This window comes from Stigmatopora nigra, chromosome 2 (genome assembly GCF_051989575.1).
Source record: "Stigmatopora nigra isolate UIUO_SnigA chromosome 2, RoL_Snig_1.1, whole genome shotgun sequence".
NCBI classification, from domain to species: Eukaryota; Metazoa; Chordata; class Actinopteri; order Syngnathiformes; family Syngnathidae; genus Stigmatopora; species Stigmatopora nigra.
In genome coordinates, this window is record NC_135509.1 from 7,029,691 (window position 1) to 7,318,048 (window position 288,358).

At 37.5% G+C, this 288,358-nt stretch overlaps 12 protein-coding genes, 2 long non-coding RNA genes and 11 other non-coding genes across 31 annotated transcripts; 19 read left to right on the plus strand and 6 right to left on the minus strand.

The window, feature by feature from the left end:
* Window positions 1–5,888: 5,888 nt before the first annotated feature.
* On the plus strand, window positions 5,889–57,166 carry LOC144215249 (semaphorin-4B-like). 2 transcript variants are annotated; one of them, XM_077744101.1, is made up of 19 exons: window positions 5,889–6,062; window positions 6,944–7,054; window positions 8,193–8,337; window positions 9,270–9,359; window positions 12,945–13,054; window positions 38,698–39,054; window positions 46,396–46,556; window positions 47,382–47,444; window positions 48,162–48,260; window positions 49,422–49,533; window positions 49,645–49,761; window positions 50,339–50,496; window positions 50,688–50,869; window positions 51,661–51,811; window positions 52,914–53,124; window positions 54,231–54,346; window positions 55,352–55,509; window positions 55,604–55,695; window positions 56,298–57,166. In XM_077744101.1, exons 6-19 carry the CDS (start codon window positions 38,946–38,948, stop codon window positions 57,065–57,067), a joined length of 2,499 nt encoding a protein of 832 aa, XP_077600227.1. In that variant the 5' UTR covers window positions 5,889–6,062; window positions 6,944–7,054; window positions 8,193–8,337; window positions 9,270–9,359; window positions 12,945–13,054; window positions 38,698–38,945; the 3' UTR covers window positions 57,068–57,166. The 2 variants fall into 2 exon arrangements, with proteins under 2 accessions (XP_077600227.1, XP_077600220.1); XM_077744094.1 differs by lacking the exons at window positions 5,889–6,062; window positions 6,944–7,054; window positions 8,193–8,337; window positions 9,270–9,359; window positions 12,945–13,054 and adding an exon at window positions 18,625–18,739.
* trnal-cag (transfer RNA leucine (anticodon CAG)) lies at window positions 9,965–10,047 on the plus strand. The gene has a single exon. It is a non-coding gene; the product is annotated as a tRNA-Leu (tRNA).
* On the plus strand, window positions 11,886–11,968 carry trnal-cag (transfer RNA leucine (anticodon CAG)). Its single transcript has one exon. It is a non-coding gene; the product is annotated as a tRNA-Leu (tRNA).
* trnal-cag (transfer RNA leucine (anticodon CAG)) lies at window positions 15,121–15,203 on the plus strand. Its single transcript has one exon. It is a non-coding gene; the product is annotated as a tRNA-Leu (tRNA).
* On the plus strand, window positions 15,300–15,382 carry trnal-cag (transfer RNA leucine (anticodon CAG)). Its single transcript has one exon. It is a non-coding gene; the product is annotated as a tRNA-Leu (tRNA).
* Window positions 15,479–15,561, plus strand: trnal-uag (transfer RNA leucine (anticodon UAG)). The gene has a single exon. It is a non-coding gene; the product is annotated as a tRNA-Leu (tRNA).
* On the plus strand, window positions 15,658–15,740 carry trnal-cag (transfer RNA leucine (anticodon CAG)). Its single transcript has one exon. It is a non-coding gene; the product is annotated as a tRNA-Leu (tRNA).
* Window positions 15,837–15,919, plus strand: trnal-uag (transfer RNA leucine (anticodon UAG)). The gene has a single exon. It is a non-coding gene; the product is annotated as a tRNA-Leu (tRNA).
* trnal-cag (transfer RNA leucine (anticodon CAG)) lies at window positions 16,015–16,097 on the plus strand. The gene has a single exon. It is a non-coding gene; the product is annotated as a tRNA-Leu (tRNA).
* Window positions 16,194–16,276, plus strand: trnal-cag (transfer RNA leucine (anticodon CAG)). The gene has a single exon. It is a non-coding gene; the product is annotated as a tRNA-Leu (tRNA).
* trnal-cag (transfer RNA leucine (anticodon CAG)) lies at window positions 16,373–16,455 on the plus strand. The gene has a single exon. It is a non-coding gene; the product is annotated as a tRNA-Leu (tRNA).
* trnal-cag (transfer RNA leucine (anticodon CAG)) lies at window positions 16,552–16,634 on the plus strand. Its single transcript has one exon. It is a non-coding gene; the product is annotated as a tRNA-Leu (tRNA).
* Window positions 57,167–61,639: 4,473 nt separating the features above from the next.
* rasef2 (RAS and EF-hand domain containing 2) lies at window positions 61,640–70,997 on the plus strand. Its single transcript, XM_077712175.1, has 17 exons — window positions 61,640–61,990; window positions 62,612–62,764; window positions 63,775–63,865; window positions 64,396–64,491; window positions 65,828–65,905; window positions 65,979–66,094; window positions 66,518–66,586; window positions 67,227–67,299; window positions 67,372–67,436; window positions 67,935–68,103; window positions 68,184–68,282; window positions 68,804–68,954; window positions 69,021–69,102; window positions 69,509–69,623; window positions 69,704–69,817; window positions 69,894–69,970; window positions 70,433–70,997. The coding sequence occupies exons 1-17, from the start codon at window positions 61,701–61,703 to the stop codon at window positions 70,533–70,535; spliced, it is 1,941 nt and encodes a 646-aa protein (XP_077568301.1). The 5' UTR covers window positions 61,640–61,700; the 3' UTR covers window positions 70,536–70,997.
* Window positions 70,998–71,644: 647 nt separating this feature from the next.
* Window positions 71,645–108,169, minus strand: fkbp16 (FKBP prolyl isomerase 16). Of its 3 annotated transcripts, XM_077710308.1 has the most exons (11): window positions 108,117–108,169; window positions 101,340–101,467; window positions 91,681–91,802; window positions 89,475–89,877; window positions 89,173–89,342; window positions 88,252–88,340; window positions 77,283–77,515; window positions 75,070–75,242; window positions 74,882–74,959; window positions 72,164–72,316; window positions 71,646–72,094 (listed from the first exon to the last, which is right to left on the minus strand). In XM_077710308.1, the coding sequence occupies exons 4-11, from the start codon at window positions 89,839–89,841 to the stop codon at window positions 72,008–72,010; spliced, it is 1,350 nt and encodes a 449-aa protein (XP_077566434.1). In that variant the 5' UTR covers window positions 89,842–89,877; window positions 91,681–91,802; window positions 101,340–101,467; window positions 108,117–108,169; the 3' UTR covers window positions 71,646–72,007. The 3 variants fall into 3 exon arrangements, with proteins under 3 accessions (XP_077566437.1, XP_077566434.1, XP_077566435.1); XM_077710309.1 differs by lacking the exons at window positions 101,340–101,467; window positions 108,117–108,169 and adding an exon at window positions 91,891–92,004; XM_077710311.1 differs by lacking the exons at window positions 91,681–91,802; window positions 101,340–101,467; window positions 108,117–108,169 and having other exon boundaries at window positions 71,645–72,094; window positions 72,168–72,316; window positions 89,475–90,031.
* LOC144183136 (RNA polymerase II elongation factor ELL2) lies at window positions 91,748–125,179 on the plus strand. Its single transcript, XM_077710307.1, has 12 exons — window positions 91,748–91,902; window positions 96,280–96,327; window positions 111,486–111,607; window positions 111,847–112,001; window positions 115,417–115,658; window positions 116,074–116,198; window positions 118,796–118,913; window positions 119,506–119,920; window positions 120,600–120,651; window positions 121,548–121,719; window positions 121,815–121,859; window positions 122,801–125,179. The coding sequence occupies exons 1-12, from the start codon at window positions 91,765–91,767 to the stop codon at window positions 122,909–122,911; spliced, it is 1,743 nt and encodes a 580-aa protein (XP_077566433.1). The 5' UTR covers window positions 91,748–91,764; the 3' UTR covers window positions 122,912–125,179.
* Window positions 125,180–126,081: 902 nt separating this feature from the next.
* pex11a (peroxisomal biogenesis factor 11 alpha) lies at window positions 126,082–131,949 on the minus strand. The gene is made up of 3 exons (XM_077711817.1): window positions 131,643–131,949; window positions 130,775–130,890; window positions 126,082–128,368 (listed from the first exon to the last, which is right to left on the minus strand). The coding sequence occupies exons 1-3, from the start codon at window positions 131,696–131,698 to the stop codon at window positions 127,800–127,802; spliced, it is 741 nt and encodes a 246-aa protein (XP_077567943.1). The 5' UTR covers window positions 131,699–131,949; the 3' UTR covers window positions 126,082–127,799.
* Window positions 131,950–140,521: 8,572 nt separating this feature from the next.
* LOC144193356 (uncharacterized) lies at window positions 140,522–143,244 on the plus strand. The gene is made up of 3 exons (XR_013325735.1): window positions 140,522–140,722; window positions 141,217–141,253; window positions 143,173–143,244. It is a non-coding gene; the product is annotated as an uncharacterized LOC144193356 (long non-coding RNA).
* A 1,802-nt stretch (window positions 143,245–145,046) lies between these two features.
* LOC144191025 (uncharacterized) lies at window positions 145,047–151,792 on the plus strand. Of its 2 annotated transcripts, none has more exons than XR_013324993.1 (4): window positions 145,047–145,169; window positions 150,369–150,610; window positions 150,929–151,025; window positions 151,686–151,792. It is a non-coding gene; the product is annotated as an uncharacterized LOC144191025 (long non-coding RNA). The 2 variants fall into 2 exon arrangements; XR_013324994.1 differs by lacking the exon at window positions 145,047–145,169 and adding an exon at window positions 146,636–146,755.
* Window positions 147,091–161,947, minus strand: gnrhr4 (gonadotropin releasing hormone receptor 4). The gene is made up of 4 exons (XM_077710873.1): window positions 161,831–161,947; window positions 159,973–160,547; window positions 150,386–150,590; window positions 147,091–147,970 (listed from the first exon to the last, which is right to left on the minus strand). The coding sequence occupies exons 2-4, from the start codon at window positions 160,495–160,497 to the stop codon at window positions 147,522–147,524; spliced, it is 1,179 nt and encodes a 392-aa protein (XP_077566999.1). The 5' UTR covers window positions 160,498–160,547; window positions 161,831–161,947; the 3' UTR covers window positions 147,091–147,521.
* Window positions 161,948–177,654: 15,707 nt separating this feature from the next.
* LOC144190127 (ras-related and estrogen-regulated growth inhibitor-like protein) lies at window positions 177,655–179,683 on the minus strand. The gene is made up of 4 exons (XM_077710812.1): window positions 179,612–179,683; window positions 179,443–179,496; window positions 179,069–179,145; window positions 177,655–178,441 (listed from the first exon to the last, which is right to left on the minus strand). The coding sequence occupies exons 1-4, from the start codon at window positions 179,658–179,660 to the stop codon at window positions 178,028–178,030; spliced, it is 594 nt and encodes a 197-aa protein (XP_077566938.1). The 5' UTR covers window positions 179,661–179,683; the 3' UTR covers window positions 177,655–178,027.
* Window positions 179,684–185,074: 5,391 nt separating this feature from the next.
* Window positions 185,075–213,386, plus strand: slco3a1a (solute carrier organic anion transporter family member 3A1a). The gene is made up of 9 exons (XM_077710813.1): window positions 185,075–185,888; window positions 191,583–192,057; window positions 209,957–210,055; window positions 210,125–210,412; window positions 211,074–211,238; window positions 211,307–211,508; window positions 211,615–211,759; window positions 212,147–212,384; window positions 213,022–213,386. Exons 1-9 carry the CDS (start codon window positions 185,709–185,711, stop codon window positions 213,369–213,371), a joined length of 2,142 nt encoding a protein of 713 aa, XP_077566939.1. The 5' UTR covers window positions 185,075–185,708; the 3' UTR covers window positions 213,372–213,386.
* Window positions 213,387–216,454: 3,068 nt separating this feature from the next.
* Window positions 216,455–234,150, plus strand: st8sia2 (ST8 alpha-N-acetyl-neuraminide alpha-2,8-sialyltransferase 2). The gene is made up of 10 exons (XM_077743864.1): window positions 216,455–216,909; window positions 218,866–218,913; window positions 219,428–219,565; window positions 219,629–219,886; window positions 220,969–221,262; window positions 222,682–223,248; window positions 229,416–229,718; window positions 231,003–231,072; window positions 231,179–231,243; window positions 233,639–234,150. Exons 1-6 carry the CDS (start codon window positions 216,737–216,739, stop codon window positions 222,974–222,976), a joined length of 1,206 nt encoding a protein of 401 aa, XP_077599990.1. The 5' UTR covers window positions 216,455–216,736; the 3' UTR covers window positions 222,977–223,248; window positions 229,416–229,718; window positions 231,003–231,072; window positions 231,179–231,243; window positions 233,639–234,150.
* On the minus strand, window positions 224,687–227,385 carry fam174b (family with sequence similarity 174 member B). The gene is made up of 3 exons (XM_077743850.1): window positions 226,791–227,385; window positions 226,102–226,233; window positions 224,687–225,526 (listed from the first exon to the last, which is right to left on the minus strand). The coding sequence occupies exons 1-3, from the start codon at window positions 227,072–227,074 to the stop codon at window positions 225,523–225,525; spliced, it is 420 nt and encodes a 139-aa protein (XP_077599976.1). The 5' UTR covers window positions 227,075–227,385; the 3' UTR covers window positions 224,687–225,522.
* Window positions 234,151–234,363: 213 nt separating the features above from the next.
* chd2 (chromodomain helicase DNA binding protein 2) lies at window positions 234,364–253,088 on the plus strand. 2 transcript variants are annotated; one of them, XM_077712325.1, is made up of 38 exons: window positions 234,388–235,421; window positions 237,425–237,656; window positions 237,769–237,855; window positions 238,308–238,369; window positions 238,601–238,708; window positions 239,123–239,302; window positions 239,373–239,512; window positions 239,589–239,814; window positions 240,160–240,260; window positions 240,725–240,766; window positions 240,830–241,005; window positions 241,084–241,208; window positions 241,277–241,493; window positions 241,559–241,648; window positions 241,704–241,894; window positions 242,414–242,602; window positions 242,688–242,850; window positions 242,919–243,071; window positions 243,927–243,998; window positions 244,515–244,664; window positions 244,739–244,887; window positions 244,953–245,049; window positions 245,117–245,209; window positions 245,730–245,900; window positions 246,482–246,651; window positions 246,721–246,762; window positions 247,530–247,669; window positions 247,729–247,867; window positions 247,933–248,083; window positions 248,565–248,687; window positions 248,759–248,878; window positions 249,455–249,595; window positions 249,691–249,807; window positions 249,893–250,071; window positions 250,217–250,316; window positions 250,392–250,572; window positions 250,865–251,111; window positions 251,574–253,088. In XM_077712325.1, the coding sequence occupies exons 1-38, from the start codon at window positions 235,363–235,365 to the stop codon at window positions 251,851–251,853; spliced, it is 5,403 nt and encodes a 1,800-aa protein (XP_077568451.1). In that variant the 5' UTR covers window positions 234,388–235,362; the 3' UTR covers window positions 251,854–253,088. The 2 variants fall into 2 exon arrangements, 1 of the variants encoding a protein (XP_077568451.1); XR_013325757.1 differs by lacking the exons at window positions 238,601–238,708; window positions 246,482–246,651; window positions 246,721–246,762; ... (10 more) ...; window positions 250,865–251,111; window positions 251,574–253,088 and having other exon boundaries at window positions 234,364–235,421; window positions 244,953–245,209; window positions 245,730–245,876.
* Window positions 253,089–254,136: 1,048 nt separating this feature from the next.
* rgma (repulsive guidance molecule BMP co-receptor a) lies at window positions 254,137–269,857 on the minus strand. 2 transcript variants are annotated; one of them, XM_077712328.1, is made up of 5 exons: window positions 269,712–269,857; window positions 265,755–266,214; window positions 262,642–262,757; window positions 260,253–260,752; window positions 254,137–257,278 (listed from the first exon to the last, which is right to left on the minus strand). In XM_077712328.1, the coding sequence occupies exons 2-5, from the start codon at window positions 265,766–265,768 to the stop codon at window positions 256,634–256,636; spliced, it is 1,275 nt and encodes a 424-aa protein (XP_077568454.1). In that variant the 5' UTR covers window positions 265,769–266,214; window positions 269,712–269,857; the 3' UTR covers window positions 254,137–256,633. The 2 variants fall into 2 exon arrangements, with proteins under 2 accessions (XP_077568454.1, XP_077568452.1); XM_077712326.1 differs by having other exon boundaries at window positions 262,642–262,760.
* Window positions 269,858–288,358: the final 18,501 nt, after the last annotated feature.

The window sequence follows — 288,358 nt, forward strand, 5'->3', positions numbered from 1 at the left end:
ATAAATGGATTAAAAGAACTGGATTAAAAGCCCTGAATATTCTAGTTTTTATAGATCTAAAACAATGTTTATTTTAGCTTTTTTTAAATATATTTTTAGATTTTACAAAAATGATTTTTGAGTTAAAAACACAAAAAATGGATTAAAAAAATGACAATTATTGATTTAAAAGGGGGAAAATCAGGAAATTTAATATATATTCATACTCTTCATTTTAATTTGATCCTAAAACAGAAAGTCGGCACTCATCATTTATTTTCCCGGGCCACACAAAATGATGCGGTGGGCCAGATTTGGCCCCCGGGCCACCACTTTGACACAGGTGTATTAACATATGCGTGTATGGTTCAGAGATGGGAGTGTGCTAATTGATATTGAGTTCCAGGTTTGAAGAGAAAAGGTGCTTTGGCTAATTTAGCACTCTTTTTGAAGGTATAAACACAGTCACCTCTCTTGTTAAAGTATTGGATTTTTTTTGGTGCAAAACCTTGGAGTCTTGGTACCAAAACATTTGAGGAATCCAGTTGAGTCCAGTTAATGAGTGGCTAATGCTACAACACTCTACTGCTGATTTTTTATTTATTTATTGTATTAAGAAGAAAGATGACTAAACATAGTGTTACATCCTGCTTAGTTGTGGGTCAAAGTTTTTAAGTTTTTTTTTTTTTTTTACAAAGAAAGAGGAAGTGAACAAGACATTTTTTTTTGGGTGCAATTCGTCCAAGTTGAAACAAATTGTATTTCTTGCAGAATTCATTTAATGCTGTCACTGAATTATTACACAATATTTTGAGTATTCCTAACTTTTATTTTAAAAACTTCAAATTTTCACTTCAAACTAGTACTTAACTGAAGTCTCATTAACTTTTTTAATTTTTTTTTTTTTAACCAACTACAATTGACTGACTTTACATTACACATAAAGTTGTGTTTTTTTAAATAAGAGTGGACAGAGCGTGACAGCGCCACCTTGGGGAAAAAAATAATAAAAATCATTATTTGAACAACATCGGCGGGCCGGATTAAAAAGCCTAGTGGGCCATATGTGGCCCGCGGGCCTTAGTTTGCCCATATCTGGCCTATACCCTCCCAATTGAAAAAATATATCTGTTGACAATTGTATAGCAAACATGGTGGTGATGTTATTGGTGACTCTACTTGTTTTTCTCACTTGTATTTGTTAGAGTTCTTCCAGCTCAGCGACATTTGTGTGTACGACGACGTGGCGTTGATAATTCAACATCTTTTCACTGTCGGCGCCGTGGATTTGTGTTTAGCGTTGTTATGGCGACGGAGCTCAGGTGAGTGGCTGAGTTTGAACTTGAAATTATTGAGTTGACGACGGCTTGGATTGCGTTCGAAATGACGATTTTGCAGTTTTCATACTTTGCATTGGCGTTTTTTTTTTGCTCAATGGCCTCTTCTTTGGAATCAACATCTTTCTTTAGATGTAAATTATGGACGCTATTCCATCTCCTCTCATGTCACTTTGCCATACAGTCACATCTCATAGGTTGTCAAAGTGGTGGCCCGGGGGCCAAATCTGGCCCGCCGGATCATTTTGTGCGGCCCGGGTCAGTAAATCATGAGTGCCGACTTTCTGTTTTAGGATCAAATTCAAATGAAGAGTAAAAATGTATATTAAATTTTCTGATTTTCCCCCTTTTAAATCAATAATTGTAATTTTTAATCCATTTTTTGCTGATTTTAGTTAAAAAATCATCGTGTAAAATATAAAAATATATTTTTAAAAAAGCTAAAATAAACATTGTTTAAGATCTAATAAAAAATGGAATATTCAGGGCTTTTAATCCAGTTATTTTAATACATTTATAAAAAATAAAATGAAAAATATTATATCTAAAATCGGCCCGCGAATCAAGTTTTTCTTTTGAGTGGTTAGCGCTTCAGCCTCACATTTTTTAGGTCGAGGGTTCAATCCCAGGTCCAAACCTCCCTGTGTGGAGTTAGCGTGTTCTTCCCAGGCTTGCGTGGGTTTTCTCCGGGTACTCCGATTACCCTCCCATATTCTAGAAAACATGCATGCTAGGCTAGTAGAGGAGTTGTTAACCATAAGAACATCTCGGTATGAAAAAATGATCTATGAACTATTGTGAAAGTCAATCAAAATAGCCACACCCTTGTTTTTTCCAGTCAAAACGGATTGGACGTCTTCATAAAAAATAGAAAATCTGTCATTTTTAGTTTTGCATTAAACATCAAGTGATCAGCAACAATGATAGATAGCCATTACCAATATTAAAATTGTGGTTTATCATACCAGATTCCATAAAATATGGTCAGCCAAATGTATGGACGCAAAAAAAATGATGTTTTTAAGAAAAAATATGTCGTTTTCGTGCACTTTTAAATCCACAATCTGTTGAGGAATGTCTCATTTGCACTTTGAAGCTATTTTTTCCCCTCTTTTCAAAGAAACCACCTTTGCTTTTCTTGCCGACATAACCAAAAGAAATACTAGGACCAAAAAATAATAATAACAAAAAAAAATACATTTTGCCTTTATTTACAGCCAGGCGCAAAGTAGGAAGACGGAATATTAGCGACAAAATTGCTTTGCTCGTAGACGACAATGATGGAGAAAAGGAATTGCGGGGAGAGAAAATAAGAAAGAAAAGAATCACTGAATATAAAGGAGGGAAAAACAGAGTTGAGGGAGGAGAGGAGAAGAACATTCAGCAAGGAGGATATAAAAGGAGAGGCTGGGGAGGGAAAGAGGGAGGGAGGGAAGCTGAGAAAGAAAGGGAGAGAAATAGATGGAGTGGGGGGACAGGAGAGAGAGATCAAGAGCATAAAACAAGGAGGGGGAGTGAGGGAGAGGACGAAAGAGAGAGAGAGAGAGAGAAAAATAGAAGAGGACGAGGAGGATTGGGGGCTGAAAGAGGGATAACTCACTAGAGACTTAAAAACCACAGGATGAAAAACCCCTCTGTCTGTCTTCAACTCTATATGGAGATGCACAAATAGGAAGGAAGGTTGGGAGGATATATTTGGTTGGGGAGGGGGGCTTTGGGGGGTGCCTTGTCCCTTTGCTTACCTGGAATGAAGAGAGAGAGGGAGGGAGTGTGTGTCAACCTGTGTAACTTTCTTCAATGAGTGGATTGGGGTTACCTGTTTGTTTGTGGGAATGTTGATTTTTTTTTAGTGACTTTTTAATTTTGGCAGTGATTTGGGGTGATAAGGAGGAGATAAAAGAATAGTTTGATGTATAAGTTGTAGTTGTAGGGGATTGTGCTGTAGGTTCACTAGAGTACAGGTGTTAAAGTGGAGGCCCGCGGGCTAAATTTGGCCCAATGTGTCATTTTGTGTGGACCGGGAAAGTTAATCAGGAGTGTCGACTTTCTCAAATTAAGAGTATGGATGTATATTAAATTTTCAGATTTTTTTTCCCCATTTAAATCAATAATTGTATTAATAATTTTTTTCTGTTTTTAGTTCAAAAAACATTTTGTAAAATCTAAAAATCTTAAATAAAATAAACATTGTTTTAGATCTATAAAAAAAATGGAATATTCAGGGTTTTAATCCAGTTATTTTAATCCATTTATAACATGAAAAAGAATCTAAAATGGTTCGGCCCACGTGAAATCAAATTGACGTTAAATCGGCCCGCAAACCAACCCGAGTCTGACACCCTTGCACTTGATGAAGACGTAGTATTAGTAGTAGTAATGAGGCTTGTACATCCACTAAAATCCACTAGGTGGACCTCTAGTAGAAGTTGTGTATACATCAAGTAAATGAATCTGAGCTAAAAACAATTTGGTCAAGCCATATTGATCCAGTCTCTGACCCCGGGGATCGAATCCACCACCCCAGACTTGTGACCCCACCATTCAACCATACCATCCTTCTTCGCCAATGTCAGCACACCACCAACTCGACTTTTCCCTTCCAAGTTTCCTTCTTTTTCTTTTTTTTCCTTCCAAATCAAAAAAGGGCTTTTGTCTATCTCTCCTTTTTCTACCTTCCTCTTGTTTCCATGGTTACTACCCCTTCTCTGGGCCGCGTATACACTATCTATCTCTCCCTCCCTCCCTCCCTCCCTCCCTCTCTTCTTATCTTTCTCATTTTGCTTTCATCTGCGCCTCCCTTCCTCCCGCTTTCTCCCGCAGCCTCCTCTCCTCCTCCTCCTCCTCTTCTTCCTCCTCCTCTTCCTCACTCCGCCTTTTATCTTTCTCCACTTTCATCTGTCTTTCACCTTTCTCTCCCCTCCGAGCCCGCCAATCCATCATTCCGCCTTTTCTTCTCCTATACTTATATCGGAAAAGAAGGGGGGTAAACTTTTATCGCCTTCCCTGTCAATTCTACATTTTTAATCATTCTCAATTCATCCCTTTCCCACTTTCAATGCCGCTTGAAATTGTCTAGGCGCCCCAATATGTGACGTAGAGATAGAAGGGGCGCTGTAGTAGTTCTTTTTTCCATCATAAAGGAAAGCGAATGATTTCCGTCATGATATCGGGAGATTAACCGGCCGCTGTGGTTTTGTCTTCCCCGGTGATGGATTTTTTTTTCTTCTTACACTCCTTTCCTCCATTTCAATATACCGTATTTTTTTTTTCGGATTTGAGCCGTATTTGTAACAAAAAAATGATGATTGAATCAAGGGAATGGCTTATATGTGCACAAAAGTTGGGATATTATTTTTTTTTACTAGATGTTGGAAAAGTAGGATTTACTATTTGTTGGTTATTTTCTGTTTTGCAGTAAGGACACAACTATTAGTGTCAGACTTGGCTCGTGAGCCGCGTTAACGTCAACTCAGTTTCATTTGGGACATTCGGACTATTTTAGATATAATATTTAGATTTTTTTTTATAAATGGATTAAAAAAATGGATTAAAACCCCTAAATATTCAGTTTTTTATAGATCTAAAACAACATTTATTTGAGCCTTTTTAAATATATTTTTAGATTTTACAAAATGATTTTTGAACTAAAAACAGAAAAAACTGATTAAAAAATGACAATTATTGATTTAAAAGGGGGAAATTATGAAATTTAATATACATCTATACTCTTCATTTTAATTTAATCCTAAAACAAAAAGTCGGCACTCATGATTTACTTTCCCGGGCCGCACAAAATGATTCGGCAGGGCCGGATTTGGCCCTCGGGCCGCTACTTTGACACCTGAGTTGTAGACGATTTTGTTAGGAATGAACTTGTCATCGGTGACTTTTTTTGCGGTAGTACTTTGTGTCTAGAATGAATTCAAATGCAGTCTGATGCTAAGCCAATCGTGAATGCATTTTCTTAATGAGCACTCAGCCAATTAGCGAAGAGGCTAACAGCCTGAAATCAGCGCTGCGCTCATCATAAGTAATCGGTGCTCAAACACTTGTGAATCATCATCATGGCACACCTCTGAAACATCGCATCGAATGTTAATTGCTACATCTGTCAAAAGAAATGTGAAAATGCTGCTGAATAATGTCTCATCTCATTTTCTCAACCGCTTTATCCTCATTTGGGCGCTAGAGAGCCTATCCCAAGTACACACAATCCATGTCATGAACAACAGCAAAGTAATTATTATCATAACATAATAGTATTGCATACAGCAGTGAAACTCCATTATCTATGCTTTTTTGAAAGTGTGCTTTTAACATTTGGCCAGCAGAGGGAGCCTATGCCTTTTTGAATTCTAGTATGTACTACGTATTTCCTTATCCGTAATATTTGATTATATTTTTGCAATACTAAATAAAAAATAAATCTGATTAAATACCTGTAAATTATAAACTAGCATGATTAGCATTTGAATTAAAATATAAAAAGTCTAATTTAAATGTACATATATTTTACGGCTAAAGCATGTTAATCAGTGCTGTGACTGCCAAACAGGTGGCGTTGTTGGATTACGTCACAAGTTTATTGTTTGCCTTCACTCTTGCAGGTGCAGAAAACTTATCTGGATGGTCCTTTTTTGGTGATTTATCTTCATTTATTAGCCAAAGATAATCATTTATTACCAAAAAGGAGCCACAAAAATGAATCACGATAGGACACCAATGAACTCAATCAACGGTTATCAGGTAAAATTCGTTTGTGGTTATTATGGGTATGAGGGACGTATTTGTCAAATAATCCAATGTTTGTCTAAATTATAGCCTTAAGATAAAATGTAATGTTTGTCGTTGAACAAACCGTTTAAATGTACTGCCACACAGAACAAATTCAATCATGTTGTCTAACAAAAAGATGCTAAATGCCTGTTAGCTTAATACTGTGTTCCCAAAATGTGTTAGCATTAATAATGCTAACATGTATAATGGGGAACGCTATCGATGTATATCGTTAAAAACAACTCATAAACTGTCGTTAATGGCGAAATACGTTAAATCCGTTTTAGGCCATATTTTGTCATATAAATTGAACTGAAACGTGATCACTTTAAACAGTTAGCATTACTTGGATTTAGTTGCTAATGAAAAACTCAAAAGTGTATGGTGTTCCTTGCCATTCAAACAGCTAATTAGATTAATTTTATGCATTTTTCCAGATAGAAATTGTTATTTCATCTACTGAGGGACTAATATTGGGCTAGCTCTGCGTGCTAGCAGATTATTATTGATCTGCAGTGCACAAAAGAAAACAAACAGGGGACAAAACTCCAACTAGCGTGTTTACTGTTAGCATACAACAACTTCCAATATTGATTTCCAATGGACACCATGTTGTTGACATATTTTCTCAGTGACTCACATGTAAACAAATGTGCAGTTCTGATGACTCATTTGGATGAAATTGTGTTTAATGTAGTATTACTTTGGCCTAGTGGTTTTTGGTCAAACACAAAGAGGTCTTTATGGTTTCAGGCGCTTTGAGCGGACTTCTGTGTTGAACGGCCAAGTAACAGACACTAAGTTTTTGTTTCCACGTGTCTCATTGAATGGAGCACCTGTTGCTTTTGCAGAGCTTCAAGAAGGGCTCTTTGATATCAAAACGTGCACGTGCGGAAGATGCTAGTGAGGATGGACGCTTGCTATCCTGCTCTTTGAGGAAGGACACCAGTCTTTGAATTCAGGTTTGTTTTTGATTTTTGTCAAAACCAGCAGAATACTTTTTTTTGTTCAGTGTTTGATCACAATTTGAATGATAGGCCTTCTCAGTCAAAATGGGGTGGACGTTTATTGTCGTCAATGGCGGCTAGGGTTAAAGACAATGGAGGAATATTTTTCTAAAAATAAAATAATAATAAAGTGGTTCAGAAAATGAAACGAGATGAGAAAATCTATATAAACTACTACACACAAGGTGTCAGATACATTGGAGGAGAATATTAGGCGCACTTAGAAGTCTTAAATTTTCTCCAAAATAGACAGTGCGCCTTATAATCCAGTTCGCCTTATATATGGAAAATACAGAAAACGAAAAACAAAAAAACACCAATGTCGGATATTAAAAAAATACCACAAACTCCTGAACTGAAACAATACTGTTAAATATGCAGATGCCATCTTAGTTTACAAAATCTTCCATCATATAGCTCCTCCCCCACTGCAAGATTTTATACAAAAAAATCCAAAACACCAACAATGGCTGGCTCTAGAGGTGACTGTAAAGTAGCGAGTGCTTCATACCTGGAAGTCAATAGCAATTACCGTATTTTCACCACTATAAGGCGCACTTAAGAGTCTTAAATTTTCTCAAAAATAGACAGTGTGCCTTATAATACACTGCGCCTTATATATGGAAAAAATGCCAGCCTTATAGTCGTGAAAATACGGTAATAATAAAGTGGTTCAGAAAATGAAATGAGATGAGAAAACTATATAAACTACTACACACAAGCCATCAGATACATGATGTTTTAAACTTGTCCTCACCTTTGTACTCTGATTTGATGTAAAAGTTGGTCAGAAGCTCCAGGCTGCCGCACGTCAATGGCGCTTCAGTTACCTCTCCGAAGATCAATGTCATACCCCGTCATCGGTAAAATCCCCCTTTTTGTTTGTTTCTTTTTGTTGGTTTTAAAGTTCTTGTTATTCACCGTGACTCAACCGCAGTGTTCTTTCATGGTAGAAGGTGAAATTGTAGTTATTTCAGGTGGGTAATGTAAGCTCGGTAGCCCCGAGACATGAGAAGAAAGGAATATTTGTGTGTTATGTCGTTTTACAGACTACTTAGTACTTTGAAATTTGATACAATATTTTTGATCATAGGTTCCAACTGAATGGCAGAGTTAGAAAATTCTGCAGGGCAGATCCTATTGGCTTTGAGAGACGTCCAATCAAATGGAGCGGTCGCTGACAGTCCATTTTGTTCAAATTGATTGGACGTTGGGGGATGTCAATGGCAGACAATGAGGTAACTTTAGCCTTCACACATTCCTGTGAAAATATGTATTTTAAAAAGTATTTGACTAAATTGATTAATTAATTGACATGGTCAACGTAAAAATGTGTTTTTATGTTTTTAAATGGTGGGTTTATTTTTTTTAGGTTTTAAAATTATTATTTAGTCATTTTTATATTGTAAAACTCAGAAAATATTCAAAATAATAGTTTTTTAATTAGAAAACTGCAATTCAGGAAAAGTGCAAAGGAAAAAATATGTATATTTTCAGAAAAAAATGTCAGAAGACAGTTAAAAATATTTACATAAAAAAATGAAATAAATATTCTGGATAACTGACAAAATTGTGAGAAAACAGCAAAAAAAATAAACAGAAAACTGGATGGAAAAATGGATTGGACGCTAGAAAATGAGTTAAATGAGTGCCAGGTAAGGGTGAAAAACAAACAAAATTTTTGACATCACAGGCATCATAAATCAAATCAATCCATAAAAGGGTTCAAAATAATTGCCTCATAAAATCAATCAAATTGAAACTGTGGCATTTTTGTGTCATTCACCAAGAAAAGCTTCTTCTAAAAAGTACAGCTCGCAGGTTGAGTCTTGTCAAATTATGGTCTTGTGTCATCATTACCTTTTCTTTGTAGACACACAAAAATAAAACAAAAACTCGTCAGACTAGTTCTAAGCACTCCGAGTTGAAAACATCTCATTTGGAGCCTTTTCTTTATTTGTCTCACAAACATCAATGTTTTAACCCTCATACTTTTGCAAAAACATCCGCAAAAAAACATGCTAAACTTGAATAAAGGGCTTAACTGTCACTTCTCATTACTCTCACTTCTATTTTGTTCTTTTTCCCCTTTTATTATTGTCCACATATGTTGAAAATATTGCTCATTCACTTCTAGTGAAGTAGATTCTAAATAGTCTTCTTTTCTCAGCTGTCTTGACTCCGCCCACTTGAGAAATCTCCAAAAAAAAGTTGACGTCCCCATCAGAATGAGCTGTGGAATTTTGTGCTATGCTAACAGGTAATCCATACTATATCTATCCTTTGTTGCTAGAAAGCTAAGCATAATCCTCATTTCTGGGTGTGATGTCACAACCAGAATTGCTAAAAGGCCTAAATTGTGGGTTCCCAAATGGTTCCATTTTGAATGGAATTGGAAAACTGTGTTTTCTAGGTGTACAATTTGATTAGCGCAGTCATTTTTCCTCGAAATTCTGCTCCAAAATATCTTTTTTTAGCAGCTAGCAAAGTCAACGCTAATCGCTAAACTCAATATTAAGCAGAGAACTTGTTAGTGACTTAACCCCCACTGCAAAAATTCATGTCAACTCTGCTACACAGTGATCGATTCATGTCATTTGACGTCAGCCCGAAGCCGGATCAATCCCAGCCGTGTTTAGTGTTCACATGAAAAGTGACATTGACTCACTTTAGTTTCTTTCATTGGCCTTCAGTTCGCTTAAATTGAATGCTTTTGTATTTGTGGTTATATTGTTTTCAGACTTGAGTGAAAAAAATGTTCATTTAAAAAAAAAAAAAAGGTTCATCTTTTACCAAAGAATGCCGGCTCCAACAATTTGGAATTCCACTCATAACTCTTGAATTTAGCTTATTGTGTACATGTGAGTCAGGATGGCCGAGCGGTCTAAGGCGCTGCGTTCAGGTCGCAGTCTCCTCTGGAGGCGCGGGTTCGAATCCCACTTCTGACAGATGATTTTGAGTATTTCACTATTGTATTTATCATGAGCTATACTTTAGCCACACTGTAGAATATTCAAACAATGTGAGTTCTATGTTATCTATCAATACACCCATCTATTAAAATATTATCAAATAGGCCAAATAAATATGTTTAAATCTATTTGGCTACTGTGACTCGTCGTTCATAACAGCCAGCTGGATTCCCACATATTTTTAAATAAATTTGGCGCACTACCTTATGGTATTTACCTTATTTATTTATTTATTACAGTTGGTTCGCGGGCCGCTTTAACGTCAACTTGATTTCACGTGGGCCGGACCATTTTAGATATAATATTTAGATTTTTTTTATTTTTTATAAATGGATTAAAAGAACTCGGTTAAAAGCCCTGAATATTCATTTTTTAATAGATCTAAAACAATGTTTATTTTATCTTTTATTAAAATATATTTTTAGATTTTACAAAAGGATTTTTGAACTAAGAACACAAGAAAAAGTGATTAAAAAATAACAATTATTGATTTTAAAAAGGGGAAAATCATTACATTTAATATACTTTTATACTCTTCATTTGAATTTGATCCTAAAACAGAAAGTCTGCACTCATCATTTACTTTCCCGGGCAACACAAAATGAAGCGGCGGGCCATATTTGGCCCGCGGGCCACCACTTTGACACCTGTGATGTAGTAAATCAGCAATAGTCGATCCGCCAAGTGGCCAGGTTGAGTTACTACATGAACCACACAATGCCACATTCCTGGGGACAAAGATTTGCTCTAGCGTGGCACGCTATGCTAGTCCTACCCACGGGGATTTCAACGGTTGTCGCGGCTAGATGTTAACGCTCTACCACGCGGAATGTCAACAGTTGTCGCATAACGTATATTTGACCCAACAGCAGTGGGCACATGGCTTTTTGATCTAGGAGGCGCTAATTTAGGCGCTCAACTGCTTGGCTATTAACACTTCAGTAGCTGCATTTTTTAATTCACTTCTTGCTGGGAAATGTCTTCGTAGACATCATTTTATTTGATTTTTTGTTGTTTTTTGGGAGAGTTTTTGTTCAAAAGTGTGTTAGCCACTATGCTAACAGGGCCAGGAGCTATTAGGATGTAGAAAAATTTGGAAAAGTCAAATATTTTGAACTATAATTCATCTCGAAAATGTTTTAGGAACAGGCTTATAACTACAAAATAACAAAGTACAACCAAATGAGCTATCATACAAATAACCTCTGTAATTTGAAGTTCCAAATCGATACATTTTGTTCTCGGCTGTTGACAAGAAAAGCTTGCATTTCTGCGAAGAGCCCAGAAACATAATCGGGCGGTTGCCGCGGAAACGTGTAACATGATAGGTCGGGGGGTAATCAGTAAACATGCCGCCTGATACCTGTTGTCTCTCACTTTGGCAGGGGATTACCCTCTAAATGGGGTATTTTCCAAGATGGCATTAAGATGCAACTGCTAAGTGAATCTTTCTGTATGGGTTTTGTTTTTATTATGGTCAGTGCAGGTTTAGACTTGTAGCTAGGTGCGCTAATGCTAGGTGTGTCACATTGCTCTTTTTTTATTTGGGTGTGTTTATTATGTGTGGGTGGGGGTGTGTTTTTTAGGGCAATTTGGCATCCAGGTTATTTGAAAATTTGGATTTTTAGCCAGAAAAGTGTATGTTTGAATGAAAATTCACGCTTGTTTTAGATAATAAAAAGGTGAGTTCACTTAAGATGATGTTTTATTTTTACTTTGTAGCTGAAAATGTTTGTTTGGCTTTGAAAAAACTTCATTTAACATGGTTGTGTTCCACATATAACTCTGGCATTTAGCTTCAGATAGACATGTGAGTCAGGATGGCCGAGCGGTCTAAGGCGCTGCGTTCAGGTCGCAGTCTCCCCTGGAGGCGTGGGTTCGAATCCCACTTCTGACAGATGATTTTGAGTATTTCACTATTGTATGTATCATGAGCTATACTTTAGCCAAAACTCTAAAATATTCAAACCTTGGCTAGTTATTTGCTATCTATCAATACAACTATCTTATAAAAATATTATCCAATAGGCCAAATAAATATGTTTAAATGTATTTGGCTACTGCGACTCATCGTTTAAAACAGCCAGCCGGATTCCCACATATTTTTAAATAAATTTGGCGCACTACCTTATGGTATTTACCTTATTTATTCATTTATTTATTACAGTTTATGAGCAATATTCATCTCCTTGACGGCTACTATTGACTTTTCCGACATCTTTCAGGCCAATATGTGTCAATGCATTTGTCCTCATTAGTACTCCATTCACAAAGAATGTTTTCAACATACTTTGAGTTGTCGAGACATCCTAAAACAAATGCTAAAATGGCGAAATGGTGAAACATTGATCAAATTCCCCCTTCCCAAAATGATCATTTTGACACATCAGCACACGTTACATAAGCAAAATTCCTTCCCAGGGAGATGAAACACCAGCTACAATTTGCATTTCCAGACTTAAATGAACTAAAAACCGAAACCAACTAATCATTTTTCATCGCCTTGGACGACCAATCCATTCAAAACAGATCGGTCATCCTCATAACTCTTTCCCAAAGCCAAATAACGCCAAAATCTCCCCAATGACCTTCCTCAGAGGTTAGATCATATGTCCACTTTGCGATCACCACGATTAAAAACCACACAGAATTTAACAGAATGATGGAATTCAAACGCTGCTTGGCTCATGAGCGCCACGGGCATTTTGCAGTTATCAGATGGCACATATTGAATTTGGAGCACCTCCTTCTCTGCCCATCCTTTTGGCTGAGCGGAGTGCAGCCCATGATGTAATGCTCAAGCTGATGTTCCAGCAACCCCCACTCTTGCTTCTTTCTATTTTTTTATATATTTCTCCCCCCCTCCCCTTTAGCAATCTGCTGCATGTGGGAGACGCCGTGCCGGTTTGGCGGCGGCGGCGGCATCGTCGGGGATTCTGGGGATCTCCTCCAATGAGCTACTCCGGACCCGTCCCGGCGAAAGGTAAGCGAGGGGAAGACCCCGAAATATGCGTATATACCGGCATTTTTTGCTAGAAAACGCGGTCAAACTAGGTAGCTCGTGGTCGTCACGGCGTTGGCTGCCATGGCAATCGCTTCCCCCGGTGTGTGTGCGGTTTCTGGTTTCCATGGCAAAAAAAAAAATGGAGACTTTTACGGCAAGTGGTGCAAATACCGTAGTAGAAATCGGCAAAAAAAAAAGATGACATCACTCGTCGTATGAGACGCAAAAAGGGTTTTTTAAAAGTGAGTTTACAGCTGGTTAAAAACTGGGCGTGTACAAAGAGAAGTCCGGCATTTGAGGGATGGATGCTGTGGTGTTGGTGGGTTTATCTGCATGCAGATTTTTTTTTTTTGATAGAGGCGCAAATGAGGGATGCACGCCGTTCGTTGCATTACGTCAACTCTTGCTCACTTTCTCTTCTCTACTTTCAGTGCCGGATTGCGCCGCGTTCCACTATTCCGGATTAGCTCTCGTCTGAAAGTCATAAAACCAGTTAATATTTCATGTGTCGTCTGCCCCTGCATGTAGATGGCAGGTATAATTAATTCATCTTCAGGGTTTCCTCTCTGTGACACCATGTTTTTATATCTAGGCGTTGGTGTGTTTGATTGTTTTTTTGGAGTTTTTGGTGTACTTGGTCAAGCTTTTTGTAGTGAAGGTGCTTCTTGGGAATGATTTTGGAAATATTTGTATTTTTGCAATGTGGTGTTTCCCGTGGGGGTGACGTGTTATCATGTGTTTGCAGACTAATTATGAAACTGGGATGAATACATTGGGAAGGTCATTCCAACTAATCATTTGGTTAACTGTGGGTTTAGTTTGTCTCAAACTCGCTTTAAAACGGTATTGCAGTAACTTTAAAAAGTACAGTAATACCTCATTTATGGAGGTTAATAGGTATTTAGACTTTTTGCAATAAGCGCAATGTTGGGAAAGTGTTTTCAAGATAGCTATTTTATATTATTTGAGCTTTTTAAACCCTCTCTGTACTAATATTTAACTCCTGAAGTTAGACACCGATGAGCTATTTTCACCCTTTTCATGTTTGTATTATTGTTCCTGTACTATAAACTTCTGATGTATATTTTCCTGATTTAAGCAGATTAGAGATTGGTAAATTAATCCTAGAGAAGGTGCTTAGTGAATTTTATTGGCAGTCGAAGGATTTGGATATCTAGCGCCATCAATAGCAGCCAATCAGGTTACATTGGCACAATTTTATTAGATTGTTTTGGTCTCACGGGAAACACTGCCATAATTTTCCCAAAAAAATACATATTGATATTTATAATAATCCAATTAGCTATACAACATACTATTAAATAATTACTGTCCTTATTTTCCAAAAATGAACAAATAACTTTAACTTAAAGCAGAATTTATTGTTTGATATACATAATACGTCCAATAACCTAACAGTTCATAGGTCCGACTTAGCCAGTTTAGCCATATAAATTGAATGAATACATTAATTGATGCTTTCTTGAAGAGATTAATGAATTAATTGCATTGACATGAGCATCTTAGCAAATGGAAGAAAAAGACAGCAACTCATTTGTATAATCTTTCAGTTAAAAAAGATCACATAGCTGTCGTGTAATAAAAATCCAATTTTCTGCTTTGGATCTTTGACTTGGAGAACCAAACAAGGAACGGTAGGAACTAGAAATCAATTTTTCACTGGGAAAACGCCTGATTAAATTCTCCTCTCTCTTTTCCCGTATGTGTGTTTGGGGGATGGGGAAAACAAACCGACCGACCGACATAGAGCTTGCAGGCAAATTGAGCCGCTGCCATGGACATGTTGGACCACCTGAAGAGTAACCATGTTCCTCGTGTTTCGTTTGATGGACATTGAGTGGACGAACAGTGATGCCCCAGTGGGGCTTTTCTTCAACAAATTAATCCAATTAATAACTTGGCTTTGGAATTTTGGGATTTTTCTTCTGTCTGGCAAACAGCTGAAACAACAACTATATTAGATACATTGTGTACTGTTCAGAATTCTGTGTTTAGCTGAAGTTAGCTTAGTTATACTAGTATGAGTCAGGATGGCCGAGTGGTCTAAGGCGCTGCGTTCAGGTCGCGGTCTCCATTGGAGGCGTGGGTTCAAATCCCACTTCTGACAGATTTCTTTAGATCACAAGATTGTGATCTACTGTCAAATTTTGGCTACAATTAAAACCCATCATTACTCAAAGTTAGCTTACATGTGCTAACATGAGTCAGGATGGCCGAGTGGTCTAAGGCGCTGCGTTCAGGTCGCAGTCTCCATTGGAGGCGTGGGTCCGAATCCCACTTCTGACAGATTCCTTTAGATCACAAGATTGTGATCTACTGTCAAATTTTGGCTACAATTAAAACCCATCTTTACCCAAAGTTAGCTTACATATGCTAACATGAGTCAGGATGGCCGAGTGGTCTAAGGCGCTGCGTTTAGGTCGCAGTCTCCATTGGAGGCGTGGGTTCGAATCCCACTTCTGACAGATTCCTTTAGATCACAAGATTGTGATCTACTGTCAAATTTTGGCTACAATTAAAACCCATCATTACTCAAAGTTAGCTTACATGTGCTAACATGAGTCAGGATGGCCGAGTGGTCTAAGGCGCTGCGTTCAGGTCGCAGTCTCCATTGGAGGCGTGGGTCCGAATCCCACTTCTGACAGATTCCTTTAGATCACAAGATTGTGATCTACTGTCAAATTTTGGCTACAATTAAAACCCATCTTTACCCAAAGTTAGCTTACATATGCTAACATGAGTCAGGATGGCCGAGTGGTCTAAGGCGCTGCGCTTAGGTCGCAGTCTCCATTGGAGGCGTGGGTTCGAATCCCACTTCTGACAGATTCCTTTAGATCACAAGATTGTGATCTACTGTCAAATTTTGGCTACAATTAAAACCCATCATTACTCAAAGTTAGCTTACATGTGCAACATGAGTCAGGATGGCCGAGTGGTCTAAGGCGCTGCGTTCAGGTCGCAGTCTCCATTGGAGGCGTGGGTCCGAATCCCACTTCTGACAGATTCCTTTAGATCGCAAGATTGTGATCTACTGTCAAATTTTGGCTACAATTAAAACCCATCTTTAGCCAAAGTTAGCTTGCATATGCTAACATGAGTCAGGATGGCCGAGTGGTCTAAGGCGCTGCGTTCAGGTCGCAGTCTTCATTGGAGGCGTGGGTTTGAATCCCACTTCTGATAGACTCCTTTAGATCACAATAAGGTGATCTACTGTAAAATTTTGGCTACAATTAAAACCCATCTTTACCCAAAGTTAGCTTACATATGCTAACATGAGTCAGGATGGCCGAGTGGTCTAAGGCGCTGCGTTCAGGTCGCAGTCTCCATTGGAGGCGTGGGTCCGAATCCCACTTCTGACAGATTCCTTTAGATCACGAGATTGTGATCTACTGTCAAATTTTGGCTACAATTAAAACCCATCTTTACCCAAAGTTAGCATACATATGCTAACATGAGTCAGGATGGCTGAGTGGTCTAAGGCGCTGCGTTCAGGTCGCAGTCTCCATTGGAGGCGTGGGTCCGAATCCCACTTCTGACAGATTCCTTTAGATCACAAGATTGTGATCTACTGTCAAATTTTGGCTACAATTAAAACCCATCTTCACTCAAAGTTAGCTTAACTATGTAAATCAGTGGGTCCGAATCCCACTTCTGACAAACTCTTTTAGATCACAATAAGTTGATGTACTCTGAAGTCTTGGCTACTTTACCCCTGTTCTGTTTCCCTAGAAACTTTATGTGCTGAAGTTAGCTTAACTTTGCTAATATGAGTCAGAATGGCAAAGTGGACACTCTCTCCAGGCAGACTGACTTTGGGAAACCTGCTGTTGTCAACACTATACCTGTGAGTTAACCAAACAAGGTGACGCAAGACTGGCAGTCCCGCAAACTTCAGTCTGCTGAGTAATAGTCACAGTAAAAATAAGCATGTGTGCGCTAGTCTAATGAAAGACCCCAAAGTGAGTCACGTAGCAGATGGATGTGTTTCTTCCCTACTATGGGAGTGCGGGGGGGATGAGCGGCAATCGGCGTATGCTGCCACCCAGGTGTTGATAGGGTCTTGCTGAGCCATACATTTTTGTTTGCCACATATATTTCAAAATAAAGCTAGACTATATGCAACATCATCTTAACCTAAGTTGATGGCCGCACAAAAATAGACCTGAGCCATTTTTGATGCGGAGAAATGTAACAAATCTCATAGCTTTGCAGGCTAACTATAACTTTTGATAAAATATATTATATCTTATCTGCAAAGATCAACTCAAGGCTGAGGATTTCTACAAGTTTTTTTTTTACAATCCAGATGTCTTTATTATTCCTGAAGTTTGTTTTTGCATACCTAGCCGAAAAAAAATCAAATTTTTTTAACATTTTTCCCTTTTCTTCCCTTGTCAGATGATTTTTTTTAATAATATTTGTTTATATTTTATTTTATTCATTTATTACTTGAAATTTTAGCTCTCCTGTTTAAAAAAAAAGAAGTGTTTTTAGGGTTTTTTTGTTCAGTTTTTAGTACACATTTTTTGTATTTAAAAAAAAGGTGAATTATGTAGTAGTTTTTTTCCATTATAGATTCTTTAAATATGAAAAAAAAAAAAAATTAACAATTATATGAACATCAGGATCATACAATATTTTAAAAAATGGTGGTCGGAAAGCTTTCAAGCCGCCGCCTTGTTGTGTCTGCGCCGTGTGTTTAGACGTTTCTAGCAGGTGGTCCCACTCAAGCGAAGGGGTGCTGGATCGCAGAATAAGATGTCCGACGTGGCCCCCCCGACTCGTGACAGCGTGCCGGCTTTTGTTGCTTAGGGCTAATTTGAAATCTTGACCCCTGGAAGTCGCCCTTGTGTCTTCTTTCTCAGCACACATGCCAAATGTAAAATTAGCTTCTGCTATTATAGAAACAGCTGGCAGCGTGTCAACACACTGCCAGGATTTTTGCGGGAATACTTGACTTGAAAAAGCAGTTTGGAGACACCCTTTTAAGATCAATAATAGAATTTTTTAATCATTTTTTAATTTTTGTTTTAGTTCAAAAAGTTCAAAAATAAGTATATAAAAATATGTTTTGTTTTCCACCTTAGTATTGAATATCATTAAAAGCTACGGGGTCCTGGATTCAGATGGGATAGGCTCCAGCACCACCCGCGACCCATGTGAGGATAAAGTGTTTCAAAAAATGAGATAATGAATTTTTTTCCCTTTTGTAATGAAAACAAATGATTAAAACACGTTTTTCCTCATTAAGAAAAAAAAGCTAAAAAAACATTGTTTTAGATCTATGAAAGTAGAATATTTAGGGATTTTAATCCAGTTTTTTTTAATCCGATTTTTAAAAAAAGGAAAATATTATATCTAGAATCGTCCAGCCCACATGAAATCGAGTTGACGTTAATCCGGACTCCGAACCAACCCGAGTTGGACCTCCTTGATCTAACTATAAAGTGTCACTCAACCCCTTGTGGGCGGGGCCTTCTCCCTTGTAGGCGTGGCTTCTGATTGTCCGACCCATTCGAGCCGGAGTAGTAAAACTCCTCATAGTCGCTGTCAGGCGGACAAGAGGGAGCAAAACCTAGCGTTCTGTGGATTTGCCTAAAGAAGTAGCGAAAACTGCCTTTTTTTGTCGGGAATTGACAGCGTGTAAGTAGATATTGTTGTTTTTTTGCGGAGAATTAGTGCTCTTGTCGTGTGCGTGCTGAGCTTTCATGAATCATTGATTGTGTGCGTGCTCTGGTTACCTGTTACGGCCACTTGCTTACCTGGTCGTAATGTTTTTTTTAAGGTTGAGGGACAATGTGCTGCTTTGTTGTTCGGGTTAAAAAGGTGAGAGTTGATAGGAAGCAGACTTTATCACAAACAAGAGTTAGACAAGGTCTGCTACTTGCACTGTGTGTCAATGTGTTTGCCAGTGGAGCGAGGAACGAGTATCTTATCTGTCTTTTTATTTTAGCCCTGCTTTGTTTATCGGCTTTAACGGCTACAAGTGTTCATGTTTACGTATATATGTTCATCAACATGAATTTGAATGTGGTTATTAATGTCTGCGGTTACTTATTAAGTTAATGAAATCAAATGAAATTTGTTTTTGGTGACTGGTTGCCATTGACGTTGATAGACGTCCAATTTATTTTGGTTGGGAGGGTTGCTAGTGACAAACTGAGAGTTAGTGGTGGTGAATTAGATTGTTTCTGGTAGGTTGATAATTATTTTGTTGCTGATTTGGATTAAGATTTGTGTTTAAACTGTATTTTTTTTAGTTACTTTCAATATATCAAGCCATCAAAACTGAGTATGTTCACTTGGTCAGTTGTTTTGAAAGACTTTTTGGTCAAAAACTTTTAAGCAAAGCTGTGTGGTTTTGGTTGAAAAATCTAAACATTTCTAGGAGTGTTGTTGTTTGTGGTTTTAATGGTGAATTTTAATAAGGAATCATGAAAAATAGTTGCCAGAAATGTGTATATGTATTTTGAACATTGATTTTTTGGGGGAATTTGACTTTCTTATGCCAGTGATTTGAGACCATCTGGTGGACAGACTGAATAACAGTAGCTGTAGTGATACAAAAAAAACCTAAAATTTATATATGCTACCTAATACAAGTAGCTATGTAGTCATTTGAGCAGAGGAGAAGGGAAGATAAGACCCATAAAAGTGTACCCCGCTACCGTTAGCGGCTAACATCAAGCAGAAATCTATTACTATTACAGATGCTGACTAAGCCAGAGTCAATTTACCGTTGCAAGTCTGCTTCTGTCTCAAGGATACTACTTCCCTAGTGGTTTCTTTGTGCGTGGCAGCTAGTATTGACATTTGAATTTCATGTCTTTTTTTAAAGCTTTTGGAATTTGCAAATTTGCCTAAATTCTTCCCAAAACTGCTGTATAAATGAGCTCTTTTACTACTTTCCTGTGATCTATTGTTCCCCCTGGATGAACCTTTTACCTCTTTTGAACACTTCTAAAGCTAAATCATCAATTTCAACCAGTGAAGCGTCATTGAAATTTGCTACGTTCCAGCTGCTTTTGTTTGCGCCTAGTTCAGAAAAAGGAGACGCCGTATTAGCGTCATTGTCGATAGAGGATAGCTTGACATCCCTCTCAAAGCCCCACATGCTTGAACTTCGCCGATAACGCTCTGGGTTGAGCCCAATGTGGGTTTTTGGCGAATAATTCGGGAACGGACATCCACTCTCGCCATAGAGACTTTTTGTTTTAGTTCCTCGCGGATTGCGAGTCGTTGTTTAGTGATGGAGAAAAGCCCGTCTGTGCTGACCTTGGCCTGCTGTTTTCCTTTGCTGGGAGCCACAAAGAAAACAGCTGGCACTTGCATTCTGCAACCACAATGTGCGACGTTGTCAGAAAAAATCTTCTCGCTAAAACGCCAACCTTGTTATACAGTGTTCCCTCGCTTATCGCGGCTAATGGGGACCGGGACCACCCGCAATAAGTGAATTTCCGCGAAGTAGGGGTGCCCCTTCAAAAATGCTCAAAGAAACGTATAACACGTGCACAAAAGCACCACCAAGCAAAAACATCATAGTAGTCCGGATGGAGGATCTTCTGCAGTTTTTTTGCGCATAAGAAACATCGTTATTGGGAGTTGTGAACATTGTTTTTTTTTGAAGATGCGCCTGTAAACAGCCATGACGTCATCAATGCCATTCCTCAACTCTCACCATGTTATTGACCATTTCTTTGCCCTTTTTTTGATGCAATTACTAATTCTTATTGAATATTTTGTTTCCACCTCTTGTAAAATGATGTCATTTATAATTTTAACTTAATATCTTTAAATTTTTTATTTATTTTCCTGAAAAAAATCTGCGAAGCTCTGAGTCCGCGATAGCTGAAGCACGAAGTAGCGAGGGAACACTGTATATCGATGACGGAAAAAAGCCTTGGTGGAAAAGGGATCGGGGACCTGTTGCGCATGGATAAGTCTGTGCACAAGACGGGAAAAGACAAAGAGGAATAAATCAGAGTGTATGGTCACAGCTTAATCCCATATGCTGGCGCCATATGTACTCCAGAGGAGTTTTAAAGCTATTTTTAGAGTTAGGCTAGGACGATATTATGCTTGTATGACAATTGGTTGACGTCATTTTGCTTTATTTAAAACTTCAAGGTGCATAGTTTAGTGGGTATGATTTAGAGATGTTCTTAAAGCAGGTCCTAAGGCAAAGTTGGAAGTATTTTTTTGTGTTAATGTTCTTTAATGAAGCCGGATTGGTTTTATTTGAGTGTTTTTTGGGATACTTTTAGGGGAGTATGTTGTAATATTTGGGGAATTTTGCAAAGAAATGTAACAATTTGAATGTATCAATGTATCATGATACTTTGTATCCCATAAAAATGTATTTTTTAAATTAACATTGCAGTCATATTTAACTGTTTTTAAAAAAAGTAAACAAGCATGTACTGTATGTTAAATACATTGATTTTAAAAATCCGTATTTTCAAAGAAAACGTAAATCTTTAGAGTTCCGAAACTTGACGTGGTAGAGAAAGAACTGACATCAGTTTTTGATAATGCCCCAGAAAATTTGGAAAAATTAGCAGCTAGCGCTAGCATTAGCTTTGTCATCATCTACAATTTAATATTTGCTGACAGTTTTGGGAAAATAATTCCGTTGAAAAGTTTTGGAGTATTTATAGTCTGTGCATCATTTTTATCTCAAGCTAAAGTGTTAAACTCCGTAATTTAACAGTGATTATCGTTATTTTCATGAGCCGATTAGTCGACTATTAAATCTACGATTAGTCAAAACAATTGTTTGTTGGAGCCCATGTCACAATAGTCCGACGTTAAGCCATTTCTACAAGTTTTGATCCACTTAACACCCTGTTGCGCGACCTATCACACATGATTGACAAGATGATGACAGAATGACCCTGGAAAATTACATCACTAATAACGACATGTTTTGTTTTTAACCTCAAAACAGGAAATCAGAACATGTCTGTCAAGCTGAAACCAGTTATCAAGGATCTTAATTGCCGTCACTTACAAGTTGTTATCACTAGGGCAACAGGAGGTAGCGTTTGCTCTTTCATTTTGAAGGCCAAAACAACTTCTGGTTTCCCCAAAATAATATTAAACCATTTTTTTATGGTTTAGAAAACAGTGGCTGACAACTCCAGTGCTTTATAACTTATTGCAATTCACCTTATTAAGAGATAATAATAAAAAACAACATAAAAATGCAATTTGGGACATATAGGGCGCACTTAAAAGTCTATAAATACACAAAATTCAAGATTTAGGATGTCACTCACAGCTAGACTGTCTTAGTACATTGCTTGCTGACTCGCTATATTTATATAGTGAAAAGAATGACAAAATTAGCAGTCGACGATGACGTTTTGGTTCGCTACCAGTGACCGAGATAATCCAAATTAGAACCATAATGGGTAAAACCAGATCATTTTGACAAAAAAAAACATACTTTTTTCCCCGTACAAAAGTTTTTATATGGCGTACACAATTTAAAATGATCAAAAAACGTATAAAATACGTGAAAAAACGTATAAGTTGACAGGTATGTGAGTGTCCTCGTATTCACTGCCATATTTCTTCATGTATTTTTTTTTTAACCTCTGTTTTGATGGTTCAAGTATGTGCTAATGGAAAGTCAATGTTGAGGAATGGGTTAACATTTGGGAGGCCTTGACGCCTGCACTTGTAACTTAAAGGTTAAAAGCGGGTCTACGGGGAGTCCTAAAAATGTGTACTGTGTGATGGGAACTCTGCAAACATGCATTCTGGGAGCACAGCGGTCTCCTGTGTTTCTTCATTTCTTCCCACTCCGCCCGCCACTGGCTTTCCATGTGGGAAACGGCCACCAATATGGAAGCCAGCCAAGTTGCTGAAATATCTCCGAGATTGTTCTTTTCCAATGCGACCGCCTCCGTGGGAAGTCGGAAAATACGCATTTTCAAGAAATTTGCCACTCGCCGTAGATATGCCATCCTAGCTAGATTGGTAGTGTTGTTTATTTGATTGTCATTTGTGGCCATAACCAGAGCGCTATTCTGTTTATTTTCCATTTTTTTGGGATTAGTTTTGTTTATATTATCCGTTCATTCAACTCTGATTAGATTTGTTCACAAGCAAATGATGTAAACAGGGTGCTTGAGCTTATCCTATTGGACACTCTAGACTGCTAGAATATTTAATGATATGTAGACATATTTTCATTTATTCATTTTTTTTGTATCGCTTATCCTCACAAGGGTTGCGGGGGGTGCTGGAGCCAAATATTGGCAGTAGGTGGCGGAGAACCTGAGTTCATTGGCAGCCATATTTATAAATACAGTAATCCCTCGAATATTGCGGTTAATGTGGATAATCAAAAAAATGCGTATAACTACACAATTTTTCACTCAGTAATGAGTCCTTGTAGCAGGCGGAAAATGGGGGAGTGGCTTCTGCTTTCAGCATCAATTTTCATTTTTTTATGAACTTTAAAAATAATAATAATAATAATAATAGCAGAAAAATTAATAGCAGAAAAAAATAATTGCAGAAAAAATAATAGCAGAAACATTAATAGCAGAAACATTAATAGCAGAAAAATTAATAGCAGAAAAATTAATAGCAGAAAAATTAATAGCAGAAAAAATAATGGCAGAAAAATAATAGCAGCAAAATTATTAGCAGAAAAATTATTAGCAGAAAAATTATTAGCAGAAAAATTAATAGCAGAAAAATTAATAGCAGAAAAAAATAATGTTAGAAAAATAATAGCAGCAAAATTATTAGCAGAAAAATTAATAGCAGAAAAATTAATAGCAGAAAAATTAATAGCAGAAAAATTAATAGCAGAAAAATTAATAGCAGAAAAATTAATAGCAGCAAAATTAATAGCAGAAAAATTAATAGCACAAAAATTAATAGCACAAAAATTAATAGTAGAAAAATTAATAGCAGAAAAATTAATAGCAGAAAAAAATAGCGATAAGTAAAGTCGCAATAATCGAGGGAATACTGTCAATATATAAATGGAACTAGTGTGTAAACCACCCTTGTATATACAATTTTAATATAATCATAATTTTATTTTATACAGTCATAACAGTCCCCCTCCGGAACTTTATGTATTTCCACTACATTGCTTCTTTCATCCATACATTTTCATGACTTTTCTAACATATTTGTACCATTTTGAGGCCAGTCCATTTAAGTGTGTATTGGCGCCATGACAAAAGGTCAACTCAGACATTCAAGGACTTGTTTACATAACTCCTTTTTTCTCACACCTGTCCCACTTCTCGCCCTTTTAATCATAAATTCCTATTTGCCAGCGCCTCGGCTGACACTTGACCTCCCGAGTGCTCGTTGTAGAAGGCGCCACGCACAATGGCCGCCGTCGTAAGCGCTTGAACTCTTCGCTGTGGGAGGGCAGGTCCCATGAATGGACGGATGGACGGACCCTCCGGGCGAGACCTCGTTTAGTAGATGGACCCTCCCCCCACTGTCGTGATTTGATATGGCGGGGCATTCCACTATGCGCCCTTTTGCTTTGCTAATGGTGCCGCTGACCCTTTCCAAACATTCCAAGTACAAGTGCGGTCAGTCGCAGTCATTCGATACTTTGCGGAAAAACAAGACGGGTTTTGGAAAATGGAGAATATTTGATACGGTGAAATCGTGTTCTGTGGGATGACCTTGACCTAAAAATAGCTTTAGATTTAAATTTGTTTCAAAGTTGTTTTCCAAAATCCCACATTTCATGCCAATGTAGATTTCAGCTGTTATGTCCAATCAGATTTCAGGGTTTGTGTTGCCATGTGAATCTAATCTGCCCAAGGCCTTTTTTAAAGTCAGTCATGTGAACTTTTGTAACTTTTAAATCTATTAGTAATGGGACCAATTGGATTTCAAATCCCCTGTCTTGGCCTTTTAGTAACACTGGTGTCGAACACGACGACTGGGGGTCAGTTTCGGGCCGCTACATTATTTTTCACGGTCAGCGGAAAAGCAAATGTATTTTATTTTCTAAAATACAATATTTCCAACAGTACCAAACATATTTTCTTTCAGTGGAGACTAAAAACAAGAAATTTTACTAAGCTCCCTATTTCCTAATCATCATTATCATCCAAAAATGATGCTCACGATCTCATAACATCGCATGCAAATTCCATAAAGCACGCGAAGAGAAGGATTGCACCTGTTAGCATCCCCATTCCAAGCAGCTCTAGCACACGCCTTGCATTGCTATCCAAAAATGTGAGCTGCAAGGTCTCCCTCCATGGGGCATTTCATACCCGAAATAGACGTGTGCTGCACGCTAAAATGCATTTAGATTTTTTTTTACAATCCTCAAAAAACGGACACGCTGCTTTCCATTTACCGTACGATAAGGCGCATCGAATAATAAGGCGCACCCTCAATGAATGACATTTTTTCCATATATAAGGCGCACTGTATTATAAGGCGCACTGTCTATTTTGGAGCAAATTTAAGACTTTTAAGTGCGCCTTATAGTGGTGAAAATACGGTAATTGCTATTGACTTCCAGGTATGAAGCACTCACTACTTTACAGTCACCTCTAGAGCCAGCCATTGTTGATGTTTTGGAATTTTAGTTTGTATAAAATCTTGCAGTGGGGGAGGAGCTATATGATGGAAGATTTTGTAAACTAAGATGGCTGATCTGCATATTTAAAAGTATTGTTTCAGTTCAAGTGTTTGTGTTTTTTTTTAATATCTGACAGTGGTGGTTTTTCGTTTTTCTGTTTTTTCCATATATAAGGCGCACTGGATTATAAGGCGCACTGTATGTCTATTTTGGAGAAAATCTAAGACTTTTAAGTGCGCCTTATAGTCGTGAAAATACGGTAGATGACTTTTAAAACTTTCAATATAATCTAGCAAAGTTTTTCCTGAGCAGAATTGTTATTTTCTCAGCTCTGCACTTGATAAGGATTAAGTATTGCATTGAAAATTCATCTTTGACTCCAAGTAAGCGCCCCATTAGGTGCTGTAATGGTGTTAGCAAGCACATGGAACTAAATCCCTATTACGTGTCCAATTAGAGATCTTGTGACTGACTGCTGAGTCCATAGCATATGATTCACATCCTTCAAACACTCCATGAACGGGGATTCAGTAGTAGTGCACTTCTTCCTGTTTAGTTTGGACTATAAATAACTGCTAAACTTCAACCTTTGCAAACATTAAAGACTTTATTTTTTTAAGTATTAAGAGATGCCAAAGTCAAGAGAGGTTCCTCTAAAGAACAGGCCTGAGGTTGTTTTGCTGTGTAAATAAACATTCAAGTTCTCCCCAAGTGATTTCAGGCTTATTTTCGAGTAAGTCGAAAACATGTATTATAGGATTTTTTTAGTCAGTGTAAAAGGAAAATTATTTGATATGCTCTGGAGAAGAGTTGTTTTGGTACTGGTGTATGATGGGTTAAAGTAGTGGTGTCAAAGTGGCGGCCCAGGGGCCAAATCTGGCCCGCCGCATCATTTTTTTGCGGTCTGGGAAAGTAAATCATGAGTCGACTTTCTGTTTTAGGATCAAATTATAATGAAGATTATAGATGTATATTATATTTCCGGATTTTCCCCTGATTAAAACGATAATAAAAAATTTTAATCCATTTTTTCTTTGTTTTTAGTTCAAAAATCATTTTGTAAAATCTAAAAATATATTAAAATATTTAGTTTTCCACTTTAATATGGAACATAATAACTAAAAATATTTTCTCTAACTAAGAAAAAAACTTCAAATAAACTTTCTGAATTAAATTTTTGTTGATTGGCATCCCTAAAAACTGCTAGTAGAATCGGAATAAGTTAAAAAAATGGCCGCACGAGGAAGTTACGCTAACCTAGCTTTTCGTCTGCTAGCATAATGCTAATATCGCATTGTAGCGGTGTGACAATATATCAATCATGACATTATTGCATTGTTTTGTATCCTAAATAGGTTATCCATATACTCTGGCCAAGAATTGACATAACATAACATTTTAACAATAATATACTGAAATATTATCTACGCTAACTCATCTAAGCTAACTTTGCCCTTCCTAGTCAAATAAATTGGACACCAAGTTCCCTCAACGCCACTCGACTAGCATGTTAGCGCGTCATAATAATATCCAGCATATTCCCGTTCTCAACATGGCAACACGATCTCTCTTCTCACTGTCATAAGACTCCATTGCGAACGCCGCAAATAGACACGAAGGGGCAACGCTGCACAGCGGAGGCCTTAAAAGCCTCAAGTGGCAGAAAACGGACGAGAGAAGGGCCGGCAGGGCTGACATTTTTTTTTTTTTCCGAAGGCGAGGCACAGTTAGATAGCGACGTCTGAATAATTCATCTTGTCGGCTCCAAGATGTGATATTTTAAGACGCCTGGCGTTTTGTGTGGGGGGGCTGCGGGGCTTTCTCGCGCTCTACCTCGTCTTCACCAAAAAAACACACTTTTTGACGGGCGCTTAAAGACTCACGAGGGAGAAAAAGACAGATTTTTTTGATGATTTACGTCATTTTGCTGAGTGTGAAGTGGCTGGTAAAGTTTCATATGGGAATGAACCACTTAGCTTTTGTATATTTCATTTTTTATGAGGAGGTTTTGTATTGTGACGTTTGATTTTTGTAGTTTTTTTAATTTATTTTTACAACCACTTCAACTTTTATAGCCATATTATAAATAAAATTATGTTTTTTTTGGTCTATGTAAGAGTAAAGTGGAACCTTATTGGTTGACACCCAAATGTAATCATTCGGAAAATGTACTTTTTTGTGAACATCTGTCAGTTTCTGACAAAACATGAGAGAAAATTGCTTAATCACTAGCGCTCTTTTCACTGGTTGTCATGCAAATAAAAGCATTAGTACTTCAAATCCATCTGTTAAAGTTTTATTTTAATAGGGCGACCTTAAGATAGCTAAAGCATTTTTATCCATATTTTTTCATTGAGTTGCCTGGAATCTCTTATTCAATAAATTGCGTTCTAAATCTCTAAAAAAAAACATGGCGAATCTTATCTTACATTCACATACAGTTGATGTAAAAAGACATGTTTAAATGCTATTATGTAGTCAAGAAGTTATTGATATAGTGCTTTTTAACACGATACGTCTGAACAACTCATTTGGTAACTCACTCAAACTAAAAATGCATAAAAATTGAAATATTTTTAAATATTTTAAAAATTGTCTGACTTGAAAAAAGTTGAATTACCTGTTTATCTTACAACATTCAGTTTCTGCATGTTTTAATCACCAAAATTTAGATTAAAAAAGTGCTAGTGGGCTATATAGGCTAACAGCTGTAAAAACAATTAAGCAATGTAATTCAAAATAAAATATACAAATTTTTCCTCCAAGGATCAACTTGTATACACCCCTAGAAAACACCTACCAAATTTCATGACTATCCGACCACGATTAAGATCAAAATAAGATCAAAATGATACTGTACACAACACCAATAACAAGATGATAGGCGATTTAACCCTGTAAAACAACAAAAAACAACAGTTTCAACACGTAGCACTTTCCATTTATGGGGAGAATCTTTCCGAGCGTACCTTGCTTAAATGCCAGGCATCCTATGACATCTCATCTTCCCTGAATCGCGTCATTTCAGCGCCATCTCTCCGTGACATCAGCCTCAGCCTACGCGCCGCCATTTGTGGGGGTTGTAGCGTGGTGTGTGCAACTCGCACGTGAGGCTATTACATCCCAAACCCGCACGAGTGGGTGGGCTTCTCACCACAAAAACAAAAGAGAGATAGCAACTCTCAGAGATGTTTTTGAAGTTCACACGCTAATCTTAGCTTTAGCGGCTTGGAAAATGTCCGCCAACTTTTAACATTGCCTTTTTTGTAGCTTTATTTTTTGGAATGAGCCTCATTTGTTATGCATTTGGACAACTATCATGTGATGGCGTGAAGCTGGTTTTTCAGCTTTTTACCTGTAGCTCAAATGCCGTCATCTGATAGGCCGCTAATCTACTTATTATGCTTGTCTGGTTAAATAGAACAGCTAGCCAGTCAGCCATTAAATCATCTTGCCTGAGGATCAATGCAGGCCTTATAATTTTGCTCTGTTCTGCTCCGACCGTGGCCAATGTGACTTAAAGGGGAAACGGGCTGTAAGAACGTTGCGAATTAGAATGGCGGGTAGTCAGTAGAGCGAGGACACGTTGCCCAAACTGGAAATTTTTTCATCAATAGGACATTTTTAGATGTTGCCTGTAATTGTGAGACCAGGTAATGAAATTATTATTTCTAATGTTGACTCGATCAGGACTTCTCATTAACGGCAATGGAAGTTTAATCTTTTTGGGATGAGATTGACGAAACAATAGGGGTCCGAGGATTGACCCCTGAGGAACGTCATTGGGTTTCAGCTTTTTGTCCTGCATTTGCTATGGCAAGGGTGTCAGATTCGGGTTGGTTCGAGGGCCGCTTTAACGTCAACTTGATTTCATGTGGGACGGACCATTTTAGATAGAATATTTAGATTTATTTTATTTTTTATAAATGGATTAAATGAACTGGATTAAAAGCCCTGAATATTCAGTTTTTTTAAAAATCTAAAAAATATATATTTTAGCTTTTTTTAAATATATTTTTAGATTTTACAAAAGGATTTTTGAACGAAAAACACAGAAAAAATGGATTAAAAAATTACAATTATTGATTTAAAAGTGGAAAATCAGGAAATTTAATATACATTTATACTCTCCATTTTAATTTGATCCTAAAACAGGAATTCGGCACTCATGATTTACTTTCTCAGGCCGCAAAAAAATGATGCGGCGGGCCAGATTTGGCCCCCGGGCCGCCACTTTGACTCAAAAGGTTAAGTGTTTGGTTGCCATTGACGTTGATAGATGTCCATTCTACTTTGACAGGGATATCTGGCAGGGTCGTTCGATCCTGGGAAAATTGGATTGGAATTCTAGTGCTGTCACTAATCAGAAGTGGATTTAGTGGGGCGACCAATCGATCTCTGTCACACCCTCCAGTCAAAATCATTTTCAAACAAAGGCTACTGCTTGCATAGAGGTTAGGGAATCTCACAAAGTAACAGAAATGTGAGGTTGACAGGACTGTATTAATAAAAAAAATAAAGAATTAATATGGAAAATTATCACTAATATATCTCTTGATAAGATATTTTAATGATATTTAAATGTGGACTCTTAAAAAAAAACAGTTTTAACAACCAAAAATATTTTTCAATATAATGGTAGGGATTCTGGTATCAGGAGCGTTAAAATGTGAATACTTTTTATAATACTTCATCATCTATCGCAGTTTTAGGCTGGCAGCCCACCAGGTTTATTATGCACTGTGATAAAACCTTGCCATGTCACTTCTCCAAAACACAGAATTTAAAAAGTATTTCTAAAATCCCCCAAAAAACAAAGTACTTCAATTATTTCAGCCTTCAAAATGAGCAATGATTATTTTTGTTGCCCTTGACTGACAACATTAGCCTGACTGCAATGTTCTTACCAATTGAGGGTTTGTCTTGAGTGACAGAAAGTCATCTGCCCCGCATGGTTTTCCCCGATACGGTGGCCTCACGGGTCACGTCTGGTCGTCTTGGATTCGGGATATCAATGATTGGAATCCGCCAGCTCAAAAAATTCACACGAGAGCCGCGAAAACCGGGGATGCCGAACGCCACTGCCGAAGACGGTGGAATGCGGGTTGCCGCTATTGATCCTTACTAAGTGAGGTCAGTCAATGTGGGAGGTGGGGGGCTTGCTTTGAGGACCCCATATTAAAAGGTGGCTCTTCTCGCATTGTTGTGGCATTGTGGAAGGACTTCACTTTTGATTTTGGTATTGTGAGGATGTTGGAATCGGAGAAAGTGGGGAAAGCGTAGTAGCTAATGGAGTCGTAGTCATTGCAACTTGGTTTGATGTTTGTTGTTTTTGAAGGATTTTTGTCTTAGTCTTCATTTGTAATTTTGATTTGTCATTTTGTGGGGCCCTGAAAATAATAATTCACGATACTTACTGCTTTTTTTTTTTACACTTTAAGTGGCCCAAGTCGTAGCGGTTGGCTTCATTTGATGGCGAAATTGGGTGACCGGACGTTTGGTCGCCGGTCTTTTGGTCACTTTTGGTTGCCAGTCTTTTGGTCGTGGGTCAAATGTATTTAGATATTAAATAGTACTTATATATTAAACAGTACTTAGATATTAAACTGTACTTAGATATGAAACAGTACTTAGATATGAAACAGTACTTAGATATTAAATAGTACTTAGATATTAAACAGTACTTAGATATTAAACAGTACTTGGATATTAAACAGTACTTGGATATTAAACAGTACTTAGATATTAAACAGTACTTAGATTTTAAACAGTACTTAGATATGAAACAGTACTTAGATAAGAAACAGTACTTAGATATTAAACAGTACTTAGATATTAAATAGTACTTAGATATTAAACAGTACTTAGATATTAAACAGTACTTAGATATTAAACAATACTTAGATTTTAAACAGTACTTAGATATTAAACAGTACTTAGATATTAAACTCTCTCTCGTAGATATTAAACTCTCTCTCATGAATATAATTTTGAGAGCTGGCTTCAACAGTAAACTCTCTGTCACCATTTGACCGGCGACCAAAAGGGACCAAAAGACTGGCGACCAAACGTCCAAGTATTGCAAAATTGACAACCTCAGCCTGGCGCAGTGATAAATGCATCAGCCTATAGGCGCCTCACCCAGCGGCCTATAGGATGAGCTCGTGTCTGGGCCCGTAAGCCGTTGGAATGCGTGCGTGCAGCTTCTGGTTGGGGACATCAAGAAGTGAGTGAGTGACGCTGCTTGCTTTGTTTAGCGCCTTCACGGACACCCGTCTAATCCATTTCAAGTAGAAACCAACATTCAAAGACTTGTTACTGATTGACTGGACCACAACTTTAGCGTGACTGCAAATAATACTAAAAGGACTTTTCAATTCCTCACAAAAGTCATCTTATTTTTTATCTTAAATTAATGAGTCCATCCCAGTTTAAATGGATTCGACGTTTGTTGATGTTTTTTGTAGCAATTTCGTTGTTTTACTAACTACTACAACTCAAACTTTGTGGCTGGGAATGAAGGATCATTTTGTGTTTTCATGAAAAGTTTCCAATTTTGATGGTTGATTTGGAGGATCTTTGGCCAGAAAGAAAAAGATACTTTTTAGTTTTTATTCCGCAGTATGGTGTTTTGAAATATCAGGGGTCTTTGTTTTTGCGAGGGGTCACGTGTCTGCCAGGTATGACTAGAAGTAGGTCAGGCTTGTTTAAACACTCCCGCTTCAAACGTCTCTCCACTTGTTTACCTTTTTCAACTGGAGAGCAAAATGGAGAGCTAAGTAGGTGATTCTTTGCAAATGAGGATCGCAAAATACATTCATTGCTTTAAATTGGACTTCAGATCAAAATGTCATACTCATTTTGTGTTTGAGGGTCATGTCGTCGTCACCATTACAATTTCCGTATTTTCTGCACTATAAGGCGCACTTGAAATCAATCCCTATCGTCAAATTTGTTATATAATGTGTACCACTTTATAAATTGGTGGATTTTAGTAGGGGATTGTGTTATAGCTACATAAATATTAGATGGATCTGTACTAGTAGTAATGCTGGGGGCAGTTGTGCCTGATTTTGAGAGAATTGAAGTCTTTTAATTGCGGATTATAGTGCGGAAAATACGGTCATCGGTTCATGAATTGACAGCTTTTATGATAAATTTGAGATCATTTTTAGATTGACTTTTAATTGGAAATACTCGTTGTCATTGTTTATTTTTTAAAGTTTATTTAGATATCTTTTATAAAATAAGGCAAAATAGAAAATATTATTTTTAATACAAAAATGCACAGAATTTATTAATGTTGAAATATACAAGTTTTTATTCTTTTTTTTTTTGAATTTTAGACTTTAAAAATAGTTTTTAAAAAACCTTGAAGTATAATCATAATTAATAAAGATTGCAATATTGTATTTAACTTAGCCATCCAATCCATTTGTGTTGGGGTTTAAATGTCAAAATGGAAAGGATTATTATTCAAAAAGTGCCATTACTTGCAATCTTAGAAATATTTTCCAGAGGCAACCATAAAGCGAAAAGACTTCTAGATTGCCAGCGTGTTTTTTCTCCATTTGGCTTTTGGAAATGGCAAATGGAAAAAAAGACTCTTAGGAGAAGCTCATCTGTGCATCTCATCACCGCCCTCTCTACGTTCGTCTCTGTGGGACACTCACACGTGTCGCTTCCTAACAACAACACAAAAAAATCTCAAATTATATTAATTCATCAATGACGATGCATTGAACGGGCTGCAAGTCATGATGAACAAAATAAAGGTCAACCGATATATACTCATCATTTTTTTTCCACGATAGACCATCGACTGATATATAGTCAATATGTTAGAATCATTTGTGAGCTCTTTGGGTGATAAGCTTTCTTATGAAGATGGACATATATTAGGCTGAAATATTGACTTTATATCAGCCGATTCATAAACTACCGTATTTTCACGACTATAAGGCGCACTTAAAAGTCTTAAATTCTCTCCAAAATAGACAGGGCGCCTTATATATGGAAAAAAAGTGCCATTCATTGAGGGTGCGCCTTATAATGCGATGCGCCTTATAATGTGGTGCGCCTTATATATGGAAAATACAGTATTTAGCTTCTACAGTCAAGTTTGAAATAGAATAAGGCTGGAAAACAACAAAATCTGTACTGACACTGATAAATGCAAAAAAATATATTGAATAAACAATAGTACTTCAACCAATAGTGGCCTCAACGCAAAATAAAAACAAAAAATCCTAAAAAAGAAAAAAACGTACTGCATTTTCACGACTATAAGGCGCACTTAAAAGTCTTAGATTTTTCTCCAAAATAGACAGGGCGCCTTATAATCCAGTGCGCCTTATATATGGAAAAAATAAAATGTGCCATTCATTGAGGGTGCGCCTTATAGTGCAGTGCGCCTTATATATGGGAAAAATGTCCTTCATTGAGGGTGCGCCTTATAGTCGTGAAAATATGGTAACTTTTATGTTGCTGTGTGCTTTTCGGACACCGAGTTGATAAAATGGTCACGTTTGACCCGACAATTCCGATGGAAATTCAGGGTGTTGCACCTTCTGCGGTCTTGGCCGACCGACTGTGAGGCCGTTGGCGTGTCACGTTTCCCCGCGGAGAAGCCAGCTTGATGAAGTTAACTCCCCTGAACCTTCGGTTCAAAATGTCCGCCGTCTCTGTTGTGGAGTTAAATAAGATTTTAATGAGCCAATTAAAAGTCTTTGGAATAGCATATGGTTATAATTAGCGACGCACGCTTCGTTCGGGGGGAAAACAAGCCGTTAATTAATCTTAGCCGGCCCGGTCTGGGGATTGGACTTAAAACAGGTCGTGGAAAATGGAAGGAAGGAAGATGCCTTCCTTTATTGACAATGCGGATTTTTAAAAGAATTGGAATCTGTTTCAATGTAAACAAAAAAAAACAACGTTTTACTGGAATTTTGTCCGTTTTTAACCTGGAAAAGTTTACGTTTTTCAAGAAAAAATATTCCAAATAAATATATAGATGATCTGTGAGAGCTAATATTGGTATTTTTAGACAGGTATTGGTTTCTGTGATGTTAGAGAATGATGCAAAATATAGAATGTTGAAGTATTATGGGTAAAATGCAAATACAGTAATCCCTCGGTTATCGCGGTTAATGTAGACCAGACATGGTCACAATAAACAAAAAAAATGCAGTTTGGTCCCCCCATTTATACATATAAAAAATAATAATAACATGTATATATATATATTTTTTTTTTACTTCAGTGCTGAGTTCTAGTAGCAAGCAGAGGACGGGGGAGTGGCTTTTGCTCGAGTTTCATCATAGATTTTCGGTGCTCGGACATTTGGTCTCCAGTCTTTTGGTCCATTTTAGTCACCGGTCAAATGAGTTTACTGTTGAAACCAGCTCTCAAAATTATATTCATGAGAGAGAGACTTTAATATCTAAGAGAGAGAGAGTTTAATATCTAAGTACTGTTTAATATCTAAGTACATTTGACCGGAGACCAAAAGACCGGTGACCAAACGTCCGGTCATGAGACTTTCACATTTTCATGTACTTACAATTTTTTTTAATTAACCCAAAAAAAAATATATAAAAAAAAAACATGTAGTGAAACCGTGAAAGTTGAATCCGCGATATTCGAGGGATTACTGTATAGGTTCAAACTTTCTCCAATTGATCAACTGATACTACATAAATACTCGTAGCGGTCCCTGAAACCGATCCCGGGTACCAGAACGGTGAAAATCTACACTAAATGACCTGGAAATGCACCAAAATCAACAATTGCTGACCTAGAAACCAAACCGCTCTCACCTGAATTGGCATTTTCTCATTTTTACATCAAATTATCATTCCTCTCTCAACATCAATGGCAGGAGGCGTGTTAAATTTCTTCCCCGACTGCCAGATGATGCCCTCCACTATTTCACATCTGCTCATTTTCCACATGGGACATTTGGTGGGCGGGGCCAATGAAGGCCACATCTGCGGGCCAACGACTGGCGAGACTGTCCAAAAATTTGCAAATCATCCACCAGGCTTTTTCCAGCTGGCCTAGACGACCCTAATAATAACGCCGCCTGTTTTTAACACCGCTTTTTTTAACACTCGACATAAGTCGGACTGTCATTGATCCGTCCTCGCCACGCTGATCGTTTTTCGACGGCAGCTGTTAGCATTGGGAGTTAGCATTTTTGGCTAATCTAATGTTTATTTCGCTATTGTTAGCATGTAGGAAAGATAATGTGAAAATATTTGATGGTGACATTATTTTCCATGAAAAATGTTGGAGTGGGAGGTTCAAATACGGTCGTTGTTTTGAGTGTTTTCGGTTGACAGCTGCCAAATGTTTTCGTTATCATGGCCAAATGTGCTAATGAATCAAATGTGTGCTACTTGGGGAAGCGCTACTATGACTTTTATTTATAGAATTCATATTTCTATGCATGGATTGTCCAATGGAATTGATTGTGATTGACTGAGGTTGTCGTTAATGGTTTTAAGAGGAACTAAGTTGGAGTGGTTATGTTTTCCCTTTTGATTTTCTCATATTATGAAGGTTTAATTGAATTAGAAAGGATCAACCACTTATTTTGTAACATTTCTATTTTCATATTGATGCTATTGAAACAAACCTTGCATTAAAATAGTAAATAGCTCAATTTATGGCATTGCTTAGTCACTGTAAATGTTTAAGTACAATACTTTGTGTACATTGTTCACAACCTAATTTTGCTACTGCAAAAGGCATTCATGATTTTTTAGTTTTTCGTTTTTTTTAAAATCATTATATGATTCAAATTTTACGATAACCTTATTCAAATTGGGTGGGAAAAAAAGACACTTGGCTATAGCATTTTTTTCCAGGTGACATCCCCATTGGTAGGTATAAGAAAATTCAATGTATTTTAGCCCATACATTTTAAGACTACCCTAAATGATCAAAACCCGACGTGGAAGCGGTTCAGTGTCGCTGTCGGCGGGGCGGTAAAGTGGGATCTAAGACGACCGAGTGCCATCCACGACCGAGCACACTGTTGGGTTTGTGTTGCCAGTGAAAGAGACGATTGAGTTTTTGGGTGATTCGGGAGAGTGCAGCGAAGTGCAGAGTTGCATATAGATTGTTATGACTGTCAGAGGCACCCTTGTTTGCTCTTTTTGCTCGACTCTTGCTCTCATCCCCCTGTAGAAGTGCTTCCTCCTTTTCTTTTCAGGGTTTGGCTAAGTATAACTAATACTCCAGTGCGACTTAGATATATATATATTTTTTTGGTTATTTTGGTAGGCTGTAGTTATCTTAAAAATTGTGATGATAACAGATAACTCAATTTTGCTGTTGTTATTTGAACTTAGGTGACCAGGTGATTAAGTGGTTTGCACATTGGCCTCGCAGTTCTAAGGTCGAGGGTTTGATTACAGGTTGGTCCTCCCTGTGAAGAGTTTGTATGTTCTCTTTGGGCTTGTGTGGGTTTTCTCTGGGTACATACATGCCAGGCTAGCTGATTGAGTAGCTAAAATTGCTCCTAGCTATGATTGGTTGTCCGTCTCTTAGTAGCCTGTGATTGGCTGTTCACTGATTCAGTGCCCATAGTTGGCCGGGATAGTCTCCAGCACCCCCTCTGAGGATAAGCAGTTCAGAAGATGAATGAATGAACTTTACCGTATGTTTGTTCTTGGTTTGTGATCAAATAAAATGTTGCCCGACCAAAAATGCCACTTAAAATCCAGTCCCCGTTTTTTAATTGTTTATTTTTTCGCGTTTGCGTTCATTTTTTGGCTGCTTCCTCCCAAAAATATGGCAGTTAAAATTCATGCTCTTTGAAAGTACTCTCAATGCTCCTCAGCTTGATGTTTTTAATTGTTAAAGATATGAATGATATTCTTTCCAATTGTAAAAGCCTCTTCCTCCTCCTCCTCTGGCCAGCCTTTGACGATCGATAGCCACGTCTCTCTCATAAAGCAAATCTCCTGTCGGTTGCATTTAATTAGCCTCCCCGAGGCAGCGCTAATGGAGGGTGCGCACTTGTAACTGGGATGTCGCTATTGAATTTCCTTCCACACGCGACCACCGTGGGTTAATCAACATGTGCCAATTGCTTTGTAACTCCATCACCGCTTTAGCAGTTGGACAAACTGGAGCTATGATGATAATATGCCGTGCTATGTTGATGTACGAGCTAGCTCTTTGACCATACTAGCAGCTAAAATCATTTATCCCCATTTAACTGTTTTTTTTAACCATTACCTGGCATTGAAGTGAAAAGTTGATGTGAAAACTAGCTAAAACTAAAAGCAAAAAGAGAAGAAATAAACAGTCTATGGATTGTTTTGTACTTAAAATTAAGATAATTTGTGTTGCTCTAGTTAGCATTTTGGCTAACAGTACAATAAAATACTGTTACTAATAATAATACTGTTTTGGATTTTTTGCTAGCAAAAAGTTATCCGACTTTAGTAAGTTACAGTAATCCCTCAAATATCGCGTTTTTTTTACTACATTGTGTTTTTTTTACTACATTGCATTTCTTTTTACTACATTGCATTTTTTTTACTACATTGCGTTTTTTTTACTGCATTGCATTTTTTTTCTGGGGATTTTTTTTTATAATTATTATTTTTTGGGTAAATTCATTAAAATTTAAAAATGCCGAAACTCGCAAGCAGAAGCCACACCCCTTTCCTCCACTTTCTACTAGAATTCCGCACCGAAGTAATAAATTAATTATTAAAATAAAATTCAAATAGGGGTGACCCTACTTATCATTTTTTTGTTTATTGCGGCCCTGTCTGGTCTACATTAACCGCGATAATTGAGGGATTACTGTAGTAAATTATGAGCAAGATACGTTTTTTTGGGGGCGTGTCTTTGATGTTTTGCATTTTGTGTTTCTCTTTGCATCTAAGAGACGTAAGAGGGTGGCATCGTTGATTCGCTGGTGGATGAAAGAGAAAAAAAAGAGAAAAGAGAAAATAAAAGACAAATTAAAATCTTTGCTTTGTTTTCCTCACAGAAATCAAAGAGAGCCTTCCCGGTTGTGTCCGTATGGAGACGTATGCTCGGCCAAAGTTGCGGTGGGAAGCAGCATCACCTGCCAAGCCCAGGGTGTGCCCCCAACAACATAAAGCTTCTTTTCACGGCGCCTAAATCCTACAGGAAGAAAGAAAATATCCAAGGTTTGGAGGAAGAAAGAAAAAAAAGAAACATTTGTTGCATTCCGCCAATGCGTGAAAGGAAAAATCCTGCAAAGACACGTGGAAAATGAGCATGGCTCCACGCTGCGTGCCAGTCTGCACTCTTCTACTTGTGGCTACGTTGGGTTCGGCCGGAGGGGAGCATGACGTCACTCCTCGACTCACCTTCTCTTACGGTAAGTCAGTTATCTTTGTTTTGCTGTTTTTAGGCGCTGTGGTTTTTTAAAAGGGATTAGAGCAAGGGTGTCAAACTCGGGTTGGTTCGCGGGTTGCGTTAATGTCAACTTCATTTCATGTGGGCTGGACCATTTTAGATATAATATCTAGGTTTTTTTTAAAAATTTGATTAAAAGAAGTGGATTAAAAGTCATAAATAGTCAGTTTTTATAGATCTAAAACAATGTTTATTTGAGATTTTTTTTCTTAGTGTTGGAAAATGTCTTTTAATCATGTTTTTTCTTATTTCAAATGGAAACAAAATATATTTTTTTAGTGGAAAACGGAAAATTTTTGTATATTTATTTTTAGATTTTACAAAATGATTTTTGAACTAAAAACACCGAAAAATGGATTAAAAAAAAGACAATTATTGATTTAAAAGGGGAAAAATCAGGAAATTTAATATACATCTATACTCTTCATTTTAATTTGATCCTAAAACAGAAAGTCGGCACTCATGATTCACTTTCCCGGGCCACACAAAATGATGCGGCAGGCCAGATTTGGCCCCCGGGCCACCACTTTGACACATGTTGGTGTATTTAGATTTTTTAAATTTTTATAAATGGATTAAAAGAACTGGATTAAAAGCCCTGAATATTCCGTTTTTTATAGATTTAAAACAATGTTTATTTCAGTTTTTTTAATATATTTTTAGATTTTCCAAAATGATTTTTGAACTAAAAACACCGAAAAAATGGATTAAAAAAGGACAATTATTGATTTAAAATGGGAAAAATCAGGAAATTTAATATACATCTATACTCTTCATTTGAATTTGATCCTAAAACAGAAAGTTGTTACTTTCCTGGGCCACACAAAATGATGAGGCGGGCCAGATTCGGCCCCCGGGCCGCCACTTTGACACCTGTGGATTAGAGAGACACCAAAAGGGGATTTTTAAAGGCCTATGGCGATATTGATTTAAAAAAGAAATTCAGCTGATAATAGTACAGAGAAGGTTTATAGTCGTGAAAATACGGAATATTCTTCATCCTCTGTGAAAAATGTACCTACTACTGCCACACAGTGAGTCAGTATGTAATCCTTATCTGTTTCAATTTTTGCATAAAACCCGACTTACCCTCTTTTATTACACGCTATCGTAACATGGCGAGGGATTTATCGCCCCCTGATGTGTTTAGAATAAAAAAACGCTTGTCAATTGTATTTAAATAATAAGAAACATAAACCACACAAAGTTTGCAGACATTTCCCATCCTGCCTTTAAAAAATGAGCACTTTTTTTCCCCCCCATTTGTGTTTACAGTATCAAAGAGACTTTAACTTTAAACAGCTTCTGGTTGCCTTTAGTCGGTTAGTTTGACAGCCTGGATAATGTAGCGGGTTACTTGTCATCTGGTAACATTTTTTATAGCCCTTAAACTCCCCTTTTTCTGTCTTCAGTGTTAATAAGGAGGATAATCTGACGTTAATAATGAATGGAGATTTGTGTGTTATGCTTTCAACGCTTGTCTGCTTCTCATTAAGCAGATGGCGGGCGGATGTTCAAGTCAATGAAAGACTCGCATCTGCGTTTCTACCACCTCAGTTGTGGGCTTGAATACAAGCTACACTGGAACGCGCCCCTTAAATGTTAAGAGCGTTTAAATGTATAATATGTAGATCAGGGGTGTCAAACTCCCTTTGGTCTGCGGGCTAAATCCAGCTTAATTTGAGATCATGCGGTAAATTCATTGCAAAGTTACATAGAACTAACAATAAGCCCACTTTTTTCCTTTGTATTAGTCACTAATACTAATAATTAGTGCAAAGAATGAGTACATTATCAAAATATTCATTAAAATAATTTTCCTTTTACATTATGAACAATATATTATGAACAAGAGAATAATATAAGAACAGAAATAAATGTCAATTCATGTTGTCTGTACGTACTAAAACCCTGCGCCCCTAGCGGATAATACAAGAACTACACATTTTTAAAAAAAAATCCTTTTTTTATACAATGCAGCTTTCTTCCCCGGGCCGTACCAAACCACCAGACGGGCCGGATCCGGCCCGCAGGCCGTATGTTTGACACCACTGGTGTAGAGGGTTGCAATTCTCAAATCTTATTGGTTTGCCACTTTAATATCAATTTCCATATTGTTCTTACAACCTCTGAGAAATTCAGTTCAGGTGAGACAGCTTTGTAAAACTTGTGGAAATATACAAATAGTACACAGTTTTTTGGACAGATAGTAACAGTACATCAAAATATTACTATAAAAGTTGTCAAGCCAAAAAAATGACTTATTTAAAAAAATGTATTTTAAATTGTAAGATTGATGGCAAATTTAGTCATATGAATGTTTTATTTTGGGTTGAAGCTAAATTTTACTTTAATGGATTTTAAAATATCCTTTTCTTAAACAATTACTGTGTAAAAGTCTCATTTTGAAACATTTCAATGGCAACTTAAGGGGTTAAAATGTCTTTTCAAAAGGTCTCTAATGTCTATTCATGACAATAGAAAACAATTACAGTAATTTCTTGTATTTTTTTTAAATGTCCAATAGTTGGACATTGTTAAAAATAGTCAGTTTTTACGCATCAAAACTACATTCGCAGTTTTTTCATGAAAAATCGAGCCACGTGATACTAATCTAATGATATCTATGTTAAGATAACATTTTTTTTTGTCAAAATTTTATGATATCTTTGCACACCATTAATCCCACATTACGCACATTCAGAAGATGGCGTTTCACATATGCAATCAACAATTTGCCTTTTTTACTAACGCACGTCCATACCATCGTGGCACTACCGTTAGACGCAGGTCATCACCCGATGTACATTCTCGCCGTGCTCACAGGCGGGCAAAGAAGGGTCACGGCGAGTTCCGCCAGAGCGAGCAGCTGCTTTCCATTATTGCGCTCCATCCGAGGTCGGCCCTTGTTTGCTTCCTCAGCAGCACATTTCAGCCTTTTTCATGGGAAAAAAAATCATGCCGGGAACCGAGGTGTTGATTCTTTGACGAGCTAAAACACATTAACACATTTAAATGTCACTACATGGTGTAGCTAACCCCTTAGAAACGGATCATTACAAGTACTATACACATATTAGCCAAGAATAATAATAATTGTTTGTGTAAAATTATGACCCGAGGGCAGACATACGTGAATTAATCATTAATATATCGGGTTAGAGCAATGGTGTCAGACTCGTGTGGACCATTTTAGATATAATATTTAGATTTTTTTTATACAAATGGATTAAAAGAACTGGATTAAAAGCCCTGAATATGTCATTTTTTATAGATTTAAAACAATGTTTATTTTAGCTTTTTTAAAATATATTTTTAGATTTTACTAAATGATTCTTGAATTAAAAACACAAAAAAATGATTAAAAAATGACAATTATTGATTTAAAAGGGGGAAAATCAGGAAATTTAATATACATCTATACTCTTCATTTTAATTTGATACTAAAACAGAAAGTCGGCACTCATCATTTACTTTCCCGGGCCGCACAAAATCCTTCGGCGGCCCAGATTTGGCCCCCGGGCCGCCACTTTGACACCTGTGACCTAGGCGCCATTTAGAGTGTCCAATCAGCCTACCATGCATGCCTTTGGAATGTAGGAGGAAACTGGAATACCTGGAGAAAACCCACGCAGCCCTGGGGAGAATATGCAAACTCCACATAGGAGGACCGACCTGGATTTGAACCCATTGTTTTGCAAAGATAGTTATAGTTAGGTAGCATAGCATGTGCTAATATTAGGTAGAATATCATATGTATGCCTACTATCATATTCTTAGGTTTACTTATGAATCAACACATTGCGGGAAAGATGAGTTGGCGTGAAAAAAACGTGGGAACGAGTGATGTCATATGTGCTGAAAATGAGGTCAATAGGTCACAGGTGGAGGTTTTTTTTTTAAAATCTGGTGATGGTAAGACACAAAACAGAAGAAAGGAAAGCTGAGCTGTTAGAGCGTCTGGGATGCATCAAAACTACAAAGTGAGAAGGTCACGCCACTGGGAAATTTATGGTGCCTGTTAAAGGGGGGGCGGGGTCTGTTAGTGGGGGTAATTTTGTTAGTAGGAAAACATATTGGCGGAAGGGGGGGGGGGGGACTTCAGGAAAGTGACTTTGTATAAGATGCTAATTTGAGATGGTTGTCAATGGAAATTCATACTAGGAAATATTTTTATAATCATCAGATGTTGGAAAAGTAAGATTTACTATTTGTTGGTTATTTTCTGTTTTGCAGTAAGAACACAACTATTAGGGCAAGGGTGTCAGACTTGGTTCGTGGGCCGCGTTAAGGTCAACTCAGTTTTATGTGGGCCGGACCATTTTAGATATAATATTTAGATTTTTTTTTTATAAATGGATTAAAAGAACTGGATTAAAAGCCCTGAATATTCAATTTTTTATAGATCTAAAACAATGTTTATTTTAGCTTTTTTTCAGATATATTTTTAGATTTTACAAAATGATTTTTGAACTAAAAACAGAAAAAATGGATTAAAAATGACCAGGAAATATAATATACATCTATACTTTACATTTTAATTTGATCCTAAAACAGAAAGTCGGCACTCATGATTTATGAACAATGTTTATTTTAGCTTTTTTTTTAGATATATTTTTAGATTTTACAAAATGATGATAATAATTGGAACTAGATCAAAAACCCTAAATCTTCATTTTTTTTCATAGATCTAGAACAATGCCTATTTGTTTTTTTATTCCTTAATTTGGGAACAAATCTTTTAAAACTTATGTTCAATATTAAAATGGAAAACAGAAAATATTTTATATATTTATTTTTTAGATGAAATGCTTTTTTATTTTTAATTTTTAATCCTAAAACAGAAAATCGGCAGTCATTATTTACTTTCTCGGGCCGCACAAAATGATGTGGCGGGCCAAATTTGGCCCCGGGGCCGCCACTTTGACACCTGTCCCTTAAGAGAATCGGAATGCAATCATTCCAACCGCCTTTTGGGACAAAAATATTACGATATATCACCATTTTGATATATTCTCACAACCCTACTATGTACTATTTGCTTGACTTATGGGGTTATTCTATTTTTACTGTTCTGGAAGCTGTAAAAAAAAAAAAAAAAGACCCTCTCAAGTGCCATTGCCTGTCCATTCTTTGCTTGCGACATCATTTATGGGATGTATATTTTCAAGGAAGTCCATCCCAGAGGACTTGAGAAGAAAGGTTAGGGCCAGTTCAAGTGCCAAACTGTCAACAACTTGTTAGCTTATGTTTAACTTGCTATATTTGATAAGGACTGTTTGGCTATCTCCTCTCGGCCAATCAGCTCGTTTCTTTTTGAGCATGTGACCTTTAGTCTTCTGTAAATACAAGACAAAAAGCTCTACCGTATTTTCACGACTATAAGGCGCACTGCATTATAAGGCGCACCCTCAATGAATGACTTTTTTTTCCATATATAAGACGCACTGTATTATAAGGCGCACTGTCTATTTAGGAGAAAATGTAAGACTTTTAAGTGCGCCTTATAGTCATGAAAATACGGTCATTGCTATTGACTTCCAGGTATGAAGCACTCATTCACTACACAGTCACCTCTAGAGCCAGCCATTGTTGATGTTTTGGATTTTTTTTGTATGAAATCTTGCATTGGGGGAGGAGCTATATGATGGAAGAAGTTGTAAACTAAGATGGCATCTGCATATTTAACAGTATTGTTTCAGTTCAGGCGTTTTTGTTTTTTTAATATCCGACAGTGGTGGTTTTTCGCTTTCTATTTTTTTCCGTATATAAGGTGCACTGGATTATAAGGCGCACTGTCTATTTTGGAGAAAATTTAAGACTTTTAAGTGCGCCTTATAGTCATGAAAATACGGTACTTTTGTCTCAACTGATTTTATGGAGCTGTCACTTGTTTAAATGTTGAGTACTGTGTTAGAATCCCATTAAGTACTTAATGAGCCCTCAAAAGACAAATATATTGACCAGTGTGTCCACACAGGCTCATCATTTGTTTCCAGACACAATAAATGGGAGACTACAAGACCTTTTCTTTCACCATCCTCAATTAGCGGCCCCTCCATTGTTGTCAGCGCTATCGCTTAGCGTTAGCGGAACTGCATTTACGTGCCTATGAGTGGAGCCTCTTCAGCTTTTAGGGAACTGCGATAAGGTTTCCGTGGCGATGGACTATAATTTACGTGTTATCTCTTTCCCCGGGAGTTGCTCACCCTTTTGTACCTACATTGTGAAAAAACACCTGCTTTGAACTACCGTATTTTCTGCACTATAAGGCGCAACAACAACAAATACTTTTTCTCAAGATCTTGTATTTGTTTTTTTTCACATTTGTTTTTGTTTTTTTTTACACGTGTTTTTGTTTTTTTACACATTTGTTTTTGTTTTTTTTACACATTTGTTTTGGTTTTTTTCACACATTTGTTTTAGTTTTTTTTCCCCATATTTTTATTATTTTTATTTTTTTGTCCACCCCTAAACACACCATTTTGCATCTAATGTGGCTTATATGTGAATCAATATGGGTTTATTATTGTGCGCCTTATATAGGAAACTAACTTAAAGGTTGGTCATTTGTTGATGGTGCGCATTATAGTGTGGAAAATACGGTCATTTAATTCCCTTCTTTTGAGTATAAATTGACTAGAAATACATAAAAATTGTGAAAAATTATATCGACTTTCCTGGTTTTTTATTGGTGTTTCTTTGAGTTTGACACTTATTGTGTACAGTATTACACTTTAGTAAAAGACAACCAATTTTTTTATTTTTTTTATTTATCTTGGCATGTAATCAACTCATTAAGTACCAAACATGATGTTACCAGACTCTTTAAAGTTTAGAATGTAGTTTTCTATGACTAAATCAACGTCAAACTTTCAAAAACATGATATTTACCATCTTTTACCAGGAAAAAAAAGCTTCTTCTATATTTATAAGCAGTTGTACATCATAAAATATATTTTTGGTAATGAATGGGGTAAGGAAAATGTCCTTCAAGATGGAAAAAATGAAGAAAAAAAGTATAAAATAGTTCTCAAACACATGAAAATGTCTTTAAGGTCACTTTATTTCTAAAATAACTTCTTCTCCATGACGTCATATGAAGTTCAAGGAAGTTCAAATACAGTAAACATTTTCCTTACTGGAAATTTGCACATGCTTAACATCATCATAAGAGAGGCTGACTAATAATTGACTTTTTTTGTGGCTTGGATTAATAGAGTCGACGTGGCTTTATCGGTATGTATTGATATATATATTTTTTGGGTCTAATCACCTATAACGTACTTTTGATGGTCTACAGATGCAGGCGAACGAACGTGCAGACGTTTCTCGTCGCAAGGCGCCCTCAATTTCACGTCACTCCTGCTCAACAGAGAAGACGACACATTGTACGTCGGCGCTCGCGAGATTCTCTTTGCTCTCAACATTTCGGATATCGGCGCCGCCAAGATGCAACGAAACGTAAGTTTAGTTTTTTGAACCATGTACTCATTACCATATCCCATATTGTGCAAATACTACACATACAGTAATCCCCCGATTATCATGAATTCACTACAATGCGATTTTTTTCTGCTATTGCTATTAAGTATTTAAAAAAAAAATTTAAAGTTCATAAAAATGTGAAAATAGCACTCTTGCTACTAGGACTCAGCACTGAAGATCTTAAAAAAATATTTATTTATTTATTTTTAATAGAGGTAACCCTACTTGATATATGATTTGTTAATTATTGCGGTCTCAAATGATTTGTTAATTGTTGCGGTCTCAATGGTCTACACCGGGGGTGTCAAACATGCGGCCCGCGGGCCGGATCCGGCCCGTTTGGTGGTTTGGTACGGCCCGGGGAGGAAGAAAGCTGCATTTTATAAAAAAAATATGATTTTTCTTTAAAATTTGTAGTTCTTGTATTATCCGCTAGGGGCGCAGTGTTTCAGTACGTGCAAACAACATGAATTGACATTTCTTTATGTTCTTATGTTATTCTCTTGTTCATAATATATTGTTCATAATGTAAAAGGAAAATTCTTTTAATAAACATTTTGATAATGTACTCATTCTTTGCACTAATTATTAGTATTAGTGACTAATACAAAGGAAAAGTGAGCTTATTGTTAGTTCTATGTAATTTTGCAATGAGTTTACTGGTCCGGCCCGCTCGATCTCAAATTAATGGATTACGTACTGTATATGCCCACTGTGAGTGTCTTGGCACTTCTGTCGAACTGTCCCAGACCTCTATATCTGTCAATGGCAGCCAGTGAGTCATGTTTTTTTTCTTTCCAGCTCACGTGGACGACTCCAGACAAAAAGCGAGGCGAGTGCAGTTTCAAAGGAAAAGACTTGCAAGTGAGTTACTCAACACTAACTTCATCAGATTAGATTAGATAACTTTATTCTGCCTGTATTTGGGAAATTATACTGTCACAATAGCAAGAGGGTGAGAATACAGACACAGAAAAATACATTTTACACATAAATAATTAGGTAATAAATAAATAAACAAGTGTGTTGCATGAAATATATGGGTGTCTCAAAAAATGTACTCACTTTTAGAATAAAATGTACTCACTAAAGGCTTTCTGGTCATTCTAAATGTGAGTACTTTTTTTTTAGACACCCTGTATATATATATACATTGGCAAGAATGTTTTTTTTGGGTAGAATTGCAGGATTTGCCACTAAAATAATCTATTTTCATCCTATACTTATTTACACAAGTTATTCTTTGAGTAGTAATAACAATTTCCTAAATACTAGCATCTGCTCTTAAGAAAATGCTAACATTAGCACGGATTAGCATCCCCGTTTTATAATTAGGCCCAGCATTTGATTTTTTTTTTTTATAAAACACAAACTATTAGCTTTGATCTATTGTTGTTGTTTTTTTTTTTTAATCCACCATCTGCACAATATTAACTAGCCTCCTTGAACTTTGTTAAATAACGCCAATGAATCATTCATGTGCTGGAAAATGTGTTATGGGATGTTATGGGGGTTCTGTGTGGCCTTTTGTGGGATAATTGAGGACTGTATTCATTCAAAATTTGGCTGCTTTTTTTCCAGACGGATTGCTTCAACTATATCAAGATCTTACTTCCAGTGAACGCCAGTCATCTATATGCATGTGGAACATACGCCTTTAGCCCCACTTGTGCTTACATTGTGAGTTTTAAGCAGGTTTTCCTGCAAAATGATCCTCAATACAAAAAATATATATATACAGTGTTCCCTCGCTACTTCGCGCTTCAGCTATTGCGGACTCAGAGCTTCGCGGATTATTTTTTAGGAAAAAAAAATAAAAAATTTAAAGATATTAAGTTAAAATTATAAATTACATCATTTTACAAGAGGTGGAAACAAAATATTCAATAAGAAGTAGTAATTGCATCAAAAAAAGGGCAAAGAAATGGTCAATAACATGGTGAGAGTTCAGAGACAACGGGACAACTCACTGAGGAGTTTTCCATCCGTGGCATCACAATTATATCGTTAACTAAAATGAGAAGATACCAGAAAGGAACATGCGTCAAAAACATAAAAAATAAGAAATAAACAGTCGTGCGTTGTAAATAAGGCAAGTCGCAGTTGTAAGAGTATTTCACTGGCCACTAGGGGGCAGGCTCTACCTTCTGGAGTTAAATAATAGTACAAATAGATTTTGAAAAGACCAAATAATATTAAAGAGACACACTATTATTACATGAAGTAAGGCCTTGGAATGTATCAAGCGCCCTTAACGATTCACACAATTGTATTCTATTAAAAATGACATAGTAATAACCATTGCGCTTTACAGTGTTCCCTCGCTACTTCGCGCTTCAGCTATCGCGGACTCAGAGCTTTGCAGATTTTTTTCAAGAAAAAAAATAATAACAAATTTAAAGATATTAAGTTAAAAATTATGAATTACATCATTTTACAAGAGGTGGAAACAAACTATTCAATAAGAATTAGTAATTGCATAAAAAAAACGGCAAAGAAATGGTCAATAACTTGGTGAGAGTTGAGGAATCGGATTGATGACGTCATGGCTGTTTACAGGCGCATCTTCAAAAAAAACAATGTTCACAACTCCCAATAACGATGTTTCTTACATGCAAAAAAACTGCAGAAGATCCTCCATCCGGACTACTATGATGTTTTTGCTTGGTGCTGCTTTTGTGCACGTGTTATACGTTTCTTTAAGCATTTTTAAAAGGGGCACGCCTACTTTGCGGAAATGCACTTATTGCGCGGGGGGGTCCCGGTCCCCATTAACCGCGATAACCGAGGGAACACTGTAAACGGCAACTATTTGATTATATTTTCGTGTGTCGTTTCCAGAACACCGCCAACTTTTCACTGGTCACAGATGACTCCGGACAGATTGTAACCGAGGATGGACGAAGTCGTTGTCCTTATAACCCGGAGTATAAGTCCACTGCAATTATGGCTGGTGAGGAAAAAGGGTTTTGTTTTACTTTTGAAAGGATTCGCCCGAAGATTTATCCAGCCGCAAGACAGATGTTTTTTCAGGCGCTCCTGTTTCTGGTTTTGTGCTGTGCAGATGGCGAGTTGTACGCCGGCACCGTCAGCAATTTCCAGGGAAATGAGCCCATCATTTACAAGAGTCTCAGCCAAGGAAGCGCTCTCAAAACGGAAAATTCTCTCAACTGGCTTCAAGGTGGGAGGAGGGATTCCTATTTATGCTTTTTAGGATATTTTTCAGATTTTTCTAATTCATTTTTGGGACCGCCTATCCTTACAAGGCTTGCGGGGGGTGCAATATTTATTTGAGCTTTTTTTTCTTAGTAATGGTAAATGTAGTTTAATCATGCTAAGTATTTTTTTAAAGTATGTTAAATATTAAAGTGGAAATGGGAAATATCTACATATTTATTTTTAGATTTTACAAAATGCTTTTTGAACTAAAACTAAAAAGTTAAAAAATTTATTAAAAAATTGCAATGATTGATTCTAAAAAGGGGAAAATCAGGTAATGTAATAATAATATAATCCTTTGAAATTGATCCTGAATCAGAAAGTCACCACTCATGATTTACTTTATCGGGCCGCACAAAATGATGCGGCGGGCCAGATTTGGCCCCCGGGCCGCCACATTGACACCTATGCTCTAACCACTTGTTCTTTTTTATACAGAAAAATACTGTATAGCACCCTAGACATGATATCAATAAAAAATAGCTCAATTAAGTTTATAATTAGCCCCTTTTGAGAATAATATTTTGTTTTGTTTTCAGATCCGGCCTTCGTAGGCTCCGCCTACATCCAGGAAAGCCTGCCCGAGGGCAACCCGGTGGGCGACGATGATAAGATTTACTTCTTCTTCAGTGAGGCGGGAAAGGAGTTTGATTTCTTTGACAACACGGTGGTGTCACGTATCGCTCGCGTGTGTAAGGTGAGTTACGCTCCAAGGCAATTCACAAAAATAAAGGGCCTTTTTTCCCCAACGGGTGACAAGGGGAGGGGTCTCCCAGACAGCCATCTTATCAGGCAGGGGGGTATTTAGGAAGATTGTGGGTCCCTAAACTATAGATCATCCACTGACACTTTAATTGGAATGAAAGATGTTTGAACTTTGTGTTTTAGGGAGACCTGGGAGGGGAGAGGGTCCTCCAGAAAAAGTGGACCACCTTCCTCAAGGCGCAACTCTTGTGCTCATTGCCCGATGATGGCTTTCCCTTCAACATCATCCAGGATATGTTCGTACTGACTCCTAGTCCGCATAACTGGAAGAAAACTGTATTTTACGGTGTCTTCACGTCGCAGTGGTAAGACGTTTATTTAATGTACGACTATAATGAACTGATTGAAAACCATTGGGGATTATAATAGGGTTTTTCGCCATTCTATTGGGGCTTGAGCAATGTTCCCTTTAATTTTTCATTGGTTTGGGCAGAAAGACAACGTCCCTGAGCGCACTGAGTACCAGTGTGAGTGACATCATCATTGCTCGACCAGTATCACATCTGCCATAAGCAATGTCAATGTTTTCTCTAATTTTTCATGTAAAACATGCTGTAAAACACAAAAAACATAAGAGTGGACAGAGCTACTGCCACTGGCTGCCACGTAAACAGCGCCATCATGGGGAAAGGGGTAAAAATACATTAAAAAAAGTTTGGATTTTATTTACTGCGCGCCATATGATTGCTGCTGCGCAGAGAAGCGCTGCTTAGAAGGAAGATTGGTCTTGAAATCTGTTGGATTATTACTATTTTTTATACTTGAATTTTGTGATTTCTGTGATGGAGTGCATGCACTATTGCACTTTGCTCAATTTCCTACCCATAAATTATATTCGTTCAGTTAATGAGGAATCTTAAAAGACCCCAAAAGCAACATTAGGTCACCTGAAACTGGCCAGAAATCAGCAGAAAAGTGACGAAAAAACAAGAACTAGCTCGGAAATGCCCCCCAAATCAATAGGAAATCATCGAATGTTTACACTAAGTATCTTAAAATAGCAAAAAAGTGACACAAAATGGCCTCACTGCCTGACATTGACAACAAGAATGTGGCCCGCGACCCAAATTGAGTAATTCATGGCGTTTGTGGACAGGTACAATGGCGCCTCGGGGACATCCGCCGTGTGTTCCTTCACCATGGAGCAGGTGGAAAAAGCTTTCAGCGGACGCTACCGGGAGGTCAACAGAGAAACCCAACAGTGGTACACGTACAACCATCCAGTCCCAGAACCACGGCCTGGAGCGGTGAGTCCCCCTGCTGGCTAACTGGTGTACAGCATACTCGCAGTAATCTGTTTGGCGTTTTGAACCATGCCACAATTACATTAGGGTCATATGAAAAAATGTATGTAAAATGATTAGACACTTAGCACCCAATCAGAATTTGACTCCTGATTAGTTGAGAATAGTGGCGGACTTTGAATTTAAAATAAATCTAAATAAAACTGCGTGTGAGAAAAGCGAAATAAGGACAAGATGATTATGAATATATATATCAAAAACACAATTTGTACATAGAAAACTTTTTTTTGGGTCAGATTCAAGCACATTTTTTGTACATTTTACATTACGCTTATGGAATCGTGACATAAATCTAACACCCTCAAACATTGTTTAAATTTAAAAAATTAAAACATATTTGTAGATTTTCAGCAACTTTTAGTTTTGTAGTGCTCTTGAATTAAGAAAATAAATATTTTTTAAATTTCTGTTCAATATCAGTGACTCCTGTATCACTTACTTTCACTTATGATTATTATTAATGTAATTGCATCCTTTAATAGGAACATAATAGCTCAAACTAGGTGGGTCACGCCCCTTTTTATTCATCCTAAAGCCATTATCATGCGTATTAATTATGTTTGCTTCCTCAAAGACGTCAGGTTAAAAATAAACAGGTGTGGCATGCTTACAATTTGTCACTTTTGTTTTGATCACATGTTGTTTTTTCCCACTTACGAGTAAAACAACTTTTGTTTCTTGTGTGCAACTTTCCTTCGCATAAGTCAAAATTTTCCTAAATAAGACAATATAAAGTCATGGATTATCACGATTTTTTTTCTTCGATATTTTATTGTGTACTTTTTAATGTCTTATATAGCCTATGTATTTATTTAATTCAATACAATGAATCTATTTTGAGTTATTTTGCACTTTATTTTTTAACAGGCATTAAACTGGTCTACTATAAATATTAAATGGATAAAAGAGTGTAAACAGAAGCAGAATGATATTTCTGCTTAAATGTAACAATAACTAATTATCCAGTATTTATTGTGAATAGTGGTTTTGAGTTTTAAATCATGGTACAGCACTAATATGAAGATATATTACTTTTCCACCATAGTGTATCACCAATGCGGCCCGCAAACAAGGCGTCCAGTCCTCGCTGCACATGCCCGACAAGGTTCTGAATTTTGTGAAAGACCACTTCCTCATGGACAACGTTCTCCGCAGTCAGCCACTGCTCCTGAAACGCCACGCTCGCTACACGCAGATCGCCGTCCATCAAGTGGTGGCGGGGGGCAAGGCCTACCACGTACTCTTCATTGGGACAGGTACCCCCCCCCACACACACACACACACACACACACACACACACATTCTTCATCAACGTACTGTTAAAAGCTTGAATTATTGCTGTAGAGCTTCTCAAATGATTGACACTAGGCAACCAATATAAAAAATAAGTTTAAAAAAAGTGTAGATAGATACAGTGGTACCTCGACATACGAGTGCCTCGACATAAGAGTAATTTGAGACACGAGTAAAATTTCGGGCAGATATTTATCTTGAGATGCGAGGCAAATTTTACTAATAAACACATTTTGGTACTATTAAAAACATTTTAGTACTATTAAACATATTTTGGTACTATTAAACATATTTTGGTACTATTAAACACATTTTGGTACTATTAAACACATTTTTGTACTATTAAACACATTTTTGTACTATTAAACACATTTTTGTACTATTAAACACGTTTTTGTACTATTAAACACGTTTTAGTACTATTAAACACATTTTGGTACTATTAAACACATTTTGGTACTATTAGACACATTTTGGTACTATTAGACACATTTTTGTACTATTAAACACATTTTTGTACTATTAAACACATTTTTGTACTATTAAACACATTTTTGTACTATAAAACATATTTTTAGTACTATTAAACACATTTTTGTAATAATATACACATTTTATTATTATTAAAGCACTAGTTATTCGTTACATTCTTAATAGATGGCGAATTAGAACAAATAAAAATGTAGATGTATGTATGTGTGTGTATATATATATATATATATATATATACACACACATATATAGATATATATACATGTACATATATAGATATATATACATGTAAATAAATACATGTATATGTATGGGAATGTGTTAAATAAACATGCAGTCACACTTGTTGCGCTCGTATTTAACCTTGTGTCATTATTTGAACATTGGTTTAAAACAAGCAGTGTTTATCTTCTTTAAAAAAGTGAGTCATATAAATATGACGTAATAGGAAAAAAGTGTCATCAGTTTTGGGTTCTGCTAACTGTTCTCCAGCTTCATTTCAACATTCAGGATAATTATTGTTAAATATATACAATGTGTACATTATAAAATATAGATTTCACATTTCTTTTCTTAGATGACGGCCGACTCCATAAAGCCATGAGCGTGAAAAATAAGATGCGCATCATCGAGGAGCTGGTCCTCTTCCGTGATTCGCAGCCGGTGCAGCACATGGAACTGGACGCGGAAAAGGTAACGCTCGCGGGGGCGCCGTAACAAGCGCGACGAAGGCATTAAACGGCATTTTGGCTGCTCCACCAAGCGTGACGGGCGGGAGACGAAAAGAGACCTGGTGTTCCGTCAGCCCATTATACGCGCCGCCGCCGCCGCTCTCTCGGGGGGAGGAAGCGTAAACAGCTGTGCGTGCAACAGCTGGAGTCGGCTGCCTTCGCATACAACTCAGACAGAAAAAAATAGGAGATATTTGTAGTGTCGTAAATTCATATGACCTGTACAGGTCAATTGAGCAAAGGGAAATTTAAACAGGAATCATATATAGTTTCATATTCTCTTGTATTAAGGTTGTGTTCAAAAATATCCTATTTTCTGGGCCATAAGTCATTTATTTTCATTGGTTGGCTGACTTTTTACACTCTGAAAAATGCAATTTATACTTTATGTTTAGATGCAACTTATAGTCCATCAAGTACAGTAACCCATCATATTCAAATTAGAGCTGGTACCACGAATTATTTTAATAACGGCTTAAAAAAATGGCAAAAATGTTTATTGTTTAACAAAATAAAGCCTGTTTGTCAATGTCTAATTTGAATGAAAACAATAATACTAACAATGTCACTTTACCTTTAATATTACAAACAGGCTAGAAACGTTTAAACTCTAAAAAGTATTCATTTTTCAACCCAAATAGTATTCATAATAAATTATTGTCATTTGAAATGTATAATTATAATTATATATAATATGTATAATTATATTTATGCTTATATTTAGCGTGCTCGGACGTTTGGTCGCCGGTCTTTTGGTCGCTGGTCTTTTGGTCGCCGGTCAAATGTACTTAGATATTAAACAGTACTTAGATATTAAACAGTACTTGGATATTAAACAGTACTTGGATATTAAACAGTACTTGGATATTCAACTCTCTCTCTTAGATATTCTCTTATATAAGCCTGTGAATTATTGTATTTTGAATTGAAAATGATGCCCTTTGCTTGTGTGGCTTTTCTTTGGCAGGGTCTTCTGTACGTTTCCACTTTCTCGCAAGTGGTGGAGGTCCCACTCGCTAACTGCTCCAATTACCAGAGTTGTGGGGATTGTATCCTCTCCAGGGACCCGTACTGCGCCTGGAACGGAAGACAGTGCGTGGATGTTAGACGAGCTACGTCCACCAAGTACGTGCCCTCCTGTTTAAAAAAAAAAAAAAAAATCCACCAAAATGTTTCATTTGCATGACAATAACAGGAAAAATTGTGTATGGTTTTTTAGTGTACTTCAGCAGGATGTGGACAACGCGGACGCTTCGGCCATTTGCAACAAAACGGTGGCCAACGCACGCTTTGCCAAGTCTGCACGTGAACGTAAGTTTTGTTGTCATTTTGCAACTATGAGATTTAAAGTTTCATCATGAAGTGCATGAATAACAACAAGAACAAAAAAAATAATCAATCCATAAATAAGAAGTCAACAACACGGATTCATTTTGACTGGAATAAAGAAAAAAATGTTTTAAAGTCGCAGCCAAATTATAAAAAAAGTGTGCTTTATACTCCAGAAAATACGACAACTCCCATTGTTTACTCTCTGAAAAGGTTCAAAACAAAAATATACTTTATTTTATGAAGTTATTATTCTTTTAAAACAGAATTATCTTATTAATAGTTATATTTTTTATTCCTTACCTGCCATTGACAACAAAAATCCACATCATTCATTTTTTACATCACCTTTTGTGTTTCCCCTCATTTATCCTCCCCCCCCAAAAAAAACTCTTTAAAAATATTAATAGCAATTTCAAACTTACCAAACTTCCTTTTCATAAAAAATTTAAAAAAACTGACAAAAACAAACCCACCCTTCCCAGAATATCAACAACCCAAATCCAAACCCCAACAGTTTTTTAATCATCATTTCCCCACCTATTTAAAAAAACAACCCAAATAAAAAATGCATCTTCCCTTAGGAACACCATCCTGCCAGACCATCATCATCCCCGCCAACACCTTCCAAGTCCTCCCCTGCCAAACTCGCTCCAACCTTGCCGAACGCTCATGGGCATTCAGCGAAAATTCCGCTCACTTTCACTACCCCGGCCCGGATGGGGGTCTCGTCGTAGTAGCCCAAGCGGACCACCGAGCTACCTACGAATGCTGGTCGGTGGAGGAGGGTTTCCACCAGCTCCTCGCCAACTACTGCGTCCTAGCCGAGTCTGGACGCCAAAGGCAAGGTGGCGCCCGGAGAGGCCCCACCCGCTCTCCCCCGGCCTCACGAGACCGCTTCGTCCTGGTCCCCGGCGAGGCCGGTTCGCCACGTATCGACGCCAAGACCTACTGGAACGAACTCATCGTGGTCTGCGCACTCCTGGCGTTCTCCTTGTTGGTCTTCTCCTTGTTCGCCGTGTATAGGAACCGCGATCACGTCAAGGCGGTTTTGAAAGAAGGCGAGCGTCCTAACGGGCAACAGAGGAAGCCCAAATCCGTTGAGAGCCTGCCGCTTAACGGAAACGCGCCGGTTGTTTCGGTGGCCGAGCACAAGGGCTACCAGACGTTACATGACGTCTACGCGGGTGGGACGGCGGCGACCACGCCAACGCGAGAGTGCTCGTCGCCGGACGACGGCAAGGAGTCGGACGGGAGGCGGCGGGATCCGAGGGAAAGCCGCGTAGAGATCTCGTCAGCCAGTCCGCGACCGAGAGTACGACTGGGATCGGAGATTAAAGACTCGGTGGTGTAAAGACCAGGAGGAGGAGCTACGAGGGGAAACGTTTGAACACATTTTGCACTTTTGTCCTGTTTCCGCGGAAACGTATTGAGGCCACAATATATATATATATGAAAGAAAAAAAAGTACAGTATCACTCTTTCACGGTGCTCGGACGTTTGGTCGCCGGACTTTTGGTCGCCGGTCAGATGGTGACCGAGATCTTACTGTTGAAGCCAGCTCTCAAAATTATAGTCATGAGAGAGAGTTTAATATCTAAGGAAGAGAGAGTTTAATGTCTAAGTACTGTTTAATATCTAAGTACTGTTTAATATCTAAGTACTGTTTAATACTAAGTACTGTTTAATATCTAAGTACTGTTTAATATCTAAGTTCTGTTTAATATCTAAGTACGGTTTAATATCTACGTACTGTTGAAACCAGTTCTCAAAATTATATTCAAGAGAGTTTAATATCTAAATATCTACTGTTTTCAACCGTACTTGGATATTAAACAGTGCTTGGATATTAAACAGTACTTAGATATTAAACCATACTTAGATATTAAACAGTACTTAGATATTAAACAGGACTTGGATATTAAACAGTACTTAGATATTAAACAGTACTTAGACATTAAACTCTCTCTCTCTTAGATATGAAACTCTCATGAACATAATTTTGAGAGCTGGTTTCAACAGTAAACTCTCTGTCACCATTTGACCGGCGACCAAACACGCCGGCGACCAAACGTCCGGTCACGCTCTTTCACGTGAGAGTTAGAACTTTTTCACTACATTTTACCATAAAAAAAAACAGGATAAAATCACTTTTTTACATGATGCTGTCAGGTCAAATGTTAACCAGAGTATAGTGATAATTATAAGCAAAAGTCACGTTTAGAATATTTTCACATCATAGTATTATGTCAAAATATGATTTTTACAAATGACCATTAAGTGATACTGCGACCATTTCCAGTATTGTGATAATAATTAGTTGTTGTTTTTTTTACACAATAGCGGTCACACATTTTTTTTTATAGCGATAACATTTTCATATAAAACTCACCATTTCAAGTATTGTGATAATTATAGCCAAAAGTCACGGTCTTAAATGATAAAAATCAGGTTTTCACATTTTTTTATGATACTTATCTTGCTGAATGATAATTACAGTTTTATAGGTTATCACATTTTGACATTATAGTTATCACACTTACATAATAATTATCATGTATTCACATGACAATTATCACGTCTTTATGATACTATCATGTAAATCCTGAATATTATTATTAATTTAGCCGACGCCAGCATCCAAAAATGTTTTTTTACATGATAACCACCATCTTTTTTACTCAATAGTTACTTTTTTATATTAAAATGATGGTTTTACCGCTTAGTTATCACATGATTACATGATATTGATCATGTTTTCACACAAAATAATCACATAAAAACCTGACCATTCAGTTTTTTGCCCGATACTATCATGCAAAAATGACAAAAAAATCATTACAATAATGTAAAGACATGACATTAGTCTTATTTTTGCGTGGCATTAATACGCTTCCGTCCTTTTTTTGTGGTCTATGAACTTTGTTTTTGCGCATTCTGACCGCCTTCAGACATTTTTGGTGCTTTGGCGTACAGCTACAAAAAAAAAAAAAATGGAATGTAAATTGTGCACCAGGACCTCCGCCAAGGAAAAAAATTAAGGAAGTACAAAAAAATAATTAAAAAAAGACACTCCTTGATTAAAAAAAAAACCTACAAAAAATACTTGCCACGCCCAAGAGGATTCCAACAAAAGCACATGTTGACTATATATTGTTACCTCTCAGTCCGTCCTTAATCATTTCACATTGAAGAGAGATTTTCTACCCATTTTTCACACATATGAAACAATTCATCCTTTATTTTTATGATCTGCCATTCACGCTTGAAGCATTCACTGAGGCTATGCACTTATCTGCTGTACTGTCGCAAGGTCAAAGGTCAACTCACAAACTATTTACTAAAAGCCATCCTTCGCTGCCAACCCTCCGACTTCAGGTGAATTGGAGGTCTATCGCTAAAATATGTTTAAAGGGCGAGACAACACCTCGGAAATAATTATATATATTTTTTCCAGAACGATATTCATTTATTAGAGCTAAAATATTGCCGTAATAAATTTAAATTACCGTGTTTTCACGACTATAAGGCGCACCCTTAATGAATGACACATTTATTTTCCATATATAAAGTACACTGGATTATTAGGCGCCTTGTGTTATTTTGGAGAGATTTTAAGACTTTTGAGTGCACCTTATAGTCCTGAAAATACGGTAACCAAACAAATACTTCAAATCACTATAAAACAGATTTGATTTCACACAACAAAATATGCTGTTAAATAGCCTTGAAAAGTCCGGAAAAGTCTTGAAAAGTCTTGAAAAGTCTTGAAAAGTCTTGAAAAGTCTTGAAAAGTCTTGAAAAGTCTTGAAAAGTCTTGAAAAGTCTTGAAAAGTTAAATACCTGTTTTGCTTTTCATGGTATGGTAGCGAGATGGAATCTTTTATGGTAAAACCGGTTTATCACTGGAAAAATTCTTATTTAAATTGTTGAAAAACAGGATTTCATTTTTTTGTTACATAATGTTTTATAATGCCATTTGCTATTTTAGCCAATCAAACAACATCCAAAATTGTTCGTCTTTTCAATAGTCTTAATGATATTTCATATTTTTTTACATTGATTATTGGTTAAAAAAGCCAATTTTTGCAACACATTTACAATTTTTTATGCTATTTCAATAACTTTGGGCACATGTCAGGCAAAAATCAAAATATGAACATAACTTATCCTTTTCTACTGGCTATATACCGGCTGATATTCTTTAAAAAAATTAATTCATAAATGGGTCGATATATCGTTAAAAAATCTCTCAAACAGTAAACATAACATTTAAACCCATATATCATCTATAAAATGTCGGTGTTGTTGTCTCTCCCTTTTAAATCTGAAAATGGCGAGCTAACAAATCACTTTGTCCATATTTTTTCCATCAAATATTACGAGGGATTAAAAGCTTATTCAGGTATCAACAGGCACTCTATGCAAGTTGTTTAGGAATGATCTCTCCTGGTGTGTAAGCACAAATATAATAGCATCACCGTCACCTTAAAAAAGAAACAATGGCACTGCAATACTCACCAACCATGACTGTAATATTTACCAAATGCAGGTGACACCATTCCCCAAAGTCCAATACAATCAATCTAAGTCTCAGCCTAGAAATTTCCACGTGGCCAAATGGATGTATTGCCATGTTCTTAAAGGGATAGTATACATTTTTATTATGTTTTTTTTACACTCTATTTGGTCATTCTATTCATGTACACTTTTAGCATTTCACCACTGTCGAGAAACTATTTGACATTTTACTTGTGCACGGACACTGAAAGATGTTTTTATTTTTAAGTGAAAGAGAGATGTAAAGAGTATTTTACACAATATGTTTAAAAAAAAAGACATAGCCAGTCATGGCTATTTTCATTTTTGAATGCCTTTTCATGACTGCAATCAAAAGACGAGAATAATGTTCTAGAATTCTATAAATTATCTCGTCAGGTTGTTTTTTTTCAATATTTGTAGCAAAAAAATAACCACTTGCTGATTTTCATATGTTAAATACAATTAACCACGGTATTATACGATAGTTTCCCACATACTGATAACGCCATTAGTAGAGGGGAGTACTACAAAAAACAAAATGGCCACCATAGTAAAGGGAACATTTGTTGCCCTTCTCAAAATGATAATAGAATTTAAAAATACATATTTTCCTTGCTTTTTTTTGGTACTTCTACAAGTGAAAAAAACAATTATTTCACAGTAGAAGGAGAATTGGAAGCCACACAACTGGTCATCATAACAAAAAAATATAATTGTGGCACAATTTTTCGAATAATTTGTTTGTACTGACTTTCGCTTTGTATTATCCGCATGGAGAGAGGAAGAGGTACACATTATACATTAGTTTTAATAATTTGGGGACCAATTAAGTGGTTATTAGATCATTTACATTTCAAGTCACTTCTTTAAATTAAACACTATTGTCAGGCCTTTAAATATGACATTTAATGTAATTATGAAATGTTCAAAATGTTTTGTACAGCCAGTGTAAAGCAAAAAAAAAAGGAAATGGTACAAATGTATTTTTTGTATTATAACTGTTGTTTTTTTCAGTTTTTGTATTGCATATGAAAAAAAGGCACTTTATTTTCATTTTCCAAATAAAGTTCAAAACGATTCATTGGGCGTGGAAAATAATAATAATAATAATATTAATATTAATAATAATAAATACTAAGCGATATTGTAGTGGTGAAGGAAAACAAACAGCTGACGTCACATTTTAGCCGGAAGCAGAAGTGTTGTCCCTTTCCTTCTGTGGCAGGCCTGACCACGTGACGTTTTTAGGCGAATCAGGTGGCCACGTTTACATTCAAAATACTTTTTTTTTCCGGAAACGGAAGTACGGTCCCTTTAATCCCTGGAAGCTCCGCCCATGTGACGTCTCTTCATCGACACAGGTGCACATTCGCCTCCGGTAAACTTTTTTCCATTCCAAATGAAGTCGCCATTTGGCGTTTTTAAAGTGTCCATTGCGTTAAAAAATGGAACCTAAACACCTCCAAAATCTCTTTTACGCATGTGACATTAACCAGTCCGGGAAAATTGAATTCGAGGACTTTGCGGTGGTGTGCCGGGAGCTCAACGTGCCTGACTCTGAGGTCCAAACATTGTTCGGCAAGTTCGGCGTGGACGACGACGGCTGCATCGACTTCGGAAGATTCTCGGGCAGGTTTCACGAGTTTTTGCAGCCTTTGGGGACGGACACCTCCACGGCCGGGACGGGAATGGCGTTTGCGGCTCGGTTCGATAACGACGGAGTGCTGTCCGAAAGGTGAGCTGTGTTCCAGTCAAGTGGTCGGCATCTTGTTAAACGCTAATTTGCGTGAAAACCGAACATAGTTAAAGGTACTTGCATTCAAATTGGTGTTTTTTTAAAACTTTTTTTTAACTTTAAATTAGTTCTGAAATACTTTTACAGCGCTCGAACATTGAGCCAAAAAGAATTGGATATCAAACACCGTCAAAAACACTGAATGTACAGTGTCAAAGAGGCGGCACGTGGGCCAAATGTGGCCCGCCGCATCATTTTGTGTGGCCCGAGAAAGTAAATAATGACTGCCGACTTTCTGTTTTAGGATCAAATTTAAATGAAGAGTATAGATGTATATTAAATTTCCTGATTTTCCCCCTTTTTAAAAACCATAATTGTAATTTTTAATCATTTTTGTGTGTTTTTAAATTCTAATTGGATGAGGAAAATTAATTACTGTAGTTCTTAGTCCTATTTTTGTCGTCATGCGTCAATGTTATGATATTGCACAATATGTTTTGAAAGGAACAAAGGCTATTCGGACGATATCTTGCTAGCATTGATCATTATTATGAAATTATGTGCTACTGTTTGAGCTCCAAGTGGCCTTTAACGTCTACATGTCTTCTTTGTGTGGTGCAGTCTGAGGGAACAGCTTGCCGACCTTCACCAGATTCTTCAGACCCGTGCCAACACCGGACTGCTGCAGCAGTACGAGGAAGTCGTCCGCTCTCTGGTCAGCCAAAGCCTGGACTACAGACTGGAATGCTTCCAACTAGAGGCCAGTTTGAGGCGGTAAGAAATTGTCATGTACATCTACATCAAGGGTGTCAGACTAGGTTTTTTTTCGCAGGCCGCTTTAACTTCAACTTGATTTCATGTGGGCCGGACCATTTTAGATATAATATTTAGATTTTTTTAATAATAATTGATTAAAAGAACTGGATTAAAATCCCTGAATATTCAGTTTTTTTAATAGATCTAAAACAATGTTTATTTTAGCTGTTTTTAAATATATTTTTAGATTTCACAAAGTTACTTTTGAACTAAAAAAGCAGAGAAAATGGATTAAAAAATGACAATTATTGATTTAAAAGGAGGAAAATTATTAAAAAATACATTATTTTCTTTTTAAGCAACTCGTTGTGCAGGTGCACTGAGGGGATGCCGCCATCTTTGGGTGTTTTTTTTTTACCACTTCCAAATAGTTTAGTGTCTTTTACAGTACAGTTATCCCTCGATTATCGCGAATTCACTTATCGCAAATTCGCTACTTTGTCATTTTTTTCCCGCTATTAATTATTATTATTATTTTTTTAGGACCCAATAATCATCGCATAATTTTATTCATAAATATGAATTGCAAAGACGTCTTCCTCATTTGTTTTTCCATTTTTAATCTCAATTTAATTACACGGTGAGAATGACTGACTAACAAAAACACTTGTAGAAAAATAAAAATTGTTTCCTGGAACTCGGATTAGTTACATAATTGACAACAAAAATTCTTGTCAATTGCGTAATTAGAAGCATGTGAACAACTCTTTTTCAATTGAACAAATCAGCCTCGATTAATCTCAATTTTGACGGACACCACAAAAAGGCACCTTTTTTTTCTGGGGACGAGGCGGGGCCAAAGTGAAATTCCTTCCTCGAGGACGTCAGTGCCGTCCTACCTGTTTTTGTATTTTGTCATCTTGTCCGCTTAGAATTTAACACATACGTTTCCTCATTTGGACTTTTCCTTTTGAGGCCGTGCTGCTTTTTCCTCACTTTTATTTTGTTTGTTTTTTTCGCCGGAGCAGGTTGGAAGACATGAACAGCAGCCAATTGTCCGAGCTGGAAGACGACATGCAGACGCAACTTGCAGCCGCAGAGGAAAGAGCGAGAACTGAGGTCAGCATCTCCCTCGAATAAATACAGTGGGGGCCCAAAAAAGTGAAATTTAAAAAAAAAAATCCAATAAGATGTGTAAAAATGCAGTTTTCTTTTTTTAAATCACATTTTAATATTTCCTAATACATTCCTTTTTACTTTACTTTGTACTTTAGACTTTTTACTTTAATGATGAGTGATAAGTATGTTAATACTTTAGTCCCTTTTTTCTGTTTATGTTTCATATGTACTGTTAACGGAGGCACTTTTTTATGTGTATCGTATCATGTGCGGACCCAGGCCAAGTGTCAAATTTTTAAAGTCAATGTGCTGCCCCCCGGGCACAAAAAATTGCCCACCCCTGCACTAGATAGAGCTGTAGTAGTAGTAGTAGTATTGGTTAGGGCTTGTGTTATACATCAACTAGATGGAGCTGTGCTAAAGGGAATTATTACCCAATGATGAACCATTATTGCTTTTGTGATGCATTGCCTTAAGATTCTTCTTCAGCTTTCTGTCCTCTGACTTTTTGTGTCTTTTTGTGTTCAAAGGAGCGCAAGAAAATGGAAGAAAGGATGTGTAACATGCAGTTGAAACACGAAAATCGCATTGCAGACATGCAGGTCACTGTGGACCGACTATTACTGGTAAGTTTTTTTTATCAATGCTTAAAAAGTTGAGATTTGATCACAAACTATTACATTTGTGTTTGCACTACCACATTTTTTTCAAGGTCAATTGGATTTTTGTGAAAGGCACTCAAACATTTTAATTGAGCAAATGCAGTGTCAGATGAAGGTTAAAAATAACTTTGACATTTTTCCGTGATCACATAATGGACGCATGCTTTTCTGGTTTGTCGTTGCTGACAAATTTCCAACTGGAAAAAAGCATGTGGCATGTTGTCTTTGACTCCAAAATGTAAACCAGAGCCAGATTTGCCAATAATGACAGCAAATTATCAAGAGTGAGCGTCCACACTTTTGCTTTTAACACTAAATTAAACACACAATAACTTTTACGCATTCCGTCTAGTTTATCCTTTTATTTTTCTATTCATGATCAATTTACTTTCCTACATGCACCTTAAATGTTTGCTCTTTTGTTTTTAATCTGTCTAGCACAGAACAGGAATGTATTAAAATGACAATAAACAGTTTTTAGCTTTGTTTGAATTGAGGTCGACCGATTGTTCGACTTTTTAACAATGCGTGATTTTAATTTCAGCGTGCAAAATTCAATGAAGATAAATAGTTAGGTAATTCAGATTCTTTTTGTAGATCTGCCGGTTTGTGAGTAATCTCACTCACTTGCGGATTTTGCAACCAACCAGTTTGTCTGCTTCTAAATTAGCCTCAAGTGCTAATCGTTCCTTTCATTTCCTGGAATTTCTTGGGGACAAAAGATGTGCACATTGACAACAACAAAATCATATTTGAATGCCTTTGACTGATAAATTCATGCTTTTCCAGCTAATTTTCTTCATTTAAAAGAATTGGACATATGTCACAATTACCTTAAATACTTTTTATTTCAATGTAATTGAAGCTCAGTCTCTTTATTTATTAAAACAAATGTCCTCAAATGTACTCAATTTTATCTGAAAGGTTTTTCTTTTAATGCCCAAATGAAAAATAGAATAACTGATGTTTTTATCTAAAATGTTAATGTTGATTTTTCTAAAATTAAAAAGCGTACCCATTAATTTTTTTTAGCAATTTAAGGATATTTTTGGAGTCTCACAACCTTTTTATTTCTTTTTAAATTCGGATTTATTCACAAACAATGATTTTTATACATTTAAAAACATGTACGATCCAAAAAATCTCATTAAACTAACATCAACGTTAACCAAAAGCAGTCATGTGATCAGATTTTATTCCACTTATAAAAAAATGGAGTAATTTGTTAACCACATTATCCGAGGTGTGTTTTCATGCCGATACAAATTCTAAGGTTGCTTTTTCACTTTGTTTTGGGCAGAGCCAGGAGGAGTCTCGGGTGGCACATTCCAAGGAGGCGGAGCTTAAAGTCAACAAACAAATCATAGAACTCTCACAGGTATGTTCAGTCGAATTCTGAAGAAGCATACTCGTGGATCTCTCATCGCGGTTTGGCCGTCATGCTCATTCAGGAAAACGCGCAGCTGCGCTCGTCCCTGCTGGAGGCGCAAACCAATATCGGCGCCCTCAACTCGGAGTTGGACAAGGTCAAGAACCACCTGGCCGATGAACGGGCACAGCACGAACGGTGAGTCACATCATTTCATTACAGTGTTCCCTCGCTACTTCGCGGTTCAGCTATCGCGGACTCAGAGCTTCGCAGATTTTTGGGGGAATTTAAAAATTAAAAATACAAATATTACATTGAGACAACATATTTTACAGTGTTTTTTGTTATCACATGAATTGCACTCTCTACCCGTATTCTATATGGTGTACTGTTTACAGGGGGGTAAAAATTAATTAAAAAAAAATAATAAAATAAATAAATAAAATATATATTTTTGGAATTAAATTCAAATTAAGCATTTTTGAAGGGGAATCCCTACTTAGCGCAAATTCACTTATCGCGGGTGGTCCCGGTCCACATTAACCGCAATGACCAAGGGAACACTGTATTTCATTGTCTATTTTATTTTTTTATTTATCTTGCTTATTCCTTTTTTTCCAGGGAAACCAACCAGTTGAAGAGGATGGTGATCGAATATGAGACTTATGGCAGTCAGATTCAAATTTTGCAGTAAGTTTTCACTACTTTTTAGAAATAACCCTTTTTTTCCCCGACTATAAGACGACACTTATTTTTCATCCTTTTTTGTTCAGCCTGCGACCAATTCTCAAGTGTGACTCATAAATGTATTTTAATTTTTTTTCCTTACTGACCACCGACAGTCTTTTTGGTTACATGAAAAATGGCTATGTTCACAAATGACTATTTAACCTACTAGTATTCATTTTACAAACATAGGTCTAAGTCACAAACTTGGACCTATGTTTGTTGTTGGTTTCTGATAAAATTTAAAAATTGGCCCTACCAAAAGTGAGACTTAATTGAAAAATACAGTGAAATGAGGAAATGGAACTGGAAAATTAATATGAGAAACTCATTTACTAAAACAGGAGGTTGGAATTTCCCAATTTTGTAGCTTAGTGTCATACTTTACATCTTGTTTTTGCTGCCATCACGTGGCCACAGTGAAGTGCAACCCAGAGTTTAGTAATAATAATAATTGGAAATTACATAATAGATACTTTCCGGAGAAGAAACCGTGTCCATACACGTTAAAGCTAAGAAAATGACTTTTCTTTTTTGACCATACTGGGAGAAAAAAACTCAATTATCATCAGTTTTTTGTAACTTTTTAAAAATGTGCTTACAGGGACAGAAACCAGCAACTGTATGACAGCAACGAGACGTTGCGCGCCACTTTGGCGTCTGAACCTAAACGCAAGGTAAACTTGTTTTCCCTCCAAAATGTCTCATTTCCACACCAATCTTAACCAAAAAGTTTCTCTTTAACACAGATTCCTTTGAACGATGTTGTTCCACCTCGAAGGATGAGGCCCATACGGCAGAGCAAACAAGACAGGTGCGCTCAAATTGTTTAATAAGTTAATTTAGCTTTAAATAAAAAAAATAAAATAAAATCTGGGTGCCAGATCTGGCCCCCAGCCTTACTTTGTGTGGCCCGCAAAAGTAAATCACGTTTTATTGCATGAAAAAAAATATTTTGGGTTAATTAAGCTTTTAAAAAAAAAATACTAATAACGGTGTCAAAGCAGAGGATCGGGGGCCCAGATCTGGCCCCCAGCCTTACTTTGTGTGGCCCGCGAAAGTAAATCACATTTTATTGCATGAAAAAATATTTTGGGTTAGTTAAGCTTTAAAAATAATAATAATAATAATAATAATGGTGTCAAAGCAGAGGGTCGGGGGCCAGATCTGGCCCCCAGCCTTACTTTGTGTGGCCCGCAAAAGTAAATCACATTTTATTGCATTAAAAAATATTTTGAGAAAGAAATGACAACATGGTATTTCTCAGTCATTGAGTTTATTTAATTATTATTATTTTTTATTTATGTTGCAGCATTGGGTCAAACAACTCAAGCATTTGTGAGGTTTCCACGTGGGCCAACAAGTACCTGGACAGCGGTGTCTCTGAGCACTTGGACACCAGCGACCAGGAACTGGATCTGGAAACGGATGATGGCCGAGACTCCGTGGAGACGGTCCACCGCAGCTACTCCGAAGCTGAGGTTGGGGGTCGTGCATGTTCAGTTTTGCTAAACACTTGGAAGACGGGTTCAGTATAATTCTAACTTTTTCTGGTTTGCAGTTGTTGGATGTCGAATCGGTGGCAGGGCTGTCCCTTTGTCACAGTTTTGCAAGCTCCAGCGCGTCTGTCTTTCGAAAGCAGTTGTCTGCTTTTAATGAGGTATGTGCACTGAAAAATGACCAAAGTTCTGTCTGGGATATATTTTTTTAATTGAAATACTAGCACAGGGGTGTCAGACTCGGGTTGGTTCGCAGGCTGCGTTAACGTCAATTCGATTTCACGTGGGCTGGACCATTTTAGATATAATATTTAGATTTTTCTTTTATGAATGGATTAAAATAACTGGGTTAAAAGTCCTGAATATTCATATTTTTTATAGATTTAAAACAATGTTTATTTTAGATTTTTTTAAATATATTTTTAGATTTTACAAAATGATTTTTGAACTAAAAACACAGAAAGAATGGATTAAAAAATGACAATTATTGATTTAAAAGGGTGAAAATCAGGAAATTTAATATACATCTATACTTTTCATTTGAATTTGATCCTAAAACAGAAAGTCGGCACTCATCATTTACTTTCCCAGGCAACACAAAATGATGCGGCGGGCCAGACTTGGCCCCCGGGCCGCCACTTTGACACGTTGTTAATCAAGTCGGTCCAATCTTATTTTTTAGAAGAATGCGGGCGTGGATGAATGGGACACGGGAGACGTCGCCTTGCCAATCTACAGTCTTGCCCTGGCCGGAGACTCCGGGTCGGGCAAGTCCAGCTTCCTGCTGCGACTGGTTTCCAACCAGTTCAGAAATGACATACAGACCACACTGGGTATGTAAACGAAAGAATGATTCACCAGAGAAATATGGAACTTCCATGAACTGCCTTTTTTCTCAGGTGTGGATTTCCATATGAAGAAAATGCTGGTGGACGGACAAAAGACAAACCTACAGATTTGGGACACTGCCGGACAAGAAAGGTGCGGCCATCTTTTTACATTTATGGCAGATTCTCAAAATGAAGTCGGGAACCTTTTTGATGAAGACAGCCATTAACAATTCATATTTCCAAACATTATTCCTTGAAAGTATCAGAATACTCCTAATTTAAAAGTAAAAATACATGAAAATGTGAGCATTTATTGTTCATTTCACCACTTTGAAAGTAAAAAATGTCTCAATACTTTTGAAAACGTTATTTCACTGCTGCTAATCAATGAGTATCAATGAGAAAAATGTATGAAGAAGAGTCTATTGAAGAAAAATTATGATTTAACAAGGCGGAGAGCCATATACACCTGTCAAAAGAGCCACATATGGCTCCCGAGCCATAAGTTCCCTACCCCTTAGTGTATTGCAAATGCATTTTTACTTGTGAATTTGCAGATTCCGGAGTATTTCCAGGTCTTATATACGAAAAGCACAAGGAATCCTGCTCTTATACGACGTAACATCGGTACATAGTTTCCTCAACATCAGAGCCTGGCTGGAGCAGATTCGGGTACTTTTTTTCGCCACTCCCATTCACAAAAAACGCAACGTGACGACGACGAGAACACGTTTGGTTTGTTCTCCGTTCAGGATTCCGCAGAAGAGAATATCCCCGTTTGCATTATTGGCAACAAGGTGGACTTGAGAGAACACACGGATGCTAAACGCTGCGTTAGCATGACGGATGGAGAAAAGTTGGCTACGGTAAGACTGCCTTTTTTGAAAGTTTTTTTTTTCCCATATTGCTAAAAAAAGTGTTTTTTGTGCTATTTCTTTTCAGGGGTCTGGTGCTTTGTTCTGCGAAACTAGCGCTAAAGAAGGAACCAACGTGGTGGAAGCTGTACTTCATCTAGCCAGGTTGGTTTCATTACGACATGGCTAAAGTACTTGTTTTCAGTGTTATTTCTCGCTACTACAGTGTTCCCTCGCTACTTCACGGTTCAGCTATGGCGGACTCAGAGCTTTGCGGAATTTTTTGGGGGAAAAAATACAAATATTACATTGAAACAACATATTTTACAGGTTTTTTTTGTTATAACATGAATTTCACTCTCTCTACACGTATTCTATATGGTGTACTGTATACAGGGTGGTAAAAAAATTAATTAATTAATAATAAAAAAATTGGAATTAAATTCAAATTAAGCATTTTTGAAGGGGAATCCCTACTTTGCGGAAATTCACTTATAGCGGGTGGTCCTGGTCCACATTAACCGTGATAACCGAGGGAACACTGTACTTACTTACCTACGCTAGTCGTTTTGGTTCATATTTCTGTATTTAACCGACTCCATTTTTTTTCTGTTTGGGGGAAAAAAGAGAAGTGAAGAAGAATGTGAAATTGGTGAAACCTAAAATTGCTTCGCTGGAACTGGCTGCTGACAACGTAAAGAAGACGTTTGGGACATGTTGTCGTCTATAGTTGGAAGCCAGAATCCATTTTTTTTATCCTACTTTTTTATGTTTGTACTATAGTTAATTGTTAGCAATGAAGGATTTTTTTTTTTACATTAATCATCGGCCAGATTTATGGAGAAAAGCACTGTCTTGTTAAAAATACCAGTGCACTTTATATAATTAGATTTTACTATTTTTATATTTATTGCATTGTAAATACTTTTGCTGTTTTTTACTGATTCCGGCTGGTATAGTAAGGGCGCTAAGGTTTTTTAAATTTTGTTTTTAATGATAGAAACTGTACTTTTACATGTTAAATATGAAGGGTAAACAAATATGGTGTTTTTAAGCCATTTTATTGGTGCTCATTGCACTTATTTTTTTAAAGAAATAATGGTCTTAACTCACCCACTGTGCAAAGCACTTTGTGTTCCTTTTTTATAACAAATGTCCATTTTTTTTTGGAAATAAAATGTGGAAAGATTAAGTTGTCAATACTTAGCATTTTTTTTACTGTAATAAACTTTACTCTTATTAACAATTGTTTAAACCCATTTTGTATGCCAAAAATTATAAGAATTTTCATTGCTATGACCTCAAATTTTCCCAGTTTTTGTAGAAACATTTCAAGTTTTTTGTGTAACATTTGCTATTTCTATTGTTTCAGGTTAGCAAATGCTATTCACTTCAAAAGAAGAGGCATTTTGCATGTTAGATTATGCTTGGACTAAGTTGCCTAACATAGTGCAGCGTTCTACCTTCACAAATTTTGCAAAAAAAAAAAGGCACCAACTGTGCCACCAAAAATGACAGGAAAAGGGCTATAAGCTCTTATGTCACCAATGGGTATTAGCTCAATAGTTAGTGCGTCAGCCTCGACCTCCGGCGTCCTGAGTTCGAATCCCGGCTTCGGCATAGCCAAGTAACGTAAACTTTCATCTTACGAAGGAGAATTAGCTCAAGTGTTAGATTGCTCACTTAGCATGTGAGATCTGTAAGATGTCATATGAATTGAGCTAATTCCCCTTTGTAAGATAAAAGTTTACATTACCTGGTATGCCGAAGCTGGGATTCGAACACAGGATGCCAGAGGTTGAGGGTGAAGCACTAAATACTGAGCTAATTCCCATTGGTAACATAAGAGCTCACAGCCCTTTTTCTTGGTTATTTTGTAGTTGGTGTCTTCTTTGCTAAATTTGTGAAGGTTGAACAACTGAGTCCCAGCATACTCTAACATGCAAAATGCCTTTTTTTTTAAGTGAATGGCATTTGTTAACCTGAAACGAGAGAAATACACCTAAAAACTTGATAAGTTTCTCCACGAATTGTGAAAATTTGAGGTCATTGCAAGGAAATTTTCAAAAATATACTTCACCCTTAATGTAAAAATTGGAACAAAAACCTTTCTGGATCGCTTCCTGGAATAAAAAAGGCCCCCAAAAATGGTGCTGGCCCACTGTAGTCTTGATTAGTTGAAACCAGGCAACAAGGACGTGCTCAGTTCCTGGCAGTGAGAACCAGCGAGGCGACCAAGCTGCCCAGCGCCACCGCCAGAGCTCCAAGTATCAGCTTCCAGGAGATGGCCTGAATCGACAAAAACACAACTCTGCTTTTAAAACAAGCGCTTTTCGAATGGACTATTTTACATCTCACCGACGTGCTCCGTTTGGAAGACGGTAGGAAAGGGGCCACCACGTTGTCTCCGAGCAATTCTGGTGCTGAAGACGGCGGCCCGGCTCTCCGTTCTTGTGGGGTTTTGCCTCCCGACTGCTTCTTTACCAGCTTGGACAACTCCGCGTGGATCGCCTGACGGGAGGGAATTGCAATTATTTTCCAAACTTGAACTGTGTATGTGTTTAGGAAATACATTGTGAAAATAAAAGGAAAAAAGTGTGGCTTTGTCTCCGAAAAAAATGGTGTTTACAGTTTAAGCTCACAAAAAAATGACAGTATAGTAAGGCTATTTTTCTTAAAAAACGACATAGTATAGTAAGGCTTTTTTCTTTAAAAAACAACATAGTATAGTAAGGATTTTTTTCTTAAAAAAACGACAGACTATAGTAAGGCTTTTTTCTTTAAAAAAAAACGACATAGTATATTAAGGCTTTTTTTCTTAAAAAAACGACATAATATAGTAAGGCTTTTATTTTTCTTAAAAAACAACATAGTATAGTAAGGCTTTTTTTCCTTAAAAAACGACATAGTATAGTAAGGCTTTTTTAAAAAAAACGACATAGTATAGTAAGGCTTTTTTCTTTAAAAAACGACATAGTATAGTAAGGCTTTTTTCTTAAAAAACGACATAGTATAGTAAGGCTTTTTTTCTTTAAAAACTACATAATATAGTAAGGCTTTTTTTCTTAAAAAACGACATAGTATAGTAAGGCTTTTTTCTATAAAAAACGACATAATATAGTAAGGCTTTTTTTCTTAAGAAACGACATAGTATAGTAAGGCTTTTTTCTATAAAAACCGACATAGTATAGTAAGGATTTTTTCTTTAAAAAACGACATAGTATAGTAAGGCTTTTTTCTTTAAAAAACGACATAGTATAGTAAGGCTTTTTTCTTAAAAAACGACATAGTATAGTAAGGCTTTTTTTCTTTAAAAACTACATAATATAGTAAGGCTTTTTTTCTTAAAAAACGACATAGTATAGTAAGGCTTTTTTCTATAAAAAACGACATAATATAGTAAGGCTTTTTTTCTTAAGAAACGACATAGTATAGTAAGGCTTTTTTCTATAAAAACCGACATAGTATAGTAAGGATTTTTTCTTTAAAAAACGACATAGTATAGTAAGGCTTTTTTCTTTAAAAAACGACATAGTATAGTATGGATTTTTTTCTTAAAAAACGACATAGTATAGTAAGGCTTTTTTCTTTAAAAAACGACATAGTATAGTAAGGCTTTTTTCTTTTAAAAACGACATAGTATAGTATGGATTTTTTTCTTAAAAGACGACATAGTATAGTAAGGCTTTTTTCTTTAAAAAACGACATAGTATAGTAAGGCTTTTTTCTTTAAAAAACGACATAGTATTATACTATGTCGTTTTTAAAAGAAAAAAGCCTTACTATACTATGTCGTTTTTTAAAGAAAAAGCCTTACTATACTGTATAGTAAGGCTTTTTCTTTAAAAAACGACATAGTATAGTAAGGCTTTTTTCTTTTAAAAACGACATAGTATAGTGAGGCTTTTTTCTTTAAAAAACGACATAGTATAGTAAGGATTTTTTTCTTAAAAAAACTACAGACTATAGTAAGGCTTTTTTCTTTAAAAAACGACAGTATAGTAAGGATTTTTTCTTTAAAAAACGACATAGTATAGTAAGGCTTTTTTCTTTAAAAAAACGACATAGTATAGGAAGGCTTTTTTTTCATAAAAAACGACATAGTATAGTAAGGCTTTTTTCTTTAAAAAACGACAGTATAGTAAGGCTTTTTTCTTTAAAAAACGACATAGTATAGTAAGGCTTTTTTTCTTTAAAAAACAAAATAGGCTTTTTTTCTTTAAAAAACGACATAGTATAGTAAGGGTTTTTTCTTTAAAAAACGACATAGTATAGTAAGGCTTTTTTGTTTAAAAAACGACATATTATAGTAAGGCTTTTTTCTTTAAAAAACGACATAGTATAGTAAGGCTTTTTTCTTTAAAAAACGACATAGTATAGTAAGGCTTTTTTCTTTAAAAAACAACATAGTATAGTCAGGCTTTTTTCTTTAGAAAAACGACATAGTATAGTAAGGCTTTTTTCTTTAAAAAAACGACATAGTATAGTAAGGCTTATTTCTTTCAAAAACGACATAGTATAGTAAGGCTTTTTTCCTTAAAAAACGACATAGTAGAGTAAGGCTTTTTTCTTAAAAAAAACGACATAGTATGGTAAGGCTTTTTTCTTTAAAAAACGACATAGTATAGTAAGGCTTTTTTTCTTAAAAAAACGACATAGTATAGTGAGTCTTTTTTCTTAAAAAACGACATAGTATAGTAAGGCTTTTTTTCGTAAAAAACGACATAGTATAGTAAGGCTTTTTTCTTTAAAAAACGACATAGTATAGTCAGGCTTTTTTCTTTAAAAAACGACATTGTATAGTAAGGCTTTTTTCTTTTAAAAACGACATAGTATAGTAAGGCTTTTTTCTTAAAAACGACATAGTATAGTAAGGCTATTTTTCCTAAAAAAAAAAAACCGACATAGTATAGTAAAGCTTCTTTTCTTAAGAAACGACATAGTAAGGCTATTTTTCCTAAAAAAAATTAAAAAAACGACATATTATAGTCAGGCTTTTTGTGGACACTACCTGTTTTTTCGCTAAAATGATCAACTTTGAACTCATTCTCTTGCATGGGTTTTGTTTTGTCTCACCTTTGTGGTGGGTTCCAGTTTCAAGGCCTTCTTGAGGAGCTCCATGGCCTCTTTGTATTGGCTCAAGTCTGAAAGAATCTAAAAAAAACCAACAACAAAAAAGCAATACAAGTTCAGGAGTATACCAAGAAAACATCAAAATCCTGCCTGATTGGCTCATTTCGAAAAAACAAAATGGACTAGCTTACTTTTCCCGCCCGATAGAGCGACTTGACGTTATTTGGGTCGAGGGCCAGGACGTCACGGCTGGCGTGCAGCGCCTCGTTGTAATTGTCCAGTTTGAGTTGAGCCGTTGCCAGGTTGTTCAAGCACTTCACCCTGTAGTCGCGTACTTCCCTCTCTTCTTGCTCGCCGCCGTCACCTGAGGATTCACAAATACAGTGTTCCCTCGGTTATCGCGGTTAATGGGGACCGGGACCCCCCGCAATAGCTGCATTTCCGCAAAGTAGGCGTGCCCCTTCAAAAATGCTTAAAGAAACGTATAACACATGCACAAAAGCACCACCAAGCAAAAACATCATAGTAGTCCGGATGGAGGATCTTCTGCAGTTTTTTTGCACGTAAGAAACATCGTTATTGGGAGTTGTGAAGATTGTTTTTTTGAAGATGCGACTGTAAACAGCCATGACGTCATCAATGCCATTCCTCAACTCTCACAATGTTATTGACCATTTCTTTGATGCAATTACTAATTCTTATTGAATATTTTGTTTCCACCTATTGTAAAATGATGTAATTTATAATTTTAACTTAATATCTTTAATTTTTTTTCCTGAAAAAAATCTGCGAAGCTCTGAGTCCGCGATAGCTGAAGCGCGAAGTAGCGAGGGAACACTGTAAAGCGCAATGGTTAATACGGCGTCATTTTTAATAGAATACGAGTGTGTGAATTGTTAATGGCGGTTAATAGGTTCCAATGCCTTCTTCTTTCATGTAATGGTGTCTCTTTAATATTATTTGGTATTTTCAAAAGCTCTTTGTACTATTATTTAACTCCTGAGAGTAGAGCCTGCCCCCTAGTGGCCAGTGAAATACTCTTACAACTGTGACTTGCCTTTTTTTACAACGCACATGACTGTTTTGCCCCCTAGTGGCCAGTGAAATACTCTTACAACTTCAACTTGCCTTATTTACAACGCACGACTGTTTATTTATTTATTTTTATGTTTTTGACGCATGTTCTTTTGTGGTATCTTCTCATTTTTGTTAACGATGAAATTGTGATGCCACGGATGGAGTGAGTTAGCCCGTTGTCTCCCCGCACATCATTAGCCAATTACGTTGCAGTTCAAGCGGGGGTCGACGCCAACGTGTTCCTGGGAGCCCACTCGGGACTCCCTAGCGACCATTAGTGGCATTAAGAATAATATAACAGTTGATTATGCAGAAACAATTAGGCACAATTAGCACAGTAATACTCGAGTTTGATTGTTGCGGCTGGTAAATATGATATAGGGATTAATAATGTGGCTGGTTGGCAGAATCCATTTTACCTGGTTTTGTGATATTCGGGGATTTTCAGTTATTGGTTCGTTGTTTTTCTTGAAATACAGTGACTTGGTGTGTACCGTATTTTCATGACTATAAGGCGCACCCTCAATGAATGACATTTTTTCTATATATAAGGCGCACTGTATTACAAGGCGCACTGTCTATTTTGGAGAAAATGTAAGACTTTTAAGTGTGCCTTGTAGTCGTGAAAATATGGTAATTGCTATTGACTTCCAGGTATGAGGCACTCACTGACTACACATTCACCTCTAGAGCCAGCCATTGTTGATGTTTTGGATTTTTTTGGATCAAATCTTGCAGTGGGGGAGGAGCTATATGATGGAAGATTTTGTAAACTAAGACGCCATCTGCATATTTAACAGTATTGTTCCAGTTCAGGCGTTTTTGTTTTTTTAATATGCGACAGTGGTGGTTTTTCGTTTTTGGTTTTCTGTTTTTTTCCCTATACAAGGCGCACTGTATTATGAGGCGCACTGTCTATTTTGGAGAAAATGTAAGACTTTTAAGTGCGCATTATAGTGGTGAAAATACGGCAATTGCTATTGACTTCCAGGTATGAAGCACTCACTCACTACACAGTCACCTCTAGAGCCAGCCATTGTTGATGTTTTGGATTTTTTTTGTATAAAATCTTGCACTGGGGGAGGAGCTATATGATGGAAGATGTTGTAAACTAAGATGGCTGATCTGCATATTTGACAGTATTGTTTCTGTTCAGGCGTTTGTGTTTTTTTAATATCCGACAGTGGTGGTTTTTCGTTTTTGGTTTTCTGTTTTTTTTCCATATACAAGGCGCACTGGATTATGAGGCGCACTGTCAATTTTGGAGAAAATTTCAGACCTTTAAGTGCGCCTTATAGTCGTGAAAATACAGTAAATGGGATTTTACCTGAATTCCCACCAGCGCTTTCACAAGTGGTCAACACATCCAGAGCTAGGCAGTAGGCCCGGGCGGCCATATTGTACTCTTCTCTCTGGAAATGGAAATTCCCTCGTTCTCGTTTCTGGTTTCCAATGCGGATGCGATCCGACACGGGTAAATTCAACGGATCGGCTTTGTTTGCGATGTCCAACAGCTGCAATTGGTAGAGTAAGGGAGCCCAGGCGGGGACGTCAGGCTCTCTGGAAAACAAAACAAAACACACATGAGAACATCCTGATCAATATTGCGACAGAAGGCCAAGTGTTTAACCCCCCTTTGGTCACAATGGCTTATAAAAAAAAATCAATAAGTGAGTTTGTCTGGATCAATAGATGCACTAAGCTAGTTAACTTCCTGAAGACACGCTTGTTTGGGGTTGATACTGGTCCAATTTATTATAAAAGTAAGTTAAGTATTAAAGTAAATGATACTGAAATGTTAAAATGTTAATTAAAAAAAATGCTGACATTGCTCAATTTAAAGAAATATATGCTGTTGTTCGTTATCTCTCTTGTTTTTCTCTGTTCTTATCATCTAGTTACGCAATATGGTGAAAGCTACATGTCATGTTGCTGAGATAGGCTCCGGCACCCCCCAGAATTCATGTCAAGATAAGTGGAGCAGAAAATGACTGAATGAATTTTTATATATTTCTCTATTTAAATCTCTTATAGCGTAGCATTGGTTAAATTAGCTAGGGTTTGCTAACCAGTTAGCATAAGTATTAGCAAGTCGAACTAGCTAGGTTTTGCTAACCAGTTAGCATAACTATTAGCAAAACATTAGCATTTCCAGCATTACAATTCAGTTTAAACACATTAAAAATGTCAATTTGATAACTTTTACAGGCAAAAAAGTAGCAACAATAATCCCAATATCTGTTTTTTTTACAGCAAAAAGCAAAATAATCAGCTAAAATCTATTTTTACAGCCTCAAAGACACCAAATGACACACTAGTATCTCCTTGTAATCTGTGACGTTTTTCTTCCCGTTGTGTTTATGTTAAGCGGACAGGCGACAAGCGGCGACGGCGGCGGGCAGACGTCCTCGCTAAGATTTACGACCACGCTCTCCGACTCAACGCCGCGGACCCCCCGCCGTTTTGGCTGAAAGGGAAAAAGACCCTCGGAGGAAATTGGTGTTGGCTCTGACGTCAGGCGGCTCCACTCCACCAAAGGCCAGAGATGCTGGTTGCTATGGTTACCAACTGGATGCCACACGAATATGCACTCATAAATGTGTCCAGAAAAGCTTGAGGGATTAAAAGACGGAAAGATGGACATTTTGGACAGCCATTTTTTTTCAATAAATCCAATTTATGATGTTAAAGAGCTTTTAGCAGTTTAGAAAGGGGAAAGTTTGAGTCAAAATTGGGAATGTTATTTTTTTGGGGAGATTTGGTGTCGCCAATGGGGTATTTTGAGGTCATGTGCTTTTGATTTGATGTCATTTTCTGCACTTTTTGGGTCATTGTGGTCACTTTTTGGACATTTTTTGGATGATTTATGTTGATTTTTTTCATGTGTTTATGCGACTTAATGTAAATTTGGGGGATTTTAAGATGACATTCTGTTTAGATGAGCTTTTTGAGGGAAATAATTGGCCATTTTTTAATCAGAACCATATATTTGTAAAAAAAAAAAAAAAACACCTTTCCAAATCATCAAAGTAAAATAATAATTATAAAAATACATTCCTTACAAATTCTGGCAATGTAAATTAAAAAAAAATCCAATATTTTACAAATTACCTTACCAAAATGTGACTTTTTATATTACTTATGTTTTTTTTTTTTTACTGGAAAAATGCAATTTAGCAACATTAATATCTTTATACGCAACTGAGTAAGATGACAATAAAGGCTTTTGATTTTTTTTTAATTTATTTGATCATTTTACTTCTTATTGTATTTTAAAACCTGAATCACAGGTGTCAAAGTGGCGGCCCGGGGGCAAAAATCTGGCCTGACGCATCATTTTGTGTAGCCCGAAAAAGTTGAATTTGAAAAAAAAATGTTGTTTTAATTGACTGTTGACAGCTGATTGTTGTACTAAATGAAATTTCAGCCAATAGAAAATCTCCAACTTTCTTTTCAGTTCCCAAAACAAAAGTGCGTCCTTGTTCCTCTCATTCAACGGAATATTGACGCAAAAATGCGCCAAGGCGTGTGCGCCTGGCATCTGTTTTGACTCGGTGTGCAACAGCGCTACATCCGCGTAAAGAAGCTTAGCCGTAATCCCTCCCGGCCCGCCGTGAGACGTCACAGCTGTTTTTCCTCGCACGCTGCCACACTGACCAATTTTCCGGAAAAACAAGCTCCCGTCGGAGGAGTCCGACAAAAAAAAAAAAGCGGCGCTTCCTCGCCGTGTGCTTCCCTCGTCTATTTGTTTGCGTTTGCTCCCGCGGCAGAGGAAGGAAGTCCTCAGGCTTCCGCTTCTGAAAAGTCTCCGTATAATCTGCGGCAGATTTCCTGATCCTGTTAAATTGAATCCGATCTGGGCCCAGGGCTACTCGCCTGACAAATTGACCTTTTGGCGAAAGCTACCCGCCACCGCTTAGGTACTGTTGCTACTTCGTCAAGCTTGGTGACTGGGAGAGTACAATCGAAGGCGGTACGGCAATGTGGCGCCATGTAGGAATTTTATGGTGTCTATTTAATATAATTTGGAAATTTCAAAACCCTTTCTGAGGTATGAATTCCTGAAAGGTAAAAACTGCCCTCAAAAGGCCAGGGAAATAATCTCCAATTGTGGCTTACTATGGTGCTCGGACAATTGGTCGCTGGTCTTTTGGTCGCCGTTAAGGTATGTCCTGGTCCTAACCCTAACCATTGTGTAATTAAACACACCCTAACCATTTTGTATTTAAACACACCCTAACCCATACCCTAACCATTTTGTATTTAAACACACCCTAACCCAAACCCTAACCATTTTATATTTAAACACACCCTAACCCTAACCATACGCAAACCATTTTGTATTTAAACACACCCTAACCCTTACCCTAACCCTAACCCTTACCCTAACCCTAACCCTAACCCTAACCCTTACCCTAACCCTAACCCTAACCTAAACCCTAACCCTAACCCTAACCAGTTTGTATTTAAACACACCCTAACCCTACCCTAACCCTAACCATACGCAAACCATTTTGTATTTAAACACACCCTAACCCTAACCTAAACCCTAACCCTAACCCTAACCCAAACCCAAACCCAAACCCAAACCCAAACCCTCACCCTAACCCAAACCCTAACCCTAACCTAAACCCTAACCCTAACCATTTTATATTTAAACAAACCCAAACCCTAACCTAAACCCTGACCCCAACCATTTTGTATTTAAACACACCCTAACCCTAATCCTAACCCAAACCCTAACCAATTGGTATCTAAACACACCCTAACCCTACCCTAACCCTAACCATACGCAAACCATTTTGTATTTAAACACACCCTAACCCTAACCCTTACCCTAACCCTAACCCTAACCCTTACCCTAACCCTAACCATTTGTATTTAAACACACCCTAACCCTAACCTTTTTGTATTCAAACACAACCTAACCCTAACCACATGAAGCATGGCAAAATATCAAAGTATGTCGTTTTCAAAGCTGCTGGTGGCAACATTTAGTATTTGAGACAGCAAATGACTTCATCTAGCAGAGAGAAATAAATGTCAGAAAAAGATATTGATCAAACGAATTTCCATTTGACTCAGTGCAAGCATTCACAGGGCGGCGGGCCAGATAACTCCCGTCGAGAAAATGTCACCATCATCTGATTAGCGTCACCTTGCAAATTGACCACAGAGAAAAATCAACAGAGGCCAAAGCGTGCCGAGTCACCAGTGACGTCACGTTGACGTCTGTACGTCTGCGTACGTCTGCGTGCGTCTGCGTGCGTCTACGTGCGTGCGTCCCTACAAATGTCCTCTCGCCAAAAAATAACTTGAACAAAACATCCATTTGTAGGCGTGTAGCGTGCGCGCTTCGCCACTGTTTTGTTGTCACGTCCTTGTGAATGAGCGACCGACCATCTGGAACATATTTCAAAATGACATCTCATAAACTTGCCCGCCACTAAATCGGCACAAGTTCAAAATGAACTACGAGCACCCGGACTTCACTGGATAATCGTGGAATTAGTCAGCCCTGAGACTAATACATTTTTAAAAATGAAAATCATGTACATGATCAGATGATGTCATCAGAAATAAGGCCCAATTTCGTACCGTATTTTCACGACTATAAGGCGCACTTTAAATTCTTACATTTTCTCGAAAATAGACAGTGCGCCTTATAATCCAGTGTGCCTTATATATGGAAAAAACAGAAAACCAAAAACCACCACTGTCGGATAAAAAAAAAAACGCAAATGCCTGAACTGAAACAATACTGTTAAATATGCAGATGCCATCTTAGTTTACAAAATCTTCCATCATATAGCTCCTCCCCCACTGCAAGGTTTTATACAAAAAAAATCCAAAACATCAACAATGGCTGGCTCTAGAGGTGACTGTAAAGTAGTGAGTGGGTGCTTCATACCTGGAAGTCAATAGAAATTACCATATTTTCACCACTATAAGGCGCACTTAAAAGTCTTACATTTTCTCCAAAATAGACAGTGCGCCTTATAATACAGTGCGCCTTATAATACAGTGCACCTTATACAGTGCGCCTTATAATACAGTGCGCCTTATATATGGAAAAAAATAATTCATTGAGGGTGCGCCTTATAGTGCGGTGCGCCTTATAGTCGTGAAAATACGGTAGTTGTTTTTTTAAAGGTGTATTAATAAAGCCGGAATAATTTTTTGAAGTAGTACTAAGGGGAAAATAAATAATCAAGGTGTGCAAGGATATTAAAAATAAGTGTTTTTGTACAACTTAAGTTCGTAAAACAGCCCAAAAAAAGCTTTGAATGCCTATCTGTCAGTACAACTTATTGTGTTAAGTGTCCAATCTATTTAGACTGGGAGAGTCTCCATCCACAAATAATGAATGAGAAGCAATTTATTATTATTATTTCTATTTTTATTTGTATTTAATCTGATTTAAAAAGAAGTGAGTATGACTTGCCAGTGTTTGAGTTTAAGTATAACCTCACAAACAATGGTGGACGTCCTTTTGAAGGTTCATAAAATTGAGACTTTTCCGTCAATACGTGCGTGTTTGCATGCGATTTCCCAAACGAGGGATGACGTCGTTCGTGGTGACGTCTCGAGAGGATGAGTCACGCTCAAACATTTGGAGTTGTGAGAGCGTTTCCCGTCCTCGAAGGCAGCACCTGCTCACCTCACCTCGCTCGCATACGTACAAGCTACACTTTCCTGCACTTATGACAACATTATCGACAAAAGCAACACACAACGTGATACCTGAAGTACTTAAAAGTGATCTTCCGGAAAGGATGATCATTTGCCACGCATAAAATCATATAACCACAATGTATTTTTTTGTGTTCTGAAAATGACAGCGCGTTTGTGGAGTTTTGAGGGGGATTTTTTTTTCAGTGTCATAGACCTCAAGGTTCTTCTACGTTGGTTTAAATCACCACCAAAGATCATCATTATTTTGAGCTATCCTAAGTCATGACAGGAAATATTATGTATACAGGGGACAATTCATTTTATTTACAATAACTCAAAAAAAATCAAGGACAACCATATGTTAAAGTAGCATTGGTAAAATGAAAAACTACAGGCTAAATAGGCATCTGTTAACATAACAGCTTTTCATATATAACTACAACAACTACCACTACTACTACCACCACTACCACCACCACCACCACTACTACCACTACTACTAAGACAACTACTACCACTACTACTACTATTACTACCACCACCACCACCACTACTACCACTACGACTAAGACAACTACTACCACTACTACTAAGATAACTACTACCACCACTATCACCACTACTACCACTACTACTAAGATAACTGCTACCACCACTACTACTAAGACAACTACTACCACTACTACCAAGACAACTACTACCACTACTACCAAGACAACTACTACCACTACTACCAAGACAACTACTACCACTACTACCAAGACAACTACTACCACTACTACCAAGACAACTACTACCACCACTACCAAGACAACTACTACCACCACTACCAAGACAACTACTACCACGACTACCAAGACAACTACTACCACTATTACCACCACTACCACCACTACCACTATTCCTATAAATACTACTACTACTACCACTACTACAACTACTACTACAACTACTACCACCACTACTACAACTACTACTACAACTACTACCACCACTACTACAACTACTACTACTATCACTACTACAACTACTACTACCACTACTAACACTACTACAACTACTACTAACACTACTACAACTACTACTACCACTACTACAACTACTACTACAACTACCACTACCACAACTACCACTACTACCACTACTACAACTACTACTACCACTACTACAACTACCACCACTACTACCACTACTACCACTACTACCACCACCACCACTACTACTACTACTGCTACTATTAGATTCTCGGCGGGTTGTCCCGCCAGAGCAAATCCACTTTAGCCATTTCCCCTGTTCTTATCTATTTACACAAAGTAACATAGGAGAAACTTGCAACACGTAGGCTAAAAATTATTTTTCCCTCAAGCATGTTATAGTGCGTAACATCCACTATCTGCTCCATCTGCTTCTGTTTTTTCTGGAGATACAAATGAGGAAGGACGCACCACGGCTCAGGGGTTGCCCGGCAACTCCCCGTCGCTCATCACTTGATGGCGGTTAGTCACTCGTACATTGTCGCATGTCCATTGTGACATTCTAACGTGGCACTTTGGAGGTAGCGTGCTGCCATTTTTTTGTCCTCCAGATAGTTCCAATAGATCCAAATATTTAAATCCAAAACTAACGCAGGTCAAAGAAGTTGCAAGAAGTTGAGTGTCAATCCGGGTCATTCATCAAATGCCAAAATTCAGGTTTGCTTCCCGTCACTTTTAACTTCCGTCACAAGACTTTAATGAACTCTATTAGTTTAACCTAATGAACGAATGAATAAATCATGCATTGATCTTATGACAAATTATCACACGACGACAAAACTCGTCGGATGGGTCTTCGTATTCCCACGAGACCAATCATAAACTTAATAGCCCGTGAAAAGTCAAACATAAAAAAAATTCTAATACTCCATCTTCACATTAACCAGTAACATATGGACTGAAAATAAATTCTTAACCACTTACTTGACAAAACTAAGCACTAATCGACTTTCCAAAATAAGCTAACGCAAACAGAAACATGCTGTGGTCGCCCACTGGTGGGTGGATTGCTCCAAAAATAAAGTTATTCAAATAAATGTGACGCTTGCACTAAATACCACCCCCCCCCCCCCCCCCACGCTTGTGAAATGGAGAAGTGGCTTAAAGTGAAGGCCGTCCTGTTTTACAGGCCAGCCAAAGTTGATGGTGGAGATAAGAAAGCTAGCTAAACTAGCTAGCCATGGGGTGAGGAGAAAGGTAAACAACTGCTCAGATTAGGCCAGGTCAAAAACCAGTCAATTCTATTCCACTAAATTTATTTTTAACTTAATGGGACGCTTGTAAGAACCATTGAGGCTTTTGTGGATATTTGGATTTAACATTTTATGGGGCTAGATGTCAATTTGGCATTGAGTGGGAGGAATGGAATTACTGTAAAAATCTCACTTTTTACTAAAAGAGAATCTTGTCAAATAGCCAAAATAAATCATGTATTCCGAATGTGGAATAAAAATGATTTTGTAACGTAATAGATGAGACTGATGATGGGACCAAAAGACCAGCGATCAAACGTCCGGTCACGGTATTTTGTGGATGTGGGAGGAAAACGGAGTACCCGAGGAAAACCCACGCAGGCCAGGGCCCTGCACGGGAAGATCGGAAGCCAACACGGATTGAAGCCTTGATCTCAGAACTGTAAAAAAAAACAAAATCCACATCTGGCCTAACGGAGCAAAATTGAAACTGTTTACAAGTAAATGTCGAGTGGACACTTGATAATCCACACAATCCACTGCCGACGACATTGTGATTAAATTGCCAAAGTCGTCGTTAATTAAACGATGACGCATCCCGGTGGTGTAATTAGCCGTGCCGTAGGACGTCGTACCACACACACTCATTTCTCAGAGTCAAAATCCAGCGACAACTCTGTTAGCGCCTCGTCGCTAAGCTTTTGTTTACGCCCGCTGACAGCTCGCCAATATGACACCGCTTGGGCGGCATTTCACATTGAACAGATATCATTTATTGGCACGCAGCTCTGACCGTAGGCTTGGCGTATGTCACGCAGATTTAACGGTGCCCTCTTCAACAGTGGCAGATTTTTTCGGACTGACAAATTCAAACAAATTTACTGCACACATTTGCTGCCAACTACTCCAGCCTGTGGTGCATATGGGACATTTTCTACAAATCAACACCCAGGAAAAATATTTTATGTGGTGGTAGTAGTAGTAGTGGTGGTAGTAGTAGTGGTAGTAGTAGTGGTGGTAGTAGTGGTGGTAGTAGTAGTGGTGGTAGTAGTAGTAGTAGTGGTAGTAGTAGTAGTAGGGGTGGTAGTTGTAGTAGTAGTGGTGGTAGTAGTAGTAGGGGTGGTCGTAGTAGTAGTGGTGGTAGTAGTAGTAGTAATGGTAGTAGTAGGAGGGGTGGTCGTAGTAGTGGTAGTAGTAGTAGGGGTGGTAGTAGTAGTGGTAGTAGTAGTAGGGGTGGTAGTAGTAGTAGTGGTGGTAGTAGTAGTAGTAGGGGTAGTAGTAGTAGTAGTGGTAGTAGTAGTAGTAGTGGTAGTAGTAATAGTAGTGGTGGTGGTAGTAGTAGTAGTAGTAGTGGTGGTAGTAGTGGTAGTAGTGGTAGTAGTGGTAGTAGTGGTAGTAGTGGTAGTAGTGGTAGTAGTGGTAGTAGTGGTAGTAGTGGTAGTAGTGGTAGTGGTAGTGGTAGTAGTAATAGTGGTAGTAGTGGTAGTAGTAATAGTGGTAGTAGTAGTGGTAGTAATAGTGGTAGTAGTGGTATTAGTAGTGGTAGTAGTGGTAGTAGTAATAGTGGTAGTAGTGGTAGTAGTAGTGGTAGTAGTGGCGGTGGTGGTAGTAGTGGCGGTAGTAGTAGTGGTGGTAGTAGTAGTAGTAGTGGTGGTAGTAGTAGTAATTTTTGTGTCTTTGATTATTTTGTAATTTCTTTGACTGAAAAATAATAATTTGAACTGAATCCCACATCCATGTTTGAAAGGGTCATCTACTATATTTTTAAAAGGCCATCTGCCTTCTGGTTTCCATTTGACTCCACAGCAAACAATTGTAATCAGGCACAGGAAAACAATCATTAACTAACTCGGCTAGCACAACTTTTACGAGTGTTAAAAACACATGCAACACATCGCCAAGACACGCATGCAACAAACAGTAGCTCGTCGCACTAAAAAAAAAAACAACAGCAGCAGCGACTAAAGTACATCTGGACATAATGTTGCCAGCAATTATCAGATATGAAGTGTTGGCTAATGTTTACCCACAACATCCAGAGTGGATTGGATTTGGTGTGTACAGTATGTGACTTCCAAGTCCTTAATGGGCATGTGCCACTCAGGGGAGGACATTTACCCACATTTCCTGCTTTTATTTAGCGCTTACAACAGCAGTGTGGTGGGTTTCATTTAAAGGCACGTGCCACTGGGGGGCTATTAAGCTTAGGGGGGGTTGGCGCACTCATTTTCCAACATAAATTGCAGATGGCGGAGTGTTTGAAAATGACCTAATTATGTTTACTTTGCCCTAATGCGTATGAGTTGATTCAAACGATGATGCGGGATTGGCGAGTTGGCTGTCACGGGAAAATGGAAGGCCACGTTGATAAAGAGAAGCAAAAAAAAGGGGATTTATCTTTAAATTGATCACTGTTATCCTCTGAAATCATATTTTTTCTGCAAAAGTGAGGTTTACATAAAGAACGTTATATTTGCAAATGCATTTTTCCATCAGTTGGCTGTTAAAAAACTATAAGATAATTTTAATTGTTTTTTTTAAATGCAAAGTTAGATTAAATATATGAAAAAATTTGCTCTGATCCATGTCAGGTGGATTTTTTGGCCATTTTAAATGTCTTTTTTCTGCCTAAAATATTTTTTTGATGAAATATTTTGCAAATTATGAATAATTCTGATAAAATCTGTCCAAAAATGACAAAAATGTTATAACAAATCAAGTGTTAATGACATTTTCAGTAAAATAACATTAAAAAACAGCATAATTGTCCACTACTCACAAAAAAATTGGGATATTGGATTAAAATTTTAAGACGAGATGGCTAATAATTCAAAACTACCATATTTACATATAAATCTTCTCAATTTGTGGCTTTCACTTAATTTTTACTTAATTCTTTTCATGGATTTTCAACCTATCCCAAGCTATAAACTAATTTTGACAAAAAAAAAAATGCTTTCAGTTAATATTTCCTCAAATCTGAGCAGGTGTCTTGCCTAATTTAGGCCAGGTTATCTAAAGCAAACATGGCATTTTAAACAAATATTTCCAAAGGTGTCACCCCAACCTTGTCCCATGTTTACACTGTCCCTTTAATGGTGTTAAGGTTATAAAGCCGAGAAGCCATTGGTCGTAATGTGAGTGGAGTCCTCCCACAGGTTGGGAGGTTACAAACATAGTCCGCCCGCCTCTCAATGGGACTTGGCGGAAGCCATCTGTTGCTGTTTATGGTTCATTAACCCCACTGCCCTGGAAAAAAACAGGACCCCTAACCCCCCCTCACCCCCCAACCTCAACCTAGAGCAACAGGTAGAACAGGGCCTAACTCGTCCGTGAATAAAAACACGAGTGCGCCATCCCGACTCGGCCATGTTTACCATAAACAGGGTCTTACCTGCCCACCAGCCCGTATGCGTACTGGGAATCAGCCAGCAGTAATGTGATCTCGCCCTTTTGCATGGATAGGACGCACTCCTCCAGCGCCTACACACACAAATACACACAAAAACACACATAAACGGTAAATCAGTGTGTTACCCGACAGCAGGCACATGTAGCTTGCCAATGATTTCCTGGAATCCCTCAAGTTGGCAAATGTACGAACTGGAGTAGAACAAATACAGCAGTGTCTTGACATATGAGCTCAATTCGTACCGTGAGCATGCTTTGTAAAGTAAGTGTGACTTAAACTAACTTTTCTTATAGGAATGAATGGAAAGTGGGTGAATTAAGACTATGGATTTGGTTAAAAATGTTTTTTTTCTTGGAGTGAGGAAAGGTTGATGGCCCACAAGGCTTATAAAGGAACAAGTATTTTAGTGGGTTTTGTCGCATGATAAAGACATCGAGTCTCGACTGCAGTTTTTTATTGATTGGCAAGAAACATTAATGTTGCCATTGCTTTCTACTATGCAGAGGCAAAACGTTCGATAAATGGTTAAATATTGAGTTGAATATTCCGTTTTTTATAGATCTAAAACAATGTTTAATTTAGCTTTTCATATATATTTCTAGATTTTACAATTTTTGAACTAAAAACACAGAAAAAAATGGATTAAAAAATGACAATTATTGATTTAAAAGGGGGAAAATCAGGAAATTTAATATAAATCTATATCTATCCTTTGAATTTAATCCTAAAACAGAAAGTCGCCAATCATTTACTTTCCCGGGCCACACAAAATGATGCGCCGGGCCATATTTAGCCCGCAAGCCGCCACTTTGACACATCTCCCCTATGAGAAGATTCTATCATTTAATTAGCATATAAAACTAGTCACAACATTGATTTTGGTGGGAACATTTCCTTCCTTACCTGGTTTACGTCTCGTTCCCCAATAACAAAGAGCAACTTGTTGTCCTTCTCCACCACAGTGCGGTCCTCCAAGACAGCCTGCATTCTCACAGTAACTTGCTGTCCCCATATTGGTCGAGGATCTGAAGGCCCAGCAGCCTTCTGCACCTTTTTCCTCAGCAACTTGTCATCTTAACAACAAAAAACATCTCCGTCAGCAAATGCACCCGAAACCATTGACGACACCAGATTTTGACTACAAGAGGCGAACATTCATTAGCCCCTCCCATTCAAAATAGATCAGAAGATTGACATATTGATACCTGTTATATACTCCCAGTCTTCTTTCACAAACAGCTTCTCAAAGGAGATACCGGTCCACTCTTCTGATGCATATTCCGGAAAAAGACTCTCTGCCGAACTGTCCTTTTCCGGCGGCTCGTCCTCTGAAGCCGGCTCTTGGAATCGAACCGTCTTCCAGCTATTAGTCTTCTTCAATTGCCAACCTCGCCGTGTCTCGTCTTCTTCTCGTTCCACGGCAAACCATCTTTTTCCCCGGCCGTTTTCCGGTCCCAAATCTCCTGCCGAGTTTTCGTCTTGATTCTTCTCGGGATTATTGGGTTCTTCCTCCGTCTTTACGGCATCCCACGTCGGATCCGCGTCCTCCTCGCGACGGGACGCCGCTTCCATGTCCCGTTCACAAGGCGATGGACACCATCTGCTAGTCTACGGAATGAGATGATCCTATCAGTTGGTTGTTCCTAAAATCTCTCAAAACATCGGAATAATCCCATCACATAACGTTAAAGAAAAACCCACGCGACGTTCCTTTAAATTCTAGAAGGCGCATCCACAAATCTTGTCTTAATCTGTCAAAAAAACTAAAAAAAAATCTCAATCCCGAATGTACACCTTCTGTAGTTAAAGTGCACTTTGACCTCCCGGTTTACGTCGGCTAAATCCTGCGGTTACGTGGTAAAGACAAGACCAAACCCCCCTAAAAAATGATCATTGCAAAGAAATCACGCAGCACGGCAAAATACACTGGGGCAGCTAGCTAGTGCCGGCACTAATCTGTGGGATTAGAAGAGAAAAACCTAATCTGCCCTGTGTGTAATCTTCTTAATGACTTCACTGTTGCGCCCAATAATGTTTCCATGAATGCGATTGACCAATGAGATGTCAGGGAACAGAAACTAATTTTAAGATCTTCGACATGACTTTTTTGGAGAAAAAAATAACTGAAAAAAAGGAGGGATTATAGATTATGGACGACGCGTTTTTTGTGACGACCAGGCAGAAGAAAACGTTTTGGGACTTTAAAGTGAAGTCATATTTTGCGCTAGTTCAGGAAATGATCCGTGTTAGGCGTTAGCGTGAAAAAAATAAAATAACAAAAGAGAGTTTGTTCAAAATTTCAGCCTCTGCAGTTGTAACAGTACTCGCTTTCACACTCGTCTACAAAAAAGGAGAATGTTGTCATATAAAGTAGGTTCATAGTTCCAAAACATTGGGGTAGTTTTACACAAAGCGTTTTTAAAAAGAGGTCCCAATCATCTTTTTTTAAAATTTAATTATGTTCATTATAAAACAGAAAATGGCCAAAATTTAGATGCACTAACTCACATGTGTCAAAGTGGTGGCCCGGGGGCCAAATCTGGCCCGCCGCATCATTTTGTGCGGCCCGAGAAAGTAAATCAGGAGTATAGATGTATATTAATTTTACTGATTTTTTTTCACCCCTTTTAAATCAATAATTGTAATTTTTTTATCCATATTTTTCTGTGTTTTTAGTTCAAAAATCATTTTGTAAAAAATAAAAATATATAAAAAAGCTACAAAAAGACAGTTTTAGATCTATAAAAAAACTGAATATTCAGGCTCTTTAATCCAGTTCATTTAATCCATTTATAAAAAAAAAAAATCTAAATATTATATCTAAAATTGTCCGGCCCACATGAAATTAACTCGTCACTCAAATGTATTTTCTGGATCTGGTAAAAAAATGTTTTAATTTTAATTTTTATTTTTGCGGTCAAAGGCCAATTTATGACCTAGCAAACCCGATTTCTGGTAATCCTTTGTTTTTTTTTTTTTTTTGCATTCTTGATTTTTTTGACATTTAGATTTTTGTGTGTAGGAGCATGAATAATGCAAAAAATCCAGTTTTACAACCGCTTTGGTCCTGTTCCTGCATGTGACTTAGCATGTGAGTGCTGCTGTTTATAAACACACGTGCACACACGGCAACACACACAATCCAGATTGCCCCAAGCGAGACCAAAATAGAACTTAAAGACTAAACATGCTCAACATGATGACACTCTCACTAAAAAAAAAAAAAACTAAAACACAAAAAAACTACCATTGATGATACTGTGAATTAACTTTACCACTAGCAGACGTCCAATTAATCTAAACAGGAGGGATGGCAGTTCATTCACTGCCATCCTAACCTGACCTTCAAATGAATTGGACGTCTATCGTCGTCAATGGCAGCCGATGTGCGCATGTGCGTGTGTTCCTCACCTAGTACGTGTGAGGCTGGCCCCGCCCCCGCGCCGTGACGTCACGCCCCCGCCAGGATGTCGCTGATGGTGCTCAGTTGTAGAAATGGCAGCACTGAGGCAGGAGCGTCGTTATGGTCTCTCCTGCGGAAAAATCAACAAAAACAGTCCAAATCGAACTCTTTATCATGTCAAACTTACCGACACAGCCATCCGGACACTCGAAACCTACCAGAACTTGAAGGTAAGACAAATATTCTATTTATAATGTTTTTTTTAAAACCCTCTTGTGTTCTTTTTGCCTATAAAATCGCTTCCCAAAGTCGAAAAAGCGCACAATTCCAACGGGGGATGTGCTATATTTACAATGAGAATAAAAAGGGGAGGAAAGTTCAAATGAGGCGTTTAAATGCTTTCGGAGAAAAGAGTGTCGAGAAAACGTGTTGTTGTTTTCCCTGCTAAATAAACAAGAGCTTGGCTTCTTTAACGGCACTCGAAATAGACTTTGACGATTGAAGGGATTTCGTCCAATTTTCCACATAAGCCTATAGAACATTTAGCTTTTTCTCAAAAAGAAAAGCCGTTCGAATTGCTTGTTTACCAAAGAATAATCCCCCCCCACCCAGGCGCTCCGCTACCCTCAAAAAGTTGCCATATGACAACAGCTTGTTGATCATATCCTGCTGTTTTCCCATTTCACGTAAACGTATCAGTTCGTCAAAGTAGTCAAAGTATTTTAACTCATTTACTGCCATTGACGTCGCTAAACGTTCAATTGAGCCAGCCCTCCCAGTTAAAATAGTTTGGACGTGTAGTGCCGTCAATGGCATTAAAGATAAGCAATCAGTCATTCCTACCAGTAGAATGACCCTCCTGGCTCGTGAATTCTCGTGTCAATAGTTAACATGATTTTGTTTATAAATACTCGAGAGACAAATGAGGACAATATTGATTTACAGGAAATTATTTAAAAAAAACTGCAATGTGAAATGAAACTTAAGCATGAGTAGTTTCAAAGATCTAACTATACATACTAGCCCATAACAAAATGTATTTTTAAAGTTGTTTTGCAATACACATAAAATATACAATAACCTACCCACGAATAGAACATATATATTTATATAAGTAGTATATTATTTATTAAAGTATTTCAGGTTCTTGTAAGTACGATGGCAAAAAAATCTCCAAATAAAACTTACAAATAAGCAATAGAAATAAAGAATAAGTGGATATTTTGTGAAAAAAAATACTCAAATGTGCATGTATATGTTTGAAAATATGACAATTGTGCTAAAAAAAGCAATCAACACAAATGGCTCAAGTAGCAACATATGGACATATCGCATTAAACTGCTTTTCATCATTTCAGTTGACCTGATTTTTGTGGAAATAGGGACTTATTGGCAATACGGCATCCGTTAACCCCTCGAGTGCCTCTTATAACATCAGTGAGTGCGATAATACTATGCAGTTAGCTATCTTATACTTAAAATACGCTCAATTTACAAAAAAAAAAACAGCTGTATTTAAATTCCTATTGAAAGATATTATTATAACACCACAGTTAGCATGCGAGCTAGCTGGTGGCTAAAACTTTCCTTATGTAGACTATCTTAGGATTTTAGCAGACATCAATGTACAATTTTCAGAATTATTTAAAGCACTGGTGTCAAAGTGGCGGCCCGGGGGCCAATTGTGGCCCGTCGCATCATTTTGTGCGGCCCGGGAAAGTAAATCATGAGTGCCGACTTTATGTTTTAGGATAAAATTTAAATGAAGAGTATAGATGTATATTAAATTTCCTGATTTTCCACCTTTTAAATTAATAATTGCCATTTTTAATCAATTTTTCGGTGTTTTTAGTTCAAAAATAATTTTGTAAAATCTAAAAATACATTTAAAAAAAAGCTAAAATAAACTATTTTAGATCTATAAAAAACTGAATAATCAGGTCTTTTAATCCAGTTCTTTTAATCCATTTATTTATTGTCATTTTTAATCATTTTTTTTGTTTTTTAGTTCAAAAATCATTTTGTAAAATCTAAAAATATATTTAAAAAAAAGCTAAAATAAACTATTTTAGATCTATAAAAAACTGAATAATCAGGTCTTTTAATCCAGTTCTTTTAATCCATTTATTAAAAAAAAATCTAAATATTCTATCAAAAAATGTCCGGCCCACATGAAATCAAGTTGACGTTAATGCAGCCCACGAACCAACCCGAGTCTGACACCCTTGATTTAAAGGAATCAATCACTTACTAGATATTTACACGACCCTTTCAAGAAGGAGTATCATCCCCCTAGAGGCAAACCTTCATAAAACCATTTTTTTTTTACAATTAACACTGTCTTCTGAGCCCATGATTATTATTCCTTGCAATATGGCGCTGAACGGCATTGGAAAAGATCAGAACAATGCTCCACAACAGGGAGGATATTTCCCCAAACCATTAATAATAAATTAAAAGCCCTGTCAATCACTAACGCAGCTGTACTTCACAGATAATAGCCTCGTCCCGTTAACCACGTAGCATGTTGCCTTAAAGGCATTTTTACATGTTTTTTAATAATATTTCTTAATCAGCAGAAGGGTAAAGGGGGGAATATTACAGGGTTCACATCGAAATAAAAAAATGGAGGCCTTTTAAATGGAATATAATTGGTTTCAGAAGGAGCTTTGCGTGTCCTGCGGGATCCGTCGTGGCCCTTATTCGCTTAATCATTTAGTGGAGAAATCAGCCGCATCGCGTGCCGTCCCTCCCACCCGCCGGCAAAGTGACACGAGCAAAGTTTTGTGCGCTGTTGATTAATCACACATTCCGCGAGAGATTATGTCCGGACGGAGACGTCCGAGGCGAGTTGGGAGGCCGCTGCTTTCGTGGTGAACGTGGTCGTGGTTTTTTGGGGGGTTTTGGCGTTTGTCGCGGGAAGAAGAAGGTTTACTCATCATGGATCGTGATTGCCAGAATTGGAGGGGTTGTGAGAAGGGGCGGGGCATTATGATCAGAGATCTGGTGCGTTGGGAGGGTTTGCTCTGTAGAGATTTGGGAGTCTCATTAAAATTGAAGGTTTTGAGAGACATTTGTGGTAACAATAGGAATTCCATGTTGGAGAAATTTGAATGAAAAGGAGGGGAATCTGGGTTTGGATTTGTGCTGTCAGTCACTTTAAAAAAACTGGAGATTTAGTCAAAGTTAGTTTTCAAATAGATTGGTAAAGCTACATGCAAAATTAACTGGTTTTGTAACTTGGATTTTTTTTTTGTAAGTAGAGCAGTATTTTATATGTACATTATTCAATGGCCGTCCAATTCATATCAGATAATTTACATATAAAATACTGCCCTACTTACACAAAAAATCCAAGTTACAAAACCAACGAAAAAGAGGGAAATTTGGCTTTGGCTTTGTGCTGTCAGTCACTTTTAAAAAAATAAAAGCAAATAACTGGAGATTTAGTCAAATGATATGATATGAATTGGACAGCCATTGTTGCAAACTCATATAGGAGAATTTACATATAAAATACGGCTCTACTGACAAAAAAAAAAAATTAAATAGCTGGAAATTTAGTCAAAGTTTGTTTTTAAATACAGTGGTAAAGCTCCATGCAAAATGCATTGGTTTTGTAACTTGGATTTTTTGTTGTAAGTAGAGCAGTATTTTATATGTAAATTCTCTGATATGAATTGGACGGCCATTGTTGGACAGGCAATGAGTTAAATTACATTTATGGGCCAGAATTCTGTTATGATTTATTTTAATTAGGCCTGCACGATATTTCCTTTGAACAACATGATCAATAGTCCCAGCAAAGGACTTTTTTTTTCTTCGTTTTTTTGTATTTTTTTACTTTTCGTTTCATGTCATGAAAAAAAAACTTTTGGATCCTTTTAATTATACAGCAATCTTCATCCATCACAGATGAAACCCGTTAGCCTGGCTTAAATCGGTATTATATGAATACAATGTGGTCATGGTGAGTCAACCAAAATGTCCCAAAAACAGAGTTAAATCTGGATAGACAGCTCTATTTAAAAAAAAATAATAATAAAGTTTTGCGATAATCACTTTTCCTCAAACTATCCTCTAGCCCTAATTTTCTTTTTTAATAAAAAATCGATTAGTTTTTTTTATTCAAACATGCAAACATTCTGAAATGATTACTGACTTAAAAAAAATCATAATTGAAACTTTATGACAAAAAATGTGCCGCCCACTTAAAAATACTGCAGACTTTTAATGTTTTTTTTTACCAAAAAAGCCCTATATAGCGCTAACTCTTTCATTGCCATTGTTAGCGATTAGCTATAACCGTCAATGTTAGCCTACTTATTAAATAGTAGTTACAATATTAAGATGGTGGTTAATTTCATTCCCTAATTTGAGTATTGCAAAAAGAAATTAGCAATGAAATTAAAAACATTAAGATTTTTAGAGCTAATCTGGTTGTTTTGGCAGATAAAAAGAACTACAAAAGAGGATTTACTACACATTTGACCTTTGTTTTTGCATTAAAGTACAATCCTATTGAAATGCATTTGTTTTGTTTGAATGGTTGACTGACTCTTGAGTCTTTTGGATGGATTGAGTCATTTGTGATTCATCTCTTTTAGGCATCGCTACCCAATCAGACCTCCATTTGCTTCAAGGGAAGCCAAGGGGTAAGTCCTTTCACACCACCCACTGTAAACCCACTTAAAAATGCTCTAAGAATGTCCTCATCTTACTAGTACAGTAACAAAAAGAAGTGCACTTGGTCACTTATCAAAAAACAAGATCTCCTTTGCATTTCTGATTACATTCCACAACTATTTACTCATAAAAATGGCGCCGGGGGAGGGGTGAGTCAGGTTTAACAGTGGCGTCTTTTCCGAAACCGAATTGACGCGTTACTTGGGTTAGCCCCAAGCCTTGTATATGAGTTTGATTTATTTATTAAGGGACAGCACATAATAATGAACATATTCATGTTAATGAACATGTATATATGTAAATATGTAAGATTGTAGCCCAGAGCTAATTTATATCTTTTGTTACTTGTGTAGGTTGAAGCTAATTGATGACACACGTACACAAGTAGTACATTTTTACACTGTATTGTGTTCACAATTTTGTTGGTTTATTAGCCAAGCTTTAAGATGATTGGCCAAGAGTTTCAAAGACGGAATTTCATGTATGCTAATTGCTATTGAGTTCCAGGTATGACGAGAAAAGGTACTTTGGCTAATTTAGCACTCTATTTGAAGGGAACTACACAGTCACCTCTAGAGCCGGCCATTCACTGTTGTATTGGATTTTTTTGGTACAAAATCTTGCAGTGGGGGAGGAGCTATGTGAAGGAATATTTTGCATTCTTAACAGTATTGTCCAGTTTAAGCATTTGTGTTTTTTAAAAATAATTATTTATGTGACTATTTGGTTGCCGACAAAGTATTAAACTGAGTTTATCGGCGATTCCCGGGACAAATATACTCGTTAAGAAAGTTGGGTCAGTTGTGGCGGTCTAAAAGAAGTCCCCTTAATCCCGTCGAGAGCCGATTGGCCGGGCGAAAGTGACTTTGCCGTGTACACAAATAGAGCACATCAGCTAACGCGGGGTACGGGAAAATCCAAAGATGGGGGTACGCTACACCCCCAGGGCTGCTGGCCAGGTTACTGGGTCAGGCCTACGAATGGGGAGGCTTTGTTTGGGGAAATGGGGGGGGAACGGTAGGCCAACCCCCCCCAAGAGCCGCTATGTCGTAACTACTGGCGAGCGACGGAATTGGTCCTTGTGAAGAAATATGGCCTTAATAAAAGTGCCCCGAGACGTGGCGTGTTTGACTTTGTCCACGCCGCCATGTCGGGAAAGCGAATTTGAAGTGCGCTTGAATCATTTAAGAGGATTTGGCGATACTATCGCAACGTCCGCATTACATATTCAAATTGCTTTGAGGAATTCAAGTACGAGACTCCTCTACTCTCAGCCGGGTATTAATGAGGGAGCGGCGCCCATTGGCGGGGGAGGCGGGATTAAGTCGGTGTGTTGGGGGAGGTTGTCGGCGAGTTGGCGTATGATGGACTAACAGCATTTTCTGTATCTCTTGAAGGCTTTTTTACATTATCAATGACAGCCTGTTTTTTTAGGAGTTCTGGAAACTGGGACTAAAAACCAAAAAACTCAAAATACAGTGTTCCCTCGGTCATCGCGGTTAATGGGGACCGGGACCATCCGCGATAAGTGAATTTCAGCGAAGTAGGGATTCCCCTTCAAAAATGCTTACCGTATTTTCACGACTATAAGGCGCACCGCATTATACGGCGCACCTTCAATGAATGACATTTTTTTCCATATATAAGGCGCACTGTATTATAAGGCGCACTGTCTATTTTGGAGCAAATTTAAGACTTTTAAGTGCGCCTTATAGTGGTGAAAATACGGTCATAGCTATTGACTTCCAGGTATGAAGCACTCACTACTTCACAGTCACCTCTAGAGCCGGCCATTGTTGATGTTTTGGATTTTTTTTTGTATGAAATCTTGCAGTGGGGGAGGAGCTATATGATGGAAGATTTTGTAAACTAAGATGGCATCTGCATATTTAACAGTATTGTTTCAGTTCAGGCCTTTGTGTTTTTTTAATATCCGACAGTGGTGGTTTTTGGTTCTCTGTTTTTTTCCCATATATAAGGCGCACTGGATTATAAGAGGCACTGTCTATTTTCGAGAAAATTTAAGACTTTTAAGTGCGCCTTATAGTCGTGAATATACGGGAATTGGAATTTAATTCAAAAAAATAGTTTATTATTATTATTTTTTTAAGTCAACTTGATGGCCGCCATTCTAAATACTTTGGACGTCCAAGAGTTTTAATTTCCTTTTTTTCATTAAATCCGCCATCCGCGAGACTGACATTTTGCCGCTTGCCGGTCTTTGAGGAAAAATTGGTGACGAAGCTAAATCCGAGAAGTCACGCCGCCAAACTGGCACGGCGGCTTGTGGGAAAAGCGAAACAGCACGGGGATGTGAAATTCCTCGCCATGGGAACGCGAGGCCGCTTGGAATATATTCCTTAATCCCCCGCGATCATTTCAAAGTCCACAATTTCCTTTCAAAGACGGAGCTCTTGACTTTGATTTCGTTCTAATTGCATCAGGTTGATTTTCCTCGCCATCGATCGGCCCGCCGGCGACCTTTCATCCCGAAACGGAGATGTTGTTATTGTTCCGGTTCCAATGGTGAGAAGGAAGCCGCCCTAAAAAAACCCTCTGAAATTTGGGCCTCTGAAAACCACGGAATCCTGGTTTGATGCCAAAAAAGCCATCGGGAGAATTCCTCCGTTTTTTTCCGAGGAAGCGTGACATGCCGTGGCGAGGACAAAGATTAAAGGCGGAAAATGTCGGGAACTTTTCAGCCAATCTTTTCACAATATTAAATTTGATTGGGCGATGTATAGTTTCCTAAATGATTGTCGACATTCAATATTATTGTCAAAAAAAAGCAATTCAACCACTATTACTGAGATACCATAGCCTAATAAACCACCCATATAAATATTTACTGTTAAATAAGACGTATATTGAATGTATAATATGAAATTTGTGGAAAAAGCCACCGCCATTTTGGTTCTATGCAACTTTGAAGCCATCAAAAAGTGCTCACTTGATCCAAAATGGCACTAACATGTCATCTTGGCTTACAAAAATAGCAAATTTGAAGCCTATTAATTTATTCTAGCATATCATCTAAACCACCGGTGTCAAAGTAGCGGCCCGGGGGCCAAATCTGGCCCACCGCATCATATTGTGTGGCCCGGGAAAGTAAATCATGGGTGCCGACTTTCTGTTTTAGGATCAAATTAAAATTGATTATAGATGTATATTAAATTTCCTGATTTTCCCCCTTTTAAATCAATAATTTTAATTTTTTATTCATTTTTTCTGTGTATTTAGTTCAAAAAACATTTTGTTAAATCTAAAAATATATTAAAAAAATCAAAAAAAAATTGTTTTATATCTATAAAAAAACGGAATATTCAAGGCTTTTAATCCAGTTCTTTTAATCCATTTATATATAAAAAAAAATCTCAATATTATATCTAAAATAGTCCGGCCCACATGAAATCAAGTTGACGTTAACTACTAACCCGAGTCCGACACCCTTGATCTAAACTATCGCAGAGTAACTGCAGACATCTGCAGACATCTGCATTTGTCAAACAGTGCTTTTATTTTGAAATGTTCACCTTACGCATTACGCTCACTAACTAACCGTTAACTTTATCCACGCTACAAAACAGTTTTCCTCACACACAGTGTCAATTATATATTTTTTCAAATTCCCATCATTTCCATATAACATAAACCAAAGCCTTTTCACATTTGAAATAAAGTCAAACCAAGCCTAAACAAATTCTGCATGTTTACCATCAACTTTAAAAAAAAACCAAAAAGAACGCCCTACAAAGATTACGATAAAATCCACGTTCCCGACAATCACCGCTAGCCCCGCCCTCTTGATTATCGTGCCATTTCACTATGGAGGGCCTCAACTGGTAAGACCCCATAACCCCCAAACTGCCGCTTTGCTTTGGTTTGCTGAACACGACAAATGAGTCTTTTGCCAGCGTGCACTTGTCATTTTCTTCTCCCCCCTTTTTTCCGGCTTGAAGCTAATCGGAATAACAATTGTAGGAATGCGTTTTTTCTTTTTTTTTTTTTTTGGGAGTCGGACCGACGAGAGGCAGAGTTGTCGCACACTCGCTTGCACATGTTCCTGAAAGGGCACACGTCGATCTATTCTTCCAGATGTGTTAAGCCTTGCTTTTTCTCGTCTTTCTTTCCACTTGCTGTGTTTTGGGAAGTTAGTTTGAAGGGATTCTGCGGCCAAAAGAACGACTTTATTTTAGACAGCCCCGTCTGTCATTATTGTGGCCGAAAGTTTTGAAGAAGGTTTTTTTTTTTGTGTGTTTTTGAGCGACGCCAGGGTGACTGGGACATGGTTTAATTCTCATAAGGGCTGTCAGTTGAGAATTGTGAGAACAGAAAAACTATGAATTTTTGGAGTAAGAAGTACAGAAAGAACAAAGATGGCGGACTTGGAAACTAATGAAATACGATAGTTATTCGAGGTTCAAGAATTGTTTGATTCCGCAAAAATAATCTACTTTTTTGGGCATTTTTATTTTATGGAATGAAAATGGATGGCAACAAATGTTAATGAAAAAAAATATTTACTGTATTTTTGTACTATAAGACTGTAATGAATAAATATATACAAAAAATATTTGATTAAGGTGCTAAATAGCATTTTAAATATATATAAGTTTATTGTTTCATTCATTTTCTGAATCAGGTGTGAAATAATATTTATAGTAATAAAAAAAAATCAAATTTCCTTCTGTTTTTCATTAAAAAATGTCTTAAACGATTTATTTTAATGAAAAAAAATTATCTTCCCTAAAAAATTTGAAGAGATTTTGTGCATTCATTAAACCCATATTAATTTTTTTTAAACATTCCTTTATATTTTTATGAATAAAACAAGTTTTTTTTAAATTCCCTTTTGTGTTTTTCATAAAGAAATGTCTTAAAACGATTTATTTTAATTTTAAAAAATGTAGTTTTATCTTCCATCTAATTTTTTTTTTAATCACAAATGTAAAAAAGCACTTTAAATTAGTAAAAAAAATACCTTATTTTTTGCCATTGACAATAGCAGACGTCTCCATCCATTCCACTGCATGCGATTGGTCATCTTTCATATCCATTGACATTTCAAGACATCCAATCCATTTCAAGGTCCGAACCGCCATTAAAACACTGTCAACAACAACAAACAAGTTAAATCAGGGTTAATCGTAAACAAATTCTGATTCCATGGCAGTTAGGAAACCCCTGAGCACCCCCACCATACTTGTTTTTGTTTCATTTTTCAACCTTCTGACCCAAAGACAAGAACCCGCACAGCCCTTGTCATTTCCCACAATCCCACGAACCACTTGGACGGACAGGGTTATACTTTGCCGGCCACGCGAAAAGCTGGCAAGCTTCTCTAACCAGTTACAGATTGTACAATGCTGGGAATTTTTATTTTGCTCCAACCGGATTAACTGGGAAACGCCGGGTAGACTTTGGGAAAATCCCAAACATGCACTTGTAATGCAGGAATGTGGAGGCAACGGCAACAAATCCCCTGTTTGTGTCATTCTATTGTCTATCAGCGGCATGGAAAAAAAATACAGGACTTGTTTATAAATATTAGTAATCATAGGGATATAATGTAATATATTTCTGAAAGATATTTTTGGATAAAGCTGTTTTTGTTCAATGGGAGGACCTAAAAAGTTGCTGCTACATTTTAGGCCATCTGTGTTCAATGTTGTTTATCCTCGTTAGCCAATCACAGGACGCCTAGAGACAAATAAGTTGATATTTAGAGTTTTTGATGAGCCAAAAATTCATATTTTGGAATGGGAGAAAGTGAAACTGGCTTGAGCTGAAATTCAAACTTGCGGTTATTTATGGTTTTTAATAATGTATATATGAACCGTATTTTCAGGACTATAAGACGCACTTAAAAGTCTGATATTATCTCCAAAATACACAGGGCGCCTTATAATCCAGTGTGCTTTATATCTGGAAAAAAAATTAAAAATTAAAATGTGTCATTTGTTGAGGGTGCGCCTTATAATGCAGTGCGCCTTATAGTCGTGGAAATACGGTAGTTATTTATTTTATAAATGCGGGACTCGTTATATGATGGTCTCATTGTTAAATGAGAAATGTAAATGGGGGAGGTCTAAACAAGCTTATGCTTTGCCCTACATTTGAGGGGTGGGGGTCTTTACTATTGTTTTTGTATGAGTTTGATTTATTTAATAAGGGTCAGCGCATATTAATGAACACATTTAGACAGTATCCCCTCGATTAGTGCAACTTCACTTACCCTGAATTTACTTCTTTGCATTTTTTTTCTGCTATTAATTATTATTTTTAAATGTGAAAATCCACAACGAGGGGGGGGGGGGTGACCCTACTTTGCAATTTATCGCAGTCATGTCTGGTCTACATTAACCGTGATATCCGTAGTATTAATGTATTCATGTTAATGAACATGTACATTTAAATATGTATCATTGTAGCCGAGGGCTAATTTCCATCTTTAGTCCCTTGTGTAGGTTAAAGATAAACGATGACACATACAGACACGTAGCACAGTTTTAAACAGTGTTGTGATGGCAATTTTGTTGGTCTAACAACCAGGCTTTAAGATGATTGGTTCAGAGACGAGAGTTCACGTATGCTAATTGCGATTGAGTTCCAGGTACGAAGAAAAAAGTGCCTGAATACATTCTTTTTGAATGGAACTACACAGTCACCTCTAGAGCCAGCAGCTCTTGTTGATTTCTTTGTATTTTTTGGTACAAAATCTTGTAGAGGAGGAGGAGCTTTGTTTTGGAAGATTTTGTTAACTAAGGTGGCTTTTGGATATTTAACAGTATCGTTGCAGTTCAGGCATTTCTGTTTTTTGTTGTTGTTGTTGTTGTATTTATGATTTTAATTGGGTTTAGGGTGAAGTTGCTTTAACTAGAGAATTTTATAATTTTACCCTCCATTTGAATTAGTCGTCTCCTTCACCTACAGTGTAGAGAGGGTGCAGTATGGGGGGTTTATGGTATGCGTTGAGCTTGACAGATTAGCCCCTGCTTCCTGGAGAAAGACTGATTCTGCTTGGCATAACAAGCCATTACCTTGGGGGATGCTCGACAGTTGCCCATCCTCATATCCTCACACGACTGGAGCCGTTGCACCCCCCACATGTCTATGCTTTTTTTTTTTTTTCCCTTTCCTGGTTGGTTCTACCAACCCCCTTCACTGAATAGATCCTCAAGCAGTGGACCCAGCACATCACAATCAGTGAAATGAAAAGCTCGAATAGAAAAAAAAATGTTTCTTTCAATTGAGTCATTATGTAGGAATCCAAGACGCTCTTGTCAAAGTCTCAAGGTATTTATGACAGTGGTGAAATCAGTCTCATACATGCTTGTGCAGATGAGAGATTGGAAAAACCGGTTCATGAATTGACAATTCAATGACAATCCATTTGCTTCCTTTCTTTGTATCGTATTACTTTGTATTAGGGGGGGCTAACAGCACATCATATTTTATTCACAACTAAAATTTTGTTCTTTATGACGGAAATAACAGTTACTATTGATAGGGGAAAAAGGGATAGAGCTATATTTATACACATACATATATATATATATATATATATATATATATATATATATATATATATATATATATATATATATATATATATATATATATATATATATATATATATATATATATATATATATATATATATATATATATATATATATATATATATATATATATATATATATATATATATATATATATATATATATATATATATATATATATATATATATATATATATATATATATATATATATATATATATATATATATATATATATATATATATATATATATACATATTTTTATATACATATACATATATACATATACTTATATACTTATACATATACATATACATATATACTTATGTACATATACATATAGATATACTTATATACATATACTGATGTACATATACATACATATATATATACATATATACATATACTTATATACATATATACATATACATATATACTTATGTACATATACATATAGATATACTTATATACATATATACATATACTGATGTACATATACATACATATATATACATATATACATATACTTATATACATATATACATGTATACATATATATACTTATATACTTATATACATATATACATATATACTTATATACTTATATACTTATATACTTATATACTTATATACTTATATACTTATATACTTATATACTTATATACTTATATACTTATATACTTATATACTTATATACTTATATACTTATATACTTATATACTTATATACTTATATACTTATATACTTATATACTTATATACTTATATACTTATATACTTATATACATATATACATATATACTTATATACATATATACATATATATATATACATATACACATACATATACATATACTGATATACATATACACACACATATATATATATATATATATTTTTGTAATTTTTTTTTTTTTTTATTATTATTTTTTCAATCAATCTGTGATCTTAAAAAGCAACAAAATCAGGTGGAAATGAAGTGTCTCTAAGCACAACAACTCATTCCCAGTGTGGAACATTCCTAAAGGAGGACTCTTTGGACCCATCCCCTCATAGACTGGCTTAACTGGAAGCACCCCCCCCCCCCCCCCAATCTCCACACCCACACTCTAACCCCCAAAAAATCCCTCCCTTTACCCCCTTAACAACACACAGCCACACGTCCCCGCTGTTCATGAATAATCCAGTCGAGCCGACGGGCCGTGGCACTCGGCACGGTGGGGGGAAGAGGCTAGAACAAAAGACGGGCTGGCGTGGCCGAGTAGGCTCCGATCACAAGACAATGGCGACTAGTGTGAGTACAGACTGGGGGCAAGAGGCAGGCAGAAGAAGACTTGACAGCAAATCACAAATCCCCAGCGAGAATCTCCACGCCAAAAAAGCAGAGCCTTGCCTGCCAAGGCACGCTCTCAAAAAAGAACAACTATCTCATTTCTCCCCGCAGATGTTTTGCCCGAGCACAAGACGGAGGGGAAAATAGATCCCTTTAGTAAAAGAACTCTACTTAACCCCATCAAAGATGAGACATTTTTAATGTGCATGGCATTTTAACTCTTTGGCTTCTACTGACCGTAATGTTGTGCCACGTCGGGGGAAAAAAAAAATCTGTCACGGCATGGGGCATTTTTTTTAATCACCATATAATCCATTTTTAGCTATTTATGAAACTGGTCTGCCGGGAATGTTCAAAATAAACAAATAGTGCTGCAACTTAAAACTATCCAGTTTAAACAGAAGCATACTGTTTTGCTCAAATGTAAAGATAACCTAATTATGTATTAATATTTGCTAGTACAGTTTTTCCTCGATTTTCGTAAATTAACTTATCGCAAAAAAGGTAGATTTTTCTGTAAAATATTTTTTTTAAATAGGGTGAGTGGCAAAAAGGAGCAGTTAAAGTTTGAGTTTGATTAATTTAATAAGGGTCAGCCCATATTAATGAACAATTATTCAGTATTCCCTCAATTATCGCAACTTAACTTCACAATTTTTTTCTGCTATTAATTATTATTATTTATACTTACCATGTGAAAATCCACATTGAAACTCATAAGCGGCAGCCATTCTTGCTACTACAACTCAGCATTGAAAAAAAAGGTAGATATAATAGGGGTGACCCTACTTTACTATTTCCGATTATCTCAGCATTAACCGCGATATTGGAGGGATTACTGTAATTATTTTGACCTTAAAGACTGTTGATTATTAATCCTCTAAAGCCCAAACCACTTAAAAAATGACCGCAAATTAAATTCTTAAAAACCTGAGCCTTTAATGCCCCACCCGAGGAAAAAAAGGCTAAAAACCTTGGTTTAGTATGTTATAGTATGTATATATTCATTTATTCATCTTCCGGACTGCAACTAGCGATAAACTCATTACGAAACCACCTGATTGGACGGCCAGGGAGTTAAAAACACACATTTATATATAAAAAAAATATATACCGTATTTTCACGACTATAAGGCGCACTGTATTATAAGGCGCACTGTCTATTTTGGAAAATTAAAATTGCGCCTTATAGTCGTGATAATACGGTAATTGCTATTGACTTCCAGGTATGAAGCACTCACTCACTACACAGTCACCTCTAGAGCCAGCCATTGTTGATGTTTTGGATTTTTTTTGGTATCAAATCTTGCAGTGGGGGAGGAGCTACATGATGGAACATTTTGTAAACTAAGATGGCATCTGCATATTTAACAGTATTGTTTCAGTTCATGCGTTTGTGTTTTTTAATATCCGACAGTGGTGGTTTATCGTTTTTGGTTTTCTGTTTTTGTCCATATATAAGGCGCACTGGATTATAAGGCGCACTTTTTATTTTGGAGAAAATTTAAGACTTTTAAATGCGCCTTATAGTCGTGAAAATACGGTGTATATATAAAAATAAAAAAAACATTAATGCCAGTGCTCTTTGTCCTCGTCAAATGCTAAGACCGCCCCCCTTCTCCCCTACCGAGAATTTCAGTTCCAGTCCAGTTCACACCTTACAACGGCTTGAAAGTATTTGACATCTCCAAACACAGAGCGTGCCCGGAGGAGCAGATGTGGCCGGGTCGGGTCGAGACCACAGAGGCAGTTAGTGTATCCGCCTCCTTGCGTGAAGGGGGACCCCGGGGGGGGCACTGACACCATAGTAGTTTGGCCAAACTGATGCCCCCCCCCCCCCCCCCCCCCCCTCCACCCCTCTCGAACCAACGGCCAAACTTGCCAAACAAGCTCAACAGTCGCTGGCTTTTGCGACACGTGCCCGTGCCGCTCAATTATATGAAATTGCTTGGTGTTCATAATATACTGTGATGTTGCTAATACCCCATTAAGCCTTTCTCTAAGCAATTAATCATCAGATTAAATTTGCACACTTGTAATTAGGACACAGCGGAGAATAAGCCGTTTAATGAATTCTTTCCCTCGTACAGGGCCCCGGACAAATATGTCTGTTTTGCACATTTTCTGTGACTCAATTCAGCTCGTTTAATAGTGAAATTAATGTTCGTTGTCCATTAGATTTGAGATTAGATTACCGTATTTTCACGACTATAAGGCGCACATAAAAGACTCATTTGGAGAATTGTTCAATTCGGACACAGAAAAAGAGGACTTTGATGGATTTGTGGGTGATGATGACGTGAGTACATTGTAAAATGGCTAAATTAAGTACAATGGAACTCAATTTTGCTTCCATTGCCTTTTCAAAAACGTGTTTTTAGCACCTGGGTGTAGCATGCATGTTTAAGATTGTGTATTTCTGCCATGTCTGGCTGTGTTTAAAAAAAAACGGTGCGTCTTTTGTGTGTTTAAAATACAGGAATAGCACTCGTTACTGACACTGCGGCTAAAAATACGATGCGCCGTATAGTCGTGAAAATACAGTAGATTTGATCCTTTTAGACTTAGCTAGCAATATTAGACCGCTACAATTTGGTGGTGGTCATTAATATACGTAAGTGCACTTGTTGGGTATTCGGATTCAGTTTGATAATACCAGTTTACTGAAAGCTCACTTTTCGCTCACATTCAAACTGTTCCAGTATTTAAAGGTGATAAAGATGTGGTAGAAAATAGAGTCATTTCCTAAAACCTTGTGGTTTTTGTCATGTTGTTTTTATGAGCCTTTAGTTTATCTATTCTACATTGTTCACATTACCGGAATAGATTCATTTTAGAATTGGAGTCACATGGAAGGTACTTACCAAAAGCCAAAGGGCATCTGAGGAGAAGTTGAATTCCCTCCTCTTTTGTGACCTTTGCACCTTTAAAAAAGAAAGAAAGAAGAAAAACTTGAATCTTGCACTATTCTATCTTTAGGGAGGCAAATTTGCAGATTTTAGTGACTCTTAAATCCATCAGAAATTGTGTTTCATCGGGGCGGGTGGCCTGATCAAAAAGGCCGCTTTGAGTAAATGAGCCATGATAATTGTACGCTTCAAAACTGGCTTAAAGATGCGGAAGTTGTAAAGTTCACAGATTTGTGTCAGTACAACACGCTAATGTCCTGGAATGGCCAAATGACAACATTGCTGGTACCATTTCAAGTCCTCTGTTCATTTTTTTTGGTCCACATCTGATGTGAAATAGTGTTCGATTGTTACTTTGGCAGGTGAAGAAACACTTGAGGACTTTTCGGCTTCAAAGCTGTGACATTCAACCTTATAATTGTTCAGAGTCCAGCAGGGTGCTTATGTAACTTACTCGTTGGGCTTATGTAACTTACCATCTAACTGTTTCTAACATATCCCACAGTGATACAAAATGTCACCCAGTAGAACGCTACACACAGCATTTGGAATCATATTTAATAAGGCATTTGGGATTTCTTTTCATGAACAGATTGGATTCGAATCTGATTTTAAATTTGCGCGTTTATATATCTTTTTTTTTTTACATAAAATTTTTGTGAATTCTAAATTTGATACATTTTTATGAATAAAACAACATTTGCAAATTAATAGAAGAACTACACTGGCTATGGTAAGCACACAATAATACTCTATTCATTAATTTATTTTCTGAACCATTTTATCATCGCTATGGTCGCGGGGGGTGCTGGAGCCCAATTCTAGCTGGCTTTGGACACCCTGAATTGGTGGCCAGCCAATCGCAGGGCACGAGGATACGCACACACTTATACCTAGAAGCAAATTTAGAGTGTCCAATCAGGCTACCATGTATGTTTTTTTAATGTGGGAGGAAACCGGAGTACCCAGAGAAAACCCACGCAGGCCCAGGGAGAACATGCAAACTCCACACAGGTGGACAAACTTGGATTTGAACCCAGATCCTCCACTGTGAGGCCGACGTGCTAACCACTCGCGCCGCCAAGCCGCCAATTACGTCTAAAAATAAATGTAATAAATATAAAAGGGGAAAAACTCAGATTTCCACAAAAAAACTTTGCGTTTGGAGCCACCAACCCTGCAGAAAAGGGTTAAAGTTGTGATCCAAATATAAACCACATTGGCGTTCTCCTTCAGGATTTTGCCACTGGGGACTTAAGGGGTTAAATGACATATGGTTATGAAGCTTGAGAGGGAAGCTGTGGATAAAACGGGGGCGACCTCGAAACTGTCTGACCTGAGTGACATCGATTAGAATGAGAATGGGAAGTGTGCACGGTGGCGTAGAGCCCATGGATGTGGGGGTGCCTCGAACCGTTGTGGGCGGGTGGGGGTGGATTTTGGGGTTTAAACTTGATGCGTTATTGCCATACCCATTGAGGATTTTCCCATCTTCCGACTTGTTGCTCGTAATAGCGCTATCTCTCCGGGGGCGCCGTATCCCGAGGACAAATCCCGTCCATCCGTCTTTTGCTTCTATGCATTTGTGTGCTTTAATGGCTCTTAATTAGCCCGAATCCCAGCGCGGAACAGAAATAGGTCAGAATTAATGGTCAGCTGTGTGTCTCCGGTGTCGGCCGCCTTGCTTTTTTTTTTGAGTTTTGTGTTGACATGGCTGGTGAAGTGGAGGGTGTTGGGGGTAGGGTGAATGGCATGCGTTGGGTTTCACAAGAAGGGGGGCAGTGGGGAGTCACTCATTGGTTGGCCCCCCTCAGAAAAAAATGCTTATGGCTTTGCTGCATGACTGGGCATTTGTGACAGTCCTGCCGTCCTGCCTGCCTAGCGCCACATCTGCCAGGGGGCACGGAGTACTGAGCCGGTCAGCTTATAATCAATCACTTACGAGCGATGGCCACGCAGGCGGCCTGACATTTGTTATCCTTGAGTCAGCGGTTAAAATAAAAAATAAAAAAACGCCGGCAATATTTAGCCCTCAGGTGGTTTGGGCTGTGACATCGAGCAGTCATTCAAAAGGGGATGCGACAAAGAAGGAGGTGGCGGGGAGGGGGGGGGGGGGGGGGGGGGGTAATACAGGGGGCTAGACATCGCTTAGCCTAATTTCACACTGCTGTATAAAAGATGGATGATAATTATCAGGGGTTTTCAGAATGTGGGGCATTCTATCGACAAATATGCTTCGTTTGGAGGTTCTAAGATAAGGGGTGTCGGACTCGGGTTGGTTTGCGGGCCGTTTTAGATATAATATTTTGATTTTTTTTTATTAAATGGATTTAAAGAACTGGATTAAAAGCCCTGAATATTAAGTTTTTTATAGATCTAAAACAATGTTTATTTTAGCTTTTTTTATATATATTTTTAGATTTTTAAAAATGATTTTTGAACTAAAAACATAAAAAAATGTTTATTTTAGCTTTTTTTAAATATATTTTTCGATTTTTAAAAATGATTTTTGAACTAAAAACATAAAAAAATTGATTAAAAATGACAATTATTGATTTAAAAAGAGGAAAATCGGGAAATTTAATATACATCTATACTCTTCATTTTAATTTGATTCTAAAACAGAAAGTCGACACTCATTTACTTCCCCGGGCCGCACAAAATGATCTGGCGGGCCAGATTTGGCCCCCGGGCCATCGCTTTGACACCTGTGCTCCAAAACGACCGCGGGCGGCACAGCACGTCGTCTTGTAAAAAACATATTACGTGTTGGGTAATGGCTTTTTCTCAGTTGAACTTTTCTTTTACAGGAAGTAGGTTTCGGGGTCATTTTATGTAATATCCCTATCATGGATATCTTCCGCCGGGCCGGCTTGTTTGTTGTCATGGAAACGTGGACAGAATATCAGACGAGCTTGGAAAAAAAATGTCTGCCGTTGTTTGGTTTTGCCTTTCAGGCAAGCTCTTGGCGTTAATGGCAACAGGTCAGTAACCTTGACCTGGGAGGTTTTACGACGACGCTAGGATTACAGATGATTTAGCCAGTGTGAAAAAAAACACAGCTAACGACTCAGGACGAGGACAAATAAATTAGTGGAGTTAATCCAGTGTTTTTCCGCACTCCAATGACTTTGAATAAGAGCAGGCAGGCTACATCTGGGATTGATCAAACGCACTTATTTCAAAACAAAATGGCCATGCCAGTGTGTTCTGGAGACTTTGGGGTACGACCACACTGGAAAATTAAAGCAGCAGATAAATATATAATGTTTTACCATTGAAGAGCTATTTTTTTTAATAACATTTTTTTGTTTTTTCTTACAGTACATCAAGATCCCGACTTCAGACTCACCTGATGGATTCCGGGTCTTCTCTTTCTACCTGTCCTGTGACAGCAAAGAGAAACCTCAATCCAGTTTTGACTGCATTCATCAGTTTGTTTCAGGGTAAGTAATCCCAGTCCAAAGTAGTCTGCAAGTTCTTTTTTTTTAACCTAAAACACACAATACAAACAGTTTTAATTATAGTAGTAGTAGTTTACTTTAAGTCTCAGTTTGACAAAACAAACTATGGAAAAAAAATTGGATGACATGGAAACAGAAGTCCAGTTTACCTAAAATTTGGAGTTGACTTCACTAGTACATATACGTGTCAATTTATAATTTTTTTTTTTGGTTTATGACAGAGAAGGCAAAGACCAGCTGGAAGGCCAAGGCAGCATCCAGGACAAGATCACAGTTTGCGCCACAGATGATTCCTATCAGGCAACGCGTGAACGCATGTCCCAAGTGGAGAAGGACATCTGGAGTCGTTCTGCTATCGAGATCAAACCGGGACCCAGTAAGTTGTAATTTTTTTGGAAGAAGGTCCTCGACTGATCACGTGATGGCAAATCAGACCAAAACTTGTTTTTTTAAAGATTGGAATTGAGGGAAAGAGGACGGAATTGAGTGGGAAAGATCGGGATAGAGTGATAAAGATCGGAATTGAGTGATAAAGATCGGAATTGAGGGGAAAAAGATCGGAATTGAGTGAAAAAGATCGGAATAGAGTGAAAAAGATCGGAATTGAATAATAAAAAGATCGGAATAGAGTGAAAAAAGATCGGAATTGAGTGAAAAAGATCGGAATTGAGTGAAAAAGATCGGAATTGAGTGAAAAAGATCGGAATTGAGTGAAAAAGATCAGAATTGAGTGAAAAAATCGGAATTGAATAAAAAAAGATCGGAAGTGTGGAAAAGATCGGAATTGAGTGAAAAAAGATCGGAATTAAGTGAAAAAAGATCGAAATTGAGTGAAAAAGATCGGAATTGTATAAAAAAAAGATCGGAATAGTGTGGAAAAGATCGTAATTGAGTGAAAAAAGATAGTAATAGAGTGAAAAAGATCAACAAATTACTAAATTATCGTCAAAACCTTAAAATGTGTTGACTCAAACTCCAAAATATGTGATCGGAACAATTCTACTTTTTAGACAACGCTACATAGATGGGATTCATTTCTCAAATTACCATTGCAACTCAAGTAGTACTTAATGGAAAATAGTACTATCAAATAAGGTGTCATAAAAGTGGATATTTCTAGAAATGCTATTAAATCCAACTAATGCTTCCAAGTATTCCATTGTGGAAATATTAATTACCACATGGTTAGAACCTATCACCTCGTTGATCAAAATTTTACTTGAATTTTAAACAGACCGCTCATCCAGCCTACGCCAAATACACTTTAGCATAACTCCCGCCGAGTCTCCCACTGCTGGGAAATTGTCGAAAAATGTCATTTAAGTCCCCCAGATTTAATCCGCCTGATGAAATATTTGGAACTTGCAAGTATCTTCCAAGAAGAAGCATTAATTAAGTGAAGAGAATCTGGGAAGTGAAACAGAGATCATCCTTTTAGCTGAAAAGCATAATATATAATAAATGACGCCATGCTGCGTGGAGCGTGCCTGTAGCACAATGTCGGCTAATTGCGTTACAAGCAAGCTGTTGGAAGCTCTTCCTGTGCATAAAATCTAATGCTTTTTGTAGGAGTGAGACATCCGAGTTGGCACTTTAATGTCCACATAAAGACTTCATTGTATGTCTTTGATGCAGTGACACATTAGACCCTTGCTGTTGACACATTTATAACGGGGTAAAATTGATATAAAAAGGGACAGATGATTGGTATTAATAGCTAGTACTTCCATAACAATGTATTGTACATTGTTATGGAAATATACCAGCTATGTTTACTAAATATGAGAATATTAGCGATGCATTTGACACTCATTTACCACATTGACAGGGCCAGGCGTCCAATTCATTTTGACTGAGAGGGTTGGCGTTAAATCATCACAATGAAAAATTAGCATTTATAGTCCTTTTCCCTGGATTAGGCAGATTGGACATGCCTATTTTGAGAAAAATTGATTGTAGAAAAGCCTATAAATAGATATGAAGTGTTGATAAGCCCGCCAGGTTTATAAAGGACACAGTAATACTGTGTGTGTGGGGGATTTTGAATGTTGTTCACCATATTGTTGGTGTTCATTAATTTAAAAAAAATAGATTATTAACATTTTATCCATTAAGAATTTTAATTGTTCCAAAAAATGAATAAAAAGTTAAAATTGAGTCCTGGTGTCCACAATATATTATATTTTGCGTCATGAACGTCGTCATAATGTTAAAATTGTGGCTTAGTTGACCTAATATCTGATGTCAATGTATGTGGACAGCAGGACGTTATTTTTTAGCAAAAATATTGTAGTCACTTACCCTAGAAAGAGTTCAGTGCCATAATTGAGCTAGTATTTATCTCATAGAAAGCCTTAAGGCCAAAACAAAATTTTTTCCCCTTTTCTGCAAACAGCTGCAGAAGCTGGCCTATTGCTGACGGTAGTTATCATATCTTGACATTTTTCACATGTAACCGCTAAGGAACCATAAATAAACCTTCCAGTTACGCAATGTGAAAAACACCTGATGGAATCTTAACCAAATTTAAGAAAAGAACTAGTTTGACATTTAATAATGGTTTCAAAAGTTCCTTTTAAAGATTTTTTACACCCTGTAAAAGCCTTGTCCCTTCGATTGTACCATTGGCTCTACAACCTATAGCAACCTCCAAAGTATGGCTTAAAGTTGTAATGAGATTATGGACCGTAGATATCTATAAGCAGTGACAGGCCGGGTCCAGCTGAATTAGTGGCGTAAGAGGAAGAAAGGCCCTCTGTTTGCTTGCTTTAACTTTCCATGCGCTCTATTTACCCAGCAGTGGACTTCTGCTACTCTGACCCTGTTGTAGCAAGACTTGCTTTCAATACGTGTTCTCAAGCAGGTTTTAGAGATGGCAAAGAACGTGCAAAGTATTAAATTAGAAGTGTATTTCATCCTGTATTCGGGAAAATTCTTGGTTGACAAGAAGACATTGTAGACCTAGTTTAAAAAAAACTGGAGTATAATGCAGCCATACCTTAAAGTACTCTTAAATAAAAATGTCAAGTACTACATAAGTAATAGGTGACAAAGCCACCGCCATTTTGGTTCTCTGCAACTTCGAAGCCATCAAAAAGTGCTCACTTGATCCAAAATGGCACCAACATGTCATTTTGTCTTATAAAGATAGCAAATTTGAAGCCTATTTATTTATTCTATCTAGCATATCATCTAAACCACTGGTGTCAAAGTGGCGGCTCGGGGCCAAATCTGGCCCGTCGCGTCATACTGTGTGGCCCGGGAAAGTAAATCATGATTGCTGACTTTCTGTTTTAGGATCAAATTATAATGAAGAGTATAGATATATTAAATTTCCTGATTTTCCCCCTTTTAAATAAAAAATTGTCATTTTTTTATCGATTTTTTCAGTTTTTTTTAGTTTAAAATTCATTTTATTTATCGATTTTTTTCAGTTTTTTTAGTTTAAAATTCATTTTTTTAATCTAAAAATATATTTAAAAAAAAAAAAAAAACATTGTTTTAGATCTATAAAAAACTGAATATTCAGGGCTTTTAATCCATTTATACATAAAAAAAATCTAAATATTATATCTAAAATGGTCCGGCCCACATGAAATCAAGTTGCCTTAAAGCTACATGCCTGAAAAGATCCGCAGAAAACTGTCAGTCCAGGACTGTCTCTTTCTCAGTTCTTACCACACTTGCGGTTCTGTAATCCATTCAGGATCACCTAACTCAGCCCAAACAGCCTCAAGTTTCGCAAATAATCTATTGAGACTTGACTGTGCGTGCCTTTGTTTTGATATCAGGTAAATGCGTAAAGGTCCAGAGGAAGCCGGGTCTAGTTTCGGGCTCAGATAGCAGCAACAAGCACTCCCCCAGCAATAAGAGGAGCCTAGTTCCCAACCCTGTGGCACAACGGCCCTTGAGGGACCGCATCATCCATCTCCTGGCCTTAAAACATTATAGGAAACCCGAGTTGCTGTTGTGGTTGGAGAGAGAACGAGCTGGTCCCAAAGACAAGGCTGACCTGACCTCGGTACTGGATGAGGTGAGGCAGACGTCAAACTTAAGTAGTCAAGATACGAGAAGCAACTATGCAAGTGCTATTTCTTCTAAAATAACTTCAAGTAATTGACAACAATGAGTCTGTTTTGTCTATTTTAAGCATTACGCAGTATTTACAACATTGCAATCATCGCCTGAAAAACAGTGTCTCATTACCCCTGTGGTTAAATTAACATTTCTTGAGGAAAGATTGTATTCTGACATATGTTAGGTGGGGTGAGGTGTCTTAAGCTAACTTCTAAGTGTTTCCAGGAATGAAATTATGGTTACATTTGTATCCGCAGGGTTTTTTTGGCAGGCGTGGTTGCTTTTGCTTTTCAGACATTTTGACAAAATGTCTTCTTTTGTTTTATTAATACCAGGAAGTGTTTTTGTTGTTGTTGTTGTTGTTGTCTCAGGTTGGCAAGCTAAGCCTGAAAGACAATAGCTATTCCCTGAAGGATGAGCTTTACAAACATGTCCAGAGAGACTGGCCTGGTTATCTGGAGGAGGAAAAGCAACTCATTCACAGGCTTCTGATCAGGTGGGCTTTGGGAGGGTTACACACTTTTAAAGGATTCTGCTTATTTTAAAGTGCTTTAATTCATTTTTTTTACTGCTTTGGGTCAATGAAAAAATATATACATGGATGTGTATGTTACAATTGAGGTTATTTAGGCTTCGATATTGACATTTAATATAGAAATGTGGTCCGCCCGACTGAAATTGTGATTTAGGTAATAATTTCCTGTCTGTGTATGTAAAAAAACTACAGAATTATGTGTTGTGAATTTTTGATTTGTGTTGGAGATAAGACAAGAACATGAAAGGGAGTATTAGCAAACTTGCTAGGAAGGAAATTGAGGAGGCGATGAAGTCTTGGGGTAATGAGGTTAAAGGTTACATTGGTCATATAAATAGTCTCGCAATTCTTTGACAAGGCGTCAAATTATGTAACTAAAATCTTCAGGTTACTTGGTTTAATGATGAGAGAAATTTTAATACAAAAAGGGAATGTACGTTTCACCAATTATGGCGGTGCTTTGAATTTGGCTGCTTAGCCCACTGAATATTATAGTATTTTTTTTAATTACCGTATTTTCACGACTATAAGGCGCACTGTATATTTTGGAGAAAATTTAAGACTTTTAAGTGCGCCTTATAGTGGTGAAAATACGGTAATTGCTATTGACTTCCAGGTATGAAGCACTCACTCACTACACAGTCACCTCTAGAGCCAGCCATTGTTGATGTTTTGGATTTTTTTTGTATAAAATCTTGCAGTGGGGGAGGAGCTATATGATGGAAGATTTTGTAAACTAAGATGGCATCTGCATATTTAACAGTAGTGTTTCAGTTCAGGCGTTTGTGTTTTTTTAATATCCGACAGTGGTGGTTTTTCGTTGTTGGGTTTCTGTTTTTTCCCCATATATAAGGCGCACTGGATCATAAGGCGCACTGTCTATTTTGGAGAAAATTTAAGACTTTTAAGTGCGCCTTATAGTCGTGAAAATACGGTAACTTTTTTAACTTCTTGCTTGGCATTATCATCACTTTTACAGAGTTTAGCATGCATTGCTAAGGTTGAACCTATTTAGAGTGTTAAACCAAAATTGCTTGGAATGTTTCTGTATACATTCTTCTTAACCACTTAAAACACAATAGAGACTTAGTCAACTCGGGCTTCCAAAACAAATGGAATAATAATCATAGTCAAGGTTGTGAGGTTACTTCCTAAAAATTAAAAAAAAGTTTTACTCTCATCTCGGTTCTATTTGACCTTAGCGAGTCATTGCAGTTGAAAACACGTACGACGGAATCCATTTTGACAGTAATAGCATTGATAGGAAAAGGCCACGGAAGGGGTGCTGTGATCTTGCAGAAAGGGGGAGCATCTAAATGACTCCGTCTCTCCGCTGATGAATCTCCTAATAGACACATCAAAGTGGAAGAAAATATCCCTTGTACTTGTTTGCCAAATGGCATTAGCATAGAAGGCTGAGTGAGGGCAGCCAGCCTGAGCTTTACAGGGTATACTTTTTTTTTTCTCCCTTCATGTGCCTGCCAGTAAACATGTGTGCCATGTGCTTCCAAAGCTTTCAGGATAATTACACCACGCTACCACACACACAAACACGCACTTTTTTTAACCCCTGCAAAGAACAGAAAAAAACCCAAATACAATTGAAAAACCGTATTTTCCGGATTATAAGTCGCAGTTAATTTTATTGTTTTATAGACTTGTGCTCTGGTGCGACTTATGTGTGAAATTATTAACACATTATTATATCATTTTACAGGTTATTTTCACACTAAATCGCAAAATGGCGCTCTATGCCTATGTTGAAAATTTCAACATAACCGGTAATTTATAAAAACAATTTAGAACGTTAGTATACCGTACACTTATTCAGCCTGTTGTTATCTATTTTATTTTAATTTTAAATTGTCTTTCAAGATGACGTATGTTTTTGGTGCTGGATTATATCAAATACATTTCCGACAAAAAATGCGACTTGTACTCCATTGCGACTTATAGATATTTTTCTCTTCTTAATTGTGCATTTTTTGACTCGTGCGACTTATACTCAGGTGCGCCTTATAGTCCAGAAAATACCGTAATTAAAACAAACTCCAAAAAAAACGACAAAAGTGTGATGATGCAAATGCAATCATTTTTGAAAGATCATGCAGAAGAGCAGGATGATTAAACTACTTGTTGCCGGGGGCGTTGTTATGCGACGGGAACTGTAAGGAGTAGATTAAAGGAAGCAGTGGTTCGGTCCAGCAGGGGTTCCAACATCTGCTTCTATTGTTAAGCTGTATTTGGGCTGTGTGCTGTCGTTTTGCCCATCTCATGGCCTGGGACGTATCACGAGTGGCGCCACAAAAATGACATTCCGCATCTATCGTTTTTTTTATTCTTCTAAATTCAAAACTAGCCTATGTCGGGAACTTCAATGGTGAAATACGTAGTTTTTGTTTTTCCTTTTCCGTCAATATTAGAGGAATACGAAAAAGTACACAGACCTAAGCGCCACATTTGTCAAGTATCTTGTTTAAATGAATGAATGTGAATTTTCTTGTTTAGTTGCGAGCGTTCAAGTAATGGTGTTGTTGTGTTCTTCTTCTTGTCTACAGGAAGCTTCAGCCACTCCATACTAATAGCCAGTTGAAAAGTCCCCAAAGCAACCAATCATCCCACAAAACTCCCGGAGATTCTCCCTCCCAACTCAGTCCTGCAAAGACATTCTCTGCGGTAATTGTTGAAATACTTTGGATTCCATCTGTTTTTTTAAGGCAATACGCAGTTTCAATAAGGTGATCTCAACAACAACCATAAACCTACTTCATTCAACTCTAATACGTTATTAGAATTAAATGAGGACTTTGAACATTTTTTGTATCTGCGATTGTGCAGTTGAAAATGGAATACTTTTACAATACAATACATGCAATCAGACAAAATATCTTGCTGATAGGGTATACATGTTTTTGCCATCATTAACACTTTCTGTAAAAATGTCAGCCCTAATTATAATACTTTTTTGACGGAACTGTGTGTGAGAAATAAGGCCATCTGATAGCAACAAATACAAAAAAAAAACTTTCAGATATGATTTAAGCTGATTTCTCCCAAGTAGCCTAGCGTAATTGCATCGTCAAACTTGGCGTTTTTTTAATTACCGTATTTCTGGACTATAAGTCGCACCTGAGTATAGGTCGCACCCGAGTATAAGTCACAACAGCCAAAAGATGCATAATTAAGAAGGAAAAAACATACAAGTCGCATTGAAGTATAAGTCTTGATGTTTCTGCAAATATCCAAATTGTACCGTTCTTTTCCGCAGAAACGTTCCTTGCTTATGGACCAACCCCACTGTCACACCCCCAAAAAACAGAGACTAACAGACCACTGCGTCCCACAGCAATCCCCGTCCCACGGAGACTACAGCTCCAACAACGTTGACAAAAGCAACCCTAACCCTCTTCCGCCATGTCCCAACGGTCTGCACTCGCCACACAAACTGAGCATATCGTCAAGGACTACGACTCCCAAAGCGGAACGGCCGGAGCCGACATCCAAGGCACTAACCCCCAAGGCCTCGCACATGGACGGGCCGCTTTGCACTGACCAACAACTTCCCAACGGTCAACACAAAAAGAAAAAACCTAAAAGGCACAAAGAGAAAGAACGGGAGCGCTTAAAACCGGAGTGGATGGAAACCAGCCCAGATTCCAAGAAGAACCAAGACCCTCTTAAAGGTAACATCGCAGAGCCTGATAATATTTTCATGTTCGTAAGGCATCTTAACAAGTCCCCAGTCGCTAGTCTGTTGATGATTGACCACGAAACAGCTGCGTGACCTACGGTCCAGCGAGCCAGCGGGCGGCGTTGCCTCCGACTCGCGGGTTCTGACGTCATGGACGGATCGTGTTTCCTCTATCGGAAGCTACGTTGAACGCTCCTAACAGGCTTTTCTGTGACATTTGACTTAGCACAATGGTTATCGGCCTAACGCACTTGTGTCAAAGTGGCGGCCCGGGGGCCAAATCTGGCCCACCGCATGACTTTTTATGGGCCGGGAAAGTAAATCATGAGTGCCAACTTTATGTTTTAGGATCAAATTAAAATGAAGAGTATAGATATATATTAAATTTCCTGATTTTCCCCCTTTTAAATCAATAATTGGAATTTTTAAATCATTTTTTTTCGTTTTTAGTTCAAAAATAATGTTGTAATATCTAAAAATAGATATAAAAAAGCTAAAATAAACATTGTTTTAGATCTATATAAAAACTGAATATTCAGGGATTTGAACCCACTTCTTTTAATCCATTTATTAAAAAAAATGTATCTAAAATTGACGTTATGGCGACCCGCGAACCAACCCGAGTCTGACACCCTTATCCCAACAGCTCTCCCTTGTGTGCTTCTTCTTAGGGGAGAAAACACCCGTCAGAAGCACAAAAGAAGACTTGCCGGACTATTTATTGTGAGTTTTCAACATTTCTTCTAGCAATCAGGTCGACCCACTATTTCCATAACTTGATATCAATATCAGCTGTGGTTAGTTGGCCTTGCTTTAACAGCGCTCCAATCAAATCACAACGCGATGAAACAGCCTTGGCCAATCGTCCAAAAATTTTTTTTCTGAAGACAAAACTGATCTTTTGCATTTTTACCCAATCTGTTCAACTCATCACACTGCAATAGTCCTGAAACCACTATCTTACGGCGCCACCTAATGGATTTTTCGTGGAAAGCAACTTCTTCATACTTCTCCCATACCTCTCAACTTATGTTTTTCCTTAATTTATACGTTTTTTTACCATTTCAAATTATGTACGTCATTTAACAACTTTGCAATGGATTTTCTAAACATATACTTTTTTGGGGGGTAAAACCGATCTGGTTTTACCCATTTCTACTCTAATCTGGATCAGCTCGGTCACTTGTAGCAGACAAAAACGTCATCGTCAACTGCTAATAAGTTTTAAGTATGATATGCGCTTTATTACTATATAAATATAGCGTGTCAGCAAGAAATGTACCCAGACACTCACTCGATATCTACAGAATCTTGAATTTAGTGCATACTGATTGGGCACTCTATCTACTGTGCGCCTTATGTGAGTAAATATGAAATTAGATTAGATTAGATAACTTTATTCATAGAGTATTGGGGAAATTTCATTGTCACAGTAGCAAGAGGGTAAGAATACAGACACAGCAAAAGACATTTTAGACATAAATACACAGATAATAAATAAGTAAGTTAATAAATAGTGTATAAATATATGCCAAGTTCCATTTGTATGGTTTTTAATTGCTTAATAATTGCAATCAGCAATAGTATGTTTTACTTTCCATTTTTTTTTCTTCTTCCAGGAAATACAGCTCAATTACAGCACTGGAACAACGTGAGCAATACAAAAACGACTTCTGTTCAGAGTACGACGAATACAGAGCTCTTCACGACCGCATTGGAAGCATCACGGAGATGTTTGTTCAGTTAGGCTCAAAGATCAACACGCTCTCACCGGGAACACAAGAGTACAAGGTATTTCCGGAACCCACCGGTTCAATCCGGTTCCAGTTCTTGTGAAAACACAACCCTACCAGTGCCACTATTCACTTTCTTATGATATTTTGCAGTTAATGGAGGAGCAAATACTACAAAAGTACCGCAAGTATAAGAAGGTATGTATTATTTACACAATATCGGTAACTCAAATTTTCGTCACAACTTTTAACGAGTGTCTAAACATTCCAACTAATTAGCCAACCGCAATCTGTAGTTATTCCAGTTTTTTGGCATTTTCAATTGCTAATAATGAACCTTTCATTAACCATAAGGGGGCAATGTTTCCTAACATTTTTATTTCTTTCTGTGGCCATAGCAAATTATCCATTTAGATTTACTATACGAAGTTTAGCTCTGGAATTTAACCATTCAAAAGAGGTCATGTTATACCAAGAGTTAAGTAAAATGTTTGGTGAAGTTTATGAAAAGTCTAAAATTGAATTGTGACTTTCAAGCAAACAAGAGAAAAAGTCATTAATGAAACCAAATTTCCTTATTAAGATTTGTTTCTAGCTGTTTTTATGAGTCAACTGATGTTGATTTAGATGAGCAAATATCAGTTTTTAATGGTCCAAAAATAAAATCAATAAAATTCTTGACCAATTCATTTTGCAAGTTTTCACCTTAAAAATTAAAAGTCAACACACTTGCACAACTGCCAAGTTTTTCCCATTTGAAAAAAAATGCCTCAAAATAATTGACTTATAACTTTAACAAAACATCAGTCAACATTAAAAACGTTTCTAACAAAACAAACTTTGTCCATCAGACTTTTTCTCCTCTTCTTAAGTCAGAAAATGTCTAACACAACAACAATTTTAAAACACTTAATTCCTCCCACCAAATGCTGCCTGCCCTCACTTTTCTACCTGAGCAAAACCTAAATTTCCTTCCAACAAAATGGTTTCCCTCACCCTTCCACGACTCTATATAAACAGTAACACCACCCACAACAGCGGATCTGTGGTTACCTTTGCACTCTTTAAAAAAATGTTCTTGCGCCAGGCCTAACATGCCCTAACCTCACATTTGTACATGTTTATATTTTATCTTCTAGAAGTTTCCCGGCTACAGGGAAGAAAAGAAGCGCTGCGAATATCTCCATCAGAAACTGTCACATATCAAAGGTCTGATCTTGGACTTTGACCGAGTGCAAGAAATCTCCTAGTAAAAAAAACTGCTCTGAAAACGGACCAAAATACTGTCAGTAAACCCAAAGACTGACCTAACCGACTTGGGTTGTACTGCAGTTACTGACACACGACTCACTTTACTACTCCTCGGTGTGTTAATGGAATCAAGGAGCCAAGATGGTGCCCGGATGGACCACCGACTTGTGATCAAAATGTTTTGCCCTTTAACGACGCCATGTTTTCCGTGCTGTAAAAGGCTGCAAATTGTCCTGCTGTAAAACTGGGCAGATGTGCAAGTGGAAGCCAAATTTTATTTGTTGTTTTCCTGAATTTGATAATTTATATTTCCTTTTGAAAAAGTCGTCGGTTCTTATCTTTCTATTGAGAGTAAGAAAGTATTACAATTGATGGTACAATCAGTCTTAATGGAGTGCTAGTAGTACTAGTTATTTGCCCTTTGCTGAATTTCAGTCACTTTGTTTAATTAAGGACGTTTGAGATTGATTTGTTGAAATTCCTCAATGCAAAGGCCAAATTTTTTGCTGGAAAAGTGTATCTTAGATGAATAAACTACGGTGGTGCCTTGTGCTACAAGTAGCATGGCTAACTAGCTAATAGATACAAATTGAGAGCGTTTTTTGGCAAACAGAGCACAATTCCCCCAAAAAAGTATGGTTTAATGGTCAATGTTTGCATAAAAGTAGAAATACACATTTTTCAAACAACTACACAGATTTAACCTGACCTAAAAAACATTTTAATCCATTTTTTGTTCAAGATCTTTTCCCATTGCTCATTCACTTTCCATATTTTCAGACAGTTAAAAATAACAACCCATAACTTACAAATTATATGAATTAAATAAAGAGCCCTGCTGGTGAAAAATGTTTACAAATATTACCCGATTTTACAAAAAAAGTAGTTCCACACAACGTGGAATGTTCGCCCAGCAACCAGAAATGGCCTTTAACCTGCTAGCTTAATGCTAAAGCTAACACACAACTGGCAATGCATATACTTTATAACCTTTTAATCAAATGGATTAATCTAACTTTTACACATTCAATATCACAATTCTTGACATCTCAGTCTTACTGTATATTCTTTATCCTCTACAAGGAGCTGGCGTGTATTATTTTGCCATCTAAAAAATGTACCCCGGTGGCCAAATCAGGGAGCAGCACAATGACCATTTAATTCATTCATTTATCATATTTAGGAACAAAATTAACTGGCGTTCAAGGCACCACTGTTTTATCGTTTTTGCGGGTATGACATAAGGAATAATATCATTATGTGAATTTGTGCTCAGAGTAAACAAAATCTGTCTTTAGTTTGATATCACCCACGTTGACATCATGTCGCCTACCATGAATTGCCTTTCACTTTTGTACATCAGCGGCACGTCAATTTTCGCTTACCTCCCGCTTTCAACTGATTTGTTTACCGGCACAATTATTCAGTGATGTAGCTCAGGCTGCGTACTACAAAGGTTATCTATTTAAGTAAACACGGGCATTTGATTGTCATTTCTATATTCACGAGAACTTTTGTCTTTATATGGATGGCAGACATGAGCTGAATGTGACGTCTTATAACGCTAAAATTGGAATAGTGGTAACAGTGGAGGGGTGTCAAACTTAGTTTGGTTCGCCAATTAATGCCAATTTGATCTCATTTGGTTTGTTTTTGGCCATAAAACTTTACGTAATTGATGGCCCTAGTTGGTGTAATGACAGGTCACTTACTGTAAATTTTGTGGGAACTTCCAGGCGATTTCCAGAGTGTATTGGTCACTTTCTGCTGATTTTTGGCCATTTTTTTTTTAGGTAAAATAGGACTACAGATTAGAAATTGAGTAAAGTGCAATATACCAAACTTTTTCTCAACGCAGACCCGTAAAGATCATTCTATTTTTTCGCGGACAGGCTAATGGTGAGGGCGATAACTTAAGACAAAGTTGGGTGGGGGTGGTGCATGAACAACATCTATAATAGCAAAAAACTAGTCCGAAGCATAACAGCAATTATTAATTATTATTATAACAACTTTTCTCATTTCGAGTAGTAGCTTGAAAACTTTTATAAAACTATTTTTGACTCTGACAGACCGACACTAGGTAGCTCGCGGACCAGTGGTTGGGGACCTCTGCAATACAGTCTTCCCTCGATTATGGGAAATTCATTTCTTCGCAATTTTTTATGCTATTAATAAAAAATTAAAAAAATTTAAGTTCATAAACATGTGAAAATTCACACTGAAACTCACTTTTGCTACTAGGACTCATCACTGTAGAAAAATAATAATATACACATTTTTTGAAGTTAATAATTTGCTATTTTTTCTGCTACCAATTTTTTTTTAATTCATAAAAATGTGAAAATCCATTCTGAAACTCGTTAGCGGAAGCCACTCTTTCTACTACGACATTATAATCAGGGTGACTTTACTTTGCAATTTTTTTATTGTTGCGGCCATGTTTGGTCTACATTAACCGCGATATTCGAGGGATTACTGTAATGCGCGCATTTAATCCCGGAATCCACAAAAATTCCAGTTTTACAGCGCCCGTTTTAAGAAAAAAAGTTTTAAAAAATTAATTCTGTACTTGCAGTATGAATGAGTTACAAAGTCAGGCAGAACAATGAAGTTTGACACCCCTTTGAGTAAAAAATGGTGGTCCAAAGTGCAGTAGGGTTAGTTGGAAGTAAGAAACAAGCTGACCTTGAAGTGGGGCACCTTGACATAGGACCAGTTTGGAATCAGATCGTTGTTCTTTCTAGACTTGGGTGTCAAAATTACATCCATTGTAATGATTGCTTGGGAAAGAAAAGGAAAGAGAAAGTAAGCACATGCAAGTCAGCTTTCAAGTACTCTATTCTCATATGATTTAATTGAAAAGAAGTTTTCAAGGTTACCGCCAAACTGGATAGTTCAAGACATATTTTCCATATCAGGGCCGTTTTAAGTCTCCAGTTGTCTTTTGTTTAAGTCATAACTGAATGTTCTCAACTACAAATATTTTCTTATCTTGTCAAAAAACGCTCATTATAAATGTACGTGATCTTAATGTCAACTTCTCATGAACATTTTACACATATTTAGGTTTATAGTCATGGAAATGGTAGGAAAATTTGGATATTATTCATTTCATATTTTACAACCACCCGTTTTTTTAAAGAAAAAGTGTGTGTAGACTCTTCATATCATGATTTTGGAACATTTGACTCATAAATCTTCCTGAATATATGTTTAATAAATTGGCAAATATCCCCTATAATTCCACTTTAAATACACTCACCTGTGATGAAATGAAAATAAATATGATTCAGTTATAATCATGAACACAGTATTGTCAACACAGACAATTTATTCATATTTCACACCCCAAAAAATGTCGTTCCAACCAAAATGATAAGTACACGTTTCATTCGATAATTACAAACATCAATTCATCCAAAAAAAGAGTCAAACACTCAAGGAATGTCAATTAAAGTGCAAAATCATACGAGATTAAGACTGTAAAATTGGTTCAGGGGCTTTATAAAAGGATTTTTTTTTAAATTTACTTTCAGTAGCACAATACAGAAGGTGCCTTCACATAACAAGGAAATTGCAAAAGTTGTTTTACTCAAAAATGTCTGTAGTTTCACACTGTTGCCATTTAAAATGTGCTGTTGTCAAATGCAATAAGAGCACTTGGGTTAGCGACATTAGCATTCCAGAGTTTCATTTTTTTTCGCCCAAAAATGGGTTTAATTGCACCAAAATAAAAGTTTCTTGCATACTGGTTCCAACTTAGTTGATACTGAAACAACATTGACACACCGTAATGTGAAAAGAAAATATTTTGTCTACCAAACCTAGCAAATGATCTACAACCAGGAGAACAAATGTTTATTATTTATTACTGAATCTGGTTGTTCTTTTGCGGTAATTACTCTTGGAGTAGTCATTTGTTTTCTTTCTACAATAAAACCTGCAATGATGTTGAAAGGGAAATGGAATATATTTTTGCAATTTTGATGGAGTACGCCAACGTCGGGCTGGTGAGAAAAAAGCTTTTTGGCGTACAAATGTATTGTTGTCTTGTTAAAAATTTGAAAATAAAGCTATTTTCAATGGAGCATGTGAAGACTATTACATATAAGGCGACTTGTGCAAAAAATAATTTACTACTAGGCATTTAAAGGTTTTAAGTTTGTCCATTTTGTGTTGTTTTCCTTTATATGACGTAAATTACAGTGCAGTTCCATATTAATAACTAGCTTTGACAGTCTTTTATAAGGAATTTAGGGGTTTTGGGGATAGAATTTTAATGCTTATGGCCTGTTGCTTGGTGAATGCTAACATTTAGCTCAATATTTTAGCATTAAAAGGTACTAAGCTGTGAAAAGGTAGTCCTCAAAACTTGATATAATTTAATGGTTAAATTTTCCAGATTATTAATTTATCAAATTTTTTCAACTTTGTGATCCTCTTTCTGAAAAATTAAAATAAAGGAAAATAGTCTTATTCTCACAGGTATTGTCCAATGTTTTGAAAAATATCAAGTTTAAAGTTGAATGCAGTTTATGAAAATATCATGATCAGCAAAAAATAATATGCAAGATTAATAATAATGGCTTTCCACAATTAGGTATAAAATTGAGAATCCTTGCAAGCTAACTTTCTATTCCATCAGTCTTGGTGCGAATTAGATAAATGTACAAAAATGAAATTTTTGTTAACTCAAGTGCAAACTTGTAATAAATCACTATTGCACTTTTTTCTTTAAATTGACGACAGAGTAATTCTCTGCTATTTAGCTAGTAGACATCTATTTTATTTTAACTGGGAGGCCTTGCAGTGATTGGATTCGATCGCCAGTCCAAATGCATTAATGACCCTGAAACACAATCACCTGTTTTCCAAAAAAACAGGTCAAGGTTTCATCCTCAATTTAGGTTGTACGAGCGTTATAATCCCGATCAGTGAAGATAACAGACCACAAAATGCAACCACCCCAGCATTAGACTGATAAATCCTCAATTTGTCCAACGGGATGGACAAATCGCAAATATTTTTGACGGTATCTATGACAACAGCGGGATGGGATTTGAAAATATGCAAGAGCATAAAAAGAAAGGCATCCAAATGAGGGATGATGACTTCCGCCACTTCGGGATTGTCTTGGAGATGCGCGTTCATTTTCCGCATGAAGCGCTCATCCCGAGTCCTCTGCGCCATCAAGCGGGAGATGACGTAAACGTCACGGATCAGGCCAGCCACGAGCGAGAGGAGGTAGCATCGCGATGCGCAGACGCTCCAGCGCTCCTTATCGAGATTCGGGAGAAGGCCGACGGTCCCGGCCCAAAGCGCGTTGTCGCAAATAAAGTAGAGCGCACGGTTGACGTTGGCGGCGGTAAGGCAAAGGCAAAGTGCTCGGTCAGGGAGTCGTACGCTTCGCTTGGCAGCCTCGATGGCATTTAGCGCGTTGCCCAGTCTGAACACTGACAGAAAAAGCAGAAAAAAAAGCGGAATGAAAATGTGCATGGAGGGGATAATATCCATCTAATAGTATTCAAGATTAATATCTGTCTTTTTCAAATTGAAAGGGCACCTGGCCCATAATGACCCAAAGTCAGACGTTAGAGATGGGATGTCAAACTCACTTTGGTTCTCGGGCCACGTTTATGCTAGATAGATATCATGGGGGCCGAAACAGTTCATTTTAGCTCTAAAAATGTCATTCATTTGCCGTCATTGATGACGAAGAGCAGTTTAAGTGAATTGGACATCTATGATTGTCAATAGCAGGCATTTTGCGTCAGTCCATTTTCATTTTATGGTACTTATAGGTCACTTGGCCAGGCGGATTGAGGGTTTACCACATTGGTCTTCGGTTTAAATCCAGGTCGGTCCACCTGTGTGGAGTTTGCATGTTTTCCCTGGGCCTGCATGGGTTTTCTCCGGGTACTTATAAGTAATTTGGCCCGGCGGTTTGAGTGTTCACCACATCGGCCTTGGGTTCAAATCCAAGTCGGTCCACCTGTGTGGAGTTTGCATGTTTTCCCTGTGTGGGTTTTCTCTGGGCACTCCGGTTTCTTCCCAAATTCCAAAGAAATGCATGGCTGATTGAATCCTCCAAATTACCCTTAACCCCGAATAATTGGCTAGCCACCGCTTCAGGGTATCCCCCACCTCTGGCCCAAAGTCAGCTGGGATAGGCTCCAGCACCCCAGCGACCCAAGTAAGGATAAAGCGGTTAAAAAAAATGAATGACTCAATCAATATACAGTGTTCCCTCGGTTATCGCGGTTAATGAGGACCGGCACCACCCGCGATAAGTGAATTTCTGCGAAGTAGGGATTCCTCTTCAAAAATGCTTAATTATAATTTAATTCAAAAAAAAATTATTTGTATTTTTTTATCTTTTTATTTTTTATTTATTTTACCCCCCTGTATACAGTACACCATATCGAATACGGGTAGAGAAAGTGAAATTCATGTTATAACAAAAAAAAAACTGTAAAATATGTTGTTTCAATGTAATATTTGTATTTTTTTTCCCCAAAAAAATCCGCAAAGCTCTGAGTCCGTGGTAGCTGAACCGCAAAAGTAGCGAGGGAACACTATCGTATTTATTCAAGTGTAACACGCTAAATTTTTTACCAAAAAACCTGAAGCGTTATACACGAATCCCGGTGAAATACAGTAGAAAAGTCGGTCGGGCAGAACAACCCCGCGGGCCATTTCTAGCCCCCGCACCGCACGTTTGAAAAAGTTTTTGAGCCTCAAGGCTGCCGTGACTAGGTCAAAATTAAATGCTTTAGGATGTGAGTTTGGCCAATTTGACTGCGACCTCATATTGCAACGAGAGGGGAGAGATTTTTATTTGCACAGCCTGTATCATCATGAAAGGCTCATATCATGTCTGCCGCTGAATTTTAAATGGTTGCGGAGCCTTGAAGTGGAAAAAAGTTGGGGAAAGCAAAACTCACTCACACTGAGTCTCAAAAGTGTCCTGCTGTTCACACAATGGATTCATTCTGGTGGAGTTGAAAGACACCTTAGCAAGTCACGAGTCTAACATAACTTTTATTATTTTTTTACCTTTCTTCCCTTTATTCAATTATAATAGAAAAGGTTTTCTTCAGAAGTGGCGAGCATCTGATGAGATTAAAGATTCTAACACACTACTTGCTGAAAGTGTGTAAAATTAACATAGAAACGTTGTTCAAGTTCGATGGCTTTCATCTTTTTGTTCAGCAGAATTTATCATCGGATAGCAAAAAAATGAAGAAGAAAATTTAAATGAAAAGAGGCAAATTAAAAGAATCTGGAAATGGTTCAGTGATCTGAGAATTGCTGCCGTTGAGGTGGTCCGGGTTCGAGAGAAGCCTAGCAGCCCACTAGGCTTATAAAGACTGTTCAATAAGATGATAGATTTATATTTTTACCCACCTCTAACTAACTTATTCACTACCATTAATTTTGATTCACTAACATTAATTATGATATGACATCGGTCAACATTAAAATTATTAAATTAATTTAAAATGAGGTAGGAATGTTAAGGTCACTCAATATGTAAAATTTAAGATATTTTGACTTTTGGTCCCCCCACTCAACTAATCTCAAAATGGATCATGATTAATCTTAATGACTGCCAATTTCCTCTCCATACCCTAAAATAATAATGCCATTTTTTTTTATTTTCATATGTTAACAACCAAGGGAAAAAAAAAAAAACCTTCAAGTAAAAAAATAAAAAAATGTTGCCTACTCTGTTATTTAATACATTATTGACTTAAAAGACAGGCTTCTACAGGGAAAGGTCAACTACAAGCTGCAAATATCCGGCTGGTAACATTATGAAAAATTTCATTTTAATACTTTAAATTGATCGTACTTACATTTTCTTCCGGAACTCATGTTTGCCTCCAATCTACTGAGTTTGATAAGAAGGTCTTTTTGTCGTGAGTTGTTTCGAAGGCCATACACAGCGAGGGCACATGCATATTGGGTTGTTCTAAAAGAAGAAAAAATACAATTAAAATGTTTGTTAGAGTTACCAAGAAAAAAAAAACACCCAGGTTAGCCCTTTTATCCACATATTATTTGTATGTAAACACTTGAAGAGTTTTCACTTAACTTGGATGCCATTGACGACGCCAGACCATTTTGACTGAAAGGGGCGAATAAATTTACTTTTTTCCCCTTTATGGGCACTTATTTAACTTATTTACTGCTTTAGACAACTAATGCAGTTTGAATTGAAGATAAATTTGACTTAATAGCACAGAAACACGAGCATTTTAAGCTAATTTGCCCAGCTGAAATTAATTAGTGTCTTTCAACATCAGCTGCATGCAAGGAGATAAATACTACAGTGAAAAAAATGACTTATAAAGTGTTTACTGTTTATTCCTGTCAAATACAATAATTTAGTTAGTATTTACAATGTTAAAAAAATACAAACATGATTGATAATGTCCCCAAAATAATAATTAGTAATATGTATTTTTTTAACTGACAAAAAAGTTACTTGCCTAATAAATAGTTGAAGCACCCAAATGTCAAAATAAATAAACAAAAACACTTTTATAAAATAGTAGCCATTTTGTCTTGAAAACAGTTGACGGTTTAAAGTGCCAACTTTTGAATGGTTATCCACTGTCGAATAGTTCAACTTAAAAGCAAGTGGAGTCGTTTACGTCTAAAAATCAAATTAAATCGTAACATGGGCAACAAATTGTCACGAACTTTGACTCAAAAACGTACCTGAAAATGCGATCCCTTCCTTGACTCTGGTTGATAACATTTTGAAAGATCTCCATTACTACTTGCCTAGTAGTACAACTTGTTCCACTCTGGTCTTCCTAGATTTGACACAATTCACAGCAAATATGATCGCGATAAATTACCTCAGGAATGACGATTAGTTTGAAGTTTAAGGTTAAAAACAAATGGCATTTAAAGCTCGAATTGTGGAAAAAGTTTGTAGCACGTTTCTTTCTCTTCTAGTGAGTTGCAAACAGGTGTGTTTTTTTCCCAACCCGGAAGTATTCACCAGCCAGACGGAAGTGGAGACAGGGTCACGACCCAACGCGTCACTGTTACCATAGTAACCACAAACGAATTCAATGACCAAAAAAGTACATATTATAATCAAACTTTTGGCCAAAAGTAAAGTTAAAACCGGACGCATACTTTTGGTTCTGAATACGAGTGTTTTGTTTTTCTAGGAACGTATGTCAAACCTACTTGGAACACTTTTACTGTGTTTAAATAACAAAGATGATAAATACCTGAATTGCATTGAATTTTAATTTGAATCAATCAACCATTTTATCGCTCATTACCTATTATAGTTGAATATGTAGCAGAAAAATCTAAAAGAAATTAAAGCCTTTTTTTCACATTGCCGAAATTTCCTCAAATTTTGCAATATCATCTCATTTTCTGAAGCACTTTATCCTCACTAGGTTCACGGGGGGTGCTTGACCCCAGAAGTGAGGGACACACTGAATCGGTGGCCAGCCATCACAGAGTACAAGGATACAAGCAACCATTCACGCGCACACTCAGACCTAGGCGCACTTTAGCTAGTTTCAACCAGCTAGCCTAGCATGTTTTTGGAATGTGAGCGGAACCCAAAGAAAACCCACGTAATTCCGGAGAAAACATGCAAATTTTTTGAATTGATTTGAACCCTAGTTCTCCCTACGAGACCAACGCGCCAACCACTAATCCACCGAGGCGCCCAATTTTCCAATAATACATAGTTTATTGTGACAGTCATTTTAATTATACCACTGGTCTGAGCCTAGAATTGATTAAAAAGTGATTTTAAAAAAACCCTGAATCCAAAAGCACACCCATGAAAACTCCAAGGATTCATCTGCACCTCAGAAGCTCGCATTGCTCAAAGCCTTTGTCAAAGGTCGCCGGATATTAAATCAATATATGACTCACTGTTTGACCCCCCCAAAGCATAAAATTGGTTTGAGGCAGTCCCAGCTCATGTTTCTGTGCCTTGTTAGTTTTTTCTCATCCAGAAATATTTTGGGCACGTAGTAATGCGGATTCGGAAGCACTTCAAATGGAACATTTATTCTTTCTAAGTACTCCAATGACACCAAATGACTTAGAAATTGAAAGTGAAATCTATTCACACAGCATAGAAGCAGACTTCAAAATGAGCGTGATTAATAACATCTTCCACATATCTAATCATCTCAAAGATAAAATTTAGCATGAAAAATGGGCTGATTTCATCTAATTAAATTTCCAGAAATGGCTCATGCTTATAAAAAAATTATCTACCATGCCAAGTTGATTCATATTGCCTTTGATATATTATTATTATTATTTTTTGCAAATTTGTAATTGAAAGATCATAAACGTGATGGGAAACTCAGATATGAGAAATTCAATACTTATTGAAATGTGGAATTGTCATATTCAAAGTGAAAATATCAAATTTTAACTATTTTTTTATAAGACGCAATAGTTATGGTGGTTTGATTTCTAGAAAAACAACTTTTGCTGACGTAACGTCTGTTTTTTTGCGTAATATACGGAGATTTAAGCAATATTTGTAGAAAAGTCATAAAAGGATGTGATTAAAAACATGACATACTTATTTTTTGCATCACTGGAAGTTATTCAACTTTGGGTGACATTAGGTCAATATGAGAAATTCGATTTTGGAATCATTTTGGAGGTTAATGTGATTTCTGCTGATAAAACTTTGATGAGAATGACTATTGTTAATATAGGTGACATAGTTTTAAATGAATAGATTTTCCGATAGTGGTGTCCCTTGAGATTTAGTGTAAAAAATGTACCACAGCTCCAAAAAAGGTTGGAAAACACGACAATAGTAATAGTTGTGGTAAGAAATTGTCTTTTTTACCTCAACTACTGGGAATTGAAAGAGAATTTCATACCATAGTCAACTAATATTAATCCATATATACCAGGGGTGGGCAAACTTTTGTTCCTGGGGGCCATATTGGCTTTCAAAATTTGACAAATGGGCCCCGGGTCAGCACAAGATACGATACAGATAAAAAAGTGCATCCGTTAACAGTACATATGAAACATAAACAGAAAAAAAGGACTAAAGTATTAACATACTAATCACTCATCATTAAAGTAAAAAGTATAAAGTACACAGTAAAGTAAAAAGGAATGTCTTAAAAAATATTAAAATGTCATTTAAAAAAGTTAGAGAGGCTGTAAAACACGAAAAACAAATAAGAGTGGACAGAGCGACTGCCACTGGTTTCCGTATGACAGCGCCATCTTGGGGAAAAAAGAAAAAAAACATTATTTGGACAACGTCAGCGGGCCGGATTAAAAAGCCTAGCGGGCTGGATGTGGCCCGCGGGCCGTAGTTTGAATGATATATATATACTATAAGGTGCAGTGACAGCTTTTTAGAAAATAAATGTTTTATTTGCTCATTATAGTGCGGATATAGGGTAAATCTATTTCAATGTAAGGTAATTCTAACGAGATGAAATGTAGTTTTTTTTTAAACGGTTCCCAGATTAAAGGTCAAGCTTCACTATGAACAAACTGTCACATCCAATGCAGAGTCATTTGTTGTGCGTCTATATAGCGGAAACAGCTTGGCCAACCTTATCACCAATTCTTCCAAGTTAATTAAGCATAGTGAACATTGAAATCCTCACAATACTGATTTCCTCAACACAATAATAACAAACAGAGCTTAATTTGCATTCCCTTTCTTTCTTGACGTTTGAATCGTTTCAAAGCAATGCAAATCATGTTTGTGGTGGCGAAAAAAAGGGCTTGATAATGGAATTCTATGTAACACTTGAAAGTAAGTGCACACATTTCATTTTATGCTTTTGTGGTTTTTCCAAAAATGGCCGCCCATGCATAGAATATTGGAAAGTCAAGTTCAAATGGATTGTTTCCAAATTCGTTGGTTTATTTGATGAGGTCATTGCATTCATTTGCATATGAGTTTGACCTTGAAGAGGATTTATTATAATGCTAATCATTTCTCTCCATATAGAGTTGAAAGATGTTGAAAAAAAGTATTACATAAAGTGCAATAAGTGTTTTATTTTTAGCCAAAGTAGTTTGCCAATGACTCATTGAAATTCCAAGTAAGTTAGCATTTGATAAACAATGTCGCAGTTGGTTGTTTTAAATTGTTTTTTTGAATTATCAAATGATAATTCCAATGGAAATAATAATAAATTCAATTAATTTTAAACAGATGAATCAACTTTAAAGCCTTCAGGGGACTTATTTTTATCCTCCAATTTCGCATCCTTGACAACAATTCAATTTAAACTAATTTATTACCTTGACTTATTTTTTTTGATGGTTTATGATTTTTGTTCAACATCGAGTACATTTTAAAATGTTTTATATAGACGATATGTCTTTTTATGTTGAACCAAATGTGTATTCATGCCTAAATTCAAACATAAATCCAGTCATAAAATGGTTAAAAATAGGATTTTTTTGTTTAAAAAAAATATCATCCTGAGAATTTAAAGTATCATTCATTTAGGGTGCGCCTTATAATCCAGTGCGCCTTATATATGGGGAAAATGTCATTCATTGAGGGTGCGCCTTATAATGCAGTGCGCCTTATAGTCGTGAATATACGGTACCAAGCAATATAACATTTCAAAAAAGGATGACTAGATGAGAGGAAATAGAAAGGCTCAATCGAAAATTCATTTCAGTCAGTAATTGTCGAGCAGTCCGGCGGCCATTAATAACAAATATGATAAACACTGGATATTGCAGCATTGGATATTGGACTTATTTACTGCCATTGACATATCTATTTATATCTATTTGCACTGAGTCTTAAAGTTTGGATGTCTATTGCCGTCAATGGCAGCCAAAGAGTTAAACTGGTCTTAAAAACAGAACAGATGATTCCTCAAAATGGAGTTGTCTATTCTTTTGTTTCATAAATGTGTTTGCTTGGAGATAACATGTTGTTTTATGCAGGAAAGGCACTCGGAGTGCCGCGTTCTGTAAATACAAACATGAGAAAAGCCTGTCATTTACTGACAAGCGCCTTTTTTTTTACCATCCATTTGCAGTATGATACATGCACTCTATTTCTCTGACTACATTTTGTACTGCTGCGGAAAACATGGTGAGATGGAGCATTTCGTGTGAGTTGGAATTTTATGTGGGCCAAGGGACAATTTTGGCTCCTGTTAAAAAAAAAAAAAAAAACAAAGACATTTACCTGATGAAACTTGATTTCCACAAGTCAGGCCCTGACATATAACCAAATAGTTACTTACCTACCCGCCTACCTACCTATCTATTTACCTATCTACCTATCTTCTTACCTACCAAACTAGTACCTATCTCGTACCAACCTACCTAAGCCCCCATACAATCCTGCCACCCATCCACTAACCTACCAACTTAGTACCTACCTGCACACCTACCTACCTTGTACCAACCTACTTAAGCCCAATTACTACCCTAACAACCACCCACCCACCTACCTACCTACCCAGCCATCTACCTACCTACCAACTTAATACCTACCTACCTACCTACTTACCTACCAACTTAGTACCTACCTGCCCACCTACCCACCTACATACCTACCTACCTACCTACCTACCTACCTACCTACCTACCTACCTACCTACCTACCTATCTACCTATCTACCTATCTACCTATCTATCTACCTACTTACCTACCTACCTACCTAACTACTTAGTACCTACATGCCGACCTACCCACCTACCTACTTATCTACCTACCAACTTAGTACCTACTTACCTAGTATCAACCTACCTAAGCCCCCTTACAACTCCCCACCTACCTACCTACCTACCCACCCACTTTCCCACCTACCTACTTACCTACTTACCTACTTACCTACTTACCTACTTACCTACTTACCTACTTACCTACTTACCTACTTACCTACTTACCTACTTACCTACTTACCTACTTACCTACTTACCTACTTACCTACTTACCTACTTACCTACTTACCTGCCTACTTACCTACCTACCTACCTACCTACCTACCCACCGACCCACCGACCCACCTACCCACCTACCCACCTACCCACCTATCCACCTCCCTCCCTACCTACCTATCTAACTTCACACATCTGTCTGTCTCTTTATCACTCTCCCTAGACTACATAAAGAGTGGTGTGTATACTTTTCCAACACATCGCAGTAAACAATTAGGCATCAAAATCCAATCGTTTATTTCATTCTGTGGCCAATCTTGGGGGAAATTCTCCACTTCTTTTTAACACGCTCTCCCGATGGTGTACTCTTGATGATGCCACCCAGAGTTTAGCAGATGCCTCGACAATCACAATGATACGATAGCACAGCCCAGATTGATCAATGGCTACAAGAAGTTTCACCTCTGACTGGGAGCACGATCGACGGGAAATATTTTCCGCCCGCCCGCACACATGCGGCGCCACGGGCCAAAGACATGTTAGATCGGGTTTAAAGCAGCGGCGCGCGTGTGTAGGAAGCGGTTCTACGGTATAATCTTAAGATTGAATCCTCAAAGGCAAATTTCCGATGTGGCAAGCTGGGAGGTAGCACAGGACCGGAGAAACCCCGGTGTCAACTCTGAGCGTAGGCGTTTTTTGCAGCCCAGCTTTGCTAAGTGCTTGATGTTGGTCCTCAAAACAAGCCGTGTTCATTATCCTTGGATTTTCTACAGATTTGCTACAGCGTCAAGCAAAAAGCGTGAACTGCATGCATTATTGCTCTTGTAGCCTGGACTTATTTCAAAGATTGTCAAATGTCAATATATGCTGTTTTTGGAGGAGAAAAAAAAAACAAATAAACCGTGAAGCGAACTGACTTGTGATCTATTTAAAATGTCAAAACTATTTTTCAAAATGCAGATCCTTTCTGTTTGGATGCTTAGAGCGTCGCTACGCCATTAAAGATGTTCGATGTCCAATCTTCTTCGACTGGGAATTCTGTCGCCCTCTCTTATTAAAAAGAGATTGGACTTCTAATGCAGTCAAGGGAGTTAAATGAGTGTCCCGTAAAGCTAGGGTGTCAAACGGTTGGTTCGCGGACCGCGTTAACGTCAACTCGTTTCATTTTCAATTTCATGTGGGCCATTTTAAATATAATATTTACATTTTTTTATAAATGGATTGAAAGAACTGTATGAAAAACTCTGAATATTCAGTTTTTTGTAGATCTATTTTAGCTTTTTTATATATTTTTTGATTTTACAAAAGGATTTTTGAACTAAAAACACAGAAAAAAATGATTAAAAAATGACAATTATTGATTTAAAAGGGGGGAAATCAGGAAATTTTATCTACATCTATATCTATCATTTTAATTTGATCCTAAAACAGAAAGTCAGCACTCATCATTTACTTTCCCGGACCGCACAAAATGATGCGATGGGCCAGATTTGGCCCCCGGGCCGCCAGTTTGACACATGTCCAGGTGTAAAGGGTTCAAAAGCAACCACAGCTTCTAAAATGTTAGGCAATAAATAACAATAATGTTTACTAACCGTTCATTTCATATTGATTTTGTTTCACAAGCTTATTTCAAGAAGAAAAAGAACAAACATTGTTTTCATCAAGATGGCCACTCTTCGTCCTTGCTGTCTAATTGCTTGTCTAATTTTTCCGCATGCCACAACAGGCAAACAAACGCTACCTGAAGGTGACTCACATTCGGATTAAAAAAACCTCGTCAAGGCTTTCTGGCTCTTTCTTAAGTGGATTTCTATCGAAATACGTTTCAAATCATCAGCACTATAGCCGATTGAATCTCATTCAACTTTTCATTCATTTTCCTTTACAAATATCAAGGTGAAACATGGTGATTTTAATGACCACGTCTTAAACTTTTGATTAACTGGATGCCTTTGATGATGTGCAAAAATCCTAAAGAGTTTTTTTTAGGTGAAACATCTTGTCCTGAATTTAGTTAGAAATGGTTGCGGTAACAAATTCTACTTATACTGGGAATTGAAAGGTATGAAAATAATGCAAATTTGTAGCTTCCTCTCAATTGGTGTGATAGCCTTTTTGTAATGTGCAATTTAAAAGTGGGGAAATAAAGTTGGAGAACTTTATAAGCAATCACAACAGCATTAGTGAACCTCATTTTGTATTCGGCTTTGGTATCGAGCTAAGGGGAAATCAACATTTTTCATATTCAGGGGTTAGACAAGCAGAAAAACATACATCTTGCAGAGTTTCAAACCAACACACGTACTAGAATTCTTGTTGCAAAAAAAAGGAAAATACTCAATAAGTTAAGTTTACCATAATTTTTATATATACCGTATTTTCACGACTATAAGGCGCATCTCATTATAAGGCGCACCCTCAATGAATGACATTTTTTCCACATATAAGGCGCACTGTATTAGAAGGCGCACTGTCTATTTTGGAGAAAATTTAAGACTTTTAAGTGTGCCTTATAGTGGTGAAAATACGGTATTTGCTATTGACTTCCAGGTATGAAGCACTCACTACTTCACAGTCACCTCTGGAGCCGGCCATTGTTGATGTTTTGGATTGTTTTTGTATAAAATCTTGCTGTGGGGGAGGGGCTATATGATCGAAGATTTTGTAAACTAAGATGGCTGATCTGCATATTTAACAGTATTGTTTCAGTTCAGGCGTTTGTGTTTTTTTAATATCCGACAGTGGTGGTTTTTAGTTTTTGGTTTTCTGTTTTTTCCATATATAAAGCGCACTGGATTATAAGGCGCACTGTCTAATTTGGAGAAAATTTAAGACTTTTAAGTGCGCCTTATAGTCGTGAAAATACGGTATATATAAATGATGGTACACATAACTTATCGAGTCAGTGGTACTAAAAGCTATTTTCACATTATTATTAATAAACATTTACCCTACTGGCCTGATCCTTTTCATTGCCTAATATATTTATTAGTAATATCTAGGCTTAATTCTGAGTCTTGTCACATATTGCATATGCCAGTGCTCTTTAGTCAGTAACCATGACAAGATAAATAATTACTTTCCCAAACAAGTGCCGTTCAAGTATAGTTCAGAAATGCTTGTACTGTATAATTGTTAAAAAAGAGGATATTCAACTTTAATAACAAATTAATGTAAGTCTCAAATTTTGCTAATTAGGGTGATTTTTTTTAGCTGCCTAAAAATATACAGCACATGCTGACAGTAATCATTTTTCCGAGACGCATATGTTGAAACCAATGATGAAGATGATGTTTAATGCGTAAAGGAATATGGCAAGTATTTATGGTTATTAAAGCCCCTGCAGTGTAAATTATATTTGTTGTAAATGATTGCTAAACTGCTCTCCGCAAGGTGCTTCCATAAAAACACGAAGTTGCCTCACTTCATTATAGCTCATTATATCACTTTAAATTATACCTCATGTAAAGATATATCTGTGATTTGGGGCACATTGTAGTGTACTGACAGTGGTTATTTTATGTAAAATATAGAAATTTAGAGCTGTAACAATTATTCATTTAATTCAATTAGTAAAAAGCTTCAAATTTAATTTCAATCAGAGTGGGTTGTTTTAAAAGTCCGGTATTAAGTTATATTGATAGACTCCATCACCCCCCCGCGACTGGGAAAGATGAACTGCCCCCTAGTGGCAACCGTGAATACTATGGCCACATTCAGTCTTGCACTGTGAGTATCATGAATGAGCCCAGTAGTTTTCCGGGATGAAATTCTAAGTAAAAAATCATAAAAAGAAATGCTTAACCAACTCACATCGATTTTAACAAGTTGATTACTTGCTAAGAAAAAGAAGTGTGCGTTTATTGTGATGTTTCGAGCTGTTTCGTTGAGTCTTCACTCTGGTAAGCTAGGTCTGTTATAAATTAAAGCCTCAATGCTTAATTGTGCTCTAGTACGTATGTTATTTTATTAAACTATGTACTTGTTCGAGGCTTGGTAGAAACCAATTCGAGTTTTAGAAGTGTTGTATATTCTTTTAGAGGTAATAGTATCGCTATTGTGTAAATATCCTGCTAATTAGTGATTAACACCAGGCTAGCGCTAGCTAGACACTAGTAGCTATAATTGCTATGCTAGCAGATACAATTCATATACGTACTACTATGCTATTATAGGTACCCGGTGAATGCTAACTATGTAAATATGTCACAAGTTAAGCTAATGTGCTTACTTTTGAAATACTGTATGTTACATTTTGTTTGTATAAAGCACTGATAATTAGTGTCAGTAAGAATAAGCAGTATAAAAATATAAATGTTTCATGTGTTTCATACATTTTATTAATAGAGAATGTGAAATGTGAATTTTTGATAAATGTTATGTTTTGTTGTTCTAGGTGATTGACTCACTGTATGGGTTGAAGAATAACTCAGGTATTTTATTTTGTACTGGCATTTACTGCTCTTTTGAAAGTGCCACCTTGAAAGCAATGGTTAAAAAAAGGATAAACACTGCTAAAATTATTCAGCAAAACAACAAATTTTTGTTATCTGATTTCTCGACTAATTAAAATGACTAATCAATAGAATCATGGATTACTTAAATTCCCCCAAATCTGCCGCCTTAAACAGTTGCTCCACTTTAACCACCCACTACATAATTTTAATATGATGCTTATTATTTGTGTCAAACATTTGTCTTTATTAACAGAGACAAATTTAGCATCTGGCTTTATGTATACAAATGAAAACAGCCATTGGCGTTTCGTCATCATTGCGTGAAATTTACTTACATTTTTTGTGTGGGTGTACATGCTAGCCCCGAGCACCTTTGCAACTGTGGATTAAGCGGTTTAAATAATGGATTGGCGGGTCAAGCTGAATTGCAATAAGGCCTATGTTTGTAGGAGAGGTTTAGCAAACAATACTGTCAGGCACACTATGTACACAAAGGCAAAGGGCGCAACAAACAATACGCTTTTCCCCAGGATTGGACTATTAATTAATAATGCGTCAAGGATTCTATAGTAGCCTTGGAGCCATGGAATTCTCGCTAGCTACTATAAAACCTTATTTAGCCTAACCCAGGGGTGGGCAAACTTTTGGGCCCGGGGGCCACATTGACTTTAAAAATTGACAGATGGGCCGGGTCAGCACAAGATATGATACATATAAAAAAGTGCATCCGTTAAGAGTACATATGAAACATAAACTGAAAAAAAGGACTAAAGTATTAACATACTAATCACTCATCATTAAAGTAAAAAGTATAAAGTACAAAGTCAAGTAAAATGTATTACAAAATGTTAAAATGTAATTTAAAAAAGATAGAGGGGCTGTAAAACATGAAAAACAAATAAGAGTAGACAGAGCTACTGCCACTGGCTTCCGCGTGATGGCGCCATCTTGGGGAGAAAAAAAAATTGGACAACGTCAGCGGGCCAGATTAAAAAGCCTGGCGGGCTGGATGTGGTCCGCGGGCCATAGTTTGCCTAACCGATATGTGACCATAGATAAAAATCTGGAAAATATATTATAGGAGCAGTTGAGTCTGGTGAACCTGAAGAGGAAAAACATTGTTGAAACTCCAATAATGGATCTTTTATAATCTTTTTTTTCAACCTCCAAAGTGTACATCCACGATCTGGAACTTTCACCTCATTTTTAACTGATAAGAAAGCGCCTCATAGAAAGCTAAATCCTCAATCTTCAGCATTTTTTCAGCATCAAGTCATATTCCCTCCTGAGGAAAAGGAAACGATGGCATACAAGAATGCTGAAGAAATTGAATTTCGCAAGGTCGCAACAAGGTGTTGAAAAGTATGAAGCCTGAATGTTTCTGCCTTTAGGGGGTTCAAAAGAATCTCTGACAGACAGTGAAGGAATACAAAAAACCCCCAAAAAACGTATCACTTCAGGGCAAAACGACAAAATAAGAAATTTTCAAGTTCCCTACCGTGTATTCTCTTCTGCAGTGCCATTTGAGCACCGTGGTGTCAACACCATACTTATGAATGATTTCTAAAGAAGCGTGCTGACAAAAAAAGCTTTGACGCACGTTGAATCCCAACTACCACAACAATCCCCCTTGAAGGACCAGACCAGAACATCCCCTGCAGATTATTCAGCTCTTCACTATATGACAACACTATCCTCTTATACTTCATTTATCTACAGTCCCAATGTGTCACCATAGTGGTCATCAAATCACATATGTTTTCACAATGTACCACGATTTTCATAAAAATTACATTATTAACATTCAGTTTTCCATTAACACTGTCAGTTGTGGATAAGAGAAGGTTCTATGATTATGGTTTTAATTGCATTTCTTTTCTATTCCACTCTTATAGGGCGTGCGGGGATATAAATTGGATCGCGGACTTCTGAGCTTCTTGAACGTGTGCAGCATATTGATGTTGTATTCATCAGAGGTAGCTTATTTTAGCTTTCCATCACCATGTTGACAACTGCTTTAACACATTTTCAACTTTTCAGAGTTAGCCAGCATTGTGTCATGTGACAATATAAGCACTTATTACCCAAGACTGTTGAAAAGGTTGTTGACAATTTTAATTTTTATTTTTTTTGTAGAGTGTTTCAATTCGGAAAAACAATGAATCATACTGCTTCAGAGGGCTCAGAAGGAATTAACATTAGTGTTGTTATTATGTTGTATTCTCAAACTGCCATCTCTAAGCACACTTGCTCCAGGCTGTGTGCCAAATTCTTTAGGCCGTGGGCCAAATCGGATTTATTCGGATATTTTGGAATGTCTGCCAACTAGGATGCCAAAATCAATTGAGTAATGAATTGTCAGCTTTTCTGGTAGTCGATAAATCATTTATGGGTGTTAAAATTTCTGCAAATCCTCCTTCTGAGGTCCTTAATAGCAAAAATATGTCTGATATTTTTAGAATTTATTTCACTTTGTTAACAAAAATATGAGAGAAATTGTAAAAATCTACAATTTTAAGGCAATTTTAGGGTGCGTCTTATATGCGGACGAGGCTTATATGCGAGTAAATACTGTAACACACCCTTACAAGTTTGATAAGTTGTTACCGGTCCAATTTTCTTAACACTACTACAGTAATATCTAAGAGAGAGAGTTTAATATCTAAGTACTGTTTAATATCTAAGTACGTTTGACCGGCGACCAAAAGGGACCAAAAGAACGGCGACCAAACGTCCGGTCACGGTGAAAGGTGCTCGGGACGTTTGGTCGCCGGGGAAATGGCTGCTTATCGTAGTAGCGTCCCCAATATTGGTCCATATACAATGCGCACCGGATTATAAGGCGCACGGTCAGTTTTGGAAAAAATTGAAGGCTTTTAGGTACACTTTATAGTGCGGAAAATACGACTGAGCTGACTGACCTTAGCACTCTTTTAAACATGCTTGCCAAGCAAGAAATCTAGCTTTAAAGAAACGTGGCAGATAAGCTTTTATATGGAATCCGGAATCAGCACAGGAAAGGGAAATAAGAGATATTAACCCATGGAGATGTGATTACCATTATATGAACTGCTGCATATAAATGTGATTGTTTGCTGTTTTTTTTTTTACATTAAAGGAAAGTCATTTTGATTTGCACTCAATGCAAGGATTACTGTTATCGCGTATATTGGATGCGTTTTGTGGCAAATTATAGATCAAAAATGATTTGTTTGCCCATGAATTCTTGTTAAAATGTTACTCGGCTGCAAATAGTGGTAAGATGTTTAGGATTTAAAAAAAACTCATTTATTATTGAGTAATGATGTTTAAAATGTTATAATTTACACAAGTATTTTTTGACTGTTGATTGTTGTTTACTGTAAACTCATTAAAGTCAATGTCGTGTCCAATAGTTATGGAAATGTTGTGTAAATATTCAATTTAATAATTGCATGCTTTTACTCTAAGTCTAATACAGGAAAAATATACTTGGCACAATCATTTTAATTAAACCAGGATAGAAAAATGTCTTTTGAAATCCCCTGAGAAAGAAAACACACTTCTAAAGAGCTTATTTTCATACAGAGGTAAAGATATCTTATCTTTTCACTGTAGGTAATATGAATTACGTATGATTAAAATGGCTTATCAACAGAGCATGAAAAAAAATTAAGTACAAGTGAAAGGAAATCATGATTGTTACTTATCTAAAGGCCAAGGGACATTTTCATGATAACCTTACATTTATACCCTTTCTAATTTATAATACATCAACCTTTCATCCTGACAGGAGGATTTGAACTTCCAGGCATTACGTCAAGGTTGGAGAAATGGAAGATAGAAAAGGTGGTTGCCAGGTTGCAAACCATCAGACGTCAGATCGCTTTGAAACACCTGCACAAAATAGCCGGTAAAGTCTGACTGGGAATACTTACCAAAAGCATATTTCATTCTTTAGCTGTCATTGACGTTAATGGACTTCCAATCCATTTAGACTGGGAGGCATTTCACTTGATGGTTCACTGCCAAAGCCTTCCCAGTTTAAGTGGCTTGAATGTAATGTTTGGGGGGGAAGCCAATTACTTGTTATGTTGTAACTAATTGAATCAAGCTTTGTGTAATTAATTTTTATGCTTTGTGAGATTGCATTTGAATAGATAGCACTGAAAATTAACTATACAATTGCTTTTATTTAACAGAGCACCACAGTGTTAACAAAATACAACTAACGAATGACATGCAAATCAATTTTAACACAGTAGAAATTTTTTTTTACAATATTTTAGTAAGTTTGGGACCAAAAAATTATGTTCATTCACAAAAATTCACATCATGATTTGGGGATTACATCCAAAATGTCAGTTAAATTTCTAGAGTGTCTTTTTTGGTCAAAAAAAAACTTTTTGGGAGATTAAATATTATGACTTTTACATTTTTGGGATTGTGAACAAAGATTTGATGGCTAAACTCGTGAATTTTTGGCAAAAAAACAATTTCGCCCAATTGCAAATAACCTTTAAAAATTCCGAATGTCACCCACAGTTTCACATTGTGTTCTTATACAACCAAAACTCTGCTAGCTTAATGCTAACTTAGTATGAAAAACGTCATAGGACTGACAAATAGCAGCAAAAATCGTAGTTTGTTGTAAAATTTTAAGCAAATAATATTTCAACACCTGCTGGTGAAACTTATGTAGACACACAATACTACAATAATTATTTTTATCCTCTGCAATGAACAAAATACATTGATTTTCTTTATCAAGTACAATCATATCGGGCAGTACTTTTATTTTGTTGTCTGTATTGGGGCAGTTTTGATTTCTATATTGTTCAATGATGAGAGATTATTTGCATTATGATTGTCTTGGAAAAATTGAATTATTTTATATCACAAGACACCACAATACAAAGAAGTGATGTCACATAGTACACACAAAATACCATTTTTTTTTTAAATTGCCAATGTTAATGGAAATGATATTTTAATGTAATTTCGCATTACAATACAAAGTATTTACTCACTTACATAATTGCCATTGGAAAGATTATTTTCTTTATCCACTCAATATTTTTTCAATATGAAGTGCATTTTTAAAGCAGATGTGCATTGGAACAAAAATATGACAGAGTCATGGAATGACTAAAAGTTTTTTCACATTTAAACGAAGTATATAACACATCATTTTTTTCTCAACATAACATGCATACTATAGCAGTTTTTTTTACATTGTACATATGAATGTCTTTTTGGATCTCGTCTAAATTAATTAATCGCAAAGGAGTGTAAAATCTAATAGACAATTTCTTGAAACTCGATTTTTTAAAGATTATTCCTACACGCCAATGAATACCTCCATTTGTTTTAGAACTCCCACCAATGTACACCTGTTGCTTTGGAATTTTTAAGATGTTTCAGTTTGGGATTACCATGGCAACACTGGCTTCTCTACATAGACGCCAATCTTTCATCAAAATCAAATTCATTTCACAGGTGCTTAATCCTTTGTCATTCTTTCACATTTCTGATCTTAGAAGTCATTACAGTAAGGACAATTATGTAAACTCCATCTAATTCTCTCATTTCACTTCTCCTTTCGATGGGTATGTGATTGTGCTAGATTTAGAATTACAGTGTTCCCTCGCTTATCGCGGTTAATGGGGACCGGGACCCCCCGCGATAAGTGAATTTCCGCAAAGTAGGCGTGCCCCGTCAAAAATGCTTAAAGAAACGTGTAACACGTGCACAAAAGCACCACCAAGCAAAAACATCATAGTAGTCCGCATGGAGGATGTTTTGCAGTTTTTTTGCACGTAAGAAACATCGTTATTGGGAGTTGTGAACATTGTTTTTTTTGAAGATGCGACTGGAAACAGCCATGACGTCATCAATGCCATTCCTGAACTCTCACCATGTTATTGACCATTTCTTTGCCCTTTTTTGGATGCAATTACTAATTCTTATTGAATATTTTGTTTCCACCTCTTGGAAAATGATGTAATTTATAATTTTAACTTAATATCTTTACATTATTTATCAATTTTTTTCCTGAAAAAAATCTGCCAAGCTCTGAGTCCGCGATAGCTGAAGCGCGAAGTAGCGAGGGAACACTATACACCCATTCTCCGGTCTGAGTTATCTATAACCGAAAGCACGATTGGATAACTTGTGCATTCCAGTCGTCTGGTTTTCTGAAATCTTGCCAGACGGGCCATTTATTCGAAAGGACGAACTGCCAACACTGATCAGTCAGTCGCCGTTAAATCTCACTCACGGGTACGATCGCCCTGGTGGCGCTATTTATGCTGCTGTTGTCGCTTCTTTCCTCCAAGTCCATGTGGCGGTCCGAAGCAACGCGACGACGAGTCATTTGCATGAAGCAATTGTTGTTTTCCAAAATGATCCGCCTATTGGAACTCCCAATGTAATTCTTTCGGCCTTGGTGGAGGTTCATCGTGAACAAACCGTAGGTGATGGGGTCCAGACAGGCATTGAAAAGGCCGAAGATGAATAGCATGTGAGTGAGGGAGTGAGAGACAGTTTCCTCCATTCTTTCGGGGAAAAGCCAATACCATAGGCCTAGCAAGTAATATGGTGTCCAGCAGATGATGAAGGATGTCACGATCACAATACTCATTTTAAGAGTTCTCATACGGGCTTTAGGGATGTTGTTGTGAGAGCGACGGAGGTGAACGTCTCTGGATTGTACTGAAACACAATGTGTAGAAGAGAGGCATAAACAATTTATATTTTACAATGTTATTCGTTGAGAGATGGACTTAGGATTTAAAAGGAAACGTGTTTTTTTTTGTCATGTGTCAAATCTGGCAAGCCGTGTCATTTTGTGTGGACCGGGAAAGTAAATTGTGAGTGCCGACTTTCTGTTTTAGGATCAAATTCAAATGATAGATATAGATGTATATTAAATTTCCTGATTTTCTCCCTGTTAAATCAATGATTGTAATTTTTAATCATTTTTTTCTGTTTTTAGTTCAAAAATCATTTTGTAAAATCTAAAAATATATTTAAAAAAAGCTCAAAAAATAATTGTTTTAGATCTATAAAAAACTGAATATTCAGACCTTTTAATCCAGTTATTTTAATCAATTTATATAAAAAAAATCTAAATATTATATCTAAAATGGTCTAACTCGGGAACCAACCCGAGTTTGACACCCATGTTTTTAGTCATTTCACCACTTATGTAGTGACAAAGAAAAAATATCTCAGTACTTAGATATTAAACAGTACTTAGATATTAAACAGTACTTAGATATTAAACAGTACTTAGATATCAAACAGTACTTAGATATTAAACAGTACTTAGATATTAAACAGTACTTAGATATTAAACAGTACTTAGATATTAAACAGTACTTAGATATTAAACAGTACTTAGATATTAAACAGTACTTAGATATTAAACAGTACTTAGATATTAAACAGTACTTAGATATTAAACAGTACTTAGATATTAAACTCTCTCATGAATATCATTTTGAGAGCTGGTTTCAACAGTAAACTCTCTATCACCATTTGACAGGCGACCAAACGTCCGGCGACCAAACGTCGCATATTTTTTATGCTCTTGCTAATCAATGAGTATCAATGAGAGTGCATGAAGTACAGTGCAAGTAGTTAATAAAAATAAAAATGATGATTAAAAAGGCGCTAGAGGTAGAGTCAACTCCACAGTACCGATGTGACACTTCTATTGGTACCTTAGGAATTCAGCTCTCTTACTAGCAGTTTCAATAATTAACTCACAGGTTAGCAGAGCACCCACATGTGGCTCCCGAGCCCTATTTGGCCTACCCTTGGGCTAAGGAATCTTGCGGCCAGCAATTAATTCATTAAATAGAAACTCATTGAATTTTTGTGGTCGAATATTTCAGGTTAAATGATGGTCTCAACACGATATCGATGTTAACCCTAAAAAATGTCAGCCTTTTTTTGAGTATGTTAGAAATGTTAGAATAAGGATGTCTCATTAAAAATAATTGGTTGGCTCTGACAAAATGACATGGTTGAGATAGGCACAGGAGTAGGCAGTATATTTCTCTCAAAAAAAGAAAAATATTGACAGTTAAATGAGCCATTGCCATATAGCTGTTGGAGATGCAAACCTGTTCAGACATTTCTTCACCAGAGTGCGAGACAAATTGTGTGTAAATTATGTGTGTGTGTGTGTGTGTGTGTGTGTTGGCGACGGGGGAGATAAGAAAAATAACCTGTGGAGGAGAGTTTATGTGAGATTTCAGTGCTTTGACAGAAGCATTCCTTATATGTCACACTGCTTCCCACTGTGTTCGATATCTTTAGTCGCCTGGGGATGAATTGGCATTTCACGGAATTCTATACCGAAGCGGAGTGGGGACTGAAAGATGGAAGATGTGCTGAAAATGCTTTTTTTTCATATATACGCTAATTCCCAAACAGTATGAATTTCATTGCCAAAAACTTAAAAAGGGGGGAAAAAATTAAATGCTTTGTACAAGGTGGGAGAAGGTTTATAAAAAATAAATTAAAGTGAAAAACAGCCAATATTCTGGTTCATTTATTGACGTTCATTTTTTTTAATTTAAGACATGCTTCTCCTTGAATAAATAATAAATAGCATCTATATATGAAAATAAACGTAATTTTCATTTTAGTATGAAACTTGGAGTTGACCCACATGTTTTGTTGCTCGGAGGTTTGGTCGCCGGACGTTTGGCCGCCGGACGTTTGGTCGCCCGTCTTTTGGTCCCTTTTGGTTGCCGGTCAAATAGTGACACAGAGTTTACTGTTGAAACCAGCTCTCAAAATGATAATCATGAGAGAGTGTTTAATATCTAAGAGAGAGAGTTTAATATCTAAGTACTGTTTAATATCTAAGTACATTTAACCGGTGACCAAAATCGACCAAAAGACTGGCGACCAAAAGACCGGCGACCAAACGTCCGGTCACGCATGATTCATACCGCACAAAGTGATGTTTTGGGCCAGATTCGTTTACTTCATTTGAAAGATAATCATTAATCAATAACTTGTTGGTTTTGAGTTTTCCATCAAATTTGTTCATATGAAATTTGACATTCTGCCAATATTTTTTTTTACATTTTAGGTTTGGCAGTAACTTACCGTTATTGCGAGCCATCCGACTGGAAATCTCGATGAGTATTCTGGTGTAACAGAAGATCATAATAGCCAGAGGAAGGAGGAAGAGGCACGCAAAGGTGAACATGTTGTACACCGTCTCCTGCCAATGCTGGACGAAACTTCCGTGCGTGGTGCACTGGGTGAAATTTTCTGGCACTGTGATGGTCACGTTGTGAAATATGAACATCTGCGTGGACAAAAGTCAGGGTGAGTAACTTTCTATCCATTTTCAACTCTGTTAGTTTTATTGTCAGGGCTCTAGAGCCACATGTGGCTATTTTCATCCTTCTACTACAGTTTGTCCATAGATAATAATGTTAATGATAGCCAATGAGTTAAGCTACTTTCCTAAAATTGTTGTCTTTTTGTGAGAGTTAGAGACTTAAAGGCACTTGCATTCATTTTAATTCAACTCGCATGCATTTTATTTCATTTCTTTGCAATGAAATTTCTCAAGTGATCTGTCAACTGATTTAAAACCAAGGCATGCCACTTTTGCTTATGAAGTGTTATTCCTGCCCGCAGGTCTGCTCTGGTTAAGCAAGATGTTGTGAGCAATCCCGGTGATAGCTTGGCACACCTTAAGTTGTTGTGACTTTGAACTGTGGAACGCATCTTTCTTGTAAGTACTAATCCCGCCTCTACGGGATAAACAACCTTGAACATAAGAGCTGCTTGATTTGCTCATCCCACATCAAGTTATACTCAGATGTGAGATCTATTACAATGCCATCTGGCCATTCATCTAATCACAATTTTTTTTATTTAGTGGAAATACAAAGCAATGTTTTTGTAATTTTCAGAAATCGCAAAACTTTAAATCATATTTTCCCATTGAAAATGTCTGTTCCTGTATATTCCCCTTAAGTTTCCACTAACTTGAACATTTCGTAAGTAGAGGTGTACTTTATATGTCAATTCTCAAAATCATTCCACAGTCTTCACACAATACCAACTAAATTAATTAATATCTTAAAATAAATAAACCATGTACAAATGTGCCCTTCACCGCAGAAATAGTTCCCCCTGCAGCCATTATTATGGGATACATAATACCCACGTTTGTCCACCAGATTGCGGCAAGATCGCGTTCTACCAAGCCAAAAGCCGTCCACTTTGTAGTACATTTTATACTTTTACACGTGCCCTGTGTGTGTATATCTTGAGTCACTGATCTGCATATAAAAAAGTAACATGAAAATTTTGTTTCTAGAGGCATTTATGAGTAGAGGTATGATTGAATTTTCTGCATCAATCTTTAAATTTGGAATTTGTTTCACAGTGCTATACCCGCCTTGACCACCAGGAGGTGCTTTGTCATTTAGTTGGGCAGACAAATGAAGAACAACTGACTTCTCTTCTCACTGTAAGTCCATTCATTCATTCATTCATTCATTTTTCGTAATATTACTATGTCAATTTATGCTTGCGAATAGTGCTATTGTCTGTCTACATATGTTGCTCCACCGTTCAGGTTGAAATATCCATTGCTTATGAAACTGAATAGCATTTGTTATCATATGCTAGCATTAATCTCATGGGGTAATGTGAAGGCTTTAAATACTAACTTGTGCCTGCTTTTGGTTGCGCTAGATGACCAATCCATTTTGATTGGGAATTTATTTATTGTGATTTGAATTTAGTGTCAACATATAGTAGTCACACTTTTAAAAAATCTGCTTGCAAGTCAATGAAAAAAGAAATTCATTGGAATGGCAGTTCAGATCTCAAACAATCTCACTACAGTAACACGCCAACACCAATAGGACCAAATCAATCAGCTGACAAATCATGGACGAGTAGAGCTTCAAAGTTAGATTCCACAAGATGAACAACAACTACTTGAGCATCTTTGGACACCACTATATTGCAAATTGAATTTCTTGGCAAAACAGGCAGGAAAATATCATGTAAAGACTTCCAGTGGTTGAAGACATAAAGTAGATGGAAACCCAGCTGTGGAAAAGAATCTGGAGAGGCTTGAAAAGCGCAGTGTTTAGATAGCAATTGATTTTGGCAGAAAATAGAAAGCTTCCCTCTTAGCGATTTTTTATGATGAAGATTTTTCAAGTTGTTTGAGACCACCAGATATAAGAGCAAAGAGAAATGAACTAGAAAATCACATATTGAAACTCGAAGGATTCATCTCAATTGCCATTTGGTATACAAATTTTATAAAAAATATATATAATAATTCACTTTTTGATATATTGTCACACTCTTGATTGACAATACACTCAAGGCAGTCACATAAGCAACAGTTTTAAAACCAGTTTCTTCAATTTCTTTTCCTCCATGTAATGGAAGTTAATGCTTTTTTGGATTCCAATGCAAGTCAGTTGGTTGCCTTTCAATCCTTCAAGGTTCATATTCAGCTCCACTGCCAATCCTCACCACCAAAAATTCACTTTAGAGTGTTTTTTTTAGAGCTGTGAAAAGACTATTCAGGCACATAAAGCACATAAGTATCTGAGTGAACAGGGTCGATCGATGATGGGGCTTTTTTTTTTGGCCGTGTTGGAGCAGATTGGAAAAAAACGTTTCTGTTCAACAATCTAACAGAGCGCCCCTGGAATCATTTCCCCAAAGGGATTTGAACTCAATTAGTCAAATCAAATGTGTCGCTCTGATCAAATTGGCAGTCTGTGCTTTATTATTGATTGACACTTAGTGCTTTATTTCAATTTCATTTACCGTATTTTCACGACTATAAGGCGCACCGCATTATAAGGCGCACTGTCTATTTTGGAGAAAATTTAAGACTTTTAAGTGCGCCTTATAGTTGTGAAAATATGGTAATTGCTATTGACTTCCAGATATGAAGCACTCACTACTTTACAGTCACCTCTAGAGCCAGCCATTGTTGATGTTTTGGATTTTTTTGTATAAAATCTTGCAGTGGGGGAGGAGCTATATGATGGAAGATTTTGTAAACTAAGATGGCATCTGCATATTTAACAGTATTGTTTCAGTTCAGGCGTCTGTGTTTTTTTTTTTTTAATATCCGACAGTGGTGGTTTTTTGTTGTCTTTTTTTTCCATATATAAGGCGCACTGGATTATAAGGCGCACTGTCTATTTTGGAGAACATTTAAGACTTTTAAGTGCGCCTTATAGTCGTGAAAATACGGTAGTTTTTTGATGCTCTCATGCTGTTTGACAGGAATTCATAAGAATCCGATGCCTGTTTTAATAGAATGTTTCAAGTTATGTGAAAATCTTTGATAGGAACCTGTGGGTAGATTGTCATCAGACCTCTAATCAAACTTTCAATGTCAACCAATGTTTTTTATTCATGGAAAATTCCAAAGTAAAATGAAAAAAGTGGAGAATCTCATTTCATAGTTTTTGGTAGTATATCTTGTTTCTGAAAGCACTATTTCCAAAATACTCCCGCAGAGATAATATCGCACATTTGAAGCGAACATATCGAGTTAGCTCCCCATTTGTCTTGTCGTTTAATCCACAGGTGTTTGATAGGGTAGGGGTTAAGTAAAGATTTTCTACGCATGTGCTCTGTTGGATGGATATCCAGGAGTAACTTGAGTGTGTCCCCCATTATACTATCAGGCAATTGCGTTTTGCCTGCTGTCATGACGACCACTGCGCGATCGTGAAATGAAATTGTAATGATGTTTTGTTTCGAGTGTGTGACTCGCTTCTTTTGGGACTTTAATAGGTGTTTACATTCTCTGAAAATTTGACTTTGACAGGCGAGTTGTGTGTCATGGGGACGACCTGGGGCCAATTACATATTATTCCAATTGGGGCTTACGTAGTTTGAGCATAATTATTTTGGTTTTTAATTGACAATACATTTTTTGGGTATGCACTCCTGATTGAGTAGACGAAGCCTTTGTGGGGGGTGGGTGACATTTTGCATGGCAACGCGGTTGTAACATAACAAAAACAAATTTAAATGAACTTGTATTACGGTGCAGGCACTCAAAGATAAGTTTCATCTAACCTTACACTAAACTTAGTTCTAATTTTGTTTTAAATTCTCTTATTAAATTGCTCTATTGGCCCCACCTCCACCCTGACTTTAAAATACAAACTATCGAGGGTTGTTTTCTTTTGTATTCCTTTCAAAATGTTCCGAAAATGATGCACATAAATGTCCTCACAATAGGATAACGCACCACAACTTGCCAATGAAAAGTAGTAAATACTCCTCTCGTATTAGCGAACAAGCTCCACTATTCGCACTGACTAACGGGAAGAAAAACCCCGAAAAAAATGCAGGGCTCCGCCCAGTGCTTGTAGAGATATACACGAGGGAGTTGCGACTAGAAAGACAGGGGCCATGATGTTCTTATGAGCAGCCTAATTATGCTCGTATATCAAAATTTGTCTCGTGTCTCAAGATAAATATTTGCTCAAAAATTTACTCCTATCTCAAATTGCTCGTATGTCGAGGCACTCGTATGTCGAGGCACTCGTATGTCGAGGCACTCGTATGTCGAGGCACTCGTATGTCGAGGCACTCGTATGTCGAGGCACTCGTATGTCGAGGCACTCGTATGTCGAGGCACTCGTATGTCGAGGCGCCCGTATGTCGAGGCGCTCGTATGTCGAGGCACTCGTATGTCAAGGCGCTCGTATGTCGAGGCGCCCGTATGTCGAGGCGCTCGTATGTCGAGGCGCTCGTATGTCGAGGCGCTCGTATGTCGAGGCACGTGTATGTCGAGGCACTCGTATGTCGAGGCACTCGCATGTCGAGGCACTCGCATGTCGAGGGCACTCGTATGTCGAGGCGCTCGTATGTCAAGGCGCTCGTATGTCAAGGCGCTCGTATGTCGAGGTGCTCGTATGTCGAGGCACCCGTATGTCGAGGCACTCGTATGTCGAGGCGCTCGTATGTCGAGGCGCTCGTATGTCGAGGCGCTCGTATGTCGAGGCACCCGTATGTCGAGGCACCCGTATGTCGAGGCGCCCGTATGTCGAGGCGCTCGTATGTCGAGGCGCTCGTATGTCGAGGCGCTCGTATGTCGAGGCGCTCGTATGTCGAGGCGCTCGTATGTCGAGGCGCTCGTATGTCGAGGCGCTCGTATGTCGAGGCGCTCGTATGTCGAGGCGCCCGTATGTCGAGGTACCACTTTACTTGTGACCGTTTTTTTCAACCTACCAGAGCCAAGCTTCTATCTGTGTATATTTTAGAAGGGCTACAGACTTTGGGGGGTTATTCCATTGAAAATAAAAACCTAATGTCATAAAGATCTGGCATCGACATGTTTGGTCATTACATTTTTTTTATGCAGGCCACATTATTAACACTTGTTGTGAGGATAGAGCCCACTAAAACTCTAATATGTTTCCTCTTTTCTCGAATGGTGGCTGATGGTGATTAAAAATGATTCATCCGTATGTGTGAATAGTTTATTGTTGTAAGCTGAATAAATTACCTGCTGGTAGAAAAAAAACAAACACTTATGTGAGACGGCCTAGTGCACACAACTGTTTCCATGACATGTGGTGCACTCGCAACAGTTTATTATTGAAAGATTTTCCCTTTTCTGATGATAAACTGATGCAATAAGTGAATCAACATTTGACAAATTACATTTGCAGCCTCCACTGTGGCATATTTTTTGATTGGGCCGACTGCAGGACTTGCACAAAAAACACTGATTATGTACATTAATGTCAAATAAAGGCATAAATGAGAGTTTCAAACTGATATAACATGTAAATGTGATTCTGATTCATATTTATATGTCATCATCTTTTAGTTCTGAGGAATGTTAAAGGCTCAGAGTTGAGAGAATTTTAATTTTCTGTCAATTATTTAGCCTTGTATTTTAGTCTTATCTTTTAAAAAAGCAAGAGACAGATTGTGCCAAGCTCAGCTTATGAAATATTTTCTGAAAGGAAATATAATTAATACCATTTCTCAGTGTTGCTTTGACTTGTGACTTCAATCTGTCTTGTGAAATATTGAATATTCCCTCATATTAGAGCATTTTACATCATTAGCATTAATCTGGCTTTTAAAAAAAGGGTTGTTTTAACACACCGGTAATTATTTTCGTTTCCCACACACTTGAGAGCTTTTCCCGTGAATAGTAACAACCATCTTGACATTTCTCATTTGGAGTGTTGCTTCCAAAGTGCATAACCTAACCCAGTGGTGTCAAACATACGGCCAGCGGGCCGGATCCGGCCCGACTCGTGGTTTGGTACGGCCCGGGGAAGAAAGCTGCATTGTATAAAAAAAATATGAATTTTCTTTAAAATTTGTAGTTCTTGTATTATCCGCTAGGGGGCGCAGTGTTTTAGTACGTGCAGACAACATGAATTGACATTTATTTATGTTCTTATGTTATTCTCTTGTTCATAATATATTGTTCATAATGTAAAAGGAACATTCTGTTAATAAACATTTTGATAATTTACTCATTCTTTGCACTAATTATTAGTATTAGTGACTAATATAAAGGGGAAAATGTTAGTTCTATGTCATTTTGCAATGAGTTTACTGGTCCGGCCCTCTTAATCTCAAATTAAGATGTATTCGCCCCGCAGACCAAAGGGAGTTTGACACCCCTGGCCTAACCCATCAAATGAGCTGACAGTTTGAAACCAAAACATCCCGCCTTGGAAGTTTCTTTACATTTTGAATGAATACAGCCAAATCCTCTAATGTTAAAAAAAAACTAAGTCATCGAGGCGACCACTAAAGCACTTTTTCGCTGCTAGCCTGTGAGTAGCACAGCGACGTAAAGTGTTACAGAAGGTGCTGAACCTAGAAATCAAAGAGCCAACTCAACATAGCTTGATGTGATAATGTGACGGTTCACAGCTCAGGCTTTCCACTCACACTCATGCTAACCTTAAAATGTCATCACTTCACCTCAGGATGTTATCACAATGATTACATTAAGGACGATGTCAGATAAGGGGAATGGAGAATAATCCCAATTAGGCATTGGACAGCATTTTAGCTAATCAATGTGTCATTCAAAGTGCTGCTATTTATATTTAAGGTGGTTTTGTGCGAGTGCAGCCATCTAGTTTCTCCCACTTTAAAAAAAAATAGAATAAAATAGTGTATTATGAAGGGTAAAAATAATAAAAAATGACAATAATACAAAATAAGATAAGAAAAGGTAAGTGTCGTTAGCTATTGAGGTAGCTTTCTTCTCCCTATGCGTAGATGGGTTTTATTTGGGTGCTATTTTTTGCAAAAAATAATTAAAGTTACTTTTAAATTATGATATTACCAAAAAGTAGTCAGCTGCCTGATTAAAACTAATAAAAAGGACAATAATACAAAATAAGAAAAGGTAATTGTTGTTAGCTATTGTGGTGGATTTCTTCTCCCTATGCCTGGGTGGGTTTTATTTGGGTGCTATTTTTTGCAAAAACTAATTAAAGTTACTTTTAAATTATGATATTACCAAAAAGTAGTCCACTGCCTGAGTAAAAATAATGAAAAGGACAATAATACAAAATAAGAAAAGGTAATTGTTGTTAGCTATTGAGGTGGATTTCTTCTCCCTATGCCTGGGTGGGTTTTATTTGGGTGCAATTTTTTGTATAAACTAATTACAGTTACTTTTAAATTATGATATTACCAAAATGTACTGCCTGAAAAAAGTTTTCACAAATTCTAGACACCAAAATTGAATTTGTTAATTCTTCCATTTTAAAAGGAATTGATGGCTCTACATGGTCAAAAAATTGCTCACCCTTTCTGAAATAAAACTATTCTCTAAATAACCCGACACAAATAGGATAAAAAGCGAATTTGCCAATGATAAAAGAGTCTTGGTGCGCCAGTGGTTTACTTGTTTGTTCCTGCATGACATTTTGGAATGTTGAAATGTGTCTTTCATCATTTTCTTGCACTATTCACACTCCCAACAGCTACAAACAGCTTTGTTGTCGTCTCGCAAGAAATATAATCATGTCGTCATATGTGCAATTCAGTAATAGTTTCTAGATTGCCGGATATTTAGGATTCTGGCATCATACCAAGTATGTTCAGGAGTAAAAAATGTCTTATTCTTGTCATTTATGGCACTAAACGACCAATCAAATGTATATTAAATGTTATTAGGAGGTTGCCATATTATGTCAGTATTATGACTTTAATCTCGCAATATTATGACACAATATTATAAGATTAAAGTTGGATTTTATGGCTTTATTCTCATAAAACTAATTTTCCTTCATTGTGTATCCCTAATAATCTTTCTTAATATTACAACTGTAAATCAGATTTGAACACATATCACTTTAGCTAAATCATTTGAGTTTTTCCCTCAAGGGAAATAATATTAATACTGCGTCTTAAATTTCATTTGCTCACGACAAACAGACTCAGCACTTTTTACTGGAAATATTTCAGTGTTTCACTTTTTCAAATATAATATTCCTTCTCTACTGACGCATCCAGTTTTGGATATTTTTTTCCTCGAATACCCGCACTTTAGCTAACTCCAATAAAAGAGCCGCATGAACAAATGAGCAACGAGGAAGATCCATCTTACGTCTCGATGGCAACCATGTGCTCTCAGCATCTAATTTCATGCACACTGTCCACAATGACACCAAATTTTTTGGATAAAAACTGGCATGTTTCTTTTGGAAAGAAAATGTCTGAATGAAGCAGGTGTGTCAAACTCATACTTTGGTTCCAATCGTTTTTTGGAGGACCCTCTTTCGAATAGCCAATCTCAATCCATTTTCTGAAGTGCCTAACCTGGCAAGTGTCGCAAGGGGGTGCTGGAGCGACTAACAAGGGACGGTGTCTTTTTGGGATGCTGGGGGAAACCGGAGTACCCGGGAAAAAACCCACACAAGCCCGGGGACAATATGTAAACACAGGAAGGAACGGACCTGGGGCGCTAACTGCGACCGGACGCTTGGTCGCCGGTCAAATTATGTCAAATGAAGAGTTTACTGTTGATACCAGCTCTCAAAAGAGAGAGAGAGTTTAATATCTAAGAGAGAGAGAGAGTTTAATATCTAAGAGAGAGTTTAATATCTAAGAGAGAGAGTTTAATATCTAAGAGAGAGAGTTTAATATCTAAGAGAGAGAGTTTAATATCTAGTTACTGTTTAATATCTAAGTACTGTTTAATATCTAAGCACTGTTTAATTTCTAACTACTGTTTAATATTTAAGTACTGTTTAATATCTAAGTACTGTTTAATATCTAAGTACTGTTTAATATTTAAGTACTGTTTAATATCTAACTACTGTTTAATATCTAACTACTGTTTAATATCTAAGTACTGTTTAATATCTAAGTACTGTTTAATATCTTAAGTAGTTTAATATCTAAGTGCTGTTGAAAACAGTAGATATTTAGATATTAAACTCTCATGAATATAATTTTGAGAGCTGGTTTCAACACTACTTAGATATTAAACTCTCTCATGAATATAATTTTGAGAGCTGGTTTCAACAGTAAACTGTCTGTCCCCATTTGACTGGAGACCAAAAGACTGGCGACCAAACGTCCGAGCACCGGCCCTAACCACTCGGCCGCCCTTTTTTTGTTGCTATGTTTGAGCTGTAGGGAAATTCAAAACCGAATTAAAATAGTCCTTGATGTCCTACCTGAGGGAAAGAGAGGACGACGCTCATGCTCCAGGCCACAGTCAACATTATCTTGCTCCTCTTCCTGGCTTCCCTTATCCCCAGCGGGTTTAAAATGGCCGATTGCCTATCCAGGCTGATGACAACAGTGACAAAAGCGCAGGAGTACATAGCCACCAGCTTGAGGAACATAAGCAACCTGCAAGCGGCGTCCCCGGCCTGCCACTGCACCGTAATGTTCCACGCCGCGTCTACCGGCATCACAATAAAAGTGACCAGCAGGTCAGCCACGGTCAGGTTCATGATGATAATCCGAACATGCGACTTGCGCCTGCCGCCCTTTCCGGCCGCCCACAACACCAGAAGGTTGCAAATGGCCGACACGGCGCATAAACTGAAAGTGATGATGACTCGCACTTTGGCCGCCGTGGAGAAGGTGGGCAGTTGGAGTGCGTCGTCGGTCGAGCTGGCGTTGCAGGCGGCGGTGGCGGCGGTTCCGGGGCAGCTGTCGTTGGACGCCTCCAAATCCGCCAGCTGGTGGAGCATGATGAAAAAGTGGAGGGTGCAAAATCTTCAAGGACAACGTCTTCAAGAACCTGTGGAGTTAAGTCACATATTGGTTTCTAGTGGACGGGTTGCCATATCCCTTGGACAGATTGGTTGTGATAACATCCAAGATGGCTGCCAGAGTTTTACTAAATAAATGACTTTAGATGGCGAAATCGTCCATGGATGCAAATGGAGAAAAATTATACTCTTGTTAGGATTTGATTTCACGTACACAAGGTCAAGGCTGTGGAACTATTGAACTTCAGTTCGTCACATCTATAGAAAGTATTTCCTTTGAATACTGCACAAAGAAAGGTTTTAAAACTTGGATGTTGACGCATGAAAATTGGCTGCTTTATCTGGATCCTTTTGTCTCAGGGTTGATTAATTGTGGACTTATTGTTGCCTGTGGGTTGCGACTTAGCCAATGGAGGAGATTCATGTGTCTAATGTGTTATGGGCAATTGTAGTTAATTTGAATTTTTACTAAAAATGAGATTGAAAAGCTTGTTAGGAAAAACATTTTGGGTGGTGTATATTCATTATTTTCATCAAAGACTGTGGAACACAATAGCGTCTGTTTGTTTTCCCATGCCGGTTATCCTCCCGAGGCTCACAAGATGTGCTGGAGCCTATCCCAGACGACTACAGACCACGCCATCCATTGGTTGCCAGTCAATTACAGGGCACAATGAGACAAGCCACAACTCATACCTCGGGAATACCGAGCTTACTGAGGATGTTTTTGGAAACGGCATGACAGCTGAGTACCCCGAAAAAAAAACAACAACACAGCCACACGAAAAAAATGCAAACTCCAAGGCTACAAACCATATAATATGTTGATCATTAAATACTATCAACATTGAAAACTGCTCAATTTGGACCCTAAACCAAACATGCAAACTCCACACAGATCTGAATTCGAACCCTGGACCCCAAAGCTGCGAACCCGACACGCTAACCACTCACTCCACCGGACTACAACTTCTATAATTTCTCCTTTATATTAAATAAGCACTTTTTTTTACCTCATATTAATTAAAGCCCCAACTACAAATATGTTACATCAAACAGAGTACTTATACAAATACTACTCACTTGTGACTAAACCATCAATGAGTCACAACTGAACAACTGTACAATGTCCCTTATTAATAAATAAATCAAACACTATCAATACAAGTTTTTTTTTGTATTATTTAGAATCAAAATCATTTTTGGATGCCAACAACCCCCCCAAAAATTTATAATAAACCCTCAAATGACCGTCACAAATGTAGTTTAACTAAGAAATCCATTCATACGATCAAACTGGACATATTCTTACCCTGAGCGATGTTTTGCGTCCATTAATGGGGGTCCGACAGTGTTTTAGACGCATCCACAGCTGTGGCTTCCACACACCTCCTCATTTTGCCGCCGACTGCACGCAGGGACCACGAGGTTCCTTCAATTGAGAGCCCAAAAAAAAAAAAATCCAAGATAGGGAGGTGTCAGTGTGTGAGTAGAGCAAAAGAGAGAGCGAGAAAACGAGAGAACGAGAGAGAGAGAGGGAGAAACGAGGTGGTGGTTGCTCTTTTTCATTAGGTTTTGAATGACTGGATGTCATCTAAACCAGTGATCCAAACTGCTCTCGCTGTAGGAAGTTAATTATCTACTTATGAAAAAATGCAATCCGACAATTTATGATTTAATGTCACTCATAATGAATGAATGAATTCGTTGCCATTTTACAGTAATTGACCTCGAATATATAACAGAAGTCTATGGAAAATATAACGAGATATGAGGTCTGGATTGATTGTTTTGAGTTATTTATTAACTTTTTCATGGTAAAATAATCTAAAATTAGATAAAAATAAAATTTGACTTATGTAAACGTTTTTGTAATAGATATGTTGCAGTACTCCCTTTCAAATATACCTTTTTATGTTACATTTTTTCTTGATATTTGCACTAAAACATCTAATGTGATACTAACCACTTGACATTTCTTTTCATTTCACTTCATTTTAATTATAATACGAATCTTTTTATGACTAGTACTTATTATGGTATGCACTTTTATGTTAAAGCTTTACATCTCATTGTACAGTAATGGCAATAAAGACATTGAATTTAATTCATCCAATTGTAAATAGTTGAATTCATGTCGTGAACAAATTCAATTCATTTTTATTGCATTTGAATCTTTTCACTACAAATCCTTATTTAGGTAGCCACTTTATTTCATTACAAATCCTTATTTAGAAGCTTTATATCTCATTGTACTTTGCGTAATGGCTTTCAATTAAAATCCTCCAATTGTGGAAAGTACAATTCATGCAGTAACCAAACACAACTATGGTATTTTGTCACCGATAAAAATATATACCCGTGTTGATTCAGGCTTTGGGACTTTTTTTATTTTTTCATTTCAACCCCAAATCCCCCTCGACGTCTATTCGTCATCAACGGCCACATTTGTGTGGGTTTTCACTGCCGGTGTTCGCAATATCCCGCCTGGATTCTTTTGTTTACCTGTGCTTGGAAGGATTATTTTAAACTCAGACACATGCAGGAGGTCTTTTTTTTTTTACTGGTGTGGATGATTAGAAGAAAAGCAAAAAGCTGTCATGGTGGTTTATTTATCACTTTCAGATGAACAGGTCAGTCAGTCATTGTGTTTAGTTTTTAAAGGGTTTGCAGTTGTGTGGGTTTGTTTGCTGTGATAGTACTACACTCCTCTTGTTTACCGTTCTATAGGAAGGAAAGTACCTCGAGAGAAATGATTCCGAATCCAGCAGACTTGATAGCGCCTCGTTATTTAGTCGATTGTAGCGAAGCCGGCATTTGGCAGGTCACGTGAAAACCTTTTTTGTATGTTATGATACGGACGCCGTAAATACCATTTGCATCCATACATAATCCTATTTGTATGTTATGCACAATGTGGAGAGACATATATGCATGGGGCCAATCCGTTATTCATGATAAAACATTTCTATGAAGACATATTTCTGCTCTGCAGCTCAGATGTTTGTGACCAATTCAATTCAAAAGGTTTTGTTATAAAAGCGTATGTATTTTTTTAAAGTGTGGAGCAACAAAATGGCAAGAGGGGGATTAAAGTCCCAGTTACGCAGATTTTTGCATTGGATTGGATAACTTTATACTACTGTATTTTGCTGTTTAATATACCCCCTGTTCAGACTCCCCCTGGTGGTATGATGTACCAGGGAGTCGCAACTACTATAGCAGAAATATTCAGTCAATGAGGAGCCAGACACACACTGCAAGTAGCATTCAATGATAATTCATTAATAACAAAGTCCACCGTAATATCCCTCACTTAATATACCTGGGTATATTAAACGGCAGGGGTATATTAAATGCACCACAAACGGGAGGCTCAAAAAAAGCAAAGATCATTTAATATACCCGGATATATTAAATGGCAGGGGTATATTAAATGGCAGGGGTATATTAAATGGCAGGGGTATATTAAATGACAGGGGTATATTAAATGGCGCACAAACGGGAGGCTCAAAAAAAGCAAAGATCATTTAATATACCCGGGTATATTAAATGGCAGGGGTATATTAAATGGCGCACAAACGGGAGGCTCAAAAAAAGCAAAGATCATTTAATATACCCGGGTATATTAAATGGCAGGGGTATATTAAATGGCGCACAAACGGGAGGCTCAAAAAAAGCAAAGATCATTTAATATACCCGGGTATATTAAATGGCAGGGGTATATTAAATGGCGCACAAACGGGAGGCTCAAAAAAAGCAAAGATCGTTTAATATACCCGGGTATATTAAATGGCAGGGGTATATTAAATGGGAGGGGTATATTAAATGGCAGGGGTATATTAAATGGGAGGGGTATATTAAATGGCGCACAAACGGGAGGCTCAAAAAACAAAAATCATTTAATATACCCTGGTATATTAAAAGGCAAGATACCCCTAACTAGCCCTTACACCATAAATTAAATGATAGAATCTTGCCAAAAAGTATTCAAGACTGACAGATCTAAAACTATTGAAATTGTATTTAAAAAAAACAACTGAATACTGCAAAGTTGTTTATATCCATTCGTAAAAACCAAGGACGTATTGGAAAGACCAGGACTAGGCATAAGCACCCCCGCAAAAGCTGCCAGGTAGAGGACACCCTTAGCCAATCGCACGACACAAGGAGACCAATCGTCGCTTAAGGCAATTTATAGCGCTCAACTAGCCTACACTGCATGTTTTTGAAATATGTGGAGAAACCCAAAGCCCCAGAGAAAACCCACACAACTCCAGGGCGATCATGCAAATTCCACATCGCGAAAACTGACCTGGGATCGAACCCTCGACCCTAGCACTGTAAAAATAATGCGGTTTATCTTGTCTAGCCGAAGCGGAAACATTTTGAGGATCTTTCAAGAGAGACTGAACAAAGACAAAAGGTCACATATGGAACTCAAATGGCTTATTGTGTTTCTTTTGTGATGAAATAACCAGAAAAAAGTGACAGCCACTCATATGAAAGCGAGCCCTTAGACAGCCACTTGAAGCCCTTGACATGCGGGAACCGAAAACGTAACTCCATATAGGCTTTCACCCGCTTTTTTCCCATTCCACAATATGGCTATTACAATTTTTCAACGCTTTAGCGAAATGGAAAACTATGCGCCCTCTCCTCATGTGCAAATGAGTTTAACTTCAGGCACTGAGGCGCAATAATTTATGCCTAAAGGTGGAACTTGAAAGACTTCAATGTACATGCTAAGTCAAATACGGATGCCAGAATAGTATTATGTAAAAGTTTGGGATAGATTCGATTCTATAAATAACTTAGCGGATCGAAGCCAATGGCAACCAATGGGAAGGTTTTTACCCCGCGGGTGTGAAAACGCATGCAAATTTGAGAGGGGAAGATGAAGGTCGCGCCATGGGGTGCAAGCAGTTTTCTGTTGACAAGTATAAGCAACGGGTTTTTGTCAAAAGAGACGACGTGCCAAATGTGATTTGGCATCTTTAAGGAGTGTGCCAAAAAAAACGGGGATTCAAGATAGTACGTATAAACTAGTTTGTGAAACGAGAGGAGACAGGATGAACCTTTACACTTTTACAGATGTTTTTGAACTGCGAGAAACTGACATTTTTTTGGCTTGAGTTATGGGAGATTTTCAATGATCAAAGGATTGAGTTTAAGACAGGTCGCAAGAAGGGTTGACGTCATATCATCTATAGCGTTATTAGCTAATTGACTTCGGCGTTACGTCACTAGAAATCCACGGACCCCGAAATACACAATTTTTTTCTAAATATTTATCTTCTAAATGTAGATTTTGATTTTCATGATGGAGCAAAATACTCCATTTTTTTAAAGGGTACCGTATTTTCACGACTATAAGGCGCTTCGCATTATAAGGTGCACCCTCAATAAATGACATTTTTTCCATATATAAGGCGCACTGTATTATAAGGCGCACTGTCTTATAAGGCGCACTGTCTGTCTATTTTGGAGGAAATTTAAGACTTAAGTGTGCCTTATAGTGGTGAAAATACGGAAATTGCTATTGACTTTGAGGTATGAAGCATTCGCTCACTACACAGTCACCTGTAGAGCCAGCCATTGTTGATGTTTTGGATGTTTTTCTTATAAAATCTTGCAGTGGGGGAGGAGCTATATGATAGAAGATTTTGTAAACTAAGATGGCATCTGCATATTTAACAGTATTGTTTCAGTTCAGGCGTTTGTGTTTTTTTAATATCCGACAGTGGTGGTTTTTCGTTGTGTTTTTTCCATATATAAGGGGCACTGTATTATAAGGCGCACTGTCTATTTTGGAGAAAATTTAAGACTTTTAAGTGCGCCTTATAGTCGTGAAAATGCGGTACTTGCAGATTTCTGTTTTTACACAAGAAACCTCTCATATTAAACAGCAGGGGTATATTAAATGGCGCATAAACAGGGGGCTCAAAAAAGCAAAAAATCATTTGATATACCCGGGTATATTAAACGGCAAAATACAGTAACCCTAACCCTTACACCATGAATTAAATGATAGAATCTTCCCAAAAAGTATTCAAGACTCTAACAGATCTATAACTATTGAAATTATATTTAAAATAAACTAATATTTACCATCCAAATGTAGATTTAGATTTCCTTAACGGAGCAAAATACTCCATTTTTTAAAGGCTACTTGCAGACTTCTGTTTTTCTACAAGAAACCTTTCATTATTTTATTGAATCTCATACAGAAATGACATTTTCTACTCCATCAAGAAAAATGCCACAAAAGCGCTTATACATTATGTAAAGTTGTTGAATAAATGAGACATTCTATTGTAGCTTTTCCTCCATTTTTTATGCCCAACAAAACTGAGCTGTCTTTAGCCTTGGCATTTTTTTTTTGGGGTAAGAAACATACTCATTATGCTGGATTCATCTGACTGAACAATACAAACACCCAAACTTGGCGGTTGAATGGAGGAATCATCCCACGGGAATCAAACTAGGTGGAAAGCAACCCTTTCTGAAGCTTCCTTCCTTCTAGCGTTTTCGTCTGAATAATCAACTTCAAGTTTGTTTGTGAAGCCCAGTTTGTCCACGAGGCAACTCAAAACTGCCTTGCAGCTATCCAAAAATCACCGGTTATCCCGAGAAGACGGAGCGATCGCATAGGAAAAGACAAACAATGGCAAAAATAAAGCCAATCCAAGAAAAGAAAAACACCCACAGCTGTCATATGTCCCATAAAACTGAGCTGTCTTTAGCCTGGATTTAAAAAATGGTCATAGCTGCGGCCTGTCTGATATCAGAAAACAGTTTATTCCAGGGTTTTGCTCAATGAAATTGAAAGGCAGACTCTTCACGTTCAGTATAGCTTCGTCTTTTTTTGCGCTAAGATGTCAGAGACCATAAAAAGATTTGTATGCGGAGAAAGGGAAAGATATTGAAATTCCCACGATCACCTCAGGGAGTATTTTACTGAATTGGATGGATTGCATTTTACTGTCTATTTCCAGATAAAATAATTTGATAAATAATTTTATTGCATTTATTTTATATAGTGTATTTATTTTATTTATTTTATATATTGTATTTATTTTATTTATTGAAATTAATTAATTTATTTTATTTATTGAATTAATTAATTTTATTTATTGATTGAATTAATTAATTAATTTTCTTGATTGAATTAATTAATTAATTTTATTTTTTGAAATAATTAATATATTTTATTGATTGAAATTAATGAATTTATTTTATTTATTGAAATTAATAAATTCATTGTATATATAGACATTAATTAATTTATTTTTTTTATTGAATTTAATTTATTTATTATATTTATTTTATTCATTTTAGTATTCTTATCCTATTTATCGTATTTATCGTATTTATCCTATTGATCTTATTAATCTTATTTATTTTATTTTATGAATTTTTCCTATGGTCCGTCAGACATCCATCGACTTTGTAGTACATATTAGACTTTTACGTGTGCCCCGCGTGTGTGTGTTTTTAAATATGTGCGGTGTTGCATTTGCGCATTTTTTATCGCTTAATAAGGGGAATTGCAATCATTAATAAGGGGAACATTTAGCCGAGGTTGGCATGTATGTAAGAAAAGATCTTGAAACATGGATAGTGGTTGTTGTGAGACAGCAAATGCCAGCCTGAATTGTTCCTTCCCAAGTAGTAGCTTTTGCACATGGAGCTAGAAATTGTTTTTTTATTCATATCATGTCTGGAGATAATGAAGAGAGTAGTGATGTGGAATTTTAGGTCACTAAGTTGAGTCAATTGGTATTTCCAGCAGAATATCTCTAATTGGTAATGTTGCTTCTTCTTTGCCCACCTCTGTACTCGCCCTCTTTCACACCGCAGGGTCACTCAGCTCAGTGGACACCACGCTCATTTGCCGGGCATTTCTAATAGCCCAATCACTTGCAATTATCTTTGGGAGCCACTCTCGGAGATCATTTGCTGGAGAGAAAAACATTTAAAAGCTGAATTAAGTATGTGATGCAGTACACACATTGTTTAATCAGTGGGATATTGGTAAGGTGTGTGTACTATCTTTTGTGGGGGCGGGGTTTGCGATTTTTTTTAACTAGATGTCATATTGCAAAGACTGGTGCTATATTGTAGCATGCTAAGCTAATTTTATTCTTTAAAAATGCTTGTGTTAGCATTAGCATTGAGTGGAAATGTTTTTGGTTTTGCTAGGGATTGTGTTTACAGTGTTCCCTCGCTACTTCACGGTTCAGCTATTGCGGACTCAGCTTAGCGGATTTTTTGGGGAAAAAATAAAAAATAAAAATAATAATATTACATTGAAACAACATATTTTACAGTTTTTTTGTTATAAAATTAATTTCACTCTCTACCCGTATTCTATATGGTGTACTGTATACTGAGGGGTTAAAAACAATTAAAAAAATAAAAATTAAAAATTAAAAAAATAATAATAAATTTTTTTTGGAATTAATTTCAAATTAATCATTTTTGAAAGGGGAATGCGGGTGGTCCCGGTTCCCATTAACCCCGATAACCGAGGGAACACTGTATTATTGATGACAAATGACAGACTAAAAATAAATTGTTAGCGTTTTGAGCGGATAGGCCCCGCCCCCGCCAGATTCTACGAACGTCAATTAAATTCGTTTTCTCATTCACGTCCAAAAAAAATCAAATAGGACACAAAGAATCATCAAATTTTGAGGACATTCAAGTCGCCGTGTTAAGAGTTAAGTCATGTCGGGTTATAATACCCTACTTTAATTTTAATAGTACACGTCATAGTACTCATAGGTCAGCATACTTGTCATCTGTCTGATCCCAGAATGCAAAGCGACTGTCATTTACGGAGTTAATCTTTTGAAATATCATGTAATCTTTCCGAGAGGAGATCTGACTTCAGCTTCTGATTCACCTCGCTCTTATTTCCCATCATGCTTTTGGTTTAGCCCCAGAAAATTTACTTCCAACTTCAAATAACTTGGCCTCAGGGACATTTAAATGTCTTTAACGAAAATATCTGAAGCAATAACGCCACATTTGTGAATTTATATATATGTATATTGCCTGTGGTTGGCTGGGATAGGCTCCAGCACCCCCTGTGGATAAGGGTTAGGGTTAGGGTTACTATTGAAAATATTCATTCATCTCTACTGGATTCCGTTTTTTCCATTTATTAATAGTTTTTAAAAGCAGAAAAAAGTATTTTTTTGGAGGATATCCATACATTCTGGCGGCTTTTTTCAACTTTGAATCCGCCAACGCGAAATATGGGCTTTGTTGCATTAATTAAGTATTTTCTTTGGTAAATTTAATGCAGCGTTATCCAAGCGTAGGCTGATTATGATAGTCAACATGGTCGTCTTTGCCCGTGTTGAACAAAACACTCGTGTTGAAATGGCGAGGACTGCAGAGTGAAATTAATTAAAAGGATGGAGAACACTATAGAGTTCAGAAATGGACATGGGTCAATCTTTTTGAGTGTCATCAGTTTTTTCTCTTCTATTGCTTCAGTTGTGTCAGAGGCCGGTTTGTGCGTTGTGTAGGATGTTAATAATCAGATATAAAGTGCAGTAATCCCTCGATTATTGCGGTTAATAAACGGAAAAAGCGCAAAGTAGAGTCTCCCCTATTTTACATTTTTGCTGAGTCGTAGTAGGGGAGTGGCTTCTGCTTGCGAGTTAAGCGTGGATTTTGACATTTTTATGAACTTTAAAATATATATATATATTATTATAATTTTTTTGACATCAGAGTTCTAGTAGCAAACGGAGGAAGGGGGAGTGGCTTCTGCTTGTGAATTTTAACGTGGATTTTCACATTTTTATGAACTTAAAAAAAATGTAATCAAAAAAAAAATTCCCCTAGAAAAAAATCTGCAATGTAGTGAAGCCGCGATATTCGAGGGATTACTGTATTGCTAATTGTTGGAGAGCTAAGTAAGATCAAATTTTTGATGGTGATAGGCCTCCTATCACTAGGCTTTTAATTTTTTTTTTAATTTAAAACCCTTAGAGGCATAAGTGGGCCAAAAAAAGTTTTTTCATATTCCAAAAAAAACTCTAAATTTTAGATTTTAAAAATGTAGTTGGAACAATTGGAATTGAATATGAAATAACATTTATAAATCAAAAAGATATTGAAAAAATATTTCAAAAACTTTAATTTTCTTTAAATGTATCAAAAATTAATTCAAAAAATGTAGTTGGAACGATGTAAACAATGTTTTAGACTGTAAAATGTAAACAATGTTTTAGAGTCTAAAACATTGTTTACATTTTAAAGTCTAAAACATTGTTTACATCGTTCCAACTACATTTTTTTGAATTAATTTTTGATACATTTAAAGAAAATTTAAGTTTTTGAAATATTTTTTCAATATCTTTTTTATGTATAAATTTTGTTTCATATTCCACCAATTCCTCCTCTGAACATTTTGTTGCTATCATTGTACTCACGCTCATTTTTGTTATTTAACTTTGATACATTTCAGGAAAGTATCTTGGAAAATTGTCCTTTTATATTCCAAGGATATCTCAAGATATGTTTTTATATGGTCTAATTTACATTTTTCCCAATTTCCCAAAGCGGCAAAGGGGGGTAGGGGGGTGGACATGTTCTTTTCTTCATTTCGTCAACACATTATTTTGCTGAAATATGAAACGGAGCGCATAAACATGGGCTTTAGTGATGGTCCGCTGAAAGCTTTCACAACAATAGCGGGATTTCAAAAGTAGGAGTGCAATAGGAGTGCAAAAAAATATAAAAAATCAATATAATATCCTGAAAAATACTTTGTCATTCATCCATGACATTATCAATAGTATGCATGTCGAATCAGGGGCGGAACAAATGTGGACAGATAAGGGGCAACGGCCCCCTTCAATTAATCGGCCATTTTTTACTCCGAAAATCATTTAATGTTTATTTTATTTGTATAGCACAATTAAGTGACTTGGATTTTATTGAATTATTATTATTATTATTGTATTAAATGCAGGTGCTGGCCCTTATCAACCCTTTGGCTGCCATTGACAGCAATAGAATATCTGTTTATTATCATTAGTGACAAAAGGGTGAATGTGGGTGGAAATTTCGCGGCCATATTTGAGCACCCCCCAGAAGATGATGTACTCATTCAAAAAGTGATCAGGTCGGGAGTATTTTTCACCCTGGAAACCCCACCGGGAAGAAAATTGAAGCACACACGCATGAGCGATTTGGCGTTCCGAAGCGAGTCACATAAAGCAAATGAAGACTAATCACATGGTACGCTCGTCATCAAATAAGGTCGAGCACAAGTCAGCCCTCACATTTGAGACTTTAGAATCCAGTAGGAAAGCCCCCAAAAGAGAGCAAGTGGTTTGGACATAGTTGCTCTGCACTTTTATGCCCTCTAGTGGACAATTGGGGTATTTTAGTTTAAAGCTTTTTGGCTATTGTCATTCTAACAGGTGGACAACATTTTTAGTCAACAACTCGTCTATTAATAGCACAGAAAAAAAGGGGATTTGACGGATTTGCACATTTTATTCTAAAACATGTTTAGAATCTCATTATAATTGTATATATATAAATAATGATAAAATAATTAAATTAAATTCTGTGATTTTTTTGCATTTAAAATTTCAACAACATTTAAAATGTCCTTTTTTGACAGCCCTTTTTTAGATATTTATTATTTTTTGACATTTTAAGATTTTTAGTATTTTACTAAATTGTTTTTTGTTAGTTCTTTGTTTACAGTCATTTTTAGATTTTTACTATAATTTTTTATTTATTATTTATCAACATTTTTTCAGGCAAGTGATCATTTTTTGTCTTTTAAAATAAATACATTAATATAATTTATAGTATCTCCTCCATACAGTGGTGGCAATTTTAAAATGTGCTCCACATGTGTGCAGTATAATACAGTTATATTTAATTTTTCACTAATCCACAATGCTATGAACTGTTCTTTGCAAAGTAGAAAATGTGCCATTTGTTGTTTTAAAAAATCTTTGTGACACTTTGTTTTGCATGAAATGCTTTTTAAATGAATGTTATCGCAATCTCCAAATGGCATTCAGCAGCTGGCATTCTCCTTTGTTCTCATTATTTTCACTGTTTTCCCAACGGCTGCTCGTTAAGAAGCAATTTGAGTTCATCATTACCGTGATATCACTTAAAAATAAGGGGATAATGTTCTCCAAGACATAAGCTATATATTACTACACTTCCAATAAGACACATTGTACAATGGATTGCTTGCTTTGTGGGATTTTGCTACATTCTTCCCTTCATTTCCCCCATAGCACTTTATTTTTTTTAAGTATTGAGACAAAAGGCGTGTTACACAACAGTGTATGAGAAATTAAGCCTTGCTAACAGACAAATGTTCACATGAATATTTTACATAAGAAGGCAACAGTGCGGATTTACAATGGTGTCAATTAATCCAGTTTTTTTTTAAACTAGCTCTAAGAAGATTGGATTAGTTTCCAAATATCAGAAATGCACTTTTTCTTAAGACATTTTACCCTTTGACACTTTACCAGTATGCCATTTTAGATTCATGCCACAATTTTATCAGCGTTTTGGGAAATACTGCCAATGTAAAACATGTTTCAAGCCTATAGGAGTATTGAATTGAGTTAAATGTGTGTACAGTAATCCCTCAATTATCGCAGTTAATGTAGACCCTAACCCAGGGGTGTCAAACTCCCTTTGGTCTGCAGGCCTAATACAGCTTCATTTGAGATCTAGCGGGTTGGACCAGTAAACTCATTGCAAAATGACATAGAACTAACATTAAGCCCACTTTTTTCCACTAATTATTAGTCACTAATACTAATAATTAGTGCAAAGAATGAGTAAATTATCAAAATGTTTATTTAAAGAATTTTCATTTTACATTATGAACAATATATTATGAACAAGAGAATAACATAAGAACATAAATAAATGTCAATTCAACTTGTCTGCACGTACTAAAACCATGCGCCCCTAGCGGATAATACAAGAACAACAAATTTTAAAGAAAATTCATATTTTTTTATACAATGCAGCTTTCTTCCCCAGGCCGTACCAAACCACCAGACGGGCCGGATCCGGCCCACGGGCCTTATGTTTGACACCCCTGCCCTAACCTGAAAACAGCAAAGTACGACAATTATTATATATATATTTTTGTTACTTCAGTGCTAAGTCCTAGTAGCAAACATGGCTTTTCATATTTTTATGAATTTAAAAAATGAATACACCCCAAAAAAAATCCCCCAGTAACAAAACCGCGATGTAGTGAAGCCGCGATATTCGAGGGATTACTGTATTTTCATTCTCCATTAAAACAATGCGATTTAAAGATTTCACAAATAACAACAACAAACAATCAATAATTAAGAAATAAATACAAATCCAAGGCATATTTTTGGTATAAATTCTCAACTGCTATGAAGTAAGTCTAATCAACAATGACTTGTAGAATAGTGGCACGAATCTAACCTAACCAAACACCCATCGTACGTACTGAGTGACTCACTCCATCACCTCGCTTGATTTCATTTCAACACCCACGTGTATTGGTCCGCCCCACTTGGCCTCCACGTGAGGCCAGCCACGAGCAGCAGGCAACATTTTTCTTTTTGCCAAGCACGCTTTTCTATTAGATCAAAGCCGTGTGAGAGCTCTGCCCCGAAGACGTGGCTGGCATCTGTGTCATGGCGGCCACTCCACAACGTCTTCATCTGAGCGCCATGAACGCGCCAAAAGAGCCACTTGGCGCTCTGTAAGCGTGTTACTCGAGGTCACTTCTTGCGGATGCTTTTTTTGCTGGAAGGCCCACCCGCTGTGCAACTTTTTCATGCAGTATTTATTAAGGTTATGCTGGGATATCATTGAGGATGACCTCAAACTCAAGTACATATTCAAACGCTTTGAATAACTTATCGGATGAAAATATTAAAAGCGGGATTTTTTTGCACTGGGCATAGTTTTGTTGTTTGGTTACTTTATCATTGGTAACATTTTATCTGGGAGAGTGGTTAGCGCATTTGTCTCGCAGTTTGGTGGTCGAGGGTTCGATCCCAGGTCTGTGTGGACTTTGCAGGATATGTGTGGTTTTCTCCAGGTGCTCAAGTTTCGTCTCACATCCCAACAACATGCAAAGTAGGGTAGTAGTATAGTCAAAATTGTAGTGGCGGGCTGTGAATTTCACATCTAGGCCTTCAGTAGTGGTCTGAATCAATCCAATTCTCAGTAACTATTTTATGGTTATAAAAGCTTTACTGTGACATATAAAAAAAGCATGATTTATAACCTCATACAATTGAAATATGATTTAGAAATATAGCCACATTTTACTATAAAATAAAAACATTTTTATTCGTACATTAAATTAATTCTCCTTTATTTTCTATCGCCATTGAAGCTAATGCTGAAAGTCGAAAATGTCCCGTCATTTTTCTGGCATACAAAGTTTTTATTTAATTTAGGGCTGAAAATGTCAGGCTTGCTAGCTATTAATAGATTTTAGTATTCATGTACAAAATATAGTTAACATAAGTCTGTGATTCAGATATTTTATTTAGGAAATTGTCCCTAATGGTTGTGATTGGTTGTTCGTCTCCTTTATGCACAGTGATTGGGTTTCCCCCGCCTGGTGCTCGTAGTTGGCTTGGCTAAGCATGCCATTTGGTAAAAGCTATTATGAGGAAAATATTCGTATTATAACAACAAAATAGAAGGCTGCATCACCTTTTTTGTGTTCAATTTACAGACGGATGGAAAAAAATAGACTACAAATTGGCAGCGTTGGTGTTGTTCCAATTTCCTACAGAACACGTATCAACCATTTTCCAATGAAACATTCAGTTTTCTTGGAAAACAACTACTAAATTGCTGGCCTTGAATCGAAATGGAAAAGAACGTCGTGTGCAAACGAAAACCATGATGTCATTCTCTAACAACTGTACATTTCTGGCCAATAGTGAAATGGGATTTAAACAGTTTTTTTCTTACACTGTTTTGGTTCATTTTAAAAAGAAAATGACCTATCAAATTGGGTAAATCACTCCTCCTCCCTTAACCTTTAACCCAGGGGTGTCAAACATACGGCCCGCGAGGCGGATCCGGCCCGTCTGGTGCTTTGGTACCGCCCGGGGAAGAAAGCTGCATTGTATAAAAAAAATATGAATTTTTCTTTAAAAAAATGTAGTTCTTGTATTATCCGCTAGGGGCGCGGGGTTTTAGTACGTGCAGACAACATGAATTGACATTTATTTATGTTCTTATATTATTCTCTTATTCATAATATATTGTTCATAGTGTAAAAGGAAAATTCTGTTAATAAACATTTTGATAATTTACTCATTCTTTGCACTAATTATTAGTATTGGTGACTAATACAAAGGGAAAAAAAGTGGGCTTATTGTTAGTTCTATGTCATTTTGCAATGAGTTTACTGGTCCGGCCCGCTTAATCTCAAATTAAGATGTATTCGGCCCGCAGACCAAAGGGAGTTAGACACCCCTGATTTAACCACAACATGGTGTTCTTATTACAGGCATTACGGTAGAGTGCATAGTCCCTGTTAATTGCTTCTGAGGACAAATAGAACACAACGGGAGTTACAGTATGTCAATAAATGTGCAAGTAGGGAAAAAAGTCGACTTTGGACTCGGCGTTAACGACCACCACGAGGAAAATTGGGAAGGTTGTACGTAAGCGTCGAAAGTTGATGAAGTGCCGCAGGGGGGTCCGTTCACCTTAGCATGGAATAGCAGGCATTTTGCATGTTTATTATTAAACGTGCTTGAGGTTAAGCCTCATTAAGCCGCCACCTTTTTTAAAAAAAAATGTTTTATAGTGTACACATTCCAAACCCCACCGCGAGTTGCCTAAATTAGGAAAAGGCATTGTTGATTTAAGTACTTGCTGGTTTGTACTAAGTCTGTTTTTCTGTGTTTTATTTGCTTTGTGTAGCAAAGCGATATATCTTGATTATGTTGCTTCCACGCTAATGACATTTAGAGAATGAGAGGACCTGAATTGAAAATTGCATTTTGTTGCCCGGGAAGCTGTTGAATGACAGTTAGCATCGTCTCAAAACGTTTTTTTTTAGGTCATTTTCAATTTATTTTTCTTTCCTTGTTGGCTAAATCTATTTTAAAAAGTGGCTTAAAGTTATACAAGTATTCGCTTATTTGCTATTTTGTCGTTTTTGTAGTCATACGATGCATTTCTAGCACGATTGGATTCAATGTTGACGTGTTAGCGAGCGCTAACTCTATTAGCCTTTAGACGTTAATGGCAGTATATGTGAAATCCATTTTTCACTGGCACTAAATAAATATATCATAGTGTGTTTTGGGGTCATAACAACAGTCTATTTTTATTCATTTTAATGTTATAGTTGTTATTTTTTAGTTTTTTTCTCATTTAATTATTACATTAATAATCTTAAATGTTGTTAACATTGAACTTCTTATTCTCTTAAAGGTTGGGGGTGCTGGAGTCAAGGGTGGACACCATCTCTTGATGGGTTTTTGGGTGAGTTTGTTTTTTTTTTAAAATTATTCTAGATAATTACTTGCTCTACAAATATTTTGTGGTGACCAAATGTTCATCAAACGGCATATTCATATTTTCATTTTTTTTCTGTAATGGGAGAAAAGTGTATAAAGTTACTAAGTTTCAGAAAAATAAATCCGGAAAGAAATATTTTTTCACATTTGAAGGATCACTGATCACAGATAGAAAGTTACATTTTACAATAAAAAAATAGCTAAAGTCACCTGAATTTTTTGCTAATTTAGTTTCAGATCTGTTACACAAGTTTTCCATTTTTCTTTTAAATTCTATCTTGCACTTCCTACTGAGATTGGCTAATAATACATAATAAGTTATGCCGAGTCAATCTTTTTGAGGAGAACTTTTCCTTGTTGAGGCTGCCAATAGCAAGATAAGGTTCAATGCTTCGCTTCTCATTAGACAAAGTGTGAAAAGTCCCAGTTTAGCATCATAACGTCATGGTTTCTGTCAGCAAGTAAATAATTTGCTTGAATTAACCAACGAGTAAGAGCACAAATATTCAGGACTCAGAAATCAGAAAAAAACACTCTTATTCTTTATTCTCCATCCATGCCATTTTGGATCTGGAAACATGTAAAAATAGATTTTTTTAAACAAATTCATTGGTCATTAATCAGGTCAATTTACGGGTATTTTTTTGTCAATTTCATCTCATTCTTGTCCATTTCCAGATGACTTTCTGTTAATTTTGAACCATTTTAAGATTCCTTGTGAACTCACTGGCTGCCATTGACTAAAAAACAAAATTCTGGATACAAAATGCTTAAACTTCTAAAAAAAATCAGCTTTACGGCGCCCATGTAAAAATAAAATCAACATTTTTGATTCAGTATGTACATTAGAAATGGCCCACAAAGTCAAAAGAAAAGCCTGAGGACCGGATCAGTCACTCTAGCGTACCGCTTCCGGCCCACGTGCCATATGTTGGACACCACCTGCCCTAGACAGAGTCCGTCCGGCGTCTGGCGAAAACGGCAGACACACTTTTGACGATTCCCCTGAGACCCGGCGGCCTTTTGGCGTCCCTCATCCTTCCCGTCAGACCGTGGAAAACGGCTAACACGCCATGGTAGTTCTCGGCCGCCGATACCTCGTAGAAAAGGCAGCCGGCGTCCAAGGCTAGACGCCGTCCTTCCTCGCTGGCCACTGTGCGGCAGTGTAGGAGGTCACGCTTGTTACCCACGATGGCCACGGGTGGCTTGTCGGCGTCGGGGCGGCCTCGGGCCAACTTGACGGCGCGCAATAGGCGGCTGACGGCGTTGAAGCTAGCACGGTCGCAGATGCTGTATGCTAACACGAAACCGTCGGCCCATTCCACTTTTCTGTCCAGGAGGGATTTTTTCATGGAGATGTCCTGCAACCGTTTACAAAAAACAGGGAAAAAATGAGTAATTAAATTGAAATTTATCATGTAACATGATAAATTGATTGAATTTGAGACACAAAATTGATAGATTTTAGTGTGTTATTGGGTCATAAAAACAGTATTTTTATTCATTTTAATGTTTTAATTGTTATTTTTTAGTTTTTTTTATTATTGGAAATGTTATTAACATTGAACTTCTTGTCCTGTTAAGAGTCAGGGGTGCTGGAGCCAACTGGACGCCAGCTCTTGACGGGTTTTAGGGTGAGTTTTTTTTGTTTTAATTTACTTTAAATAGTAATTTGCTTTATAAAGAGTTCAATATTAACATTTTGTGGTGAGCAAATGTGCGTCAAACAAACAAACATTATAATTATCTCAATTTAAAAACGTGTACATATGACTTTATTTAATATTTTTACTAGTCATTCTAATGTTAACATCCACTTTTCCAGCACAAAACTTGAGCTTTATTTTCTATTTAAACTTATTTTTCCTAAGGTTTGAAAAATCTGTCTTTACAAGTGATAGTAAAATAAATACATGACCTTTATTTACTATATTTCCAAATGTTGTCACTAGCCACTTCTATTTAAGAATAATCCGAGTTTTTTTCACCTGAGAAAATGGTGAATCCCAAATATTGACAGCAATTTCCCGTCCATCCACTACAAATCTGTGACTGTAGACTGAATCTGAAACACAAACACCACCTTTTCACATCACCAAAATGTATATCAAGTCAATACACTATCTATCACAAGGGTCTCCAACGTCGTTTTGGTTTATGGCCCCCATTCATGCCAACTATTAGATCCAATATGGGCCGGACCACTTCTTTTTTACCCTTAAAAAGGGAACTTAATGTCCCTAAAAAAGTGAACATCCTTCAGTATGTCGGATCGGACACCACAATCCCAGTTAAAAATGAATTGGACGCCAATTGCCGTCAATGGCACTAAAAACTGAGCAGCCAAATGGTGTTCCCTCACCAATGTCTCCGTACTCTCCGATGAATCTCCGTGTCAGCAGGCGTACTGTAAGCGCTACGTATCAGACAGAAAAATAGAAAAAATATATATATAATGAATCACCATTATTGTAATAATCATAATAATAATCATAATAAGGCAATTTCCAATTTGAAATGGGCTTACTTACCCGATTTTCCCACGCTCTCAGCGCCCATCACGACCACGTTTGCTTGCATGATGTTGAGCGTCCATGGAGACACTGACTCGGTTGTGAACCTCTGGGCGCGTGCACGCTCGTATTTCAAGCGGGCTTGCGCAACAGGGGGTGGAGCTTATCATGGAGTACACTACCACAACAACTACAACAACGTGTCTGGTTTTCAGACTAAGCTGAAGGCAAAAGGGAAGGAATTTATAAGCACGATTAATTGTCCCAAAAAAAAGTTTAATTGTCATTCTGTGAGTTTAACAAGATTTTTGTTTATCGTTTTAAAGCAGGAATTGCATACCTGTCAACTGGTACGTTCTCGCCGTAATTGGTACAACTGAAAGCCCATTTTTATATTGGTACGCTGTACACATGAAAATGGTACGCTAAACGGTGATTTTGAGAATCGTTCCCGGAAACGCATGTCTGCCAAGTGATATATGTACCGGCGCCTCTGATTGGCTAAAAAAATAAGATCATGATAAACATTTCGTTTTGTAACACTTTCACCATGTGATTTCCGTTTCCTGTTCCCTTGTTTATGTTTACTTTCATTTTGTTGTTCGTGATTTTTTACAAAAAAGTAAAGTGGTAAGATTTTCCATGTATTTATACATATATGTAAGGGCGAAAACAAAATTTGGTAAGATCACAAATGGTTCGAGGTTGACAGGTATGGAATTGGTTAAAGGGCTGTCTGTAAAAATCAAATTGAAGTGAAATTTAACATGTCGCCACTAGAGGTCAGCAGAATTTAAGAAAACACTAGGAGAGTTTGCCTTGCATTTTTGTAAAATGACTATAAAATCATTTTGTAAAATCTAAAAATATATTAAAAATCTAAAATAAACATTGTTTTAGATATATAAAAACGGATTATTCAGGGATTTTAATTTTATTTTTCAGAAAAGTTATGTATTCCTCAAAAGTGTTTTTGTTAAAGTTATATGCTAGTTCAAAGTGTTGCTCTGATAGGCTTTCAAGTGATTTCTAAATGTGTTATTTCAAGAAAATTTCCCACATTTTGCTATCATAAACAAAAGAAAATGGTTGACAATGATGTTGAATTACTACAGGAAAACCATTATGACGAACACAGGAAAGCCAGCAGGAGTCCACGCCATGTTACTTATTCAAATATCCTAAGTTCAAATTCAGGTTATTTCCCCCTTGGTAGCATAATATTTGCACGGCAACTGAGGCATATTCAAATATCCACCTTCAGCGGGGTGTAAATCTTCTTATGGGCTTAGCATGCACACCCTCCATGTGTGAGGTTAGCCGTTAGCGTCTAGTCATTGCACTCTTGGCTTTTTCTTTGACCAACTTCAGGTTCATTCCCAGTTTAAATCGACAAATTCCCATTGCCGCTCGCCATCAGGATACGCCTGGTTGGTTGCCATGGCGACGAGTGGCCGGCAAATAGTCTGGGATCGTGTCATTTGGATACAAAGCAGAAACCAGCTGCTACAACCAGACGGACGAGTCAGGTGACACGTGCTAAGTAACGTGAGACCTGTTTAGAACGGCTAAAAAAGACACAAAAAGATACAGGTTGCACAGCACTATAAGTCGTATTTTTGGGACAGAAACAAAGAAATAACATATATTAAAGTAATAGTAGTCATGTGGAGAACAATAGGCTGAATAGCCATATAACAATATTTTGGATAACTATTAAAATCAAATAAAAACAAGCTATCAGTGGTCACAGTAAAATAAATAGATAAATAAATCATACTTTAAAATGTAATCCAAGCCCAGTCAATGGAAAGAAAATTAGCATTATAGTCCGGAAAATACGGTATATTCATATTTTTGGCCTCAAGTTTGAGAAAAACTTTTTTTTTTAATTAAAAAAAAAGCATAGAACTAAAGTAGAGTACATAAATGGATAAAAACAGATGAATTTCCACTAGTATTCCAAGCCTTTCATATATACTGGATTCCATTCAATCTGGCAACAGACACGGAGAAAAGAACCACAAATGGCACTTTCCTTTTCAAGGAAGTTGAAGTTTGTTTCGGAAGTGGGCGAGGTTCCTTTTCCCCTTGTTGCCAGTTTCCTGCGTAGGCCGCATGGTCGTGGTACAAGTAGCAAATCAGAACCGGAACGCCCTTTTACTTATTTTAGATGTTGACATTTGGATGGATGGCGTTTCAATGGTTGTGACGCTGACTAATTGGAGCTAATGTTGCTTGTGGAAAGGTTGTCTGCCACTGGAGGCCCTCACTCGCCCATGCCGACATCAAGACTTTTTGCCCATTTACACTTGGGCAACACTTAAAATCTCAACAAGCAGATGTGCGGGCCGTTTTATGAAAATAAAATATGCAGAGAGGATAAAAAGAGGAAAAATCTTTGCCCAAGAATGGTTTCAATTAAAATTATACATAAAATTAATTCAAATATACAGAAATGGGATATAAACAACTATAAAAAAATGTATATATTTAATATAAAAAGGGGGAGATTATGTATATTGTTGTATATATTTGTATTTTAAGTAGAAATCTTTTTTTTGGCTTTTAATTGAAGAAATAAGTTTCATTTTCTATTTTGTTTCGTTTTATTTTTTTATTTTTTTATATTTATTTATTTATATTTATTTTTTTATATTTATTTTTTTATATTTATTTTTTTATATTTATTTTTTTATATTTATTTTTTTATATTTATTTTTTTATATTTATTTTTATTATTTTTTTGTATTACACTTCATTTCACTTTGTTTCAATTCACAGCAGAAGGAAGACCCTAAAGAGTTTAAAAATGGCTGCCGACCCTCCCCCTTCAAATGGACGTCAATCCCAGTCAATGGCAGCAATTGAGGTAAACTTGTTGAAAATGTTAAACTTGACGTGCGATTGGCTGTTTTTGACTCGTTGATTAAAGACAACAGAAAGGCTTCATGTTCTTCACGTTGTGGTTATTGGATGCATTTGCAATGCATGATGGTCTTTTTCCTCCAATCTGGCTCTCATCTTGGAATTGTGAAGAAGGGGTTTAGTGTGAAAGCTTCCTTCCTGCCGGGGTTGGGGGGTGTGGGGGGTGTAAATGAGACGTTAATGGGCCGCTGTTTCCCGATTCTGCCGACCTGGCTCGCAGCTGTCTAATGAGAGCTTTGCCGCCGGATGACGGATGGATGCCTTCGCTCTTATCAGCTGCCAACCATGAAAAAAGAGCAAAACGTCTAATGTTGGGGTGCGAAACGCCTACGCCGTCTTGGCGAGTTGCTAAAATGATTTTTTTTGGGGGGGGGGGGGGGTGATGTCATACGTTTTGAGAAGGTTCAGCTGGATTGTTTAGCATGTTGGTCCTTCTTGTGTTGATTTTGCATGTTCTCTCTGGGAATTTGTGGGTTTTCTCATGGTACTCCCATGTTTCAAAAACACGCTTTGTAGGCTGGTTGAACACTCTAAATCAGGGGTGTCAGACTCGGGTTTGTTCGTGGGCTGGATCGTTTTAGATATAATTTTCAGATTTTTTTATATAAATGGAGTAAAAGAACTGGATTAAAAGCCCTAAATATTCAGTTTTTATAGATCTAAAATAATGTTGATTTTAGCTTTTTTTTATTTTTCTAGATTTTACAAAATGATTTTTCAACTAAAAACACAGAAAAAAATGACAATTATTGATTTAAAAGTTGGAAAATCAGGAAATGTAATATATACATCTAAACTCTCCATTTTAATTTGATCCTAAAACAAAAAGTCAGCACTCATCATTTACTTTCCCGGGCCACACAAATTGATAGGCCGGACCAGATTTGGCCCCCGGGCCGCCACTTTAACACCTGTGGTCGAAGCGAAGTTGCTTCGAAACCTGTCACTTGATGCGAATAAGCAATCAAGGGCTCACACTTTAAATGCCGTTTACTTCTTCTAAGCAGAAAAGATAACAAGTTCTAAATAGAAAGGGTCTGAAGGAGCGCTTATTTTCCCTTTTTTGTTGGTAATTGTGTCCTGGTCTAAATATATCCTGCCGCTGTCTGCTCCTACCATTTTCCAAGTGTATCATTCTGCCACTCCTGCCTATTTTTAAACCGCTATCAATCGCTAAGCTAGTGTGCGGTGATAGTGTCTCTACTGCCTTGGGAGGGGAGGGCAAGCACCCCCAAAGTAACATGCTCCACTTTTCTCTCTGGGTTAAATCAAGCCACGGGATACCAGTGCTCATTTTTTAAATGCGGTCTGGTTGAAAAGCCTGCTGTTCTTTCCAGTGCGATAGCCATCTTTATTGAAATTTAGGGCGGGAGTTCATCAGACAACCACGGGGTATTTATACACTGTTAGAAAAACATGTTGAATTCAATAATTGTGCTGTTACGAAAGAGAAAGTGTCGAAAATTAGCAACATGTTTGACTATGAAGCAAAGGCGCTTTCATTTAGGTTAAAGCAGGGGTGTCAGGATCAGTTTTTGTTCACGGTCCACATTAAATCTCATGTTTTGGATTATTTCTTTTGATTTAAAGGGACTTTGTGCGATGCTACTTGTCGGTTTTTGCCCGTTTTCGGATTTTTCCAGGTGACTTCATATGGGTTTTTGGGTATTTAAGGTTCTCGTGAAATCAGTGACCTGTGATTTTACTGTGAAAGTTCAATATCCATCCTTTTATTTTAATGTGAAGAGAACCATGAGACTACTTGCAGAAAAGCACCTGCAGAAAATACTGCAGTACTAGCATACAACATTTATGCTCTCCCGCAAAGAATGACATCATGTCCACCTTTGCTAGCAGGGTGGAATTCAAGTGTCATAACAAAAACCCTCAGTAGGGAGATAGATGAGAGGAACATGTTGTATAAACATAGTGTATATAGTGGAAATAATGGTAACAACTCACTGTATACTGTAAACAGGTTTTTGTGATTGTATTTAGCTCATTCGGAGTTGGATTTCATAGTTCTTTATGCGTCAAAGATAAGATGTTCCTTTATCTGAAGTGTTAAAGAAATCGATGTGATCATAATAATATTGTTAGTTAATGGCAATGAGAACACTGAGGCAAAAATGGAAGTTACTGCGCAGTTTCATTAAAAACAGTATAACTTTTGTCATCGTAATTGGCGTCCATGCTATGCTAGCTGTTATATTAAGTTTTAAAAAGTTTCATAGCTAGTGTGAAGTGATTTCTGAAACACAAATAAATCTGTAATTTAACATTTGAAAGTTGTAAAATCCCAAAGATGATGTGTTGTCATTGTAAAAAAAAAATCATTTATAAAGCAAATTGGGTGCCAATGAGTTAACATCACCAGACATTGTCAAACATGTGGGTTAGTCGTAATTATCCTTTCATATCTTTGTTTTTTTTAATTATATAGTACTGTTCTAAGTAGGCAATTATACATTCCTTTACACACCTAAAAAAGTTGCCTGACTTATTGTTCCCCTGAATCCCGGCATTTGACGTCATAAGTACGCGTCATGTGATTTTGGCGTCTAAACGCCACGTTCCGCGTATCTTTATAACCTATTATATTGGTCACCAGAGTCGCGCGTCCTCTAATCTCTCACGGCATTTATCATGCAGTAGTTCTCCCTTTTTTCTTGTATATACAAGTATCTCTTGTCGCCAGGGTGGAGCACTTGTAGTGACAGCTTTCGTCCCAGAGAGTGAGCTCAGCCTCCGCCTCGCCTCGTCTCACCGCACCTCGCCGCGCCTCCTGTCCGGCGTATGAGCCTCCAAGTGGGCGGGGAGACGTGGCATAGTCCCGAAGAAGAGTTGAGTCAGAGAGGCGAGCCAAGCCTCCAAGCCGAGGTCACTTTTCCCCACGGTCGTCTCGTGGAACCCTCCCCGCTTTGGAGCTCGCACGTTTCACCGAGAAAGAAGGCGGAGATGTTTAAACGACCCGAAGAGGAGTTCGGAAGAGTACCGTTTAGCCTCCCCTGAGTAGACTTGACTTAAGCCAACGTTAATTTTCTCTTTCGGGGAGTCAATAGATTTGACGACGAGGGTAAACGCGGATGTAGACGACGCCGCCGCAAGCTGCGCTGCCCTGGCCGGCGTAGCTACTCTCACTGCGGCGGAGGAGCGCTCACCGCCAAACGGGAGAAGGAGACCGGGTATGCAGGTGAAGAAGAACCGGGAGTCGCACCAGAGTGGCGGCGGAGGCAGCGGCAGTGGGGCCACCATGCTGGAAGCGGATGATCCACGAAAGAAGACGTCGTCTTTTTCAAATATTAAGATATTCCTTGTTTCGGAATGTGCGCTGATGTTGGCTCAGGGCACCGTCGGAGCCTACCTGGTGAGTGATTTGAAGGGTGTCGAGACAGGGGGGTGCTGGGACATGTCTGGGGACGGTTAGACCACCTGGGCTCCCAGTGCAAGGCTGGTGGACGGGGATGCAACATTGTCATGTCCCTATATGGTTTCCAACAAAAAGTTGATTACATGGAGAATAGCATTGTATATACTTAAAATGTAACTTCCATTGAGTTTTTTGTTGGATGTATAACATTTTATTGGGAAAGTAACTCTTAAATAATAGTTTTACTATTTTATCATTCTAAGTGTGACGCAAAATGAGATATTTAGAGGTATATATCCAATACAAAATATTTTTCCATGAATCACCATTGCATTTTTAAATAGTCTATAATAAGTACAAATTTACACAATTTTAATGGGAATAAAAAATCAAATTTAATGAAAATTTATCCTAATTGTTTTTCATACTAATTTCTCATTGTAGTTATCTTTCAGTGTAATGCGGTGCTGCCAAGGTTCCCAATATTCCCAATATTCTTCCCCTATTTTAAAAAAAACAGTATCATGAAGACAAACTTATCCAAGTCCAAACTACTTAAAACTAGTAAAATACAATTTATGAACACAAAACAACTAAATTCAACCACAAAAAAAAAAAAAAATGTTTTGCTGTGTTTCCATTACCGGTTTATTATATCATCGGGCAGGGTGTATATGGAAAAAAATACAGAGCTTTGAGAACTATTATTTTGTCAAATTAGTGAGAATTATTTATCATGGGCGTTTCTAAAGGTGCATTCCACTAATGCAAGTAAGAATTAATTTGACTTGATTTCTGACACTGATAGACTTTCCAATCCATTGGAACTGGTAGAGACTGGCACAGAATATAAATTACTATCACTTAAAAAAAACAAGAAACTAAAATATTGCTCTTAACGTACATTGCCGTCAATGGCGGACCAAAAAGCTGTAAAAATGTTAGGTAACCTTGATTTAAACCTCTGTAACCTCTTACAATGTTCCACATTATAAACAAACTAAAAATGTGATCATTCTTTAATTTGTTTTTGGAAATAGAAACTTACAAACATCTGACTTTTAACCCCCCCCCCAAAAAAAACAAAAAATTTAAATCTTTAATACGGCTTTAATTATCTCTAATAATCACTTTATTGTTTGTTGTGTAGTCATATAGAGCAAAATACATAATAATCATAGTCCTTTTCTCCTGAGTCGGCATCCCTTTGGTGGAAATCTTTAATACCCCCCCCCCCCCAACTAAAAATGTTGGCTAGCTCCTTTAATGAAAGAGCTAAACTAATCAATGACCTCAAAGCGGTTTCATCTCAAGATTAACTGCCTTTTTCCCCCTTTTTTTTAAAGATGCCAACATTTTATTGATTGTCCCGCCAGTGTCTTTCAAGGTTAACTCTTTCACCTTACTGTATTCTTCCACTGCCACAAATTTGATTAAAACGTAACCCAAAGTCAAGACTACCTTGAACGTGGAGCCGGTTCGCAACTCGTCATTCCGGCATTTTCCGTGTTTATTCTCCGAGAGGCCGTTTCCTCGGAAATTAATGGGGTAAATTCTTAAACTATGCTCTTGTTTGGGAACACAGGAAAAAGCTGCTCTTCCTTCAAAAGTAAACTCATAGTTACTCTAGCGTGCCGAAAAAAGGGTCATCGTAGATCGCTTGGGGTCAGGAAATATGATTTTTTTTAAGGTTTTGGAACCGCGAATGTCACGGACTCATGTTGACAGCAAGAAGCGTTTAATCTATTTGAACTGGGTGGGAATTTCTTGGCTTGAATATCTCAATTTAGGTTTTATTTCCATTTGATTAACTTTCAATGTCATCATTAACAGTACAGTGTTCTCTCGCTTATCGTGGTTAATGGGGACCGCGATAAGGGAATTTCCGCGAAGTAGGGATTCCCTTTCAAAAATGCTTAATTTGAATTTAATTCCAATTTTTTTTTTAATTTTCAATTTTTATTTTTTATTATTATTTTTTTTACCCCCCCCCCTGTATACAGTACACCATATAGAATATGTGTAGAGAGAGTGAAATTCATGTTATAACAAAAAAAACCTGTAAAATATGTTGTTTCAATGTATTTTTTTTCCAAAAAACATCCGCAAAGCTCTGAGTTCGCGATAGCTGAACCGCGAAGTAGCGAGGGAACACTGTACAAAGTTCTATCAGGTTAAATGTAACAAAAACAGACTAAAAATGGTCACTAGCTCAATCGTTAAAGGCTTAAATGTCTTTTGCTGTGTCTGTATTCTCACCCTCTTGCTACTGTGACAGTGAAATTTCCTGAAAATGATCTAATCTAATCTAATTAACCGTCATTCCCATTGGTTCTGCTTTTGTGCGTATTGATACGGAAGAACGTACTGTAACGGTTAAAAGAACAATGAGTGGACGTGCACCTGGCCCAACAAGCCCCGCCCCCTCTTTGGCTCGCTATGACGTTCTCGGCCGATGAAGCGCCGCCATTAAGAGTCAGTAATTGGATGAAAGGATCTAAAAGTGCTTTCTGTCAGGGCGCCCGCCGACAAGCGCGAGCCGGCTTCATTTTTTTTTTTTTTTGCCGGCTGATAATTAGCACCGAGCGCCTCATCAACACAATGCCACGGCCAAGTCAAATGTCACAGGTGTGCAATTAGCACTAGGATTAAGGTACGCCACATATTTTTGCAACTGATTCTGCCAATACCACATCGATCTAGAACTATTTTGAGGGAATTAGAGCGTATCCAAATATTATTTTAAACAAAAACTCTCCGAAATGAAAGCCATGTCAGCAAAAACATACTTTTTTTGCCCATTCATTGTAAAGCCCAAAATAAGGTTGCAAACCATTTAGATTTAAATATTAATATTTGTGAATTAACTTGGATTGAAAAATAGTCCAATGTGATAAATTTACTTCACTTGTGTAAATATAAATATTGTAAAATGCTGTGCATCATTTTCATAATATACTTATATATTTTAATTTCTAAAGGAAATAATAATACAATGCGATAAACTAACCTCTTTTGATATGTATTTTCTTGACTTTTATATTTATATAAGTTTGTTCCACTAGTGCAACTATATAATATTGTACTTTTTATGTATTTTAAACCATGTTGAAAATTAAATCTACACTCCAGTTAGGAGTTAACAGCTAATTATTTAAATTATTGATTATTTTAGGAGTTAACAGCTCATAATTTATTGATTCTTTTGGTATTGTGATTGTTTTTGATATATTTGACAACCCTACCTAGACTACACAATACCCCACTTAGACTACACAATACAATATATATGTTGTTTGCTTCTAAACTTTAAACATTTCAAAAACCTCGACTTGACTGTCCAAATCTCTGTTGTGCTTGTCATTGTCAAGTTTGTTTAAAAAGAAACAAAACCACACAAAAAAGCCGTTTTACGACATTGGTTTCCTTCTTGTGATGTCGGAATGGTGCCTTGTTTGGGTGAGGTTTATTTTGGTTGCCAAGCAACATGTTAAACACTCTTGAGCTGGAAGCTTGACAACATGTCCATGTAGTCTCTTCCTTCTTCCTAATGGCCACTCAACTTTGTTGAGGACAGGCTCTAAAATGGTGACTTTTCCATTATTGGCAACGAGATGGGAAGGAAAATTAGGGAGGGGCTTGTAGTGTCGTCATTACAGTAGTGGAAGCAGTTGGCTAGCATTGGATATTTATGCTTAAAAAATGTCTGACCAGTCCTCTACTTTTCTTAAAATAGAAAAAAGTACCTTGCCGAAAATGTTATGCTCCCACAATGCACCTGGGTGGGCGCGGTTGGTTCAAATCTGTATTTGTTTTGGGATTGGCTGCATTTTTTTGGGCCAAAAATGCAAAATTTTCAGTTTTTGTGGAACATTTCGGGCATTGTTTTCACTTTAATGCATAATGGTAATGTTAGGTTAAGTCAATTAGTTTATTTTGATTACTGCACAAAGTACAGGAGTACCTTTTGGACTGTTAGCGCACCCAGCAAATTTCAATGGAAAATGCTATACAATTAGCATTGCATTGTGGGACTTTTACACCAAAAGACAGGCAGCTGTCGTCATTCATTTTTAAACAAATATGTACTCTTATCTACTGCCCTGAAAAACAAAGATAGTTAGAAAAAAATTGCAGTTAACTTAAAATATCAGAAATGGCAGATTTCTGCTTGTTAGCTGTTTTATTTGTGTGAAAGACGCCATTTGCAATTGCCTTCATAATGACATTATTTTCCAAGTGACTTGTACAACAATAATAGTTTGCTATTGGAATCTTTGCAACAATTAATCAACTATTAAAGTATTATTTTAGCTAACATTAAAGCCACAACAACAATGATCTTTTTAAGTGATATTATAGACCGCTCCCGTTGTTCCACTAACTAAAAACAGCCATTTTCTGGTTTCGGGTCACGCCAGTGCCCGACTAAAACCCACCAGAGACCAAATAAAAGCCATCTAAAATAAGCATTGCACAGTAGAAGAATGTTCCGACAGTTAAACCACAATTTCTTATAGTTACAATTTGGAGAAGCCGCTGGGAAAATGGAAAATTGAGATGGCGGTCGGTCCCAGGGACGGTTTGGGACCCATTTTTGTTTTTTTTGTTTTAAAAGCCTGAGAAACAAGGCGGGTCACAACGGTTCACACGGTATGGGCAGTTTTCCTGGCCGGCCGTAATGACAGCTGGTAGAAGAGAGGTCACAATGAGTAGTTTGGGCGTTTCAAGACGTGGAAATGAAAGGACGAGTGGCCCACTAATGGAAAACGGCCGTCGTCTTTTGGCCAGGAGGCGCCACGCCACGCCATGGCGGGCGGAATCACTCATCCGCTTTTGATTTCATCATGATCCAACGCTAAGGCGACGTGATTGATGTCCAAAACGTGGCACTAATTGCTTAAAAGCTACCAAACGTTGTGGTTTACTACTCCAGTTTTACCAAAATATGCCTTTTGAGTCATAACTAAGAAAATTTAAAAAAATTAGACCATTTTTTCTTCTTTGGGAATTTAATTTTTTTCTGTAAAAAATAAGTTTTGCATTATGCATGTTGTTTAAACATCAAATTATTTTGAAAGTTATGTCAAGTGAAGCTAGCTTGCTTTTCAACGGAATGTCAGTTTTTTAAGCATTGTGTTAGCTAAAATCAAAATGGGAGTAATAGTTGATTCACTGTTAGCATCATATGCTAACACAAATTGTTTTACATTTTGAATAGCTTAATAAAATGAGTCTCCAAGTCTGTTTTACACATTTTTTTTCCTTCAAATTTTGAATAACTTAATGAAATGAATCTCCAAATCTGTTCTACACTTTTTTAATCTTAAAATTTTGAATAACTTAATAAAAGGAGTCTCCAAATCTGTTCTACACTATTTGTATTCATTAAATTTTGAATAACTTAATAAAATGAGTCTCTAAATCTGTTCTACACCATTTTTTTTATTTAGAATTTTGAATAACTTGATAAAATGAATCTCCAAATCTGTTCTACACAATTTTTTTTCATTAAATTTTGAATAACTTAATAAAATGAGTCTCCAAATCTGTTCTACACTATTTCAACTTTAATTTTTAATGGATACAATCTTATACAGAGGTCTACTTAACAAAAAAATGCTATTTTCGGTACAGAAAATAATTGAGAAGCACTGACTTAACCCATTTTTTTTGCTCCGCCCCCTTCAGGTAAGCGTTCTGACCACGTTGGAGCGACGCTTCAACCTTCAAAGCGCCGACGTTGGCGTGATCGCCAGCAGCTTCGAGATGGGCAACCTAGCGCTCATCTTATTCGTCAGTTACTTCGGGGCCAAGGCGCATCGGCCGCGCCTGATTGGATGTGGCGGCATCGTCATGGCGCTGGGCGCCCTGCTCTCGGCCCTGCCCGAGTTTTTGACCAAGCAGTACGAGATCGGAGACACTTGGAGGACGGACAGGGGGCGGGACGTGTGCTCGGACGCCACCGCCAACACCAACGCCAGCGGCAAGGAAACGCCGTGGGCCGAGGACGCTCTTTGCGCCAATAAGACCAACACCAACATGATGTACCTGTTGCTGATTGGGGCTCAGGTTCTGCTGGGAATCGGCGCCACGCCGGTGCAGCCATTGGGCGTGTCTTACATCGACGATCACGTCAAGAAGAAAGATTCTTCGCTCTACATAGGTGAGTCTTGTATTTTATTGAAATGCTGGCAATCACAAAGAACAGGGTTCCATTCTGGTTGAGTCTAGAAAGGGTTGCTTTTTAAAAGACAGATTGCCCCGGACTATTGAGAACGTGTGTCAAAGTGGCGGCCCGAGGGCCAAATCTGGGCTGAGGCATCATTTTGTGTGGCCTGGGAAATTAAATCATGAGTGCTGACTTTCTGTTTTAGGGTCAAATTAAAATGAAGAGTATAGATTTATATTAAATTTCCTGTTTTTCCCCCTTTAAATCAATAACTGTCATTTTTAAATCCATTTTTTTAGTTCAAAAATCATTGTAAAATCTAAAAATATATTTAAAAAAATGCTAAAATAAATCTTGTTTCAGATCTATAAAAAATGGAATATTCAGGGGTTTTAATCCAGTTTATTTAATCCATTTATTGAAAAAATAATAATAACATAATAAAATGCACAATTGATTAAACCACTAAGAATTTCTCTGCTTCAAATAATTTTTAGATATGTCTTTGGTAAGTTTAACTACAATATTAGATATCTTGCCTCCAACTTTGATGGCCCATTAAGCCTACATTTTCTTACACAATACATTTTATTTCCCATCCTGAGTTTATCTTTGTAAGCTTTCAAGTTGAATACCTTGCACTTTTAAACCACGACACCCACAAAGCTCATCGATAAAACCCCCTATTAACTACTACATTAAAAAAAATACCTTTTCATTGTACTAAACAGTAGCCGCAAAACACTTTTATAAACAACTGCAAAATTTTTAAGTCGAGCCAGCATTTTTCTTCAGTGTCGTTCAATTGATCCGCAGTCGGATTCAAACCCTTAACGAACACCTCAAAAACTGCAATCAATACAACAACAAAAAAACCTTGAAAATATCCAAAGGATTATCGCCGCCACCGCCGCGCTTTAAGCTACTTTTCCTATACGGAATGGACAAAGATAAACATCATGGCGGCATCCCCGACCGGCAATCGGGCATTAGGCAAAAAGTGCAGCGTTAGCAGTTGGAAGGACCCTTTTGAAAAGCCGCATCAGCAGCCGTGTCTCGCCTTTGAAAAAGACTGGAGAAGAGCCCAAGACGGCCAACCCGCATCTGGCTCGCTCGCCGCCGCCAAAGCCGCTAAAACTGCTGCGAGGGGGATTAAAAATGTGCTCACCTGGCTCGGGCAGACAGGCCCGTGCTTGGTTGTCAAGCATGTCAAACACGCGCTGTTGACATAAAACTAGGCAAATATTGCTGAGGAATACCGTGTGGACGGCGGAAGATAGATGTTCCAATCCATTTGGAGTATATTGTAGCCAATGGAGACAAATAAGTTAAAGATAGGAAAGTTGGCAGTTAGATCAAATGTGTGTTAAGACCTACCGTATGCATGCATGTACATCTGTGTAGGTATATATGTGCTTATATATGTATGTGTATGTATATATGTGCTTATATATGTATGTGTATGTATATATGTGCTTATATATGTATGTGTATGTATATATGTGCTTATATATGTATGTGTATGTATATATGTGTTTATATATGTGCTTATATATGTGCTTATATATGTATGTGTATGTATATATGTGCTTATATATGCATGTGTATGTTTATATATGTGCTTATATATGTATGTGTATGTATATAGGTATGTGTATGTATATATGTGCTTATATATGCATGTGTATGTTTATATATGTGCTTATATATGCATATGTATGTTTATATATGTGCTTATATATGTATGTGTATGTATATATGTGCTTATATATGTGCTTATATATGTATGTGTATGTATATATGTGCTTATATATGTATGTGTATGTATATATGTGCTTATATATGTATGTGCATGGATATATGTGCCTATATATGTATGTGTATGTATATAGATGTGCTTATATATGTATGTGTATGTATAAATGTGCTTATATATGCATGTATATGTATATATGTACTTATATGTGTGTATGTATATATGTCCTTATGTGTGAATGTATATATGTGCTTATGTGTGTGTATATAGGTGCTTATATGTGTATGTATATAGGTGCTTATATATGTGTGTGAATGTATGTTTATATATATATATATATATATATATATATATATATATATATATATATATATATATATATATATATATATATATATATATATATATATATATATATCACGCTTATTTATTCTTGTATTTATTTATTAACCTACTTATTATATCTATCTACTTATGTCCAAAATGTCTTTCCTATTTCTGCATCCTGACCCTCTTGCGACTGTGACAACCAAATTTCGCGAATACGGAATGAATAAAGTTATCCAATCCAAATCAGGGAAGGAAAATCAAATCTGAGTGTATCAAACTGATATTTTGGTTTTGCTATGGTTAACTTTTCCGAGGGATGCGGCTGACTTTTTGGAGGTTGTGGGACAGATCTTATGTGAATGGTATTTAGTAATCAAGTTATAAGGTCATAACGCGAGATATGCCAGAAGCCAAAAAGTGGGTAAAACTCAGTAAAACATTGGCGTCTTTGTGCTTAAAAACAATGGTTGGCGTTCAAATGTGAGAAACAGCAGAAAATGTCAAAAAAACTCAAAATTGATTACTACTTTTTTATCGCAGTAATTCAAAAGTAAGCGACTGTGTTAAATGTGGTCATTAAAATCCATTGCAATTCCTTGAATAAAACAGTAGCTGACTTTGTAACATCAGTTCATAGCATTTGTTTTGCTTGTTATGTTTTCATCGCTTTGCCATAGAGACAATAAAAGGTGGAATTCTGCACTCTGGCAACAAATGCAACAGTGCGACGGACGCCAAAGCTAATTTCCTAAATTAGCATTAGCTTGTTTGACCCGGGCGCTTTGTAGAGAAGGCCCATTTGTTGGCGAGAAGGCCTTGACGTGGCGACACCGGCCGGTCGGTGTCCGTTTTGGTTGGCGCTTCACGGCGAGGAAGTGGATTGGGAGTGATGGTGTTTTTGGCAGGCGTGCGAGCCATCCTGTCCTCCTTTGATAAGCTGCGGGCTTTGCAGGGAAAACAAGCAGGGAACAATGCGGTATTGAGTTGGCGCTCAGCTGATCGCCCTAATCCCCCGGCCGCAGGCGTGTCATGTGGCCCCGGCCCTGTGAATGGAGGAGATTGTTGGAAATTTTGCAAGATTTGCCTTTGCGTACGGCACAGTTTATTTGCATTCTTCGCCCGTTTACGTACACGCCGAAAGGGCGCTTGCTTGGTTTTGCATAGCGGACTCAAATTTCGCCAAGATTTTTGAAAACGTGCTCAATTCTGTTACATGTTGGCACGATTCTTGATTTAAAGGCAGTCTGATTGAACTTTTACGGATCTGGAAATATTCAATAGTTGGCTGCATTTCCACTCCCATCCAATAGTTGGCCACACCTAGCCACATTGTCAGAAAGTCACAATTCAAATCTAATATTGAGTTCTATATGTTGAGTTTAAATCTAATATTGAGTTCTATATGTTGAGTTTACATCTAATATTGAGTTTAAATCTAGTATTGAGTTCTATAAGTTAAGTTTAAATCTAATATTGAGTTTAAATCTAATATTGATTTCTATATGTTGAGTTTAAATCTAATATTGAGTTTTAATCTAATATTGAGTTTTGATCTAATATTGAGTTTAAATCTAATATTGAGTTTAAATCTAATATTGAGTTTAAATCTAATATTGACTTCTATATGTTGAGTTTAACTCTCATATTGAGTTTAAATCTAATATTGAGTTCTATATGTTGAGTTTAAATCTAATATTGAGTTCTATATGTTGAGTTTAAATCTAATATTGAGTTATATATGTTGAGTTTAAATCTAATATTGAGTCATATATGTTGAGTTTAAATCTAATATTGAGTTTTAATCTAATATTAGGTTCTATATGTTGAGTTTTAATCTAATATTGAGTATTATATGTTAAATTTTAATCTAATATTAAGTTCTATACGTTGGCCTAGTGGCAATGGACTTTCCTAGTCGATTTAGCCCGTTAGCCTCTTATGCTAACCTCTATTGCTGCTCTCTATTGCTCCTCTATTGGTAGAACAGGTTTTCAGCCTTTCTAGAAGCCCACAGTAAACACCCAAAATTGAATAGCCATGCTAAACGCCAAGCTTAGAATCAAAAAACTCGGACATGGACACATCTCGCCTCGTGGGCCTATCAGAGCGAAGGCCTCCAGACGAGTCATAATAACCGTGTGGAACAAGGAATGCCAACCGCCTGGCTGGCTTGCCCACGTCCTGGCGTAATGGGAGTGGCTTGCACACGCATACCACAAAGGCTTGTGAAAAACAACTCCAGCGCCTGCGTTTTTTTACACTGCGAGTACTCCAGCCCCGAGCGCTGTTTAAACAATAGTTAAACAAATCCAACCAGGCCCGCCCGACTTTCTCGAGACGTCTGACCGTGTTTAAAAGGGAATGTTTTTATCTGGTTTGCGTTTCTAAGGCTGAAGGAAATCGATGTGATCGGACAACTGGCGTCAAAGGGAGCTCCGTTCCCACTGCCCCGTGACCTTTCCTTGTCTGTCGCTAATTTTAGCGATTCCCACAGGACCCCCCCCCCCCCCCCCCCCCTATGTACTGCTTAAATGTATACTGAGTGTACAGGACACAGCGAAAGCTTTTTAACAGCTGGGGGAATTGGCATTAAAATGGGAGAGCTTTATGGTAGTACATTAAGAGGATGATGTCATTATTAATTGACGAGGGGAGTCGCTTTTTATAAGAAAAAATGGTAAAAACTTTAAATGCAGGTTGGTGTGCTGTTATGTAATGGGGATCGGACTCGGGTTGGCTCGTGAGCCGCATTAATGTCAACTCTGTTTCATGTGGGCCGGACCATTTTAGATATATTTAGATTTATTTTTTTTAAATTGGATTAAAAGGCCTGAATATTCAATTTTTTATCGTTTTAAAACATTGTTTATTTTAGCTTTTTTAAAAATATATTTTAAAATTTTACAAAATGATTTTTGAGCTAAAAACACAGAAAAAATGGATTAAAAAAATGACAATTATTGATTTAAAAGGGAGAAAATCAGGAAATCAGAAGATTTAGCCCCCGGGCCGCCACCTTGACACCTGTGGGATAAGATCCAGATGCAATTACCGTATTTTCCGGACTATAAGCCGCATTTTTTCAAAGGCCGACACCCCTGTTATGTTATTTTTTTTAGGCTATGGTGCAAAACCCATGTTAACGGATGTCTATGTATGTTGTTACTTTAAGTTTAATGTATGTTCTTGGTTTGAAATCAAATCAAAAATTGCCCTCCCAAAAATATTCCACTTATTGCAGTAGACATACCCAAATACTATAGCTTTTCCATCATGTTTATCATCATAAATATTAAGGGAGCTTTCCAAAAATACCCTTGCAAGTCATAATGTCGTTAATTTGAAGTCTCTGTAGATGATTATTTATTCTTAGATAACTATTTTTAGACTCCTTTGGATTCTTTTATGGCGAGACTTTAGTTTCCACTCTATACTTAGTCCAAATTGCCTCTACTTGCTTATTTTTAACCTTTATTCCAAGTATCTGGAGATCATAAATGCTAGGCTAGCTCGTTCAATTGCCCCTAGGATAGGCTCCAGCACCCCCCCGCGACCAATTCGGATAATCAGTTGGGATAATGAATGAATACAGTATGACTAATGACTAATTTGAGACCTTAAGGGCTATTTTGTGCACAATTTTTGTGTTTTTTAGAACACTGCTGCTAGTTTTTTGCATTTTTTATACACCGAGTTCATGTCAGACTGAATTTTGAGCAAAAGTGCGTTCTGTCTTTCTTCTCCCCTAAACTGGAAATGACAGATTAGTCATTTTAGACTTGTGAGGAAAGCACGCCTTTGTTCATAACTGCCGTTTACCTGGAGATTTTTTTTTTGTTTTTTTTTTTACTCGTTCGCCATGGTTGTGCTCTTAAAACATTGCGACTGAACATTCCTTCAAAGCTCCAAATAAAAGCCATCCGTTTCACAATTTCCACTGTGGATAAATTTAGCCCCGGGCGTTGTTTAGAAGGAGGACTGGGTGGCTGGCGCGAGAGTCACATTGACTAAAAGTTCTCTAGAGACTTTTCATCATGGCTGCTGAAATGTGGTGATTCTAAACAGTGACTGCCAGGCTTGAACAGTTTATATAAGCGACTTTAACTTGACGCACGCTAATGTCATCTTGAAGGGTTCCTTGCAAAATGGGGTTTTTCTGGGTATGGCCCGGAAGATGCAGTTTTACTGGCTTGGCCTAGTTACTACTGGGTTTTGACCTCAAGACCATAAATGGTAGAAATGGATTATAGTGATTTTTTTCCTTTTGAAGCTTTTGCCGACTTTCTGTTTTAGGATCAAATTATAAGAGTATAAATATATGTTAAAATTCCTGATTTTACCCCTTTTAAATTAATAATTGTAATTTTTTAATCCATTTTTTCTGTGTTTTTAGTTCAAAAATCATTTTGTAAAATCTAAAAATATATTTTAAAAAAGCTAAAATAAAAATGCGTCTTATAGTCCGGAAAATACGTTAATTGCATCTGGATCTTATCCCACAGGTGTCAAAGTGGCGGCCTGGGGGCCAAATCTCCTGATTTCCTGATTTTCCCCCTTTTTAAATCAATAATTGTAATTTTTTAATCCATTCTTTCTGTGTTTTTAGTTCAAAAATCGTTTTGTAAAATCTAAAAATATATTTTTAAAAAAAGCAAAAAAAAAACATTGATTGTTGCGGTTAATGTGGACCAGGCATGGTGAAGTCGGACCACCCCATTTAAAAAAAATAAAAATAAAAACATCAGCCTGAATTTGCACTTTTTTTGAACTGACAATTTTTTTAAATTAAAACAAAATTCCCCCAGAAAAGAATCTGCTATGTCGTGAAGCCTCGCTATTCGAGGGATTACTGTATTGCAGCAGTGCTTTTTCCCCCCCTCGATCGCTAAGGTGCTATTGGTAGATGCCCCGACAGTTAAGATCTATTCCGGTCTGCTAGTTTCCTTCCTGAACAATGCCTCGTTTGTACCGGGGCGTCGCAATCACACTTTTTTGTAACATGGCCCTCTGACTCATTTAGTAATCATTAGGCCCCAATCAGGATGTTCGGAGTGGTGCCGAAAGCCACGGCTAACTTAAATGACCTATCATCACAGCTGCTTGTTAAGTCATTTCTTCTTTTTTTGATGTCGAGACTTGTCGCGTGTAGGCTTCGTTTCGGCACCCTTTCTTGAGTTTGAGACGCATCTCAGCTTCTTAAAGCAATGTTTCTTTGAGCTGTTATATTCTTAGTAATGGAAAATGTCTTTTAATAATTTTTTTCCATTTCAAATGGAAACAAAATATATATTTTTAATGATGATCAATATTAAAGTGGAAAATGGAAAATATCTTTATATTTATTTTTAAATCTTACAAAATGCGATTTGAACTAAAAACACAAAACAAATCAAATATGATTTAAAATGACAATTATTGATTTAAAAGTGGGAAAATCATGAAATTTAATATACATCTATACTCTTCATTTGAATTTGATCCTAAAACAGAAAGTCGGCACTCATGATTTACTTTCTCGGGCCACACAAAATGATGCAGCGGGCCAGATTTGGCCCCCGGACCGCCACTTTGACACCTGTGAGTTAAAGAATCCCATTCGCGTGTGTGTTTTCCTTTAATTAGCGATGATCACATCAAATAAATAAAGTCACGCAAGATGTGAGTGCCACAAACTCGTTGGAATTGATGTTTAGGAATCTGTCCGCTTAAATTTATCACGTTTAATGAGCGAATGCGTATGCTAAAAAAAAAAAATCACGTCATTACTTGCAACTTCTCGGAGTGGAAAACAGTAACGTGGCACTGAAAACAGGTTTTGGTTACCATGGAGCTCTAACCAGACGACGCTGCAAAAAATGGCGGCGCCTGTTTTCTTGTGGGTGAATGACATCATCACAAGGCGTGCCTCCAACTGGTTGAATTCCTGAAAGTCTGCCCTAGTTGTGGTGGTAAAGAAAGAAATGGCACATAGTTGCTCACTGTAACGTTTATTTGATTGGTCATTCAAGGAACTTTAAGTTTATTTAATGCTGTTTTTTTAAATGGATTAAAATAACTGGATTAAAAGCCCTGAATATTCAGTTTTTTATAGATGTAAAACAATGTTTATTTTAGTTTTTTTAAAATATATTTTTAGATTTTACAAAATTATTTTTAAACTAAAAACAGAAAAAAATTATTAAAAAAGGACAATTATTGATTTAAAAGGGGGAAAATCAGGAAATTTAATGTACATCTATACTCTTAATTTTAATTTAATCCTAAAACAAAGTTGTCAATCATGATTTACTTTTCCGGGCCGCACTAAATGATGCGGCGGGCCAGATTTGGCCCCCGGGCCGCCACTTTGACACATGCCGTTATATATCGTACTCTGTAGTTGCATATAAGTCAAAAAGATGACTGCCGTTTTTATTATTCAGCTGATGTCATCATGGACCACTTTTATTACCGTATTTTCTGCACTATAAGGCGCACCATCAATTTATGGAGTATGTTAAAATAAGTTACCGGATTATAGAACAGTAGTAGTGGTGGCAGTGGTAGTAGTATTAGCTGTAGTAGGGGATTGTGTTATAAATCCACTAGGTGGCGCTGTGCTGAAAGGGCTTTCCATACAATGATGAACCAATATTGATCCATATGAAAAGGAGCCTATTCAGACAGTTGGTTTTATGTGGAATGTGAGGCTAACAAATGAAAATGCTGCGGCTTTGGTGATTTCAATGTGAATGAGGTTCTTTGTTGAAATCCTGCGAATCACTTAAACAAGGCGCTCTACTGTGTGTTGTTGTTGGCTTTAAGTGACTCGAGTGGGAGTAGAAAGCTTGCATCGTCATCACCATCATCATCATCATCATCATACCCGTGAGATCTTGACATTTTTTAACTCATCGACCTTACTGAACGCCCAATCGATTTGATCCGGGAGGGCTGGCAGCGTTTGTTCAAAGTCAGTTCTAATGGAAAAGTCAGTTCCACAGTTGGAATTTCGAATTTTAAGAATATTTTTATTGACTTTTGGAAATCCACATGACCAGAAAGTTGATTTTCTCCCAGCCCTCCCAGTTCAAATGGACTGGACTTTCACTAGTGAGCACTACTACTTCAAAATTGCGCACTAATCTCGTCTTCTCTGCGCAGCAGCAATCATATGGCGCGCAGTAAATAAAATCCAAACTTTTTTTTAACCCCTTTCCCCATGATGGCGCCATTTACGCGGTAACCAGTAGCAGTAGCTCTGTCCACTCTTATGTTTTTTTGCGTTTTACAGCATGATTTACACAAAAAAAATAGACTGAACATTGACATACACCTGCTTATAGCAGATGTGATACTGGCGAGCAATGATGATGTCACTCACACTGGTCAGGGATGTTGTCTTTCTGCCCAGACCAACGAAAAATTAGAGGGAACATTCCTAGTGACTCATTTTAAGACTTTCCATGTCGTTTTCAAGAGCCACATGATTGGACGTCTATTGCGAAGTCACGCCAGCATCTGTCGGGACGTGTTTTCCATCTGCCACCATAGCCTGAAGCCTTAGAGCAGATCCGCAGGTGGCCTCGCCACGCCACGCCGCGACACGCCGTAGGGCCGCCAAGTATTTGGGCCAACCCGCACTGGTGACACCTTCCTCCTTCTCCAGTAAACCTCGGCCACCGCGGCGCTTTCTCAACGCAATCTAGGTCAGGCTTCGACACCCGCTGATTAAAACGGGGATTTTTGTCATCCGTTGGAGGTGGAGCTTACGGATAAAGTGGGCGGAGGCAGAGAGCTTGTTGACACGATTGGATGTTGTTTGTTTGTACATTTGAAGGAGGCTCAAATAAGGGTTTAAAAATCATCCGGTAGGATTGAAGGCGCCGCCGCCGCCGACCTTGCGCAAGGACGGCGGGGAAGAAGTGCGCATCGTGGCCGCAGATCCCAAGACGCATTGATTGAGTGGTGCCAGCCAGGGAGGGAGGTTGCGCCGTCCGTCAATTGAGCAAGGTCGCCGCGGCGCACTGCGGTGGCCGGCGCACCTCATTAAATGCCCTCATCATTACGTGGATGCTTATTTCATGAACTCAATTGCTCTTTATTTCTGGGGATGGTGGGGGGTGCTGTGGTTATTTGTAGATATGGGAGATGAGGTCATAACTCATTGGTAGACGTCCATTGCCTTTAATGTAATCCCTGGAGTATTGCGGTTAATGTAAAGCAGATCAATTGTGTAGTACTATAGTATTATAACTACTGTTTATTTGTTTTTAGTGCTGAGTAGTAAGTGGAAAACAGGGGAGTGGCTTCTACTTGCGAGTTTCAGTGTGGATTTTCACATTTTCCTCCATTTTCTGAAACGCCTCATCCTTATTAGGGTTGAGGGGTTGCTGGAGCCAATCCCCAGAAACACGACCAATCGCTCATAGCTAGAAGTAATTTAGAGTTTCCAATCAGCCTGCCATGCATGTTTTTAGAATGTGGGAGGACATCAGAATACCCAGAGAAAATCCACACAGACCCGGGTAGAACATCCAAACTGGGTATGACTTGGATTTGAACCCCCGACCCCAGAGCTGTTAGGCCGACACACTAACCACTCGCTCCACTGGTCCACCCTTTCACATTTTGATGAACTTTAAAAATATATATATATATATATATATTTTGAATAACTAATAGCAGAAAAAAATCACAAAGAATTGAAGTCACAATAATTGAGGGAAGACTGTAAATGGGGTATTTTCACTGCTAGTTTACTAATTTAGTACAACACTCGTTTAATTTTGAAGTAAAACTCCCAAGATGGCTAAGGTAGGCTAAGTAGGGTTGAAATTCAGCATAGGGAACTGTCGATAAATCAAATCTAAATTCCAAAATAGCTCAAAGTGAAGGAAATGGCCAATGATGTGCTCCTCTAATCCAGCCGCTAGTACTCTGGATGCCTCCTCTAGCCCCGACCGACAATTAGTCGTGCGCACTTGGCGAGGGAAGCTGTTAGCAGCTGCTCCCCACGCTGACTGACGTCGCTGGCTGAGCTTGTGGTGAGCAGCTGCCGCGTCTGCCGCCATCCACCTACCGGACAGCCACACACACCCTACCGTCTCCAACTAAAATCTCACCAGCAGTGCCATTTTGACTTGAAATCCACTTTTTAAGGCAGGGCCATTTTTTAATTGAGCAAAAACCCAAGAAAAAACATCCTTTAAAAATAATTCAAAGTAGAACAACAGGCTAATAAGGCACCTGTTAATGTAATATTTGACTTTTAATCCCAAACTACTACACAATAGTGCCATTGTTCTATTGTCGTAGTACAATGAATGACTGGTAATATTGTTATTTTAATCTCCATGTTTTTAATAATTGTTAGCGCAATTCTTTGAGAATGGCTTTGAAGGCGGCACATTATTTTTGGTCCTCAAAAGTGGCCAATAGGTCTTGAATTGAGGTCAATTAGTGGTTTTAGGTCTTCCTGACACCGGGTTAATTGGACTCAAAAGATTAACTTAAAGTAGCCTAACTGTATTGACCTAAATGGTGGAAGAGATCACAGGGAAGTTAATCCTTTTATATTGCCATTGGATCATATGTCACCATGCATTTTTAGGTCTTACAATTCATTAGGCTGATAAAAGTAATTGATTCATGAATTGATAGCTTTTTGGAGCGTGGAAAAATCATTTTTTGGACATTAAAATTAGCACAAATCTTCAATTTGAGCCTCTTAAAAGCACATTTTCTCTAGTTGTGGATTTAAAAAAAATAATTTAATCAGAAAAAGGGCAAATATATTATGTTTTAACCTTTTGTTGTTTTATTTAAATGTGAAAGAGTGAATATAGTGTTTTTAAAAATATGTTTATTTACTGTGAAAAATAATAGGGGACTCATGATTTAATTTAGTTTAGGAATTTTACACTCGTCAAACTTTTTATTAGAAATTCTATGCCTATTCTATTTTTAGAATAACAAATTCCTTCCTAAGCTGAGTGTAATACAGTAATTCAATTTCACTTAATTCTTTGTTTGTTTTAACCTTATGGCTGGACAAAGCTTCACAACCCAAACATTACATCATTAAATCCCTCAAATTATGTTATATTTACCACATTTTTCTTCTCAGACGCTGTCACTCACCCAAATTTCATTTTATTTACCACACGTTAAGATTAAGTACTTTTTCCAGTAAGTAGAGCTTGGATACATATTTTTATGGCCAAGATAACCTAAAAACGAATAAAGGGATTAATTAGAGTAATTCCTTTTCACTTGGTGGATATATGAAAGTTTTTAGTAGAGGAACAATAATATAAAAACATAAAATGGGGGTTTTGAGTCACAATGGGGATTATTTTGCTAGCCAGTTGGGGGCAGTGTATATTTTTAGAGCTAAATAATAGTGGCGGGTTTTGAAATTCGAAATAAAATTAAATAAATGCCATAAGAAAATAATTTTGCATTATATTTATGGATCATTTTAACTTTACCATTTTTCATAACCATTGAGAAAGCCGTCCAATGTAATTTGATGGGTTGGACGCCAATGGCAGCTAATGACAAAAAAATTCATATTTTTTTTATTTTTTTAACTCGATTCCGATCCTCTGAAACTGGGCTCAATTCCCCACATTCCCATCCGATTTCCGTTTAGGTTCACATCCTTAATCCTAAAAGTGTTGGTTGTTCCTTTTTCCTTTTTCAATGACAGATATTTTTAGATGAATTTGTCCATTTAACTTAAGTGAATTTTCTTTTCACCGTCATGCAAAAAGAGCCACGGGCCGTGGCAGCCTTTAAATTATACATCAGGACTCCGATCTGTCTGGCACGCCGCCTTTTTCAGGCGACATCCATGTTTTTAAAAAAAAAAAAACTATATATCCAATATAATATAACAACAGCCAATGGCCGACCTGTGTTTAATGGCGGACAGCCCCCAAACTGGACTTATCCCATCGGGTCAAATCCCAAACAGTTTTAAACATCCCCATAAGCCGTACTTTTTATTTAGCGACCATATGGCACGAGAGTCTCGAAGGGATTCGAACGCGAAGCCATCCCCAAGTTCCAATTTGTCTAATTTTGCTGGATGTGGGGTTGCCAGGTTTAAGTGTGTTGGCGAAATGGCCTTTGAAATGGAGTTGAGCCTACTTTTTAAGCTCGTTATTTGGGTCACGGATGCGTAAAATCAACGGCATCGCTATAGGAACGCAATGATTTATTTGAGAGGATTATGTTCCACGATAAGGAAGTTGAGTTGACCGCCTAATGGCACAATATTGTTGCAATTTTCATTTAAAAAATATAAACGATGGCTGTAATATAGAAATGTATTTTATCTATAGGGACAAAATTGTTGGTGAGATGTCCAATCAATCCATTTTGATTGGGAGTTTTTGGCAGAAATGTGTTGGACATTTAGCACAGTCAATGGGAATTTTATATTTAAAAAATGGTGTTTTAAATGTTTTAAATTAAAACAAAATCAGCAAAAGGGACAATGTTATTTTACATTTTGGTTCACAGAAGCCACATTAATTATGATGTATAATAAGTATGTGGATGCCAGTTCTTTATGGGGTTTAGTTCTGTTAAATGTTGTTTCCATTCTGATTTTGGGAATGTTTTTGCAACAAAATTGTCCAAAAAAATTTAATCACTTTGAATCAATACCTTTTTGGTAAAAATCATGAAAATGAGGATTTACAGTTGAAGATTATGCAGATAAATTATTAAAATAAAACATTAGCAATTACTTTTTTTTTAAATCTCCTAATTTTTCTATCAAAAACAACAGTTTTTATCCTTGAATTCAATTACATCCAGCATCCTCCCCATGACGCTTGTGAGGATAACCATTATGACAGACTAATGAATGTTATCCTCCCTTATTAATATCATTTTCCCTCTTTCTCATTTAACATGACGTAAACACGTGCTAGCGGGCGGGACAAGTGATACGTAGCCTAAAAGCCACTTGCGACAAATTGCCATCCCCAGTGAAAGCTACTGTCGTTGCTAATGCGGTTAGCGCCGTCTTGGCGGATCAGCCGTTAATCCCGCGTGCTTCGTCCAACCAAATAAGACGCTGTGACGTTAGCATGACTTTTACCTGTTAGCTCCCACCAGCATTACTATGACATTGCCAGTTCTCAAAAGTTTTTACACACTAAATCTCTGATAAAATCTACTCATAGTATTAAAAAAATCAATAATCAAGACTCCCACAACTGTTAAAATAGCAGAAACAAAATTATTTGTGTAACAGTTTCCCGCTGCATAGTTAAAAAGTTAATAGTAATGATTCATGGAAAACGGCAGTGTAGACTCGTTGTTTTTAAAGGGTGACGAGTTGGAAGACGAAATTAAAAATGGGTCAGAAGAGGATTTCATTTTCCCGGCTCAGTATAGACCAGGAGTGTCAAACTCCATTTGGTCTGCGGGCCGAATAGAGCTTAATTTGAGAGCAAGCGGGCCGGACCAGTAAACTCATTGCAAAATGACATAGAACTAACAATAAGCCCACTTTTTTTCCTTTGTATTAGTCATTAATACTAGTAATTAGTGCAAAGAATGAGTAATTATCAGAATGTTTATTAACAGAATTTTCCATTTACATTATGAACAATATATTATGAACAAGAGAATAACATAAGAACATAAAGAAATGTCAATTCATGTTGTCTGCACGTACTAAAACACTGCGCCCCTAGCGGATAATACAAGAACTACAAACTTTAAAGAAAAATCCTATTTTTTTTTTATACAATGCAGCTTTCTTCCCCGGGCCGTACCAAACCACCAGACGGGCCCTAATCCGACCCGCGGGCCGTATGTTTGACACCCCTGGTATAGACCAAAAAATTACGCTGATTTAAAAAAAAGCATGTTTTATTGTCTGAAAACTGAAAATAAAGAATTATGTCAAGTGAGCGTTTTCACCATCAAGGGAGTTCCCCCCAAAAAAACCACACGGGGCAATGGCGGAAGCATTTTTGTGGTTTTGGAACATTGTTGTGTTTAGAAAAAAGCCCCAAGTTTGGTTACTTTTATTGCAAAAGTCCCTTGGATGGAAATGTCTGCCGTGTTTAGCGTTTTTTACCCTACAAAGCCAATTCCTTCTCTTCCATAATCCTTGCTTAAATTGGCCGGGTTTAATCCCACCACCAGGCGAGATAAGACATGGACGGCGGGCGGGCGGGCGCCGCCAAACGGACGGCTCGACGTTATCCTTCTCAGAGATAAAGAGGAGTGGAGACAACAAATGTCAAAAAGACGGCTCGGTGCGACGACATGGGAGTTGTTGAGGTGACCAAAGATGGTCGTGTTGCGTCGGTTGGAGATGAATAGCGTTCATGTGAGGTCAGAAATTGAGAGGCTAAGAATGGAAGCTCACCAACTTCCCTCTTCAAGGCATAGATGAGGATAAGGGTGATGTAACCGCTACCTGCCGCCCGCTTTGTGAAGAAATAGGAAGGTTAAAAGATGTTGAAACATGCCAAATTTGTTGAATCGGTGAGCCAAAATTGAATGGAAAAATTGAGTGAAAAAATTGAAAAGTTAAAGAAAATGGTTTGCAAAAAAATTATCAATAAAATGTAATGGGAAACAAACAAAAAATGTAAAATAAATAAATATGAAATGAACTAAAAAAGACATAAATTGAAACAGAAAACCACAATATAGATTAAAATAATAAATTAATATAATAATATAATCATTAAAATAATACATTTTAAATAAATAAATATAAAACAAACTAAAAAAGACACAAAGTTTATTGGAAAACTAAAAAATATATGTTTTAAATGATAGAAAAATAATATAAAATGAACTAAAAAAGAAAAAATGTAATGGAAAAATCTCCACATTTTTTAAATAATCTAAAATGAATGAAAAAACAAAGTTTATTATTACTGTGATTGGCTGATATCCCATCCCTACTGCTTGTAGTTGGCTGGGATAGGCTCCAGCACCCCACGCGACCCTTGTCATTCACCCAAATGAAAGTTTATGATCATAATTTATTTAACTTTTTAAAAAAAATAATTGTCTATATGTATTTTCATTATCTTAGCAATAATTGTCTAGTATCTTAGTATTTTTTATCCTATTTTTATTGTTAAAAAGCAAAACAATGGATGCATGGATCCTATAATCCTTTCATATTTATTTTTTATATAGACAATAGCAATCTTTTTTTAAAAATATAACATACGAACATTTTCAGTTGTTATGATTGCTGCCAGTCGCCCAATCAAAAGCACCATCAATGGCAGCCAATAAGTGAAGTTTTTGGTCCAAAAATAAACTAGTCCGTCCCACATGAAATGTAGTTGGCATCAACGTGGCTCACTAGCCAAAATCCGAGTTTGATACCCATACTATTTTTTTATCTTTATTTATTTTTATACACTTTAGCCATGGTCATTGGTGTTGGTACGCTCTTTGAAAGAAATGCGGAAAGGAAAAGCCTCTCGGGGGCCACCCGCCATGGTCCCTTTCCCAGCCAGGTTGTGTTGCCCTCTAAACAAATTAGACGGAGGCAGAGCTCCCGTTATTGAATTACACGTGACGTCCTCCCCCAGGAGGATCATTGACCAATGCTAAAGGCTTTTGCTTCAACTGCAACGTGATGATCAAATTAGTTTCTTTTGCAGGACTGCCGCTAGGCTCGAAAAAACGAGCCTGGCTCCATTTTGCCTCGCTAACATTGCCATTGACATCCGGACGTCCAGTCTTTTTTGTTAGCGAATGATGATTGAACAGTTTCTAATCCTGTAGTTTTGTTTTCTTTCAAAAGAAAAGCTAATTATGACCAGGCAAAATTAGTGCTTTATTATATTATTTACTTGTATATAAGCCGCACCCTTAAAATTGCCTTAAAACCGTTGAATTTGAAAATTCCTCGCGTATAAGCCGTCCCACATATAAGCCGCACCCTTAAAATGGCCCTTAAAACCGTTGAATTTTACAATTTCTCGCGTATAAGCCGCCCCACGTATAAGCCTCACCCTTAAAATTGCCTTAAAATCATTGAATTTTACAATTTCTCGCGTATAAGCCGCTCCACGTATAAGTTGCCCCTTTAAAACTGCCTTAAAACCGTTGAATTTGACAATTTCTCGCGTATAAGCCGCACCCTTAAAATTGCCCTAAAATTGTTAAATTTTACAATTTCTCGCGTATAAGCCGCTCCACATATAAGTCACACCCTTAAAATTGCATTAAAATCGTTAAATTTTACAATTTCTCGCGTATAAGCCGCCCCACGTACAAGCCACATCCTTAAAATCGCCTTAAAATCATTGAATTTTACAATTTCTCGCGTATAAGCCGCCCCCCTATTCATGGTTTTAGGTGGGAGTGCAAATGTTTTACTTTGAAGGGAACATGTTAAGAAAAATCAATGCACGTGGTATTTCTAAGATACTGTATCAATCAAAAGTATGTTCTCATAAGGAATTCATTCTATCAGTAATGGTTGTTTTCTTAAGGCAAAACAGAAAATAACCATGTAGTAAATGTTACTTTGCCGACATCTGGTGAAAAAGAGTATTGCAAGTCTGGTTCGCATATAAGCCATACCTTTGAGTCATTTTTGTGAGTTCCAAATACGGCCTATAAGCAAAAAAATATGGTCATCATCAGTAATATCTCGATACAGCTCATTTTGAAGTACCGGATTTTGTCAGTGGATTTGAATCTCATTTTTTACTATGTCTATAGAAAATGTTAGACACACATGGGCGAAAAAAATGGCGTCCTCATCGCTAAAAACAACAAACACGTTGCTTAAAATGCATTTGATGTCTGTGGCAGGAATCCTCTTTTCCACGCTGGTGTTCGGCCCCGCCTGCGGCTTCATCCTGGGTTCCGTTTGCACCAAATTCTACGTGGACGCCATCTTCATCGACACGGGTAAGTATGCGGTGGAGACAAACATTTTTCCCGCTAACGTGGCTAACGGCGCCCGACTCCCCCCGGCAGATAAGCTGGGCATCACCCCCGACGACCCGCGTTGGATCGGGGCCTGGTGGGTGGGCTTCCTCCTGTGCGGTGCCTTACTCTTCTGCTCATCGCTGCTGATGTTTGGCTTCCCGCAGTCGTTGTCCCTCAAAGATGGAGAGGACGGGCCGGAGAGCCAGCAGGCAATGCTTCCCCCCGTTCCTCTCAGTCCCGACTCCGAGCCCGACTCCAATGCCGCCAAGCCCAGCAACGGGGCCGTGGCGGACCATCGGCCCGTCGAGACCCCCACCTGCTGCCAGCAACTCAGGGGTGAGAGACCACGATAGTTTTTTTCCGAGTCTCCGAGCAAGCTAAACGGGTGGTATGAGGGTTCCCTCTAGTGGTAACCAGTGGAATCGTGGAAACAGTGGAGGATTAGGACCATTGAATTGCATTGAATTGAATTCAATTCAATGCTTTTATTGTCGTTGTTCATGTATAATGAGATTTGAAGCATCACCACAACGCTAATCAATAAATAATAACAATATATGATCAATAATTAAGTCATAAATAAATGAATAGTCAACATAGTAAGTTGTCAACAACATACATAAGTAGGGAAGTGCACAAATAACAACAACAAATAATTAATAACAGAAATTAATAAATATTAATAGCAAATACTACATTTTAATTAACAAATAATAAATAATAATAGCAAATAATAAATAATACTAGCAAATAATAAATAATAACAGCAAATAATAATAGCAAATAATAAATAAGTAATAAATACATTTGTAGTCAAAATACTAACTAGGTAGCTGTCAAGAAGAATAGCGGGCCAGAATTGATAGAACAAAATCAGAATTTGGACTTTTAATGCCATCTAGCTCTTGCAGTCCATCAAAACAATGGACTTAGTCCCTGCTTGCTCTCAATACTAGCTCAAAGTAATCATAGCAAAACCGCTCTTTTTCCCCCGCAGTGATCCCCAAAGTGACCAAACACTTGCTCTCCAACCCGGTCTTCACTTGCATCATCCTGGCGGCCTGCATGGAAATTGCCGTGGTGGCCGGCTTTGCCGCTTTTTTGGCCAAATACCTGGAGCAGCAATTCAACCTGACCACCACCTCGGCCAACCAGCTACTAGGTGTGTACCCGTCGCCGCTCCCTGGCGCCGCCAAACTCCCTTCTGACTTTGTCCGTCGCCTTTTACAGGCATGACGGCCATCCCCTGCGCCTGCCTGGGGATCTTCATGGGCGGCCTTCTGGTGAAGAAGCTCAACCTATCGGCCTTGGGAGCCATCCGGATGGCCATGTTGGTCAACCTCATCTCCACCGCCTGCTACATCTCCTTCCTCTTTCTGGGCTGTGACACGGGCTCCGTCGCCGGCGTGACCGTCTCATACTTTGGCAACGAGTAAGAGCTTTTCCATCTTGAGCCACCTGGGGGCGGTAGAGGACAGATTGACTTATGTTTTTTTACGGAGGATGAAATATTCACAATGCTTTGTACGTCTTTTCAGCACGCTGCAAGCTGGCAAGAAGCCGGAAGCGGCGTGCGTCAACCAGTGCAACTGCTTGACATCGTCCATCAGCCCCGTGTGCGGCTCCAATGGCGTCACCTACCTGTCGGGCTGCTTCGCTGGATGCAAGCAAACCAGCTCTCAGGTCTTTGCACCCTCTTTTTTATATAAATGGATTAAAAGAACTGGATTAAAATCCCTGAATATTCAGTTTTTTATATATCTAAAACAATGTTTATTTTAGCTTTTTTTAAACATATTTTTAGATTTTACAAAATGATTTTTGAACTAAAAACAGAAAAAATATATAAAAAATGACAATTATTGATTTAAAAGGGGAAAAATCATGAAATTTAATATACATCTATACTCTTCATTTCAATTTGATCCTAAAACAGAAAGTCAGCACTCATCATTTACATTCTCGGACCGCACAAAATGATGCGGCGGGCCACATTTGGCCCCCGGGCCGCCACTTTGACACCAATAGTGTATGGGTTCTAATGCGTCTTTTTCCTTCTCTTTTAAACAGAACTTGAGCGGATGCTCTTGCGTATCGGCCGAGAGCGAACTGGCCACGGCGGTGCCGGGGAAATGCCCGACGGCCGGTTGCCAGGAGGCCTTCCTCACCTTCCTCTGCATCATCTGCGTGTGCAGCCTGGTGGGCGCCATGGCCCAGACCCCCTCTGTCATCGTCCTGATCAGGACCGTCACCCCCGAACTCAAATCATACGCCCTGGGGGTCTTCTTCCTTCTACTGCGACTTTTAGGTAAAACACATGTTGATTGGACCTATACAATGAGGTATTTAAATGATGCAGGATTATTATTTATGCTTCCAAAAAATTGCATTTTACTATTTTAACTATTTTCTGACGTTGTTGACTCCATTTCTAATCATTAGCTTTTTGAGATCATTCTTATATTTTTTTCTTTAACGTTTTGAAGTTTAAAAGTAAAAAAAAGTCCAATATTATGTTTGTCCACTTTCGTCCTTTGTTTACATTCAAACTGTTTTGCCGAGGAAGATTATTTATTCAAATTAACAAGAAATAACAACACCTAAATTACTGTAAACATAATTTTTGGTTCCCGAAAAGCCTCACACTAACTTTAAAACTTTTTTGGAGGCATACTGTGCATTTTTTTTTGCTATTTAAGCCATCATAAGACTGTTTTTAATTTTTCAAAACGTGCTTTAGGCTACCAAAGGGTCCAAAAGAAAGACCCAAACAATTTTCTTCTGTTTTGTCAACACTCATCATTGACTTTCTTGGGCCACACAAAATGATGTGATGGGCCAGATTTGGCCCCCGGCCCACCTTTTTGACACATGTGGTCTAATTATCCATCACCCCTGCCTTAGTCTGAAATAATTATATAGCTAACGGCACTTCTTTTCTCCAGGTTTCATCCCACCTCCGCTGATTTTCGGCGCCGGCATCGACTCGACGTGCCTGTTCTGGAGCTCGGAGTGCGGCGAAAAAGGCGCCTGCCTGCTCTACGACAACCTGTCCTACCGCCGCCTGTACGTGAGCTTAGCCATCTGCCTCAAGGTGGTGGCGTTTGTCCTCTACACCACCACGTGGTACTTCCTCCGCCGCAACCACGACGCTTACATCAAAAGCCAAGGGGCCAACATGTCGCCCAGCGACTATTACCCGTCACTCTCGGACGCTCCCAAAGTAGACAGGACACAGTTTATATACAACTTGGAGGACCACGAGTTATGTGAGAACATGGAGTCGGTTTTGTAGGCCGGGGATATGCTAGTAAAGCTAGCAAAGCTAACAAAGCTAGCCCACGTTGTCGTCGTTTGCTGAAAATCGAGGCTATTTTGCCGTCATGGATTTGGATCAACAGGTTTTTTCTTTTGGAAAAAAGGTGGTTTACTACCATCTTGTGGCCACTCAAGGCAATTACAATGTTTTTTTTCGGGGGGAGTTTAGTCGAAAGGTAAGTAGCTTGTTTGCAACACTAGTCGCTAGGCGGATAAATGGTGACATTGGTTACTTCGTGCTGCGTTTACTGACACTGCGTTAAGTGGGTGATGTCAGATTTGGGGTGTTTTTTTTAGGGGTCGGGGTCACTGAAGGAATGGCAACATTTTTTTCCACATTTCATGTGTTTTTCAATCAACGATTGCTCATTTTTCTAAATTATATTTGAAATACCGCAGGATATTTTATAAAGGATTACATTTAAAATAACTGCAATTGAATATGCCATTAAACATTGGAATTAGCAGGCGTGTGGATGTACAATTTGACTGGGGACATTTTGCAAAAATACTTAAAAACTATAGAAGTATATTGATTAGATTAATAAATTTAAAACTACCCTTCTAAAAAAATTTTTTTTTCTTGTCATCACGCTTTTTGTTGTATAACTATTTCACATTATCAATCCCTGTTTTCCCTCCAAACATCCCCATCCTGTCCTCATACTACCACATTTTATTCCTTTATAGTATTATAATATCATACTTTATGTTTAGCTTTCTCACAGTGGCCCTGCTCCTCTTTGTCCACCGTCACTTAACGTCTAAAATGACAAAAATTCCGTCAATTGTTAATTTACATCAAGGTTGCCAAGTGTTTACAAGGCTGTCATGACCTCTGACCTCTTGAGTTTGAATCACGGATCACTACGACAAAGTATTAGGGCCACACACAAAAAAAGTAATTCCTAATATTACAGAACTTTACGTAGCATTAAAACTTCTGTAAAATTGCTACTTTTTCCTCGTAGTTCCCCAAAAAGTTCAAATTCAAATTCTTTGGCCCTAACACTTCGTCGTACATGTTTGTATCAGATGTCACTAGCATGTCTTTTTTCTGTCACAGGAGTTTATTCTGCCTGATTTGTCTTAATAAGGGAGTGTATTGTACATGTTGCAATGTTGTTTGAATTCCTACATATAGCCCAGGAGTGCATTCAGATGAAAAGGTATATCTTTGTTTATTTTGAAATAAAAAGAGATGAGGAGTAATATATTTATCTTGATAAAAGCCCTATTGAGAGAGTGCTTCCACAGAAAATGGTTTTCAGAAGGAGGAGGAAATGTCGGAGATTCATTCTCTACAAGTGGAAATCTATGGGAGGATCAGTGTGTGTTTGTGTGTGTGTATGCGTGCACAAAAATAATAATAATAGTGCAGTTGTGTGAAGAAATTGGACTGTTCAAATGCTACTGAGAAATGATACTGCAGTTCTAGTTTGGACCTTTTCGTACTCTTTTTCTAAGCCATTTATTTTACTCTGGAAATAAAGTTTTCAATCAACCAAGTGCGGTTGTTGTTTTCCTGTTATGAAAAATTAAGTGGAAATAATGTAAAACATTTTTTTATATCAGTGAATGTATTTTTTATATATACTTTCAAGAATTTAAAATATAAAAGGGGACAGGATATATAATATATTGTCAAAATACATTAACCGTGTGAATATGCTTGTAAAAATGTAAATTGTTAATTAAATGTATTGATAGAACGTTTTGACCTATTTAAATAAAGTTAGTGTGCATATACTTAACATTTTATTTGAAAAAAATGATTTGAACTTTAGTTCAATTTTAATTGTATGGAAATATGTCATGTACATTTTGAATATGGGAAAAAAACATTAAAACTAAAACATTACATTTGGTAAATTGTTAATTACTATCAGGTGGGGGAACTCTACTGAATGAATTAGATAGATGGGACTTTCCTGAGCTACTATACGAAGTCATTTTCTCTCTTTAAAACACATTAAAAAGCGCTAAAAAGAAGCTTTAATCCTATTGTTGTGTAGGACATTAGAAGAACACAAACAAGACCGACCGACCAAAGGATGAATTTAATATCTGGACACAAACCGCCCCAAGTATGTATTCTTTTGTTTTAATCCGAGTAATTTGCTCAAGGCTGCTTTTACCAAATGACGAATGTTGTGTTGCCATTGAGTTAGGTGCTCTTTTTTAGCTAAACTGCAGTAATATATATTAGCGTTTTAGTTGGTTAGTATGCGAGCTAGCTGTACTAGTCTTTGGTATTGCAACTAAATTCTATTTTATTGGTTTTACCGGCATATTTTGCTGTTCAAGACTGCTTTGACAAAGTGACGAAAGATGTGTTGTCAATGAGTTGGGTTGTTTTCGAGCTAAAGTGCAGTAAAATATATCGGTGTTAAATGGTTAGCATGCGAGCTAGCTAGCTATGCAAGTTATTGGAACCCAACATTTCCTCAGCCGGTATTGCCCAAAGTATTCTAAATTGTTATATTCCGAATAGTTTTCTCAAAACTCGAAAATGTGCTGTGGAAAAAAATACTAAACGTTTTTTAATAAATGAATATTAATTATTATATTACAATTATTAAAAAAAATATGGACTGTTTTCAACAGTAAAAATGAAATTGCTAAACGTGAGTGAAAACTTAAATAAAAAAAAATATGTCACAGAAAACTTAATTTCATTAAGTGGCGTTGCGGTCGCTCATTAGCCTCTTCCAGTTAAAATGGATTGGACGCCTAGCGCGGTCAACACCAGTCAATGAGTTAAAAACGATAGAAAGAAAATAAATAAGTCTCCTTTCCAATCTTGAGTACAGAAAAAGTAGTGCCTGACCCCTAATCGATGGCAGCTTAACACTAATTTTCAATGATTCATTTTCGACAAAAACATATTTTTGCCACTATGATACGAAGGTCCACCCGGTCTTTTGCATATGTAGCCACGCCCACTGACTCTCATCTCAAATTTCCGCTCTCAAATCAAGCCACGATCGCCCGTAAAAATGATCTCCCAGCTCCTTGGTCAATTGCACTTTTATTGTTTAATTATTATTATTTTCCATCAGCGCCTGCACCTTTAAATCAGAGCGCGTGTGATCCACATCTTCTACGCCGCCCACCCGACATCCCCCCCCGCCGCCTCTGGAGGTAGCTGCTTCAAAAGTTGGAGCTGAGAATGAACGCTTTACACCGGAGACCACCGCCACCGAGGCAGAGAAAGCGAAAGGGGGCGGACCGCTTGAGATTGGACTGCGGCGGCGTGCGCGGGGGGGTCCGCGAACCGCAACAAAGAGAGACGCGCGGTCGCAAATAGACATGCGAAGGAGGTGAACGCCGGGGGGTGGGATGCCTATTGCTGCTCCCGGACTCGCGGCGCTTCCTAGCCGCCGACGGCTCCAGCACCCCCGTAGCATGACGTCTACGTCCGGCGGGCTGATCTTCCTCTTCGTCACACTCTTGGTGCTGCTCCTCATCGTTGATGATATCGCACAAGTGGAAGAAGAGGAAGAAGAAACCTTGTGAGTAGCCGCTACACATTTGTGTCTTTGTATATACAGTTGCTCAATGAATGTGGTTCGTTTCGTAGTATAGCGCCCCCTTCGGATAGGTGTTGGATTTAGATGGGCTTTATTTGTCGTTACAAGTGCGAGAACATTTTCAGCCAGTGGCGGAATAAATTTGAGCAGAGCCCGGGGGCAATGAGTGTCAACAATCCCCCCCTAGGTTGTGGGTGCTAGTGAGCTTTTAATTGCCCCCTATCGATGACCAATTCCTGTCACAATTTCATAAACAAAATGTCAAATACCACTTAAGTAAAATATGCATGGCAGACTTGGTCATATCAGCAAAAAAACATATCATAGAGTTGCAAAATTGCATTAAAATGATTAAAACATCAACATTAAGTGCTGTATTTCCACTTCAAGGAAACCAAAGTGAACTGATACTAAAAGGATCACACATTTTTGCTGAGGTGGCAAAAAAAACAACCCATACCTTTTAGGAAACCATGGCAAAATGATTTTATGCATTAACATTCACCACCAGACCTCCCAGTCCAAATGACTTGGACGTTATTGGCAACGAGTCACACCGGTTGCCCTTGACGGCGACTGCTTAAAAGTTGCAACCCACCCCCCCTTGCTTTTGACGACCTCCATTGTTGTCATTGTATTAAGCCGCATTCATCCTTTTTCCTTCATCTTGGCCCTCCTTGTTCTTAAAAAGAAAAACAGATGGAAACGTAAGCATCCTAATGACCAAATTAGGATTTGAGCCAAAATGGACGTGGGGTTGGATTTCTAATCGGTAGAAAATTCAGCTATGAATGAGCGGCACTTTTCTTTTCCAGTTGGTTAGTTTCATTGGAGGCCGATCCCACAGGCAAGCTGCCGCAAGACAAATAGGCCGACCCTCGGGGACCCGGGTTATGCCGCCTGCCCGCTCCCGTATCAGCTGCGGCAGATGTCCAAACAAAGCGCTAAAATACAGCTTGACATGTGGAGCTTATGAACAGAGTCTGTGAAGGAAAAAATAAGACACTTAACAGCCTTTTTGTTATGAATACAATTTATTTTCTCAATTAAAAAACAGTTTGGTACATTTGTCCATTGTAGTTGTTGCCTTAAAAGCTAATTATTGTCAATTTTATTTGTCCTGTTAAGAATGTTAACCTAGCAAAATTCGGGGATTGTTGTTTAAAAATATCTATAAAAGAAAGTCAGATGTATTTGGAGCTAGTTAGCGTGCGCGGTGCTAAATGTGCTAATGAGCTACTTTAGCTTAGCAACAAGAGAACCTTGAGTTAATTATCTCTGTTGGTTTTAAAGCTAAAGGTAACCTTATAGTTAGCATCCAAAATGTAAATTAAATTGACTTTTTTGTATTGAATAGCAATCGAGAATAATTTGGGTATTGTGATGATTTGATATTATTTAGAAAAATGGAATTTTCATAGTTATATTTTATACAAATTAGTCATTTTCAAACCAATTGGGCTAACTAGCTACTTTAGCTAAACAACCGCAAATTAAGTGAATATAGAGCTTCAAAATGATACTATTGTAAAAATGTCAAGTTTAATTTAGGCTTTTTGGAGCCTATTTTTTTTATTAATGAACATATATCCACACCAAAAGCATCTCAGACATTTTTATCGTCATTGTACCACGTTAGCTTCCCTTGACGCCAATAAACGTCCGATTCCGTTCAAACTGGAAGATCTGCAATGTCAATTTTACATTTTCAAATGTCATTGTACCCACGCCGCATCCCCAGAAGTGCCGTAGACGTAATGAGCCTCCATTAGAGTGCCGTGTGTCCTCATCACAGCAGCAAATGGGTCCACGGTGGATTGGTCTAAAAATACCCTCCATAATGCGTACCTCTCACCTTCATTTGTTCTTTCAGAGAAAACCCGCTAACATGCCGCCATTTCTTTCAACTCAACTCTCGTTTCCCTTTTCTCCATTTAGAAATCCCGGCCGATCGAAAATGCGCCGGCTCTTCCCGAAACCTCGCAGGTCAGTAACACGATCACCCAACTGCACACACACACACGCCATACGATTGGCCGAAAAGGGGTATCGAATTGCGACTTGAACGTAATGGCTTTAGCTAGCTTTTCGCCAAGTATCCGCTTACCGCTTATTTGGCGCCGCCAGCTGCTACTCGGTCCAAAGACGCTATACAGTGTTCTCTCGCTACATCGCGCTTCAGCTATCGCGGACTCAGAGCTTCGTGGATTTTTTTCAGGAAAAAAAATAAAAAATTTAAAGATATTAAATTAAAATTATAAATTACATCATTTTACAAGAGGTGGAAACAAAATATTCAATAAGAATTAGTAATTGCATCAAAGAAATGGTCAATAACATGGTGAGAGTTGAGGAATGGCATTGATGACGTCATGGCTGTTTACAGTCGCATCTTCAAAAAACAATGTTTACACTGTGTTCACCGTCCATGTGAACATATTGGACATCTGCTTTCACCTTGGTATCAAATAACGTGCATGTTTTCACAACACGGTTGCAGGAAGACGGAAAAACAAGTGGGAAGCACTTCGTCGCCACAAGTGCTTGAAACAAACCGCTTTCAAGTGGGCTACGAGGACAGTGAAAAGCGTCCTTCCTCTACCTGGTCCTTCAACAGGACCCTCTCCAAGCTCATCAGGTAATGTTTTCCTCAGTTTTTCCCACTAGAAGATTGAAAAACCAACATGTCTTTTCCTTTCAGGAAGAATGTTCTAAAATTCCTCGACCCAGAACGAGACATCTCCATCCTGAAGGGGTCGCTGCGACCCGGAGACGTCGTCCACTATGTCTTTGACCGCCACAGCACCACTAACATCTCGGAGAACCTCTACCGTCTTTTGCCGAGCGTTTCGCCCATGAAAAATCGACGGTATCGGCGGTGCGCCATCGTCGGGAACTCGGGAATTCTGCTCAACAGCAGCTGTGGCTCGCAAATAGACTCCCACGACTTTGTTATCAGGTACAAAACTGCCAATTATGAGGATGCGCTATTTGTAGCTTGGATTTAAAAAATGAGGAATGTTGCTAATTCCGTTTGGCTAACTTTTTGACAAAAATCACTAAAGTATATCATTAGCTGAAGCAGTTATAATGTGCTACTATATTTTAAAAAAAATAAAATAAAGTGTCCAAGTGGTTAGCAAGTCTGCCTCGCAGTTCTCGGGTCGAGGGTTCAAACCCAGGCTGGTCCTCACGGTGTGGAGTTTGCATGTTCATTGCTCCTTTATCATTACAAGGGTTGTGGGGGTGCTGGAGCTTATCCCAGCTAACTGTGGACACCCCGAATCAGTGGTCAGCCAATCGCATAGGACAAGACGAAAAACAGCCATTCACAGGAGGGACAATTTAGCGTACTATTAGTCCAGTATCCCTGTTTTTCAGGGTTGTGGGTACCCAGAGAAAACCCACGCAAGCCTGAAGAGAACATGCAAACTCCAAACAGGAAGGATCGAACCCGCGATCAAAGAACTGTGAGCCTTTAACTACAGGGTGTCTCAAAAAAATGTACTCCCTTTTGAATAAAATGTACTCACTTTTAGAATAAAATGTACTCACTTCTAGAACAAAATGTACTCACTTTTAGAATAAAATGTACTCACTTTCAGAATAAAATGTACTCACTTTTAGAATAAAATGTACTCACTTTCAGAATAAAAACCTTTAGTGAGTGCATTTTATTCTACAAGTGAGTACATTTTATTCTACAAGTGAGTACATTTTATTCTAAAAGTGAGTACATTTTATTCTAAAAGTGAGTACATATTTTGAGACACCCTGTACTTAGGCACCAACAAAATAAAATTTATAATAAATTACATTATACATTTTCATTTACAAAGTTTTTTTTTTTTTTTTTTTGCTAAAGTTCCATCCATTTTTTTTGTTACATGCCATGCATTGAAATGACATTTAATCTTATTTTGGCGGGGTTAATTGAACAAACAAAATGACTATGGGTCGTGACCATTATCAAATTCAGTCAAGTAGCCCCCTGAGTTCATAAATAGTCCCACTTTAAAGTACTATTCTCCTCATTGAAAGGTGCAACCTGGCGCCAGTGGAGGAATACTCGTCCGACGTGGGACGCCGGAGCAATCTGGTGACCATGAACCCTTCGGTGGTTCAGCGCGCCTTCCGCGACCTGGCGGACGGCGAGTCCCAGCGCGCCTTCGCCCGGCGTCTTCGGACCCTCAACGGCAGCGTGCTGTGGATCCCGGCCTTCATGGCCAAAGGTGGAGAGGAGCGAGTGGAGTGGGCCTTGCGTCTCATCCTGCGACACGCGGTGGACGTGCGGACCGCCTTCCCATCGCTGCGCCTGCTGCATGCCGTCAGGGGGTAAGCAGCCTCTTTTTTATAGATTTTTTTGTGATATTTTTATAGATATAAAACCATGTTTATTTGAGCGTTTTTTCTTCGTAATGTAACATTTATTTTAATCATGTTTTCCATTTCAAAAGGAAAAAATATATATTATTAAATTATGTTCAGAATTAAGTTGGCTTTTTGAACTAAAAACAAAGAAAAAAAATTAAGTAAAAAATTATATTGATTGATTTTAAAAAGGGGAAAATCAGGAAATGTAATGTACATCTATAATTATTTGAATTTGATCTTAGAACAGAAAGTCGGCACTCATGATTTATTTTCTCGGGCCGCACAAAATGATGCGCTGGGCCAGATTTGGCCCCCGGGCCGCCACTTTGACACCCCTGAGTTAAGCTATTGCTAATTTATGAATACCGTCCAATGTTTCCTTTGTGCTGTCAAATGCAGTTACACAGATAAATAGATAGCTGAGTTGTAGGCGGCGGTTGACTGTATTGATCAAAACTTGAGTATGATGGTCTTCCCTGGCCGTCTCTGGCCTTCCTTCTTTTTTTTTTGACAGCAATCTGGCCCTCCCACGCTTTCTAAAACACCAAAGCCATTCCTTTCTTTAATGAGGTCTTCAGAGTCCAATACTGCGACCTTTGTTGACTCATCCGCGGTCAGCGTTTCATTAACTCCCATCTCAGCCAAATCGGAATTTTTTCCAGCGCCCACCATTGATTTTCTCTTTAAATTATTCAGTCCAAAGGCGGACTTTTTTTTTTTCAATTGCACAAATATCCAGCACCTTTTTCCAAGCCTCTGCTTTTTGTGGCCCGCTCAGGGACGTAGCTAGAAAAAAATTGTTGGGATAGCGGTTTCTCTCTATTAAAATTGACAATTGTCACGTTGCTCGGACGTTTGGTCGCCGGTCTTTTGGTCGCCGGTCAAATGGTGACAGAGAGTTTACTGTTGAAACCCGCTCTCAAAATTATATTCATGAGAGATAGTTTAATATCTAAGTACTGTTTAATATCTAAGTACTGTTTGATATCTAAGTACTGTTTGATATCTAAGTACTGTTTAATATCTAAGTACTGTTGAAAACAGTTCTCAAAATTATATTCATGAGTGAGTTTAATATCTAAAGATCTGTTTTCAACAGTGCTTAGATATTAAACAGTACTTAGATATTAAACAGTACTTAGATATTTAACAGTACTTAGACATTTAACAGTACTTAGATATTAAACAGTACTTAGATATTAAACTATCTCTTTCTTAGATATTAAACTCTCTCTTTCTTAGATATTAAACTCTCTCATTAATATAATTTTGAGAGCTGGTTTCAACAGTAAACTCTGTCACCAAAAGACCGGCGACCAAAAGACACGGGGACCAAACGTCCGGTCATAGTTGTCACAAGGCCGCCATCTTTGTTTCCAGGTACTGGCTGACCAACGAGGTCCACATCAAGCGTCCCAGCACGGGGCTCCTCATGTACACCATGGCTACCCGCTTCTGCGAGGAGATCCACCTCTACGGCTTCTGGCCTTTCCCCCGCGACCCCGCCGGAAAAGCCGTCAAGTATCACTACTACGATGCGCTCAAGTACGAGTATGCTTCCGGCTCCAGCCCGCACGCCATGCCTTTGGAGTTTAGGACGCTGGATGCCTTGCACCGACAGGGGGCGCTCAAGCTTCACACCGGGAGCTGCCAAAAGGAGAGCCCGATAAAGTAACGTGAGTGGAATGTCACTGGGGAAGCAAGGTTTTAAGACCAGGGCTAGTTTTGTAGTGTTTTTTTGGACGTTGGTTTTGTTATTTTAGTGAAATAACTCAAGTGATCCGCTCCCCAGACAAGTGAGACAAAAAACGCAAATGGATGGGAATCCACGGAAAAGAAAAGGAGGCGCCGTCTAACAAACGGCTAAAAAAAGTGTCAGCAACTGAGGAAGAAGAGGAAAAGCAACAAGCGGGAGTGAAAGACCACTAGGTCAACAAAAACGATGAGGTACGAATTACTAGCTTTCCAGAATTAGCTAAAACGCTATCCAATTTGCAGCTATTGTTTAGACTCTCCAAATGCGTTAAAAGTAACTTAATGTGTTGGGATGTGTGCTTATTTTAAAAAATGATACAAACTTTCAATGAAAAAAGGACTTATTTGCAACAACTAACTAGTACCAGGGTGCTCCTTAATTGAATGTCAATATAAACAGCCCACAGTGCCCCCTTCTGGCCACATTAACACTAGGACGCGCGTGTGTTATACATTATTGGCAGCCTAGTGAGTTAAATGGGTGCCCTGGCAGATTAATATTCCGCCAACAGGGTTATTTTTCTCAACATGATGCCAGACCGAAAGTTTAAAGAGATCACGTTGCATTACCTGGGGAGCCCAGTGAAAAAAAAAAGGGGGGGGGGGGGGGATCTGGGATAATGTGGAGCCTCCGTGGGAAACAAAGGTGCCGTGTAGCAACTGTCGAAGGGCCTCCTTGTTTGCACAGACTTAGCCAAAAGTCATTTAAAAAGATTGTCAAGTACACCAGCGCTTCAATGTAGTTTTTTTTTTTATTTGACCAAAGTATGAAGCGTTCAGTTTGTGAATTCAGTGTGGGTGGGTGAATGGTGCCTAGAATTAATTAGCAGTATTTGGACAGTAAAGTATAACTTAAAATCACAATGGTGGAATTTTTTTTTATAGGTAGTAAAATACTGAGAATATAATAAGCCGCGATAAACTATAAAGTCGTAGGTCAAGTTCAAACAAAGGTAATGAGTAGTATTTTTAACTGGTTGGGTGTTAAATATTGAAATGCAACATTTAAAAAATGAAGTCTTAAAACTGCTAATTTGTGGTAGAGTACTAATTTGAGGAAAAATTTAATATCCAAAAATTACAATTTTAGAACAGTAATCCCTTCCAGTTAGAGTTGGAGTTATTAAGTACAAATAAGCCTATTTAAGCATTAAGTTGTAATATTTATACTAAAAATGGTAATGGTATCTATATTCAAAAAGTCATTGTCCAATGAATGTCTTTAAATTTGCAGTAAGTGACTAATAACAGGTTTTTTTAATTAGTTACATCATAATAGTTTCAAATATGCTTAGAAATAAGTTAGTTTTTTAGGGGAAAATAGCAAAGAAAATTGAACAGTACAACATTCATTTAAAATTTTGGGATTGAAAGAATGATGTATAGTATTATGTTACATTTGTTAGCTTCCTAGCTGCTGCTTTTTGGGTTTTGTTTTGTTTTTTTTCTTGCCAAAAGCATCTATATACTCTGTTTCTATTTATATTTAACCCCTGAAAACCCTAATAACTCTGCATGCTTTTCTTTTTATGAAATATGTTCAACTACTATACTTCAATTTCTGTATTTGAACTCTTTAAGACAACATGAATGTACTTCCATCATGCAAAAAAATCTTAAAAAGGGCCAATCACTTTAAAAAAGTGCTTTTATTTCACAGATTAGCAAAGGACTATTTCATAATATAATCTTTGGATAAACAAGGTTTTTTTTCCTGCCAGTTTTTCAACAGACAGGATAGCTATTTTACAATCTACATTTGACTGACATAGTACAGAAAATAATAGTGTTTTTTCTTATGAAAACAGTTTTTTAACCCAGAACAACAAAAACAGGGAAAAGACCAAATTCAGGTGTACAATCCATTCGCTACCAGACCTCCTAGTTTAAATTGGATTTGACATCTATCACAGCCAATAAATTAATCCATATTGTGTATTGTTTTCAAATGGTTGATTGTGAGTTTTTGTACATCAAAAAAGTTTCACCGCCATTTTCACATTATAGTTGCGTACGTAAATGATTCTATTTGAAATATATTACTAACCTGCAAAACAAATTAGAATTATTTTGCCTCAATACGTTCATATTTCTATACCACTTTATTCATACAATATATAACCCTTAAACTTATAATTTTATCACATTTTTTAGTGTTTAAACTCCAAAAACTAAGACATCCAGTTTTGATGACATATCTTGAATTCATAAAAAGTACAAAAACAAAGTATTTTATGTAGGCTACAACTAAAATAGCAGAAATTTTTTAAAGAAAAAAAATGTGCATCTTGAAGACTGTTTAGTAGTCAAAATCGGAGTCAAAAGTTGAAATTGTGTATGCACGTTGTTTTCCAGTGTCTCGTCTCTCGTGTCAGTGCGCAGGAAAAATGCGGTTTAACGACAACATACACTGACAAAAAGTCACGTGGGATGGTCCAAAATGGGAAATATTGGTCCTCAGAAGATTCACCTGTGAGAAAATAGAAAACATTTCAATTAAGTTTTCACTAGTGGTTTGAGAAGGAAGCGGGTTAAACAAGTTGCCAGGTAAACAGGACATCCTCTCTTCCCTTGAGGAAGCATTCATAGTAAGGGAACAATGAAAGGACGGAAGGGTGAAGCCCAATGTCAACATGGCATCTCAACTTCTTTACGACTAACATTCTCTAAAATATGTTTTTGCGCATTAAAACAGCTACTGAAGGATGTTTTCTATACAAAAAGAGGGTAGTCCCTTGAACTTTTATTTAATATGATGGGAAGACTACTTTTAATTTATTTGCTAAAATGTACAATAACATTTTTCATGTGGATTATTTTCAGCTCTACCTTACTATTGTAAGGGTTTGTATCGGTGTTTTATGAGCCTGGCGGGCCGCCGGGCTATTCCGGCCAAAAGGCAAAATAGAAGGCTTTAGGCCTGTTAAAAAAATAATGTAATAGTATTATAAACTAAATGATAAGGAATAAGAATAAGGCCAGTGTAATTAGGGCCCTAAGTAATGCTCTAAAGTTATTTTATTTAGTAGTTTTAAGAAAGCAAACCTGTAATTGACGTCAAATAGTGTAGAGTCATCCTCGTCTTCGTTCTCATCGTTGAGGGGCGCCATTTCCACTCGCTCGGCGGGTGTCGTGATGATGTCATATTTCCGGGTTTTCCTGATTCGACGCCCAGATCTGTCAAACCCAAATGTACATTTTATTAATTGACACCAAATTCAACAAATAAACCATAAAATATATCATTATTGTTTCATGCTGGAATAGCAAGGCACCCCAAAAATAAAAAAATATATATAAATGTGTTTTTAAAAAGTCTAAAGCGCCAAGGCACTCTTTTCTAATTACATATTCATTCCGTTTTAAATCAGGTTAGACTGGTAATCCTTTGTGCAAAGATTATTTAACCGATGCGGATCTTTCCTTTAAAATTTCGTCACATGACGCAAACACAATCACTCGTTTGTGATTAGGCCAAGTGAATCATTACACATTTTGAGAAACATGAGACGGTTTTGGAAAGGAATTGACCCTTAATTCTAAAGACGGATTAGAAAATAGGGAAACATTCATATCGTTGCTTCTCCATGTGCCTGTGTGGGTTTTCTTCGGGTAACCCTGGAGGTTGATTGGACAATTTAACCCCCTCTCCCAGTCGAAATAGATTGGACGTTTATAGCCGTCGATGCCGGCCATTGAGTTAAAAGGGATACCCAAGAATGGTGGCTTCTTACCTGATAATTTTGACGAGGAGGCAAGTGATGAGCGCCCCCGTCAACACGCAGGTGAAGATGACCACGACTTTGAGCGTGGGCAGGTGCGTCATGATGGACGAAGTTGGACTCCCGACCGCCCCAAGGCTGCCGTTCTTGTTATCCATGCCGCCGTCGTGTTCTCGTAACATGACCGTGGTCGTGTTCGGCGATACGGTCGGAGACGAAGACAAGCTTCGAGGCTCACCTTCCACGCTCCAAACCGCTGCCGCCATTAGACTTAAAGCTAAATAAAATATCGCCATGGAGCCGAGTCGAGCCGAGTCAAACCGAGCCGAAACGAAACGAACTAGTACTGGTACTTCTTCTCCGGAGATGTGTCAACATAAACGGCGACAGCTGTTACATTACAGGTTGAATTTGCTAATTGGAGCCATCAAAAAGGACAAAGGAAATGTAACATTTTGACTAGATTTTTTTTATATAATTACTTTAAATATATTGCAATTAATTCGACAAACCGTTTCTGTTGAATCGAGTTGAAGGTAACACCTTAGTGTTCGTATTAAGAATTGGCGATTGGGATTATCCGCCTCCTCCGGAAACGCTCATTAGACCTCCCCTCTTTTTCCTGGTGGCCCCTTCAATGTCGACTCGGAATTTCCACTATCCCCCATTGCCCTCAACAATACATGCATAACAGATATAAAGTACTATGCCCTTTTGTCCATTCATGATTAATCAGTCAGAATGTATCTTTATGTTTACACAAATGCCCACACGTGTGTATATATACAAATGCATACAAAGGAAAGTATTTTTTATTTTAGATCAGAACACATTTTAAACTCAAAACATAAATTCAAGTGTCATGGGGTTCCACCAAATAAACTGTCAACCAATATGAATTTGTTTTTTTACCTATACTTTTGTGACAACTTTGTGTTAAAGGAGATCCCACTAGAGGGCAGCACGAATCAACTACAGGCAACATTTGACCTATTTTATCATAGCAGCGAGGGAGTGTCGCTCAGACTGCATGCATGGTAACTATTCAAGATTCTCTTCTAGTTGTAAACTGATATCATATAATGTCATCTCAAGCTCTCTGACCTTTGTACAGATATTTTACCTGCTTTTCAACATTCATGTCGGTTTCATAGGTGCATTTACTAATTTTAAAGTAATCTTTCTTGTGTAAACTTCACCAATACTCCAATAATCCCAAACCATTTAACTCCTAAAAATAAATTTCAATTGCTTGATGCAGATTGAAAGAAATTACACTTACTTACACTTACAAAATACATTTTAGATAGAGTGTGAGAAGAAATATGTAATGTGCACTTGAATTTTTAAAAACACAGCAATTAATTTGATCCTGTTTGTGCTGTTTTGCAAGGCACACCCTCCCAACAAAAAGCATGTGTCGATATCTATATGTAAATGACTGCCTTTGCTTTTAGAAGCTAAAATTAAATTTAAAAAAACCATCTACACATCCCAACTACAACTTTTGGACAGTTATTCAAAAGCTGGTCCTTCAACTCTATCTATTTTTGCTCATTATATTAGCTGTATCTTACATTAATAGGTTCATTGAGTTGAGGTGAGACAAGTGTACGATGACACCTGACACATTTGTTAGAAATGCATGGATTTCCCCCTCTAAGCCTGTTTTACTGGCCACTGTGCCCTAACAATAGCTGTATTTGTCCAAGTGTACAGGCCAAAGCTGTTGCTAGGCGGCAGATCTTTTTAAAGAAATCTTCCTCGTGCTGTGGGCATGCGTAGTAGTAACAAACATCTCATTGGCTGCTGATGGGGGTGGAATACATACCACGGGCTCCGTCGACAAGCCCAACAAAAGGTGCACTGACTGCACCACCTAAAATATTAGTTTTTATGTTGCAATGTTAAAAAAATGGCTTTGAATGCCTCATTGTGATTGGTCAGAAAATTGTGATTAGTGCACACCTAATTTAAACCTCTAATAAGCAAAAATACATGTTTTAAATGGCTAAATCAAAATGGATTGGACGTCTTCAAGTGACAATCTTTTCAATTCACAACAAAATTATGTTTAGATGTCTGTTTTCGTTGCACTGAAAGAGCTAATAAAAAACATTTATTTTTATTAAGATAGAGCCAAGAATGGTAACAATAATATGTTGACATATAATTCAAAATGTCCTGACATTAATACTCCCTATTCATCATTTTAGAATAAAATTTAATTGATGTGTGGCTGTTATCATTTAAAAAAAAGACAAATTATTATTTTTAGAACGCTATTTCCAGTAAAGTATACAACCATGAGTTCATGTTTACTTGAAATAACTTTGAAACGTTCCCTGCGTTTGACAGTGACAATAAAAGCATTCTTTGTTTTAATCCATGATCAATCATAATATTGTTATCAGCAACCCCTTAATTCAAACTAGCATTCCCCGAAAATACGTTTTATTCCTCTTTTCAAACACCTCCAACAGGGGCGCCATTTAAAACCAACGCTTTTTCCCTTCAACCTCTCTTTGTCAGTCACTGCCCTCAAATGTTGTGCTTAAAATGTTTGTCCTTTATCACAAACCTATCGTATCTTATGAGAAGGCAACGAGAAGTAACGTCTAAAATGTTTTTTTGCAGCGTCAGAAAACGAAAAGACGACGAATTCAGTAGAACATGGCGGCCATTTCGGGGCAGGAGGAGAGGAAGTGGATGTTCGCTTACGTCGCGAAGCGAAAAAGTGGGCAGAGCCGTCGAAGGATATGAGCTCGTCGGGAGGCGGAGAGGAAGGACACACGCCATAGGGAAGCCGAGCGGACAACACGTCGAGGAGAACGCGGCTGAGCCATGCAGCACCAAAGGCCACCAAAACGACCAAAATGCCCAGAAATCACAACGCCGACCCGGCCAGACGACGGCGGATAGTCCTGGTCGTGGATGTTGGTAAGAAAAAATCCAAGAATTACACGTTAATAGGAGGGAAGGCGCGTCGACATGGCGGTACGAGCCAATATGGTGGAAAAGAACAAGCTACTAGACGCTGTTGTAAAAAAATGGCCATGGTGTGCTCGGTGGTACAAAGACGACGACGTATTCGACGATATTTGTTAGAAAATATGTGTCAGTGAGTTGGAAGAGACATATTTTATCGCCATACATCGACTTTTACATAGAAGATGTTTGTAGAAGTCTTTTTGTCGATGTTTCTTGTCGTCTTTGTGACTACGCATTTAAAATTGGCTTTGTCCTTGAAAGGACAAATGCCCTTTGTGCTTTTCGTCGAATAAAAGCATATTATCAGGCAAATATTTCGTTTTTAAAACGCGTACATGTGCTTTGTGACTGTCCTGATAGGTATTTTGATTGTTTTGATGGTTTTTCTCCTTTATGTTCATTTTCAAGGGTTTTCGTCGAATTGTAATTTGTGTAAAATATCACCAGGACGCGTTTTTCCACCATTTGATTGTGTACACAGTCGATAGAAGTGGATTCTAAAATTTTATTTCTAACTATTGATTTAATACATTTTGATTGGTTTAAAAAAAGGTAAAATTATTCTTAAAAATACCTCTAAATGGAGTTTTACAAAAATCAAGTCAGCGAGGATTTTCCAAATGTGTTGAAACAGGTATATTGATCAAATGAAGCCATTTCATGTTAAAAATTCTATATATCTGGAAATACAAAATAGGGTGTTGGCTTTTAACCCTTTAAGGCAATGGCTAGGGATTTCATTTTTATTTTTCCATGCATTTTGCATCTCTTTACATTAAACACCCAAGGAGTGTTTCAAAGTTATTTTAAGTGAACATGAAGTCAAATTTATGTATAGTTTTCAAACCTAACCCTTTCTAAAATTAAAATAAATATAAATATTCTTAAAAAGGCAATCTTGTGGACGAGGCTGTTGATTACCACACACTTTGAGATGAATATTACTTGACAAACTACTTTTGAATTACCAACTAAATGTTGTTGATTATAACGAATTAGTCCACAATATCAAAACAAGACATCCTCGCTCTATTATTCCCAATAGGATCTCACTAGGCATTAAATATAATAAGACCCCTAGAGATGTTAAGCATTTTCCCACAAAATAAACATGTTACCACGTAGCTGAACTAATTTAAGCAACATTTTGGTAGTTTTATCAAATTTTATGACACAAAATACATCTTCTAAAAATGAAAATTTATAAACGTGCATACATTTTGTCTTTTAAAGGGATTCAACTTGATGGATAACGCAATGCAACATCGACGGAAGGACCAGATCGTCTGACCGAAGAAAAATGGTAAGTTTTGGTCCTTTTCCATATTTAAGTCCCGTAATCGCTACTACCTACATACAACCACTAGGGTGAGTAATTCTCGTAACTGAGAACGTTTTGTATTTTAAAGGCTTGACGCCGGGCTACGAAGAGTTTACGGATGGATTCGTACGATTTTCTCCCCAGACTAGAACGGTAAGTTTTTTTCGAAGATTGAAAGATTTTCTTGTAATTGTCCTCGTTTCGTACTGAGAAGACAAAATTTTAAAAGTATGCTAACGGGCTATTGTTTTTTCTCCGATCGACAATTTTGCAACTTTGGTGCGCCGTGGTAAAATGTTGCTTTTTGATTCGTTAGCATATAATGTTTTGTTAAAAACGCATCGCTAAAAGTCTTCCATTTCCAGTGAAATTTTCTGGCTAGCTACAGCTACCTAACACATCAAATAATTTTGATAATTTCCGATATACGGCTAGTGGGTGAAATTTAACGAAAGTAATGCCATGGCCTTCTTATGGAAATCCTTTTATACATTTAAAACATTCCCTGGGATTAACAAAGTCTGGTAGATGTAAAGTATCTTAGCTAGTAAAAGTTTGCAGGTAAGGTTCGCGGCCAAGATCTTTTGGCGCAGTTTAAAGTCGAACATTGTTCTCACTGTTTTATTGTATCTCTTAAACAACACAATGCACATTTGCAACATTCCCGAATATGGTGGAGTCAGTGATCATAAAAATAGAAGGTTCATTCCTAGAATTTCAAGAAAAACAACGTCCATACAAACTACCTGAATTAGTGATGTGGTCTGAGCCAAGCATCCACCAAGCCAATGGTATCCTTTCCACTTCACTTGGCGTACTACCATTAGCCACACAACTAGCCTACACGTGCTCAGTGTGGATGAGAATTCAATTTAACATTGGATTTGAATGACCCTGCTCATGGCTTGGAATATTTCTCTTTCCTTGTCTTTGCCAACTGGAGTTGTTCAATTGAGATGAATTCAATGGCCACCATTTTTCTTTCACTCATGGCCAATCAGCTCTTCAAACTGAGTAGTTGTTACCATGATGTGTATTGGAGGAACGTTCTTTGCAAATCTTGTCTCCTGATTCTTCTGGATTCAGTCTTAATACCCATGCCTTGACACAAACCTGGATTTTTGAAGTCTCATAGCTGCACTCAAGCAAGATACTTGGAATGACTTCACAAAACATTGTTTTTACCCAACTGCTCAAGTTTAGGAACACCCACAACGTAAACGGATCTTGTCGATATTCAAGATTCTGCTTATTTTGACTATCCAGTCACCCTTTCAGCTCACTGCGAAAACTACGAAAAGCCATTTTCATACTTTTCTTTGCTCTCAACCCCATGGTCATCTTCAAACTAATTCTGGCTGTTCCTCAAAGAAACATTTTAAATACTTTATTATACTTTCATGCAGCGTAGTCATTTTCTAGAGGGACATTCTCATTTCGGACTTCACTCGTGTTTGTCTTGATCCCTTTCACAGAGAGACGTGGACTAATGATAATTTTGAAATTGGGATCAATCAGTTTGAAGACGGCCCTGTAAGTTCCTTAACGCTCTTTAAATAGATACACTGCAAAATCAGTACCTTCACGTTTGCACATGACATTTACCTCAACAACAAGGCCCAATTTGTCTCTTGAATGCGACAGTACATCTATCTTCCAAAATGCTTCAGTTCAGATCTTTTTTGTTTTGCGACATCGTAGCTTTATTTTGTTCTTTAAAGGGTCACACATTCCAAGCCATTTAGCAGTATTATATTTCATCCAGTCTTAAGAGGTTAGGTCCACATAAGTTTCCTTCTGTTGTTCAAACAGCAGAATCAGCTGCCTAATTACCATGTTATAATTTTTAAAATTAAAGAAAAAAATACGTTTGGGAATTTGTTGCTGTACATTTTCCCCCGTTTGGAGTACGTTAGCACACCGCGCTGTAATGTTTAGGACTCATATTGGTGGTTTTCATCGCGTATTAAAGGTGTTATGATGTCGCATGTTGATGACATCACTACAATCTCATCAACATACTTCACCATACAAATGTATTTGCTTTATCAGGTGTTTAAATGGAACCATTTCACCAAGTCAGTTGGGATTTTTCTACTCTTGAAAAAGCATTAGCTGCTTTTATTTAGCATTCAGCGATGCACTTATTACTTAGGTATATAGCCAAACACAGAGCGCGGGAAAAGTAACTTTGTATAGTAAGGTAAATGGTGTATTTGATTGACATTTTAAGATATTCACAAACTTTTTCTTACTTGTGCTTATATTCGGAATAATTCATATAAACGTTTGGCTGTTTTTTGTTTTCTTTCTGTCACAAGTTACCGCTGGTGAATACTAACGTAGTAATGTTCAGGTTAGCGGCTAGCTAGCCTGACCGTACAGACCCCCTAGTGGTCATTCGGATTTTAGTTTTTTTAATTGTTACGATCATTACTTGGTAATAATCGTGTTAGCTTCTGATTTTTGTTGATTATGGGGCAGTGATTGATAATTTGATATGTACTGTGGGCTTATTAAATGTTTCCTTCTTTTTTGTCCCATCAAGAACCCATTCAAGTGGATTTCGCTGACAATGGAGACATCGTTAAAACGCGAAGATCGCGTTATTTAAACGTGAAGATGGCATATTTTTTGACCGGCTGAAACCCTTTTTCAATGACTTCCGATGGATTTTTAAAAATCTTTTAAAACATCGTGGACATCGGAAGGCTGTGTCGTGGATTTAAAATACTTTACGACGTTTTGGAGAAGCAAGAATATGGCAATTGTATGCTAATATTTAATTTTGAATAAAGTGTCATTTATTTCTTTCCCCCATGATTTGTTTTATTAGAATTCTGTCATTAGCTGTTTTTTTAATTAAATTCCGGAGATGGCCATTTGTATTACAGATCGTTACAAGTGATTTGAAATTAATTTAAGATTGGTAGTTATGAAGCAAATATAAGATGGTTTATTTACTCATAACTTCTATTTTGACTATTCATGTCATTGTATATGCTATTTTTGTGTCATAATTCTTATTGATGACTGTCAATAAAACCGTTTTGAAACTGACTCTTGACATAACATTTAATGAGATGAAATGGTTTCCAATAGCTTTCTAAAATGGCTTCTGGTTGTTCTTCTTCCTGCTCAAGCAGGAAGTGATGTAATTGCTGCAGAAGGAGAAGAAAAAATAATTTCCACTCTTTGTCCATTTAAGTGAGACTACCACTTTCACTTTTTTTTTCTTACTAATTGTCAAATTGTGATGAATATCAAACCACGTTTTCCCTAAACGAAAAGTTAAAAGATGAAGGGGAGGGACTTAAACATCACCTGAGTGTTGCCTAAATGAAAATAACGTCAATCAAAGGCTTTCAGAGCCAGGAAGGAGCTCTCGATGGCGGATGATCCTTAGGAAGGCTGCTATGGGCTGTCGTCATTCCGTTTTTCTTGCCCCCTGTGTCGACTGAGGCGACGTCCTGCTCCCTTCGCGTGATGCCTCCGGCTACACGCTCGACATTTTGACCGCTTTGGGGACATTTTCACGGGATTTTGGGCTCCTTTTTCCGCGTCGAAGGAGCCGTCGGGCTGCGGCCAGTGCTTGTCGTTGTTTTCCATGCAGCCATGGCGCGCCTCCATTTTTAGTGTGCTGCTTGCTCGCCTCTTGTCTCGCTCGGGCTTGACAGCTGAGCAGGTCCGGAGAGGCCTAAAATGTATTTAAAATGGCATTCTTTTTTTGACAATTTAACTCAAATATTTCGCTTTCCTGTCTACTGTTGTTAATTTGACGTTTTGCTTCATTTTGCAACCGCTGCGAATCGAAGCGAAATTAGTTGAATGCATCAGCTGGCGTCTTGTTTAAAGATTGCTACATTTACATTGTTCGCTGGATTAATTCCACATTATATCTGTTTAACTTTATTATTTTTTTTGGTAGTCATTCTGATGACGCAGTTAAAATTAATTGACGTGAATCGGCTCTCGTTGAAATTAGTAGCCGGGTATATAAATATATGTAGGCTAATGGAATATAGCACATGTCTTGTAAGGAAGTATAGTTCATGTATATAAATATAAATTATAATGCTCAACCGTTCGTATTTAATTCCACTTTCTCTTCTTGCGTCGCACCATTTGGGATTTAAAGTGTCCTCCGAGGGGCAAAGACAATCTTAAGGGACTTGTCTTCTGGAACTTTTTGACACGAATACCAAGACACGAGATTATTTCCCGAAGGATATAAAGAAGAAAAAAAACATACAAAAGAAGCATTCTTCCACAATGAAGAACAGAAACAAAAAACAAGGGGATGAAGGATCAACTCAAAGTAATGCATCCAGGTAAGGAAAAAAAATTGTGATTATTTATTTATTTATGAAATGCTCTTTTTTTAACGCTTGCGTGACTTGTTTACCCCTGTCAAGCGTGCTCAATCACCTGTCACGGCGTGTTTTCATTTGCATATGCGTGCTTGTGTCACTGACGAAATACACCAGTGTCATCAATGACCTTGCTATTGTTTAATAGCCACACCCTGATTTTCATTGCATTTCTTACTACTGAGTTTACAGGGCTTGCAGGGAGGGAGATCACTACTCTAAAAAGGAATCGAGTCCCCCACTTTAACCCCACATTTTGAATGCATTGCTTATAATGTGTAGTAATTACGCAGGAACAAAAATCAAACTTGCTTTATCCTAATTTTAGATCACCGGAATGTATATTTTACTTGCTGCTGCATTGCACCATGGTTTTTTTTTTATACCTAAGCTGCAAACTATGTTTTGGTTACAAGCAAGGAAAATAGTAACTTTAAGTAAAGGCTTATTAAGTTTTTTGCAGATTTGTCAATTTTTCCATAAAGTGTGATAACTTTTATTGCAGATCTGAGAGTATATTTAGATTTTAGGTTTGTAAATCGTGAATAAAAATATTGTTCTGGGTGAATAGTTAGGTTGAATTGTTACTCAACGTAAGTTTGAACTTTAGGACTGTATATTTGTCTGTTTTCTTCCCTTTTAAACTCCACCTCCACATAAAAACTACATTTTATATTTGAGGTCGCTACATTGTTATTTTTAATCATGAACGCACATTGATGTAATGTCCAAGAATAATTTACTAAAATTGTTCCTTTTTTGCTAAGCAGCTTTGAATATGGTCTGTTTTCTTTATTTAAACAGCATATTTTAATATTATTACCACCCAACTTTGCTCTATAGACTAATTACATGTTTATTATCATGTTGTCAGAGAACATTTACTTAAGGTAAATTGAGGCGTTGTGTTGCCTGATAACCTTGCTAAAGTCAATCACATTTATTCATGACGCACATTTGACAAACTATTTTAGAGGACACCAACTGTCCACTCACTTGTGAGTATATTGTGCACTCACGGCAGCCATTTTAGTCAGGTTTGCTTAGTAAAGCATTAAATAGTGCCAGGTTTGGTCTCTCGTGTCTAATCTCCTCTATTGACACATTAACATTGGGGGAGTTCAGCAGATAAATTAAAAGATAAATACTCTGACAGGAATCTCACATAATAATTAACCCGTGTTTGGTTAAATATTGTTTAAAATACTCGTGGGCCGTGCTTTCTCTACTGTTTGTCCACTTCTTTGGAAAAAATGAGAATCGTTAACCGGAAGTAATCATTGCTTGGGCGGTCTCTATTTGGGAGCCCACGATTGGTAGATATGTTACCTAGCAACCATTTGACCAATAGATGAGGTTTTGTCTTGTCCCGCCCTCGGTAAAGTCGCTTTCTCTTTCCGCTTTAGGTCATCGTCAGAAGTACGAGACTATTTATATCTTGTAGTTGTCTTAACAATTTTTTTCCTATCTCCGGGTCATGACATTTTTATTTTCATAATGATACAAAAAATGGCTTGTCCATTTCTGACGCTAATAGTCTTTAGCTTTTTCTATTGTGGAATCACACCCCCATGTGTTGAAAAGCAGAATGACAGCAGAAAAAGTGGTAACGTTTCATGGACATTGGTCACTTAAAATAAGTTAAGACTTTTAACATTATACAGTGTGATTATTTTTGGTAATATTTTTTATACTTCAGCCTTTTAAATCTTTATTATGGCTAGTGGCTATTGTTGGACTAAAGAGAAACTTGAGTATGAGCAATTATTTGTTTTCATTTTTTATTATTGTGCGTATATATGTTTACATTGTTTGGTAAAATGACACAACGTTAATAAAAACGAAAATAATTAATGAAAATTAAAGAAAAAAATGAAATACTGGGGCTTAAAGCCCTAGCACTAAAATTCGTGAAAATATAATTAAAACTCGTGAAAATATAATTAAAAATGTTCTTTTTGCAGCAACTCAGCCTCGGAAGAATCCAACCGCTCGGCGTCAGAGTCGGGGAGTCAGTCGGAGAGCGAACACGGCAGCGAGAGGCGACCTTCCCGACGCTCGGACTCCAACAGCTCGTCGGGATCCGACAGTCGCTCGGGGAGCGGAAGTGAGTCCGCCGAGTCCAAGAGGCGAGATGGCGGCGACCTCAAAGACAAGCCAGTTAAGAAGAAAGAACGTTTAGCTGATGTCAAGAAGGTAACTCGCTGACATTTGAATGAAATCTTTCAATCCCGTGAGCGGGAATGCAGAATGTGCCGTTGAAAATAATCACTTTTCATGGTATTGTTCGGCGTTATTGTTGCTCCAGATGTGGGAGGAGCATCCAGACGTGCACGGAGTTCGAAGATCAAATCGCAGTCGACAAGAACCATCTCGTCTGAATATCGGCGCTGGGGTAAAGGCACATTTTTGGTGGAGTAAAACCTGGCTAAAAATTAGTTTAGGGATGAAACTGTTTAGATCAAGGGTGTCAAACTTCGTGGTTCATGGGCTGCATTAACGTCAACTCGATTTTATGTGGGCCAGACCATTTTAGATAAAATATTTAGATTTTTTTTTTATATAAAAAATGGATTAAAAGAACTCAATTAAAATCCCTGAATATTCAGTTTTTTATAGATCTAAAACAATGTTTATTTGAGCTTTTTTAAAATATATTTTTAGATTTTACAAAATGATTTTTGAACTAAAACACAAAAAATGACAATTATTGATTTCCACATTTTTATGAATTAAAAATATATATCTATAATTGCGGGAAAAAGTATTGAATTTGTGATAAATTAAGACGCGATAATCGAGGGATTACTGTAGATTTTTTTTTTCATATATTTTTTTTATTTACAGGGAAGCAGTGACTCGGAAAGCGAGAGTCCCAAAAGAAAAAGCTCTCGTGTAAAAAAGAAAGAGTAAGTATTTGCCTCCGTGAGTCATTGAAATAATTCCATTTTTCCTTCATCTTTTCCATCGATATGATTTATTGTCATGTGCCACTGGGTATCTGTTGGCCACGTTAGATTCTAAATTGCTCCAATCAGTGATGAAATTGTCTTCACGGCACTCAAACGGCCTAAACTTGAAATTGGGAAAAGTAAAAAAAACAAAAAATGGTGAAATTGTGGCATCTTTTTGTTGTAAAGTATCTGGAATGATGATGATGATGATGATGACGAGGAGGAAACATCCAGCGGTACAGGCAGTGAGCAGGAAGAGAAAAAAGTTAGATCCAGACGACTTCCTGCTAGAAGGTAAGAGCTTAGCCAGGCCTGGCCGTCAGACAGCTACCCGCTGGACAACTTCATTTCATACGATTTGTCATTTCACTTGTTGCTTGCCATTGTAGTTGGTATCAATTCTAATAATTGGGGTCATAAACAGGGTCTTATTTTATTTTTATTTTTTTTAACATGTGTGCGTATATCATAATTTATATATCCAATATGAATTTTGTTACCTACATGACCCAAAAATGTGATGATCTGGGTTTTAGGGGGTTAAAAAAATGCAAAAAATAGTCACTTTTCATTAAAACAACAGCACAGATTTGATCTATTTTGTAGTCCAACTTTTTAATATTTTAAAGGATATTTGTCTTTGGCTATCTAAAGTGGATCAACCTACCTCTTCTTCCCCATTTTTCTTTTTTTCTGTTTCTTTTGCAGACCCCAGACAAAATCATCCAGCAAAAAAATGTCCCAAAAATCAAGGAGATCAAGAAAACAGGAATCTTCTCAAGAAGATGAAGACGATGATGAGGAGGAGGATGACGATGATGACGACGACGACGATGAGGACACTCCCAAGAGACAAACACGTCGGAGAGGGGCCACAAAAGTCAAAAGGTCTTGATCTAACATGCCCAAAAAACGAACCAAAATCCAATCCATCATGTTTTCTTGTCCTTTTTTTTAGCTATAAAGAAGACCAACATGACTTTGAAACCGACTCTGACGATCTAATCGAGATGACGGGCGAAGCGTGCGAGGAACAACAAGATGACGACAGCGAGACCATCGAGAAAGTCATGGACACCAGATTTGGCAAAAAAGGAGGTGAATCTTTCGACTGTCAATGAATATTCTTTCCCAAACATGCTAACATTCCCCCTTTTCCCCCCCTTTGATTTAGTCACGGGTGCTCCCACAACCATGTATGCCATGGAGGAGAATGGCGATCCATGCGAAGGCTTTGACCCCAATAACCAAGAAGGGGAAACTCAGTATTTGGTGAAGTGGAAGGGCTGGTCTTACATCCATAACACGTGGGAAAGTATGGACTCGCTCATCCAGCAGAAGGTCAAGGGCTTGAAAAAACTGGACAATTTCAAAAAGAAAAATGATGAGCTCAATGGATGGTAAATATTCATTTGTTTATTTATTTTGTCATAAACGATTGTTTTTCTGCACTATAAGGCGCAACCAAAATACTTAAAACTTCTCAATTTTGGCTTATATATAGATAAATATTGGTTAATCATTGTATATAATATATAGTGGATGCATTAAACATCTAACTACTACTACTACAGCTCCATCTCATTTATGTATAACACATTTCACTACTACCAATGTGTCTGATAATCTGGTGCGCCTTATATATGAAACACCTTTATTGAATATGCGTATTATGGTGCGGAAAATACAGTAATCCAACAAGTTTATACCTATACAAAGTAAAACTTTTCATGCAAATGTTTCAGGTTAAATAAGGCATCCCCCGAGGATGTGGAGTTCCACAACTGCCAGATGGAGCTCATTTCAGACTTGAATAAGCAATTTCAATTCGTGGAACGCGTCATCGGTAAGAGTACTCTGAATAAGTTCCTTTTGTGAAATTGTTAAATAAGCCACACCATGTTTTTTTTAATATTTATGAAAAATACACAAGTTGGATGTGCCTACAAAGCATTTAGAAATTCTGGTGAAAAAAAAGGTTCCATGAGGGAAAATCAATGCATCAAAAGTAGCAAAAACAAGAGAAAAATGTGCTTACTTCAACAAAGCATGAAGCTCATTAACCAGAAAAAAATCTATGTTATGCTAGTAATACAAAAAACTGTTAAGTTGTGTACCTTTTTTTCCTGTCCTGTATTTTACCATGTATTTTATCATTTGTTGTTTGTTCTATACTTCTAATTAATCCAAAAAACTGCCCCTCAAAAATGCAACCTTTACCCCAATGCAATTGTTATCTTTTTTCTCTCTCATTGTGTATTCTCTGACTCATAGTCCGAAAAATACACTAACTTTTTGTGCCATCCACAGCAACAAAAACAGGCAAAACGCACGGAGCTTCCGACTTCCCATGTAAGTACTAAAAGCATTTACGCCATTTTTAATGATATTTTTAAAATCTGTGAATTCTTCCAGCCCACAGTCACAAAACATCCTCCAACGAGCCCGAGTATCTATGCAAATGGATGGGGCTCCCGTACTCGGAATGCAGTTGGGAGGACGGTGCGCTCATCATGAAGAAATTCCAACACTGCATCCAGAGTTTCCTGAACCGCAACTCTAGCAAAAATGTCCCATCCAAAGACTGCAAGGTAGGAGTCCAAGTCGCACTTGTCTTGAAGAGACGGTATTTTAATTTTTTTTATTTAAGCTTTTCTTTCTGGCCTTAGGTTTTGAAACAAAGGCCGAGATTTGTGGCCCTGAAAAAGCAGCCATCGTTCATCGGCGACGAGAACCTGCAGTTGAGGGACTATCAGCTGGATGGCCTGAACTGGTTGGCTCATTCTTGGTGCAGGTGCGATCATATTTCACTGATATTAGTGGCTATGATAGTGAATTCTCATCCCGGCAACTCTTGTTTAGGTGCAACAGCGTCATTCTGGCCGATGAAATGGGTTTAGGAAAGACCATCCAGACCATTTCTTTCCTGTCCTACCTGTTCCACCAGCATCAACTGTATGGGCCTTTCTTAGTAGTGGTGCCCTTGTCCACGTTGACCTCCTGGCAGAGAGAATTTGACACTTGGGCCCCCGACATGAACGTGGTGGTCTACCTGGGCGACGTCATGAGCAGGAAAACGGTAGTTTGCCACTGAAATTGGATGTTTTAGATGAGTTTTTCATTGTCTGTATTTGTTCTGCTCAGATCCGGGATTACGAATGGGTCAACCACCAAACTAAAAGAATCCGTTTCAGCGCACTGTTGACCACGTATGAAATTCTACTCAAAGACAAGGTGGGTAATCGAATGGACGTTGAAAAAGAGAATGTTACTAAATGCTGTTCTACAGGGGGTCCTAGGCAACATCAATTGGGCTTTCCTGGGCGTGGATGAAGCTCACCGGCTGAAAAATGATGATTCGCTGTTGTACAAAACCTTGATGGAGTTCAGGTCCAATCACAGGCTCCTCATCACTGGCACTCCGCTGCAGAACTCCCTCAAAGAACTCTGGTCACTGCTGCACTTCCTCATGCCAGACAAGTAGGTCGCACTGTACCCACAAAGTAACATTTATGATATGTTGGTTATTTTCTGTTTTGTAGTAAGAAAACCATTAGTGGATGAATTAATTTCTTATGATATTGACCCTAATAATGTGCTTTAGATACATACAGTATCTCAGAAATGGGCAAAGTAACATTTACTATATGTTGGTTATTTTCTGTTTTGCAGTAGGAAAACCATTAGTGGATTAATTAATTCCTTATGATATTGATAGATTCATACAGTATCTCAGAAATACCAATGTGATGATTTTTCTTAAGATTTTCCTATCAAAGTAACACATTTGTACTCCCTATTAAAACCATGAATATGGAGGTGAAATTTGTGAATCAGGGTGCGGCTTATATGCGAGAAATGATAAAACTTTACAATTTTTAAGGGTGTGGCTTAGACGTGGGGCAGCTTATATGCGATTAAATAAAGTAGATTTTATTTGAACCCTGCCTGGATGATGCCTTCTAGTGGCCAAGGGAAATAATCTCCAACTGTGACCAGGTTCGACTCGTGGGAGGACTTTGAGGACGACCACGGCAAAGGGAGAGAGAATGGCTACCAGAGTCTTCACAAAGTCCTGGAGCCCTTCCTGCTTCGGCGTGTCAAAAAGGACGTGGAGAAATCCCTTCCTGCTAAAGTGGAGCAGATTCTACGTGTTGACATGAGCGCACAGCAGAAGCAATTTTACAAGTAGGTCTCCTTCTTCGGTCGCCTAAAGATTCTCCCCATGTTTCCAAAACTTAGCATTTGTTATTTGGTCTGTGAACACTTTCAGGTGGATTTTAACTCGCAATTACAAAGCTCTTTCCAAAGGCGCCCGAGGCAGCTCCTCGGGCTTCCTGAACATTGTCATGGAGCTGAAAAAGTGCTGCAACCATGGTTTTCTCATCAAGCAGCCTGAGGACGGCGAGAATGAATCGCAAGAGGAACATTTGCAGGTGAGCGAGAGCCCAAGTTAGCTAGCCGCCGTTGTGTGGCCATGTCATCAAACTTGCTTTTTCGGAAGGCGCTGGTGCGAGGAAGCGGGAAGCTGGTGCTGATGGACAAGCTGCTCACTAGGCTCAGGGAGCGAGGAAACAGAGTGCTCATCTTCTCGCAAATGGTTCGAATGTTGGACATTCTGGCTGAATACCTGGCTAAGAAACGATACCCATTCCAGGTAGGTTTGGTTTTTAATGCTACTGGTTCATTTGGAATTGAGGTCGAAAGCTAAAGCACGCTTTGTCCCGGTCTCAGACCAAAAACAGGATTGCACAGTTACAGAAATGCTATTTAGTTAGTTACTTTTTGACTCATTTGTTGTGTATTGACATTTATGAGACAAACACAGGTAGCTTGACTCACATTATGTTTGTCACACTCACTTTTCTGGAATTTAGACATTATTTTTAGTCTTAAAAGATGCACAATTTGCATTATTCAATATTTGTGTTAGACTAGCAAATGATTTAGGGCGCTATCTGCATTTTCCAGGAATTTTCCTTCAATAAATTCAAATAGGTTGAAACAAAGCAAAAGTGCTTAAATATTCCTAGTTTAGGCCAATCATAACTAGTTAAATGTACCTCACTAGCACATTTACAATGGATTATCTTTCTAAATTAAAGCCATTCCATTTTAAAGAGGTGATTTTGGAGTCTATGTGCTTATTATGAGTAAAAGTAGATGCTATGGCAGCCAATGTGTTAAAAGGTGATGGGAAAGTGTTCAAAATTTTGGGGGGGTTTTGTTCCGAGTTCAATTTCATACTTAAATGTTCATTTGTGTTCCTATCCGGTGTATTGCACCGTTGACTAATGTGTTAATGTTGATACAGATCAAATATCAACGTTGTGGTACACATAGTTGGCCAGGCCGAGAGTTCATGGAGTTATTTTTAACGGCGACTTGTTTTATATGGAACTGCAGGCATCCTTCAGAAGGAGGCTTGGCTCTGTCCGGCCGGATTAGTTAGCGGACTGTTTTTTTTTTGTTTATGACTAAATATAAAAAAAACTGTCTTTTGTCTTTGTAGAGATTGGATGGCTCCATCAAAGGAGAAATTCGAAAGCAAGCGCTGGATCACTTCAACGCCGAAGGTTCAGAGGTACGTAATATTCAGCAAAAAAAATCAATATGTCAAGGGTGAAATTTAACTCTTAAAAAGTTCAAATAAATATGATATGAGTTAAATTATAGATTTTACTATTACAAGATTCAAATTGCAAAATGGTCATTTTGTTATTTTTATCAGCACTTTTTTGCATAATTTTAGGAGATTTAAGACATCAGGAGAATAGTCATAAAATTATGTGGATAAAAACATATTACTTATTTTTGCATCAATTGAACCTGAAATTGTTCACGGTCTGCAGACATTAACTTTTTTTCAGTGTGAAAAATTATGATTTGGTATCATTTTTGGAGGTTTTTGTGATTCCTGCTGATCAAACTTTGATGAGAATGACTATTGTTAATATAGGCAACATAATTTTAAATGAAAATATTTTTAGCCGGTGGTGTACCTTGAGATTATTTCAATCCAAAAAGTGTCCCATAGCTCCAAAACACTTGGAAATCCCCAATAATCATCAGTTTCAAACCTTCCAACTCGCTCTTCCAGGACTTTTGCTTCCTCCTGTCCACGAGAGCCGGAGGCTTAGGGATCAACTTGGCCTCGGCCGACACGGTAGTCATCTTTGACTCGGACTGGAATCCTCAGAATGACCTCCAGGCGCAAGCCAGGGCTCATCGAATCGGACAAAAGAAACAGGTGAGTTCGGCCGGAGTTGACGGGAAAGTGGAGACAGATAAAAATGGCTTGAATGTATTTTATCCTGGTTTTAGGTGAATATATATCGGCTGGTCACCAAGGGGACAGTCGAGGAGGACATCATTGAGAGGGCCAAGAAGAAAATGGTTTTGGACCATTTGGTCATCCAGAGAATGGACACTACTGGACGGACGGTTTTGGACAGCAATTCGGGCAACACCAAGTAATTTCTATTAGTGATTTGGTTCCTTTTACATCATTTATTACACGTTTTTTGGTCTTTTTCAGTTCTAACCCATTTAACAAGGAAGAACTCACCGCCATCCTTAAATTTGGCGCTGAGGAACTCTTTAAAGAAGCAGAAGGAGAGGAATCAGAACCTCAGGTATTGCACCACCTCATTTTTTTAGTTGAATCAACGGGTCCTCTTTTATTTGTTGTTGTTTTTGCAGGAAATGGACATTGACGAGATCCTGAGATTAGCTGAGACGAGGGAAAGCGATCAAGGGCAAAATGCCACGGATGAACTTTTGTCTCAGTTCAAGGTGCCTTCATTGAGTTCATAGTCATTGCTCTTTTTTAAATCTGATTATTGTAGCTAATCGATCAATTGTTGCAGATCTACATTGACGAAAAATCTAAATTCTGGCCAATTTAAAATGGCCACCGCATCCCATAATGCAGCAAGGTTTTACACTGCATTTTGGGCTAGCGTCTCCACGACGAACGCAAACATGACGATGTTTGAACGTTCTGTAACTTATACGTGTCTAAAACTGTTAAAAAATAGCCTGATGCAAATTGGATTGTTTTTAATATGGAGGGAGATTTTTTTTTTCAAAAACAAACTGCTTTGAAAGATCATCATCAAGACTTCAATTCTTATATTTAGTACATTTTTCTCCTTTATTTTACACAAATTGTTACACTTAGAGATGCGGCTCAAACCATTGCAAAAACTTTTGATGTTTTTAGGAACTGCAAACTGTACGTAATCCAATATTAGATTAATTTCTGTTAATCACAATAGTTTTATTTGTATTTTTTTATTTTTTTTATTTGCAGGTGGCCAATTTTTCCAGCATGGAGGAAAGTGCCCCCGATTTGGAGGAAAAACCTTCTCGGGAGTGGGAAAACATCATCCCCGAAGATCAGCGGCGGAAAGTGGAAGAAGAGGAGAAACAACGGGAAATGGATCTATTCATGTTGCCTAGAAGTAGGAGCTCCAACAAGCGGGTAATCAACGACTGATTGGTCGCCACACACACATCACGCGATCCCATTCGTTTAAACTGGGTTGAGTGGTGCAATGGTAAAATGAGCAAATATATGCCACTATCTTCAATTCTTTATTTGTTCTAGTCAAAATGTCAGACACGAGAAAACAAAAAAAGAGTTCTAAATGATGATTTGATTAATCGAAGGAGAAAAAAAAACAATTTAAGCATACCCTTTATGAATTTTGTTTAATTATTACAGAAATCTTGGGTTGGGTGGTTTTGTGTAGTTTTTTTTTCTCCCTTGATGAATAAAATTGGTATTTTCAAACTTTTGTTTTTTTGTTCGCTAACCTTTCCAAAAGTATATATTCTATTTTTTATTATACATGTAATTTGAGCATTTTTTTTCCATGATGAAAACTTTCATTTAAACATTCATATAAATACGACACATTAGAGACAAATAATATTAGTGTTTTTGCCTCAAGGGACCATTAAAGGCTCATAGTTGAAAGAATTTCAAATATTTTGTGATTTTTCGTTTTCAAAGATTGGCATCATAAAGTCAATGATTTTTAATATGTGTATTTCCCACAGGCTCAAGCCAATGACAGCGATAGTGACGTGGGTTCCAAGCTGAAGCAACATTCTTCCGGTTCCGACAGCGAGACGGACGACAGCGATGAGGATAAAAAACCCAAGAAAAGAGGGCGGCCAAGAGCACGCAAAAACAATGTGGAGGGCTTTAATGACGCCGAGATACGCAGGTCAATATTTAATAGCGATTGCTGGTGTTTTTGGAGAGCTTTTTTTGATGCTTCTTTATTATTTTGTAGGTTTATTAAGGCTTACAAGAAGTTTGGAGCGCCACTTGAACGGTAAGTGTGTCTTCCAAAATTGGAGGAAATTTGATGCGTTAAATTTGAAATAAGATGAAAAAATAAGTAGTAGCTAAATAAACAAATAAAACACAAAAAAAATATGCTATCACAAACTTTATTAACCTCAAAGACCTCAAAATGTAATCACTTCTTTTATGTTACAAATTTATCAGCAAATTTATGTCTCTGCTTTAAATTTTCATAATTATATCGACTAGTGATTAAATGTATCATTCCAACACAAACAACATGTATATAAACAATGAGTGTATTATTAAATCTACAATTTTACAATTGAATACTTGATTTAGCTTAAAAAGTTAGTCCTTTTGGTGAGTAGTAGCATCTAGCTAAACAACTAGCATACTACTCAAAATAGAAAGCAAACATTTGTCCACCAGTACATATATACAAAGAACAGTAATATAATTAACAATAATATAATTTATCTTTATTTGACATAAGTTTCCTCTTATTTAGCAGTAAGAGCTAGCTTCTCTTGAAGGAAAAGGCTAGCATTAGCATGGATTTGCAATCCTGATACTGCAAAATGCTGAAAAGCGCAAACAAATGTAATACATATTTTTTGAAAGCTATGTTGTTCAAGCTTTTTGAAAGGTTATGCCTAATTTTTTGATAAATGTGTGGAGAAAACCAGACAAGACAAGGCCTACAATTTCAGACCCAAAATGTCTTCCAATCCTGTAAGAGCACAAACAAAGACTCCTTAGTTAACCCACTAAATCAAATTTGAACACCTCCAGGTTAGAAGCCATCGCCCGGGACTCGGAGCTGGTGGACAAGTCCATTGCAGACCTGAAGAGACTTGGCGAGCTCATTCATAGCAGCTGTTTGGCTGCAGTCCAAGAGCATGAGGAACATCTGAAGGAGAACCCTGTTGAAGGTAAACCATGGCAGTAGATGCCGATTAAACAAAAGTAGCTAAGAATGTGTTGGACGCAGCTAAAGGTCCCGGGAAACGGCGAGGAATCAACATCAAGATCTCGGCAGTGCAAGTTAACGCCAAGTCCATCATCCAACACGAAGAGGAGTTCGAACCCTTGCATAAAGCCGTCCCGTCCGATCCCGCCCAGAGGAATACGTAAGCGAGCCGTAATTTTACTTGGAGGTGAAGGCTTCTGTTGACTCACGTTGTGTTTCTGGCAGGTTCAAGTTATCCTGCAGAGTCAAGGTGGCTCATTTCGACGTGGACTGGAACGAGGACGACGATGCTCAGCTTTTGTTGGGGATTTATGAGCACGGATTCAGTAACTGGGATCTGATCAAGACTGATCCTGATCTCAAGCTATGCGAAAAGGCAAGTCAACTGCGGGCGATCTCCGTTCAAGTCTTAAAATACTTTAAATGTGTCACACTTGGTCTGAAATACTAGCGTACATTTTCTGAAAAGGTTTCGCCTGATCTTTTATAAGCCTGGCGGGTTTTTTGCTAGCTAAATACTGAAAAGGGAAAATTTGTTTAAAAAAAAAAAAAAAATATATATATATATATATATATATATATATATATATATATATATATATATATATATATATATATATATATATATATATATATATATATATATATATCAAGATTGGATAACATGAAAAATATATATTTTTAAATAGATTTATTACCATTAATTATTGATACACTTAAGTGAGTGGAAAAAAGCCAGGATGGTCACAAAAATTGTCTGAAACTTAAAGTAACAATACAAAACAATGTAAACTAAAATGAAACAATCAAAATTAGTCAAAAATGTTCCTTCTATTTATCAAATTTGTATTTTTCAGATTCTGCCGGACGATCCGAGCAAGAAGCCGCAAGCCAAGCAGCTCCAAGCGAGAGCAGAATATCTACTCAAGCTCCTCAAAAAAGAACAAGGCAGCGCAGACGTGTCCAAAACAGGCGACGAGGTAGGTCGGCATCTTAGGACATTTTGCTTTCTTCCATGTATTTCTCCCTGGCTCACTCGCTTGTCCAACAGGTCAAAGCGAAGAAGAGGAAACCTCGAGTGAAGAAGGAGAAGGTCATCAAGGACGAGCAAGGAAACGAAATCTCGTCCCCGCGTTTGTCCGATAATCCTTCGGAAGAGGGAGAACTCAAGGTAGGGGCTGCAAATAATTACATTAATTCACAGTTTTCTGAACGTATAAAAGGATTTTGTTAAATTTCTCAAGTATTACTGTCTGATTTCACTAAAATTGCTGACAATTATTAATAATAATATAATAATATTTTGTTTTATCAATAATAAAAAATACATAATTATAATACAGACATATTTTTCAATCATATTGATCACACATCAAATGTTATTACTATAATGGCCTACTTGGAGGTTGATTTTTGTGTTTATTATTCAATCATAGCTCATAATTTTCAAATAAACTCACTTCAATTAAATAAAACGAACATTTTCAGTCCATGAGAAAAGTATTTCAATGTAAAAATGTAGTTGAGACAAAAAAATACATTTGAATACTATTTGGGATTTAAAATTATTATTACTACAATTGATATTTTAGTTTTAGATTGAAAATGTTTTGTGTTGAAGCCATTTTTAGGGAAATTATTTACTTCAATCTAAAAATGTGTTTTCAATCCGTGAAAATGCAAAAATAAAATAAATCCTAAAATGTAGACGAGCATTTTGATGATGTTTGCATGTTTATCCGAGCAGGAAGATGGCTCGGAAAAGTCCCCGGCCAAGAAACGACAGAAGAAGAAGGACAACAAGGAGAACAAGGAAAAACAGGGAACCCCAAAGAAGGACAAGGACGGCCACAAAGACAAGAAGGGCAACAAGGGCAGGAAAGAAAAGGTTATTTTCCTTCTTCTCAACAACTTTTTTAGTTAAAAAAATATATATAATAATAATAAAGTTGGGCCCTAACGCTCTCATTTGACATTTTTCAGGCCAAAGGTGCCAAAGCGCGGAAAAACCAAGGACCGGTTCACATCACGGCTGGTTCCGATCCCGTTCCCATCGAAGGGAAAGACGAAGATGAACTGGACCAGGAGACTTTCAGTATTGTGAGTTTGAAACCAGCCCAAAGCCCAAATGAAACAAGGGTTTCCAACAAGAAGTTTTTGAAACTGTGTGTTTTTGTTGTAAAAGTGCAAGGAGCGCATGAGGCCGGTAAAGAAGGCCCTGAAGCAATTGGACAAACCCGACGAGGGCTTGTCGGACCTGGACCAGCTCCAGCACACGCGCACGTGTCTGCTCAAAATCGGAGACCGCATCACCGAGTGCCTTAAAGCCTATAGCGATCTGGAACATATCAAAACATGGCGACGGTATGACTAGGATTGGAGATGATTGCACTGGCCACTAGAGGGAGTTAAATCATAGTACAGAGTGGATTTTAAATGTTTAACTGATATTGAATAGACTATTAATTTTCTATAGAACTAATAAAATGACACTCTTTGTTTTCCACAGAAACCTCTGGATTTTTGTGTCCAAATTCACAGAGTTTGGCGCAAAGAAGTTGCATAAGCTTTACAAAATGGCCCAGAAAAAGCGCTCACATGAAGAAGAGGCAAGTTACGACTAAATCTTCATCTTGTCCCCTCCTCATCCTCATCTGGCTTTTTTTTCATCTTCTTCCTCACAGAAGGAACACAAGAAGAAGGACGACGCTGCCGGGCGAGCAAAGTCTTTCCGGCCGGACGCTTCGGCGTCCAGTCGTGACTCCGCGGCTCAGCAGTCGGCGGGGTCTCACTCCATGGGGGTGGGGCCCCACGGGCATCACAGAGATTACAACATGGGCGCCAAACGACATTTTCCCAACGACGGTAACCTCATTTGAGTTGATTTTTTTTATTAAATGTGGCACCCTCCCACTTTGAATGGATTGGACGTCTAGCACTGTCAATGGCAGCCAAAGAGTGTACTTAATTGTGTAGTACTATTATTTGCCACTAGAGGGAGAATCTGAGAATAACTGATGTGATTATCTTTTAGAAGCCAAACTCCAAATGAATTGCCACAAAATTCAATTTCTTTCATCTTTGGATACAAAAATAGATTTTTCTGTGTTTTCCTGTGTTGTAAAATGTCATGGAATCGAACAAAATGTGCCGACAGAGCGAGGCGACTGGCAACGGGAGCGCAAGTACAACCACCCGGGCAACAGCAACCCGTCGTGGCAGAGCGAACGTCACCACTCGTACGACGGCCACCGTTACAAGGACCACTACGGCGACCGGCACGCCCACGGCGACTCTTACCGCAGCTCGGGCGGTTACCGTAACAACAGCACGCCCCGAAAGAGGCCCTACGACCAGTACGGCAACGACCGGGATCACAGAATGCATCGGCCCTATTACGACAGGTAAAAAAACACGCTTACATTAAATGCATTTGACAAGATATATGTATTACAGTTGTATTTTTTTAAACAAGAAAATATATATTTTTTAATTTATACAAAATATGTACTTTTAAATTATTTTTAAATAATTAAAAGGTGAATAATGACATGTATTTTTTTATTTTGAAATTTTAAAAAAATGGTATTAAAGGGAATATTGACAGGTATTTTCCTGGTGTTTTAAATTTTAAAAAGAGCATTTAATGTATAGTAGATGTTAAAAAAATAAAATAAAATGGATAAAAAGAAGGCATACTCTTTTTGTTTAAATGAATAACAATAATATAATATTTTTTGTATTCCTCTTTATTACAAGAATTTAAATTAATAACAAGTTTGCTGTTTTTTAACAGTTTTTTCCCCTTTTTAAATAAAACAATGCAAAGTTGAATAAAATATGGCCATTGTCCATTTGACTTTCAGGCACCAGGACCCCAAAAGACGGCGTCCCGACGACTTCCGCCCCAACTACCACCACCCGGGGGGACGCGAAGGCCCCTCTCAGGACTTCCGCCGGATGCCGGAGCGCCGGCCCCCCCTCCCGCCGGGCCCGGACCACTACAACAGACCATTCGCAGCGGACAAACCCTTGCCGCTGGACCCGCGTTCGCCTCAGGCCCAAAAGTCCCCACACGAAGTCCTCACGTCGCCGGCGGACCCCAACCCTCCGGCCGATCTGGCCTGGACCAACAGGAAAAACTAAAAAGTTTGGACCGGCTCACTCATAAACTGAAAAGACAAACAACCCTCACCCTCATCAAAGTGACTGGACGCTGTGGAATGGACGCTTAGTCCCATGGACTACCTTTTTTTAGGCTGAATTTAGGACAAATTGAAAACTCTTGGCTGACCTTAAAGTGCCTGATGGATTTTTTTGTTTTGTTTATGTTTTGTTTTAAACTACAATAGCAGGATTTTTTTTTGTTTCAATCTTCGCACTTCACTATGAATGTCACCGTGTGTCATCACGTCTACCTTTTTATTTACTTTTGCGTCTGTTATGGTTACAATTTGTTGGTAAATTGCTGGGAAATATTCCAAATTGGAAACTTTCCACACCAATTAAATTTGGAGAGATAACTAGCCAACAATCACACAAACACCAACTTGTAACTGTCATGTCAACATAGTATAATCAGAATTATGCTAAAAATCACTTTTCCCCACCAATTTCCTTCAGTTGGTTTTCAACTTTTAACCTATTGGCTGCCATTGATGGTGAAAGATGAACCAGAATTGTAATACAATTACAGTATTTCCCCCTGATTTCCATTAAGCTATTTTTCTCCCCCTAAATAATACAGTGGCAATGAAAAAATTAACCCCACAATGCCAAAAGCTGCAACACCAAAACAAAATGACCACAACAAAAGCTGATTTACAACTGTAATTACACTTGTGCTTTTTGCTTTGCAACTATAGGAAAGCCTGCTTAGCTTCAACGTTAGCCGTTAGCATTTAGCTACGTTTGTACAACGTCAGTAAGGGCACACACCTGTCTTAATGAATGGGGTGAGGGCTATGGCTATCGACTGGATGCTAACATACAACAACCTGCTGGAACTGGATGATTACATCTGAGCAAAAGATGGTCACAAAGCCAAAAAAACGACATTACCGTGGTAAGTCTACTTCTATTGTATATGTATTTCTGACTCCCTTTATTAAGAAATGTGATTAGTTTGTGTGGATCATGTCAAAGTAACTTGTTAGAACGCCGAAACACGACATGCTATCGTTAGCATTTACATGCTTTGAAAGCCACGAAATGTTATTTTTTATTTCAAGGAATGAAAAATGCCTCAATGAAAAACAAACGGAAGAAGCAGTATTTCATGCTTGGTGTCGAGAAGGCGACGCTATTGTTTGTTTTCTACCACCGTGTTAATGAACGAATGTGTGTCGTTGCATTTTAAAGACATTGTACGTGGCCCTCCATTTTGTGCCTTATTGATGCTGGCACAGTACACTAAAGTGCAGTACAGTATACGTATAGTATTCCATGTACACAACTATGGCGGTAGGCTAGCTCGTTAGCATTTCTAAAACGAAGTATCTTTCACACCGGAAACAAAAAATCTATTTCATAACGGGGACATATTTCACGGAGACAACATAATGCATTTTTGGTTCAAGTATACAAATGAGGTGTTGGCATCTTTTTTTCTTACAATAATAATAACTGCGCTGCTCTCTTTCAGTGTACAATATATTAGAAATAATCAAGGCCAAGTGTTAGATTTGAGATTTAATAAGAACACATTCATGCATTGACAACATGAAATATGACGTTTAAATGGGAGAATTGTCAAGCTGTAATTATAAAATGTCAAGGTAAAATATGATTATTTTGACAAAATCAGATGTTAGAATTCATGTTGCAAATGTAACGTTGGTCATGTTAAAACGTTGGAATGTTTTTTTTTTTGCAGTAATTCTATTTTTTTTTGTTTCAACACAAAATTCTTTCAGCATCCCAAAACAAGTCCGTATAGAAAATCAGTTTCTCAATGCAACAAATCAAAATGTCTTTAAAATCTATAAAGTCTAAAAAAAAAAATCCCTGAAATTCAATACTAATTTGCCAATTTGTAGACCAAAAAAAATACTTAAAAATAGGATTTTTTTTAAACATGCAAGGAATGCCTCAACGAAGCTTAAACTGGTTAAGGGACCATAAAGTTGTAACCATCATGTATTATGTGCGGTCAAAATACAAAAAGGTGTTTTCTCTTCTTCCTCCATGTCAAGTTGTTCTGCGAGGAAAAAAAAAGTCTAATTTATATTTGTGACAACAACCACTCTTAATTAGAAATTCTCTTGTACATATGTTTGGACATATGTAATAAAGTTTGTTAAACTTCAGATTTGCAGGCTTTCATAATTTCATCATTTTTAACTCACTAACTGCTAATGACACTGATGTTCAGTTAACTTCCACTAGAGGGCGGTAAATGGCTAACAAATAAATAGTAATACACTTCAATTACAAGACATTTTCTTTTATTCAATAAATAATTGACAATACAAACAGCGGGTCATTTTTCTTTTACATACAGTTTGATCTATTGGGCCGTTTTCCAGCTGTTTTATTATTATTATAATTATTTTTTTTTAATTCCAAACAACAACAACGACAACACAAGAGCTAGATGAAAACATAAAGTGCGTTGAATTGGCAAGCATGAGCAGCACAAAACGCAAAATTTTAAAAATTGGGCTTTGTGCTGTTCGTGGCTCTGCAAAAGAAAAACAGAAAAAAAACATACAATATTTCACTTTCACAGTTTATATCAAATCAACACAAGCACACACACACACACACTACACAATCTCACATCAGATACTATATGTCACAATATAAAACGCATCTACAAACAAGAGTAATTTGGGAGTAAATCCGTGCACATTTTGTATTTACTGTGGAGTAATGTTGTTTTATTTTTGTAGATTTTTTTTAAATATATCGTATTTGGTGATATTTGTTGTGAAATGGCACAAAAATCCAAAGAAGAAAACATAACTGCCATTTGAGTTTGAATTTAAGATATTGAATAAAAAAAGGCATGTTATAGGTTTAACATGTGTTCTGTGAATGTATTAATTATACTTGGGACATAATTTGATAATAAAATGGGAAATTCAAGGTAAAATTTCAATTAGGCAAGCTTAGACAAGAGATAAAATTGTTAGAAAACTAATGGCAAAGGTAAATATTGAATTTTTAGTAGATTTTTTTTCCAATATTTTTTAATTCATTGGAAGAAAATACGAGTGATAGAAGTTTTTATTAACTAATTACATTCTTTAGTGTTTATTGAATAGAGTTTGATCAAAACTTTTGACAATTTGATTGTCAAAATTTGAAATTCAAACTCAAATGGCATCTCACCACCACAAATTCTTCTTAAAATATACATTTAAAAAAAAAGAATATTCATAGTTCTGAAATTTTGTGTCAAAAGCCAAATCAACTCCAACAGCACAGATAAACTCCCATCCAAATTCCACAAAATACAATCACTTAAATGGCGTCGCTGCTGCCGTCAAAGCACCCGAGAAAAGAAGAAAAAAAATCCAAAAATTAGGGCAGCAGTGACAAATACTTCAGTGTTAAAATCAACCCAAGACGATTAGTAATCGAGCTTGCGTTCAAATTGGTACCAAATGCCGCTGGTTTCGTTTGTTGGCACGGAGGCTTGTTTCTTTGGCAACCGCTCCAGCCTGCCAATGGCTAGCGAGCTAGCGACGCTATGCCGTATTTCATCAAAATTGGGGGCCTCTGCTCCCAATGGCGTCGTGCTGGCGTTCAAAACCCGCCACAATAAACTGCAATCCAATCAAAATTGGACGCCTTTCGCAATTAGCCCAATTACCGTCATTGGAAACGGTCCGAGAGACCTGATTGGAACGTAAGTTTGGCTTTAATTAGTCTTATTTTCCCCCTCAGTTATTAAAATCGGCATTTTCATGATGATACAATATGATTTTGATGACAAAATATATCTTGAGAGGCAAAACGTCACTTTTTTAGTCCAGTATTTGCGTCTGTAAAAGCCATCGGCACTTTATCTGTTAGTACAGTAATCCCTCGAATATCGAATTTAGAAGACAAAGGACTAAAATTCCCATTAACCTGTTTTTTTTTAATTTAAATTAAGCGGAGAAGAACTATTTTCACTGAGTACAGTATTTAAAGTATTTACATTTATATTAATTTATATATAAAATATATTTACATATTAATACATTACAGTCTTTTCTTATGCTTATAGCTCTAATATTTAATACATATACACTTTTTGATACTTGTACTTGTATAAGTACAAGTATAAGTCAGTATACTTTCTGTATATGGGCAAAAAAAACATGTTTTGTGGTAGTAATAATACTTCACGGTTTTCCGTTTATTGTGGCCATATCTGGTCTATGTTAACCGTGATATTCGAGGGATTACTGTACTTGTAAAAATTATAAAATTAAATATTTTGACACAAAGTGCTGCGTTCACAGCTTGACGTAAAGTGTCGGAAAATCACATGAGCGTGTTAGTCGGTCTCGTCAATGCAAATACTGTTGGAAAATTCTATACTAGAATAAACGACTTTGGGGGCGTTAGTTGTTAGCACGCGCCAATATTGACGGCAACATTTTAGTACGCAAACTATGGTAAATATTTACGGTTTACTTTGCTTAACTGGATCTGGAAGCATGTATCGTCACCAGAATTTTTTGGGAGGATCAAAATGGACATCACTGCCATCTGCTAGCAGGAAAATATTGACCTAGCTTGAAATTCACAACAGCGTTAGCCTCTTCTTCCCAATGAAATCTCAACTCATTGGCTAGCACTGACGCCCATTGACGTCCAATACGTTCAATTCCATCCGCCAACCCCAACTTTATCGTCCATCAATTAATACCAACATGGAATATTCCACAAATTCTCCATCTTTGGACAACGTGAAGCCCATTTTACAACCTTACAGAGCTAGCGCACAGCCCAAGAGCACAGCAAGAACATTGAACAAAACACATCGAGTCATCAAGTGCGATGTAGCCACGTTAGCAAAGGCGTCCTTGTCAAAGATGTGATAGCGTTTGCTATTGGAGTGCAGCATCTTGACGTCCTCCAACGCGTAGTAGGCGGCCATTGTGAAGTTGATGTCACCGGACGAGAGAAGGTCAAAGACACATGACTGGAAGTACAAATCCTCCACGGGAAGTCGTTCTTTGCACTTGGCTTTGGCAGCGCGATAGCTAAAGCCGCCGGATCCGCCCACTACCTTTTTGAAATCGATCCGTTGGTTAGCCGGACAGCCGTGAAGACACAGGTACAAGTCTTGGTTGTCGTCCTCCTCCACCGAGCGTACCACTTCCTCGGGCATACGCACGGCGAAGGTCAAGTAGCGGCCAACTTGCCGGACTACCACGGTGGTGCCGATGTAGCGGGCTTGGATCTCCACGTGCTGCCCGGGTACTTTTTCCACCACGCGCAAGGCGTTGGCGCCGTGGCGTTCGCCACCGTTCTTAGAGCCGTCGGCAAAGGCGGAGGGGAGCTCGTCCGTCTCGGCGTGATACATTTTCTGGTCCACGCACTCTTGGAAGTTCTTGAAGATGATTGTCAGCTGTGGATTGATAACAACGTCATGTTTCCATCAAAGAAGTTATGGTGTAATTCTAGTATGCAGTACAATGATGTCATTGAGATGCTAATGAACTTTAGCATTGGGTATTGAATGCTCAGAACAATGAATATGCCCTGCACAAAAGGAACATTCTCAGAGGAAAAAAAATAAAACTCTCCAAAGCATATGCTCTTTGTGTGATAGCAAAAAGAAGTGATCTTCACAGAGCTTTTATGGGACTTACGTTAAGTTAGTGTCACTGTGGTTAGGCCAATTCATTCATTAGCCCGGAGATATTTGAAAAAAAAAATGCGTATCCATCCCTAAAAATATCTACCTATGTATACCTAGTGTATGTATGTATATGTGTGTATGTATATGTATGAATGTGTATGGATGTATATGTGTATGTATGTATATTGAGGGTGTATCAAAAATGTACTCCCTTTCAGAATGACCAGAAAACCTTTAGTGAGTACATTTTATTTTAAAAGTGAGTACATTTTTTTAGACACCCTGTATATATGTGTATATATGTGTATATATGTATGTGTGTATGTATGTGTATATATATATTTTTTCAGCAACACACTTACTTATATATTTATTATTTATTTATTAACTTACTTATTACCTATCAATTTATGTCTAAAATGCCTTTCCTGTATCTGTATTCTCACCATCTTGCTACTGTAACAATGAAATTTCCCAAATACGGAACGAATAAAGTTATCCAATCCAATCCAAAACTCAATTCTTATCTTTCTAAACAAAAGTGGACTTTTTGAGTACTGTCTTCACCAAGAACAGTGACACCGCATGATTTACATTAAATGTTTAGTTTTGTCATCATTAAAAATCACATACTATTATTTAAATATGTTAAGTTTCCGTATGAAATTCAAATTCTATCATCCAACAGCAGCCAACGAGTTAAATTCCCTACAAAACTCTAGCTATCCCTTCAGAGAAATTCCTGATTTGGTGCCATCTATCCCACCACCACCACTACCCAGCTTTAGTCTCACATTTCAGCTAGCTCAACACGGGGAGGGGGGGTTTGGAGGCCAAGGTAAACGTGCTCCCAAAAAAAAAAAAAAAAAAAAAATAGAAGCCTGCAGTCTGAGCCGTGTGTAAAAAATCAAGTTCTCAGTGTGCAGACACAAAGAGCAGCCATTCATGGCTGTGAAAAACCTGCCAGTGAACCCCACAACTATGCTCTGGGGAGTGGCGTCGTAGCCTAGCGCTTAGCCGTGTGTACACTGTCGTTCACGTAGTCGTCGGAACGCTCAGTAAAATGGACACTGACCAGTCATTGTCAAGAGTTGCGAAACTTCACTTCACACACTTTGAAATCTCAAGGGAGTCGGTTTAAACGGCTGTTATTCCAATGTAGCAACATTGCTTGGCTAATGCTGATCTCTTAGCAGATTGTTTGCACAGGTGCCTTTGGCTAGATGCCTTATTTTCCCCTTTGTGCACACACACAGGCTTTGCTTTGCGTCCAAGTCGTGTGCAGTTACAAAAAATGCCAATGGAATGAGTTCAAAAGCGAAAAAAACAGGCCAAAATGTCTCATTTAATACCATTAAGATATGGGCTAGCGACGTTAGCATGAAGGGATTAGCATTTTTTCTTCTATGTTGACTTTCTAGATCATTGAAATGATTTCATTTCTTATCATTGATAGTGATCTAATTTAATTTGACATCGGAAATAAGGAGTTAAGAAAAAAAGATTGTGTTTTTTTGCCAAAAAAAGAAATGTAAATAGAGCGCTTAGAATGTAGTTTATGCCAACGGAAAATAATATTGCTGACAACACAGAGACGGGAAAAGCTCCTAAAGATCCAAGAAGGTTTTATTTTGTGTGTGCTGGAATTTTTTAAGGCCAATATACTACATAAATCTGTCCAGTTTTTTTTTATTGGACTTGTCCTCATTAGGGGGTTAAGAATTGTTCTTACTGTTAGCTGTGTGTAAGAATTTTTAGCATCTGAAAGTCATTTATGAGATGTTTTTTGCTTCCAGTACTGTGCTTAATCATGAATTTTAAAAAACTCTTACTACTAAATTACTTCATATTCACTTGAATATCAAATAATTGTAGCATGGCTTGTTTACACGTTGCTTAGCAGGATTTGTGCTTCTTTGGTATGCGCTACCATGACCGAAAGACCCAAAAATGCTCTTTAAGGCCAAAATGTTCTTTTGTAGATGTTCGTTTAATTTGTTATTGTGCCTGATACTCGTTAAAAGTCCAAGGTCAATGCCATTTTTTGAGCCAGGTGCGACTTATAGTCCGAAAAATACGGTTATATCTGATAGCTGCTTGGATTTTACCACCATATCGTGGACCTTCTGGTAGTAGTTTTTAAATCAGTAATTTTCTGAAGCGCTTAATCCTCACCAGGGTCTCGGGTGGGTGCTGGAGGCTATCCCAGCTGATTTCGGACACCTTTAATCAGTGGCCAGCCAATTGTAAGGCACGAGGAGACACTCATACTTGGGGGCAATTTAGAGTGTCCAATCAGCCTAAAATTAAAGTCTTTGGAATGTGGGAGGAAACCGGAGTACCCGGAGAAAACCCACACAGGCCCAGGGGAGAACATGCAAACTCCACACAGGTGGATCAACCTGGATTTGGACCCAGGACCCCTGATCTGCAAGGCCGGCGCGCTAACCACTCAAGTATTTGTAAAAAAAAAACATTTTTGAACTAAAAACACAGAAAAAAATGAATTAAAAATTACAATAATTGATTTAAAAGGGGGAAATCTGGAAATTTAATTTACATCTATACTCTTCATTTTAATTTGATCCTAAAACAGAAAGTCGGCACTCATGATTGACTTTCTCGGGCCGCACAAAATGATGTGGCGGGCCCAGATTTGGCCCCCGGGCCGCCACTTGGACACCTGTGCGCTAACAAGTCTTGGCACTGCTAGAATCTCAAAGACACGACGTTAAATCACCTTGCTGGTGGCCGTGGCCGAAGATCCGGGCAGCACGGGGGTGTTGGTCACCTGGACCGACAGGTACTTGTTGTGAATGAGGGGCCAGGCGCCCTCCACTTTACACGTCTGGAAGTCATCCCCGAAGGTCCGCAAGTGGGGGTCCCCGAAGAAGCCGCAGTGCGTGTAGTTGGGGTGCGCCCGCTCGTAGTGGCAAACCTCCGGCCCGTCCGAGCGCTCTTGGCTGTCGGGTGGCAGCGGAGGCGGAGCCGGGGGCAGCGGGGTGCGGGGGCGTGGCTGCGAGGTGGGGCCCTCCTTGGAGCAGTTGTGCTGGCTCATCAGGTCCTCGATCCCGTGTTGGGCCGAGTGGTACGCCAAGTCGCCTCGGCAGGTTCGGGCCGTGCGGCGTACGCAGTTGTTGTACGCGCGCAAAGCCGTGCAGAACTCCTCCTCCGGCCCGGAGCTGCTGGTGGAGGCCCAGAATTCTGAGTTGCACTTGAGGATTTTGCACTGTGGACTCACTGGGAAGGGACGGAGGGAGGAAGGGAACGCAATGGAAATGTCAGGTCAAATTTTTCTCATTGGTTGACATTGATGGCTAATCAGTTTGGACTGGGAACGTTCTTTCAGTGGAATTATTCAGGACTATTTATCTGAGAAAAAATTTCGACAGTAAGACAATAATGGGGACCTTGAATTCACTTTTGTTTACTTTTGGAAGCCACACTTGTCTCGTTAAAATTGCGCCCTTTGAGTTATTTTTAATGGCCAAACTTGTCCTTATAGTGTTAATATTTTATCAAATTGTGGCGTATTTTGTGATATTTGCAAATAATGTATGATTGTCCTTAAATGGTATATAAATTAGATTAGATTTATTTTAGATTAGATTTATTTTAGATTAGATTTATTTTAGATTAGATTTATTTTAGATTAGATTTATTTTAGATTAGATTTATTTTAGATTAGATTTATTTTAGATTAGATTTATTTTAGATTAGATTTATTTTAGATTAGATTTATTTTAGATTAGATTCATTTTTATATTAAATTCATTTCATATTAGATTAGATTTACTTTAGATTAAATTAGATTTATTTTAGATTCGATTTATTTTAGATTAAATTAGATTTATTTCAGATTAGATTAGATTTATTTCAGATTAGATTAGATTTATTTTAGATTAGATTATATTAGATTTATTTTAGATTAGATTTTTATTTCATCCCGTATTTGGGAAATTTCTTGGATGATAGTAACGATTGGTAGTATTGTTTTAAAATAAAGATTATATTATGGCTTTTGCTATTTAGTTGAATTTACAAACTAAATTAGCACTCAACAATACATTCTCTGTCGAAAAGAAGAACAAAAATGACCATTCAGTTGTATTTAACTTGTTTTAGTAGTTTAGCAGCGAGTAAGGGTGCCTAAATACCCTATAAAGTCCAACTTTTAAACAAGAGCTTCTGTAAAAGACTCATCGCTGTCTCTGAATGCAAACAGATGACAATAAAGACAACCTAAAATCTCAACTATCAGCACGTTATCACCTCGTCGTTTAAACGGCCAGTGACTTAAGAGTCGAGCGCCGCCAATGAGGCTTTTCCATCTCAACCAAATGGCGTGAAAGTGTCCTACAACTGTCACTCTGTTTATTTGACTTATAAAGGGGCTTTTATCAGCCCCCTTTTCCAGCACCAGTAACTTTAAACCTGTCAGGGTCGTGCTTCTTTAGAAAAGAATGGCCTAAAAAAGCCTCACTGGAAGTATCCAATTCGCACACGCACACACTTTTTAAATGAGTTTGAAAGACGGAAATAAAACCAACTTGACACTCAACCATTTTTTGTTGCTAGGAGAAAATGGAAGAGGGGAAAAAAAAGTATGAACTTTCCATGAGCTACTGTTAAATAAAAGCAAAAGCGTAGCCCATCCCCCCAAACAAAAACAAAGCTGGAAAAACATCTTCAACTTATTTTTTTACTTAACAAATTCAACATGGCGATTCCAGAAGCTAAAAACAACGTGTTTTAATGTTATATAATGACAATATCGCCTTTAAAATAGACATTTTCCTGAAATATTTGCCCCAATCTGGCAACCCTGGCTTTCTATGAGTCAGTCATTCGCTGCCTTTGACAGCAATGGGCGTCCAATCCGTTTGCTGTCAGCTCTCCCAGTCAAATCCGATTGGACGTCTCTTGTTGTCAATGGCAAGATAAAATGCTGCCTGACATTTTGATTAAAATGGTTTCTATGCATTCACATTAACATGGCAGTGAATGAGTTAAACGGTTGTAAAAAGACTCGCATTTTACGACACTTTATGACCACAATATTACACATTTAAAGGAAGAAAAGTCTCCCAGTTTAATCCAAATGTGTCCCACTTTTAGAGTTTTCTTACCTGAAGGAAAAAGCGACAGGAAGACGGCGAGCACTCCGCATACATCAAGCGCCGAGGGTCTTCCTCTCTTCCCCATAACCATCCATCCACCTCGGCGTGGCCCTTCACTCCTCTGCCTGCTGGAGCGGGGGGCGACACAGCGGTAGAAGACTTGAGTAAAGCCCCGAAAAAGACTCTTAAATGGGCCACCTCCTCCTCCTCTCTCATCACTCCCTCTCCTCGTCGGACCGAAAGTCGGCTTGGAACGGTGGCGCTCCGAAACGGCGACTTGCGAACGGCTCCTTTGGAGCCCGAGGTAGCCGCGGACGTGTGCGAGAGAGAGAGAGAGAGCGAGGAGACCCAGGCCAACCAATGGGTGTCCGCCCCCTCCTGGCCGCCAACTCCCACCTCTCCACACGGTTCAAATTACGACACCTCAAAGCGCTGACTTGTTCCACGATGAGCCACCGACGCAGTTGCAAAGCATCTACCGTATTTTCACGACTATAAGGCGCACTTAAAAGTCTTCAATTTTCTCCAAAATAGACAGTGCGCCTTATAATACAGTGCGCCTTATATATGGGAAAATATGTAATTCATTGAGGGTGCGCCTTATAATGCGGTGCGCCTTATAGTCGTGAAAATACGGTACTTTGATGTTTCGTTTTCTACACCAGGATAACTGGGGGTGCTGGAGCTTATCCAACCCAACTTTGATGAGCCAATCACAGCGCAACGGAGACAAAAGATGACTAATAATAGCAATTTTAGGTGTTTTAATAGCTAACCCAATATTTTTTTGGGACGTTGGAGAAAATCAGAGCACCCGGAGAAAACCCACGCAAGCACGAAGAGAACATACAAACTCCACATAGAACCTGGATTCGAACCCTCGACCTAATAAATGTGAGACCAAAGCCTTCTACACTCGTCCACCCCGCATTGGTTTGATTATTTGATGAATAAAATTATGGAAATCTCACCATTTTGTCGGTCATTTTTTGGGGGGATTTTTCTAATGTTGCAAGAGCTTTTTGACAAATGATTGACACCTGGGTTAGTCACATGTTTTTGTCCGTGATTGGTTGTTTTTACTTGGGTGCGGTTCTATTTATCATGTATTGTACAGCTGTCAAATTATAACAACTGCGTCCACAAATACAAAAAGATTTTTAGAACAAGAAGCATAGAAAGATTTTAAAAGAAATTTTGAAAAAATATGCTCGTAAAACTACGCAAGGCCAACAAATCTTTGACAAATAATCACTTTCAGTAAATGAGTAGTGAGATGGAGCATAGCTACATTCTGTCCACAAGAAAGTTTTAAGAATTGTGGTCCTGCCACAAATGGGAGAAATGACAAGAAAAAATATAGTGTCTGTCAACTATTTTTGTTGTGTTTGTTATATCGGCCGCCACCAGGCGCATTCCTTCTTCCGTCCAGGGACCCCCAAAACACCACAAATAACAAGCCTTTTTTTCCCTCTCTGAATAATTGACGCAATATGAAGAAAAAAACAGTGTCCCTCAACCAAAATATAGTTTTCTAACTTAAAAATGAAAAAACAATCATCCCCTATAATGTTGTCTTTATCCTTTGTTTACTATAAATCGAAAAACACGTTGCAATACGTCATGTTTTTTTTATTATGTTTAGAAAACATTGCTGACGTGAAGAAAATTGTTAACATAACGATTAACTATTGAGTAAGCCCAATGATTTAAAACAATGGTGTCAAACATGTGGTCCGTGGCCAAGAAGTGGTCCGCTAGGTGGTCCGAAAAGGGTCCCGCAAAACCAGATGTTCTTTGCTCTATTTCTTATTCATTCTTTTTCCCTCTGTTGTCAAAACAGCACCTCCACTGGAAGCCAATGAGTGAATAACAAGGCTTAAGATCCCACAAAATCAACAAGATGTCACCCGGAATGTCCAAAAAAACTGCAGGAACCAAACAAGGAACAAAAAGCATTCCGGAAAAGTCTCTCGAGATCATTAGGAAATGATTTAAAATGAGTGAGTACCCTAAAATGAAAGTTATGTGTTTTTAGTATAATTGGGTCGTGCCTGGCTGTTATTTTTCATACATTTTTCTCGCATATGATGGACTTGGGTGGCCCCACCCACATTTGTGTAGCCCCATTTCAAGCATTTGAGCCTAATTTGACAAATTGTTCAGGCCTGTGGATGGATGAAAATGCATTTTTTCCAGTTATTTTTAATTGACATGGATATGAATCATTTTGAGTGACACTATCAACAACCTTAAGTTTTTTTTCAGGAGAAAATTAGAAAATAGATATGTTTACAGGGTTGACTATGTGAACTGCTATACAACATTTTAGTTTTCCAGATTTTTTATTTAGGGCCAAATGTCTGTTTTTGGTATTTATTCTCCCAAAAATTTAATATAGAACATGTAGGCCACGATATTAATATTTAGATAAGTCTGTCTTTTGTGACTATAAATGTGACATGCACACCAGGTCTTAACAATAAATAATATGTAGCTATAAGTATACATTTTTGACATTATAATATCGGCCAATCAGGGAAAGACAACCTTAAATATCAGCTTAAATATCAAAATAACTGAAGAGCGAATAAAGGGATGATTATCCAACACAAAAGAATACATTTGGAATGCATAAAAACAGAAACATAATCTTCCACTATTTCAACTCATTGACTTTAAACGATGCAAATGAAGGAGCCCTCCTGCCAATCAAAACGCAAACGTCAATGGCAACCAATGATCCCCCCCTTTAAAGGGTTAACGAGCAGTGCCCAATTAATTCTCCAGTCATTTCATTGCGCCACTTTTAAGTAATATATACATTAATTTACGCTTATGTTGTCTGTCTAACAAATCCCCAACAATTTCCAACAGATGGCGCTTGTAAAAAAATTTAAAAAAAAAAAAAAATCAACTCGACTTGGACCAAAACCACACATTTTTACGAGGGCACCCGAACCTGTCATTACACTTCAACCTTATTGGACGAAGTCAATTATTGCTAATTGCAGCTGTCACGTTGTGATAGTTTGACGGTGTTTTTTGGTCATTGACTTTTCTAATAGCAACAGTTGGAAAAAAAAATGGGAACATTTAGAAAAATAAAATATGAAACCCACCTTTGCGACGGCATGGAGTCCTACAGACGCCGTCTGGGAACCCCCGTCTTCGTCCCCACCCCCCCGACGACCCCGTCTCAAATGGACCCCTCCAGTGTCAGTCAGTGTAATCCCAAATTAGACGTAAAATCCGCAAAGGTGCAAATCCGGCGCCCACCGTGGCTATCAAAAGTGCTTTTGGGGGGAGTTGATCTTCCGACAGACCCACGCCGATCACTTTGTCCGCTTCCCATCGACGTCCAGTCGATGGTCGGAGAGACATAGTGTGTGGGATTAAATCCGGTGGTGGAGCATTGGTGCGCGTTTTAATCCAATACGCCGTGGAAAGGAAACCAAATGAGAGGAAGAGAGAAAGAGAGAGAGACGGTCCGCCGCGTGGACGTTTGGGAAATGGCTCGTTACAAAGTGTGAGCGAGACAATGATGGGCGCTGCGTGACGACGTGACTTCACCGTCAAACCCTCGAAAAGAGAGAGAGTGAAAAGGAGAGAGAGAGAGAGAGAGGTGGGGGGGGGTCGGATTAGCAAAGGGATAGATGACATTTTTTTGCACCCAAAATGTTCATTCAGATTAAGATTTGTGGGAAAATTACAATTTAAAATAAATGATTATTGCAGACTGCCATTGACAGTGGTAGATGTCCAATCCATTTTGACTGGGAGGGGTGGCAGTGAGCATTTGAAATGGATGAGATGTCGATCACTGTTAATGGCAGGAATTTGTTTTTCAGGTTGTAATTAAACTATTAAATATGATAGTCATACAAAAACTAGATTTTCTTTCTGAATATGGGTATTTTTTTACTTAAAAATCCTTAAGAAATTGCTGAATTTGTTCATTTTATGCAAGAGTTGTGATTTTTTCTAACTGATTGGCTTCCATTAATGGCGCTGGACCACCAATTTTATTTGGACTCCAATGAATGAAAGTACATAAAAAATATGCATGTATTCTTTATCCTCTGTAACAAATGACTATTGAGCCCACAATTGTTAAATACTGCCCTGATTTTACCGTATAATTCTTTTTCGTTAGGTAGTCAAGGGAAGTACAGACACAATAAAAGCAGTTTATGTCTTTAGATTTTAGAAAAAATATATAATTACTGCTATATTCTCTCCCCTAAAATTAAAATGTAATATACTTCATAAAAATGTAAATCACCAAATTCATGCCGATACATTACAATATATTTTGATTGTACAGCACAATATTTGTTAAAATGACAGACACTATTTGATTCAATTTGATTGACATTCCATTATTTTTTCAATATAAACTCCAAAACTATTTGAATATTTTTTGACATTTTTCCCTTCTTTTGAACAACAAAAACAGCAATTTCATCGACATTTTGCGCTTTATCCATTCTCAATCTAAATCAATGTACCATTCCACCATAAATATATTTTTAAAAAATTAATAAAAGATGCTAGGAACACTAAAAAAAACAACAACCGAAAATGAAAAGTTCAGTTTAACTAACTTGTTTTTTTTAATGCATCCCAGTATATTGATTTTCTTTTCTTTTTTGATCCCCATTGGAAAAAAAACAACAAAACCCAGCAGGTACAAAAAAGACAAATCCATCTAAATGAGATTTTAATAGCGATGGCGAGCGCTAGCAACCGGGAGGGAATGAGGGGGCTTTGTTGTGGGGGGGCTGCTGTGGGGGTGCTGCACCTGTGTTTTGGGATCAGGCTGCAGGCAGCAAAATACCAGCGCAACCCTTCAGCTCCAGCACAAAAACCACCCTTCCCCCTTTCCTTTCCTCCTCTCTTGGCCACACGGCGACTCCGATTTCTCCTCCTCGGATCGCACCAAAAAAAAATAACGTCGAGATTTCCCAAGTCGCCCCAGTTCACCCTTAAGCCACCCGCGTAAATGAGCCTATCTTGGTTAGCGAGCCACTTGGCCTCGTTGAAAGGCGTATTTTTACGTCCACGACAAAGAAAAACACGAAAGGCCCGCTCGCTCGTCAGCTCCTCAAACACAGCTGCCTCCTTCAGTTTTGGCCATGTTTGACATTTGATTGGTTAATAAGACGTCATAAGATGATTATTGTTTAATGAGTTGATAGGAAATTTGCTGATAAGAAAAAAAAGGTATTTTTTTTAATGGTAGTCATTAAAAAGATGATTTTTAGGAGTTTAATCCTGGGCTGGGGACTTGCTTTGTGGGATTTCTCCCATGCTTGCGTGGGTTTTCTTTGGGTACTCCGCTCTACTCCCACGTCCCAAAGACTTGTAGGTGATCAATGCTAATTGTTCCTGGGTTTGAGTTGTTTGTCCTATTTGTGCACTGCGATTGGTCGGTGACCAATGATGGTGTATATCACAGGTGTCAAAGTGGCGGCCCGGTGGCCTAATCTGGCCCGCCGCATCACTTTGTGCGGCCCGGGAAAGAAAATCATGAGTGCCGACGAGGATGAAATTAAAATGAAGAGTATATATGTATATTAAATTTCCTGATTTTCCCCTTGTAAATCAGTAATTGTCATTTTTTAAATTATTTTTTTGTGTTTTTAGTTCAAAAATCATTTTGTAAAATCAAAAAATATATTATTAAAAAAGCTAAAATAAACATTGTTTTAGATCTATAAAATACTAAATATTCAGGGCTTTGAATCCAGTTCTTTTAATCCATTTATTAAAAAAAAACTAGATCTTCTATCTAAAATGGTCCGGCCCACATGAAATCAAGTTGACATTAAAGCGGCCCGCGAACCAACCCGAGTCTGACACCCTTGGTGTAGTATAGCGTATGTATATTTTGAAATGAATTGTCTCTGAGGTCATGAACGGCGCTAAATGTCCAATTAGTTTTTGGACAGGAAACGAGGGCCCGCTCGCTCGGTCAAAACGTCAAGCCGTAAACAAGCATTCCGATTGTCCGACTTGGGTGGAAGCCCCCCGCAGGCCCCGTGCTTCATCCTCACCACCATATAAAGACATCCATGACAGCTGGACGTGAAACCAGAAACCGACTCTTCCAGTCACTTATGACGCTTCACTTCTTTGCGCCAAGATGACATTTAAACACATTTACCTCATGATTACGGCGTAGGAAGCTCATCTTTGTGGCTTATTCGTCTTTTAAAAAAAACTGAAATCCCTTTTTTTAGCGTGGATTTTCACATTTTTATGAATTATAATAATAATAAATTATAGTGGATTTTTTTTTGTTTGAAGTGCGGCTCTTATTTGTCTTCTAAAATAAACAGAAATCCCTTTTTTTAGCTTGAATTTTCACATTTTTATGAAAAATAATAATAATAATCATAATTAATAGTGGATTTTTTGTTCAAAGTAGTGAAGACGTGATAATCGAGGGATTACTGTTAAAATAATGACGTTTGTAAGAAATAGAGGAAGGAGAAATAAACAACTGTCTGTCATGGTAAGCTAACGTTAAGATAGCATCATGCAAAAATGATTTTATCTCATTTATGGAAATGAAATTACTCGGGTGGAAAAATCTAACATGGCCACAACCGCATTTTTAACTCTTTGACTACCGTCAATTTCGACATTTCATCTTGCTTAGCATCGATAAATTAGCGAAATATTTCAAGTCTAACGTCGTCAATGCCAGTTAGCATGAGTTAGCGTAAAAATGTAGCGCGCTTAATGCCCAATGACGGACAGCCGAAGCAAACAATGAGCTGAAAATATCCCATCTCTAGCCAAAGGCATCCCAAAAAGCCGCTAATTCAAAAGACAGCTGTGGCATGGCGATAAGCTCCGCCTGACGCCACCTCGCGTCCGTTCCGTCCCGGTCGCCAAAACCACAATTCGCCAGGTGCGGCTGTCCGAAGGCATCGGCGGATCAGACGTCTTTCCCAAATTGGTCTCGACGGCCGGGTCCCGGCATGGCGTCGGAGGACATTATTTGCCCGCACGTCTCGCCCCAAAATGAAATGGGACGCTTTAGCGTCTGGTTTTTGAAAGGAACTCACCTTTGTGGTCCGGTGGGGGCTTGCCGTAATGAGGCTTTACGTATTCCAGATCACTCCCGTGTGGAAGCGGCGTCCCGTGCCCCCCCGCCTTTGCGTCCTCGTTGACCCGAGCCGTAATTCCGCCGGGCTGCCACCAATAAAACGTTCGTTAATGGAGGTTTTGGATTCATCCACACGCGTCGTTTTTTTTCAAAAATAGGGTTCGCATTGTCTGTTTTAAGGCGAGCTGATATCTCAATAGCTTATATGCTAACGTACATGCTAGCATGGTGGCGTTTATGTATGCTAGGGCTAGTAGGTTGTTATTTTTAAATGTATGTGTTTTTTATACATATTACATTTGATATTTTTAAATCTATATAATTTTTTTATCATAAAAAACTGTGATTCTCAGTTTTAATTGATAAAAAAGTAGTTTTTACAAAAAGAATTAATGGGTTTATCTATGCTTTGGCTAGTAGGTTGTTAGTTGTCATATTTTTAAAGATATTTACGTTTTTTATACATATTACTTTTGATATTTTTAAATCTATATACATTTCTTTTTCAGAAAAAAAGGTTAGTCTGAGTTTTAATTGATAAAAAATTGTTTTTTACTAAAAAAAAAACTAATGGGTGGTGTTTATGTATGCTAGGGCTAGTAGGTTGTTAGTTGTCATATTTTTAAAGATATTCACGTTTTTTATACATATTACTTTTGATATTTTTAAATCTATATAAAAAAAATATCAGAAAAAGGGTTAGTCTCAGTTTGAATTGATACAAAAAAGTTTTTTACTAAAAAAAATACCCCCCAAGACAAATGGGTGGTTAAGATTTTCTTGTTAAACTGATTTTTTAAATTTTTTTTTTTTGAAAGTCCTGTCTTGCTTGTTGAACCTAGGTGCATCCCGTCGAGATTTGGTGTATGCACAGCTGCGGCAATGCCGACCTGCCCTTCCTTTTGTCCCTTCTCGTCACAATAGATGCAGTGACAAGTTTTTGCAGGTGCGGGCAAAGTATCGGCCACCCAAAAATCAACAAAAATGATCATAAGTTATGATCATATGTTTTCTTTTCCCTGCCAACTGCTATCTTGACACTAATGAAGAAAAAAAACCCACAAAAATTAGAGGTGGCCAAACTTTTAGTCCAAAAAATCAAAGGCCAACTTGACATACTTGGTTATAGAGATGATCCAAATTAGGTAAAAAAATGGGTTTCAAATCAATTTTAGGTCTGAACTCATTGGCTGCCATTGGTAATCTAAACGTATCAAGAAATTCTCCAAAATATATATTAATACTATATTTAAAATCCTTAAAAAAAACATCTCGACAGGTTTCATGTTGTCAATATTTAGACAGGCAATTTTGAAGGCAACTTAAATCCAGTGTTAAAGCTGTAAGCTGAATTGTAGCTTCTTGTGCGGGCCATATTGAACGATACTTGCCTGGGGCCAATCAAAAATTGGCAGAAGGCCAATGCTAGTTCGAACGAGCCTTCTCTAAATCTGGAATTGTGCATTTTTTTGGGCTCCCGAGTTATTCGTAGATCAGGCCCACCCGCGTTGAATTTTTCAAGTTCCCCGGCCAGGCTCCTCCTTCACGCGCTGCTATTCTAGTATTCCATCCCCGACTCGTCGTTAGCAAATGGAGCAAATTAAGACTCGTAAAAGGTGGGAGGCCAAAGCTCCCCCACACCCCCAAAAAAGCCGGTGGCTCTCATTTGCAATTGTAATGTTTGTTCTTTTCTTCATTTATTAGCATGGGTCAATCGCTCGCTATGATTGGAGGGCCGTTCGCTCCCAGTGCACATTTTCAGGGAAATGAATTTGCAATTCCAGCTCTTAGTCGGGGATCATTTACATATTTTTAATATTTATCATCCTTGCCAAAGTGGTGGAGAGAGAAATTCAGTGGCGACCAAAAACATTTTTTTTTAGAATAGTTTTTAATCAAAAAAGCCAAGGCTGCAACAGCCATTTTTTTCAACAGGGAGAACCTAGTAAAAAAAAAAAAAGATTAATTTACAATAAAAAAAAGATTAAAAATTACAAATAAATAAATGAAAAATATTTAAAATAAATAAAAAAATAAGTTGATTAATAAATGAATAAATAAATAAAAATATCTAAAAATGAATAAATGCATGAATTAATAAATACAAAATATTCTAAAATAAATACAAATATTCTAAAATAAATGAACACATGAATAAATAAATAAATATATTTAAAATTAAATAAATACATGAATAAATAAATAAATATATTTAAAATTAAATAAATACATGAATAAATAAATAAAAAAACAAATACAATAAATAAAATATATATTTCTAAATATATATTGGTTGTCATGAGATACATTTCCAATCCATTTTGATGATCCGATTTCATAGCATGGCCCAAAAAAGTGCATCCAAATATCAAATATTTCCATATTTGAGATATCATTTTTGCTTAGCTCTCATGCTAGCTAGCATAACGTTTTTCTACCAGTGGTATTTTGTTCTGTTTGGAGGTGGAGTCTTATCTCATCAGATAAAATCACTTGCTATCTCGATGTTAGCTCCTAATGTCAACTAGCATGACGTTTAGCTAACGGCAATGTTTATTTCTTATCATCGTTCATTTGCGGCTCGCCTCAAATTGTATTGGGGTCAATAGCAGTGAAAAATGATCACCATTTAAATAAATTAGTAGAAAACAAAAATAAAAAGCAATTTGTATATCCATTGATTTTGACACGCTAGCTTGATAGCTAAAGTAGCACAACAAAGACAATAAAAACAAATGTTGTTTAGTCAGGTGTTTGCCGATGATGGATCCTGTTGACTTTAACTGACAACTGATTGGTCGCAACACCTCACGCCGTGACGACGTCTTGAAAAATTGGGAAACAGGAAAAGACCCTGGGGCGAAAAAACAAACAAAAAATAACAAATCCCATCACTAGACACAAAATAACCTCCGTGAGTCATACTTGCCTTCAGGCTAAGTCGATCTTTTTCTGTCTCAACTCGCAGGCCGGGCAGCTCAACCCCGTTTTTAATTAAAACCAGCAAAATAAACCGCATTAATTTCACATTAAAAAAAATATTCATAACTGAACAGCATGAATGAGGGTCAATTTACATGTCCGCAGGCCAGAAAGCTGTTTTTTTGTTTTTCAAACACGGCTCATTCATTCATTCATTCATTCATTTTCCATACTGCTTATTTGGCATTAAGTATGGGATAAATGACTTATTAATAAATAAAATGAGTTTATACCAACTGGAACTGGATTAAAATACCTGAATATTCAGTTTTTATATATCTAAAACAATGTTTATATTAGCTTTTTTACATATTTTTACATTTTACAAAATGATTTTTGAACTAAAAACAGAAAAAAAGGATTAAAAATGACAATTATTGATTTAAAAGAGGGAAAATCAGGAAATATAATATACATCTATACTCTTGATTTTAATTTGATCCTAAAACAGAAAGTCAGCACTCACGATTTACTTTCCCGGACCACACAAAATGATGCGGCGGGCCAGATTTGGCCCCCGGGTCGCCACTTTGACACCTGTGGTTTATACTGAAAAATTGAAAATAATTTATATATATTTTCTACCAAATTTCAATCCTCTAAAAAGGACTCAATGGGGCCCGATTTCAAACAACAAATTTCTACCTAATTTCGATCCTGATTTTCAATAAATTCGAATCACATTAATAATTCATTAATATAGAAAAATACTCACTCTTCTTGGCTAAAATATGTTAGCAATTCCTCCTTTTTCCCCCTCTTTTTTCCACCCCAATCATCACCATTAAATTTCCTTGCCACAACTGTAAGATGTCAGCCCCAATAATTCTTCTCAATAAATACAACAGCAAATAAAATAGGATTACAGTATAAAATGTCAATGAAAGCGTTTTAGCATCAGTCCCTTGGCGTAGCCTAGCGTAGCATCACTCTCATAACTCCTTATCTGTAACTAAGCTAAAAGCAATAAAAAGCCACGTTAACCTTTACCTGGTGCTTTATCGATTTTTCTCCCACATTGGGGAGGACAATCCTAGTAAATTTCCCACATTATTCATTATTATTCATCCCCAACGCGATGACTTCATTCACGAAAATCAGCAGGAAGCTAGTTTTTTTCCTAGCTAGCGCCGCCATTTCATGATAGCCTCAATTTATGCGCCGCTTTTTAACTCTCTTTTCTTTCTCAAGACATTTTAATCCATTCCCGCTGCTTGAAATCCCTTGAAAAAAAGACAAAGATTGTACTGGATGGCTCTAGCTGATCTTTAGTAGCAAAAGTGACAGAAAACACGCCATGGCGCCGCCAGTTCATTCGCAAATCCTCTTTTTTGCTTGTCCGGGTATTTCCGCGAAGGGTTTTGTTTGCCCGTCACGGTGCGTTTTTTTAAGATATTTTAAATAGTGGAGGAAAGGGATGCTAAATTTTGGAGAATATCTGGTCTAAAGTTGTAATCGGAGGGATAAAGCCCCCGGGTGGATGTTACTGTTAGCGTGTTTCGGGACGGGAGGCCCAAAGTGGGAGGGCGGGCAGGTCGGCAGGCCCTGGCTTGTGATTTAGCTGACGGTAGGTTGACTTACAGTAAGATCCAGTGGTGTGAGAGCTTGAAAAAAGAAAAACAAAGGGATTTTAGGGGGCTTGGAATTTGGTGTTTTCTGACTCATAGGTGAGTTTCAATAGATACAATGGGTTTTCGTTTTGAGTCATGGTATTATGTACTTTGCTCCTAGATTTGTTCGTTGGCCTGTGCTAGTTAAAATGGATTGGACTGAAAAATGGTACTGAAAAAAATTAGTATCTGTAGCAAATTGGAAAGCTAGCATTGTCCAATTGGTTCATTTTGTGTTACTTTCATTTTAGGGTAATAACAGTTTGTATGTTGTAAATTTTGGGGTATTGCTTGTTGATTTTGAGGGACTTCTTGTTCTTTTTGTCAGTTCCTGCTGATTTTTTGCCATTTCTTGGTGACTTTCTGTTGGTTTTGGGGCAATTTTTGCTATCAAAGTCGCCATTTTGACAATACATACACGCCTATGTATATTTGTATGTGTGTGTGTGTCTATATACAGTAATCCCTCGAATATGGTGGTTTCACTACAGTGCCATTTTTTTAGAGTAGATTTTTTTTGTTAATTTAATTTAAAAAATTTAATGTTCATAAAAATATGAAAATTCACGTTAAAATTTGCACACAGAAGCCACTCCCCCGTCCTTCACTTGCGACTAGAACTTAGCACTGTAGTTAAATTTTATTTTTTTTAAATATTTTTTTTTTCTAAATAGGGGTGACCATACATTTTTTTTGTTTATCGTGGCCATGTCTGACCTACATTACCCACAATAATCGAGGAAGGGATTACTGTACATATATATATTTCATTTTTGAGTGCCTGCTATCTTCATGCTAACATACCATGGTACATATGAAAACTACCAGTTAAAAAACAGCATTAAAACCAAGTTAACTAATATTTGTAAAAATAATAGAGCATTTAAGAGCCTTTGAACAGGATTTGAGCCGACCTAGCTAGCATTTTCCCCACGTATTGGTCACATAGAGGCAGCCATTTTGTTCCTATCTCCGTTCAACGACCAACTGGTGCCGGCCGGATCCGCGGGAGCACCTGTCTTCTTACTTTCTTCCTTGCACGTCTGTCAAACACTCGCTGAAATTCCTCTCCGCCGCCGCCCACACCTGCGTTGGGCTCAAACGGCCAGCCGCCATCCCAGCTGTCGAGCTGAGGCCTCGGTGTTAATTATAGCCGTGGACCTCCCAAAAAGCTGTTTATTTCTACAGCGTCCTGTTTTAGTTGAACACGCCGCGGCCAAAAAGGACACGTTAAGATGCCTTAGCCACGTTCAAGTATCGCTCGTCTGTTTTTTTGATTTGCTTTGTTTAGGCTCCATTTGGATTTTTGCCCAAATAGAATCCCGTAGGTTATATGATAACAAAAATATGGCAGGCGGGCCAGAAACGGCCCTCTGGGGCAGGGGTGTGCGGCCCGTTTTTTTTTTTTTTGTAAAACGTGGACGGCCATCATTGGCGTAATTAATCGACTAAAAAAAATGCTAATTTGTGTACAATTTTGTCCAAATCCTCTGTGTTGCATTTTTTATTTACCGTTTCAGAAAAATGTATTTTCTATCTTTTGTTTTTCAATCAAGGGGAAAACGCTAAATATTTTATTTATGCATTTACATTGAGAATTAAAAGAGGGATAAAGTAGTAAAAATTCTCCATTTTATTTTTTAGTTTTTTAATCTTTTCAAAATAATTTTGAATGGAAATTACCCCAAATACTGTATTTTAAAAATGTTTAAAAATAGTTTTAATGATGCCTTTCTCTTTTTTTTTTAATCTGAAGGATTCATTTTATATTAAAAAGGACAAAAACAGTAAATATTTTTACAAACCTATGTGGAAAACGTAAAATATTCATTTTTACTTTATTTTTGGCCCCCTTTTTTTCATCCCCTCTTGACAGTTGAGCTTCCACTTGAAGTCCCTCACATATAAAAACGTAAAAACCTCAACTAAGACCCTCCAAAAAAAGCATAAGTAGCTTTTGATGTCTGTTTTGGCCGCTGATCAACACCATTTTTTTCCCTTTTGGAATGCAAACAATGGGTCGCTAGGCAAAGTCTCGACTGGGTTTCGGCTTCCAACATATTTACCAACAGGCCTGTGACACCCTTTCAAATTAGCCTGCAATGAAGCGCTATTTTTCTTGAATAGCCTTTGTCCGTCTGCCTGAAGGAGTCCCTGAAAAAGAAGAAAAAAAAACGTCCGGTTCTTCAAATGCCCCATTCAGGACCAACCAAAAGGCTTTTTTTCCCCTCCAAGGCCGCTATTCTCACACTCACATGGCAAATAAACCTCCTATGGATTCCAAATTTGAGGGAATAGGGGGGTTGGATTGGCTCGAAAGACCAAGAAAGGCCAAAGGGGGGGGATGGGGGGCGCCAAATAGGGTGTTTTATAGAGATGCTGATTTCTCATTGAGTGGCAAAGGACAGAAACCCGCGGAATGCACTTTAAGAGCCGCCATTCTCACGGGGGACGCGTGAGAGCTGAATGTGGGTTATCCCGGTGGGAACATGGCGACCCCAACAACTTAGGGTGGAAAGGATGGTGCTCTCACCTGCTCAGAGAATCTCAAGTTGTCCTCTTGAGGTGTTTACAGCAAAGCTTGCGTCTGATTTTCTCGCCTATGTGGAGAAATAATGGAATTAGCATTTAGCGTAGCATCTGAATTTAGCCGTTTGTGGATGCCAATTCTAGTATTTTTGCCTTTTCATGCTTTGGGTGTGTTATATGTATAGGTACATACATATATATTTCATAGTAGATAACGGAGAGGATTTTCAGCTTGAAACCAGCTCTTAATAACTTTCTGGAGTATATGTTGTATTTTTTTTTGTTTTGTTGGTAGTTTGGTTGATTTACGAACACACTTGGGAATGACGGATTGATGGGAAAGCCATCGTAGGTCATAGGTCAATCCGTGTTTTGTATACTTGACTGTATATGGGTGTTTGCACTGTGCAATTGAGGTTTGCAAAACTGTGATTTCCGAGATGTCCCTAAATGCACCTCTTGTTGTTAATAAGTGTTTTGGGTTTAAGTGCTGGGATTGGTGTATTAAATATGATTCATCCTTTGAAATTAAATGGAATGCCATAATATTTTCTAACTGCCCATTAAAAAACGTTTTTTCCACTTTTAAAAAAAAAAAAGATAAATAATTGCAAAAAATTCCAACCTGTTAGAGTAAAAAATAGCTGGTTTAATGAAGTATATTCTAATAGTAATTACCAGTACTGTTTACCCTTATAATGACTATCTAATTAATATACTCCTACCAACATTATTGTTTCTTCAAATTTCAGAATTTTTTCTTATGGAAAATCCACATATTTGATTGAAAATATCAAGTAGTATCAGTCCAAAAAATTCAAGTAATACCAACACACAACTTCTAGTTACATGAAAGGTGGTAAAATGTCAACTTTTTGTTCTGGCATATTTCCCCAATAATAAAAACCTTTCTGAATGTCGGCCCCTCACCTTCCTCCAACTGGGAAGCCCAACTGGGAAGCCTATTGCGTTCCAGCTGACAAGGCTGTTCAACATATGTTCAATTGAAGACAGAAGAAGCCAAGGCCAAAAATAACAAGTCGGGGGGGTGTGCGTCGTTATCCTCACGTCTGCATGACATTCAGCTTCGGCTTTTCCTCCAGAAAAGCCCAGCGTAGGAATTTTACGTCCGGACAAAGATCCGTCGTTAAGGACGCCGACGGCTCATTGGCCGATACACCCGCTGAAAAGGGGTTTCCTGGGTGATGTGGCTTTTTTTTTTACCCGTCCACATGATAGAAAGTTCAATGAGTCCACAGCAGACTGCCGAGTGAGCGCTTTGTAGACGTACAAAGGTGGGGGGTTTGGGGGTCCTTCCGCCTCTTCCCGAGTCGGATTGTCGTCTTGTTCACTACTGGCAGTGCAGTCAAAAAGCAAAAACTTGTTTTATTTCTAATTGTCGATTGTTTTGAAAATTGTAAATGCAGATAAATGCAAAAAATTTAAAATATCCGGCTCTTTGCTATTGCACTGAATCGCATTGTCACTAGTCCAAACAATAGAAGGCCTTTGGCTAGTGCTGTCATGAGCAAACTACGGCCCGCGAGCCACATCCAGCCCGTTAGGCTTTTTAATCCGGCCCGCCGATGTTGTCCAAATAATGTTTTATTATTATTATTTTATTTAAAAAAAACAAGTTGAAGTAACAATAGTCAAATGTTGAACTATAGGACTAAATAGGCATCTGTTAACATGACATTTGCGCCATATTGTCATCCAATGGCGTGGTCCCCTGGCGTGGGCCCAATTAGAGAGTGGATTCCGCCCTGGGGGCCCATTTTTTGCTACGCGTTTTTGCCAAGAGCGCAACCAGGCGAGTTGAAATGATTATGCGGCTGTTGCTTTGGCGCACAAGCGAATTCTCTTCGGTTGCCTGCAAATGTGCGAGCTACTTATCACCTATTCGGATTAGTGTATTAGCCCGTGTTGTTAATTGAAAAATAATAACAACATTCTTTCGCTCATTCATGCACCTCACAAATGTTTTTTTCCCTAGCTTGGAGCCACCATATTTTTATTTTTTACTTATTTTCGGGGGTAAATCAAAAGTAAAAAAGTAGACAGGAAATTTTAAATGATAACTTTAGCGTTATTATGCAGTTTATTGACAATATTTTGCTCTTATAAAAACAGGCAGTCTTGTAATACTGTTTTGTTTACATTGACATCAAAATATTTGAATTTGATGCCTGCCAGACCTCCATCTTAAATGGATTGGACGCATACTAGTGATAGACTACTGCAGGTGTGACAACGCCATCTTGGGGGAAAAAAAATCGGACAACGTCGGCGGGCCGGATTAAAAAGCCTAATGGGCCATATGTGGCCCGCGGGCCATAGTTTGCCCTGATTTCGAGTGTCCAATCAGCCTACCATGCATGTCTTTGGAATGTGGGAGGAAACCGGAGTACCCGGAAGAAACCCACGCACGCCCGGGGAGAATATGCAAACTCCACACAGATAGATTGACCTGGACTTGAACCCAGAACCCCAGAGCTGCGAGGCCGACGCGCTTACCACTCGCGATTTATAATCTGTGGCATATTCTATTCATTTTTTTGATGGACTGGCTCTCTCGTTCCAAAATTGAGGCCACGGTGGCGCTTGGTCCGGGGGGGTGGCGGCTTCAGGTGCGAACAGGTGTTTGGGTTCAGCGCCATGTCGGAATGGGAGCCGTTCCAGGTGCACAGCTGCAGGGCGTGGCGACCTCTTGTATGTAGCCCGTGTTGAAATTCTGTAACCGAGACGGCGGAAGGAGCGCCGCACTCAGTCAAATATGGAAATATCACTTGTTTCTTGCGTGGCCGTCATTCAAAACAGCTGCAAGAATGCAAGACTCAAATCTAATTGGATACTCACTACTATTAGGGTAACCTAAGCCATAATATATGTCAATTTTTGGCAGGCTCATTTGAAAATAGTCCAGATTTTTATTTCAAACACAAAGATGTTTTGATCTGTATTGAAGCTTTAAATACATAAATACAGTAATACCTCATTTATCACGGTTAATAAGCTTTACTGCAAAAAAGTGAAAAACCGCCATGTTGGGTCAGTGTTTTTTTTTTATTTTATTTTATATTATTTGGACTTTTAAAACAATTTCTCTACTATTATTTAAATCCTAACGTTAGACAATCTCGCCCAATAACCAGCGAAAAAATGTCCAAAATTTTTCCCCCATTTCATGTTTGCATTATTCCCCCTACAAATGTAAACTTTTTATATTTAAGCAAGCATTTTTTTTAAATCCATGCGAATTTGTCAGTCAAAAATTGTCTTTCCATCGACCCAATCAAACCATTTATTAAGTTTAGTGTTTTTTTTATATTAACAGCAAGCTACCTAAAGACTGAACATGTATTTTGACAACAAAAAAAAAACGTATATTGTCAATCGCACTCATATTGTCGGGGTACAAAAACACGAATACACCATCAGAAATGTCTTGAATACATTTGCCCTTCTGTTGTAGTCATTCCCACTTCACTCCCATTGACTGCCCGACACCATTCCCGGCGACCATTCTGACCTTTCCCGTCCGTCCTCATGAGACTTGCCGCCACTTAATATATTCGCCAGTTGATTCCTGCATGTTTTTCTCATTCCAATGAATTTTAACCAGACCCATTTCCACAGTAGCACCATTTCAAGGTGCATTCCCAACCTATTGGACATGATTCCCCTTTATTTCCTTTTCAGATGTCCTGTCCTGAAAACAAAGCTTCAAGGCGCCGTCAGTGTCGAAAATTAGGCGCCAATTTCCTCCAGCGGACCCGAGACACTTTACTTGCTGCGGGGCCAGATTAGAAGAATGTCAGCTTTCACTTGCAATATACCCAAGACGCCGAAAACGACGACCTTGGGTGAGTGAGAACGGCATGCGGTTTGTGAACAGATACGACAAATGCAAATATTCACGTCTTACGACTGGTATTATGTTTTTTCTGGCCATTTTCTTACCAGAGCAAATGGTCTAAAAATAAAAGCGAGAGGCGGCGTGCGCTAGAATATATTAGTGGCCCGCTAGCAAGTGACTCCGGGGTTGATTAAAAGACATGGCCGAGCGGCAGCACACATCATTATGCTAATAACAACTCATTTAGAGAGGCAGCCAGTGCTAAGTATCTGGAGAATATTGCCGAGTAGTCTGGCTAAGCTGAAGTAAATGTCTACTTGGACATTATTATCAGAACAGAGAATTGAGAGGATTGTAACTGGGATTGATGGCCGTTGCTAGCTTTTTAGGCCCGCGCAAGCTAGTAGGTGTTGAAAGAAAGACGGAATTATCAAAGGGAAATAATAGAAGGCCTTTGGGTAACGTGTAAGAAGCTCATTCTGGTTGTGACATCATATTTAGAATGGGCGCGTGACCGGACGTTTGGTCGCCGGTCTTTTGGTCGCCGGTCAAATGTACTGGGATATTAAACTGTACTTGGATATTAAAGAGTACTTAGATATTAAACAGTACTCAGATATTAAACAGTACTTAGATATTAAACAATACTCAGATATTAAACAGTACTCAGATATTAAACAGTACTTAGATATTAAACAGTACTTAGATATTCAACAGTATTTAGATATTAAACAGTACTTAGATATTAAACAGTACTTAGATATTAAACAGTACTTAGATGTTAAACAGTACTTAGATATTAAACAGTACTTAGATATTAAACAGTACTTGGATATTAAACAGTACTTTGATAATAAACAGTACTTTGATAATAAACAGTACTTTGATAATAAACAGTACTTAGATATTAAACAGTACTTAGATATTAAACAGTACTTAGATGTTAAATAGTACTTAGATGTTAAACAGTACTTAGATATTCAACAGTACTTAAATATTAAACAGTACTTAAATATTAAACAGTACTTGGATATTAAGCAGTACTTGGATGTTAAACAGTACTTAGATATTAAACAGTACTTAGATATTAAACAGTACTTAGATATTAAACAGTACTTAGATATTAAACAGTACTTAGATATTAAACTCTCAGTCATGATTCTAATTTTGAGAGCTGGCTTTAACAGTAAAATTCCTGTCACCATAAGACCGGCGGCGACCAAACGTCCCGAGCACCGAGTGGGCGGGGCCAAGACGGCTTAGAAAGCAAGATAAATAGCCGTTTAATTTTATTATTAAACATTTTTTGTCAGTTTTTCCAAGCGGGTTTTTGTCCAAACTATTTTTTTTAAAGTCACTTGCTGTAGTATTAACCAAGGCCCTTTTTACATTTTATTTCGGCAATAGGCAAAATAAATGAGCGTCCTATCCAGGATTGGATTAAATTGACGTGGTTGGTAGTTAGCGCTCCAAATGAGATTGTTTGCTTGTCCGGACTCAATTGGGTAATACGGAGCAATTTGCTTAGCTCTTGGCTCGGTGTTTTGGCTCTCTTTTGCTGGATTAGTGGAAGAGAGAGAGAGTCCCTTTTAATTGGGCCTGATTATCATTTGGCAGTCCAGCACAGGGAAAGGTCATTTTCTTCTACTATTCAGACACCCTTTTTTTGCCTGATAATCCTTAACGGGCAAATGTCTACATTCTCCCTTCCTTCTTCAACTTGAATTTTTCGCTGTCCGACATTGTCCGGATCTTAATTGCTATTCTTTTCTCTAAAAAAAACAAACAAACAACTAGATAACCTTCTACGGAAAGTTCTTAATCACCCCTACTGGGAGACAGTGGATTTTTATGAAGCTAAAAAGTTTTTTCTATTGTTTTGAAGGAAGAATTCTGTTAAGCGTCATGTTTTTTTTGCATTCAAGCTTTTGTTTAGAAGCTAAAATGAGGGTCATTATATACAAACACGTATTTCCTCAGGGAAGACTCACAAAAAGTTCAATTAAATACCTTAATTGGATAGAGAGCATATCAGGGAAAGTTTCCCCTAAAGCTAAACATATCAAACTCTGATTGAGCCAATCAATTTTGAGCAGTGAATGATGCCATTGAAGGTGAAAGACATTCAATTCATTTGTAGGCAAAGCATACGCCACAACAAAATGGATTTGTTTTTGTTTTTTTTACCCTCAACAGGCTATTTTTCGTGATTAGAAAAATCACTTGGTAAACCTGCCATTTTAATACGTTCCCATTTTAGCCATAATATTAACATTTTGTATACAAATATGGTTGACTTTACCGTTGTGAATGTATATTGTTGTCATTTGGGGTCAATACGTTTTTGATAAACAATGCAAAATGTCATAGAAAACAGCATCTATTTGCGATAAGCAAACAGAAACAGTACTACCGTATTTTCACGACTATAAGGCGCACTTAAAAGTCTTAAATTTTCTCCAAAATAGACAGTGCGCCTTATAATACAGTGCGCCTTATATATTGAAAAAAACAAAAACGAAAAACCACCACTGTCGGATATTAAAAAAACCCAAACGCCTGAACTGAAACAATACTGTTAAATATGCAGATCAAACATCTTAGTTTACAATATCTTCCATCATATAGCTCCTCCCCCACTGCAAGATTGTATACAAAAAAAATCCAAAACATCAACAATGGCTGGCTCTAGAGGTGACTGTAAAGTAGTGAGTGGGTGCTTCATACCTGGAAGTCAATAGAAATTACCATATTTTCACCACTATAAGGCGCACTTAAAAGTCTTACATTTTCCCCAAAATAGACAGTGCGCCTTATAATACAGTGCGCCTTATAATACAGTGCGCCTTATATATGGAAAATGTCATTCATTGAGGGTGCGCCTTTTAATGCGGTGCACCTTATAGTCACGAACATACGGTACATATATTCTTTATCCCCTGTGAAGAATTAGCTCTTATCACTACATCTTAAACATAAGCTAAAAGTGAAACTTTCCACTTTAATGTGAAAGCCAAATGGAAAACTGCCCTTAAATCACATACCAAAAGCCTTAAAACAGTTCCCAAATTCTGGCAAAAACTAACAGGAATGACCTGGAGACAAGAGTTTGTCCTTCAATATGTCCTGCAACTTCTCTAGGAAGACACTTTTGGCCCAAATAATTGTTAAACGGGACCAGATAGATAATCAAGATTTATCTGCACATCTGCAACGCCTTTGCATTCCCCAGTCACACCATATGACTCGGTTAGCATGTGCTTGCTAGCTACCGCAGACGTAGCAAATGGCTTTTTCACAGACCGTCTTATTGGTCCGGGCTTAAACGGCTTCACCGATCGCCGTAGTTGCAAATAAAGCTTCATTTCCTGTCAGCCCCTCAGAGCAGAATCTCCCCAAATGTGACCTCTCACACAGTGAACCCCATGAATGGACAATAGTGGCCTTTAGTGGGGCCCCGGGGCCACGGCGAAGCCCGCAGCTGGAGCTCGCAGCCGGGCTGCTTTCGGCCCGAGGGCGCGCCAACAGCTGAGGAAGATCACTGAACCGCCAAAGGGACTTTTGGGAAATGCTCCAAGAAAGCGCAGATGTGCCGAATGAAAAGTGACCTCGCCGCTATGCAACAGGATCAAAAGTTGGAGATGTTTATTGGATGCAGAGGCGGAATGGCGGAATGGCGGACCGGGCCTCTAACAGGTGGCTCCACGGCGTATCCGCTGGGCCGACCCCTGGAAAAACCCCCAAAGCTGTTTCCAACAAAGGATCGGAATAGTTATCGAGGAATCCGCTGGGACAAAAAACAACAGAAGACACTTAGACTCGTCTTTTCTTAGTCAGGCAATTCCAAAAAAAAGCAGTAATCTTTGTATTCTATCGCCCATGTTGAAGAGGTTTTAGCATTTACTGTATTTTCTCCCATATAAGCCTTATTTGTCGCTAAAAGAAATGATGACTGAATTGAGGGTACGGCTTATATGCGCAAAAATTAGACAAAACTGCAAGGTGACAAATACGAAACATATTTACCGTATTTTCTCTCATATAAGTCTTATTTGTTGCTAAAAAAATGATGACTGAATTGAGGGTACGGCTTATATGCGCATAAATTATACGAAACTGCAAGGTGACAAAGACAAAACATATTTATATGCGCATAAATTAGGCGAAACTACAAGGTGACGAAGACGAAACATATTTACCGTATTTTCTCTCATATAAGCCTTATTTGTTGCTAAAAAAATATATTACCAAATCAAGGGTACGGCTTATATGCGCATAAATTATACGAAACTGCAAGGTGACAAAGACAAAACATATTTACCGTATTTTTGTCTCATAAGTCTTGTCGCTAAAAAATGATGACTGAATTGAGGGTAGGTAAGGCTTATATGCGCATAAATTAGACGAAACTGCAAGGTGACAGAGACCAAACATATTTACTGTATTTTCTCTCATATGAGCCTTATTTGTTGCTAAAAAATTGAGGGTGCGGCTTTTTTGCGAATAAATTAGACGAAACAGCCAATTATTTCAAAATAGAGAAAAGATAAACTGATAAATTCCTTAACAAAATGTATTTTCAAGTCTCTGAATGAAATTTAGGAAAAAAAATAAACCATATCTTGCAAAAAAACGAGAACAAAAACTCATTTACGGGAAGTGATCTACATTAGGCGCACTTTTTGAGGGAAATTGAAGTCTTGGTTGCACTTTATAGTGCGGAAAATACGGAACAGCAACTTTGATTTCTCCTTGAGTGGCTTGCAAACATTTGTTTTGTGTTGAAATGGAGCGGAATTCATTTCAGTGTCGAATTTCGACGATATAACGAGCGTCGGTGTGTCATTAGGGACACCGTAGGGAAATCACAAGCTTTTTGTTTGACTTTGGATTTTTCTAAGAGGATTTCCAATGAACTCAATGAGAGTGTTAAGGTTATCAGATGACTGCAGACATTCCCTTGTGAGGATTTACACTCAAATGATTGCTAATGACAAAAGTCAGCCATCCAAAAAATAATAATAAGAATAATAATAAACTTGGTAAGGAAGAAGGTGGCGAGAACTATTGTTTACATCAGGATTTGCCTTTTATGCCACTCGAGTTCATTTTCTTGGTCATTTATTTGACTTTTTTGGTAAACTTTTGAATTATTTACAAATGAATCTTTGACAGCCAAATTGTTACAAGTGAAATTTTGCTAATGAACTTTTGGCCACTAAATTTTTGGGTAAATCAATTTTTTCTCTCAAATAAAATACAGGGGACTTTTTTGCAGCTGAATTGTTGAAAAAATCATGGCAGTTGAATTTTTGTAATTGAACTTTTTGACACCTTTTTTTGGCAAATCGTGTTTCAAATATGATTTGCCAAAATATTTATGTGGCAAAAAAATCAATTGCAAATATTCAGTCAAAAAAATTATTCGGTAGCAAAAAGAGTTTGTTGCAAAAATTCAACTGACATTTTTTGCAACAATTCAGCTGCAAAAAAAGTCCTCTGCAATTTATTTCGGAGAAAAAAAAATATTTGCCCAAAAATTCAGTGACAAAAAGTTCAAGTGAAAAAATTCGGCTACCATTATTTTGCACCCGTTCGGCAGCAAAAAATAAATGTATTTGGGAATTATATTTTCTGACGAATGGTTGAAAAAAATGGCAGCTAAATTTTTGCAAAGAACTTTACGATGATGATACGTTTTTGCTACTGAATAATGTTTTTGACGGAATATTTGCAACTGTAATTCTCGAGAAAAATCACTGCGACTGCATTTAAATCCTCATTGATATTCACGCAACGCTAGGGCGGACATATTGACTTGCATCGCCATTGACGGCGGCGGAAATCGAATCCGCCAAAGAAACAATAAAAGCCAAGAAAAAGAATCACCTTGAAATAAAATATTTAGAATTTAGCTGAAACGTTCCAGAAGGTCACATCCGTTCCCTTTGTGGTGGCACAAAGGGAGCGACCTCCACTGAAGAGGCGCTAAATCAATATTCTTTGACATTTGTAGTAAGGTGCTAGCTAGCGGGGGTCACACGGGAAGGAAGACTGCCTACAAAGCCCGCTCGCGCTTTGGAGTAGACTGACGGGCCCCGGAGTGACCATTAGCTTCTCTGAAAAAAAAAAAAAAAAAAAACCACCGAGCGAACCTTTTGGAGAGGGGGGCGTGGGCTTTTCATGTCCACAACGCGACAGGATATCCACATGAATAAAGCAGGTGGAAAACAAAGGCTAATGGCTAGCTTAAGCCTAGCAAACTGAATTAAATTGCCAATGCTAAGCCATGCTAAAACCAACCGTATCTATACATGTACATCTATGTGTATGTATAGATGTAAATATATATATATATATATATATATATATATATTAATTATTATATTATTAATTTATTTATTATTTAATTGCTTTATTTGTATATATGTATTTATATATTTATTCATTTATATATTTATTTATATTTATTTATTTATGTATTTATATATTTATTTATTTAAATATTTATTAATGTATTTTTTATATATATATATATATATATATATATATATGTATATATATATATTTATTTATGTATTTATATATTTATTTATTTAATTATATATTATTTACAAATCAATTAATTAATTTATTAACATTTCTTACCTTTTTATTTACGTCTAAAATGTCTTTTCCTGTGTCTGTATTCTCGCTACTGTGACAGTGAAATTTTAATCTAATCTAAATACAGTAGTACCTCTATTTAAGAAATTAATTGGTTCACAATTTATTTCCTAACTTGGATTCTTTTTAAATAGAGCCGTATACTTTATGTACATTTTCATATTTGTTCCAATGGCCAACTAAACCCTTTAAAAATGATCTAAGTGCCCCAATTTTGTATGAAAGACCTGAGAATAAAAACCAAAAATGAGAGAAAAGGATTTATGAATGTACTAAAATGCATAGCAAGTATGCACAAATATTTTCTATCTGTTCAGGAGTACATTGTAGTGTATGGAGGAAGCTAACGTTAGCACGCTAACACATACTTTAACCATGCTGGGAAAACAACAACAACAATAACAGTCGTTGTTGAAAGTAAGCCAATGAGAGGCTAGCAGAGTGTAGGGAGATTGTCAAGCAGGAGGCAATGCTCCCGCCACTATTTCAAAATAAAATACATGATATACATGAAACACATTGACATTTTGGGGGTTTTGCCTCTTGTTTTCGTCCATTGGAATGTTCATTTGCATTTTAATTGGTTTTGTAACCAGAAACTTTTGTATGTAGAGGTATTTGTAAGTAGAGGTAACATTGTAAATGGGAAAGAATTGTATTTATCACCTCTATTCATACCGTCACACTTTGTTACGAGGGAATACAAACTCCCAGGGTTGTATATTCACTCGTGTTTTGACATGAAATTCATTAACCGCGGGAACAAAGACGAGCGAGATTATATATTGAGAAATGCCGCCAGTAATAAGAAAACAGAGCACATGCAAATGAAGAAGACGCTCTATTGTTCACGTCAAGGTTATTGTTTCAGCCTTTTTGTTGACTGATGGACTTTTGTTTTGGGCTTTTTTTGGGAGACAAACACCATTCTCGCTTAGCTGTTCACCCGAGATAATATTC

Bases quoted from the DNA above. Each gene is read 5' to 3' on its own strand.
- rasef2 (XM_077712175.1), top strand. From the start codon at position 61,701: ATGGAACCTAAACACCTCCAAAATCTCTTTTACGCATGTGACATTAAC. The intron at 62,765-63,774 runs GTAAGAAATTGT...TCGCCGGAGCAG, and splicing joins CTAGAGGCCAGTTTGAGGCG to GTTGGAAGACATGAACAGCA. The intron at 69,103-69,508 runs GTGCGGCCATCT...GTGAATTTGCAG, and splicing joins GACACTGCCGGACAAGAAAG to ATTCCGGAGTATTTCCAGGT.
- pex11a (XM_077711817.1), bottom strand. From the start codon at position 131,698: ATGGAGATCTTTCAAAATGTTATCAACCAGAGTCAAGGAAGGGATCGC. The intron at 130,891-131,642 runs GTACGTTTTTGA...TTCTTCTTTTAG, and splicing joins GGAAGGGATCGCATTTTCAG to AACAACCCAATATGCATGTG. The intron at 128,369-130,774 runs GTAAGTACGATC...TTTTTCTGTCAG, and splicing joins CATGAGTTCCGGAAGAAAAT to TGTTCAGACTGGGCAACGCG.
- st8sia2 (XM_077743864.1), top strand. From the start codon at position 216,737: ATGCCTATTGCTGCTCCCGGACTCGCGGCGCTTCCTAGCCGCCGACGG. The intron at 218,914-219,427 runs GTCAGTAACACG...ACACGGTTGCAG, and splicing joins CTCTTCCCGAAACCTCGCAG to GAAGACGGAAAAACAAGTGG. The intron at 219,566-219,628 runs GTAATGTTTTCC...TTTTCCTTTCAG, and splicing joins ACCCTCTCCAAGCTCATCAG to GAAGAATGTTCTAAAATTCC.
- fkbp16 (XM_077710308.1), bottom strand. From the start codon at position 89,841: ATGGAAGCGGCGTCCCGTCGCGAGGAGGACGCGGATCCGACGTGGGAT. The intron at 88,341-89,172 runs GTAAGGAAGGAA...TTGTGTGTGTAG, and splicing joins GGGAACGAGACGTAAACCAG to GCGCTGGAGGAGTGCGTCCT. The intron at 72,317-74,881 runs GTGAGACAAAAC...CCCTCCCGTCAG, and splicing joins AACTGGAACCCACCACAAAG to GCGATCCACGCGGAGTTGTC.
- LOC144190127 (XM_077710812.1), bottom strand. From the start codon at position 179,660: ATGCAAGCAAACGTGGTCGTGATGGGCGCTGAGAGCGTGGGAAAATCG. The intron at 179,497-179,611 runs GTAAGTAAGCCC...TCTGATACGTAG, and splicing joins TGAGAGCGTGGGAAAATCGG to CGCTTACAGTACGCCTGCTG. The intron at 178,442-179,068 runs GTGAAAAAAACT...AAACGGTTGCAG, and splicing joins GGGATTCACCATTTTCTCAG to GACATCTCCATGAAAAAATC.
- fam174b (XM_077743850.1), bottom strand. From the start codon at position 227,074: ATGGCGATATTTTATTTAGCTTTAAGTCTAATGGCGGCAGCGGTTTGG. The intron at 226,234-226,790 runs GTAAGAAGCCAC...TGGGTTTGACAG, and splicing joins CTCCTCGTCAAAATTATCAG to ATCTGGGCGTCGAATCAGGA.
- rgma (XM_077712326.1), bottom strand. The intron at 260,753-262,641 runs GTAAGAAAACTC...GTCCCTTCCCAG, and splicing joins CCTGTCGCTTTTTCCTTCAG to TGAGTCCACAGTGCAAAATC. The intron at 257,279-260,252 runs GTGATTTAACGT...ATCAATCCACAG, and splicing joins CGGCCACGGCCACCAGCAAG to CTGACAATCATCTTCAAGAA.
- slco3a1a (XM_077710813.1), top strand. From the start codon at position 185,709: ATGCAGGTGAAGAAGAACCGGGAGTCGCACCAGAGTGGCGGCGGAGGC. The intron at 192,058-209,956 runs GTGAGTCTTGTA...TGTCTGTGGCAG, and splicing joins AGATTCTTCGCTCTACATAG to GAATCCTCTTTTCCACGCTG. The intron at 211,760-212,146 runs GTCTTTGCACCC...TCTTTTAAACAG, and splicing joins GCAAGCAAACCAGCTCTCAG to AACTTGAGCGGATGCTCTTG.
- LOC144215249 (XM_077744101.1), top strand. From the start codon at position 38,946: ATGAGCATGGCTCCACGCTGCGTGCCAGTCTGCACTCTTCTACTTGTG. The intron at 51,812-52,913 runs GTGAGTCCCCCT...TTTCCACCATAG, and splicing joins CAGAACCACGGCCTGGAGCG to TGTATCACCAATGCGGCCCG. The intron at 54,347-55,351 runs GTAACGCTCGCG...TTTCTTTGGCAG, and splicing joins TGGAACTGGACGCGGAAAAG to GGTCTTCTGTACGTTTCCAC.
- chd2 (XM_077712325.1), top strand. From the start codon at position 235,363: ATGAAGAACAGAAACAAAAAACAAGGGGATGAAGGATCAACTCAAAGT. The intron at 239,303-239,372 runs GTCTTGATCTAA...CCTTTTTTTTAG, and splicing joins GGGGCCACAAAAGTCAAAAG to CTATAAAGAAGACCAACATG. The intron at 240,767-240,829 runs GTAAGTACTAAA...GAATTCTTCCAG, and splicing joins CGGAGCTTCCGACTTCCCAT to CCCACAGTCACAAAACATCC.
- gnrhr4 (XM_077710873.1), bottom strand. From the start codon at position 160,497: ATGCTCCACCAGCTGGCGGATTTGGAGGCGTCCAACGACAGCTGCCCC. The intron at 150,591-159,972 runs GTAGGACATCAA...TTGTCCACGCAG, and splicing joins TCGTCCTCTCTTTCCCTCAG to ATGTTCATATTTCACAACGT. The intron at 147,971-150,385 runs GTAAGTTACTGC...ATTGTGTTTCAG, and splicing joins TCGGATGGCTCGCAATAACG to TACAATCCAGAGACGTTCAC.
- LOC144183136 (XM_077710307.1), top strand. From the start codon at position 91,765: ATGGCAGCACTGAGGCAGGAGCGTCGTTATGGTCTCTCCTGCGGAAAA. The intron at 96,328-111,485 runs GTAAGTCCTTTC...TTTTTCTTACAG, and splicing joins GCTTCAAGGGAAGCCAAGGG to TACATCAAGATCCCGACTTC. The intron at 119,921-120,599 runs GTAACATCGCAG...GCTTCTTCTTAG, and splicing joins GAACCAAGACCCTCTTAAAG to GGGAGAAAACACCCGTCAGA.